Below are 288,358 nucleotides of genomic sequence, written 5' to 3'. Positions count from 1 at the left end.
GAATATGGGAAGCACAGTTAATAAAGCTATTGTAATAACCATGACCTGCATGTATTTTTCCATACCAACAGCTGCAAAAACCTACTTTTGCCCGCCCCTGTATATAACCCAACTGATGGGTTACCTTCAAAGAATACACACAGGGGAGGAGGAAGAAAGCAGTGGTAACATTCACGTTCTCCCCATATATTGTAAAACATCTCCTGTCTCCAAGGAGAGAAAAATAAAGGCTTTAGCTTGGATGGAAAGACAGACATTTACTGCACTCTAATTTAACCTCCACCATGGAAGCTGTCTCTACCTGACTCGCTTGTTAACTGTTCATTTAACAGGTCCAAGATTCTGTCATGCTAATCCCAAGGAGTCTGGGAAAAAACAAAACTTTACCCCCAAAACTTTAACATATACATATATATTTTAAAAAAGTAAAAATCACAATCATGTTCATCTCTTATTTGCCTTTAAAAGTCCCTATCTTAACAAGAAAGAAAGAAAGAAAGAAAGAAAGAGAAAAAGAAAGAAAGAAAAAGAAAAGAAAGAGAAAAGAAGAGAAGAGAAAAGAAAAGAAGAGAAAAGAAGAGAAGAGAAGAGAAGAGAAAAGCTAGCAAGCCACCCGAAAACCACCACCATTCTCTGATTCGGGTTTGTTTTGGCCAGCCCCACCTCCTCCTATCCAGGGAAATACATTTCTGGATGTATTTGATAACAAACACAAATCACTGCGCGCAGCCTCAGATGGGGGGGGGGGGGGGGTTCGGAGAAAGCTCTCCTCCGTTAGAAACAATCAATAAGGGAGCAGGCGACGCACGTTCCTCCACACACGCCCCACACGCACCTCGGCGCGCCTCCCGGGAGACACATAAGTCGGGCAAAGCCCGGAACCACCTCTCTGCTCGGTCCACAACCATCTCAAGACTTGGAAACTACGAGGGCAGATCTTCCCTTCCCTTCCCGCCCCCCTTCCCCGCAAACAGACCCAACACCAGGGGTAGGCGAGCTAGACCCACGCAGCGCGCCCGCTGCCGCCGCGGCGACAGGAGATGCCGGGCGGCGGGCCGGTGCCCGGGAGGCGGACCCGGGCGGCAGCGGCCGCGCTCGCGCCCGGAGCGTCCTCGGCCGCCGGGGTCTCCGCCCCTCACGCCCCCCAGCCCGCCGCGGGCGACGTCCAGCCGCCCGGTTCCCTGCCCCGACTCTCGACCTCCCCCCACCCCCCAGAGGAGACAAAAGGAGGGTTCAGCCGGGTCACCGCGCGGCCGCCGAGGGTGGAGGCGGAGGAGACCCCAGGCGGCCGCCCCCTACACAAAGGGACTCCCGGCCCGGGTCGCCGCGCCGGCGCGCTCGTCCCCGCCCCACGCGCGGGCTCTCACCCACCTGCAGGTGTCTGTGCGTCTGTCCATAGGAACGCGGGCGGCAGGGGGGCCTGCGGGAGCCGGGCTGCCCGGGCGGGACGGGACGGAGGAGAGGGAGGGAGAGCGGCCGGAGGGCCGGGGAGCGCAGGCAAGTGGCGCGGGGAAGGCGCCGGGCGGGCGGCAGGCGAGCGCGGGGCGGGGTGCGGGGGCGCCAGCCTGGCTCCACCGACCAGCGCGCGCCGCTCCGTGCGCCCCGGGCTCCGCGCGCCAGGCTCGGAGCGCGGCGGGCGGGCGGGGGGCGGGGCGCTGGCGGGGCGGGGCCGGCGAGCGGGGCGGGGGCTCGGACCCCGGGCTCCAGCCGGCACCGGAAACGCGCCGTGGTCCGCGAGACCCACAGGAAGTGTGTAACGACACCTCCTACGACGCGCACTGAGCTCGCAGCTATCGCTGCCCCCGGGGTTGTGGCCCGACCTTCCTACTCCACACGCGCCCACGGTCTCGGTCTCCGCACCCCGACTGCTGTGCAACCCACAATTCCTGGTGTGCTCTGAGGTGGGCAGCACCCCCTCTGGCTTCGCGCACGGGACCGCGGCCCCCCCTGCCTCTCCTTACAACTCCACCTAAACGCTAGGAGCAGACCTCATTACAAGACTATATCCGTGTGTGGCAGGTGTGTGGCACCTGTTTTAATGCACTAAATAGTAATCTTTACATCCAGACGTGTGTAAGAACACCTCTGACCAACAGACGTGCAACCCACAGTCACCTATGCTCCGTGGAATTTCCTAATCGAACTGCAATACACGCATCCTTCCCATGGAAGGCGTGGGGCCGCTTAAAAACACCTAAAACGCACTAAGACCGGGGTACAATAACACCACGGATAGTGCTCCGCTCCTGCTAACGTGTTACCGGGCACCCTCCACCCTTAGTTTACCCAGCACTTTCAGAGCATTTACGGTATGCCCAGGCTTTACATTAAGTGCTTACCGAATATTAATTTATTTAATCCTAAGAACTCTATGAAGTAGGTGTTAGCATTGCCCCATATTATATAAGCGGGGCACATAGAAATTAAGAAATCTGCCCGTAAATCAGCGAGCTAGATGAGACGCCTTAATGAGCCAATTAGTTAGGAGTCATCTTTATTACCCACTGGTTCAGAGCAGAATATCTCTGTCAAATTCTGAACAAAGGAAGGAGTATTCCCTTTTTTATATCCTTCTAGGTCTTTGTGTAAGTTATTTTTGCAGACAGCTTGTAACGAGTATATCATATCTAACACCTGTCATATCTATACAGACAACTTGAAACCTTGAGTACATATCATATCTATACAGACACCTGTAACCTTGGATGCATAATGAACAAACACTTGGCATAAGAATATGGGAATTATTATCAGTATTAGCATATCAGCCCCTTTAGATGGCTAGCTTGCAAGGTCAGACAGTTAAGTTTATCTTTTCTATGATTCAAGCTAAAAAACAAAGTTATTTTTACAGAATAAGAGACCGTCTAAAAATAAAAGAGTTGACTTATGGAACAAAGGACTAGCAAGAAATAGCAGAGAACTTCAAAACAGCGGTTTCAAACAGCAGTTTTCCCAAAGGAGGGATCATTACTATGCTTCAGTTGCTAGAGGAACATACCAGACAGTCTGACTGCAGAGTACATGTTCTTAACTCTCTGTCTACTTACAGCATTGAGCATCTAAAAAATAATAATAATGTTAACAACATTTAGAGCCTATCTGATTAGCCATAGGTGGGGCTCACATCTTGGCCTCATCCCAACTATGTATAGACCTGAGGCAGAGAAAGAGACTACTGAACAATGGAGAAAGAATTCTTAACACCTGACTCTATCAGCATTCCTCCTGGTCTAGGCTGAATTTAAAAAGAAATCTATGCAAACATTTTTGACAAAATGATGTCTGTTTAAAAAACATACCAGTTAATTACTACATATTTCAAATATGTAATCCTGTGGAGAAATTAGAACCAAAAGAATTTAAAGCAGGAACTTGAAGAGACATTTACACACCCATGCTCACTGCAGCTTTATTCTCAATAGCCAAGAAGTGGAAGCAGCGCAAATGTCCATGGATGGATGGATAAACAAAATGTGGTATGTACATACAATAGACAATGATTCAGCCGTAAGAAAAGAAATGAAGTCACCTGCTAAAATATAAATGAATCTTGAAGCTTTTCCACGAAGATCATGATCAAAGATGTACCCTCTCATTACTCCTTTTCAATATCATACTGGAAGTCCTAGCCAACGCAATAACACAAGAAAAGGAAATAAAAGTTATAAAGATTGGGAAGGAAAAAATAAAACTGTGTTCATAGATGACATAATTGTCTCTGTAGAAAATCTGAAACAATTGACAAAAAATCCTCCTGGAACTAATAAGTGATTATAGCAAAGTGGTAGGATACAAGGTTAACCTTTTGCACTCGGATGTCAAGTGTGACTCGACACGGTTAGCATCAGTAGCAGGAATCGAGAAAAAAGCAAGCGAGTGCAAAGGGTTAATATACAAAAGTCAATCACTTTCCTATATACCAGCAATGAACAAGTGAAATTTGAAATTTAGGACACATTACCATTTACAGTATCAGCCAAAAAATGAAATACTTAAATACAAGTCTAACAAAATATGTACATGTTCTATACAAAAGAAACCTACGAAGCTCAAATGAAAGATCAAAGAACAACTTAATAAATGAAGAGATATTTCACGTTAATGGATATGAAGACTCAATATTGTCAAGACATCTATTTGTCCCAAACTGTTATACAGATTCAGTACAATGCCAATAAAAATCTAAGCAAGTTATTTTGTGTGGATCAACAAAATGATTCTAAAGTTTATATGAAGAGGCAAAAGACCCAAAATAGCTAACTCAATATTGAAGGAAAAGAACAAAGTTGGAGGACTGACACTGCCTGACTTCAAGACTTACTATAAAGCTATACTAACCAATTAATGTGATATTGGTGAACGAATAAACAACAGATCAATGAGACAGACGAGAGAGCCCAGAAGTAGACTGATATAGTCAACTGATCTTTGAAAAAGGAACAAAGATATAGTCTTTTCAACAGATGATACTGGAAAACTAGGTAACTACATTTAAAAAAAAAAGAATCTAAGCAAAGACTTGACTCCTTTCACAAGAATTAATTTACTCAAAATGGGTCACAGATCTAAATGTAAAATGAAAAACTATAAAACGCCTACAAAATAAGATAAGATAAAAGCTAGATGACCTTGGGTATGGCAATGACTTTTTAGATACAAAACAAGGCATGATTCATGAAAGAAATGATTGATAAGCTGAACATAATTACAGTGAAAAACTTCTGCTCTGCAAAAGACAATGTCAAAAGAATGAGAAAACAAGTCATGGACTAGGAGATAAATATTTGCAAAAGATATATATGTATATCTGACAAACGACTGTTTTACAAAATATACAAAGAACTTTTAAAACACAACAAAATCAACCTGATTTTTAAAAATGGGCCAAATACCTGAACAGATACTTCACCAAAGAATATGGAAAGGCAAGTAATCATATGAAAAGATGTTCAACATCTTATGTCATTAGGAAATTACAAATTAAAACGAGATACCACTACACACCTGTTAAGGTGGCCAAAATCCACAACACTGACAATGCCAAATGCTGACAAGGATGTGGAATAACAGGAACACTCATTCATTGGTGGTGGGAATGCAAAATGGTACAGCCGCTTTGGAGGACAGTTTGGCAATTTCTTACAAAACTGAACATGCTATTACTATACAGTGTATATATTTTCCTTCACACAATTTGCCACATTAGAAACTCAAAGTCCTTTTTCTTTGTGTTACTTCTCTAAATATTTATTTTTAAAATTTTATTTTGTTAAGATGATATGTAAGCTCAAGTTCTAATCATCCCTTTGACTCATGTCTGGATGCACCCGTGTGTGTGTGTGTGTGTGTGTGTGTGTGTGTGTGTGTGTATGCAATTCATATGTTAATAAATTCTATGTGTTTTTCTCTTGTTTATCTTTTGTTAGTCTAAGAACCTAAGTAGGGTCCTAGCCAGTTTGGCTCAGTGGATAGAGCATCGGCCTGCGGACTGAAGGGTCCCGGGTTGGATTCTGGTCAAGGGCATGTACCTTGGTTGCGGACACATCCCCGGTGGGGGGCATGCAGGAGGCAGCTAATGGCTGTTTCTCTCTCATTGATGTTTCTAACTCTCTGTCCCTCTCCCTTCCTCTCTGTAAAAAATCAATAAAATATATATTTTTTTAAAAAACTTAAAGGGGAATACTTTTTTTCCCTTCTACTTAAGGGGATTACATGGTATTATATAAGAGGATTTGTTGAAATACAGGATTACTAGCAACAAACTACCCTGAAAATAATGTCTAAATAATAAAAAAATGGTATGGAGGGAAATCATGATTTCCCTCCATACCATTCTTTATTATTATTATATATTTAAAAAATATTTTTATTGATTTTAGAGAGGGAGAGGGAAAGAAACATTAATGTGAGAGAGAAACATTGATCAGCTGCCTCCTACACACCCCCTACTAGGGATGGGCCCCACAACCCGGGTATGTGCCCTGACCAGGAATTGAACCGATGACCTTTTGGTTCATGGGATGATGCTCAACCAACTGAGCTACACCAGCCAGCGATCCCTCCATACCATTGTTTCAGAAACAGGGCTCAATTAGCTATTGGACAACACACAAACTAGCCATTCAAAGCTTCTGGAAGGATCTACAACTTCAACATAGTTAATGGACAGATCCAAATAAGGGGAATGACTACATATGAACTCATTAAGTCAGTTGAGGGATGTAACAAGAGGGAAGGCTTCAGGAATGTAGGTGTCACTACCTTGACTTCTGATAGAATAGCGCAGATTGATTAGTACTTCCTAATAATGAGCACAAAGGGGCTACAGATGACCCTCATCCAACTCCCTCAATTACTAAGGTGAAAACTAGGGTCCTGTGGAAAGATTTTTTTCCCAAGTTCATGTGTTTTAGCGACCAGAACCCAGACGTTTTACCTCACAATATTTTACTTTTATAAAAAAAATATTTTCTACTTTTTATTTCCCAAAGCTTTGAGACCATTTGGAGAATGCAGAGAAAGGGGAGAAGTCTTTAGAAAACGGGTCAGTTGGCAACATCACATGATCAGGATCCTCATGTGGCTAGATATGACTGGGAGCTGTCAATGGTGTTGTAAGGCTACTACTCAAAGTCAATCCATCTGGGCTTCATGGAGGGGGAGGGGGAGCCTTCAAGTTCTATTCAAGGCCAATGCACTGGAAGTTTTTGTTGGATAGGGCTTGTTAATTTTGGCGTTGGGCCAGTCCTTTCCCATTTCTGATCCTGTTTCCTCATTTATAAAATACACATTAAATCCCTTACCATTATGATTCTATATGAGATGTCAGAATTAGTTGCTTAATAGCACAATGATGAATATGAGAAAGTAAAAGTATTACACTCAGCAAGTATTTTTAACTGATTAAAATGAAAGGTAAGGGCTTTTTTAAAGTTTAGCTTAAAAAAAAAAAAAAAAGACAAACCAACTATTGTATTAGTTTGCTAGGGCTGCCAGGATAAAATACCACAGACTGGGTGGCTAACCCAACAAAAATTTCTTACAGTTCTGGAGAAGTCTAAGATTAAGGTGTCAGTAGATTTGGTTTCTTCTGAGGCCTCTCTCCTTGACTTGCAGATGACCACCTTGTCGCTATGTTCTCACGTGGTCTTTCCTCTCTGTGTGCATCCCTGGTCTCTCTTTTGTGCCCAAATTTCCCCTCTTATAAGGACATCAGTCAGATTGGTTTAGGACCCACCCTAAAAGCCTAATTTCTATTTAATCACCTTTGAAAGGTGTTATCTCAAAAAACAGTCATATGCTGAGATACTAGAAGTTAGTACCTCAACATAAAGATTTTGGGGGCAGACATTTAAGCCTGTAACAACCATCTATTCTAATGTTCTCATTTCTTTTTCTTTTTTTTTAATATATTTTATTGATTTTTTACAGAGAGGAAGAGAGAGGGATAGAGAGTTAGAAACATCGATCAGCTGCCTCTTGCACACCTGCTACTGGGGATGTGCCCGCAACCAAGGTACATGCCCTTGACCGAAATCGAACCTGGGACCCTTGAGTCCGCAGGCCGACGCTCTATCCACTGAGCCAAACCGGTTTCGGCTAATGTTCTCATTTCAGAACATTGTTACCAAGTGCATACTGCTGGGGAGAAATTATTTTATTTTAGCTCACTTTTACATAATTTAAAATAGGATATATAGTAGTTGAATTACATTAGACATTAGTATTATTTTCCTATAGATGACTTATACCTGGAAAGTTAGGTAACAAAGTGAAAAACTCCATTTTTGTTTCATTAGTCTTCAAAATAATATTTATTAAGTAGTTTATTATGTGATTCCTGTGAAAATGTATTATAGACTATCTTCCTTAAAGTAAGCATATAAAAATCTAAAATATCATTATGATTTTCATTGGTATACAACCCCCAATTAAAAATTTTAGAATTGACTGACCATATTTTCCATGGGAAAAAGCTTTGAAAAGAGCTAATGTTACTTTACTGCTTGACCTTGATTGGTTGCTCATAATACTTTTCCTAAAAGAAGATGGTAAATGGTTTATAGCTTAGAGGGCAAACTTAGAAAATATAAAAAAAGAATGTCTTAGAATTTACTTAATGAAGCTTATGTTTTTGCTAACTGTTTTAATTATAATTTCAAGTCTTATAGATACAGAAATTATATTTCTTCCAGGACAGACACGCATATCCTTATAATACAATAGGGAAGAAAACAAACATTAGATTTTAACTATTGAGCCCGTTTACTTTTCTGAACTTAGACATCGACATATTTTTTTCTTCTCCTTCACAGCTTGGCTTGCATCTGACTCATTAGCTTCTCCAATTTGATTGCTAGTGCCATGTTTCCTTTAATCTTCAATTTTCCTGACATGAAGGCCATTGTTGGTTTCAGTTTCCCTAAAACAAGAAATTGAGAAAGGGAAAAGCATCCATTAGTACCCTTAGGAAATACTGCTTCAAGAACATGCATTATGAAAAGAATATTCTGGAGTTCTATAAGTCTGTGAAACAGAAATTTCTATTACAGCATTTTTAAAATCGGTATCCTGGGAATCCCAATCCATAGAGTTAGATGTTAACAATATCTTATAATATGAGATAATGAAAGACAACAATCAGTAAAAGATTATAGCAAAAAGCTGAAGATGCAACATTTATAAACTTGTTAACAGTACTCTCAAGGATATATGGCCCGCAAATGAATTGAGGCAAACAAATATTACCTATTTTATGTTCCAATCTATTATTTTGGGACTTTAAAAAAAAAAATCTAAATGCATATAATATTCTTAAGAAATGATCAATAAAAGTATAGGTATGGCCACAAGTGTATGTTAGCATGATTTTAACTACAGATGTGCCAGGATATAAAGTGTGAGCTTTAAAACATAATTATAGCCAATAACAACATATAATAAACAGAAGCTCACCAAGGGAGGAAACTTTGTTTTTATTTGCGACTCTCATTGCATGCTAGTATAGAGTCTGACACAGAGGAATTCATGAGGAAACTGAGGCTGAGAGAGGATTTGGACTTTCTGTACATCACACTGCTTATATATGACTAGAGGCCTGGTGTACGAAATTCGTGCACGGGGGTGCGGGGTGGGGGGTGGTCCCTCAGCCTGGTCTTGGCCTGCAAAGATGCCAGCATCCCTCACCTGGCCTCTAGCCAGAGGTTCCTCCCCTCCTTCAACACAGCCTCTGGGAAGATGCTTGTCCTGGGGCCTCCTCAGGACCCCAGCCCACAAAGCCCTGCAGCTCAAGTACTCGGGTGCTTGGGCTTTCAGGTCTGGCTTCCTCGCCTGGCATGGTGTGCATCAGCTGCCATGGGAGCCTTGCCTTAGGAGTCGCCCCCTTGGATCATACTACTTGCGTGTGTGTGTGTGTGGGGGGGGCAGCCTCGGCAGCAGTGATTTGATGTCTGTAGCGTGCCTGCCGGACACCCCCCTCCCCCCCGCCGTGGCGCAATTCTGGTCCCATCTGGACTGCTGGCAGGGGGCTTCCAGTCTGCGACTGGGGCTGCTGGGCTGCGACTTGGGGCTGCAGGTGGAGGACATCGGCACCCATAGGGCTCTGTCAGCATCAGGAACTGGAAAGATCCATTTTTCTGGTTCCTCCCCTGCCACGGGGACGCTGAGCTCGGGGCCCCACAGGCCTCTTCCTCCCACCGCAAGGCAGGCCGGGGCGTGGACTCTGGGCGTGCGGCCCCAGAGGCCTCTTCCCTCCAGCCGCACAGCCGTGGCACGGACTCTGGGCTCATGGCCCCAGAGGCTCCTTTCCTCCTGCCGCACAGCCGGCCGGGGCGCGAACACTGAGCTCACGGCCCCACAGGCCTCTTCCTTCCTGCAGCATGGCAGGCCAGGGCACAGACGCTGGGCTCACGGCCCCACAGGCCCCTTCCCTCCCGCCGCACAGCCATTGCTCAGATGCTGAGCTCGCACCGCCGCTGGCTACGCAAGCTCAGTGTCCTGCTCCCAGTCCTCTGGCCAGAGACCCCTCCCCTCCCTCCGCGGCCTAGGAGCAGATGCTGGGCTCCCGTTGCTGGGGCGATGCTGCCAGCGTCTGCTATGGGCGCTGCCATTTTGTCGCGGAGTGATGGCTAATTTACATATTACTCTTTTATTTTTATAGGATGATACTGCAATTCAAAGTCCTATGTGACTTATTCTCATTTATAGTTTCTGGGCTATATTATGCCAATTTATATGTAGGTCATATCTCTAGAGGGCACAATATGTATCTGGTGCATAAGTCAGCTATCACTGGGCCATGTACAGGCTACTTGTAGAAAAAATGTGTGGGTTAATATTGTATACATATTGAGTTACTAGATACCTTTAAATTATTCTATATAGGAGTTGTAGCAAAGCATTTATAGATTGGTTATGGATAGAAAGGATCAAGTCTAATTCTTTCATTTTAATGAATAAACTGAGCTGTGCACTAGTCCAAGGAAATGTGATGCTAAAAATACCTACATTCACAAATAATAGATTAAGGGGTAATTTTTAATATACATGGAAGATACTGGAAGATCTTTATTCTTTGAAGGAACAGAACAACCCCTCCAAGAATTTACAAACACTAATATTCGGATACCCTTCAGCCACAAACTGGCTCCCTGCTCTTGTCACTCTACAGTGAAAGCCACCAGTCCACAAGCCCACCAGTCTACTCATACATACAGAGGTTCCAATCAGCTCTATAGAGCTTTGCCCATAAAGATGAATGGACATCAAAAGGAGACAAAAAAAAAAAAATATCCCAAAACAAAAAACAAATAACAGCAATTTGGAGGAAACAGAGAATATAGCACAGAAGAAAACTGAAAAAAAGTAAATGAATAAGAAACAAGTAAATTCTATAATTCATGTCCTCATTGACAAGAGAAGATATAACACCAGTGTAGCAAGAACAGGAGCTGGAAGAGAAAGGGGGAAGAGGAGAAGCATAGGAAAGAGGGAGAAGAAAAGGACAGGATGAAAAGGGGTGGGGGAGGGAGAGGAAAGAGAGGAACGGAGAGAAGCTAAAGAAAAAGAGGAATGGAGTTGGATAGAGTGAAGAGGAAGAAGGGGGAAGTAAGAGAAGAAAGAAAAAACAAGAGTGAGCTCTTAGAAATTAAAAATTTGATAGGCAATATTAAAATACAGCCCTGCTGATGTGGCTCCATTGATTGGGCATTATCCTGTGCATTGAAAGCTGCCCATTCCATTCTAGGTCAGGGCACAGGCCCGGGTTGTGGGCTCAAACCCTGGTAGGGGGCATGCAGGAGGCAGCCAACTGATGTTGCTCTCTCTCTCTCTCTCTCTCTCTCTCAAAATCAATAAAATATATATTTTTAAAAATACAATAGAAAGGAGACACTTGCACATCTCTGGTCACAGAACTTACAAACACTAATGTTTGTCTTTCTATTATAACAGTCTCAAGACCCACTATTGGAAAAGCCTCTCTCTGGCCCTCGCCCCAATAATCTTTTCAAATAAAGTCTCTCCTTACTATTAAAAAGAAGTAATCGAAGAAAAAATAAAGAAAGAAAAAAATACAATTAAAAAAAAAAAGAATAAGACCCTGGCTGGTTTGGCTCAGTGGATAAGAGTGGACCAAAGGGACCTAGGTTCAATTCCGGTCAAAGGCACTTACCTTGGTTGCAGGATCCTCCCCGGCCTGGGCCCTGGTTAGGGCTCCTGTGGAGGCAACCAATTGATGTGTTTCTCTTACATCGATGTTTCTCCCTGTCTTTCCCTCTCTCTTCTACTCTCCCTAAAAACCAATGGAAAAATATCCCCAGGTGAAGATTAGCAAAACAAAACAAAACAAAAGAATAAGGTGAACCAATCTCTTAAAAATAAGGTGATTAAATCAGAGAGCTAATGTTTTCTCAAAAATGTGAGAACTGAGAAAGCCAAGAGAACTATCAAAGAAATAACGTTAAGATACATTCCCAAGAGGCACATAAAATACCCAGGAAAATGAAAGAAAAAAAGACCACACCATCTTATATAATTGTGACATTTCAGAACACTACAGAGAAAGAGATCATTTTGATTCTGAAGCTTTCAGAAAGGGAGGAGTAGAAATAAAAGATTAAAAAGAAGAATAGTATCAAATTCTCAATGGTAATCTAATCAGATGAAGCAATGCTTTCAAAATTCTGAGAGAAAGTTAATTTCAACCCAGAAATCTCTACCCAGCCAAATAATGAATTGGTAGAATACAAGTAGTTTTAGACATTTACTAAAATTACTCTTTTGTATCCTTTCTCATGAAGCTATTGGAGAATCTGTGCCACCAAAATGAGGATGCAAACCAAGAGAGAAGGCATGGGATACAGAAATAGGAGATTTAATGCAGGAGAGAGTTAAAGAAATTTATAGGATCACAGCTGTGTAGCAGGCTATTATAATGAGTTACCTGTTCAGAATTTAACAAGAAGACAAAGGGATCCAGGAAAAAAAGTAGACTGACAGGTAATTTGACATATTTGGCAGAGTAGAAATTCTATCAAGAGGTTATAAGAAAAGTATAGGAGAATTTTGCTTAGTTTCTTTATCAGTATTTTAATGGGGGAAAAATAGGACAATTATTTATGTCCAGGAAAAATATAAGTTCTTTCTTATGGGGAAACATAATAATAATATACTATTTGACTCAGCAGCAAACTATGCCAGAATTATCATTATTTAAACAGAGTATTAATTTAAGCAAAAATTATAAAATAATTAAATTGGGAGGATAAGAGGGAGGTGAAGCAGAATCAAGGTACTATAAAATAATTTAAATCTTACCTATCAGTCTTTAGATTAGAGAATACTATAAATATAACATTGAGAAATATGAAAACATTGAAAAATGTAGTTACATATAGAAAGGAATACCAAAAAGACCTGAAGACAAATTACCTCTCAGGAGTGGAAGGGGAAAAGGCCAAAACCACTTTTAAAATTGAGGTGATATTTGCATGACATAAAATTAACCATTTTACTTATTTTTTATAAAATTAACCATTTTAAAATGAACAATTCAGTATCATTTAAGTATAGCTACAATGTTGTGTCACCACCACCTCTATCTAGTCCCCAAGCACTTTATTACTCCAAAAGGAAACCCTGTACCCTTTATGCATTAACAGTTCCCCCTCCCTCTAGGCCCTGGCAACCACCAATCAGCTTTCTATGGATTTATATATTCTAATTTTTCATATAAATGGATTCATACAATATATGATCTTTTGTGTCTGGCTTCTTTCACTTAACATGTTTTTAAGGTTCACCTAAATTGTACCATGAAACAGTACTTCATTTATTTTTATGGCTGAATATTTCATCTATATATATAAAAGCCTAAGTGACCGAAAAACCGAATGACCGAACAACCGGTTGACTGGTCGCTATGATGAGCACTGACCACCAGGGGGCAGATGCTCAATGCAGGAGCTGCCCCTTGGTGGTCAGTGCGCTTCCACAGAGGGAGCGCTGCTCAGCTGACCAACGGTTGCCAGATGCCAGGCTCATGGCTGGCGAGTGCAGCTGTGGTGGCGCAAGCCTCTCCTACCTCTGCAGCAGCGCTACTGAGTGGCTGACAGCAGCAGCAGCAGGCGCAGTGGGGCCAGGATGAGCTGGAGTGGCACTGCATCCGGCCTGGGCTCCAGCTCCTCCTCGACCACTTTGCACACTACTACATCCCTCAGGGGATATCGGACTGCCAGTTTTGGCCAATCCCCTTAGGCCAGGCTGGGGATCGGGCCGAAACCAGCAGTCCAACATCCCCCAAGGGGTCCCAGATTGTGAGAGGGCGCAGGCAAGGCTGAGGGACCTCACCAGTGCACAAATCCGTGCACTAGGCCTCTAGTTTTATATAATAATTCATTTATATATAATAAGTCATTTATCCATTCATCTGTTGATGGGCACGTGAGTTCTTTTCACCTTTTGGCTACTGTGCAATGCTGCTATGAACATGTGTATACGTGTATTTGTTTGAGTATCTGTTTTCATTTCTTCTGAGTATATATCTAGGAGTGGAAATGCTGGATCCTATGGTAATTTTATGTTTAACTATACCTATATATATGGGTTTAATTAAACCCATACACCTATGGTCAAGTGCTCTTTAACACAGTTGCCAACACCATTCAATGCAAACAAATGAAGGTGGACTCCTTCCTACCTTACACCATATACAAAATTAACTCAAAATGGGTCAAAGGCTAATTATAAGAGCTAAAGTTAAATATTCGTAGGTGGAAACATAAGGGTAAATTATCAAAACTTGGATTTGATAAAGGATTCTTAGATCTGATAGCAGAAGCACAAGTATCAAAGGAAAAAAAACAGATAAAGTGGTCTTCATCATAATGAAAAACTTTTGTGTTTCAAAATATAGCATCAAAAAAGTGAAAAGAGCCCTAGACAGTTTGGCTCAGTGTATGGAGCATCCTGGATTAGAATTGGAAGGCAAGACCTACAGGATACAGAATACACTATGATCTTTAATTTATGAAGATTAAAACAGAAGGATGAATAATAATTTATTAAATGAAAGAATCTTTAGATTAGACTGTTATAATGTTAATGCTGCTTCTAATAAATACAGAAATAAATGAACTTACCATTTGGAGTAGTGTTCTAAGAGTAGAAAAAAATTAAAAAATTACCCTAAAAATGTTTCTGGCACATGGGCAGAACAGAAAATTACGCAAAAGGTTTTCCTGGTTAGGGATGCCACAGAAAGCAGGGTCCCTGGGTCACAGGAGATGGTGGCTATTTTCTACATTAATATCTGGCAAGATTGAGGCATGACTTTATTTTCAATAAATAAGCTGCAGCCCACCCGGTGTGGCTCAGTGGTTGAGTGTTGACCTATGAACTAGGAATTCCTGGTTCGATTCCCGGTCGGGGCACATGCTCAGGTTGTGGGCTTAATCCCCAGTGTGGGGCATGTAGGAGGCAGCCAATCAATGATTCTCTCTGATCATTGATGTTTCTATCTCTCTCTCCCTCTCCCTTCCTCTCTGAAATCAATAAAAATATATTTAATAAATAAATAAATAAACAAAACAAAACAAACAAACAAACAAACAAACTGCAGCTGAGTCCTGGGGCAGTAGAAGTAACAGTAATTATTTCCCAAGATGTGCTCTTTTTTGTTTTTATATTACAGCTGACCTTCAATATTATTTTATATTAGTTTCAAATATACAGCATAGTAGTTAGATACTTATATAATTTATTAGAGGCCTGGTGCACGAATTCGAGCACCAGTGGGGTCCCTCGGCCTGGCCTGTGGGATAGGGCCGAAACCAGCTCTCCAACATCCCCTGAGGGGTCCCGGATTGCGAGAGGGCGTAAGCCAGGCCGAGGGACCCCACCGGTGCACGATTGGGGCTGGGGAGGGATGCAGACCCCAGCAGTAAGCTAACCTACCAGTTGGAGTGTCTGCCCCCTGGTGGTCAGTGCATGTCATAGCGACTGGTCGACCAGTCAACTGTCTGCCCCCTGGTGGTCAGTGCACGTTATAGCGAGTGGTTGAGCAGCCTTAGCATATCATTAGCATATTATGCTTTGATTGGTTGAACGGCCTACCAGTTGACCAGACACTTAGCATATTAGGCTTTTATTATATAAGATGAAGTGGTCCCCTCAATAAGTCTAGTACCCACCTGGAACCATACATAGTTATTACAATATTATTATCTTCCCTATGCTGTGTTTTACACCCCCATGACTATTTTGTAACTATGCAATTTGTATTTCTTAATCCCTCCGCCTTTTTCACCCACCCCAGTCTGGCAACCAACAGTTTTTTTCTCTGTATCTATGAGTCGGTTTCTGTTTTGTTTGTTCATTTATTTTGTTCCTTAGATCCCACATATAAGTGAAATAATACAGTATTTGTCTTTCTCTGACTTATTTCACTTAGCACAGTAGTCGGCAAACTGCGGCTCACGAGCCACATGCAGCTCTTTGGCCCCTAGAGTGTGGCTCTTCCACAAAATACCACGGTCTGGGTGAGTTTATTTTGAAGAAGTGGCATTAGAAGAAGCTTAAGTTTAAAAAATTTGGCTCTCAAAAGAAATTTCAATAGTTGTACTGTTGATATTTGGCTCTGTTGACTAATGAGTTTGCCGACCACTGACTTAGCATAATACTCTAGTTCCATCCATGTTGTTGCAAATGTTAAAATTTCATTCCTTCTGGCCAAGTAATATTCCATCATATATATGTAACATATCTTCTTTATCTACTCGTGATGGACACTCAGGTTGCTTTTATATCTTGATTATTGTAAATAATGCCGCAATGATCATAGGGGTGCATATATCTTTTCAAATGTGTGTTTGGATTTCTTCTGATAAATACCCAGAAATAAAATTGCTAGGTCATAGGTAGTTCTATTTTTAATTTTTTTAGGAACCTCTGTACTGTTTTCCATAGTGGCTGCACCAATCTGCAATCCCACTAACAATGTACTTGTTGTTTGTTGATTTATTGATGAACTTATTGATAAATTGAGGAAATTGAAAACTCACCTGAAAACATTTTTACAAAATCATCAGTAGACATATTCATCACCACATCTGCCTGGTCAGATGGCTCTCCATATCCGGCATTCCCACCCTTGTTTTTAAGATCAAGAAACCATGTTCCACCATCTTCACCTACATTGAAGGTAAAGATATAGAAATAAATGCCAAAAAAGCCCTGTTCTTCTTCAACATAATAACCATTACAATTACAATAATCTTATATACTGCTGTTTCCCAGGCTAAAATCCCAAGGACTCTATCATTTTCAGCAAATATTTATTAAATACTTACTTTGTACCTGGCACTAGGCTAGGCTTTGAAGACTCTGCATAAGCTAGTTCTTACAAAAGAGGAATTGGATGGTGATGTGGAGCCAGGAAATCCCAACTAAAACTGAGATTTTAAAGTTAATAAGAACTAGCTAGATAAGAAACTAAAAAAAAATAATTAAAAAAAATAGTAAGATCAGAAGATAGAAAGAGAGTGGATATTGGAATTGGGAATGGTGAGTTGCTTTGGACATTTTCAAACTGAGGCATCTTTGTGCTAGCCAAGTGAATATGTCAAATGAAGTCTTACTAGATTGGAAATAGAGATATATAAGTAATCTGTTCATATGGTCATTGAAGTCTTGTGAGTGGTTGGAGTTTCCTAGTGAAAGTCTGTGGAGTGCTAAGACAGTGATCTGAAGAACATCCTTAAAGGACAAAGGAGAAGCATCTGACACAGGATACTGAGAGGGCATGATTACAGATAGAGAAGGAAAGCTCTTGTCAAAGAAGCCAAGAAAAGGGAGGATTTCCAGAAGGAAACCTTGGTCAACACCATCAAATACTCCAGAGTTGTAACAAGGTAAGAATGACAAATGCCCACTGGTGACACAAAAGCCACCAAGGACCTTGGCGAAAACAAATTCAGGGAATGAAGAAAAATGATACCACAGCAGAGTGAATCACAGATGAAAACAAGTTTTACTTATTGTGTTTGTTTAAAATTATTGAACAGACTGAGAACGTTAAAATACATTTGGGAAGGAATAGGTGGAAGAGAGGGCACAATTAATAGCACAAAGTCCCTGAGGAAGCCAGAGGAAACGGAATCTAGATCTTTGCTACTCAAAGTGGGATCCATGGACTGAATACTGTCATCAACTACCAGAAATGCAGAATTCAGATCCCACCTCAGACCTGCCTACTGAATCAAATTCTGCATTTTAGCCTGAAACCAAGGTAATTAGCATAAATTTTAAAGCTTGAGATGCACTGATCTGGAGTTGAGCTCTATTCTTTTGGGAGGAGAAGAGAGGATGATGCCTATAATGGTTAATTTAATATCAGATGAAAGGAAGCTAAAGCAATTTATCTGTAGGCTTATATTATCTCTGTAAAAGAGGAGATGGGGTTATCCACTGAAACTAGCAGTGAAGTGGTGAAGGGAGAGATGGAAGATTTGAGGAACACTGAGGTTAAAATAGTCACTGGAAAATGAGGTAGTAAGCTATCACAGAAACACAGAATTCTGAGGTGCTGCTTAGACCCCAGTAGAGGAGGGACGATGATGAATTTCTACTGATACAGATCCACTGGGTGGTGTGATTTTTTATTTTTATTTTTTGTTTCTCCAGCAGATTTAGCAGTCTAGATGCAACTGTGGGGCAGCCAGATAGTTTGATTTAGTCAAGACTAGGTTTTTGGCAGATTGTGACATAAGCACAGAAGATCCAGAAGTTTAGGATATAGGCAAGAGAGTGATTGAATCAATGTACGTGGATTCTAAGGACAGAAAAAGAAGGAAAGCTCGGCCATTGTGGCTCAGTGGTTGAATGTCGACCTATGAACCAGTAGGTCACGGTTCAATTCCCAGTCAGGGCACATGCCCCGGGTTGCGGGCTCAATCAGTCAATGATTCTCTCTCATCGTTGATGTTTCTATCTCTCTCTCCTTCTCCCTCCCTTTCTGAAATCAATAGAAATATATTTCAAAAAACAAAAACAAAGAAAAGCAAGTAAAAACAGGAAGGTACAGATGAATTAAGATAAAATAGAGGAGAAAAAAATAAAAGAACTGATAATGTCAAAGTTTCCATACAGTAGGAATGAAGTAGCTATTCTTAAAACTTTCATTAACATGTTAGTACTATATTGAGAAGAAAAATATTGAGAGGTTTTAAAAAGCTGACTACATTCAGACTGACTTGAATCATCTCAAAAATAAAAATGGCAAGTGCCCACGGTGGATGATAAATTATTATATTATATCACCCGTCTTGATGATAAATATTATATCGCATGTCCTTCTAAGTAGGATTCCTCTCAATTACTTAACAGTGAAAGTATTTGTAACAAAATTTTATTTTATATATGTCCATATACACTGATATTAACTTAAAAGTACATATCAGTAGCTATTGGTTATTCTGAAATGGCTACATTCTAGGGTAAGGGTTCTCCATACAGTCAACTAGATAGGTGATTCCTGGAGGCTGATTTCTGTCCAAGGGAAATAGCCTCCTTTGTTTCCTGAAACACTCAGATAACCAGCTGTAATCCTTACCCGAGAGTTCAAACTGATAAACTGCCTGAGTGGCTTTAACAAGGTCATCACTGAGAGAGGCCTTAACAATTCTGAATGTTTCTTTCACAGCTCCAGAAGGTGGTTTTGATGGTGGCTGCAGCTCTTCTTTCAACTTTGTACCAGCACCTGCAAAATATTGTTGATGAAAATGGCTTTAAAGGCTAGGCAATATAAGGCCACACACAAAATTAATTAACAGAATAAACTTGCTACCAATTATACCTGTTTGACCAAAGTGACCTTAAATATATTCAATGGCATCTGAAAGCATAAATCAAACTAATGAAATAACAGCCAAACACATCAATTTTTACTCTCCAAGTAAAAGGCTGATTCTCATGTTAGATTTAATAAAAGCAAACCACTACTAAAGTATACAGTGCTTATAATCAATGGACCTAAACAAACTATTGGAATTTTAGGGGATATTAATTAATCACTCCTTTATTACCCACTCTGAATTCTAAAACCAAATGAAAAAAGAACACACCAGAGTCAGAAAGATGGAGATATCAGCTGTGTACTTGGTGGAGCTGAATTGGAGATCATAGTCAGTAGAGTCAGTAGACGACAACTATGTAAACTTTAATGGCAAGATACATTTAGAGCATCTCAATTACTTAAAAAAACAAAAACACAGCTAGCAGCCCCAAGATAGCTTCTCCTAACTTCACACTAAATAAATATAAAAATGTACAAGCTAGGCTGCGGCAGCTCAGTGGTTGAGCATCAACCTATGAACCAGCGGGTCACAGTTAGGATTCTGGTTAGGGCATATGCCCAGGTTTTGCAGGCTCCATCCCAGATCGTGCAGGAGGCAGTCGATTGATGATTCTCTTTCATCACTGCTGTTTCTATCTCTCTCTCCCTCTCCCTTCCTCTCTGAAATTATATATATATATATATATAATTTTTTTAAATGTACCAAAAAAAAAGACAAATACTAAACATCCTAGACTGACACACCTTTTACTGTCAGGATCTAGGAAAAAAGATCAATAACTCTAAGGTAGATGAAGTCAGCCTCAGAAACACAGGACTGTCTGTGCTTCACACCGCATAAAAGATCTCAATGGAAGAATAGCTCTGCTTATCTGAACAAAGAAGAAAGGTTCTCACATCTTTAACCCTTTGCACTCGCTTCTTTTTTCTTGATTCCTGCTACCGATGCTAACCCTGTCGAGTCACACACGACATCCGAGTGCAAAAGGTTAAACCACTGGATCAGACTCTGATCTTAGACTAAAATCTATCCGTCTGTTTTATGATACTGATTTCAAGAAATCCCCACATTTCTTCTTTTTAAAGTAGCTATCTTTTTTTTCAATTTTTAAAATTTACTTATTGAGTTTGAGAGGGAAAGAAAGAGTGAGAGAGAGAGAGAGAAACATCTATTGGTCGCCTCCCACACACGCCTCAACTGGGGATGGAACCTGAAACCTGGAGATGTGCCCTGACCAGGAATCAAACACACCACCTTTTGGACTATGAGACTACGCTCCAACCAACTGAGCCACACCGGCCAGGGTGCCCCTATATTCAATCCAATTTCACAGCTCCCAAATACCAGAGAAGCAGACAGAAGGCGAGTCCTAGTGGTGGTTCATCCTGGGGAGAACACGCCACCCAAAACACGACTGATAAAGACGGGGAAGGGAAGAACCTTGGCATCTCAGCATGCTGAAGAGAGTAGTTTGTAAGCGGAGGAGGTAACAGAAGGTCCCATGTCAGCCCTGCACACAGCACTAGCAGAAGACAGAAATGTCCAATTCTCTATTTTGGGAAAAATATGTAAGTATCTTTATTTTCCTACATAAAATATGGTCTGTATCTTACCATGTGATTCCATTTTCTTGGTAATTGTATCCGGGTATTCATCTAAGAAGAAATCTGGTAACAAAGGATGGCCTGAAAAAATGACCCCAAAATAATCAGGTTACTGTAAGAACTTCAATATATTAAGATTTTAACACCTGTTTAATAAACATTATATCTGTTTTTATTTAAATGGTACAAAGCAAAGACCCCCATGAGAACTGTTAAACTACCTGACCACTAAGCTAAAATACTTTCCCCTAACCCAGTTATCCTCCTTTCCTATGGCAAATTTCATCCCTAAGATCTAACCGAAGAGTCACATATTAAGCCCTTAACTGATCTCCCAAGAGCCTTTGCCCCCTTCTCATCTATCCATGAAACCTTTCTGCCTACATCCCTCCAAGGTGCTTAGGAATCATTTCCTACACTGGCCCCCTAAGATAAGTGAGTTCCTCATTAAAAAAGGACTTGTCCCATCTTTGTCTCTGTATGTCTGCTCCCCCCTCTCAGATTAAAAACAAAACAAAACTGGACGTCAGGAATGCATTGGGTTTGTTATATCCTAACACTTACCACAGTACCTAATCATATTAAGTTCTCAACACTCTCAAATCTAAAATAGGGTTTTTAATTTAAATCAAATTTAAAATTTTGTGTATAAAGACACTTTATCTTTAATACCTGAAGTGATAATTACACTATACCAGGCCCCAGAAGACCTGGATCTGATTCAGGTTCTGCCACTTACTAGCTGTTACTCCTAGACAATGGCTTAATAATCTCTTTGGACCTGTTTTTCTACTGTAAATATTAACTACTGAATACAGTGATTGCAGCATATTCCAGGCACTGTGCCAAGAACATTATATATATTATTGCATTTTGTTCTTACCAAAACCCAGTGTGGAAGGTATCATTATAATATTTTACCAGTAAGGAAAGTGAAGCTCAGAGAAAGTGGGTGACTCACCTAAAGTGCAGCTGAACTGGGATCTGAACCTGAGTTGTCTTTTCCCAAACTCCATGTTCTTACTCACTAAACAATATTGCTTCCTTCACAGGATTACTATGAGATTAGCTAGACAATGTATATAAAAGTGCTTTATAAAACTGTGAAGAGCTATTTAATTCGATTCAGTTCAAACTGAAGAAACAGAGATGATACAAATATAAACATTCAACCTAATGAATAATATTTAAAATATACTTTAGCACAAATAAGCTAAATATAACACAAACTGAGTGGCCAGATTATTGATCTCTGAACGCATAATAATCTGGCCACTCAGTGTATATCCTATATAATAAAAGGCTAATATGCAAATTGTCCCCTCAACCAGGAGTTCAACCAGCAGGCAGGCTGGCCAACCGCCCATGTCCCCTCCCCCTGGCCAGGCTGGCCAGACCCCACCCATTCACCTATTCACAAATTCATGAACCGGGCCTCTAATACACACACACACACACACACACACACACACACTGAGTGGCCAGATTATTTTGCGTTCAGAGATCATAATAATCTGGCCACTCAGTGTACATTAAATATGTCTATTATTTAGTATATGTTATATTTTATACATAAAGTAAAATGAATTATCATTACGATCATCATCTGCAATTTCAGAGAGGAAGAATGATTTGTGAACAAGGGGAGTGCTGAGAACTTTTCACATCACACCCTTGTACATGGGACAGACTCTGCTCACTCACCTTCACCATTTACCATTAAGCTACTCTAAGAGATTGCACCTCAGAGATAAACTTTTAGAAAAAGCCCATAATCTTAAAAAGTTTTTGTGAAAAAAACCACTACTATATCTTCTGTTACCGTATCCTTGAATAAAATCTTTACTCTGTGATTTTAAGACCAACTTTAAAAATAATTTTCATATTTGGTTTCAAGATTTGGAAATGGTTAATAGTTGATGTGACCTTTTGCATGACCTTTCTATATCCCTTAACTCACTTCTATTTTTCCTTTCTTCTTTAAGATGTGTTGGTATGGGGTTTTCCCTTTATTGGGAAGACACCTTTTAAAAGAGCATATTAATTTTATAATCACAAAACCACACACACAAAAGAGATGTGTATTCCTTGCAGAAAATGTGGGTAAATGCATCACTATATTTAACAATAAGCATTACCTGGTTTAATTGCATAGACATCAAAATCTTTTATTCCTTCTTCTTTTAAGATATTTTCATCAATAATAAAGTTACCAGTAAAACTTTTAGGCTTTTTTAAAATGGAATACGCAGCATCTGCAATGATGTCAACTTTTCTACATTGGCTTTCAATACCGGATCCTCCCAGCATATCCATAGCAGCCGTGTGTATGGCTGTAGAGAAAACATACGCATCCATAACTCCAAATCAAACAGTATGACTATGGAAGCAACATCAAGACAGTTAATTTCTCAGGTGATGAAAATAAGGTCCAGAGAGCTTGAAGCATTTGCTAAATGTTTTATTGGCATTAACTGGATAGAAAACATATGTTCCTTGCTCTACACAACACTGCCTTATACACTGAGTGGCCAGATTATTATGATCTCTGGACGCATAATAATCTGGCCACTTAGTGTATATCCTATATAATAAAAGGCTAATATGCAAATTGTCCCCTCGACCAGGAGTTCGACCAGCAGGCAGGCCGGCCGGCCAACCGCCCATATCCATATCCCCTCCCACTGGCCAGGCTGGCTGGACCCCACCCATGCATGAATTCATGCACCGAGCCTCTAATACACACACACACACACACACACACACACACACACACACACTGAGTGGCCAGATTACTATGTGTTCAGAGATCATAATAATCTGGCCACTCAGTGTATAGAACTTCATCATGAGACTCACAGCAAAATTCAATTAGACTTTTCTGATCCAGAATACTTAAAAATTTGCATACCATTCTTGAGAGTTAAGAAGCCAGTAAGGTATAATAGCAAGAGCACTGAGCTGTAAGGTGAGATTTTTATGCCAACTATGCTATTTTTGGCAAGCCACTACCATCTTTGGGCCTCAGTTTGTTGTTTCTAAGTATGGAGCTCCTTTCTTAAGTCTATTGTCTCTCTTTCCTCTCTACTAGAATATGGAGACTTTGTTTTTATTTTTCATCACTGTATGCCCAATGCCTAAAACAATGACAAACACACCATAAGCACTTAATAAGTACAAGTTAACAATAAGATCCACCACATAAAATTCAGTGATGATTTTTGGAAAGGAAAATAAGCAATATCTGTAATGAAAGCTGATAAACCTTGGGTCACAAGATTCCTACAGGTGACCATACAATTTGAATCTAATTAAGGAATAAACTGGGAAAGCTTCAGATTGATTCTTCTGGTTACAGCTTGCTCAAAACAGACAGTAACAAGCGTCTTAAAATCAATGGAAGATTTCCTTTCACATAAATATATGCAGTACGTATCAGGTTTAAAACATCAGCATTGCCTTTGAGTCCTCCTTCTCTGGGGAAAGAGCTTATCTCACCTCTTTAACACCTGCTGGCCCCTACCAAGCACACACATATATTCTTTGGTGCATTCAATGAACCAAAGATATGACTTACAAAGTGTACCACTAAGGAAAAAAAACCTCCCAATTAAACTATGATATATCATCAATTGTAAGAGCATTCTAATATCAAAGATGTAAAGATGTAAAAGCCTGGGCACCTCAGAATCAATGAAATATGGTAAAAACTGCCATGAGAACAAGTTGGAAAGTAGGTCCTTTGGAAAAAAAAAACTAGTTTTTGTTTCTAGCACCAGAGAAGCCAGTTGCCACCTTGTCACATTGGCCTCCCTAGTTAGCTGAGTTCCCAAGTCCATCTGCAATGTGGTCCAGGTGATAGAGGACTGCAGCTGTTGTGATACTTTTATCTTCCTCTCTGTGGTCAGCACCAAGATCAGTAGCTGCATTCCCAGACTCCTCACCCCAACCCACATGAAATCTATCCCAAGTGGACCTTCTTCTTCTACCACCGTTGTTCTGACCAGTCAAGAGGTAAGAAGCAGTAGACATTTTGAATAGCAGCCCTCATACCTCCTCTCCTCCCGCCCTTCATTTCAGCAGAAATTATGAAGTGGATTTTATAAAAAGAAAAAAATTGTATTTTTAAAAGTGACCTTATTGTAGGCCTGAGATCCTCATGCTGTGAAACTAATAGAGGCCTGCTCACTGATCTCCTCTGGATGTGTTGAATTTGGTGTGGTCAAAGATCTAGACCCAGAAGGGCTCATGCAGCTGGTGTAGAGAAGGCACACCGAGCCAGAGAGGACAAACAGCGAGTGGACCAGGACACTGCTTTGGTTATTGATAATAAATGTTACGCTATATCCATTCCATTAAGTGCAGTAAATCTCCTTTTCCTTAAAGGGCAGTAATGTTGGGATATTATTCAGCTTCTAGCAGACATAGAAAGAGAGCCACTCTATACAGTCTAGGATGAGGAATCATATATTTTTTAATCCTCACCCGAGGATATTTTTTCCATTGATTTTTAGAGAGTGTGGAAGGGAGATGGAGAGACAGAGAGAAACACTGATGTGAGAGAGACACATTGATTGGTTGCCTCCTGCATGCCCCTGACCAGGGCCAGAAGCTTGCAACTGAGATACGTGCCCTTGACCATAATCAAACCTGGGACCCTTCAGTCCCCAGGCCGACACTATCCACTGAGCAAAACTGGCTAGGGCTATTTTTTTTTTTTAATAGAGACCTAAAAAGTAGCCAGCACCTTGGACACACTCTAAAATCCATTTTCATTGCCTCAATTATAAACAACTAGTGGCCCAGTGCACGAAATTGGTGCACGGGGGATGGGGGGGAGGGTGTCCCTCAGCCAGGCCTGCACCCTCTCCAATCTGGGACCCCTCAGGGGATAACTGGCAGTCAGACATCCCTCTCACAATCCAGAACTGCTGGCTCCTAACCACTTGCCTACCTGCCTGATTGACCCTAACTTCTTCTGCCTGCCAGCCTGATTGTCCCTAACTGCTCCCCTGCTGACTTGATTGCCCCTAACCACCTCTGCCTAGGCCCCCCATCCGGGACCCAGGATTCCCTCCTCCAGCCAACCACAGGCACCCGGGATCCGGGCTTCCCTCTCTCTGGTCAGCCATAGGTGCCCAGGCCGGCTGCAGCCACAGGGGATGGTGGGCAGGTGGCTTCGCCTGGACTGTAGCCGCAAGTGATGGCTCCTGGGACTGCGGGGTGGGCTGCTTCTCCATCTACCAGGCTATAGCCAGCCGCAGGTGCTGGTGCCTGGTTTCTCTGTCTCCCCCAGGACGTGGAGCAGGCGAACGAGAGGCTTCTCCATCTTCCCTGGGATGCAGTGTGGGTGACTTCTCCAGCTGGCTATGGCCTGGGATCATGGGGCAGGGAGCTTCTTCATCTCCCGGGATGCAGCCAGCCTCAGGCGCTGGGGCCTGGTTTCTGTCCCCCCCCCCCCCCCCCCACCGGACGTGGGGCAGGCGGACGTGAGGCTTCTGCTGCTGTCTGCGGCCTGGGATCAGGGGGCAGGGGACTTCTTCGTCTCCCGGCTGCAGCCAGCCTCAGGCGCTGGCACCCGACTTCTCCGACCCCCCCAGGCCCGGAGCGGTGGGGGGTGGGGGTAGCAGGGCTGCTGCCATGGTTTCAGGTTAATTTGCATACTCACTCTGATTGGCTGGTAGTGTAGTGGAGTGACAGTAATTTGCATGTTTCTCTTTTATTAGTGTAGATGCTGTATTCTAGATAGCTTTCCTGGCTCCTCTCTCCAGTCTTACAAGCCATCCTATATTCGGATGCCAAATTAAACTTCTTAAACCTCATCAACAACCATATCACTCCACTGCTCCTGTTTTCCCACTGCTTATTATATCTCTCCTGCTTCTAAGATTCTAAAGTGGTTCTCTACTGAATATAGATTAAAATTCAAGCTCCTAAACTTGGCAATCAAGACCTGGGACCTAGTTCATTCATCTTCCCCCACCACCTCATACCCACTCAACATTCCATCTGAGCATTACAGTTGCTCAAGGTCTGTGGGAAATAAAAAGCCTACACCCTATCACACAGACACCAGATCAAACTCCTTGTAGTTCCACCAACACAGTATTTTCCCATACTACAGCCTTTCTTGTTCCCTCCTGGAACGAGTTCCCTCTGCCAGGAACACCTTGCCTCGTTCTCCTTACTAACTCCAACAGATTCTTGTCTGTTTTGTCCTATAATGTATGTTAAGCAACTAGAATAGATGCTCAATCAATATATGCTGGATAAATAAAATATAAAATTTTTACAGTTAGACAAGGCCCTTTCTAACTTTGTTACCCCTGGATCCCCAAAAACTAAAGATTTGGAGGGTGGGAGCAGGGAAGGAAGAACAAAGTGCGATGGCAACCAAATCTTTCATCTTTCACAATAAATAGTAAAACTTTTTGAAGGTAAGGACTGCATCACATTCATCTTAGTACCTCCTAATACCTTGTACAGAGAAGACACTTAATAAATTATATGAATAATGAGTAAATAGTACAGAGCACTGTGCCTGGAAGATAAAAATGTTTGGAAGATAAATGAATAGAAAGTTACATACCAGGAGTACAAAGAGGGAAAATATTATGTTAGGACTTTTGTTATCTTGGAGACCTTCCTTTCTAACGAACTACGTGAATCTCACTATCTTTTAACTTTAGTAATAGCAATGTTTGATGTGGGAGGAGGAGAATGAGAAGAAAAGGAAGTAGGAAGAGTCACAGTAAAGTGTAAACTTTTAAAGTCTTTGACTGTGATCCACAATAAGTAACACTTTTTACTGACATGACTAAGAATATATAATACATACACATACACACTCACTAACATATTTTATTCATATGTAACATTTATATAGGAAACAAAAGTTTATGAAATAATACTGACCCTTACTATGTGCAGTACTGTCTAATATTTTCTATTTTATTCCATTAGAAATAAAACAAAACAAAAAATTCTGGCTGCTGCTTACTAAATCAATTTCACAATCCACTAAATTGATTTTATGCCTCACTAAGTAGATTTCATGATTCACCAATGAGTCTTGACAAGTAGTTTGAAAAATGTTGTAGAAGCACTTTTTTTCACGCTCACCTTATACCCCATTGCAAAGAATATTACTTTCTAGAAAATCTTAAAAGGACTGTGTCTGACACAGAAACATAAGAGATACAAAGAAACAATAAAACATGATTCTGATCCCACAATGAGCTAGTAAGTAAAGGAGTCTTGGTCAAATTACAAAAGAAAGAAATTTTTAACAATTGATTCTTGGAGTCCTTAGAATAAAGATGGCGACTAGAGAGCTGGCTGCGAAAGCTTTATTTTCCTAAGTTACATCAGCAACGTGCCCCTGTGTTCCATAAATTCTTCCCCACAGCACCTTGTTTCCTCAGCTTCAACCCATGGGCCATCAGACCCCTCCCAACTGGTTGGAGCTGAGGAAATCCCTTCACCCACTGCACAGCAGATGGGCAGCAAAGATGAAAAGAAATCCTTCATCTGTTCCTAAACTAGAATTCTGGGTATATTTTACACTGCCATATGTGGCAGTTCAGTTCAAGAGTACCTGTAAGGCTACAGTACTTCATAAAAATACTAGATTAAATGGGCTTTTAACAGTCAATTCCTACTGACCTAGTCATCTACCAGGTGAAAAGGCCAAAAAAGTATTCCAGTACCCTACAGTGTTCACCCCATGGTAACTGTCCAATAGGTATTTGTGGAGTGATGGAAATAAATAAAACAATGCCGTCCATAAATTCTAAAGCTGCATACAAAGTCCAGCCATATGTAGGTTCTTGTCACCTCAAGGGGGTCTAGGCACTCTGTGAGCTCAGAATTCATGTGAAAGTAACAGATAAATCAGTTTTTTATAGTGGAAAAAGACAAAGGTAGTAAGAATATAAGAAACTAAAGAAATATTTGTTGGGATGTATGAGGATAAAACAACAGCATGAGAATCTGCAGAATTTAGTAAGGTCTCAAACATGAGGATGGAGAAAAGGTTAGGGAAGCACAGCTGGCTTCCTGTTGGCTTTAAATGAAACTCTTCAAGTGTCCCAATGTTCAATGTTTCCAGTATAGCGATCTACTTAAGAGTCAGTCATATAGTCCAAGTGAAAGCTGGAAAATGTCTTATATGTACAATAAAGAGTTTAACTTGTTTCCCAACAGACAGACTGAGGTTACCTTTTACAATCTACTCATTCCTACCCCACCCTGCTCACCCAAGATGCATCTCAAGAGTGTCAAAAACAATAAATGAGTCCTAACTGGGTAGCTCAGTTGGTTAAAGCATTGTCCCAATATACCAAAGTTATGGGTTCAATCCCCAGTCAGGGCACAGACAAGAAGCAACTAATGAATGCATAACTAAGTGGAACAACAAATCAATGTTTCTTTTGCTCTCTCTTCCCCTTCCTCTCTTTCTCTGAAATCAATAAATAATTTTTTTAAAAGAACAATAAATCCAGAACTGAAATATCATTGCTGTTATGAACACATAAACAACTGTTGGACATAGAAACCAGGACTCAAAAGAACTGTTGGCCCAGAAAGAAACTCACTATAGACTGATTCATTTGCCTCTCAGCATAACTATTATTGCTTGTCTCATTTTCGGTTCCTCTAAGTGTATTCCTAGTATCACATGAGCTCACTCATCTAGGGGAAAAGATGAACAACATAGACTGAAGAACAAGAACAGCATTGATCAGACTGTCAGACCTCAGAGGGAAGGTAGGGGAGGGTGGGGACAAGGGAGATAGATCAACCAAAGGACTTGTGTGCTTGCATATGAGCCTAACCAGTGACCACGGACAACAGGGGGAAGGGGGCTTGCGTGTGGGGGGGTTTGGGAAGGGAATGGGGGGGGGGTTGATGACAAATATGTGATACCTTAATCAATAAAGTAATTTAAAAAAAAGAACAATAAATGAGAATTAAGAAAATATTTTTTCAGTACAATACCTGTTTTAGGCCATAATGCGTTGACTGCAATTTCACCTTTAAATTCTTCTGCCATTCCAAGCACACACATAGACATACCATACTTAGCAATGGTATAAGCTGAAAGGAACCACGAGAAGTAATAGTTAATTAAGAAATAAATTAATTCCTTTCTATTACTATATTTTCCTGATACATTTTTTAGAATTCTTTAATAATATAATAAATACAAAACATAGTTTTTAAAACATAACTCTTTAAAAAAAGTTTTTATGGAGGTATCTGAACAGGGAAGAGCTTCTTTATATATTTCCATCCTAATAATTTATTAAAAGAAAAGACACAGTAATAAACTTTAATTTCCCTTAATATTATTGGAGTAAGTAACACTACTGTTTCTTAATCTGTTTTTTTTTTTTTTTTTTTGTAAAGCATGAAAGTGTTCATTTAAAGGGAAACTACTGGTAGTAAAATAATAACAACTAAAGGCTACAAACTTGTTTATTAACCTTGTCAATGGAAATAGAACTTCTTTTAGTTTGCTTTGTGAAATAAGGACTAAGTCTCTGATACAACTATTTTAAAGGAGGTACTTACACATAAATCTTGTTATTTAACACACCTTGAATCATTAGTTTGCTGTGGAAGGTAAAGTATTTCATGGATATTTTTAACTAACTTTATTGAAGAACTAGAGGCCTGATGCACAAAATTCGTGCAAGGGGCTTGGCCCCCGCCTGCCACAGCGGCCGCCTCTGCGGCTTCGTCCAGAAGGTCATCCGGAAGGACATCCGGTCGAATTAGCATATTATGCTTTTATTACTATAGATAAGTTACATTCAATAAAACACAGTCATTGGGACTTGAGGGAGCTTTCTGGGATGATGGAAATGCATATCTTAATTTGGATGTTGGCTTTACAGGTGTATACATTTGTCAAAACTCATCAAACTGAACCATTAAGATCTGCGCATTTTAATGAATATATTTTATACCTAAATTCTATAATTACAGACAAAAGTTTAAGAATCTACTTTCCAAAATGCTACTGATTCTGCATAGAAAATGTAATGCTGAATGTATATGTAAATTGTGATTACATAATAGATGCACTGATTTAATGCAAAACAAATAAACAAACCATCCCCTCATCCTACCACCTACCACAGTGCTGTTTGAACCACAGTGGATTTAGGTTCAGTGGTGGGCTGAGATTGAGGATATGAGCAATTTTACTCTTTTTCAAATGAGGAATACATGCTTTAGACCTGAAAGCGAAAGAAAACACAAGCCAAATGAATAATTTTCTAACAACCATCCCACTTTTAAAAGTTTTATTTTAATCTACTTCTACAGAGAAACTGAATTTGTTCAGTAATCTATAGAGTACTTTTAAAAATATATATATATTTTATTGATTTTTTTACAGAGAGGAAAGAAGAGGGAAAGAGTTAGAAACATTGATGAGAGATAAACATCAATCAGCTGCCTCCTGCACACCCCCTACTGGGGATGTGCCCGCAACCAAGGTACATGCCCTTGACCAGACTCGAACCTGGGACCCTTGAGTCCGCAGGTCGACGCTCTATCCACTGAGCCAAACCGGTTAGGGCTATAGAGTACTTTTGTTGTTTATTTTTACTCTTCTAGAATGAACATGGGAAAAGCAACTAATTTTTCAACCTTGAAACTTTGCTTAATGGCCTGACAAAATAATCTACTTGATGATAATAATAAAATCCTTGGGCACATTAGCCTTAAATCCAACTGAGGTTATCCTCAACTACATCCTTCAAAATTCTCCCTCCCCAACACACACTTCTCCCTCCCCAACACACACACACACACACACACACACACACACACACACACACACACACTTTTCAGTAACAGTCAATGTAATTGTCAGCAAGCACAGCTTGTACTGTGCAAAGAACAAGGGTATTCCAGTCAGACACACCTCGGTTCAAATCCTCCTTCTGCCCCTTCCTTGTGTGATCCTGGGGAAAATATATAGCATTCTACTTCTCAGTTTTCTCATTGGTAAATGTTGGTAATGCCTGCTACCATCTAGGGTTGACCAAGGGATTAAAATGAGATGATATATATGAGATATTTAAAACAGTACATATGCTAAACCCATGAAATAAACTACTGCTATTATTACTATTATATAGGTTGACTTATTTCATCTTTAGTAGATGTGATATTCCTACTATGCTGGAATTATAATTTAATAACATAACTCCCAATACATTTCCAAAGTTAATTTGCACCAGTATGCAATGCAATATGCCTTTGGGAGCAATATTAAGTTTTTGGTTTTTTTAAATACCGTTTATAAAGGTAGGCAATTTATTTTACAGGAGACTCAAGTCCAATATTTAAAAAATTTTCATTATTAAGCTATAACATGTTAAATACTGTAGCTTAGTAATTTTATAGCTTTTCATTTTATTTCACATTCAATAACTTCTAGAACTTTGAACTTGTCCACTCTTCTTTCAAGTCAGTTTTCTTATTACAATACTAGAGGACCGATGCACAAAATTTGTGCAAGGGGCTCAGCCCTCGCAGCCTCGGGGGCTTGCCTCAGCCCTTGCAGCCCTGGCTTCGTCCAGAAGAGCTTGGCTTTTTGGCTGTCTGGTCTAATTAGCATATTACGCTTTTATTATTATAGATTCTTGGAACCATCATCAATGTCTTCTCAAGTTTATAAACCAATTACAATCAATATCACTAATGGATTTTTATATATATTATTCCTTTCCAAAGGTGCTTCACTTTTATGGGGGTGAGGTGGGGAGGGGCAACCAATATTAGAGCTGACAGTGATTAAAACAGTGAACTGCACCTCAAAACATCAATAGGAAACAAACTAAATCTAATCCAGGCATAAGACCATATTTCACATTCAAAGGAATGTAGTTTAGGCCATCATTTTCATTTTTAGAAAATGACCTCAGAATAGATAAGGGTCCAAATTGTTCTTGCCAAATGGGTTTCCAAAGACATAATTTCACAAGGAATGAACAATGAGAACCATGCATTTGTGTTTACATAAGTCATAATGTCAACTAAAAAAGCCAAGCCTTTGACCCATTCTTTGTTTGGGAACTGAACTGGGAATTCTCTCTTAAGTGGCAAAGAGAGTCAATTTCCTCAACAATACACTAGCCACACAATCTTGCCATACAGTAGATGATCATGTTTGTATTCAACATGAGTAAAGCACTGATCTGTCTGTGTTTCAAATCATAGAGGTGTATTTAGTACTTAGACTTCATGACATAGTCCATTTTTTACTTTTTAGCAAAATACTTTTGTGTCTTTGTATCTAGTGAACAATACAATGAACAAACTTAATTTCTGCACCTCTGTGGAACATTTCTACAGTAAGTAAGTTTTTTAAAAATATTTATTTTTATTGATTTCAGAGAGGAAGGGAGAGGGAGAGGAGAGAGAGATAGAAACATTAATGATGAGAGAGAATCATCAATTGGCCGCCTCCTGCATGCCCCACACTGGGGATCAAGCCCTGGGCATGTACCCTGACCGGGACTCGAAACATGACCTCCTCTGGTTCACAGGCCTACGCTCAATCACTGAACCATGCCAGCTGGGCATCATTGATGTTTTTCTCTCTCTCTTCCTCTCTGAAATCAATAAAAATATATTTGAAAATAAATAAATAAATAATGTGATTCATAATGAGCTTCCTGTTATTTATATAACTAAAACCCAAGTGTTTTTCAAAGGAAGGAGAGACTCTTGCTGGCTTGAGTAATTAGAAGACTTGGTATGCACATATAGGGTGTTCCCATAAAATATATACACACACTTTGAATAATTATAAAGGCAGTGTTTATTAAAATATATTTCATTTTCAAAATTAAGCTAACAGCTACTAAAGTGTGTATATATATTTGGGGGGTACCCTGTATGTCTTTCTTCATACAAATGTTTGAAAATACATGAGCTATACTTTAGTACTTATTAGATTTACAGAAAAAAAAAAAGGATCTCTGAATAAAACAATTTATTTAAAATACTATCTACTAACTTGGAGCACTTTTAGGCCTTTTGACTGGATTTTAAACTGTATTGCCAATCTGTTTCAAATCTGTTTACTACTATCTTTTGAGAAAACATTACAACATTTTCCCCAACAATTTTTTTTTTCTTTCTAAACAAAGTATTTTTGTAAATTGAGATGAGTTGTTTTTTTTTAAACTTATTTTTATTGATTTCAGAGAGGAAGGGAGAGGTAGAGAGAGAGAGAAACATCAATGATGAGAAAGAATCATTGATTGGCTGCCTTCTGCACACCCCCTATTGGGGATCAAGCCCACAACCCAAGCATGTGCCCTTGACCGGAATCGAACCGAGGACCCTTCAGTCCGCAGGCTGACGCTCTATCCACTGAGCCAAATAGGCTAGGGCTCTCCCTGACAATTCTTTAACTTACGTAAGGTAGGTGCCTCTGGTGTTGACATTCATCATCAAATCCACCCTCTTCGTAGGTGTTTCCAATGTGTTGGTCAAGCTAATAGCACTGGCATTATTCACCAAGACATCAATTCCTGTTTTCAAATAATCAACTCCCTATTAATGTAATTTAAACTTAATAACAAAAAGAAATAAAAACATTTACTCTGTGTAGTTGAACCTAAGTTGGTTCACAAATACTTCTTTTAGATAAACTGACTAATCAATACACCAATATAAAACTAAGTAGCTGTGTCAAAATACCCAAATGATTTTCACTAGCACAATGGAGACAGACCATCACCAGAGCTCCATGTGAAACTACAAGGAGGCTTAGTCCTTGGTGGTTTGTAGCTTCCATTCTTATCTGTTCTCTTATGTCCTGGTCATCCCTCCTTGTCTCCAAGAACTCAAGATTAACTTGTTTAAAATTTTCCCTCTTCTCTAGCATCTTTCCAAAGGCTGTCCTCCTTCCAAGCACACAGATCTCCCTCCCTTCTAAGGCCCTTTCTGGTCTTGGGGACTGGGACCAGAGTTTGGATTCCAGGCAAATCATCAAAGATCAAGTGTGTTTTGGTAACTCATTTATAAAATAAAATGAATCTAGAATAATGATTATTGCTGCACCTTGTATCCAGTCTTCCATGCCCAGCCACTGCATATGTAACATATGGTTATAGTAATTGAAGAGAGGCAAGAGAATGGAATGGGATCTAAGGAACTACGTTTGGTTAGATGTATGTTATTGTCAAGATCCTAACCTTATATTGGATGGTAAATGTGTTATATTATCAAAATAATTCTTGCCAAATAAAAAAAAAACCCCTCATTAGAAGGTTTTAAGCTACATTTCTATATGAACAATACTCATTTTTGGTTATACTCCAAAGACTCAAAAAAATTTTTAATTGAAGTTATAATTACACCTATATTTTATCAATATTCAGTAATTATATCAGAATTATGGCACTACCTCCAAATTTCTCAACTGCTTTCTCCACTGCATTACTGATTTGCTGTTCGTCTCTCACATCAACAATACATGGCAAGGCCTTTCCTCCAGCGGCTTCAACTATGAAGAATAAAGAAACAAAAAGAGCATTAAAGCATGTAAATATTAAACCTTTCATTCTGATATGAGTCAAAAGAAATAAGTACCCCATTTTCAGAAGATCAATATAAATAACTATGTCTTATAACCACTACAGTAGGACAGATTGTCTAACCCATATCCAGCCTCAAACTAGATAGACTAGTTCCATTAAAAAACAAAGAGGAATTTTAAAATTCTATCAAAAAGCTAAAAAAGGAAGGTAATCTTAAAAAACTATTATGAGCCCTGGCCAGTTTGGCTCAATGGTTGAGCATCAGCCTGAGGACTAAATGGTCGTGGGCTCAATTCCCAGTCAAGGCACCAAGGGCATGTACCTCAGCTGTGAGTCTGATCCCCATCTCTGGTCGGGGCTCATGCGGGAGGCAACCAGTCGATGTGTCTCTCACAATGTTTCTCTTTCTCTCCCTCCCTTCCACTCTCTCTCTAGGGATCAATGGAGAAAATATCCTTGAGTGAGGATTAAAAAAAAAAAAAATTATGAAAATTTTCAAAAAATATAAAGAACAGTATAATAAACTACCATGGATCTATCACCTATCTATATATATAAAAGCCTAAGTGACCATCCAACCATCCGACCAGTAGCTATGACACTCACTGACCACCAAGGGGCAGACACTCAATGCAGGAGCTGCTGAGCTGCGGGGACTTGGCAGCTGTGGTTCTCAGGTGATGCACCTGGAACCAGAGAGGAGGGAGCCCCATTCCAGAGTGTGTCACCCGAGAACTGTCATCTCGCAATCCGGGACCCCTTGGGGGATGCCGGAGAGCCAGTTTCAGCCTGATCCCTGCAGGCCAGGCTGAGGGACCCCACCGGTGCATGAACCCGTGCACTGGGCCTCTAGTCAATGATTGTTAATATTTAGCCAGTACAATTTGTCTACATCCAAACTCATTTTGTTTTTTGCTGGTGTATTTTTTTTTTTTTTTTTTTTGCTCCTCACTCAAAGATATTTTTCCATTGATTTTTAGGGAGGGTGGGAGAGAGAGGGAAAGACATAGAGAAACATCGATGTGAGAGAAACACATCAATTGGTTGCCTTCTGCACATGCCCTGACCAGGGCCTAGGCCGGGGAGGAGCCTGCAACTGAGGTACATGCCCTTGACCTTGGTTGAAACCGGGATCTTTCAGGTCCATAGGCCGACACTTTATGCACTGAGCCAAACCAGCTAGGGCTGCTGGTATATTTTAAAACAAATCCCAGACATCACTTCATTCATCAATATTTGATACGTATTCTCTTAACATAACCACAGTGCTATTAAAATAACTAACAAAACCAACAACCTCAGGTGAAGTTGAATTTTTAAGCTCTCCCTCCTGGCACTGTGCCTGGCACAATGCCTTGAATATAAGCACTCGGTAATTATTTGTGGACTGAAAGTGTTATAATAATGACCTGAAAATGGTGCAGAAAATAAATAACATGGAGAGCTTTTTCAAAGTGTTCACATCATCCACCTCTCAAATTCTCTGTTTCCACTCTCCCATTCTCCACTCAGATCCAAGAACAACTGCCCTCATGAGACACAATTTTTAGTGGGAGTCTCTCATATCACTCAAAGTGTTAGAGGAGAAAAATAGTTCCCAACCACTGCTCTAAGGTGACAAAATACTTTTAAGCAGATAAACTTATTTTTAGGGTAGCTTTCAAAGAGCTATAATTAAACGCTCCAGTAAATTATCTATGTATTGCAACCATGATGAGGATATTTCATGAAATGGCACTGTCACACTCACTTTCTTCAGCAGCAGTATAGATTGTGCCTGGAAGTTTGGGGTGTGCTTGAGTGGTCTTCGCAGCAATGACAATATTTGCTCCGTCCTTTGCTGCTTTCAATGCAATAGCTTTGCCAATACCACGGCTTGCACCTGTGATAAAAACTGTACATCCTGCCAGCTTCCTACAACAGAACAAATGTGACTTTATTAGAAACCTCAATGCTTTATTTACTTACCAGTATGAAGAACGTATAAATATATATATATTTGTAATGTTTCCTCCTCTGTGAAACTTTCTCTAAACCCTCCTCCCTCCCCATCTGATTAGCTAATAACTCTACTGTACTCGCATTGCACAACAATTTATAAATTATTTATTACAACTTTAGTTGGCCAGTCTTGCAGTGATTTGGCAAACAAAATCTGCTCAAATGAAAAGTAAGTCTTAACGAGAAACAAGGAGTTAAAAAAATACATAAATATGTATTTTTCTCCCACAGAGAAGTGTCAACAAAGCTTATAAATGAGTGGTGGGGTTATGAATAAATTTTATTATATTCTTTGGGATTTTTCATATTGTCTACATACCACTTAAAAGAAATGACCTAAAAGCAAATAATTGTTCAATGGATGCCCATCTTTGTTCATAATAGCCAGAATGGAAACATTGTAAATGTCCATCAACAAATGAATGGATAAATAAAATATGGTATATCCATACAGTGGAATATATTCAGCATACTCCTGCACAAGCCCCACTGGGGATCAAGCCCCAACCTGGGCGTGTGCCCTTACCAGAATTGAACGGGCAACCTCTCGGGTGTATGGGACAATACTCAACCAACGGAGCCACACTGGCCAGGGCCCAATTTTAAAAAATCTTGGCCCTGGCAGGTTTTGCTTAGTGGTAAGAGTGAGGACTGAAGGGTCTCGGGTTCAATTCCTGGACAAGGGCACACCTCAGTTGCAGTTTTGGGGTGTGTGTGGGAGGCAACCAGTTGATGTGTCTCTCTCACATAGATGTTTCTCTCTGTCTCTCTTTCTCTCTTACTCCACCTCCTCCCTCCCTTCCACTCTTGCTCTAAAGATCAATGGGAAAAATATCCTTGGGTGGGGATTAAAAAAATAAAAATACAAATCTTGGTTTAAGATGGCCTTATAGGTTTGCACAAAAACACAAACACCTTAAAAGAAAAGACTGATAACTATGACACAATAAAAACACATTCTACATGATAAATTACATAATCAAAGTCAAGATAAAGTTTAAAAACTGAGAAAAATATTTGTGATACATAACATAGAACATTTTTTTTTTAAATAGAGCTCTCAGAGATCAATCAAAAACTTTATTGTGTAAGCCAGGCAAAGAAAAAGATACAAAGATGGCTTTACCAGAATTTCTCAATTTCTGTACTATTTTGAACTAGATAATTCTTTGTTATAGGGGGTTACCTTGCCCATTATAGGGTATTTACCAGCTTCCTGGACTCCAACTATTAGATACCAGCCTCTTAATTGTGGCAATCAAAAATGTTCCCAGCCCTGGCCGGTGTGGCTCAGTTGGTTGGGCACTGTCCCTTGTACCTGGAGGTAACCGGATTGGTTCCTGATCAGGGTACATGCCCAGGTTATGGGCTCAATCCCCGGGGGAGAGGGGGGGGACATACAGGAGGCAGCCAATCAGTATTTCTTTCTCTCCCTTCTTCTCTCTCTAAAATAAACAAACAAACAAATAAATAAATGTTCCCAGATATTTTCAAACATCCTATGGGGTCAAAAGTGCTCTTTTGAGGACCACTGCTTTAAACATACCAAAGATCCTCATCCGCACTCATGATTCAAATTTTTACTATAATGAGGTTCCATTTTTTCCTCTAGATTTTTATGATCAAAACAAACATTTTTATTATCAAGCTGTTTGCCAATGTGTTGGATTAGGAAATCTCATTCATCCTTTTGGGCGTGCAACCTTTTTAGAGGGCTGTTAGTATTAGCTATCAAAATTTAAAGTGCATATATTTTTTGATCCAGCAACCTCACTTCCAGGAACTTCTCATGTGGATATACTCAAATACGTGCAAAGAAGTGAATATGTGGATAATCATTGTAGCAAAGATGGTGTAACAAAAAACTAGAAATGGTCCCATGATATCCAATGATGGATCTGGTTAAATCAATTATGGTACATCAATAGAATACTATGTAACCATGAAAAGGAGAAAAGAGTCTGGCTGGTGTGGCTCAGTGGTTGAGCGTTGGCCTATAAACCAGATCATGGTTCGATTCCCAATCAGGGCACATGCCCAGGTTGTGGGCTCAATCCCCAGTGGGGGGCGTGCAGGAGGCAACCAATTGATGATTCCCTCTCATCATTGATATTTCTATCTCTCTCTCCTCCATTCCTCTCTCTAAAATCAATAAAAATATACTAAAAAAAAAAAAAGGAAAGAAGAGTTATATGTATTGACAATGTGTGTCCTAAGACAAATAGGTACAGAAGAGAGTTTGCTACCATTAAAAGTGGTGTATGCAATGCAATCTACAGAGGATGTATTATAGAACAGTACACTTGAAACTTATATAATCTTATTAGCCAATGTCAACCCAATAAATTTAATAATTTTAAAAAATGTGGTGTGTGTGTGTTTAGGGTGATATACAAAATCCTATCCTACCCTATATAATAAAAGGGTAATATGAAAATTGACCAAACGGTGGAACAACCAGTCGCTATGACGTGCACTGACCACCAGGGTGTAGATGTTCAAAGCAGGAGCTGCCCAGCCAGAAGCTGGGCTGACGGCTGGTGAGCACAATGGTGGTGGTGGGAGCTTCTCCCACCTCCACGGCAGCACTAAGGATGTCCAACTGCCAGCTTAGGCACGGGGAGCGGGCCTGAGCTGTCAGTCAGACATCCCCCGAGGGTTCCCTGACCCGGAAAGGGTGCAGGCTGGGCTGAGGGACTGCCCCCTCCAGTGCACGAATGCTGTGCACCAGGACTCTAGTATATTTATAAATGCACAGAATATTTTTGGAAAAATACCAGAGAGTAACAGAATTGTTAGTTAGGGGTGACAAAAACTCACTTTTGAGCTGTTTAAATCTTTTGGCCATCTGTTTGCATGTTTCAAGCAAATTACATAATGCCCATGCTACTTAGCTCAATTTACCCATACTCTATAGAAACAAAGCAGAACGGTGGGTTGCCAGGAGCTGGGGAAGGAGGGAAGTTGTTTAAATGGGTATTGAGTTTTCTAAGTTGAGAAAGTTCTAAAGATTGGTTGCACAACCATGTGAATATACTTTCTGCATATGATGTTGTTAATCCTCACCCGAGATATTTTTCCATTGATTTTTAGAGAGTGGAAGGGAGTAGAGACAGAGAGAAAGCAGCAGATGGATTGCCTCCTCTAGGAGCCCCTACAAGGCCATGGGTTCCAACTTGCAACCCAAGTACAAGCCCTTAACTGAAATAGAAAATGGGATACTTGAGTCCACGGTGGGACGATCAATCCACTGAGCCAAACCGGCTAGGGCTGAATATACTTACTACTGAACTATACACTTAAAAATGGTTAAGATGGCAATTTTTATTGTGTATTTTACCACAATTAAAAGTATTTTAAAGCGAAAAAAAATCCCGTCAAAAATATCTATAAGATTAGTTTTATTAGTTACTCATTTGAAAATCACTTTTTAAAATATTCCATTATTTTATTTTTCCAGAATTGAGCGTTCTGCCCAAGAGAACAACGCATTAGGTGCACAAGTGTTCCAGTGACCTTTCACCTAGAACTTTCATGCCTTCAGCTATGGCTCAAGCCAAGATGGGGCCGGCCCTACGGGCGGCGGGGTAGCCCACTCAGGACCCTTTACCTGCGGAAGAAGTTTATATATGGCTGCCACCCTGAAGTATACAACTTTGGGTTACTTTTCATGCGTTATAGCAATTCTAGGAACACTGCGTCCAGCGCGATCCAGCATTCCGGAGCGCGACGGGCAGCTTCCTAAACCCTCCCACCGCCGCCGCCGCCGCCGGGCCCCTCGGGCCATCCACTCAGGCGCACTCCGCGCGGCCCGGTCTTTCCCCGCGGCTCCCCGGTCCCCTTACCCGGTATTGGGTAACATGACTTTCGCAGTTCGGAATCGGGGGCGACAGCAACGGCAGCGAGTGTACAGTGACAGGCTGTCCTTTCCTCCGCATTTAGTCCCGCCCCAGGCCCCGCCCCGAGGCCCCGCCCCGAGGTCCGCGAGGACGGGGCGCTGGAAGCCGGACGTTGCTGAGTGCGCTTGCGCACGCGGTGGGCCCTCCCCGGCGCTCGGCGCTAGTTACTACTTCCCCTTACCAGACCGTGGAAACCGGCTCTCTGCGCAGGCGCTGTAGGAGACAACTCTGCCCCGCCCCTCTCGCGGGCTCTACAGTGACAATCGGTCTCCAGCCCGCGCGTAGAATACTGGGCGCGTCACCTGCTGCGTACGCCTTTTCACGGCCCATTAAGAACTCCTGGTCACAGGGCGGCGTTCCGTTGTCAGCGGGGTCTCCGTTTGAGTCGTGCTTTAGGACCTCCACTCTGACCTGGGAATGCTTTGCCTCTCGGACTTCCCTCCTGCCACGCGCACACCTGGGCGTCTGTCCGGCTGCACGCCCTCCCTCGGAGGCTGCTCTCAGGAACGATTTTCCTCGCAGATACTTTAGGTCCGAAGCCCAGCGAGTGTCGCATTTCGACTCCCACGGAATCTGGACTAAAGCCGGTCTGACCTCGCGGGGCTGTAGATGGCACTGGTGAGGGGGAGCTTCTGGATCCGAGCTCTTTGCAATAGTCACACCAAAGAATTCAGTTAACTCTGATTTTTTTACTCTTAGCCGATATCTCAACGAGGCGATCTCCAAACTCAGTGACAGAATAAGGTCAATTCCGTGATCCAATATTGCTTTTGGTAGTACATCTTGGGCATGACTCAGCTACCCTAATGAACTAAAGACTGGCATATATTTAGGTAGACATGAAGAAATTGCTTTGTATTGTGAAGTGGTAGAACAGGATGATGAAGTTCTTTCTGGGACTAGAGAAACCAGCTTGGAGACTCCCTAAGGAGCTCTATTTACTCATGTATGTCACTTGCCAGGCCCCTATAGACATTTGAATTTACAATCCATGATATGATGTTTAGATACTCAGGAGGAATTTTCTTATTCAACTGATATTAGCTCCTGCTATGTGCTGGTCACTGGAGCTACAGGCAGGGCAAAAAAGACAAAGGTCTCTGTCTATGCAGGAGGAATGAGGAGTAGCAAATGTGTACTTTAGACTATCCTATAGCCTATATAATAAAAGCCTAATGTGCAAATTGACCAAACAGTGGAACAACTGGTGAACAACCGGTCGCTATGATGCTCATTGACCACCAGGAGGCAGATGCTCAATGCAGGAGCTGCCCCCAGCCCGCAGGCCCCAGGCCAGCCAAGGTGGGTGTGAGTGCCCCCCCATCACTCCATCCATCTCCCCACAGAGGGAGGCGACCGGAGGCCAAGGTGAGTGCCAGCGGGGGAGCCCACCCCATCACCCGCCGGTCTCCCCACAGATCGGCCCTGATTGCCGGCCAGGCCTAGGGAACCCTACCCGTGCATGAATTTCATGCACCGGGCCTGTAGTTGTAAAAATGAAGTGTTTTAGAAAGATTATTGATAGAGACTGTCATTAAAAAAAAACTATACTCAAGAAAGTGAAAGACAACGATAGAATGGAGAAAATATTTTCAAATCAAATATCTGATAAAGTCTAGTATCCAGAATATATAAAGAACTCTTAACTCAGCAACAAAAAGATGAACCCAATTGAAAAATGAACAAAGGATCTGAGTAGACCTTTCTCCAAAGAAGTCATACAAATGGCCAGCAAGTACATTAAAAGATGCTCAACATCATTAATTATTAGGGAAATTCAAATCAAATCCAAAATGAGATTTCACTTTACACCGACTAGGATGGTTATAATAGAAAAAAGAAAAAAAAGGAAGTAAATGTTGGCCAGGATGTAGAGAAATTGGAACCTTCTTACATGGCTGATAGGGATGTAAAATGGCATAGCCACTTTGGAAAACAGCTTTGCAATTCCTCAAAAGTTAAACATCTGTTACCAGCTACTGGATATTCACATGCAATTACATTTTTAAATGCACACCCGAGAAATGAAAACATTCAGAATAACCACCAGATGGCACTGTTAAATATTCAAAATAAAATACCACAAAATGTTAATTTATTAACAAAATTGTGATAAATTATAACCTGATTTGGATTAAGGCAAAAATAGCATGAGGTTCTCTGTAGGACTCCCATAAAGGGGAAATAAAAAGAGGTATACATTTGAAATTCCTTAAAACTGCATCATTAAAATAGTACATGATACTCTAATTCATTTTTATATTATTTAAATTATCATAAAGTAGTCAAGCTTGTCTTCACTTTATGACTTATAAAGTCTATTAAGTTTAATTCTCCAATATTAAAAAGTAATTCTCAGATACATAGGAAATTGAAAATGCCAACTTAAATTGAAATATCAAAAGATAAAACACTGAAAACTTTAATATTAAATTATCAAAAAAGGACTCTTGTAGAAGAAAAAGACTCTTCTATCCCTGGCCCCTTGTATAAAAATATACTTTTAAGTGTATAATGAAGTAACATTCACATTTGTTGACCATAACCCGCATAAGGAAATAAATTTTTATCCAGACCCAAAATCCAGTTTTCTATTCTATTTTAATCTATTATATTTTATCCTGTTCTTTTAAAATTGATCATAACCTAGTAAATTATTTTGATGACTCATTAATGGATCATAACCTACCCTTTGAAAAGTATTGCTTTAGCCCAGCTGGCTTAGCTCAGTAGTTGAGCATCCACCTATGAACCAGGAGGGGGCATGCAGGAGGCAGCCAATCAGTGATTCTCATCATTGATGTTTCTCTCCTTTCTAAAATCAATAAAATTATATTTCAAACAAACAAACATTGCTTTAGTGTGTTGTAATTTTTGAACTTGCCTTTTAAGATATCCTAGGCCTCTCCAGTCAAATACAAATTACTAATTAATGGTCAGAGGCCAACAGGATGTGACTAAGAGCAGGTGGAGGCTTTCAATGGCTTTGAATGTCAGGGATCTCAAAACTTTCCATTTCTTTCATCCACAAAACAGCACACCTAATTCAGAAGCTTAAATGGGGAAATCCTCAGGATTTTGAGGGTATGGCAGTTGTTTCTGATAATGAACCAAATCTTTCTCATAGGACTCCTAGCTTTGCCTTTTGTTGCTCAATGAATTATTGCCAGTAATTATTTAATAACTATTGGATATTAACCTCACTGCTGTATTTTATTTTATTTTATTTTATTTTTTTAAAAAATACATTTTATTGATTTTTTACAGAGAGGAAGAGGGATAGAGAGTTAGAAACATCGATCAGCTGCCTCTTGCACACCCCCCACTGGGGATGTGCCCGCAACCAAGGTACATGCCCTTGACCGGAATCGAACCTGGGACCCTTGAGTCCGCAGGCCGACGCTCTATCCACTGAGCCAAACCGGCTTCGGCTCACTGCTGTATTTTAATGTCTACATATATCTGGTAATACATGATTCCAACAATCTAGACAAAGTGGAAGTTTCTAATACTACCCTTCAGAGATAATCATTGTTAACAGTTTGGCATATATCCTTTAAGATTTTGACATTTTTATATAGATTTTGATCATTTTTAAAGCATAGGGGAGATATCTATAATAATAAAAGCATAATATGCTAATTAGACCAGACGTCCTTCTGGACAACCTTTCAGATGAAGCCAGGGCTGCAAGGGAAGCCCAGCTCCCGTGTGCCAGAGGGAAGAGGGTGCCGGCAACCTGGGGAAGGAAGGCCTACTCTTGCATGAATTTCGTGCATCAGGTCTCTAGTCTACATAATAAAAGCCTAAGCAACCTGTACAGCTGAACGACCAGAATGACTGGTTGCTATGATGTGTGCTGACCACCAGGGGGCAGACACTCAATGCAGGAGCTGCCCTCTGGTCATCGATGCACTCCCACAGGGGGAGTGCCGCTCAGCCAGAAGCTGGGCTTATGGCTGGCAAGCGCAGCAGCAGTGGCAGGAGCCTCTCCTGCTTCCGTGGCAGCACTAAGGAGCAGCGAGCCAAGTGGTAAGGAGCAAGGGGTCCCGGACTGCGAGAGGGCACAGGCCGGGCTGGAGGAACTAGTATACTATGTTGTTTTGGAACTGCTTTTGTTTTACTCAATGCTTCATAGACATCTTCCCAAGTTTACACCTATAAGTTTATCTTAATAATAGGTGCATAATTTTCTTTTATAGTAATGTACACCATATTAATTTTACCATTGTCATTTGTGATGGACATTTAAGATATTTCAAAATTATCTTTATGATAAACAACATTGCAATAAAATTCTTTGTGCATATATCACTCTTCACTAACCATATTACATTTCCTTAGAATTTCCTGGTTTGCTCAGTAGATACACACATTTAATACCCTTCAGCTAAAGATTGTGCTAATAATTTACACCAAGATTTCTCAACCTTGCCATTACTGACCTTTTGGGTTGGATAATCCTTTGTTGTAGGAGTCTACAGTGTACTGTAATGTGTTTAGCAGCATTCCTGGCCTGTATCCACTATATGCTATTATTTTATTTATTTATTAATTTATCTTGTTAATCCTCATCCGAGGATATTTTTTTGTTGATTTTTAGGGAGAGTGGAAGAGAGAGGGAACGACAGATAGAAACATCAATGTGAGAGAAACACATGGATTGGTTGCCTCCTGCACGTGCCCTGACCAGGGCCGGGGCCGGGGAGGAGCCTGCAACCAAGGTATGTGCCCTTGACTGGAACTGAACCCTTTGGTCTGCAGGTCGACACTCTATCCACCAACCCAAACCATCTAGGGCTCCACTATATGATATTATTCCCCTCTCCTAGTTTTCTTTGTTCAGTGTGGTAAAATATACATAACATAAAATTTACCATTTTAACTATTTGTAAGGGTATATTTCAGTAGCATTGAGTACATTCACATTGTTGTGTAACCAACGCTATCATCCATCTCCATGCCTTCCAGTTTTAACAACTAAAAATGTCTCCAAAAATATTAAATGTTCCCTGGAGGGCAAAATTGTCCTGGTTGTTTACACCATCACAGAGTTGAATGAGAAAGCCAAAATGTCAATATCATTAGGAGGAGGAGGAGGAGGAGGAGGAGGAGGAGGAGGAGGAGGAGGAGGAGGAAGAAAGAAAGAAAGAAAGAAAGAAAGAAAGAAAGAAGAAAGGAAGGAAGAAAGAAAGGAAGAAAGGAAGGAAGAAAGGAAGGAAGAAAGAAAAGAAAAGAAAGAAAGGCAAAGGATCTGTAATAGATTAAAGAAGACTAAAAAGACATTACAACTAAATGCAACACATGATCTTGTACTGGATCCTGTATAGAAAAAAATTGCTATGTTAACACAACCAATTGGAATATGTACTAAATTAAAATATTGTGTCAATGATAAATTTCCTGAATTTGATAACTGTAATGTGGTTATGTAAAAGAATGTCTGGGTTCTTAGTATGAATATTAAGGGGTAAAAGGAAGTGAATATGTACCAACCCTCAAAAGTGTGTGTGTATGTGTGTGTGTATAGAGGGAGAGAGGGTGCTAAAACAGGTGATTTGGGGTAAAGATACTCGAATTCTTTAATTATCACAATTCTTCTGTAAACTTGAATTCAAACTAAAAAGTTTTGTTGGAAGTGAATGAGAATGCTTATTGCTGAGACTTGATTGTCTGCTCATGCTTTTCAACTCTGGTTCCCTGCTAGTTTTGTTCATCAATGCTTCAGAAAAGGTAACCATAACTACTGCTCCGGATAACGTATTAATTAGTCTAGGTCAGTGGATCTCAAACTTAAGTGTGTACCAGAATCATCTGAAGAGCTTTGCAAAAAATGGATTAATGGGTCCGACCTCTGGAGTTTCTGATTCACTAGGTCCTGGACAATAGAGTTGAAGAATCTGTATTTCCAACAAGTTTCCAGGTATTGTGAATGCTGTTGGTTGGGGCACAAAAAGGTGTAGGCCAGAAGTGCCCAGCCTTGCTTACAAATTGGAATCACTTAGGGATCTTTAAAAAATTCTGATGCCTGGATCTTACTACCAGGCATTCTAATTAAATAGGAAGTAAACTCCCAGGTAGTTCTAATACTCAGCCATCTCTTATAATTCCGGGAAACATTTCCCTCAGTAGACAAACCAATCCCTTGATGAGGGCTCGCAGTGGAGTGGGTGTGTGGATCATGCCACGTTTCCCTTTTTTTGCTCTGTTGGTTTATTTACTACACCATTCCCACACAACTCTTTGCCAATGAGTTGAGTTGAGGCTTACAAAAGTGAATTAGTATACATCACTGATTTTTAATCATTGTGCTGCAAGAACTTTTAAAACATACAATACCTGACTATTTAATTAGGAGCACTGACCTCTTTTCCCTTAGATTGTCAAATAAAAAAATGACAATAGTCAACACAACTATAGCTGCCCAGTGTGAACTAATCAAAATTATACCTCTTTTTGTTGCTGGATGGACAAAAATATATTTTTGTTGTGCCGCAGAATTTTAATTATTAGTTTATGTGTGCCATGGGATGAAAAGGGTTGAAAATCGCTGCTATAGATATAAAAAATTAACTTTATATGACAACTGCTATGTGAGAGACTACTATTTGCCTACCCATTACACATTCTTCACTTCTTACCAACGTCTATTATTAGAGGTGGCACTATGCCCAGGAAAAACACTGCATCTCCCAGTCTTTCTTGCAACTAGGAGTGACCATGTGACCAAGTTATGGCTCTTGAGACATAAGTGGAAGATTTTGGACTTCTAGGGAAGCTTCTTTAAAAAAGCTTCTAACCATTTTGTGAGCTTAAGAATGAAAGCCATTAAACAACAATATTGTCATATGCTCACATAATGGAACAAAAAGAGATTGGCATCTTTGATGAACATGGAATGTCATAACAACCCTGAAACCACTACTTCTAGAATTTTGCATGAGAAATAAAATTTCACCTAATTTAAGGCACTATTATTTTTAGTTTTCTGTTATATGTATCACAATCTAACTCTTAATGATCCTCAAGGCAAAAGTATAAAAAAAATTATATAAACCATTGCAGGGGTCGCTCCTGAACATACCCTACTTTGCTCTGGCTTCATATCTGCTTTCATGCCTGAGAGCATAAATTTTGTTCAAATTTCCTTCTTTAAAATGCTTTTTAATATCTCAACCCCTTTCAGGAGATCCCATGCCCCACTCACACATCTATTGGTTGCCTCCTGCACGAGTTCCAACCGGGGCCCAAGCCGGGGAGGAGCCTGCAATGAAGGTAAGTGCCCTTGATTCAAATCGAACCTGGGACGCTTTGGTCCGCAGGCCCGATGCTCCATTCACTGAGCCAAATCGCTAAGGGTGAATTATTCATTCTATTTAGACTATGACTTTAGCAAGACAGTCCAAGGTGGGTGTGGTTTCTAAGCCCAGTTCCCTTGGAGATATTTCCACCTAATTCTTCCTGGGGTCCTCACTTAATAGTAACTATTATGTCAAATACACCCACATCGCCCAAAGTCGGGCATTAATTCTGAGACACAGTACTCCACTTAGAGTACATGAACTCTTTCCATGCTGAGAAAGAAACATTTGACTCTTCTATCATCAATATAGCTTCACCTCTGCTCACTATAAAAATAGCATTTTAGCCCTAGCTGGTTTGGCTCAGTAGATAGAGCATTGGCCTGTGGACTGAAGGATCCCGGGTTTGATTCCAGTCAAGGGCATATGCTGGGTGTGAGCTCGATCCTCAGTAGGGGGCATACAGAAGGCCAGCCAATCAATGATTCTCTCTCATTGATGTTTCTATCTCTCTCTATCCCTTTCCCTTCCCTTCTGAAATCAATAAAAATATATTTAAATAAATAAATAAATAGAATACAAAAATAAAAAATAAAAGTAGCATTTAATTTTGCAGGACAATGTCAGTCCTCTTTTATCTTCTAGCTTTCAAACTGTTCCTACTACCAGGCATTTAAAAAAAAAAGAATTTAAAAAAGGGCATTCAAAGTTAGCTTAAGAATCAGGTCCATGATTGAGCCATCTCTTAATGGCCACTACTTTGCTATACAAAGATCAAGCTTTGGAATTACCCCCATGTCTTCACTCTGTGCCAACTTATTCTTGAAGGTGTCATCCTCCTAATAACCTTTCCTAAATTAAATTTTATTGTTGAAAGTATTACAGATGTCGCCTTTTTCCCCCCACTAAATTAAATTTTTGATTAAGGTTTCAGACTCCCACTGCTCCCGCTGGAGAGGCTACATGAAGACTTAGGATCCTCTGACACAGTAATCCTCTACCTCCATGAGTGGGGGTAGGATTGGGGAGGAGATGTGCTTTTCTAGTTACATTAATAACATATTCTCATAGAGAAATGTTCCAGATTGTTCTTTAGTTTTGTTTTTCTGTGACTGACCTTTTGCTTATTTGCCTGTTCAAGGTTAGATATTTGCCTTCCCTGTGGGCTCCTCAGTTACGGTAAACATTTTTTAGAACCATATCGGGGAGGGATAACAGCTCTACCCAGTTGTCTGGCATCCCCGGAACCTTTCCACTGACTTTGTAGACCATGATCTGCTTTTTGCATAAGGCTATTATTGTTTCAATGAAGGACAAATAAGGAAAAAGAAAATAAATATATTCTAACCAATATATTCGGTTCCTTATTAAGTACTTATGTCAAAAAATTTAGAGGGAAGATTTGAATTAATGATCACAGTGAAGGCCTTGTTCTAATTGTAAAAAAAAAAATATAAAAATAAATAAATAAAAAAAAAAAATATTTTTTAAAAATCCCCACTTAGAGAAATGAGTTACAATCTCTTCCAATCTAGTTTTTAAATGCTGTAGAGGAGTAGTGCTATAGCTACAGAATTTTCTGGGGAAAGATTCTTAATTCATTGAAGTTTCATTGAGAAAAATAACAGAATATATAAAGACCCAGGAAACAGATAACCCATTATCTTTTCTAAAAAGAAAATATTGAGGATGTAATTTTGCCTACTGAAAGATGAATTTTAAAAACAATATTGTCAATGAGAACTCCCCTAAACCAGTGGTCAGTAAACCGCGGCTCTTTGAACCCTTGAGTGTTCTAACGCCACTTCTTCAAAATAGACTCGCCCAGGCCGAAAACCGACTTCTGCACATGGGCCACAAAGTTTCAATCGCACTGTTCGTGCGTACCTGCACGTGGTATTTTGTGGAAGAGCCACACTCAGGGGCCAAAGAGCCGCATGTGGCTCGCGAGTTGCGGTATGCCGATCACTGCCCTAAACCAATAATTTGAATATTTATAAAATTTAATGTGATAGTTACAATTTTTGATAGAAAATTTACATAATGTGAAACTAATATTCTGACAAAATTGACAATAAAGGTAAAGGAGAGAGTCATCAGAGTTGGTGTGAGGGCTAATTTTTATTTCTCAGAGTGGAGTCAATAAATACCTTGTACATTTTTGCTCCTGAAGTTGATGATTTATGTATGTTATTTAACACTTAAAGATAATTATTAGTGGAACCAACACTAGATCTTCTAATTTATCAGAGAAAGTTGTTATAATGCTGATACTAAACTTTAAAAAGTAGAAAGGAGCTCTGTTGAGCTATAAAAAAAGGAAAAGTTTTAAAGGAGGAAAAGGGGCAAAAGAAGGAAATTATTAGTAAAAGATGCATTGTCTCAGGCTGGGTCACTCTCCTAAGGGGAATGGAAAGATTTTATCTGGTAAATAGAGGCCCAGTGCACGAAATTCGTGCAGGGGTAGGGCCCCTAGGCCTGGCCAGTGATCAAAGCCGATTGGTGCCTTCCGGCTGCCGGCCGTGGCCTTCCTTCGTTCCGCGCCACCCCCTAGTGGTCAATGCATGTCACAGCGAGCGATCGAACTCCTGGTCTCCCGGTCAAACTCGCCAGGGGACACTTTGCATGTTAGCTTTTTATATATATAGATTACCTCACCAGTGCTGACTAGGTAATTCCAGGTTAACTGCTTAAAGGTTAAATTCCTAGGAGTAATTGAGACTGCAATTAGATTAGGATTAAGTCTTGGTTTGCTAATGTGGGGCTTAGCACAAGTGAGTCCATTTTAGGCCTGTTGTCTCTTTTTTAACACTGGAAATAGAAGAAAAGTTTCCCTTTGGTGTTAGTATGCCTTTTACACCCATACTTGGTAATCTCCCTTTTTATGAAAAGGAGAAATAGGTCTCTGGCCCAGAGTCTTCAAGAGATAATAGTATCTGGTTAGAATTTAATATAGCTTACATTGTATTTAGTGACAGCTCTTATGGCAAATGATACTGGTTTTCCATTTATGATAGTGGTATAAAATTTCCTTTTAAAATAATTGCTCTGGCCAGGCAGTTCGGTTAATTAGAGCATTGTCCTGATATGCCAAGGTTTCAGGTTTGACCTCTAGTCAGGGCAAATACAAGATTCAACCAATGAATACATAAATAAGTGGAACAACAAATTGATGTTTCTCTCTAAAATCAATTTTAAAAAGTGAAAGTGATGTTATAAAAAATATTTGAAGAAAAAAGTAAAGTGATTTAGAGAAAAATGTTGAGTAAACAAGATTAAAGATGAGGAGAAACCAAGATGGCGGCATAGGTAAGCACCTAAACTGCTGCCTCGCACAACAATTTCAAAACTACAACTAAAAGACAGAACGGACATCATCCAGAACCACAGGAAAGCTGGCTGAGTGGAAATTCTACAACTAGAAGGAAAGAGAAAAGCTCATGGAGAATCAGAGGAGCTGCAAAGGGCTGAGGTACGGAGACACGCGTGCAGAGAGGAAGGGCAGCTAAGTGCCTGGCTGGCTTTCTCTGGCAGGAGGGAGAAGGAAGCTCTCGACTGCACTGAACCTCAGTTCCGACTGCACTGAACCCCAGTTCTGGGCGAAATCCTGTGGACCCAGGCTCATACGGGGGGAGTCTGGACTGTCAGGTAGAGAAAAAGGCACATGGAGACTCGGGGGAGCCGCGAAGGGCAGGGGTCTGGAGGCGCGCGCACAAGTGCGCGCAGAGAGGACTGACTGCTGAGGTTGCCACTGGCTTTCCCTAGCGGGAGGGAGTCGGAAAGTCCCGACTGCACTGAACCCCAGTTCCGGGCGAGCCCCTGGGGACCCAGGCTTTTACAGGGGGAATCTGGATTGTCAGGTGGAAACTCAGGGGAGCCGCGAAAGGCACAGGTCTAGAGGTGCGTGCGCAAGTGTGCGCAGAGAGGACTGACTGCTGAGTGTGCCACTGGCTTTCTCTAGCTGGAGGGAACCGGAAGCTCCCGACTGCGCTGAACTCCTGTTCCGGGCGAGTTTCTGGGAATCCAGATTCATCAGGGGAGAAACTGGACTGTCTGGCAGCGGGCGAAACTCAAGGGCAGCTTTCTCTCAGAGGTGCTTGCAGCGATTACCACGGACACTGAGACCCAGGGGCCTCATAGGGCAGGGCTGACGGGAAGCCAAGACTGTTTGCTCAGCCCTGAGACTCCGCCCCATCCAAGCTGAGCACAGAGGCTTTTGCAATTTTGCAAGTCTTGTCTCATAAGGCTGTCTCCAGCACAAAAGTTCTCCTGGCATAGACACAGCTGATCCTAATAGCCAACTGGCCTGGAGGTGAATTCCTCCCCGTGATACCAACAACAATCAAGACTTAACTACAACAAGGCTGTACACACAGTCCACAAAGGGGTGCATCAAGAGTGTCCAACTCAGGTAACTGGGGAGGCCAACCCACTGGGCCATATAGGACACTTAGCACACAAAGCTACCCTACCAACTCAGGGAAACAGCAAAAATGCAGAGACAAAGAAACAGATCACAAACAAAAGAAATGGAGAAAAACAAATGACTGGATATAGAGTTCAAAACCACAGTTATAAGGTTTTTCAAGAATTTCCTAGAAAAGGTCGATAAATTTAGTGAGACCCTTGAGGATATGAAAAAGGACCAACTAGAAATTAAACATACACTACTGAAATAAAAAATATTATACAGAGACCCAACAGCAGAGTAGAGGAATGCAAGAATCAAGTCAAAGATCTGAAATACAAAGAAGCAAAAAACACTCAACCGGAAAAGCAAAAAGAAAAAATCCAAAAATTTGAAGATAGTGTAAGGAGCCTCTGGGACAACTTCAAGTGTACCAACATCAGAATTATGGGGGTGCCAGAGGAGAGAAAGAGCAAGATACTGAAAACTTATTTGAAGAAATAATGACTGAAAACTTCCCCCACCTGGTGAAAGAAATAGACTTACAAGTCCAGGAAGCGCACAGAACCCCAAACAAAAGGAATCCAAAGAGGACCACACCAAGACACATCGTAATTAAAATGCCAAGGGAGGCAAAAGACAAAGAGAGAATATTAAAAGCAGCCAGAGAAAAATAGTTAATTACCTACAAGGGAGCACCCATACGACTGTCAGCTGATTTCTCAACAGAAACTATGCAGGCCAGACAGGAGTGGCAAGAAATATTCAAAGTGATGAATAGCAAGTACCTACAACCAAGACTACTCTACCCAGCAAAGTTATCATTTAGAATTGAAGGTCAGGTAAAGAGCTTCACAGATAAGAAAAAGCTAAAGGAGTTCATCACCACCAAACCAGTATTATATGAAATGCTGAAAGGTATTCTTTAAGAAGAGTAAGAAGAAGGAAAGAGTAAAGATAAAAATTATGAACAACAAATACATATCTTATCAACAAGTGAATCTAAAAATCAAGTTAATTAAAAATCTGATGAACAGAATAAACTGGTGAATATAATAGAATCAGGGGCATAGAAAGGGAGTGGACTGATAATTCTCAGGGGGAAAGGGGTGTGGGGGGTGCAGAAAGAGACTGGACAAAAATTGTGAATGAGGGCAGTGGGGGGGGGCAAAGGGTGGGGTGGGAACCGAGTGGAGGGGAGCTATGGGGGAAAAAGGAGAAACAATTGTAATAATCTGAACAATAAAGATTTATTAAATTAAAAAAATATATATCAGCCATCTAACAAAAAGAGTACAGATGATACATGGATAGAACAAGAATCATGGAAATGGTACTGGGATGACCCAAGTTGAAGAAACTGCTCCAGGCAAGTGGGCCTGTGAATACATTCATGGCAATCTGAGGGTTTTCTGCAAGAATGTTTCAATTTTTCACATTTGTGTTTATAATGTTATATAATTATATTCTAGATCATGTGGATAACTATCTTACAATAAAGTGAGGCCATGTAAATTTAGTGCCTACCTTTGTATATACATTTGCTTCCTCACACATTAGTGTCACTTTGTCATGGGCTAATGAGAAAAAAAAGAGAGCTTGATAGGTAAATGATGCATTTGATTCACATAGAAGGCAAGTGATATAACATTCTAAGAAATGCAGGTATATAGAAACTTTTTAATAATGAAGTTATATCCATGCAGATATTCAGCTAATATACAAAGGTTGGCCCTACTAATTATAGACAACATCTATTTTGAATGGTTGGTCTTCATTTAGTACCAGTTATTAAAAATGTTGAGTATCACCTGTATCATTGGTCAAAGAACCTTTGCTGTAGGAGTCAGCACTATATTCATGTTGTGAGCAAGGATTTTTTGTTTTAGCCAGATAATTTTACCTTTTAAAATTAACTGTTAATTTAGATTTCTATTGATTTAAAAATTTTACCTTTATAACAAGGAGACAGAACTGAACCTCACATCACCCTGCTTTGCCCCAGAGGATGGCTGGTTAGCCAGAGATGGGTAAGATTCCTCAGGGAAGGAACAACCTAAGACAGGCACAGTCGTAGAGGGGCCATCAGGAGAGAACTTGGGGGTCAACAGAGGTGGGACACAGACCCTCACCCCCCTAACTTTTCAGGGGCCTGGACCCTCACCCCTTCTGAAGGAAGTCTCCTTCCCCCATGGCTGCTTAACTTCCCATGCCCAGCTCAAATCAGGACCCGGGTAACAGACAGAGACTTGGCCGACAGCAGCTGCCCTCTGACTGCAACAAGAATTGTTTGAGTTGTCTTGAACCCATGGTGTGGGGAAGTGGGTTTTTGATATCTAAATCCAGCCTACCACCAGGAATGCTCAGGACCTACTCAAGAAGGCAAATAATCCTTTCCACTAATATTTACAGGGTAAAATAAGATTGTTGTTAGAGTAATAAATTTGACAGTAAAATAGTAGTCAAGTTTTCAGGCTAATTTAAATTAGCTCATTGAAACAAGCGAATATTCTAGAAAAATTAATAGTACTGGAAAAAAAGCAGTTCCTAAAGTGTTAACTAAAATTTTTATTGGTAGTTCATCTCATGATAAAATTGCATAACATGTAATGAACCTAAAGCAGTTATATTATAGTGCAAAAAATTAAAAATTTAAAGTTATCAAGACTACATTATAAAATTTTCAAAAGCCTCCTAATATTTAAATAAAAAAAAGGGGGGATAGTAGAATATCATGTAAGAAAAAATATCCTGTAAGTAAATTACATCTAGAAAACTTGTACTTTAGAAAATTAATTGTAATGCTAATAGCAAGACACCCATGAAAAACACACATGGTGTCAAAACAAGCCAGAGGAAAATCATCTGGGCAAAAAATGAAAAAGGATCCCAAGTCACATTTGTAGAAAATATTCCTTTATTAACTTTTGGTCGAGAATATGTTTGTATATTTTCAGAAAACAACTCTGAGACCATGTGGATTCCGACAACAGAGAGGAATCGACAGGACTACTCCAGCCATGAAGACAGAAGAGAAGCAGTCCAGAGATGGAAGACGCTGACATCGCCTTGCCATACTAGCAGTCAGCAGCTGTGCGTCACTGCAGGTTGCCCAGGACCAAACCAGAGAGGGTCAGACCTGCATTACCACCATTTGTCCACCATCCAGAACTGAAATATCATTGCTGACATGTGCACATAAGGAACTGTTTGACATTGAAATTGGGTCTCAAAGGAACTGTTGGCCCAGAAAGAAACTCACTGCAGACTGATTCATTTGCCTTTCAGCATAACCATTATTGCTTGTCTCATTTTCGGTTCTTATAAGTGTATTTCTAGTAGCACATGATCTCACTCATCTAGGGGAAATGATGAACAACATAGACTGATGAACAAGAACAGACCCAGAAACAAGGAGGCATGGATCAGACTGTCGGGCCTCAGAGGGAGGGTAGAGGAGGGTGGGGATATAGGGGAGAGATCAACCAAAGGACTTGTGTGCATGCTTATGAGCCTAACCAGTGGTTAAGGACAACAGGGGGGAGGGAGCATGCGTGGGGAGGGGTGTGGGATGGGAATGGGGGGATGAGGACAAATATGTGATACCTTAATCAATAAATAAATTAAAAAAAATTTACCTTTAAGTTAAAAATCTATTTTAGTTTATTGTTTATAAAATCTAGTCTTGTTTCTAAATATTTAACTGCCATTATAAAAAAACTAAGTCAATACTGAAGAGTATCTTCTTTTTATTGAAAGTTGAAGTGTAGAGGTTACATGGGGTATATTCTTTTTTTTTTTTTTAATTCTCATCCTAGGGTATGTTTAGAGAGAGAGAGAGAGAGAGAGAGACAGAGACAGAGACAGAGAGAGAGAGACAGAGAGAGAGAGAGAGAGAGAGAGAAACATAGATGTGAAAGAGAAACATCGATGGGTTGCCTCCCTTAAGTGCCCCAACTGAGATGGAATCTGCAACCTAGGTATTTGCCCTGACCAGGAATCGAACCCACAACCTTTTAGTATATGGGATGACGCTCCAGCCAACCCAGCCACCTGGCCAGGGCTGGGTGTATTCTTTAAAAACACACACACAAAACTATAGTTAAAATCTGTAGGAGTAGGGCTACAGCTTAAGTTTGATTTGTGGGTTTTTAAAAAATATATTTTTATTGATTTCACAGAGGAAGGGAGAGCAAGACAGATAGAAACATCAATGATGAGAGAGAATCATGGATCAGCTGCCTCCTGCATGCCCCACACTGGGACGGAGCCACAACCCCCGCATGTGCTCTGACCAGGAATTGAACTGTGACCTCCTGGTTCATAGGTCGACGCTCAACCACTTGAATAGCTTGAGTTTTTATTCTATATAAGTTTCAACATGTGCATTTCAACATATATAAATTTACCTAAAAAAAAGTAGAAAACAAAAATGAGTAGAGTGGTAGAGAAGGGTAAAGTTATAGATGAAACAAGAATGTCAAAATATTGATGTAGACAGTCCTGAAGTTAAGACTATCAGAAAACAAGTGAGAAGAAAGAAATTGTTGTAGATACTAAGGTTGCCATGAGAAAAAAAACAAACAAACAAAACAACAACAATGTGTAGGGGCAAAGCAAAAATTCTGTTATCAGTTCTCAAGAAGGAGATGGCCTAAAGATAAATCTGGAAAAGTACGTTCTGTGGGCTCAGGTGGCAAAAAAAAAAAAAGAAAGAAAGAAAGAAAGAAAGAAAGAAAGAAAGAAAGAAAGAAAGAAAGAAAGAAAGAAAGAAAGAAAGAAAGAAAGAAAGAAAGAAAGAGAAGGAAGGAAGGAAGGAAGGAAGGAAGGAAGGAAGGAAGGAAAGAAAGAAAGAAAGAAAGAAAGAAAGAAAGAAAGAAAGAAAGAAAGAAAGAAAGAAAGAAAGAAAGAAAGAAAGAAGAGAAAGAAAGAAAGAGCTAATGGGAATATATTCTACCTTGGATTTAGCAATAAACATATACTAAGGGTCCAACTCTTAGTGCAGGGGCTGCAAAAAGTGACCGATACTGTTATTTTTACATTGCTTTTTTGTTTCAAGAAATCCTAACTGTAAATATAAATAGGGTAATGTTAGTTAAATATTAACTACCACTGCATACTGGAATACCTTAAGGTAAATGTTCAAAGGTTGTATTTTGTCCAAACATCATAAATGTGGGGGGTATCTTTTATCAGATAAAGGTGTTTCAGAGGAATTTCTTAGACAAATTAGAATAAAAACACAAGGAAGGCAAAATGTTAGACAATTTATAAACTAAATTATTATGACTGTCTTATATTTCTTTTTTAAAAAAATGTTTTTATTGATTTTAGAGAGGAAGGGAGTTGGGGAGAGATAGAAATATCAATGATGAGAGAGAATCATTGATCGGCTGTCTCCTGCACGCCCCATACTGGGAGTCGATGGAGCCTGAAACTTGGGCATGTGCCTTGACCGGGAATTGAACCAGGGGCCTCTTGGTTCCTGGATCGATGCTCAACTGCTGAGCTACACCCACTGGCCAGGCTGTCTTACATTTAAAAATTATAGAGCAATTAGCAATACAGAATGCTATCTTTTTCACCATTAAGAAACCAGTAGTATACAGAACATAAAGCTTTCATGCCACGTCAGGTCATGTGAGTGATATTTGATCAGTCAGAAACTCAGAAACTTTTACTGAGGACATGGTTTTTCCATGCCTTCTGAATTCTGGGAATAGCCAGGATTCTAAAAGTAGTCTTAGAAGACCTAAATTCCATTCTTTCCCCCGTTTTTGAATCAGACGGACTCACATGGAGCTCAGTCCATGAGAAGTCTTGAATTTATGACCAAGAATTAGGGGAGAGAAAGGTTTCACCTTTTTGTTTTCTTTGTGAACTGTTTTCTTGTACCTAGCCTTCTATTGTTAAAACTACGTGCTAAGTGGTTAGGAAATGTCGTACAGTTTTGTTCATTTTAGTCAGGTACATTGTCTTTACATTGGAGACTTTTCAGAGTTATTGTTAATAATAAGGACAATGAATTACAGACAGACTCACATTTATTTTTTTACTTTTATTTTTGTTAATCCTCATTCGAGGATATTTTTCCATAGATTCTTCAAGAGAGTGGAAGGGAGGGGGAGAGACAGAGAGAAAGAGAGAAACATCAATGTGAGGCACATCAATTGATTGCCTCCTGCTCGTGCCCCAAGCAGGCTGGGGATTGAGCCTGCAACCAAGGTATGTCCTTGACAGGAATTGAACATGGGACCCTTCAGTCAGTGGGTGGACACTTGATCCACTGAGCCAAACCAGCTAGGGCAACATTTATTTTTTAATATTGAAATTTGTTAGCTATCTTAAGGAGTAGAGCTAAGAGAAAGACAAATTTTGTTTTTTAAGTATAGTGTAAATTGACACAGCCTTTTGGGAATCATTTTGGCAATATTTATCATATTTGAAAATGCTTATACTCTGATCTGCAATTCTACTTCTAGGAATCTATTTTTCAAATATAATCATATGCATGCAAAGATGTTCATACATATGTGATATTCTTTGCAATATTGTTAGTTATTTTAAATAATTAGAAGCAATGAAAATTTTCACTGTTTTGTAAAATGTTAAATCATGGTACATGAAACTATGAAATACCATGCAAGATTAAAAAAGAATGAAGTGGATGAAAAATACTGATGTGAAAAAAAAATCTCCAAAATTATCAAGTGAAAAGAGCAAATGAAAAATGGTGAGGGTTTGAAAGGATGAATAGAGAATTGTTATATGGTTATCATGGGCAAGGGGTGGCCTGTGAAGAAAAATAGTTATAACTTTTTAATATTTAATACTTGGAATTTTTCAAAATGAGCATGGATAATTATATATATACACTAGAGGCCCGGTTCATGCACGGGGTAGGGGGGGTGGGGGGGGGGAGGAGGAGACGGGTCCCCTCAGCACAGCCTGCATCCCTCTCACAATCCTGGACCGCTGGCTCCTAATTGCTCACCTGCCTGCCTGCCTGGTCACCCGCAACTGCAACCGCCCCCCCCCGCTGGCCTGGTCACCCCTTACTGCCACCCCTGCCAGCCTGGTCGCCCCCAACTGACTCCCTCTGCTGGCCTGGTTGCCCCCAACTGCCCCCCTCTGCTGGCCTGGTTGCCCCCAACTGCTCCCCCCACTGGCCTAGTCACCCCTCACTGTACCCCCCCTCCAGCCTAATTGCCCCCAACTGCCCCCCCCTGCTGGCTTGGTCATCCTATGCAACCTGCATGTTCAGTCGTTTGGTCGTCCCTCACTAACCCCCCTGCTGTCCTGGTCGTAGGCAGCCATCTTGTGAGGGTGTGAGGATCAATTTGCACATTACCTCTTTATTATATAGGATTAAATATATTATTATGGCCTTTAGAGAGAGGAGAAGAGAGAAATATTGATGTGAGAGATAAACATCACTCAGTTGCCCCCTAGAGGGATGAAGTCGGAGACCTGGGCATATGCCCTGACCTGAATGTAATCTGGGATATTTTTGTGTACAGAAGGATGCTCAAACAACTGAGCCACACCAACCAGGGTTCTCATCATGTTTTTTGTGTAATCAACAGACAACAACAGCAAAACTGTATCAGCTACTTATCTTGCTGATATTTTTAATATCCATCTGGCAATTTACAAGCTGCAACTTAATATTTGGATTTAACATACAAAACAAAATATATTTGACCTTTTGGAATGAGGGACTGAGATCAGATACAGTACTTTAAAGGTACCTGAGATACTTGAAAATTGTTTTTGGCCAATGAGTAAATAAATAAACTGAACCACAGAATCCATTCAACCATGAAGGCTGGAACCTGATTTTCTGGGTACCCCTGCAGTGCTTGACACATAGTAAATAATAAATATTGGCTGAATGATGGGTAGACAGCTTAAATCTTTTTAGTAGCACCCACTTATTTAAAAGCATACCTGTGCGACATTTCTCTCTCATCTTTATAGCTCAATCTGTATTTCTATCTCCCTTCTTCTCTCTCTTAAAATCAATTTTAAAAATTTAAATAAATAAATAAAAGCATACCTGTAACTTGAGCTTCTTGTCACTTGCTTTTCAAATGAGGAAGCAGAGAGGGAGCAGCCCTTCTTTCTGCTTAGAAGGCTAGGAATTTGGTCCAGGACAGAGTTTAGGCAGTGATGGGCAACCTTTTGAGCTTGGTGTGTCAAACTTCGCCAAAAAACGGAGTATAACTCGGGTAGTGTGTCACTTTGAGGAAAAAACATTATTTCACGATATTTATAGTTTAAACAACATAAATGTATAATTGTTATATATAATTATATTTAATAAACCAAAAACTAAATATTTAGTGCTGACACGCGTGTCATAGATTCGCCATCACTGGTTTAGTGGCTCACGTTTTGGTGACCTGTGACTTGAAAACATCATTCCATTTCAGAACTAGATAAAATATAAGAGGGAAAGTTATATATATAATATAATACATAAATTTACATATAATCTACATAAAATTATAGATACACATAATTTTGCTCAAGCTAGAGGAAAAGGCTCTAGTGGCTCTGAATATGGGCAAATCACCGCATTCGTGCCTAAATCTTTATCTGAAAAACGGAAATCACTCTCGCATAGATTTTTGTTGCTTGTTTTTTTTTTTACATGGAGAAAAAAGGAAACTTTTATAAAATGCTGGCATTAGGGTGGTCATTCCATATTGTGCAATGAAAGTTTCCGATACATTAAATCTCAGACTGTGGGGTCGAAAAGCCCCCGGAGACTAAAACTACAAAAAAAATCAAATGTTCCCCAATTCGGTGGTCCCTTCAAACTCCTTCACCTTAAATCGCAACCACACCTAGCGGCCCGGTGCGGGTCCCACAGTCGACTCCCAGCGGGCCACCGGCGGGTCCCCGCACTGGCTTGAGCCCCCGCTGGGGTCCCCGAGCCCGGGCTTCCTCGAACTGCAGCGCCCGGGACTCGGAGGACCACAGCCCACGCCTGGCCTCCGAGCTCGGCCAGGGCCGACCCACCGACAGTCTCGCCCACCCGGGATAATGACACCGCGGTTCGGAGGTTCTCGCGGGACAGTCTCACCTACTCTCCGGAGTCGGGTTCCAAGGCTTCCCCAGCCGGTAGAGGGAGGTAGCCAAGCCAGACGGCCGAACGCGGAGAAGCCGGCGGGAGGGCGGGGCGGCAAGCGGGAGGCACAAGGCGCGCGCTCCCGTGGACACGGGAGGGAGACGGCGGGCGGGGCGCACGCGCGCGCCGGGACCAGGGGCGGGGGGCGGGGTCTTCGGAAGCCCGCAGGCAGAGGGCGCCCTGGAGCCGGGCTGGAGGCCGGCAGGGGGCGTGGCCAGGGGAGGGCGTCCACGCCAGGGGGCGGGGCGGGGCGAGGCGGGGACGCGCTTGCGGGGTGGGGAAGGCGGGGGCGCGGCGGTGGCGGGAGCGTCCCTGGTTTCCGCCCCTGTTTCCCACTCTCCTTCCACCTCCGACCGCCGGGGCTGTGGACAGGCTCCGCTGGCCCGTCCCCCGGAGCCGCCCTGCTGCCGCCGCTCCCTCCCTCCGCTCGCGGTGAGCCCGGCAGTCTCCGCACGGTGCGCTCCCCCCGTCTGGGCCATGGATGGGTAAGTGCTCGGCGGTGCGGCGGTCGTGCGGGGCTGCGCTTGTCCCGCTTCCTTTCGGCTCAGGTCCGGACGCGCCGAGGCCGGCGAGCTGGGTGCGGCACCGGCGGTCGGAGGAGCGGCCCCGGCCGAGCCCAGACGGCCGGGCTTCCGGGCGCCTCCTAGGGGAGCTCGAATTGCGGAGGGGCGGTCCGCCACAGCCTCGCCTTCCCCCCTGGGGGCGCCCCCGTAATATCCGCCCCTCACACCGGGAAGTGGAGGGAAGCCCGGGGGAGCCGCCGGGGCTTGGGGGCCGGCCTCCGCGCCGAGGGTCGGGGAGCCCTGCCCGGCCTCTCGACACTTCCTCTCGGAAAATGGTGCGCGGCGCTGGGGGAGGCGGAGGCGGCGCTCGGGGCGGGCGCCCTCCCGCTCGGGGAGTTGCTGTTTACCGGCGAGGTGGGGCGAGCGCTGGAGCTTCCCCTGGCGGGGAGGCGAGTGGCCGCGGAGAGGCGGACGGCGAGGGCACGCGTCGGTACACGTCTGGGCGGCGACCCGGTCCCGAAGCCAGGGCCCCACGCGGGGGTTCGGCGTGCGGGGGAGCCGGCCGAGGTCCCCGGACTCGTGCTGTGAGCTGTGTTGACGATTGCTGTACACCAGGCGTTTGGAGAACCGTGGACGCCTCCTCCCACCCCCCCCCACCCCCTCCCCGAGAAACTTCGTGAATTCCCTGCCATGTATGCAAAATATTGTATGAGTGCAATTTCCGGGGAGCCTTCAAACGCTAAGTGAATGAGGTCTGTGATCAAAGTAAAAAAGGTTTAGAATTACCGATATAAATGTTTCTCCTGGGGATTCAGGGATATGGGGTGGGACCTGACAGATATTTTAATATTTTTAAGGAAACAACTGGATTAGGATCTTGGTGAATTGAAGGTCGTAGTACGTGTACATCAAGAATTTTTTAAAATTTTCCAGCTCGATCAGCACCTGCCGATCACTCATTTAGGCATTCGAAGCTTTGTTTGGACTTTTACGTGCTTGTGATGATACGATTGCTGTAAAACCCCTCGGTTGTAGAATGTGTAGAACTTGTTTGAAACAGTAAAAGCCGTGTACATGTGGCCATATATAGTCGATGATGGTTGTCATGCTGTGTAAAGACGGTGGGATCTTACAATAATTTTTGCCTTCATTAGATTTCATTTATCCTAGTTTCGTAATATTAAGTCTAAATGATATATTGGGTTAACTCATTTGAATGCATATTGTACACTGTACAGACATTAGACTAAAGTTCAGTTTTACATTTCATTTATGGTTGGATGTCCTTTCAAGTATTTTGTATTTGATGGAAACTTTATTGTTTAATTGAAGCTTCTCTGGGAGATTTGTTGAAAATTCATTTCACATCACCTTATTCAATTACACTTTGTATGTGTGCAAAAATTTGCTATTTTGTGTAATTATGCCACTGGTTTTAGTTAGGAAGGCTGTGAAATTAGTATTTCATTATGTATAGTGAATTGTAAAAACGGTTTGACTTGAGATATGAAAGTAGGTTAGCTTTTTGTATTGGAAAATTTAAAATAGAGGATAATATAGAGGACTGTTGGGTTATGCATTTTGGCTGTTAAATTCTTGGACAACATGAAGTGCAAGCTTACTATTTTGGACAGTGTTTTAAGTTCTGCTCACTCTATATGTGGTTTTAGAGCTAAGAAGGAGTTTAATGATTTAATTAAGGGCAACAAGGTACTGAAAGGTAAGTTCATTTGGGAGATCAAGTAGGTGCATGATTTACTTTGTAACAGGACCAATACCACAGTATATTACATAGTCTTTTTTTCTTTATGCACAAACATCAGTTACTTACCACATTTAAAATTTAGACAAATGAATTTCAAGTTTCAAAAGTCTATAAGGAAAAATAAGTCTACATGGTTATTGTTTAAAACTATTGAATTTGGCCGAAACCGGTTTGGCTCAGTGGATAGAGCGTCGGCCTGCGGACTGAAGGGTCCCAGGTTCGATTCCGGTCAAGGGCATGTACCTTGGTTGCGGGCACATCCCCGGTGGGGGGTGTGCAGGAGGCAGCTGGTCGATGTTTCTCTCTCATCGATGTTTCTAGCTTTCTATCCCTCTCCCTTCCTCTCTGTGAAAAATCAATAAAATATATTTAAAAAAAAAAAAAAAAAAAAAAAAAAACTATTGAATTTGCATCATTGAACAGTCCAGAGTCATAAATTTGTTTACTTTTATTAAGTAATGATGATATTATGGGCTATTAACAACATATAGAACTTACAGTTTTCTTTTAAGGGATATGTAGACAAACTTACGTGAAGACAGTTTCTTTGGAGTTAGAAGAGATGGATTTTTGTTCAGCAGAACTTTATAGGGGTTTTTACACCTTGGTGTTAAGGAATGTGGTTTTGACACAGTGAATTTTGGCTTTCAGGAGGGTAATTACATTTCTACATTTTCCCATAGCCTGAAAAAGATCCTTTTTTCATTATTTTGAGTAGTTAGAAAACAACAAACCACCAGTCAACATCTTTCTAGTTCCTCCTCAAATCCCACTGTCTTGTGTGTGTGTGTGTGTCTACGTGTGTGTGTTCATTTCCTCTTGAGGTAATTTATATTTAAAGTTTTTTCCTAGTTAACTTTTATTTAAATATACAATTTATTTTAAGTTAAATTAACTTACTATTTTTAAAATTTTATATTTGTTTCATATGTATATCATAGTGGTTAGACAATTATATAATTTACAAAGTGATCCTCCAACACAGATTTGATGTGGTAGATTTTATTTAAAAGCTAGTCTTTGAAAAATTTGGTATCTGAAATTTGATGTGTTCTGAGAGATTATCTTAGCTGAATTTTGGTGAGCTCTTTGGGTGGTATATGCAAATTTGCAAAATAGCTACTATTTCTGTAAGTCCACTCTATGGTTTTGTTTCATTTAAAATTTTAGGCTGGTCATTTATACCAGTGATTTAAGAGAATGAACTTGGATGATTTTAATTTTTGGTTTGGATTTATTAAAAAGAGGTAAATGGATAAACATAATCATTTTATTAAAGCACAACTATACTCTCCTAAATACTAAAAGAGAATTTGATTTATTAGTTGTTTCTTACATTTCTATTGAAGCTTTGCTTTTACATCATGCTTTTGCTAGGCTGTCCCATCACTTTTCTTTGTATTAACATTTCACAACTCATCGCATTCTTATTTTTGTTATTTTTATTATAATGCCTTTTCTTTTTTTTTCTTTAATCTTATTATCTGTCTTTTAAAAACTTGTTCTCTAACTTTGTTTTCCATTTTCTCTTTTACTTTTTCCATACAGTGTTGTTACAGATCTTATAGCAGTCGGTTTAAAGGTAGGAATCTTTTACTATCCTTTAATAAGCATTTTTAAATTTTAGTTTTGGCATTTTTTTCCCCCAATGGTGAAATCAGCTCACCTATTCATAAAATGATATGTTTTACTGTGTGATAATAATCTCTTATTTTCACGTAGCTCCATACTAAGTGCTCTTACAGCTATTTTTGGATTTTACATATTTATTAAGAGAGGCCACAATATTATCTTGTGTATCTAAAATGTGAAAAAAAGTTTAGCCCAAAGTTTCACTTGAACCATCATAGTGGGTGTTTATTTTGTTTTGTTTTAGCAGTTAAATGTAACCTAGGTTCAGATTTATTTTGCTATCGTGTCCTTTTTTGTATCTTCTCTTGGGTATGCTTATAAGTAATACAATTATAACAGCAGCTGAAGTTTCTTCAATTTATACTATGTGCCAGCTGCTTTACATGTATTTTCACTAATTATTATAACCGTTCTTCAAGGTAGGTATTAATATTCCCATTTTAGAGATGAAAAAATAGGTTCAGAAAATTTGTATTCAAGGCATAGTGCACCAGAGTTTAAACCCATGTCCTCCTGGCTCCAGAGCCTGGCTCTCACCTTCACCCCCCTCCCCCCCCAGTTATATTAGCTGCCAATAATGAGGATTGAGGATTCTGTCTTAAAGGTGAAGAGCATGAGAGCTGGATAATTAATATTTCACAGTAACGCTTCTTCTAAGTTATAAGTCATTTTAGTTTTATCAAAGTCTTCTCATTTATTTGATTCTAAAGTATAAATCAAGTAAGCAGTGTTCAACAACATGAGGCTTTTACAATATAAATGGGCGTTTTAAGGTAACCTTTAGCAGTTTGGTGTTTGGTATAGCTGAGAACTTGGTTCTAGAATCACTTACAGTTCAGATCAGTGTAGAAAATAGAAAGAAAGAATTCATAGTTTTATTATATGTATTTTATATAACATTGTTACACTACTTTTTACGATCAACTCTCACTAGCAGTTTCCACACTCCCCCCATTTGCATTTATTGGGTCTGTTGGTGGCATTTATATCCTTAAAACCTTAAAAAATAAGCGTAAGTACAGCATACAGCATTTGAGATTAACAGTAGTATGTCCAAGATTACATAATTGGGAGCTATTGCTTATATTATCTTTCGAAGTTGGTGGAGTTACTTTCTTTGGCAAATTTTGAACATATTTTATAACTTGAAAATAAACGGAGGAGCCTCTTTTGGGGGGATGTTTCCCTCAGCCCCCCTTGTTTTTTTCTGATATACCTAAATCATTTTCTCCTTTGGGGATGATAGAGATTAGAAACTGCAGGAAGGAGTATTTAAAGTGAATGTTGTTTTGGTCTTATCAGAAATGTAACTTATGATTCTAGAGTTTGGTAAAAAATGAATACATGAGGCATTTTAAAAACTTAATCATTTTGGATTGAGGAATTATGCTTGAAGGATTGTTATGCCTATTTTCTTGTGGAAAAAAATATATTTTGATGATAACTAGAAGAAAAATTTGAATGTTAGGCACAGGAACTGGATTTGAATACATGATTTGGATTTCTGACTATCTTTTTTGCAGCAAGCACTTTAAAAACAAAGATCAGATCCTACTCTGAAGAAAAGATAAGTTGATTAGTTGATTCACTAGGCAGTCTTTGCTTTTGTAGCCTTAATACTATTAAATAGGTTCAGAAAATTTGTGTTTAAGGCATGGTACTTTGAATACAAGAGATTTCATATATAGAGAGATTTCTCGTAAGATGTCCTTCTTCCTTGGTTCCCGTCAAAGAAAGTTTAGTTACCAAGTAATAGGCCAATAAGACTCATATTTTATCTAGATTACTAGAGGCCCGGTACACAAAATTAGTGCACTGGGCGGGGGGCGGGGGGGGGGGTGTCCCCTCAGCCCAGCCTGTGCCCTCTTGCAGTCCAGAAGCCCTCAGGGAGTGCCCGACTGCCATGAGGTGGGAGAGGCTCCCGCCACTGCCTCTGCACTTGCCAGCTGTGAGCCCAGCTCAGGGCTTCTGGCTGAGTGGCACTCTCCCTGTGGGAGTGCACTGACCACCAGGGGGCAGCTCCTGCATTGAGCATCTTCCCCCTGGTGGTCGGTGCGCATCATAGCGACCAGTTGTTCTGTTCAATCTGCATACTAACCTTTTATTATATAGGCTATAAACCAAAATTAGTGAATTTAAATAAGTCTTTAAAATGTCGGTTATTTATCTTCCTCTATTTGCTGTCTGAATATAATGACTAAACAAATAGTTTTAGCTGGTGCCAAGAGAGGATTCCATATGTTGTTTCATAGGGGTCAAGAGTTTGGGATCCTTGCTCATACTTGATATTGCCAGTCTTTACATTAGCCATTCTAGTGGGTGTAACTAGAATTTGCGTTGACCTTTCATGCTTGTACCCTTTCATGTGATCATTAACCATTCACTTATCATTTTTCTGTGAATGTTAAGTCTTTTGCCTATTCTTTTCAAGTAGGTTTCTTGTAGATAACATATAGGGTAGGTCTTTTCTAAGTCACTCTGACAATCTCTTTTAGTTGGTATATGTAGACCACGCTTCAGGGTATGATTAATTTAGTTGGATTAATATTTACCTTTTACATAACTGTTTCTATTTATTGACTTGTTTTTTATTTTCTTCCTCTTATTAATTTTTTTGCCTTCTGGTTTTTATTGAGTATATGATTTTTTATCCTCTCTTAGCTTATTAATTATACTTCCTTTAAGCATTGTTTAGTGGTAGTGCTTTACATTTTAGTGGTTGCAATATACATTTATAACTCATTTAAGTCCACTTTCAAGAAATAAACACTATATTGCTTTGTGTGTAGTGTAGGTACAATACTTTAGAGCATTTCCAATGTCTTCTTCTTGTCCTTTATGATATTGTTATTCGTCATTTCACTTAATCATATGCAATAATCACCTAATACATTGTTAATATTATTGCATTAAATGAAGTTATCTTTTATTTTTTTTATTTATTTTTTTTTTTAAATATATTTTATTGATTTTTTACAGAGAGGAAGGGAGAGGGATAGAGAGTTAGAAACATCGATGAGAGAGAAACATTGATCAGCTGCCTCCTGCACGCCCCCTACTGGGGATGTGCCCGCAACCAAGATACATGCCCTTGACCGGAATCGAACCCGGGACCCTTCAGTCCGCAGGCCGACGCTCTATCCACTGAGCCACACCGGTCAGGGCATGAAGTTATCTTTTAGATCATTTAGGAATAAGTATAAAATAATTTATTTTACTTTCATTTATTTCTTCTCCAACAGTCTTTCTTTCCTCATGTAGATCCAAGTTTTTTATTTATATACTTTTGCTTCTCTCCAAAGCATTTTTTAAAACGTGTCTTGCAGAATCTACTAACAATAAATTCCCTTGGTTTTTTGTCTGAGAAAGGCTTTATTCCTCCTTTACTTTTTTTTCATTTTAATTTCTTTATTGATTGAGGTATTACATATTTGTCCTCATCCCCCATTACCTTCCCAACCCCCCCACCCACCCCCGCCGCCCCACTCATGCCCCCACCCCCCTGTTGTCTGTGTCCATTGGTTAGGCTTATATGCATGCATACAAGTCCTTTGGTTGATCTCTCCCCTATCTTCCCTCTGAGGTTTGACAGTCTGATAGATGCTTCCCTGTCTCTGGATCTGCTTTTGTTTGAAGGATACTTTTTATATAGATTCTAGGTTGGTGGGTGTTTTTGTTTTGTTCTCCCTTAAGATTAACTTGAAATATTTCACTCCACTTTCTTCCTGCTTGTATGGTTCCTGATGAGAGAGAAACATTTATAATTCTTATCTATATTCCTCTATAGATACAGTGGTTTTTCCCCCAAGACTTTTCTCTTTGTTTTTAGTTTCCTGAAATTTGAATATGCTTTAAATAAGTTTAAAATTTATTGGGGTGACATTGGTTAATAGGATCATATATGTTTCAAGTTTACATCTCAATACAAGATCTGTATATTGCACTCTGTGCCCACCACCGAAAGTTAACCTTTGGGTGGTGGGCACACAAAAATGTATCCCATTTTTCTTCACTAATGTAACTGGTATTTTATTGTCAATATGTAAAATACATTGCATATTGACTTTGTAACTTATGATATAGCTATGTCATTAGTTTTCTTAATTTCTTAGAATTTTTATGTACATGATCATGCATCTATGAATATTATTTTATTTCTTCCTATCAATCTGAATGAGTTATTTTATTTCTTGCCTTAATGTACTATTTAGGACCTCCAGTATAATGCTGATAGAGATGATAACATCCTTAATCTCATTCCTGCTTTGAAGGGAAAGTAGTCTTTGTTAGTTGTACATTTTTCTTAGATGCCTTTTTTCAGGTTCAGAAAATTCTTTTCTATATCTCATTTGTTATTTTTGGGTATCATGAATGGACGTTGAATTTGGATCTTTCATGATTTGTATATTTTAGCTAAGTTGTTATGGGCATAAAGTTGTTCACAATATTTCCTTATTTTTAATTTCCCTTTGATCTGGAATGATTCTATATTTTTAGTCCTGACATTGGTAATGTGTGTAGTTCCCTCCCCCCGCTCCCCCACCCATTGGTTCTAGCTAGAGGCTTTTCAGTATTACTGATCTCTTTAAAAGCCAATTTTTGGTTTTACTTCTGTATTGGTTGATTCTTCTATTTAATCAGTTTCACTCTTTATTATTTCCTTCCTATTTATGTTGGGTTTAATTTGTTTTTCTTTTTTTCTTTTTAAAAAATATATATTTTATTGATTTTTTTACAGAGAGGGAGGGAGAGGGATAGAGAGTTAGAAACATCGATGAGAGAGAAACATCTCTCAGCTGCCTCCTGCACATCCCCCATTGGGGATGTGCCCGCAACCAAGGTACATGCCCTTGACTGGAATCGAACCTGGGACCCCTCAGTCCGACGCTCTATCCACTGAGCCAAACGGGTCAGGGCATTAATTTGTTTTTCTTGACTTGAATTTTTGTTGTTGTTGTTTTGTTTTACAGCCTAAAACAACATTTATTATTGTTAAGATTTAGCTAACGTTTTCTGTGAGTCAGGAATATGGGCCTGCCATCGGTGGGTCCTCTGGCTCTGGGGCTAAGGCTGCTATCAAGGTATTAGTAGATGTTGCTGTCATCTTCTGGGGACGAAATCTACTTCCAAGCTCACTCAGATGGTTATGGCAGAATTATTTACTAAGTCAAATGATTAATTATGAAGGTAATTTATGAAGATAGAATTTTTAGACATGCATAGCCCTAGAACGTTTACTTTCTGTTTACCATCATTTAGGTAGTTGTTTTAAGGATGTACTCCTGTGAACTAAGAACAAGACAGACAGAACTATAATACCTAAATAAAAAAAAGTGGGGAAAAAAAAATTGAGCCAATCCAGAATAATAATGAAAAGATGACTCAACAGCTCTTCTGAAGGCCTAGAAAGCATTCTAGATTGACACAGGAGGAAAGAGGGTTTTAGGAAGGAGATCTTGGGAAGAAAAATAGGGACTAGATAGAATGAATGGTGTCATGAAGATTTGGGTAAAATTTGATGTCATAATAAAGGACAATAGTGTGAGGAAAGTAACGGCCGTTAGAAATCTCATGGAAAGCAAAACTGAAAAAAGAAAATCATGGTCTAACTAGGAACGAAATTAGAATGTGTCATGATGTTAAGGAATCATGGATATAGTACAGCCCTGGCCAGGGTGGCTCTGTTTGTTGAGCCTCATCTCATTCACCCAAAAGGTCACTCATTGGTTTGATTTTATATCCAGGCATAAGCCCAGGTGACAGGTTCAGTCCCCAATTGGGGTGTGTGCAAGAGGCAGCTGATTAGTGTTTCCCTCTCCCTCTCTAAAAATCAATATAAACATTAAATAAAAGAAATTGAAAGAATTCATTTGATCTTGATTCTAGGAACAATCTTTTTCAAGTGGGCCTAAGGCTGTGACAGACCATAGAGTAAAAAATGAAGTATGTCGGGGTTGCATTTCCTTACATAGTGATAACAATGTAAATGTTTATTAGTTTTCCACTTTGAGTCAACCTTTGGACAGGACACAAATGGACAAAGCCCAGAATACTGTTGTTGCAGGGCAGAATGTAATAACCATAAAAAAATAAAATCACAGAGGGAGGAGAGACAAAGGCAGAGAACAGATTACTAGCACTAATAGCTTTGTCGTTCAAAATGGAGAATCAAGAAATAATTTCATATTGACAAAATAAGCAATAAACTGTAAGTATAGTATTTAAAGTTCAAAGGTTTATAATAAATAAAAGCATAATATGCAAATTGACCGAACAGCAGAACGATTGTCCGACGACCTTCTGGATGACCATGCTGTGACATGCACTGGTGCCAGGCAAGCCAAGGCGGGTGCGATGCGATTGGTCAGGGGGCCCTGCCATCACCCCATGATTGCCTCTGCGAGGTGATCCATGCGGGGCTCTGTGATCGATTGCCCCAAAGAGGGAGGCCCAGGCCACCAGCCTGCAGGTTGATCGGTCAGGGGGGCTCCGCGATTGCCCCAAAGAGGGAGGCCCAGGCCACCCTCTGCGTGGTGATAGATCGTGGAACCCTGGCCAGGTGGTCAGGGCCTCCCTCTACTGGGTGATTGATCGCGGAGCCCCCCCAATTGATTGCCCCAAAGAGGGAGGCCCAGGCTACCTGGCCTGCAGCACTGCGGCGGGTGGCCAGGGACTCCCGGCTGGTGGCCACGGAGGGAGGCCCAGGCCACCTGGCTGGTGGTGCTGTGTCAGGTGGGTGGGGCCTCCCTCTGCTGGGTGATCAGTCTGGGGGCCCCACAATCAGTTGCCCCACAGAGGGAGGCCCAGGCCACCAGCCAGTGACACTGGCCTGTGTGAAGGGCCACCAATGATTGCCCCTCAGAGGGAGGCCCAGGCCAGCCAAGCGATTGCACTCCAAGCCTGTCATCCCTCTGTGGGTGACCGGTGATGGGGGGAGTGGGGCGAGGGGGTAGCACCACACAGATGGCAAGCAGTGACAGCGGCAGGGGTAGGGCCAGCTGCCAGCAGCCTGGGGAAGGAAAGCCCTGATAGGCCCTGATCCCCAGCCAGGCCTAGGGACCCTACCCGAGAGGTCTCGGATTGCGAGAGGGTGCAGGCTGGGCTGAGGACCACCCGCATCCCCCCACATGAATTTCATGCACCAGGACTCTAGTACTCACAGAAGAATTAAAATTACTAGCACATATTTCAAACAGAGAGGACAGAAAAAAGGAAGTGTAAGATAAGTTTTAAAGTTTTCACACTAGAGATTAGTTTATTTTTAAAGTTGATAACCCAGAAGTAGTGTTATACGCATATATTTGGGTTATGGAGATAACCATTGGATAATTAAGATTGTGTAAAGATTTGGATATGAGTGGAGAGACTTGCTTTTATCAAATAAACTCCTTTGTAACATTTGATGTGCTATAGTATGTGTATTTGATAAAAATAAAAATTAAATTAATAAGTAAGTTAAAAGAACAGAAGTAATTCAACAAAAAGTAAGTTTAACTGTGTATATAGAGAACTTTTGTTTCTAGTGTTATTCCCACAGGTAGCAATTTTAATCAGTTTTTTTGCTTACCTTTACTTTTTTGTTTACCTGTCTAGTACCTTTTTAAGGCAAATATACATATTTTTTCTTCCAATTCTAATACAAAAGGCAGCATATTTATACTGGTCTACATTTGGATATTTTTCACTAACACATAAGGAATCTTCCTCAAAATACCCCCATTCTAATTTTTAACAGCTGCAAAATATTTTGTGGTTAACGAAGTTATTTATTAGTTCCTCTATTGATGGGCTCTTAAATTATTATTTCCAGTATTCTAATAAAGTTTCTTATGAATAATCGTGTTCATCTGTCATTTTACATATATGTTGGTGTATTTGGGAAGTAGAGTCCCAGCATGGGATTGCTATATCAAAGATTAAAGGTGTTTCTAGGTAAACAATGACAGATATACCTCCACTAGGTTAGTACTATTTTGCGCAGCACAGTTTTTGTCAAGATTGTCCTGTTGAACTTTTGTTTTTCTTCCAGGCTTATTGGTGAGAAATGCTATCTCATTTTAGTTGCTTTTTTTTTTTTTTTATGGGTGATATAGAGCATATTTTTATATCTTTAAAGGATATTTTTAATTTCTTGTCTTTGGGATGTAGGTTCTTATTTTTTATTTTTCTGTTGGCTGTCTTTTTCTTTTCAGCTTTTAGAAGCTTTTTATAAATTAGGGAGGGAAAGTTTGCCTCTATAGTGAATTGCAGATATTTTCCCCAGTATGTCATTTGACTTGCTTATGAAATGTTCTGCCATGTAGGTGTTTGATTTTTGGATAATTGAGTTTAGTAGTAGTAGTATAGCTCTAGATTTAGAGTCACATGCTCTCCCATTCAAGGTTATGAAGGAACTCACTGATGTTTTCTTAATACTTGTATGATTATTTTTCACATATAGGTCTTTTGTTTTTAATCTTTATTGTTGAAAGTATTACATAGGTCCCTTTTTCTCCCACTGGCCCCTTATTGCCCGCTGCTATCTTCCACCCCCACCCCCCACCCCCCCACCCCCGCTTCCACCACCCTATTGTCTTGTGTCCATGGGTTATGCATATATGCATACAAGTTATTTGGTTTTTCTGTTCCCACCCACCCCCGCCTTCCCTCTAAGATTTCAGTCTCATTTAGATCTTGATTTATTTGGGTTTTATCCTAGTGTGTGGTGTGAGAAATGGAGTCAACTGTATATTTTTCCAAATGGCTACCCAGTTGTCCAAATAACAGTTAATTATAAAGTTTATTTTCTCCACTTGTTAATTGATGATATACTCTGGTACTTTAGCTGTTGCTAATGTAGCATCATGACCTTGGGTATAAAACTGCTTATTCTGTCAGTTCACCTGAGAGAGAACACTAGACAGAGAGGGGAAACTTCCTTTTAAATAATAATCTATGTTAAGTCCTTTATGTATATCGTTGCCTGGAATCCTCACAACAACACTATGAGAAGATGTTTGTATTTTTCCCATTTCAGATGTGGAAACTGCGAGACAAAGATAGCAAGTGACTTATCCATCACATAGTAAGAAGTAGAGCCAGGATTTGAATCCTGAAGGTGTGGTGTGACTCCTGAAGCTGTGCCATTTAACCTTGCAGCACTGTGTCCTATCTCTGATCTTCTGGAGCAGCAGGGAGCCTCCAGTGTTTCACTCTTTCGAATTCTTTGCTAATGCAGCAGCACCAGCAACAGCATGGCTGTGGAAATGGAATCTTAACTAAACAAGTGTGTCTAGGTTCCAATCTTACCAGAGAGCTGCAAAAAATAAATAAGTAAGTAAATAAAGACTAGCTTAGCCATTTGAGCTTGGCAAGTGCAGAAAATAGTTAATGTATCAGGCTGGAGACTCTCCTTAGAAAAACTGCTTTTAACTTTGCAATGTTGGCCCTTGGTTGGAATACAGTTTCTTACAATGATAAGTAAGAGTGGCTCATTGTGCCTAGACTGTGTAAATAGTGTGGTTTATACTTTCTTTCTAGGAGTCTGGAAATTTGGTACATGCTTGGCAGGGAGTGTCTTATGTGACCAGCCCCCAATAAAAACCCTGGGCAGTGAGTCTCCAATGACCTTTTCTAGTAGATACCATTTCCACATGTGTTATCACAAGTCATTGCTGGAGGAATTAAGTGTATCCCATGTTCACTGGGAGAGAACTCTTTGAAGCTTATACCTGGTTTCCTCTGACTTCCCCCATATGCCTTTCTCTTTTTACTGATTTAGCTTTGTATCCTTCCACTGTAATAAGTCTTAGAACACAACTATATGCTAGGTTCCGAGAGTGCTTTTTAGAATATTATTGAACCTGGTGGTGGTCTTTAGACTAATTCTAGTCACTGACACTAACATGTTTGTTATGATTTGGGCAGTCGGGGATGTGTCTGTGCATGTGAAGCGGTGGAGAGAGGGAGAGAATAAATGAATGTATACAGAATATGAGAGCTCTATAACTTTGGGAGGTTAGGAGCCAGAGTAGCTGGGACTAACAGGAGAGGAGAGTTTTCTTCTTTACATGCAGATGAAATACTGGCAGATTAACTGGTTTTCTACTCAGTCACTTTTGCAGATCGGAACTTCATTCAGCAGCTATACTGCTAGTGATGACATGTTGGAGCAATAGCATCAACAGCCAAGGAGCAGTAGTAGCTGAAGAGAATCAACCTTTTAGACTAAGTTAGCACTCCTGAGATTTCAGAATTTGTCATTCAAGAAAGGACTTTTGCTTAAGAAAATAAGACATTCTTTCTTGGGTGAAAGAAGAAATAGCCAAATAAATAATTAGTCATAGGTTTCAACACCTTTCTCAGTTATTCATAGAATAAGTAGACAGAACATCAACATTCTGTTCACCAGCTCCCCTCCAGATTAAAAAAAAGGGGGGGCGGATTTTATCCGTATCCTGCTAGGTATCAGTATACAAGAAGTTATTTTAAAAGGAAACTCTGCATATCTATAATAATAAAAGCGTAATATGCTAATTAGACTGGACATCCTTTCAGATGTCCTTCTGGACGAAGCTGGGGCTGCGAGGGAAGCCTGGGTCCCAGGTGCCTGCCAGCAGCTGGAGGAAAGCCCAGGTCCTGGGTGCCTGCTGGTGGCCGGAGGGAAGCCTGGATCCCTGGTGCCAGAGGGAATCTGGTGCTGGCAGCCAGGGGAAGGAAGGTCTACTCTTGCATGATTTTCGTGCATCGGGCCTCTGGTCTATTATAACATTAGACCAATTTTGCAGGATATCTAATCTAATTCCCTAGGGCAAGCAGGTAATAAGTGATGGGGCTAGATTGAAATAAATGTTTGTTTCTAAAGCCTATGCTCTATTTTTTTGCACCCTGGTTTATTCCCTTAGCTTTATAGTGTTTTTTTTTTTTTTAATTTTTATTGATTTCAGAGAGGAGGGGGAGGGAGAGAGAGATAGAAACATCAATGATGAGAGAATCATTGACTTGATGCCTCTTGCCCTGCAATCTGGGAATGTACCCTGATGGGGAATTGAACCGCAACCTCCTGGTTCATATGTCAATGCTTCACCAGTGAGCCATGCTGGCTGGGCTATAGTTATTTATTTTTTAAGCAAAAGAACCCTTTGAACATTGATTACATAGAAAACATTGTAGTAGGTTCTGTAGAGGAGGATATAAAGGTGAATAATTAGGAGACCATAATCAACAAGTGTATATAGTATGGTGAAACTGTGTAGTATCATTTTTATTTCTGTTTATGGAAAAACATAGTTAACAGCAGGATGAACATGTTTTCTGTTCTGGAAGTGTTCACAAAGGTTCACTAGACTATCTGCTAGAATTATAAAGGGGCAAACTATCTTGGTTTAAATTTCAGTATTTAAGATACTTTTCTTTTAAAAAATGATAGTTATAGGATCATGGAAAACTAGAGGCCCAGTGCATGAGATTCATGCACTCGGGAGGGTTCCTCAGCCTGACCTGCACCCTCTAGCAGTCCAGGAGCCCTAGGGGGATGTCCGACTGACGGCTTAGGCCTGTTCCCTGTAGGAGTGGGCCTAAGCTGTTAGTCGGACATCCTTAGTGCTATGGCGGAGGCAGGAGAGGCTCCCACCACTGCCACTGTGCTTGCCAGCTGTGAGTCCGGCTTCTGGCTAAGCAGTGCTTCCCCTGTAGGAGTGCACTGACCACCAGGGGGCAGCTCCTGTGTTGAGTGTCTGCCCCCTGGTGGTCAGTGCACATCATAGCGACTGGTCATTCCACCATTCGGTCTATTTGCATATTAGCCTTTTATTATATAGGATTGTGAAGTATTGCCCTAGCTGGTTTGGCTCAGTGGCTAGAGCGTCGGCCTGCGGACTGAAGGGTCCCTGGTTCGATTCCAGTCAAAGGTACATGCCCGGGTTGCAGGCTTGACCCCTGGTAGGGGGCGTGCAGGAGGTAGCTGATCAGTGATTCTCTCTCATCATTGATATTTCTCTCTCTGTCTCCCTCTACCTTCCTCTCTGAACTCAATAAAAATCTATTTGGAAAAAAAAAATTGTGAAGTATTTTTGATAATCTCTTTTTTATACTTACAGTATCTTGATAGACTAAGACAAATTATCGTATTCTTGAGTTTTATGTCCATTTTAGGTATGATCTGAAATTTAACCATGAGTTAATGGTTTATTTTCAGAATCTTTCTTACATGTTATTTTAGTGGCTATTTCTCAGTTGTGTGGCTTGCCTTTTATCATATTAATAATCTCACTTTAATGTTAAATAAAACCACTTCCCATCAAATTTGATAATGAAATGCTTTATTTGTGCTGCTTAATTACAGTATTCCTTTGCTTTGTTGGCCCTGTATATTTAATTATTCTTCAGCAGGAGAGAGCTTCAATAATTGATACTTGAGGCAGTGAAGCTGATTGGTGTGTTGATTTAGCCAGAGAGCTAACATGTCCACAGAACAACTGCTGTACTTGTGTAAATTTACGACATGTTTCTAAGGAGACTGTTGACCTAGCATTGTTCATGCACTTTCCCTCTCACCCCCACCCCCATGATGTCTTTATTATTTGGCTTGTTAAAGCCTTTTATATAATGGTAATTTGTTGACCTGTGGTACAGTTTTTTTTCTCTCTCTCTTTTTAGCAATTTCCTTCTCTTGGTCATCTACAGTCACTCATCCAACAAGATTTTTTCTTTCTTTTTTTTTTTTAATGCTTTCATTCTGCTTATTTTCCATCTCTTAAACCATGATCTCTTACAGCAGACTTAGGAGAGAGGTACTTAACTTTACCTAGGTCTGCATTGCTCTTCCTGTACTATAATGGAAAATTACCTTTCAGACACTTTTTGCTTATCTATGAAGGGATGCCTTCTGGACCACCATTGTATAGAAGGACAGTGAGAGGTGATAGTGTAAGATAGGGATGAGCTCTGAGAATGAACTTTGGTATTTGACAGCTTGATCAATCTTTTCTGCTCTTGAGGGTTGAACATAGGTGTTGGTAATGACTGTTCTAGGTTAGCAAGAAATCTCTCAAGGAATCCTCTGGCTCAGAATGATCTATCCCATCATAGTTTTGTGTGTGTGTGTGTGTGTGTGTGTGTGTGTGTGTGTGTGTGTGTGTTGTTGTTGTTGTTGTTTTTTAACTTTTATTTTGAAAAAATAAGAGTTTCACAGCATGTTGTAAAGATACTATATAGGGAAGTATTGTGTACTCTTCACCATTTCCCCCAATTAAAATGGTTACATCCTAATATATAAAAACCCAGGGTCCATAACGTGCAAAATGACCGAAGGCTTGACCGACTAGAAGTCAGTCCTGGAGTCAATGCTGGATTGCCGTGGTGACCCAGCACTGACTGTCGCCGGTGCGGGCACGGCGACCCAGCACTGACTGCCGAGGGGGCTGCGGATCAGGCCCGGAGAGGCCCGAAGAGAGAGGCAGGGTCTGATCCGAAGCCTCCATGGCAGCTGTTGATCAGCCGTTGCCTCTCTCTTTCTCTCCGTGCTTCGTCAGCAGCCACACCTCTGTTTCTCTCCAGGCCTCAGCGGAGGCTGCTAATCAGCCCCACCTCTCTGCTCAGGCCCGGAGATAGACCTGGAGATGCTGACTGGCATAGAAACTGACCAATCAGAACCAAATTGGCTGTCAGAGGAGGGCAGTTGGGGGTGAGATCAGGCCAGCAGTGGAGGGCAGTTAGGGGTGATCAGGCCAGCAAGGGAAGAGCAGTTAGGGGGATCAGGCAGGCAGAGGCAGTTGGGAGCAAGATCAGGCTGGCGGGGGAGAGCAGTTGGGGGCTAGATCAGGCTGGCAGGGGAGGGCAGTTAGGGGCAAGCAGGCAGGCAGGCAGGCAGAGAGGTTAGGGGAAATCAGGCAGGCAGGCAGAGAGGTTAGGGGCAATCAGGCAGATAGGCAGAGAGGTTAGGGCAATCAGGCAGGCAGGCAGAGGCAGCTAGGGGCGATCAGGCAGGCAGGCAGGTGAGTGGTTAGGAGCCAGTGGTCCCAGATTGTGAGAGGGATCCCCCCTGTGGGATCGGGCCTGAACTGGCAGTTGGACATCCCCCAAGGGGTCCCCGATTGGAGAGGGTACAGGCTGGGCTGAGGGAACCCCCTGCCATGCACGAATTTCATGCACCGGGCCACTAGTCTTAATTATAATACACTATCAAAACAATCATATTGACATTGATTCAGTGCCTTTGCATAGTTCTGTTTCATCTCATTGCTTGTGTAGATTCATGTAACTGTCATCACAATTAAGATATAGAACTAATTCATTACCACAAATATCTCCCTAATGGTACCCTTTTATAATCATATACCCATTCTTCCCACAACCATCTCTGCCCTTTGGCAACCATTGGTCTGTTTATTATCTATAATTTATCATTTTGAGAATGTTATATAAATGCAGTCATAGAACATGTTTTTGTTTTGAGCATATGATCTTTTGATATTGATATGTACGATTAGGTTTTGTTTTTGTTTTTTTAAATTTCAATTGCAGTTTACATTCAATATTATTTTGTATTAGTTTCAGGTGTACAGCATACTGTAGTTTAGTTTTTTTAAAAACCATGAAACTGTTTCCAGTGTTATTTTCCATTCCTATCAGTAATACATGAGAGATCCAGTTTCTTGCACATCCTTGCCTACATTTGATAGTCATTTTTAATTTTAATTGATTAAGTATGTGGTGATATGGTGCTATCATGATCTTAATTTTCATTTGAAGTGATCTTTTTGTGGTTTTAATTTGCATATCCTTTAATGACTAATGATGCTGAGCATCTTTTAATATGCTTATTGGTCATTTGTACATCTTGTTTTGGAGAAATATCTGTTCAAATCGTTGCCTTTTTAAAAATTGGGTTGTCTTAATTATTGAGTTTCAAGAATTTATATGTTCTGAATACTAGTCCCTTGTAAGTTACAAGATTTGCAAATATCTTCTCTAAATATCTGGCTTATCTTTTAATTTTCTTGATGGCATCCTTTGCAGTACAATAGATTTTATTTTTTATGAAGTATAATTTATCTGTTTATCTTTTTTTCCTTTGTCACTTGTGCTTTTGGTGTTAAAAAACCATTTCTGCAACCCAAATCCATGAACATTTACCTCTGTGTTTCCTTCTGAGAGTTTTATAGTTTTACATTTAGGTATAAACTTTTTTGAGTTAATTTTTGTATGTGGTGTGAGGAAGGTGTACAACTTCCATCTTTTGCATTTAGATATATAGTTTAGATGTATAATTTAGTTTTGGCTATATTTTTGAACTCTCTTTAAATGCAATAATAGCATGCATTCCTTTTTAAAAATATATATTTTTAATCATTTGAGGGAGGGAGGGAGAGGAGAGAGAGAGAGAGAGAAACATCAGTGATGAGAGCGTATCATTGATTGGCTGCCTCCTGCATGCCCCCCCACTGGGGATCGAGCCTGCAACTTGGGCATGTGCCCTGACCTCCTGGTTCATACATAGGTCGATGCTCAATCACTGAGCCATGCCGGCTGGGCATTCTTTTGTGACTTTTATGTTTGTTAGATGCATTTATGTTATTGTGTAGAGCAACAGTAGTTCATTCTAATTGCTATAAATTGTTGAATACTTTACAAAAATTTATTCACCTATTTTATACTTCATGCCATTAGGTTGTTTCCAGTTGGCTAGTAGAAATAATGCTGCTGAGAACATTGTCAGATGTTTATGTGCACATAAGCAGGCAATCTCTTATGTGTATCCATAGGAGTACAAAAAATGCATAGGGATCCTAGGATATTCATATAATAAAATTTAGTAGATTGGGTCATTTTTCCAAAGTTGTCCCAGTTTACACTCCCTCTAGCAATATGCAATAGTTCTGTCGCTTTACATTTTTATCAACACTTGATATTTCAGTCTTTTAATATCCTATTATTTCATTGTGGTTTAAACTTGCATTTCCCTGATGACCAAAGAGGTTAGGCATTTTTTTGGTATACGTTTTTGGATATGGTATTAGTCATTTCAATGTGGCTGAGAAAAATACACTTATTTACTTACTATGTTGGTGGTCCTTACGTAGCTATACATGTTTTTGTTCTAGGAATCATGCTGAAAGAGCAGCCCCTGTTTAGGATATATTCTTGTTTCAGAGGGAAAGGGGAAAAACTAGTAGAAAACTACTACTATCTTTCGAAGATTCTGTTTGGATTTAGTGTAGGTTCATGTACATTCATATTCCATAGGCCAAGGCATATCTTAAAACCATACTCAGTGTCAGTAGACCAGGGAGGTGTCCTCCTTTCGCAGGAGGCATTAAAAGTCACATGGCCATGGTTGGGGATGAATAGTTTTTTCACAGAAAAAGCAGAGGGCACAAATACTCTGGAATAGTAATAAAGTCTACCATCTTATTTCTGAGGTGCTTGTTCAATTTTCTTGTCATGTTCTGTTATTCTTGACTGTTTCTTATTAATTCCTTGTGGGGAGTTTTTCCTCCTTTTTTCTTTTTCTTAGTAAGTTGTGGATATAAATCTTTTGTTGGTTATATATAGTGAAGATATTTATTCTCTATGACTTGCCTTTTTAATCTGCTAATGATGTCTTTTGTTAAATAAAATGTTTTAAAGTTGAGATGTATTTGACATTTTAGTTTCAGATTAGGTATACAATATAATGATTCAATATTTGTATATTATTGTAAATGAAATTCTGAATTTCATTGTTGTCTAGTTTACTGATATTTTCCTTTATAATTGTGTTTTTGTTTCTTGTTTAATAAATCTTTCCCTACTCTAATATTATGAAGATAGCTATTTTCATTATTTTTTAGAGTCTTTATTATTTTGCTTTTTACACTTCAATTTGTAAACCACCTAGAATTACTGTTTAGTTGACATTTTAACATACTCCTTTAAGTCTAGAAAAGAGCTAAAATGATCTCTAAGTGGTTTCTAAGATCAAATTAACTCAATTTACATATAGAAACATTGATACTAAATTCACATATGTATAGAAGGTATATCTGTTTCCTAATATAAAAACATGTTAGGCATGTTTAAAATTTTTACTACATTTAAAACTGCAAAAATTCACCTTTCCATATCCGTAGGTAGTCAGTAAACAACTATCTTTGGCTACCAATATCACTATTTCTCCGATGTTATCAGGAATACCTATGCTTTAAGTGAGGCTATAATTTCCATCTTTCTGAAATTTAAGAGTTTCAGTTTTATTTCATCTTACAAGCTTACTTAATTTCTTTCTCTTGTCCCAAGCTGTCTCTATAAACTTCTGGTGAAAGAACCAAAGGGAATAATTTCTAGATGTGTAGTACAGAAATTGTTTAAATAATTGTATTTCTATTAAACAAAAACATTAGTAGTTTGCCTTTCTTCAGCAAAGACTGAAGTTGTTCCTTGCAGAAGAGGTACCTACATCTAAACATTAAATATCTGTTGTGGCACTATTGCTACTCTAATATTTGTAGGATAGTTTGGGGATTAAGTTTTATCATCTAATAGACCAAAATATTTGTTATTAAAAATTGACCAACTTAAGCAAATAGTAACATTTTAAATAGGTTAATTTTAACACTGTGCACACTATTTTTGTTGTTGTTGTTAATCCTGACCTAAGGATATTTTTCCATTGATTTTTAGAGAGAAGGGAAGGGAGGTGGAAAGAGAGAGAAACATCAATGTGAGAGAAACACATCGATTGGTTGCCACCTGCAGCTGAGGTACATGCCCTTGACCGAAATTGAACCCTGGACCTTTCAGTCTGCGGACCAACGTTCTGTCCACTGAGCGAAACTGGCTAGGGCTGTGCATAGTATTTATTATCGTTCTTAAATGGAAACTTAAATCTTGGTAATAGACCTTAGGGTTATAATGAAAAGTCTGTCTGACTTTTCCTTTGGCATTGACCATTTAGGTTTGGAATTGGTCAAAACTCTGACCTGAAAAATAGAGTATTTATTTAGATAGAAGTTTAAGAAATAGTACACATTAAAGATAATTTTAAAGATTAATGGATGGAAAAAATAAGCAGTGAATAAAAGGACTTGGCCAATATAGAAAGAAATTACATCTTCGTGTTCAACCTAAAAAAGAAGGTATCAAAAAACTAGAATTCATAGGGAGTACTGCACAAAATATTTGCATGCACATATATTACAAAAACTTAACATACTTAATACACTAAATATGCTTAATGTACTAAGTGTAATTAAAAATATACTACAGAAGCAGTGTCAGGATGCAAATCCTAAATATGGTTTCTGGTACTTCAAATGTAGCATGTCACAGAGGATTGGGTTTAATCAAAAAAGGTTCAGGATTATGCCTCCAGTTAAGTGATGGCCATTCTGTTTTTTAATAACTGTCATGTAGATATTCAGTAATTTTTCTTTTCTATAAAGTTCACTTCCAACCTTTAGTTTTTGTGATTCTTGAGTACTTCCCCTTAAATGCCTTGATATTCTGGTGAAGTAATATACTGACTTTTATGTTTTTAGTAGTAAATATGGATCGTTATTTGAGATTTGTTTTATTAACAGAACATTACTCTTGCTTTTCAGCGGGGATCTGATGAGCTTCTTTCTTCTGGCATCATTAACGGACCTTTTACCATGAACAATTCTAGTCCTTCTATAGGTGTGTATGGTGAGTTTTCTTTCTCTTTTTTTCGAAATCTGAAATGTTTTTTTCTCCATGGGTTTCCTCCCCAATTTTTTACAGTGTTCTTATTTTGCTCATTTTATAAACATGTTGAAGTAGTACTTTCTATATATATAAAGACTAATATGCAAAGTATCCCCTCGGGAGTTCGACCAGGAGACCAGGAGTTTGATCGCTCGCTATGATGTGCACTGAAAATCAGGGGGCAGCACAGAACAAAGGAAGGCCCCAATCGGCCCTGGTTGCTGGCCAGGCCTAGGGACCCTACCCGTGCACAAATTTCGTGCACTGAGCCTCTAGTTTATGTATAACAAAAACTAAAATTTATTGCAGTAAAGTTCATATACATGAAATTAAGAGTTATAGTTCTTGTAAATTTTAAGGATTAATTTGGGTTTAATTTGATAATTCCTTTTTAGTTTGATATTCTGTGTGCTACACAGTTGTGATAAAACTATCAATAAGTTGGTGGCCCTTCACAATTGAGTAAAAGAACTAGGTTCAAACTCTTGTAGTATTGAATGATGATGGATTTAGAATAGAAGTGTTAAAATTTTAAGATGACAACATGATTTTTAAATATTGAAACATACCTTTTGGGGAGGGGAGGAACTGGGAAGGGGGGTGAAGGGAAGAAAAAATGGGAGATATCTATAATATTATCAATAAAAAATATATATTTTTTTAAAAAATTGAAACATAATTCACATCCCTTAAGATACCACTTGATTTAAAAATATTTTTGAAATTTGGAGACTGGAGACTGTAAAACAAGTTGGGACAGTATAACACTGGAGGGAGAGTGAGCCATTAAGAGGCTGTTTATACAGTAGCAGTAACAGTTGTGACGGAGTGAATTAGAGAACTTACAGAAGGGGAAATTGATAGTTATTGGTGATTACTGTTGGTGATTACTGTTTGAATAAGAGATTCCATTGATGATTTCCAGGTTTTGGACTTGAAAAATTGAATAGATGGTGATGCCACTCTTTATATTAGAAAATGTAGGAAGAACAGAATTGGACAACATAGCAGGTTCTGATTTTTATATATTGAGTTTGAGTTTCTCTGGAACATCCAGATGGAAGTGTCAGGTAGATAGTGGGTTCTTCTGGTCTCAACATTGTGAGAGACATTTGGAAGTGAATATCATACACATTGGCAGCTGAAGCCATGAGAATGGAGTCTCAGAAAAGGTGAGATTTTTATCTAGATGTTTTTGGAGTTATAGGGAGTTAGGGAACGAGGACCTCAATTTCCAGACCCTGAGATACATGGGATTTGGGAAAGTGAACAGCCTTTATGTGAGGACACACTGAGAAAGGTGGACCAGGTTTACTTAAGGCAAAAGATGAAAAAATTGAATGAAGAAATTAAAAATGAATGGAAATTGGTCAGCCATGATACATTGCTCTAGAGGAAGCATGTCAAACTCGTAATGCTTGCTCTAGAGCAGTGGTCGGCAAACTACGGCTTGTGAGCCACATGCGGCTCTTTGGCCCCTTGAGTTTTTAGCAAAGGCCAGCTTAGAAGTACCTTAATTAAGTTAATAACAATGTACCTACCTATATAGTTTAAGTTTAAAAAATTTGGCTCTCAAAAGAAATTTCAATTGTTGTACTGTTGATATTTGGCTCTGTTGACGAATGAGTTTGCTGACCACTACTCTAGAGGACTAAATGGAAAGATTTTGTAGGAAGAGCAACAGCATAGGATTTGTTCATGTACAAGTATGGACCACGTAATACGGGCATGAGACTAAAGCAGCTTTCTCAAACTTGAGCTGGCATCCGAATCACCTCGAGGGCTAGTTCAATAAAGCCTGATTGCTGAGTTCATCCCTAGAATTTCTAATTCATTACATCAAGGATGGGTCCTGATAATTTGCATTTCTGCAAGTTCCCAGGTAAAGGTGATACTGCCATTTGAGGAACCATACTCTGAGAACTACTGGATAAAGGAAAAGCTAGAATATGAAGTTCTTAAACTGTTTTGATCTGGTGAGCTTTAAAAAATATTCTGCCCTTACTCCCCAGAGTTATAGTATATAGAAGGTAGGGCCCATATGTTTGTTCTTATTTTAAAAATTGAGGTCAGGTAGTTTATTTGGTCTTGGTTGGTTGATTACTTAGGAAAAGAAAGAAGGAGATCTGACTTTAGCAGGCGGCAGCAGTTTTTGTTTTTATATTTTGAATTTCTTTTTGTATCCCATTTCCTAAGTTCATTGTTTCTTTTCCTGAAGCGCATCCTCTTTAGTAGCTGTTTCAGCAAAGCTCTGTAAATGGTAACCTCTGACACTGACTAAAAATGTCCACTTCACTATTGCTATTGAATAATAGCTATTTAGAATTCTAAGTTGATAGTTATTTTCTCTCAGCACTTTGAATGTACTATTTTACTCTTTTGGCTTCTGTTGTTGAAAAGTCAATTGTCAGTCTATGTTATTACTTTGTAGATAGTATTCTCTGTAGTTATTCTTAATATTTTCTCTTTATTTTTGTTCTGTGGTTTCACTATGCCTAGTTATGCATCACAGGTTTTCAACCCTGGATGCTCAATAAAATAACTTAAGAAGCTTTGAAGAAAATACAGATGCCTTCACTTACCCCACACCAATTCTAAAATCTCTGTGGGGGCAGGGGATAGGGTGGGTCTAGATACTGTTTTTTATTTGTTTTTAAAGCTTCTTAGGTGATGTATATATAGTGTGTGAAGCTGGAGTTGAGGACCATTGCTGGAGACTAATTGCCTCCTGGATTTCTGTTTTATGAAATGGTAAAGGAAATCCTTCAGACTTGAGGAAAATGATACCAAGTGGAAACTTATGTCTAAAGCGGTAATTATGTGGACACATGACTTTCTCTCCCCCCCCCCCCCTTTTTTTTTAAGTTAATTTAAAAGATAATTGAGGGAGGATTTTGGGAAGATGGCATAATAAGAAGCATCAGGAATCTTAATTGCCTACCTAGACAACAATTGCACTGCCTGAATCTATAACTAATATGAAACTCCTGAGTCTGTTGAAGGCTTGCAAGTTTCGGGGGGAGACTTGGAAGGTAAATTATGGTTAATTTTCAGATCTTAGCACAGTAGCTGCTACCTGTCCCCCACCTGCAGTCACATGGAGGCAGCTGTACCCCTGTTTAAGGAGTAGCTTACAACAGCTTGTGGGAGCTACGATGGTCAAAAAAAGACCTTTAACTTTTGGGGATCTGTGCTCTGATAGGTAATTGCTTCATCTGATCACACACTTGCAAACAAAGAGGCAGGCAACCATTGTTCTTGCCTCTCCTGCTTTGTTGCAAGCCAGGCCCTGCTCCCCCCAAGTGACTACCATGAGATTTAAAGGACCAGTGCTCTTCTCCTTCCCTCACTTCATTTTCCTGTTTATTTCCTTTTTGGGACCAAACATGAAAAAAAAAAAACTGTATTTACAGGGAACATTAGAAAGTGGTCATACAGGAAAAGGCTCTGGTGAAACCTGAAAAGACCTTAGTTTACACAGCAGGCTCATTGTTGGCCAAGAGACAGCCTATAATAATAATAAAAAAAGAAAGACAATAAATAAAAATAATTCAGAACCCGGAAAGCCTCATGGAAGGGGAAGAATCTGATTTCCAGAGTTATCACATTCCCAAATTTGATGAAAAACGTGAATATAAATATCCAAGAAGTTTAATGAGCTCCAGGTAATATTAACTCAGTGAGACACACACTGAGACACATTATAATCAGACTTTCAAAAGACAAAGAATCTTGAAAGCAGCAAGAAAGAATCAACTCGTCACATACAAGGGATCCTCAGTAAGAATAAGAGCAGATTTCTCATGAGCTTTGGAGGCCATGAGGCAGTGAGCCAATGTATTCAAAGTGTTAAAATAATAAAACTGTCAACCTGTCAAAGAATCCTATATTTGGCATAACTGTCAGTCAAAAGTGTTCTTTGTTTTTTATTTTAAATAAATTTCTTTTTGCTACAGAAAGAAAAAATTATAGATTAATATCCCTCATGAATGTGGACACAAACATATTCAGCAAGATAGTAAGTCTAATAAAAGCCTAATATGCTAAGTGTCGGGTCATCCATTTGGCAGTTCAACCAATCAAAGCATAATATGCTAATGATATGCTAAGGCCACTCAACTGCTCGCTGTGATGTGCACTGACCTTTAAGGGGCAGACAGTTGACTGGTTGACCAGTCACTGTGATGTGCACTGACCACCAGGGGTCAGCCACTCAATTCAGGAGCTGCCAGAAGCCGGGCTTATGGCTGGCAAGCGCAGTGGTGGTGGCGGGAGCCTCTTCCGCCTCCGCGACAACACTAAGGATGTCCAGCTGATGGCTTTGGGGAGGAGCCTAAGCTGTCAGTTGGACATTTCCCCCAGGGCTCCTGGACTGAGAGAGTTCGCAGGCCGGGCTGAGGGAATTCCCCCCCGCCCCTCCCCGCCAAGTGCATTAATTCCATGCACCGGGCCTCTAGTATACATATGAAAAAAAGAGGGGAGATAATATATCATGATCAAGGAGGGTTTATATCTGGAGAAGGCATTTTAAAAAATTCAGTTTTCATTTATGATAACAAAAGCATTAGCTAACGAGGAATAGAAGGGAACTTTTTCATCCTGGTAAAGGTATGAAACTACAACAAACATTATACTTAGTGGTGTAAGACAGTGCTTTCCCTCTGAAATTAGGAATGATGCAAGGATGTCCAATACAAGGTCAACATACCAAAATTATATTTCTGCATACTATCAATGATTAATTGGTACATAATTTTAAACTGTTATTTATAAGTCCATTAAAAATTATGAAGTACGTAGGGCTAAATGCATCAAAATATGTGCATGACCATTCCACTAAATACCATAGAACGTTGCTGAGAGAAAGTAAAGAAGGCTTAAATAAATGCAGAGATATCATGATGTATGGTTTGGATGACTCAATTATTAAGATGAGAACTCTTTTTTTTTTTTTTTGGTGCCGTGACTCGGATACAAGAGAACTCTTCTTAATAAGTACCTGATTTCAAGAATTCCTGTAAAGCTATAGTAATCAAGACAGTGTAGTAATGGCACCCTATGGCTTAATTGAGGAGCTGGGGATTTTGGAAGGAGGACTGACTACAAGGGGCACTAGGGACCTTGTGGGGATGGTGAAATTGTCCTGTCTTGATGATTGTGTTCATATGGGTATATATGCGAGAAGTTGTCAAACTGTGTAAAATGTGGGTAGATTTTATTTTATCTAAAGCATACCCTAATAAAGTTGAATTTTTAAAAAAATCCATATTTACAGGGTAGTTTGCCTCATACCTAGTAGATTCCTACGATTTTGAGATGGCAATATATAATTTTTAAAAAGCTTCTTCCACTTATCTCTTTGGAACATGACTAGTAGGCATTCAGTAGTAGTCAGTATATTGTTCACTAAAATATAAGATTGATATAAGCTAAGTATTTTGAATATTTTCATAATATAAATTTTGGAAAGTGTGATATATCCTTTTATATAAAAAATGAGAGGCCAAGTGCAGCAATTCGTGCATGGGTGGGGTCCAGCCGCCCTGCCCCAATCAGGGCCTATCGGGCCAGGCCAGCCAGGGGGAGGGGCCGTGGGCGGTTGGTGGGCTGGGCCGCTCCTGATCAGGGTTAGGGGGCCAGCCGGCCCCATCCCCTGGTCGAACTCCCAGTAGAGGGGACAATTTGTATATTAGTCTTTTATTATATAGGATAATTCTTCAAAGTTATGTAATCAATGTAGTAGGATTTCCTCATTTCCTATTGACTTTTATTGAATTATGGCTGTATAGTTGCTAATATATGTTTTCCACTTTCAGATTATTATACTTATCAAATACTTAGATACAGCCATTTTGGGGTCATCTAGATGAGTAGTTCTTAGATTTTTTTGATTTCATAAAGTAACTTGCCCAGACTGGATATCTGGGCATAGCCTTTTCTCATAATATAGCTATAGTACTTTTATAATAATATAGGACAATTAACAATCTAAAGTGGTGATTTATAATTGCACATTTTTTTAAATAAAAATGTGTTACCACGGGTCTTCATTTGATAGTGCAGCACAAGCTCAAATAGTTGCAGTATTCATCTTTTTTCTCACACATAGTTTTACAGAGATTATGTATACCTCTTAATGTTCTTCCATTTATTTTGGAATAGTCTGGGTAAACTGATAAAAACCTCTTGCTTTTAGAATGTTTTTTTCTAGTATTTAAAAATATTTTCTGGTTAAGAAAACACAAGGTGGTGGTGTTTTAATCTAGCCTTTTAGATCTATAGGGAGGGTGCAAAAGGCACCCTGGCTTTTACTCCTACTCAGGATGTGATGTTTGATATTCTTACCTAGTGACAAAATTATAATCCACATAAATTTTCACACACCTTGAACATTTATAATGTAAATTTGCTTGCTTATTTCTAGGAATGATAAGACAAATGTATTGAGAGTTAGCCCTAGTTCGGTGGCTCAGTATACACCAAAAGGTGGCAGGTTCGATTTCCTGTAAGGGCACATACTAGGTTGTGAGTTTGACCCTGGTTGTAGTGCATACGGGAGGCAACTGATGGATGTTTCTCCCTTCTTCTCTAAGGAAAAAAACACACAACTTGATTAAAAAGCCACACATATATCCTTTGGTGAAGATTTTTAAAAGGTTACATTTAAATTTTAGTTTGAATAATGCATTTTTCACCTGTTAGCCATTTACAAAAATAAATCATCTCTGAACCTCCATCTCTTCATGTGTTAAAATTAATAAGATTTAACTGAGTATATTTCTCTGTGTCAACTCAAATAGGGCAGTGTAAATGAAAACAGTGTGAAAACTAGAAATGAATGGACAGAGTCTTTAGAGCAGGAAAATGACATGATACACTATTTTAGTTAGATTGATAATGTAGGGTCTGAGACTGGGCACGAGGGGAGTGAGACTAGAGAAGTAGAAGGGAACAAGATTGAAGGTGAGGTTGGTGACATTGAGAGTGGAGATGAAAAATGTAATTAGTCATTTTGGAGGGAAAATTTATTTCATGATGATTGATGAGAAAGAAGAGGGAAAAGAAAGAATCTCTTGCCTACCAGATTATCAATATCTGCCTGCCAATTATTTTTCACAATCTGGCCTAAGCATTTGCTATACACAGACACAGAATTGTAAGGACTTCTAAGAATTGCTAGTCTTTTGGCTCTGTGTAGGATGCTGCCTGCATTCATGAACATAGAGAATTTGGGAGAAAATGCTGGTTTGGTTAATAAGTCAACTTATTCACCTGTAAGCAAGTAGAGTTCCATGCCATAGATATGGGTATAAAATATTACCATAATTTTTATGTGATACTCATGAAATTTATTTATTTAGGAGCACAGACATCTGATTGTAAAGTTCCATTAGTATTTGGGAAAATGAGCATTTTAGGCCTTTTGAAAGATGATATTTTCTTCCTATTAGTGCTAAGTATGGTATTTAGTATTTAAGAAAAAACACACAAAACTGTAGTGAAACGTTTGGCTTTCAGATAATTTGCATTCAGTTTTATACAGTGCTATATTTGGGGGGGGGGGGGACATTTCTGGATCTTACGTACATAAATTTGAGTGTTTGTTACAGACTTGTCAGTCTAGTTATTGTCAATGTTAAAATAGTAGGATTTAAATGAAATTTGTCTGTGAACTGGGATAATTTCTTTATTTTACAGCAGTGGTTTTCAAACTTTAAGGTTGCATCAGAATCATCTGGAGAACTTGTTAAAGCACAGGTTGCTGGGTCCTGCCTGTAGTAGATCTAGGGTAGAGCTGAAAATTTGCATTTTTAGCAAGGTGATCATGCCTATGTTAAGAACTACTGTTATATAATAAGGACTAAGATTATCCTCAGAAACCACAATTTAGCCTAAAAAAAATAACTTTAAAAAATATATAACCTCTAAGAAATAGACTTAATTTTCATAAACATATAACTCAAATCCAAGCCCCCTTAGGGTATAATAAATATAAAATTTTTGTTATAGTGTTCCCTAAAAGCTATTGTTCTTACTTATTTAGCAACAGAACAAATTAGAAAAATATATTTTAAAATACTGTAAGGACATTATAAATGTTCTCTATTCACAACAAATAGTTGACTATTTAGAGGTGTTTCGTGCTTCTAAATATGTAATTAACTTACCCAGTAATTTCTTTGAGGTTAAATATGCTTACATTTTTAATGATTTTAATACCTGTGTGAAAAACCCAAAAACCTCTTCACTAAAAGATTAATGGTCCTTCTCTCCTCTTACCCCATCTATCCCATTACCCCCCAAATTTCAAAACCTGAAACTCTTGGAGGATTAGTATTGTCACAATACATGTGATTAATATAGTCTGTCAACCCAAATTAGTTTCAGTAATTTTTTTAAAATCTTATTTTTTTAGCTAATGGGAATGACAACAAGAAATTTAAAGGAGATAGACCTCCCTGTTCGCCTTCCCGTGTTCTCCATCTTCGCAAAATTCCAAGTGATGTCACCGAAGCAGAGGTCATATCATTAGGTCTACCATTTGGCAAAGTAACTAATCTTTTGATGTTGAAAGGAAAAAGCCAGGTATGTAATATTTAAAGATTGACCCATCGTTATATCTCTGGGTATATTAGTGTTAAAGATGATTTTTATATTTTTGAACTTTTCTAAATTGCATTTTCTAAATTTCATCCTATTTACATAAAGTAGTTTTTAAATTACAATTTTGTGTGTGTGACAAGAAACAACAAACAAAAATATTAACATTGACTGTTTTTTTCCCCTTAATAAAAAAAAATTATATTTTTAATTACAAAATGGCTTATGAAAATATCCTGATTACCAAAAGACCCCAGCAGAAAAAGAGAGAAGATATAAATTATACCTCATTTGGCAAATTACATATAAGTTTTCCAAAATCTGTATAGAAATATTTATACTATTTTAGTTATAGAATTAATAGGTAGCTTCTTTGATAATTTCAGAAGTTAATAGGTTTTTCTTAAGATGAATATGCTTTTTGTGGTGATCATGACAAAAATATAATACATGTCCTATTGATTGAATAATCGCATGCTTTCTTGTTCCATGTCAGATGGCACTGGGATGAATTTTTTAGTTCTCTCCTAGTTCTCTTTTTACATTGAACATTGTTGCAAAGAGGACAACAAATTGAGCTAGGCCCTAGACATTGTGTAGTACATTGGGATATGTCCCTATGTTTCTTACACTTCTCATGAATAAGTTTTAGAAGCACATTTTATTTATTTATTTATTTGTTTGTTTTTAAATATATTTTATTGATTTTTTTTACAGAGAGGAAGGGAGAGGGATAGAGAGTTAGAAACATCAATGAGAGAGATCAGCTGCCTTCTGCACGCCCCCTACTGGGGTTGTGCCTGCAACCAAGGTACATGCCCTTGACCAGAATTGAACCTGGGACCCTTGAGTCCGAAAGCCAACGCTCTATCCACTGAGCCAAACCAGTTAGGGCTAAGAAGCACATTTTAAATGTATTTATAAATAAGTAACTTGATTAGCAGTAGACTTGCTAGAGGGTGGATGATGATGTCTGAATTATGCCCATACCTTTAGTAAGCTATAAACTAACATGCCTGTTTAATTCGGATGAGATTATTAAGATCTGTAGAAGTTAAATAAGGTGGTAGTCCTTGTTGTGTCTACATACTTATCTTAGATCTCTTGGAGATAGTACATGTACTTAGATCTTTATTTTAACAGTTGCCTTTGTTGAGAATACTAGGTTTGCATGGTTTGAAAAGAGCCATCATGGCCATGTCTAATGGTTGTGAGATGTCTAACAGCCATGTATCATGTATATTATCACATTTCAGTAGTATATCCTATATATTATGTAAATGGCTGCGAGAGGCAGCAGGCAACATCATACTTTCCTGTCACTAATGTTGGTACTGGGATTAGTAGTGCTAATTGACTTATGTTGATTGCTTGTCTTTTGTTTATAAATACTATTTGAAAAATATCTTGTCGGTGGTATACTTTAGTAGGAGATTCAGATGTGAGTCACTAGAACTACTTTTAGGCGTAATCTTTCCCATGGTACTTGGAAGTAGAGTGTTGAGGGCATAATGGGGATTATTTTCACCACTCTTTCTGTGGGTAGTAACTTGATTTTCTTTCCACCCATATTATGAAAATTGATCCTTTTGACTGGATACTTTAGAAAAACAGAAATAAAACCTTTACTGGACAACCATGTGGAAAAATTATTTTTAAATATGAATTCTTAGGTTTTATATGCTTTCAGGAAAAACTTCTTATGACAAGAATCATGTTCTATTCCAAATACATTGTTTAGTTTTTCCTTTGTGTGACTGATGTTAAACATTGGGTTAATTCTTAATATGTAGTAAAGAGTTGGTAGAAAAAGACCTTCTCCCCATATAGTGAATATTATTAAAATACCACAGTTGTACAATTTTTTTGTGTGGGAAGATTATTACAAACAAGATAGGAGATACTGCCATAGCTATTTTAACCTTGATAATTTTTATCATTTTTTTAGAAATACTAGAAAAAGTATATTAGTGATACAACTGGATAGTGGATTTAAAATGTATTGTGGATTTTTATACCTTTTAGATGGTATAAATGACTCAAAGTCTATTTTATTTCTTGAAGATGGAGGAATTTTATTTGTTTATTATGGATCAGTTAATTAATGGTATTTGATCCACTGTTGTGTGGCTAGCATTACTATTTAATAGAATGTTTTTAGTTCATTTAATCAATTCAGTTGTGACATTTGATTAATTCAGTTAAGCATCATATTTAACATTTATTAAGTTAATAGCCTGGAATATTTGCCAAATGGAAACACTTGCCAAGTAAGTAACAAAGTTAAATCTATAGATACTTGCCATTTTCTGTGTTCAATAAATTTTGTTGTTAAATACGTATTTTATAAATAAATTATAACTGTTTTATACATAATTTGAATTTCTAATTAAATGCTTTATTGTAAAAAATGAATTGAGTTGTCTAACTAGAAATTTGCGTTGATTTAAAATTTAAGTTTAAGATGTTCGTAAGGTGGTTCTGAGGGTTCAGAGTGGTTAGTATATGTCTATATTTTATCTTCCTAATGAACCATTAAGATAGGTGGCAAAACCTGCCACCTTAAGCTTTGTAAGTATCCTATTTCTGTCATACAAGGTACAGGGGTCCTGATAGCCAGAAGAAGCCATATATAGAATAAGATATAAATACCAAGGTGTGTCTTCCATCTTAACTCATCCTATGTTACACTGCAAGTATTTATTAGTACAATGATTACAGATAAAAAAAAATTTTGCTTGAATGACTTGACTTATTATGGGAAGTCCTTTTTCTTTTTTCCCTAATTTGAACAGTTGAGCCTATGCACCTGAATTTGAACAGTTGAGCCTATGCACCTGAATGCTCTATTTAATTGTATTCATAAACTGTTTAATAAAAGGGTAAAGAAGAACAGATTGTCATGCCCTATCTCTGAGAATGTTTTAGGAAAGAACTGTTAAATCTCAACTCCTGAAAGCATCCATTCATAGTGGTGATGCACACATTAAAAATATATATTGATTTCAGAAAGGAAGAGAGAGGGAGAGAACGGTAGAAACTTCAACGATGAGAATGAATCATTGATCACCTGCCTCCTGCATGCCCCCTACTGAGGAATGAGCCAACCTGGGCATGTTCCCTGACCAGGAATCAAACCATGACCTGGTACAGAGGCCAATGCTCAACCACTGAGCCACACTCACCAGGCCACACATTTACTTTTACCTTTTTAATTACTTCTAGATTTAGGAGAAACAAAAATAAGAGAAAAACAAAAAAACTACATAAATCATCTAATCAACTGTCAATTTCTCAATCCCAAATCCTTTTCAGAACTTAGCTTTTCAAATATGTTCCCAATTAATATCAGCAATACACATTGAATCAAAAGTCTTTTCATTCTCTTCATCACATTAAAGCAAAAAAATCTTTCCATCCCCTTCTTTCATGAGAATAAATATACAATTACTATATATATGCACAGATATATATATATGAGTTATTTATTTACTTTTGTTTTTTGGCCTGGTCCTTGCCTTGCGGTGAGTGTCTTGGATTGATAGAAGGTGGGGCTGCGTATGTGTGAGGGGCAGAGATGGATTGGTAACCACAGGATACCTAGTCTGTGTGTAGGACACTTTAGTTACCCAGAGATAACTAACGAACATTTTGCTAAAACATTTTGGTGTGTGCCCCTTCTTTATTCAGATGTATTATTGTCTATGTATATAATTTTATTTTGGTTGACAATGCATGAGTTTAGAGCAAGCTAGAATGACAAAATAGTTCTTAGCTATCTTTCAAAAGCCATGAGCTTTCACTTTATCTTCTTGTGTTTATTGCAGGCTTTCTTAGAAATGGCTTCTGAGGAAGCTGCTATTACTATGGTGAATTATTACACTCCTGTTACTCCTCACCTTCGAAGCCAGCCTATCTTTATTCAGTATTCCAATCACAGAGAACTTAAGACTGACAATCTACCTAATCAAGCTGTAAGTATTAACGGCATTTTTAAAAATAGCTATAACCACATATGGTATAATAGCTTAAGATTAATTTTCTGTTTCAGAGGAAAAACAAAAACGTGGGTTTTTTTTTTATCCATCTTAGCATGATTTATTAGTAAAGATTATGTATGTAAATTTCTTACCCAAAAGCTTAAACATAAGAAAGTGAAGCCATGTTTGAAGTTTAAAGTTACGGTGTTAAAAATGACAGATATTTAGTTTTCTCATGAAACTGTTTTCATGAGAAAAAAAGGAAAAAATTAAATTGTTATGTATCTCTTAAAATCTCATATCTAATGGAATTTTAGAAGTCAATCCTTTCTTTTACAGAATATATAACAAAGGCATTGAGAAGTTGAGTGATGTTTCTATTGTGATGTTACGTAACTGAATTTAAGATGTTAATAAGAATTTGTATAGATACGTTTAGTAAATGATTTATGACTTCAAGATGAATGTGCATTGTAGAATATCAACATTTTCCAGTTTTTATTTTGTTGTAGTTCATGTTGAATCTTTTGTGTCTCTCCAGGTTGATTTTTAAGTAATTAAAATAGTAATTTCAAGATTTTTTATTATGTTAAGTGCATAATGTTTGGCCCCTATGCTCTTGCTCTAGGCAAAAAGAACTCCTCCAGCTCTTGATTCTGTGTTGAAAGTTATTTATAATGTAAGCTGTTGAGTTTAAATTATAGTTTTCCACATTATTAAAAACTGACATTTCCTGTATACAATCCTTAATTTGTTCTAAGAGATACTAATCTATATATATATAAAAGCCTAAGCGACCCTTATGACCAAATGACCAGAACGACTGGTTGCTATGATGTGCACTGACCACCAGGGGGCAGACGCTCCATGCAGGAGCTGCCCCCTGATGGTCAGTGCGCTCCCACAGCCAACCTCCCCTGGCTGGCCAACCTCCCGCGGTCCCTCCCCTGGGCAGGCCCTGGGCTGGGATGGGGAACCAGGGGTGCGTGGCTGCAGACACGGCCCCTTTCCCAGGGGGGCCGAGGGCCGGCTCCCTCCTTGGGGCCAGCAGCCAACCTCCCATGCCCCGTTCCTCCCCCAGGCCAGCAGGCCCCGATCGGCCCGCTACCCACCTGCTGCAGTGGCAGCGTGGCGGCAAGGGAAGGAGGAGCGGGGGAGGCAGGGAACCACGGGTGATGGGGTGCCGACATCTGTTCCTTCTGCACCCGGCCTGGCGACCATCGCCTCCTCTCCTGACCCAGCCGGAGCCTTTGGGCCCTGATCGCTGGCGAGGCCTAGGGACCCCACCCTGCATGAATTGTGTGCACTGGGCCTCTAGTGTCATATAATAAACTATATAAGCTTAATAGTAAATTAAATATTAGGTATTTTTAAATAGTGTAGACTTTTTAAAATGAAAAATTGCCTTATAAATTATAAATAAGATACATGGTCATAATAAGACATTAAAAGAACATAGAAAAGTTTTTTTTAAAAAAAAGCAATTTAGTTACTCAGAGATAACTAGCATTTTTCTAACATTTGTGTGTGTGCCCCATCTTTATTCAGGTATGTTATTGTCTCTGTATGTAATTTTACAAAAATGGGACTCTAATGTTTTGAAAGCTATTATTTTCTATAATATGTCAGACATTCTTTCATGGGAACAATTACAGAATTGCTTTATAATTTTTAAATGACTGCATAGTATTCCTTTCTATAGGACAACTATAATTTATCCTGCTTTTTTTCCCCCAAATGTGTTTTTATTGATTTTTAAAGAGAGGAAGGGAAGGGAAAGGGAGAGAGAGAAACATCGATTGATCTGCTGCTTTCTGCATGCCCCTACTGGGGATTGAGCCCTCAACCCGGAGAGTGTCCTGAACAGGATTTTGTTATATGTTGTATTATTGCTTTCTGTAAAGATTATGTCCCCACTTTGGATGTGACTGATAATGTATGAGCCATTTTCTTGTCTTTGTTAATATGATAGATGAGAAATTATATCTTATTGTTTACTGTTTTTTATTTGGTTACTCATAAAGTATTTATAGCAATTTCTGTTAATGTGGGTTTCCAAAACCCCCATTTTAAAAATTGTGATAAAATGTATATAATATAAAATTTACCATTTTTACCATTTTAAAGTATGCAGTTCAGTGGATATTAAGTACATTCACATCTTGCAACCTATCACCAACATCCATCTCCAGAAGATGTTCATCTTCCCAAACTGAAACTCTGCACATTAAACACTATCTCCCATTTCCCTCTCCCCTTACACCCTGGCAACTGCCGTTTTACTCTCTGTCTCTTAGAAGTTTTGTCTGCTTTAGTAATATAGTTTTTTAAATATTTTCATACAACAGTCCTATCTCTTAAGATTGTATTAAAGTTTCTGATTTTGATACCTTACTCATAAAGACCTAGCTAAGCAAAATTTTAAAAATTTTCCTACTTTTACATTTTAGTTGTTTGTATTTTAATAGGTAAATCTTTATTTTATTAAATATTTTTGGAGTGGGGAGTAAGGGTTAGGTTTTAATCTTTATTTTACTCCCAGTGACCAATTTCACCTTTGTTAACTTAATATATTTTCTTTCTCCAAATACATTAGAATTATTTTGGTAACTTATACCCCCAAAGACACAATTGGAATTGAATTTATTTTATAGATTAATTTAAAGATAATTAGCGTATTTCTATTGCTCACTGATCCTTTAAAGAGGAAATTATATTTTGTTTCCTGGCTTTGAGTAGATCTTTTAATTTTCCTTTATGTAAGTTTTCTCATCAGTGTGATTCCTAAATATATTAGTATGTCTTGAAGAATAAATAAACAATTTAATAAGACTCTTAAAGATGGATTATTCTAAAGGGAAACAGTGAGAAATCTCAGTTGCTTGGCAACCAAAGCCAGCCCAAATGACCTAGTTTATTCTTCGATAGCCTTGATTTCTTCCCAATATCCTTTCTATTTTGCTACTTTTGTGCAGTTTTTATGCATTGATATTTCATAAAGTACAATAATTTTTCTTTTATTCAAAGTTCTACACCAAAGCTAAATTCAAAATTCAAGGTACCTGTTTGCATATATAAAATGTATTAGATAACTTTTATTTTGACAGTTCTGGGAAGCTGATAAATTAACTGTTTCATTCTCTTTTGTTCTCTGAATCAAGATATCCCAAAACATGCACATAACTTCTTTTCCAGCTTATGAACATACTTGCCAAAGGGTCAGGTGAATATCAAGTATTTTTGTCCCTTGACTTAAATTAAAATTATAGCTAAAAAATTTATCATATTTTAAGGTACAGCATTTGAGAAATGGTTGTGTAATAGCAGTCAATTATTGTATAGACAGTTTTTCTTTACCTTGTGTGTGGAAGTTTATAAATCCACAAAGAGATGACCATGGGAAGATTTTTCTCTAAAAAGTCATCAAACTGAACACTTAAAACCTCTGTGTTTTTTTTTTAAATCTCTGTATTTTTATGTATACTCATTTCCATCTCAATTTTAGAAATGCCTTCACAGAATCTAGGCATGTTTAAATTTTACATGAACTACATTTCTCTCCCATGCCTCAATAAAAATTTGTTGGTTTCATACTTCTGCTATTTCCTTTATTTATAGTTAGTGTAACCATTCCAGAGGGTTTGTTGCGGAACATTTAAATAGGATCTCTTATAATAGGAATTCTGTGTCATAATTTTTTATCATCAGATTCACAGAATCGCTTCATATTAAGAAGACATTTCTCATTTTCCCCCTGACTTTTCAGTAGTTGTCAGTAAAGAGTATGCCTCAGTTTTATTTTTTTTACTTAAATGTTTGTGTGGTGGTATCTTTTTTCAGGTGTTATTTTCTTAGATATTTGTTGTCAAAAGCATTTCTTGCATGCCTACTACTCAGAGACCTTTGCACTCAGTGCTCAATAATACAGTGTATATTGAAAACTCCAGAATGATTAGGACAATTTATACCATGGTTTTTTATATTTCTCCACTATGATAATATCAAGTAAAGTCAGTGCGGTTAAGTTTACTCTTGTTTATGCAGGCTTAATTTTGATAAGATTTAATCATCTTTTTTTTTTTAATCATCTTAATCTAAGAAGAAAAGGAACCATTATTCCACTTAGAATTTCACTGTGATGATATCTTCCTAGACAAATTAAAAAAAAAAATGCAGTTCTTCAGTTACACTAGGCACATTTCAAGTGCTTATTAACCATATGTGGCTAGTGGCTATCATATTGGACAGTGTAGATCAAACTATGGCCCATGGGCCACATGCGGGTGTTTTTGCCGTTTTGTTTTTTTACTTCAAAATAAGATAAGTGCAGTGTGCATAGGAATTTGTTCATAGTTTTTTTAAAACTATAGTCCGGCCCTCCAATGGTCTGAGGGACAGTGAACTGGCCCCATGTTTAAAAAGTTTGAGGACCCCTGGTGTAGATAGTGAACATTTTCATCATCACAGGAAATTCTGTTGGATAGTACTGTATTTTATCTTTCATGTCTCTACTTTTGTATGTGTGTGTGTATGATACAATTATAGTAACTGCTTTAATCCCTTGTGTGCTAATTCTAGCCCTGTGTCAGTTCTGGGTCTTTTTTGATTGATTGACACCACCACCACCCCCTTTAATTACTAGAGGCCCGGTGCACGAAATTCGTGCACGGTGTGTGTGTGTGTGTCCCTCAGCCCAGCCTGAACCCTCTCCAATCTGGGATTCCTCTCACAATCCAGGACTGCTGGCTCCCAACCGCTCTCCTGCCTGATTGCCCCGACCGCTTCTGCCTGCCAGCCTGATCACCCCCTAATCACTCCCCTGTCAGTCTGGTCGACACCTAACTGCTCCCCTGTTGGCCTGATTGCCCCTAACTGCCCTCCCCTGCAGGCCTGGTTCCCCCCAACTGCCCTCCCCTGCAGGCCTGGTCACCCCCAACTGCCCTCCCCTGCAGGCCTGGTTCCCCCCAACTGCCCTCTCCTGCAGGGCTGGTCCCCCCGCAACTGCCCTCCCCTGCAGGCCTGGGTCCCCCCAACTGCCCTCCCCTGCAGGTCTGATTGCCCCAATTGCCCTCCCTTGCAGGCCTGGTCCCTCTCAACTGCCCTCCCTTGCTGGCCTGATTGCCCACAACTGCCCTCCCCTGCTGGCCATCTTGTGGCGGCCATCTTGTGTGTTGGAGTGACAGTCAATTTGCATATTACCTCTTTATTATATAGGATGGGCTCAAAATGGTGGAGGTCTGAATCAGTTTTCAAAGTTGAAAGTAGAACCCTGTTTTCCAATAAAATCTTACTGCAGAGCCCAGTGTAAATAGATGGCATAAACCGCCATGTTGAAATGGGATTGTGGTACTCAGTGTCCACATGTAATTGGTTTTCCAAGAGCATAGTTTTGAAAACCAATGTCATAAAATATTCGAATAATAATTTATATATTATTCTCAAAGATGATGATGCTTTGGAAATTGAATGTTTGACAGTTGTTTTAACTGATACATAAAAATTTGTATATGGCATAAAAATGCTATTAAAAGGTATAAATAAAAGGCTTATACAGTCATGTGCCACTTAATGGCAGGGATATGTTGTGAGAAATGCTCATTAGGTGATTTTGTCATTGTGCTAATATTATAGGGTACACTTACACAAACCTGGATGGTATAACCTATTACACACATAGACTATATGGTAAAGCCAGTCATTCCTAAGTTACAAGCCTGTTTAGCATATTAATGTACTGAATACTATAAATAATGGTAATACAGTGGTATTTGTGCATGTACTAGTAAACATAACTAAAAATAGAAAAGATACATTAAAAATACTATATAAAAGCTCTAGCTGGTTTTGCTTAGTGGTTAGAGTGTTGGCCAGTGGACCAAAGGGTCACAGGTTTGATTCCTGTTCAGGGGCATGTATCTGGGTTACAGGTTTGAGCCCTGGCCCCAGTTGGGGCACATGTGGAATGCAACCAGTTGATGTGTCTTTCTCACATCAATGTCTCTCTTTATCTCCCCTTCCACTCTCTCTAGGAATCAATGGGGAAAATATCCTCAGGCGAGGATTAACACACACAAAAAAAACTAAGTAAATAAATAAAATCCTATATAATAAAGAGGTAATATGCAAATTGACTGTCACACCCTCACAAGATGGCTTCCTGCAACCATGCCTGCAGGGGGGTTAGTGAGGGACGACCAAATGACTGAACAGCAGGCTGCATGGGGCAACCAGGTTGGCAGGGGGGGCAGTTAGGGGTGATCAGGCCGGTGGGGGGGGCAGTTAAGGGCAACCAGGCAGGCAGGCAGGTGAGCAATTAGGAGCCAGCAGTCCAGGATTGTGATAGGGGTCCCAGATTGGAGAGGGTGCAGAGGCTGGGCTGAGGGGACCTCCTCTCTAAACCCCTCCCCCACACACACACACGAATTTCGTGTACCGGGCTGCTAGTATACTATATAAAAGGTTAAAAAAATGCTACACCTGTTTAGGGCACTTATCATGAATGGAACTCACAGGACTGGAAGTTGTTCTGGATAAGTGAGGGAGTGGTGAGTGAATGGGAAGTCCTAGGCCATTATTGTATGCCACTGTAGGCTTTATAACACTATATGTCAGGTCCAGCCTGACGATTGAACCGGGCTGAGGTAGGGAGGTGGGAATTGAGAAATAAAAGAATAAGAGAAATAAAGGCAAGAGAAACAACAGCGGGGTCAGGAGGTCCAGAACTCTCGAGAAGCTCTGGCAACTTTTATTAGTAACACAGTGCTTTTTATACATAAGACACTAAGCAGGGAATCACAAGGAAAACATTCTTTGTTTCTCTAAAATCACTACTGGAGGGATAAGTTGAAGGACAGGTTTCTTGTTATAATAAATCTCACTAGTTGGATACATATTTCTTGGTAAGCCATGAAAGTAGCTCTTATCCTACTGATAGCGGTCATATAAACAAACCCTGGGAAAGCTCTGTAGGCAGGGGCTTCTCTCGTTATACTGATTAGTTGCCATCCAAACAGGCCTGGGAAATCTGTGTGGGTAGGGTGCCAGCCTTGCTAGCCCCTACAGGTGCAAGGACCGTGTCATCTTACAGCCCGTTCCCCACAACTATACACTTAGGCTACACTAAATTCATAAAGTTAAAGTACAAGAGAACATGATGCAGTAAACATGAGGTATGTGAGACTGTTGCCAGCATCATATGGCATACTGTTTTTATAGCAAGCTTCTTTTTAAATAAGTAGAGTACCCTCTAAAATAATAAAAATTGTAATACATAGATAAACCAGTAACATAGTCTTTTATTATCATTACCCAGTATTATATACTAGTACTTAATTGCATGTGCTATAGTTTTATACTACTGACAGCACAGTATATTTGTTTACACTAGCATCTCCACAGACACGAGAGTAACATGTTGTGCTACGACATTATGACATTCAAGATGTCACTAGGCAAAAGGAATTTTTCAGCTTCATTGACCTTTTGCACTTGGATGTCGAGTGTGACTCGACACGGTTAGCATTAGAATAAAGGAATCGAGAAAACAAGCGAGTGCAAAGGGTTAAAATCTTATGTGACCACCATCACATATGCAATATTTGTTTAATGTTGTTATGCAGAGCAAAATAGAAGTCCAACTATTAAGCATACAGAAAGTAAAAGATGGCCAATTTTCAAAAAGGTACTCATTTTAAATTTTAATGTTATTTATCACTAGAGGCCCGTTGCACGAAGAGATTCGTGCAATAGGCCTTCCTTCCCTTGGCTTTCAGCACTGGTTTTCCTCCGGCACCCAGGACTCAGGCCTTTGCTCTGGCTGGAGTCTGCTGCCTTTGCTGCAGACTCTGGCCAGAGTCTGCCTTCTTCGTCTTTGCTGCAGAATCTGGCCAGAGTCTGCCATCTTCGTCTTCGCTGCAGATTCAGGCCAGAGTCTGCCATCTTCGTCTTCGCTGCAGAGCCGGAGTGCCGCTCCTGTAGATCCCCTCACCCCTGCCTCCCTCTCATAGCAGGCATCCTACCCCGCCCAGCCACTCCGCGCCTGGAGCAGCTGGGCGGCCGCCATCTTTGTCCTTTAATTTGCATATTCCCTCCTGATTGGCTGGTGGGCGTAGTGGAGGTACAGTTAATTTACATGTTTGTCTATTATTAGGTAAGATAGCAAAATGTTGGAAAGCTACTTACCTCACAAAAGTAATAGTATAGTAAATAGTAAACATTAAAATCATGAAAACAAAACAGAAGTGCTAATATTATTTTTAATTCTTACCTGAGGATATTTTTTTATTGCTTTTTTTAGAGAGAGAGAGAGAGAGAGAGAGAGAGAGAGAGAGAGAGAGAAACCTTAATGTGGAAGAAACATCGATCGGTTACCTCCCATATGTGCCCAACCAGGGATTGAATCCACAACCTGTTGGTGTATAGGATGTTGCTCCAACCAACTTGTCCCAATTTCTCCTTCAGGGACGTAAGCACAGGTGACCAAGGGTGCCTCAGCCAGTCTCTAAACTGACACGTACTACCCAAGGTACTTACTTAATATTGACCGAGCATAAATTACACAGGAGACAAACATGCAATGCACGAATCACTCACGGTTTATTTATAGAGTCCTGGTGGTTTCCAGACCTCGGCAGGCCACCCGGGATCCGCACCGACAGACACACACACTGGACGTTGGACGTTGCAGCTGCGGCTCGGCGTCTTGTTTGAGGCCTCAGTTTCCGGCTCACTGTTTGGACTCACAGTCCACGGCAGAGCTTGGGCAGATGCAGGAAGGGGGGTGGAGAGTGACCGTCTGTGGAGGAGCAGAGCAGGCCTCTCTGATCTTCCTCTGGTGCTTCCTCTTTTTATGTGCCTAGATGGGCGTCTTCAGTGTGTCTTATCAGCGGGTCCCAGGAGCCTTGCATATCTGGTTTTACATATGGGGAACAGATCACTTTACTTTTTTTTCTGCATACAGGCCACTCAGGGGTGTTTAATCAACCTGTTTACATTACATTCAATACTTTTTAACATCATATTTTAATATCACACTATAATTCTACATTTTGATACTTATTCTATATTATTCTTATCATTATTACTATAACACAACTGAACCTGCTGGCCAGGGCAAGAAATGTTAATTTAAAACAACATACAACGTACTGTGAACTTTAAAATTTCAAGTAACACTATGTGAAAATGAAAGTAGCTGGGGGTTTTCATTTGGTTACACAAACATTTTATCTTAAGCAGTAATAAGTATGGAACAAAAGATTGATGAAAACTTGGATTTAATTTCAATAATCACTAACTGTGCCTTTTTTCTTTCAATTTTCCCTTCACCTACTTCATTTTTTAAAATAATGATTTTAAAATTTGAGACAATAACAAAATTAGAAAAGTGTTGAACTTTTGATTTCTTGAGGCATTTGGAAATAAATTGCTAATCTGGTCTGTCTTCATTGTCTAACACTTTTATCATGTTTTGCCTACAAACGGGTATCTACACAACCAGAATTCAATCGTTAAAATTAGGAAATTAGTCTCCTTTAATCTGAAACAGTTCCTCAGGTTTTCTTTGACTGTCATGATCTTGATACTTGAAAATTAATGGGCAATTTATCTTTTAGGATGTCCCTCAAGTTGAGTTTGTCTGATGTTTCCTTGTGATTAGATTTAGTGTATACTATATATCTTTGATAGGAATATCACAGAAGTTATGTTCTTTTTTCCTCATTGCTTCGTATCAGGTGGGACATAATTTAAATTTGCTGCATTACTGATGATGTGCTCTTTGATCACTTGATTAGACTGGTATTTATTTACCTGACTTCTCCATTGTAAAGTTAGTATTTACAGAGGCGGGGGGAGGAGAGTATTTGGAAAAAGGTATTTTAAGGCAGTGTACTAGTAAATATATTCTTCCTTATCACCTGTCAGTTTACATCAGTATGGACTAATGGTTTCCTGTTTTATGTGATGAGCTATTATTTGTTATAATCAATATTTCATTTTCTCTGTCCTTTTGGCATCTCTCTATAATTTGTATGTATAAATTTTTTTCTTTTTAATTAATTTATTTTTTTACTGATTTCAGAGAGGAAAGGTGAGAGAGATAGAAACATCAATGATGAGCGAAAATCATTGATTGGCTGCCTCCTGCACACCCCAACTGGGGATCAAGCCCACAACCCAGGCATGTGCCCTGACCGGGAATAAAAAAACAACAACACACCAAACAATAAAAACAAAAAGCCATGCATTCATTTTTTGCTTTCCTTGCTCCACATTGGGAACTTGACTTGGTTTCTTTTAGTGGAGCATGATATTTAGAAACTTATCTGCCTATATCTGCTAGGGCTCTAACATCCCATGCCAGGTTGTCTCTCCATTGTTACCTTCTTTTGCCATTAAGGCCTTCATAAACCTCTTGTTCACCATACTCAGACTGTCTTTACCATATTGGCTACTCACCCCCTGTGGACCCCTGCCTGGCTCTCCTTGGGCTCTGACATTCCTGGCCAGTTTACTCTCTTCTGGATGCCTTTCTTACCTTTTTCAGGTTCTGATATCCCCCAGTGAGCCACCCCCACATAGAGAAACCTTCCTTACCTTGTTTGGGCTCAGGTTCCCCTTGCTAGGCAACCCTACCACATGATGCTCTCCTAATATTGCTCAGGTTCTGATGCTACGCGCCAGGATGCCTTCCTATAGGGATGCCCTCCTTACCTCACTGGACCACAGCTCCTTTCCTCCTCCATATTTACATTTATTGTATGCCACCCTAAGGCTTTAGAATTTAATTGTTCAGGAAGAGATAAGGCTATTTGAATGGTTTTTAAGTGGTCTTTACTAGTAATATTATTTTCACATTGTCTTTTTTTTCCTGTTGTCATTTAAATATTTTGAATAAAAGTCATTCAAATATGTTACTTTAAATTAACTAATTTTTTAGGATTCTTGTATTGCTTCTATGTAATTAAAGTTCTCATTTTGGATTATTTTATAGCGAGCCCAAGCTGCACTGCAGGCTGTCAGTGCTGTCCAGTCAGGAAGTCTGGCCCTTCCTGGAGCTCCCACCAATGAAGGCACAATGCTACCTGGGCAGAGCCCTGTGCTCCGGATAATTATTGAAAACCTCTTTTACCCTGTTACTCTGGAAGTTCTTCATCAGGTAAGGAGGGACCTTCTTAAGAAAGCAGAGTCAAATGTGACCTCTGTAACTTTAGATGTTTTATATCTTTAGTTTTTTGGGTTGCTGATTTTGTTTGATGTATTTCTTTAAATTTTTAAAAAATTTACCCTGTTTCATGCAAGAAGTAATATCAATTAGAGATAATTTTGATACCCCCTGTTTCCTAACTTAAATACTTGATTTTAAAAGATGTGTAAGACATTTTTTTTTAATATCTAAACATGAAAATGAATAAAGTATAGAATCTATAAAAAGCACTGGTAGTAGTTATTCCTGAGAAAGTAAGATTTTTATAGAAAATAACTAATTTATTCCTGTTGACTCTTTACATTTGAGTATTTTTCTTTTAAAAACTCTGAAAGGAAGGTATACAACAACTCTTTACATTTAACATGGAAGTATCGTGTTAGTGCTGACTTATGCCCAATGTAGCTTTCATTGACTACCCAGTAATATGCCTAACCTGTCTTGATAAAAGACATTCTACCATATTTTGGCCTACTATGCATATATAGAATTTAAAGATTGGGAGGTCACCTTGTTGTGTAATTTTATAGTGAATAAAAACTGAAACTCAGGTAATTGATGCATTGTAGAGAGTAATTGAAGAGCCAATTAGAACTCAAGCCTTCTCATGTGAAGTCCAGAGTATTTTGCATGCTTATTATATTTTTAATACTCCATATGTACATACCTTCAGAATTTAACATGTAGTTAGTTGGTAATCTGTATACATAAATATAGGGCATCTAGTCCAACAACTTCAGTTAGTTTTGTCCCTTTTAGCTGCATATTGATTTCATTATACTTGTCAATCCATGTATTAAAATACTAAAACATATTATTTGCTTATTTTCATATTTATATCTCAATATATATTACCAGTATAGAACCAGGTCAGTCCAGGATTATTTAACTGCTTTTCTGATCTTTGTATTTGTACTAAAAGTGAAGAGTCATAGAGGTATGTATGTGCATGTGTATTTACGGATTGAAATGCTCTTATTCTATTCTCACATTTTACAAATAAGGAAACAGAGGCCTTCTTTAGAAGTTACGCTAGGTTTCCACAGTCACTGTGCTAACTGGTGATAGAGCTTGGATACATTCCTAATGCAGTTCCTGTGCCATGCATATAAATATCAAAGCATACCATTTATTAGGCCCACTGTGATCCCTGTGATAGTTTTCTGAGTACCATTTTCTTAAATATGCATTTGTAAAGCATGTCCTAGGGAGGGCTTTAACAGAGGTATCCATAGCCACTTTTGTTCCCTGAAAGGGTTCAGGAATTGCTCAGGTGATTGCTTTTTTTGTTCTGTTGGATTTTCTTCTCTTCTGTTTATCCACAAAATGGTACTGAGCACGCTGTGATCCATCAGCAGTGTGTGTTTGTTTTTGGTACTGTAACACTGTAGCTACTGCTAATGTACACTGTGTTACAAAGGATATTCTTGGTCCTGTGGCTCAACATTGCCATCTGTCACGGTGAGTTTAGCCAGGGTCATGTGGTTCGGTCCTGTCGTTCCATTTATCATCTTCATGACAGCAGTAACAAACCTTGTTTCTCTCCCAAAAGATCATGGGGTCCTTCCGGTGAAGAGTGGTAATTCTGAGAATCCTCAGTAGTAACTTTCGAGGTCGGACTCTCAGCCTTCAGATATAGCACTCCCTTGTTTCATGCTCCTTCCCATTGTTGTTGAAATCAAACCAAACTCTTTACCGAGCCCCTTAAGGCCCCCACATGCAGACCTCTCCCCATCTCTTTAACCCCATTTTGAACACTTCTCTGCTTATTTAGCACCCTGGCTTTTTTGGTCCATTGATCTTCTCCCCTCCCCTCCAGCTTATTCCTGTCTTAGTCCATTTCTATTTTCTATTATTTAAGCTTGGAACACTCTTCACTGAGAGTCACTGAACTGGATTTTACATAATTAGGTTTTCACCTTATTCACCTCCTCAGAGAGTCTTTCTCTAATTACATTAACTAAGCCCTCTCCGTCTGGTATCCTGTCTCATTAACCAACCAAAGTGTAGTGTAGCCTAAGGATTAAGGATACAGGGTTTGGAGCTGGTTTTAATCCTGGCTCTACCACTTACTACCTCTGTAATCCTGGGCAAGTAACTTACCTCATCTATGCCTTTTACTTATTTACTAGTATATAATGAGATGAATTAAGATGGTTTCTCATACCTTCATTGTGAGGTTTATATGAGTTAATGCACTTAAAGCACTTAGAACAGTGCCTGCTACATATTAAGTGCTCAAGAAATGTTATCTGTAATTATCATATGCTAGTAAATTTCACTGTAAGGAAATGATCCTTGCTTTTGCAGTCTTGTGGGTAAGATGTAATTTTATAAGTAATCGCATAAAATGCAATGAATATTGAGATGGGATCATACATGGAAGTGTGGAGTTGCTTGCACCTGTTATATTAGAGGATTGTTTTATATTCTTTGCTGAAGAGTTGGCATTAGCTAAACTCTCTAACATCTGTAGAAGCTTGTGGTTGTTCCTTTAGCTCATAGTAAAGGGATTAAGATGGGAATGGTGCTATTTCAGATGATGGACGTTAAGAGAGATGTTACCAATATGACATTTGAGCAGAGGCTTGAAGGATGTTAGGGTGTAAGTTGTGTGTACGTGGTAGAATGATGGTCCAGTCAGAAAAAGCAGCAAGTGCAAAGTCTTGAACATGACGGTGTGCTTAATGTGTTCAAATATCAGAAATAAGGCTATGTCAGTGGAGTATAATAAAGTAGGAATGTAGTAACTAAGAGGGTCAGAGAAGCAGTTAGGAGCTAGATTATGTAAATAAACCCTTTATTATCTTACATGTAAGTAAGATGGAAAACCATTGGAGGATTTGGGGGCACATTTATGTTTTAACAGAATCAGTCTCATTGCTGTTATAAGACTACAGACAATAATACAGTGAAGGCCTGGGGATGGGGTGGGAGCTGGGTGAAAGGGGTCAATGAAAAAAAAAAAGGGACATATGTAATACTTTGAACAGTAAAGATTAAAAAAAAGATTAAGCTGTAGGCGTAAGGGAAGGCTCTTGTCATAATCATGTAAGAGAGGGTGGAGACTGGGATAAGGACGTGGGCACTGGAAGTAGTGATTATGGATATATTTGGAAGGATTTGCTGATGGGTTGAGTAGGTGTAGGTTTTAAAGAGAGAGTATCAAGAATGTCTTTCAGATTTTATCTGTGAAATGGTAAAATAGAGCTATCTTATACTAAAATAATAAAGACTGAGGGGAATAAAGATTTGGGGCAGGGGTGGAAGGTAGGGCAGGAATCAAGAGTGTGTTTTGGACATGTTAAGTTTGATAGATCTATTAAACACTGAAGCAGGAGATGTTGAATAGACATTTGGCAAATAAACCTACATTGGCATAAGAACTCTGGGCTGGAGATTTGGTAATCATCAGCGTATGGGTGGTAATTTAAGGCCATTGGATTGTGTGGCATCACCTAGGACAATGGTCGGCAAACTGCGGCTCGTGAGCCACATGCGGTTCTTTGGCCCCTTGAGTTTTTAGCAAAGGCCAGCTTAGGAGTACCCTAATTAAGTTAATAACAATGTACCTACCTAGATAGTTTAAGTTTAAAAAATTTGGCTCTCAAAAGAAATTTCAATCGTTGTACTGTTGATATTTGGCTCTGTTGACTAATGAGTTTGCTGACCACTGACCTAGGATAAAAGACTGATCTTTTTGAATTGCAGAATAAAGATAAATAACTTGCAAAATCAATTATTATGGTATTAAATAAAAAATTAATACTAGTAATATAAAATTCTGGTTCTTACGTCTTACTATTTTGTTGGCTACAAAAACTATTACAAACAAGTTGTGTTTGGTGTGCCTGATATTTTTTAAAGTTCTAAGATGAATATACATTTTACAAGTGAATACTAGTGAACATTTTTAGTTTCTGGCAAGTTTTACCTATATAAATATCATCCTAAAGATTAATTTTACCAGAATTTTAGCTTCAGTATTTCTTTAGTCCCATTTTAAAGTCCAAAAGAATACAACGTACAGGAGACATCAAGAGTAGAGTCTATGTGTTTATATTTATGACATCAAAATAAATATATTACCTTATAATCAATACTAGAGGCCCAGTGCACAAAATTCGTGCACGGGGGGGTGTGTCCCTCAGCCCAGCCTGCAACCTTTCCAATCTGGGACATTCCTCTCCCAATCCAAGACTGCTGGCTCCCAACTGCTAGCCTGCCTGCCTGCCTTCCTGATTGCCCCTAACCGCTTCTGCCTGCCAGCCTGATCACCCCCTAGTCACTCCCCTGCCAGCTTGATCAATGCCTAACTGCTCCCTTGCCAGTCCGATTGCCCCTAACTGCCCTCCCCTGCCGGCCTGGTCACCCCTAACTGCCCTCCCTGCCGGCCTGGTCGCCCCAACTGCCCTCCCCTGCCGACCCAGTCACCCCTAACTGTTCTCCCCTGCCAGCCTCATCGCCCCTAACTGCCCTCCCCAGCAGGCCTGGTCCCCACCCCAACTGCCCTCCCCTGCAGGTCTGGTCGCCCTCAACTTCCCTCCTCTGCCAGCCTGGTCACCCCTAACTGCCCTCCCCTGCTGGCCTGATCACCCACAACTGCCCTCCCTTTCAGGCCTGGTCCCTCCCAACTGCCTTTCCCTGCTGGCCTTTTTGTGGCAGCCATCTTATGTCCACATGGGGGCAGCCATCTTGTGTGTTAGAGTGACAGTCAATTTGCATATTACCCCTTTATTAGATAGGCTATTAGGGAAATAAAGTCAGAGATCTTATAATCACTATATTAGGGAAATAAAGCCAGAAACCTTATAATCAATAAAAATAAATCTGAATATATTGAACTTTCCTGAATGTTAATTTTTGAAACCAAATCGTTTAAAATTTAGCATTTTGGTAATTATGAAATAATGTTAAAAATCACACTTTAGACATTCCTAGATTCTTAGATATTGGTGCTCATTTAATTTACTTTATTCAAAAGTATCAGATTGATTTTTGTAGCTATTCGCTCAGTACGTAAATACAATCCAAGGGACTCTAGAAAGCTATCTGTAGTTAGCCAGTTAAGTCAATTTATATCCTCTTACTATTTTCAGATAAAAATCACATACCTGTCAGTGAGGATATCTGTACATTAGGTTGTTATCCAAGTTAAATGAGAGAATGAATCTAATTAGCATATTATGCTTTTATTATTATAGATTTAAAATTCTATTGCTACTCATTTATTTGGTGAAAAAAACACATAGTTGACACACTTATACAGATTGATGTGTGTGGTGTGTGTGTGCACGCAACTTCACAGTATTACCAAGGATGAAAATTAAGAGAATATAAGTAAGACCTTTTACCAAGAATGCTTATACCTATATCTACCTATATCTTAAAGAAAGATACAAAATAAAATTCAAACTGAGAAGGTAAATTTGATGTTCTTTTATGAATTTCAAGAGTATTATCTAGGTGTGGTGGATGGGGGTCAGTGAGGTTTAAAAAGGGGAACATCTGTAATACTTTCAACAATAGAGATCAATTCAAAATATAATAAAGTAATGACATTTAGGGGGGGTCTGGGGAGCACAGAATATTAACTAAGACACAGGTTGTACTGAGAAGATACCTGTGACAAGACCAAAATTTTCATTAAAAGAAAAAAAGCAAAATAATTTCCTAATGTTTTACAAAACACAATTAAATGAGGAATTAAGGTACCAAAGTTCTAAACCCTGTAATATGACCATAATGAAATTAACTACAGTTTTTTAAAAGTTTCTAATTTCAATAAAGGGCTCTCAGACTATCTAATTTTAAGGAATGGCATTTTCTGGTGAGCCCCTTCTAAGACATTGGTTTCAAAAATCTTGAATGATGTTATTTCCTATAAGAAGTGTTTGACTCTAAGCTAATGATATGTTAAGAATGTCTTGTCACAAATGACCATTTGGACTTTAGAATACTTTATTTTAGGGGTGGTAAAATAAACATAAATAAATTTTACCATTTTAAGACATTTTTCATCTTTCCATACTACAATTCCTGTATCCATCCTATGTAATAAAAGGCTAATATGCAAATCGACAGAACAGTGGAACAACCGCTTGCTATGGCATGCACTGACCACCAGGGGGCAGACGCTCAATACTGGAGCTGCCCCCTGGTGGTCAGTGCATTCCCACAGGGGCTCGGAGCACTGCTCAGCCAGAAGCCGGGCTCATGGCTGGCAAGTGCAGCGGCAGTGGTGGGAGCCTCTCCTGACTCCACAGCACCACTAAGGATGTCTGACTGCTGGCTTAGGCCCGCTCTTTGAGTTCCTGCCTTTAAACTTTTTGGGTAACTTCCCAGAAGTGGAATTGTTGGTTCATATGGTAATTCTGTTTTTAAGTTTTAGGGTGTTTTTGAAGAACCATCATAAATGTTTTCCATAGTGCACAGGGTTCCATATCTCCACATCATCTCCAACACTCAGTATTTTCCGTTTCTTTGTTTGTTTTGCTAATAGCTATCATATTGGGTTTGAAGTGGTATCTCATAGTTTTATTTGCATTGCTCTAATGATTAGTGATGCTAAGAATTTTTTCATGTTTTTATTGGCTATACAGTCATTTTTTTTATTTTTTTAAAAATGCCCATCCACGGTTTTTGTTCATTTTTAAATTGGGTTTTTGTGTTGAATTGTAGTTCTTTATTTATATTCTGGATATTAACCCCTTATCAGATATATGCTTTGTAAATATTGTCTTTCATTTTGTGGGTTGCCTTTTCACTCTGTTCATAGTATTTTTAATATACTAACATTTTTAATTGTGATGTAGTCGAATTTATCTATTTTTTCTTTTGTTGCCTCTGCTTTAGAATATTCTTTCTGATAATTAGAAAGCAGAGCCATTTGCCCTATTAACAATACTCAAGACATAATATTTGATAATAGGACATTTTTACCAGGTTAGGGAATACTTACGTTTTTATTCTTAGAAGCAGAAGACAAGTTTCTGGGTCATTAAGATCCACATTTAAAATGGGATGTCAGAGGAAAACAAAATGCATTGTAGTAACCCTGGCCATGAACCTTTGTTTTGGTGAAGTAGAACAGTATTGTAAGACCATTGATAACCAGAGGTCTGTCAGGAAACCTTCCCCACACTCTTGTTTATTCCTCTTCTCCAATACCACTTAAGAGGGGCCTTCCTTGACCACTCTTGGATGTCTCCAACTTTAATTCTCGTTTTCTCTCATTTTTTTTTTTAAATTCATAACCTTTTTTACAACTGGACATTGTTATTTATTTGCTTAGTTATCATATGTCTTTTCTCATAAGGGCAGAGACTCTTGTCTCTGTTTTGTTCACTGCTGACTTTCCAGTGCTTAGAACAGTACTCTGTGAGTCTTTGAATTAATAGAGCAGTCTCTATTGAACATCTTGTAGTTTGTTTGTCTCTAAAATCTCAAAAAGTTAGAGGCTGATTCTCAGAGTGAAATAGTTGATCAGTGTGACTCTTTCACTTCCATACATATACTTTTCACCCCATTATCTTAAAATATTAATTAATTTCTGTTGTAGACTACCGTTTTAGTATTGTGCCATTTATGACATACTATAAAGTAGGTTAAATATTTGAGTGCCTATTGGGTTAGGCACTGTTATAAGCCATGAATGGGTGTTGAAACTTTAACATCTTAGGTTTGATTTAAGTTATTTTGGTACCAACAATTTTAACAGAGGAAATTATTTTCATTTAAAAATGGTATTCATGAATCAAGCTGTATTTATAAAGATGTTAGTTTAATTTTTTCCTTAGATTTAACCTAATGTGAACTTTTTTTCAGATATTTTCTAAATTTGGCACAGTCTTGAAAATTATCACCTTTACAAAGAATAATCAGTTTCAAGCCTTGCTTCAGTATGCTGACCCATTGAATGCACAGTATGCCAAAATGGTAATTATTAACTTTTTTTCATTTTTCAGTTGTTAATCAGTCACTTCAGTGATACCAAAGGAAGCCTTCATGTCTTCTCTCTTGCTCCCATTTACCATGTGTTTTTTAATTGTAGTAGGATAAACATAATATAAAAATTATCATTTTCAAATATACTGTTTCATATGCTCTTTTTTCATAACAAGCTAAAAATTACTTTGTTCATATGAAATGGTTTCAAAGCACCTATTATATCTCAAGACCTCTGGGACTCATTTCTGTTTGTCACATTTGAAGTCTAACATTGAGCACAGTGCTCTTGATATAATCTAACTAATAAAGTAAAATTATCTTTGCCCTTGTGCCTTCATTTATTCTATCAAATTCTCCAAAGATTGATTTCACTATTTTTACAACCATACTCCTTGTTGAATCTATGAGCTCTGAATTGGTGAATACATTAAATCTTAAGAAACCTGCTGTGTCAACTTAGAGTCTTTTTTTTTTTTTTTTTAAGTTCATGAGTGCTTGATTGTTGACAAGATATAAAATTTTACAGTTTGGTTATATTTGACCCATCTCCTATTGAGATCTATCTCTAACCAGAATTCTATCTTACATCAGTGTCTGAATTGTTTCTGAATTCTTTTCAAAGATAGGGATAAAGTTAGTTGTACTTTTGTGTACCACACAGTGTCTACCTCTTGATTAGGAATATAGCCTTTATATTTATTGTACCCTCTACCTCCACATATATGTAATTTTGTGCCTTTATGGTAGCATACTCATCAGTAAACTATTATTATGAAGGGGGAGGGATTACTGATTTATAGGCTTGTTCCAGAACTGACTTCAAATTTCCCTCAGCTTATTATTTATTTATTTTTATTTATTTACTTATTTTGTTAATCCTCACCCAGGGATATTTTTTCCCATTGATTTTTATTTTATTTATTTTTAATATATATTTTTATTGATTTCAGAGAGGAAGGGAGAGGGAGAGAGAGATAGAAACATCAGTGATGAGAGAGAATCATTGACTAGCTGCCTCCTGCACACCCCCTACTGGGGATCGAGCCCGTAACCCAGGCATGTGCCCTTGACCAGAATCAAACCTGGGACCCTTCAGTCTGCAGGCCGACGCTCTATCCACTGAGTAAAACCGGCTAGGGCCCATTGATTTTTAGTGGAGTGGAAGGGAGGTGGAGAGACAGAGAGAGAGAAGCATCTCTGTGAGAGAGAGACACACCCATTGGTTGCCTCGCTCCTTGCCTGGGGCCAGGGGTCTAGCCTACAACTGAGGTACATATCCTTAACCTGGAATGGAACCCGAGACCCTTCAGTCCTTGGGTGGATGCTCTAACCTCTGAGCCAAACCATCTAGGGCCCTCAGCTTATTACTCAAAGTTCTAAAAAATAAATTTATAAGAGAAGAAAAAATGGTAGATAATATTTCATGTATTGCTTTTCTAGTAAGTACCATTTAGAAAGGCTTTATTTCATCTTAACCTGTATAAACTATACTAAACTATACTCATTCTTTAAAAAGAATTAAAATGAAGTGTAAAAATATCTGTAAACATTTTTGTGGACAAAATAATCATAATAACAGCTAATACAATGTACAGTAATGCATAATAGTTTTCCAAGCCTTTACATTCTCCTTTCTAATTTGATCTTTACCAGAGACAAGATAGGGATTATTATCCTTATTTTACAGATGAAAAAAACTACAGTTAGACATTTTCTTTTTCCCTCTTAGGTGCACATAGTGACAGAGGTAAAAGTAAATAAAGGTCTTTGGCTTCTAATCCAGTGCTCTCTGCTTTATACCTGATAGCCATTCTGTGTCAAAGTAGAGACTACTTGATTTATCAGTGTTGTTGTCTTGCAAAACATCAGTCCCTTTCTTACATGCTTTAGGCACTGGATGGCCAGAATATCTATAATGCATGCTGCACTCTGCATATTGACTTCTCCAAGCTTACCAGCCTTAATGTGAAATATAATAATGACAAAAGCAGAGACTTCACTCGCTTAGACCTTCCTACTGGTGATGGCCATCCATCCCTTGAATCCCCTATGGCTGCTGCTTTTGGTGAGTAGTTCTGTTTTGGGTCACAAAGCAAGTTTTCTGAAATTACACATTTCATTTATTAATCCATGTTATGTCAGTTAGCCTTTTTCTTCTTAGGTGTTCTAAAGGATAGCAAGGATCATAGAACAAAATTCTCCCAGGTGTTCTAAAGGATAGCAAGGATCATAGAACAAAATTTGTCCTTAAATTAAATTTTAATATTTGTAGATTCTATTAGTTGGCAAAATAAGTGAATATCTGACATTGAGAATTACAGGTTTATTTTCTAACATTAATATTATTCATTATCAGCCATATAGTAATTTGCTTCAAATTAAGTCTTTTACATATTAACATTATTTTAAATATGTTGGTTTATAGCCAACAGAATATTGGCTTAAGTGCTCCTGAGAGAAATCCTTTTTTAAGTAGTGATATATTAAAACAAGGATCTAAATTAGTGGTATGTTTTTCCTTTATTCAAACAAGAGTATTTATTTATTTTGTTTTGTTTTTTAAACATCAGAACTTCCATCTTTACCTTAAGTTTGTGGGAAGTTGCATTTTTACATTAATAAAAGTAGTCTTCTGAATTGTCTCTGTAAATGTTGCTCTGAAGGGTTTCCTTCTTTTATTTAAAACTAGTTCTCAATACATTTATACATACTTTTTAAATAAAACTTTATGTTAAGGAAAAAGCAGCAGATGGCCCAGTTGGATATATCACTAGGTTAATGTGTGCTACTTTCTGGTTTTGCAACTCTTGAAAGTGTGATTTATATTTAGATAAAGTAATAATTGTATTACCTTTTGTGATTCATTATTTTCCCAAATGACACCATAAAATATTGTTTATTGAGACCTTAAGTGATATTTAGTCTATCTTCATTTCACAGACAAGAAAAAAAAACACAATCCTTAGCCAGATGGTTGTCTAAAATTCTCAAGAAAATACTTTGTAACTTTATTTTTCAAGTATAAAAGCTTTTTGTTCTTTATAACTGAAAAAGTCGAGTGAACTGTTAAGTTCACGTTCCTAAAGTTGTTGAAGGTTCTGTTTTGGTCTGACCAATTTTTGTGTTTTATTTGTTACCAGCCTTTACTTACATGTCTGATTCTGTAGAGCCTAAGATCTTTGTAATTACTGTTTCAAAAACACATGATAGAAATTGAGGCTGTCATTCAAGTTTGCCAAAATTGGCTGTCAAATGCAGAACTACACTTACTCCAATAACTGAATATATACTGTTGGTATAATTAATGTTCTGCATTGTGTAAAGAGGACATTTAAAAAATACAGCTAAGAATTTTGGTTTCTGAATATAAAGTGTCAGATGTTAACATCCTTTTTCATTGTGTTAATAAATTAATTCATAGTTGTTGCAAAGTGATGCCTATTCCTAAGATAAGTGATTCATCAGAGAACAATGCTTTTTTATGTATGTGTGAAAGTTTACTATTCTCTTTTTTCTCTTGGCTTCTGAAACACCACACTCTTGACCTTTTTCCTACCTCAGTGTGTTCTTTCTCTTTTTTAAAGGTTGACATTTAAAATTTCTAGGGTTACGTTTTAAGCAGTTTGTCCCAGTTTTTAGTGATACATACAGGATGGTGCAAAGGTGGGTTTACAGTTGCTCATATGGAAAATAATTCAATAATTAATAAATAGTAATACAAGAATAAACTCTGTTTTGTGTACTCTAAACCTACTTTTGCGCCACCCTGTATTATATCAATAGAAAAGCTTATGAAACATGTAAATATATTTTAATACCTATGTAATTGTTACCTAGGTTAAAAAAACAAATATTTATACATACCGAAGAAGTACTCTTTGTACCCTTCTCATTAATTGTGCTCCTACTCTAAAGATAATCAGTCTCAAATTTGATGATAATCATTCTTTTGCTTTTTAGCTTTTTATTTTTACTGGGTTGTTGTTTTTACCATTTATTATGCAGCCCTAAGTGCTAATTTAAAAAACGTTTTTTCCTATCTTTAAAACCTTACATAAATGGAATTATGCTATTTGTTTTTGTGTGTGACTTGTGAGACATTCATATTTATATATGTGACTGTTGCTTATTCATTCTCAATACTGTCAGTGTATAGATTCCCATTGTGTGAATATACCACAGTTGTGTTTATCCATTCTATTGTGGATAGACATTTGGGTTATTTTAGTTTGAGGCCATTATGACCAGTGCTGCTCCTGATTAAGAAGGTTGAACATATTTTTATTTGTTTATTGGTCATTCTCCCTTATGAATGTCTATCTCTTTTGCCTAATTTTGTGTTTGGTTTATTGCTTTTTCTTGTTTATTTGTAGGATTTTTTTTTTAATCTCTCAAAACACTTTTTTTGTTATATGTGTTAGTAATATGCATTTCTTTCATTTTTGGCTTTATAGTATTTTTATGTAGTCAAATTTATTTGCCATTTTCTTTATGTTTGTGTTTTTTGTATGTTAAGAAATCTTTTTGTTGCCCTGACATCCTAAAGCTATATATATACTTCTACTCTAAAATTTATAGTATTTTAGTAACTTTGTTTTGAAATAATTTAAGTTGCAAGAATAGTACAAAGAATTGCCTTATATCATTTATCCAGATTCCTCAATTATTAACATCATGCCACATGTACTTTATCATCTCTCTGAGTGTGTGAGTGTGTGTAAGTAGGTAGGTAAGTTTTTTATCCCCCTGAGTCACTGGAGCGTAAGTTGCAGGCATGATGCCCCTTTACTTCTAAATACTCATATTTTCTAAGAACAAGGTCATTCTTACCTAAATACAGTTATCAAAACCAGGAAATTAACATTCATACACTACTATTATCTAATCCATAAACCTTTTAAAATTTTGACAGTTGTGAAAACAATGTTCTTTTATAAGAGATTTTTTTCTGGTAAAGATCCAAACCAGTATCAGGCCTAATTTATTTGTCATATCTTTTTAGAGTCCTTTAATTTGGAACACTTCTTTATTCCTTGTCTTGCATGACCTTTTCATTTTTTAAGAGTTCAAGTCAGGTATTGTGTAGAATGTCTCTCAATATGAGTTTGTGGGGGTTTTTTTTGCTGAAATAATGTGTCTTTCTCAATTTATTATGTCAAGAGACATATGATGCCAGTTTTTTCTATTCTTGGTGATAGTAACTTTGGTCATATGGGGGAGGAAGAAACTTCCCTTTTCCCTCAAGATCCTTCCAGCTGGTCTAATAATCAAATCTACGTGAGGCAAATTAGCAAGAAAAAAATAGCCAGATGTAAGTACATACGTACACAGGGGAGCCCAACATTTGTGAGAGAGTGAGAGACCCCACATACATGAGAGGTTCAAAGACTGAAAGAGGAAATGAGGTATATATGAACAAATGAGGCAATATGACATTTTGCATTGGGGCTTCAGAAGGGAGGAAGGTCATCACAGGGCGATAAGAGCGGATATGAATTCAGTAACTAGTAGTTTGCCCCGCCATATAGATCATAAAATGTTATTTCTGATGATAATTCTTATTATATGCAAGGCCTCTAATTTAAATTTTTCTAGGGAGTTCAATGGTGGCAGAAGTTTCTCTTGAGTCTGCAGGGTCTCTGTTGCCTTGATCTCAAAATAATCTGCATACCATAGAGGTATGTCTTGAGGTGACTCATTCTAAACCCTTCAAGCACTTATTAAAGTGGTTTCTGACAGGTTATTTTGGGTTTTGTTATTATAAATAACAATGATAAACTGATTTCAATGCTGCCTGTTAATTTATCTGGCATTAATTGCTATTTTGGTTCTACATTTTCCAAATGCAAAATATCTATTCTTAATCATTCAAATCTTAGACCTTTTCCTTAAAGGTTTGTATAATCTTTTCATAAAGATACTAACCTATTGCTTAACAGGTTACTTTGCTAAAATGTTTTTTGTTTCTGCTTATTTGAGGAGCACAGATTTATGGAAACTTAATAAATAATTCTTTTTTCAAATTTTAACAGATAATCCTTATTAATCATTATATCCTACTGGGAAACAATTATTTAAAATTTGACCCTGGTGATTGGTTGCCAGTTCTTGTATTTATCACTATTTTATGTCTGTGATAGTTATCTCAAAATTTTCCTCATTTTTCTAAAACCTACTGCTGATCTGACTTATACCCCTCTCAGTAGACATCTGTACTGGTCACTTTGTTGTGTTTAAAGAGAATCTCTCTTGTCCCCCCAAATCTCTGGATTTACAGCAATTAACATTTATTTCTCTCATAGCATCAACACTTAGGCAGCTGTGAATCTGCTTTTGCAACCTTCATTCATATACCTTTGTGATCCAGGGCTTGGGCTGAAGATGTCACTCCATTGGAGACATGCATTCTTATGGCAGAAAGTAAAAATAAGAGAGCTGATTCACACTATCATGCCTCTTAAAACTTCTGTACAGAGGCAGCATGTCTGTCTGTGTGTTCCTATGACATGATCATATACTGTGGGAATTGCATAGAAATGCACGCTCCTCCCACAGGAGTCACTGCAAGTCACATGAAAGGGGCAAGTGAATATTTGGCAACAGTAATAAAATGCACCATATTTCTTCTTATGTTTAACTTTGTATTGTACATTTTTATAATTACTCATATCCATATTGAAGTTCATTTGTTGTCTTTCTTTATGCCTTGACTATAGTTATTCTGTTGTAAAAATGAGTCATTTTACCTATGATCTTCGGTTGACTGGAATGTAAGTTTAGCAAGGACAGAGATTCTTGTCTGCTTTGTTTAGTACTTCCTTAGCGCTATATAGGCTTGGCTCATAATATGCTTACAGTAAATATGCTTCCCTTCTAATTACATCAGTTATCCTGTCATTTATTTTGTGTTTCCAGTTCTCTCTGCTTAGCTCTACCTCTGAAGTCTCCATGACTATATTTTCTTGGATTATTTTAATAAATCACAGCTATATATTCAACTAATTCTGTTAAATCTCTTTCATGAAGAGAATAAACTTACATAAGCTTTTAACTCCTCTGGAAAATACAGCCTATATTCTTCTTCTATAAATATATTCATCACCCTATTATTAAAAAACAAAACCATCCCTTTGACTCTTACAATCTAACTTTTCTCTGCTGCTCTAAAACTGTTTTTTATCTTTCACATTTCTCATTCTTTTGAACCTCTGTTGAACCTCTTCTCCAAAATAACTTTGATTCTCTAGATCCTGAAGAACTAGAATTTACTTTTTTTTCCTATTTCTAAGGCTGTTTTTTTTTTTTTTTTCTCTTTTAGAATGCTCCTCTTCTTTCCTCTACTATTTTAAGTATACCAATTGATATTCCCAGGTTTTGTTTTTAGCTCTTTTAGTTTCTTGTCGCGTGCCCTTTCCAGTGGCGCTCTCTTTCATTCGGCTTCATTTATTTGTACATAGATGATTTATAAATCTCTGTCTTATCATTGTTATTCTGAGTTTGCCCCCTCGTTTCCACTCTTGGGCATTTCCATTTGAAGGTCTTTACCTCCACCTTGACATGTCCAAAACCAAATTGTTTTCCTATTAATACTGACTCCTCTATTGGAACTAAGTCCTGTTTTTGTTGATGATGCATAGTCACCAGGTTTCTGAAAGGAAAGGAAGAGTACCAGCATTAGTTTAGCATCTAGTGCACACTAACCACTGTGCTTTTCAATGCATAATGCCTAGCTGCTCAAGTTTTACCCCCTGAGAAACCTTCTCCAAAAAATCACAGTGAGTCCTCTGTGATCTCTTCTTCTTAGACCACTTGTAGTGCGTTTGTACTTAAACCACTAGATCCTCAGCATGTGAATCTCCTCTAATTATATGTTTAGTTTGTTTGTAAACCTCTCAGAGGCAAGGATTTTTATTTCATATTTCCTTTTTATCAATGCAGTGCCCCATAGGTATACAACCTAATAAGTATTTAATGACTTTTACATAGAAACAATGCTTTAAATAAGGGCAAGAATTTCAACCTAAATAACAAACTAATAACTCAAAACTAAATAACAGCTACGCTGTACTCTACACCTTGAACTCAGGTGGAAGGGGTTAGCCTCTGAAAGTGGCAGAGACTCTACATTAGAGATCACCTATTGAATAAATTTTTACTTCACAACAGAATTCTTTATCAGTAATATGCCCTTACAGCCATTTTATATTGCTTTGATAACCATATTTATAGAAGGTAATATATTTATTTTAGCTTCTCTTTTCCATTAGGTGCACCAGGTATAATTTCCTCACCATATGCAGGGGCTGCTGGATTTGCTCCAGCCATTGGATTTTCTCAAGCTACAGGTGATTTTTTTCAAAGTTCAGTTTGAAATGATTTTTTCTGATGTTCTATATTTTTGATAGAGTGGAAGGGAACAGGGGGAGGAGGGTGTCAAAGGGGAGGGAGAGGGAAAGAAACATTGATAGGTTGCCTTCTGCACACGCCCTGACACATTTTCTTCATTTTTGCTTTTGTCTTAATTAATTTATTTATCAAGTGTTATAATCTTCAGATAACTAAAATACGAAATGCTCTTGATGTTTTAAAAAGGTCTGTCAGTCCCAGGTATTCCTGGAGCTCTTGGTCCTCTCGCACTCACCTCCTCTGCTGTCACTGGAAGAATGGCCATTCCTGGGGCTGGTGGTATACCAGGAAATTCTGTTCTGCTTGTCACCAATCTCAATCCTGATGTGAGTCGGAAAGCATTGTAACATATTCTTTCAGAAGGAGGTCTGTAGTAGCTTCTGATCTAGAGTTGTATTCAAATAAAAAATTTTTAATTTATTTTAAGAATTTTTATTAAAATTCATCACTAGTATATATAGAAATATATAAAATAAATGCTTTAAACAAAGTCAACTGTTATTATTACAAGTAAACTTATTTTAAATTTTTACTTATATTAGTCAGACACCTGTATTTTGTATTATCCTTTTTCAGCTTATCACACCACATGGGCTGTTTATCCTATTTGGTAAGTTTCTTTTTTTTCTATTTTTAATATTATCTATGATATGAATTGAATACATTTCATCATTCAGTAGTATTTATTGACTGTCTCTATGTGCCAAGTAGTGTTTGACACTGAGGGTAGAGTATTAGTAACTAATTACAATACAATTTCATTTAAAAAGGGAATGTATAGCTGGGAGTCCTAACCTAGCTGAGGGAATCAGAGTTGGTATGCCAAGGGAAATTATAGTTAAAACTGACTTGTGAAAAATCAGTAAGCATTAACCAGGCAGAAAAAGGAGGGCAAATACCTTTCACAGGCATTAGCAGTGAGAGAGCTTCTGGAGCCGGGAAGTGAAGGAAGTCCAATGGAGAGTATAAGGGACAGACATGTTGAAGCTGTACATGTGGGTGGGTCAACATCATGAAGAGCTTGTAAGCTAAATTATGGAGCTTGGTTTTTTAACCTAAGAACCGTGGGAATTGAATAGTTTTAAGCAGGAGAGAGGCATTATGAGCTTCAGGTTTTACCAATTTCCAAACTTTCTAATAGTGTTTTTCTCAGTTAAAAAAATCTAGCACAGCCCTAGCCAGTTTGCCTCAGTGGATAGAGCCTTGGCCTGAGGACTGAAGGGTTTCAGGTTCGATTCCAGTCAAGGGAACATGCCTGGGTTGCAGGCTCAGTTCCCAGTGAGGGGGACATGAAGGAGGAGCTGATCAATGATTCTCTCTCATCACTGATGTTTCTATCTCTCTCTCTCTCTCTCTCTCTCTCTCTCTCTCTCTCTCTCTCTCCCTCTTCCTTCCTCTCTGAAATCAATAAAAATATATTTTTTAAAAAATTTAGCACATACTCCTTATTTATATATGACTAGAGGCCCGGTGCACGAAATTCGTGCCCGGTGCACGAAATTCGTCCACCGGGATCGGGCCTAAATGGGCAGTCGGACATCCCTCTAACAATCCAGGACTGCTGGCTCCCAACTGCTTGCCTGCCTGCCTTCCTGATTGCCCCTAACCGCTTCTGCCTGCTAGCCTGATCACCCCCTAACCACTCTCCTGCCAGCCTGTTTGCCCCCAACTTCCCTCCTCTGCCGGCCTGGTCACCCCTAACTGCCCTCTCCTGCAGGGTTGATCACCTCCAACTGCCCTCCCTTGCAGGCAGGGTGCCTCCCAACTGCCCTCTCCTGCTGGCCATCTTGTGGTGGCCATCTTGTGTCCACATGGGGGCTGGATCTTTGACCACATGGGGGCAGCTATATTGTGTGTTGCAGTGATGATCAATCTGCATAGTACTCTTTTATTAGATAGGATAGAGACCTGGTACAGGGGTGGGGGCCAGCTGGTTTGTCCTGAAGAATGTCCCGGATCAGGTGGGGGTTCCCTTGGGGTGTGGGGCGGCCTGAGCGAGGGGCCTGTGGTGGTTTGCAGGCCGGCCACGCCCCCTGGCAACCCAAGCGGAGGCCCTGGTATCTGGAATTTATTTTCCTTTTACAATTGAAACTTTGTAGCCTGGAGCGGAGCCAAGCCTGGGGCTCCCTCCGAGGCCGGCAGCCATTTGTGTTGGGGTTATAATTGAAACTTTGTTGCCTTAAGTGGGTGGGCCTGGCCAGCGTGTGCAGAAAGCTTTGCTTCCCCTGTTGCCGGCGGCAACCCTGGCCTGCTCTCTCAAGCTCCATCCTGCCACCATTTGTTTGAATTTGTTTACCTTCTATAACTGAAACTTTGTAGCTTGAGTGGAAGCTTAGGCCTGGCAAGGGCAGGCGGAAAGCTTGGCTTCCTCTGTTACCTAGGAAACCTTGCTCTCTGTGGCTGTAGCCATCTTGGTTTGGGTTAATTTGCATGCTTGCTCTGATTGGATGGTGGGTGTGGCTTGTGGGTGTGTCAGAGGTATGGTCAATTTGCATATTTGTCTATTATTAGATAGGATTAATTATTCATACACTTCATCCATATTCACTGTATTCATTATGTATAGTTTAATATGTACAAATATATGAGCAATTACATAAGCAGTATTTAACCCTTTGCACTTGCTTGCTTTTTTCGATTCCTTTATTCTACTGCTAACCGTGTCGAGTCACACTCGATATCCGAGTGCAAAGGGTTAATATCTTAAAGATTTTTATTAATGATGAAACTTTCATAAAAACCATTAACATTTAGTGAGCAATCTTAGCTGATGAAAGTAATATGCAAATTAACCATTACTCTGCTACGCCCACCAGCCAATCAGGAGAGAGTATGCAAATTAACCCAACCAAGATGGCTGAGGCCTTGGAGAGAGCAGGAGGCTTGGCTCCACTCAAGGCTACAAAGTTTCAATTATAGAAGATAAATAAATCCCAACAAAAAGGGCTGCAGCCATGGAGCAAGCAGGAGGCTTGGCTCTGCTCAAGGCTACAAAGTTTCAATTATAGAAGATAAATAAATCCCAGATCCCAGGGCCTCTGCTTGGGTCGCCGGGGGACGTGGCCTGCCTGCAAACCACCAGAGGCCCCTCGCCCAGGCCACCCCACACCCCAAGGGAGCCCCCACCCGTGCACCAGGCCTCTACCCTATCTAATAAAAGAATAATATGCAAATTGATCATCACTCCAACACACAAGATGGCTGCCCCCATGTGGTCAAAGATCCTGCCCCCATGTGGACACAAGATGGCCGCCACAAGATGGCCAGCAGGGGAGGGAAGTTGGGAGGGACCAGGTCTGCAAGGGAGGGCAGTTGTGGACGATCAAGCCTGCAGGGGAGGGCAGTTGGGAGGGACCAGGCCTGCAGGGGAGGGCAGTTAGGGGCAATCAGACTGTCAGGGGGTGGTTAGGGGGTGATCAGGCTGGCAGGCAGAAGTGGTTAGGGGCAATCAGGAAGGCAGGCAGGCAAGTAGATGGGAGCCAGCCGTCCTGGATTGTGAGAGGGATCCCATATTGGAGAGGGTGCAGGCTGGGCTGAGGGACACACCCCTGTGCATGAATTTTGTGCACCGGGCCTCTAGTATGATATAATATGCTTCATTATTTTCAGAAATCTTTTTTATTTTCATTCAGTATTCTAAGGTCTGATTCTAAATTCACTTTATTTTAGTACTTGATCTTAATGGTTGTCAAACTGAAAAAGAAACCTCATAAATATAAGCGGTATAAATGGTAGTGTTTCATTGTTGCTACACCTAATTAATTATGATACTAATTTTTTCAGTTTAATTCACTAATTTTTGTTGTACTTTGAAAAATTAAATTTTTCCTCTTGTTAAATTAGTTGATCTTGAAACTATTGCATGAGAATATTTTTAACAAATGGAGTTAAAACTCACTTCATTTAGAAGAATTTTTAATACGATAAAAAATTGTTTTAAATTTTTGAGTGGATAATAGGTGTTTTAAGCTGTGTTTTTGAGGTGTCATTTATAGGTACACAACAATATGGAATTGTGCAGCCATTATTATCAAAGCCAAGTTTTAGAACATTTTGATCATCCCACAGAGATCTTCCATGCTCGTTTGCAATAAAAGTTTTTATTGATGACACATTTCTGTTAGTTTTCAGTAATGAAATAATGTATTATTGGTAAATTTTTATATCTCTTTAATAGTCCAAGCACATTTCTTTCTAAAAGTAGTTAATTTCTCATTTAAAAAAATAACACCCTCAGCTTGAAGAACAAATTGTGTGTGGAGGTTTGTTTTTAAAAAAATAATATCTATTTCAGCCACTTGTCATTTCTGAAAAGAACAGAAAATTTGGAATACTTGTCTTTTTGTTTTAAACTTTAACAGTACCATTCATTGCTAAATTCAGTTGCTCTTAGGTGCTTGCCCACAAGATAATCAGCACTCCTTTGTGTGCCTTGAAAATTTTCATCACATTACAAAGTATGGTAATGATGCAACTACTTAAGGGTCTTATTTTTTTTAACATTGGTGATACCTATTAGCACATAAACTGCAGTATATTTTAATATGCGGAATGACAAAAAGGAGAGAATGCCCTTATGTTATAGAAACTTCTGCCTATAATTTTATATATATGTTAAAAATTAGTAAAATGTAGTGTTTCACATTAGTTTTATATATAAACAAACCAGTGTTTAAAAAAGTTTAATTACTTTCCTCCCACACCCCAATGAATCATTTTGCCTGTCCTTTGGGCTATGGGGAACACCAGTGTAGAAAACTTGGATGTAAAAGATCAATTAGGAGGCTGTTGTGATGATAGCTTTGATGGTAATGAGGATGGGAGGAAGTAGGCAAATGTGAGAGATATTTAGGCCATAAAATCAATCAGTGCTGAAGATGGATTGGATGTAAGAATCTAAGGAAAGGCCTGGCCGGCATGGGTCAGTGGTTGAGCATCAACCTATGAACCAGGAGACCACGGTTCAATTCCCGGTCAGGGCACACACCCCGGTTGTGGGCTTGGGGCACAGGCCCCGGTTGTGGGCTTAATCCCTAGTGTGGGGCATGCAAGAGGCAGCTGATCAATGATTCTCTCTCATCATTGATGTTTCTCTCTCTCTCTCTCTTCTCTCTCTCCCTCCCTCCCCCTCCTCCTTCCTTCCTCTCTGAAATCAATAAAAATATATTTATTAAAAAAAATTTAAGAAAAGGAAGTCAAAAACTGAATCCCAAGTGTCTGACTAGAGCAAGTATCTGGATGATGATAATAACTATGAACAGAGTTTGTGAACACTGAAGTAGGAAGAGGAAAGGGGAGATCCAGAACATAGAAGGGATACAAATTTGGGAGCATGTGTATGGAATAGCTCAGTGACTACGTACAGGGTCGGGCATAAGTAGGTTTATAGTTGTTCATATGAGAAATAATACAGTAATTAATAATAATACAAGAATAAACTGTGTTTCATGTACTCAAAACTGTGAACCTACTTTTGCCCCACCCTGTATAATATGGGAAAAGAAACCTTCTTTAAATGTATTAGTAAATACAACACAGACATTAAAAATTGTTTTGTTTTGTCTTTCTAATTAGGAGTATATGGTGATGTACATCGAGTGAAGATTATGTTTAATAAGAAAGAAAATGCTTTGGTTCAGATGGCAGATGCAAATCAAGCTCAGCTAGGTACTGATGATTAATAGTAATAACAGTGATGACCTCCCCCTTTTTATGTGACTTTTCCTATAAAATGAGCAAACTTATAGCTAGTAGGAATATACTTTACCAAAAAGTACTTCTTTGTGGTACTATCTTCATTATTTGGACCTGCTTATATTTTATAAAGATTAAAAATATTTATTACTCTTTGAAGTTTGTTTTCTACTTGTTGCTATTTAGAACTTTGATTCTAGGGTTTTTCTCTAAGTTTAAACTATTAAACATCACTTGCTTTGTTTAATTTTATTATATTTGATTATTTATTTGCTTTTGTTCCTAATTAAGTTTTCTAGAACTGTTGCATGGCATAAAAGTTTGGGCAAACTTCATAATGATGGTACATGACAGTGTCATTCTATGGCCTCTTTATTCATTGCTGTATAAAATGTTACTACTCGGGCCGAAACCGGTTTGGCTCAGTGGATGGAGCATCGGCCTGCGGACTCAGGGGTCCTGGGTTCGATTCCGGTCAAGGGCATGTGCCTTGGTTGTGGGCACATCCCCAGTGGGGGGTGTGCAGGGGGCAGCTGATCGATGTTTCTCTTTCATCGATGTTTCTGACTGTCTATCCCTCTCTCTTCCTCTCTGTAAAAAATCAATAAAAAATAAAAAAAATAAAATGTTACTACTCGGAACTTTTGTAAAAAAATACTTTGCTTGAGATTAAACTTAATTTATTCAATAACAGTTTCCTGAACACTTGTTATGTTCCAGGCACTCTGGAACTTCCTAGGAAGATAGTTGTTTTTTTGTTTGACTGCTTTTCTTTTGTTATTGTAAAATAAATCATCTAATACATTTCTATATGTAAGAGTTTTAAAATTTAAAACCATTCTAACCCACAAACTGACAATATAATTGTAAATGACTAAATAAAAAGATTTTGTGATAATTTAGACAAATTTTATAGAGGCTCTATCTTAATACCCAAACTTTCCTTATTTTCTTCCTATGCACCAGCAATGAACCATCTGAACGGTCAGAGACTTTATGGAAAAGTGCTCCGTGCTACACTGTCCAAACATCAGGCAGTTCAGCTTCCTCGAGAGGGACAAGAAGACCAAGGTCTGACTAAGGATTTTAGTAATAGTCCTTTGCATCGCTTTAAAAAGCCTGGCTCTAAAAACTTCCAGAATATTTTTCCACCGTCAGCCACTCTGCATCTTTCCAACATCCCGTATGTACCTAATTAGTTATTATCCTACTGTTGGTTAATAATTAATGTAATTATTATTATAAACAATATGTTTTAGGAGAGGTAAAACTCTGAAATTAGCCCTAGCTGGTTTAGCTCAGTAGATAGAACATCAGCCTGGGGACTGAAGGGTCCCAGGATTGATTCCGGTTAAGGGCACATGCCCAGGTTGTGGGCTCAGTCCCCAGTGGGGGGCTGCAGGAAGCAGCTGATCAATGATTCTCTGTCATCATTGATGTTTTTCTCTCTTTTTCTCTCTCTCTCTTTCTCTCTCTCTTTCCCTTCCTCTCTGAAATCAATAAAAATATATTTTTAAAAATTCTGAAATTATTCTAATGCGGTAGTTGTCCTACTAATTTCTTGTGAGAGGATTCATTTATTATTATGTCTTAAGAAGGTTATATCTTCAATCGTACACTGCAAAAGTAAAGGATAACAGTGCTTAAAATTTTTTTTTTGCAAGTAGAAAATTAGCAACTAGTTACTTTTCAGTTATAAAAGGGCATAAAAATAAGTTTATGCAGAAATATTTCATTAGCATATATTTGTTTCTTCCTTTGCATAGATATAAAGACTTAAGTAACCACCATAGCAAAGTTAAATAATTTATGTTTTTTTTTTTTTTTTTTTTTAATCCTCCCAAGGGTATGTTTAGAGACAGGAAAAGAGAGACAGACAGACAGAAAGTCAGAGAGACATTGGTCAGTTGCTCTGGTACCTGTACTTAGGGGTTAGAACTCAAAACTTAGGTATGTGCTTTGACTGGGAATTGAACCCCAACCAACTGAACCCCCCAACCAGGGCAAATAATTTATGTATTTAAGAATTTGAAGAAGAATTTTTAATTTTTTTTATCTATAAGCCACAAAGCCATATATAATTATTAATTGTTATTAATTATTGTTTTTGTGTGTGACCACTCTATATTAACTGGCATTGTAGCAGACTTGTTCTTTTTTAAAAAAAAAATACATTTTTATTGATTTCAGAGTGAAAGGGAGAGGGAGAGAGAGATAGAAACATCAATGATGAGAGAGAATTATTGGTCAGGGCACATGTCCAAGTTGCCGGCTCGATCTCCAGTGGGGGGGCGTACAGGAAGCAACCAATCAATGATTCTCTCTTTTCATTGATGTTTCTATCTCTCCCTCTTCCTTCTGCTCTGAAATCACATCCTGATTTAAAAAACAACAACCAACAACCCTGTTTTGTTTGTTTAAATGATAGCAACTCCTGTTCTAATTCTTGAATACAAAGATGGCAGTTTTGTGTAATTTAATCAAATACATGAAGGGGGATAAGCTTTGGAAAGAGAAGTAAAAGCTGTGGGAAATGGTTATGTGTGTGCGTGTGTGTGGAAATTTAAAGACTGAGGGAATGAAGAATGGTGATATTTTGGACTGTTATTAAGAATGAGAATAGGAGATGAATAAGTATAGAAAATAATTACTCAAAATAGTATTGAATACTCAGGCTCCAAAGCTAGTCTCCAGTTAGCCTACTTAGAGAAACCTTGAATCTGAATTGGGCAGGGCTCAAACCTCATGCCCACTAGGAAGCTAGAGGAGCCACTTAAGAAAAAAAAAATCTAGATTTGTGGATCTAGAAATTTAGCAGCTCATCACTATAAAGTCTGTAGAGTGGCAACATATTTAGATACTGCGGCAGGCTCCTGTTGTTGTTACCTTTGCCCTTACCTTCAAGCTGGTCTCAAGTTGCAATATCAGAGGACATGTGGGTGGAAAGAGGGAAAGGACATTAATATTTTTTGAACCATCTACCAAGTTCTGGGCACTATGATGGTGTTTTACGTGTATTCATTTAATCTCCACATTAAACTTTTAAAAAAATTGTGATAAAACATATATAACATAAAACTTACCACTTTAACCATTTTTGAGTGTGAAGGTCAGTGTACATTCACATTAAATACATTTATATTGCCCTGACCAGTTTGGATCAGTGGATAGAGCGTTGGCCTGCGGACTGAAGGGTCCCAGGTTCGATTCTGGTCAAGGGCATGTACTTGGTTGCGGGCACATCCCCAGTAGGGTGTGTGCAGGAGGCAGCTGATCGATGTTTCTCTCTCATTGATGTTTCTAACTCTCTATCCCTCTTCCTTCCTCTCTGTAAAAAATCAATAAAATATATATTAAAAATAAATAAATAAATACATTTATATTATGTAACCATCACCTTTATCCATCTGTGGATCTTTGTCATGGTCCCAAATTGAAACTCTATATCTATTAAACAATAGCCCCATTTTCCTCTACCACCCAGTGCCTAGTAAGCACTACAGTATTTCTTCCCCCCCCCCCCCCCTTATTTGCAGGGGTTATGTTTCAAGACCCCCAGTGAATGCCTGAAACTGTGGATAGTACCAAACCCTATGTATAGTATATTTTTTCTGTACATACATAATACCTATGATAAAGTTTAATTTATAAATTAGGCATAGTAGGAGATTAACAAAAATAACATAATTATAACAAAATACTGTAATAAAAGTTATGTGAATGTAGTCTCTTATTAAGTCAAGAACTTTCACCTTTTCCCTTAAAAGAAGCACTTTATGGCTTCTCTTTGGCATATCTGAATTGCCAGCATCACCACTTTTGCAATTTGGGGCCATTAATAAGTAAAACAAGGGTGACTTGAACACAAGCACTGGAATACTGTGATCTGAACACCAAGAGGGGGAACTAGTGACTAACAGGCCTGTACCGTATACTGTTTGGAAACACTGGACGAAGGGATGATTCATGTCTTAGGCACAGTGGAGCAGGATGGCAGATTTCATCACACCACTCAGAATGGCACCCAATTTAAAACTTATGAATTGTTTATTTCTGGGATTTTCCATTTAATGTTTTTAAACTGCTGGTAGCTGAAACTGTAGAAAGTGAAACTGTGAGTAAGGGGGGACTACTGTATTCTACATTTTGTCTATCAATTTATCCATAAATAACCTTTGAAATAAGGTCATGGGTTTCATTTTATCCATGAAACTGAGAGGCTCGGGTTAAGTAACTTACTCCAAGTGACATACCAAGTGACTAAGAAATAGAAGGTGAAGACAGACCTGTCTCCCTGCAGAGCCAGTTATTTTTCTGCTATACCAGCCTCGCTGGCAGTTGTGAAGTGAGTCTACTTTTTGTCAGTTGACTCTGGAGTGATAGGCCACTCACTGTATTGGTCATCTGCTTCATAACAGATCACCCCAAAACAGAACACAATCATAAACGTTCATTATCTTATACTGTAGCTGTGAGTCAAGAATCCAGAAGTTGCTTACCTGGATGGTTTTGGCTGAGAGTCTATCATAAGGTTGCATCTGAAGTTTTAACTGGGGCTAGAGGACCGACTTCCAAAGTGGCTCATTCGTGTGCCTAGTTATTGACAGGAGACCCTCAGTTGCTTTTCACAAGGACCTCTCCATGTGGCTGCTTTAGTGTCCTCATGAAATAGCCGCTGTTTTCCTCCAAAGCTAATGATTCAACAGAAGGTGAGGTGGGAACTGCAGTTACATGTGTAATTTCTACAGTACCTTTAAAGGTAACATAGGGCATCCCTATTCAGTGTGGCAAGGGTATATTTGAGGGCGTGAATTCTAAGAAGTGAGAGTAATTGGGGGCCACCCAAGAGCCTGGCTATTACACATATTCATAATTTCCCTGAAAGCAGTTTAAAATGTAGAATGCTGGCCAGCTGGAGTGGCTCGGTGGAGTGTTGTCTGGTGCACTGAAAGGTTGCCAGTTTGATTTCCAGTCAGGGCACCTCTGGGGTGCAGATTTGATCCCCATTTGGCAGCCCATCTCTCTCTCACCTCCCCCCCCACACAACACCCCCAAAGCATGTCCTCGGGTGTGAATTAAAAAAAAAATAAAGTGCAGAACTCTGGACTACAGTTGATAAGTCAGAACTAGCTTTGGAAGTACTAGAGTTAATTACTGAAGTCTGTGGTATGAGTACTAATTCCTTTGGAAGAATAAATACAGAGGTGGGCAAAAGTAGGTTTATAGTTGTAATACAAATAAATAATACAATAGTTAATAAATAATAAAACAAGAATAAACTTTCTAGCCCTTTGTACACCATAAGCATCTAAAGTCGCAAGGATGGATTCCATTTTGGACGTGTGGCAGTTAACTGGCTACTACTCACAACTGTAAACCTACTTTTGCCCACCCCTGTATAGAAAGATTTTCTTGGTCTTCATGTACTTGTCCACATTGTTGCAAAAGATTTGAGACAAAATTCTGTTGTTTGAGGACATGTATGTGGTATGTGTTAACCTCGAACATATTTGGGGCAGTTCCAAATCATGTTTTCATTGCATGGCTTTGAACTTTACTCACAACTGTAAACCTACTTTTGCCCACCCCTGTATAGAAAGATTTTCTTGGTCTTCATGTACTTGTCCACATTGTTGCAAAAGATTTGAGACAAAATTCTGTTGTTTGAGGACATGTATGTGGTATGTGTTAACCTCGAACATATTTGGGGCAGTTCCAAATCATGTTTTCATTGCATGGCTTTCGTCTCTACGAAATGTGAGCTACTCTGGAGATTTAACGATTGCAAGTTAATCTTTGCGTCATTTAAGAATTAGGGCGCTGAGATATTTGATTGACTCTGATGTTTTCACAGACCTTCCGTTACAATGGATGATCTGAAGAACCTTTTCACAGAAGCTGGATGTTCAGTGAAGGCTTTTAAATTCTTTCAGTAAGTCCTTGCTTTTAAGAAACACATCAACCTTATTTAATATGGTGTGCAAATGTTAGGGTCATTTCAAGAAGTCTTCTAGGGTTGGAGAGAAAGTTTATAGACAAAATTAATTCTATACCCTTTTTATATTTTTTATCCCATTTTTAGGAAAGATCGCAAAATGGCCCTTATCCAGTTGGGATCTGTGGAAGAAGCGATCCAGGCCCTCATTGAGCTTCATAACCATGACCTTGGAGAAAATCACCACCTCAGAGTTTCCTTCTCAAAATCTACAATCTGATTTTCTGTGAATTTTTCTTCTAAGACTGGACCATAATAGCAGTAAAATGTTCAGACATAGACTGAAGCAACTCAAGACCAATTCTGCCTCTTTTACAAAAATGATTTTTTTCTGAGTTTGCTGTTTAAGTATATTCAAAAAATTAAGGAATGTTTCCCCCCTGCCAATCTGAGATCAAAGGGGTGTTTTTCCTTTATATCATAGTTTCTATGAAAATAATCTTCAGGAAAAAAAATTTTTTTCCAGTAATTTAATTCCCCATGTTAAATTGGATTTCAAAAGGACAGACTCTTTTAGTTTGGGACCAGATCAGCCTTATACATTTCTAAACTCCTTTGTACTTTAAAAAATTAAATATAACAACTTTTAAAATTACTTGATATAAGTAATTTCAATTTCTTACAACCAAGTTTTTAACTTAATGATTCAGAATTTGTTCATGTATAAATTACATCAATTATTTAGCATATATTGATGGTTATACATAAACAAACTGGTTTGTGTTGGAAGCAGATTTATAAACTTCATGGTTTTCTTTCAGTTTTTTTTCCCCCCACTGGTAAGACACTCCTATAAATATTGCATATCTTTAATTTTTTAAGAGTATTTGGAGAAATGAAGCATCTCAACTGTCCCAAGAAAATTAAGTAGAATCCAACCAGGATCAATTAAAGTGTCAGAATAATCAGTAATTTTCTTAGGAAAAATCATGTTTTAAATTTCAAAATGATACATTTGCTGAGTAATATAATATGATCTTAGAAAACTAAATAAAAATTCTACTTATAAACTACTTTTTTATAATTGTTTTCAGAAAAAAAGTTTACAGTCTTAAGGAAAATATTCAGGTCTATCATATGGTTTGACAGATTTTTAAAAGTTATTTTTGGTAAGGTCTTCTTTTAGAAAAAAATTAATCTCAAGGGTTTTTTGTACCACTATAATCTGTAATACTTATTCAGAATTACTGTGTATTTACTTAATTTCTAATTATGTGCCTTATTATGTGCTTATGATACAATAGGTTAGAGTTTTATCTAAGTATCTTGAAAGCTATATTGTGGGCTTGGTGAGTGTTTGCCTTTTCTTTCCCTGTTTTGGTAAGGATTCTAAAGGTTTTTTTCATTGCTATTTTAAGTGATTTTCAATAAGTAATCATTTTTATTCAAATTTATGGTGCTTTGGTGCAGAGATGGAGTGGGGAAGGGTAAATGGTTTGGATGATAATTCAGTGTACACCTGTAGGCCTCTTCACATTGTGACCAATAGCAGTCATTGCCGTTACAGCATACTGATTTGGAGCTATGAAATGCAATCTCAGTTTCTAGATCTTGTCAAATCTTTATCATTCATTAGATTTTGTCTCAGGATTACTTGATTTCTCTCAGTACTCAAGCAGAACTTGCTTTTCTTTGTTAATGTAGCTTCATTACTGAGTGCCCACATATGTGGAGTATGGCAGAGTGGGTTCCTGCTCATTCTCAGTCCCATTCCCTTTTCTGGTTGAATGTAAGAGTGCATTTTAATGTGGCTTCAGTGATTGTATAATGTAAAATTGTTTCTTTTTAATGAGAAACTTTGCTTTTGTTAATTACTCCTTCAATGCTTGATCAGATTTTTTAAAAGCGGGATTTGTCAAAAGGGACATTTTTGACCACTTACACTTCTCAGATTCTCAGAGTGGCTCATCTCACCTTTAAGAGGAATATCTCAATCTCTTTGTTATATTCCAGCCATTTATTTGAACACAGGAAGGGTTCTACAAAAGAAATTTTACAAAAAATTGGAGACACAGGAAATGTTATAGGTTGTTAAAAAGCAGAATTCACTCAACACGGAGCAGCAGAAGGTAGGTAGAATTGGAAGGAGAACACTAAATTGAGACCGTTTGGGTGCATCAGTTTAGCATTGGCTGAATAGATAGGTATAATCACTTATCAGATTTTTTATTTTTTTCACTTATGAGATATATTTTTAGCTAAACACTGAGCAAAGGGGAAAATGTCTTTGAGACATCTCCCAAAATTTACTTCCTTTTCCCTCCATATAGGCACTATTAAAGTTTTCAGTGACATGTTAAATTGGATTCTTTCATTTGCTTTGAGTTAAGAATTTCTGTGTACTTTAAAGTCATGATTCTCATAATATTCAGCATGTAAGTGTAGCAAAAGTGTAGCAGAAGGGAGATCATAAGGGTGTTGAATGTAATTTTGAAATAGAGCATGGCCTTTAAATCTGAGAGAACGTTTGAATCCTTTTCAGGGATTTGTGTATGGGTGTGTATAGATAAGTGTGTATGTGTATATGTATGTATACATATATATATGTACATATATATACACACACACACACACACACACATATACTCTTCTGATGTACATACATATACACATTACATACCTTTTAATTTATTGACAGAAAATCAAATTAAGATTTGGAAAAGTGAGATATTCTTATTTAAAGTAGTGTGTTTGAAACCATCGATTTGTGTCTAAAATTAGCTGTAGCACATGGATGTTATCCATACTGGGCTATTTGCTGTTTAACTTCTAGAAGTCTACAGTGTTTGTGTTGGCATAGTTTATGTAAAAAGATTTTAAAATGTCAGGGTAGTGGAAAAATTAGATCTTTGTATTTTTGTTTTTGGCATGCATTTATTAGATATCTTCTAAGTCATGTTTTCACTGTTCAGCTGACATATTCTATTTTTAAGCTTATTTACTTTATTTTAAGGAGTATGTCTTGTCACTTTTGGAAGTATCTTCACTTTTACACACACACAAAATATATATATATATATATATATATATATATATATATATTTATATATATATATATTCAGGACTTTAAAAAAAATAGCAGTACATGTTTAACAGTAGCAATTTATGCCAAAAAGTTTTTCTTTGAGATTTAAGTAAGTTGCAGAGCAGTAAAATGTGTTTTGTGTGAAATACAAATAGAAAAATGACCCAGTAACTTAAATGATAACTTACCAATTAAGAATATCAGCATTTTACCCAATAGCTCCTACAGAATGCCATAAATCCTTTCAGACTAAATATTGTGATCTTTATTTGTAGTAGTAATATTTCTGATTTTTTTTTTTGGTCAAAAGATGTAGATATCACCATTTTTAGAGACGAATGTCTTTCTGCTTGCCTAATTCCTTACGGGAGCAGAGCAGTGCGTTCTTTGGCTCCACCTACAATAGTAACCTAGGTTCTGCCTCAGGTGGTTAGAAGTAACTCTCATGAATGTCTCTGTTCAGTTTCATGTAAACGTTTCAAAGCTTCCATGTCCTTAGGCAGGGAAGTTTATATATACATTGAGTAAATTATCATGTAATTTCTCTTCTGTTCCCACTAAATATTTTTGGATAAAAGATAACAAGCTCAAAAGTATGTGCCCCCCACCCCCAATGAGTCACTTAAAAAACCTGAAGTTTGCCAAACTATTAGCCTATCTCTTAGAAAGCTTAATGTGTACTGCTATTTTTAAAACCAAAAAGACAGCATGACTATGCGTAAAAGCATTTTTCTTAGCCTTTCCTTTGTCTTGATCTGTTGTTAACAAGAATACTGCCAGACTTAAAATATTCTACTATTGTCCTCAAAGAAATACAGTTTAGATCACACAAAACTTTTCCTTTAAAGACAATATAACTCAGCTGTCTTTTAAAAGAGCTGTGTTGTTATCTAACTATTTGCAGTCTTTTTTCAGAGCAAATTCTAACAGTTGTGAATTGTTTAAAAAAATAGAAAATTACTAAAATATTAGTTTTAGGGGTTTTATAGAGGGAGAAAAACTAAATGGGACCAAAGTTTATGTGCCTTCTTCAGTAGTCTTAATTGACCTTTTCTTCCTATTCAAGACTGAGGTAGTATCAGTATTCTGGTTTTCAGGAAGTATGTACTATATAGTTTTAAAAGAATGTTATCCCACAGACTATTCATACAAGCGAAGAATTGTAACTGTGTAAATGAAGCCTCAGTTACACTTTTGCCTTTGTTGCATAATATTTATTATATAGCATTGTGCAGGTTCAAGAACAGAACTGCTCGCTCTAGATCTTTGTGGTAGTCATCTTAGTTTCTGTAACCTGAGGCCTGTGTTCCAGAGAACAGGGATATTTGTCTGGTCCAGTGACCTTGGTGATACTAGTCACAATGGAAAGCTGCTTATGGCAAGCTCGATTCAGCACTGTAAACAGATTTTTGTTCTTGTGTTATTTTCAATTTTTGAATCTATATAGTAGTTGTAATAACAAATATTTAAATAGCTATTTTTGATGTCAGACTCTGGCCTTTTTCCCCCTTTCCATTGTTACCCGGGTATTTAAAAAATTCATCCCACATCCAGAAAGTACTAATTGTAAAGATCGCTGACCAAGCAAAGTTTTGCATCAAAATGTCACCTCATTGCTCTGACCAAAGACTGACTTCTGGTTGTAACTCCTTTCTATTAAGCATTTTTCCCCAAGCTCCTTCCTGAAAGAAGACCCAGCGCAGAGCGGCCTTTACTTTCTATTTCCTATTGGTGAATAGACTACTTGATATTACTTAGAGAAAATGGGAGTTTAAATGTGAACAGAGTGGGTTAGGATGACAAGGGTTTGATGGGCATTTTCAGTACTGTACTTAAGAAAAAAAATAGCACAGCTAGGAGCCTATGACATTGTCTCGTGTTTTGCGTGGTCTGTTCATAAGATGCCCTTTTTCAGTTTATAAGAATGTTCATCTAACAGAAGAAGATGCTGTAAATATTTGTAACAACATTTTTTTTAACCAGGCCAAAAAAAGAAAAAAAAGGGGGGTTTGGGGAACAAGTTAACATATAAAGTGGTTTTATATAAAACATCGATTATCTTGTATATTTTGATAAGCAGCAGTACCAGCTTCATTTGTAACAGTTTGTGGCATTGGGAAAAAAGGATTCTGTTATTGTTGACGTGAACTATGTTATAAATGCAAAGAGAAGATAAAATATTAAAAAAAAACATATTTTCTAAATGCGTCGTGCATGGTTAATTCAAGCTTCTGTACACTACAGTTTATTCCATTCTCGTTCAGTTTGTATGTTTGCCAGCTATTACTTGATATCTCTAATCTCTTTTCCTAACAAGTATAGCATTGTAGCATGCCTTTTAATAAATGTCATGACATCTGTGCGCTCTGAAAGTTTTTCTGTGTTCTTGTCTGTACTTTGGGTTTCCCCTTGTCTTACCTGTAATTCTAATGATGTTACATTCTTTAAAAATTTTCATAGCCATCCATCTAAACTTGTCATATGTAGAGAATAGCAAGCACATATCTGTATAACTTCAACAACTGAAAAACCTTAAGTCTGCTAACCACCTTTTAAAATTAAGGAACAATGCCCTAGCCAGTTTGGCTCAGTAGATAGAGCGCTGGCCTGCGGGACCAAAGGGTCCCAGGTTCGATTCCAGTCAAGGGCACGTACCTCTGTTGCAGGCTCCTTCCTGGCCCAGGCCCTGGTCGGGGCTCTCGTGCAGGAGGCAACCAATCAGTGTGTTTCTCACATTGATGTTTCTCTCTGTTTCCCTCTTCCACTCTCTCTCAAAAAAAGGCAGTGGAAAAATATCCTCGGGTGAGGATAAGAAATAAATAAAATTAAGGAACAATTCTCATTTGAGGAGCAAACTGCTTTTCTAATTGCCCTGTAGTGCAACATTCTCTATGGCTTCCCCCTTTAGTAAGGGGCACGTTGGCACACTTGCATGAGTTTCTCTCCATCTCTCCTTCTCTCTCTCTCTCACACACACACGTTTTTATGTGCAATGTCAAATAAAGAGTTGGAACACTTTTTCTAGTCTAGTTCAGTTTTTGGCTTCCCTATGGGATTAGTATCCATAAATTTTGAGACAGGAGTGTGATCTCAAACCACGTTTGTGTCCTTTTTAATTAAAGAATAACACGGTTAGTTATCAGCTGCCTACATATTGCTTGTCCTTAGATAAATGTTTTATGTCTGGGTTCTATAAAGAAATATTGGATTGTAGGAGTCTAGAATCTTTTGGAAGAAAATTTATTTTTAATGGATTGGAAAATTAGGTAAACCTTAGTGATCTTTGCTGGCTCACCTGTAAGCTCTATTATCTCCATAAATGTAACTAGATCAAAAATTTTTTTTAAGCATAAGACGTTTTTATCAGGAAAAGATAAAGTGACCCTATGGCCAAGTGAGGTTTTACAAACTTGATGAATGCTATTTACACAGCACATTGCTTATAACCATCACTTAAAAAGAATCGTGCATTTTTTAGGATAAATGGGTCTAAGCTCACCTAGTTCAGTTTCCACTTTTTACAGGTAAGTGGCACAGAGAAGGAGGTGACTTGCCCAAGGCCACGTGCCAGTTCATTGCCAAGTCTGGACTAGAAACCAGATCTCCTTGAGATTATCCACTACACTCCATCACACCCAGGTATTGTGCTGTAAGGGTTACGACTTAAAGGTCTGTACATGGGATTGGGAGGTTCATACTACCATAACCAATCGAAAGACTGCATAAGTGGTGGTGGTGGTGGTTCTAATGAAGGGTAAAAATGCCTACCTACTTCTGATCATTTTAAATGAAAATGTAATTTCAAGTTCTACATTTGAGAAAACTGACTAAAAAATGGAGTTACTATTTGTCTGATTTTGCTAGGGCTGATGTAACAAAATATTCCAGACTAGGCAGTTTAAATAACCGGAATTTATTTTCTTAACAGTTCTAGAGACTAGAAGTTTAAAATCAAGGTGCCAACAGGGTTGGTTTCTTCTGAGGCCTCTTTCCTTGGCTTATGAGATGGCCCTCCTCTCCTGGTGTCTGCACAAGGCCTTTTCTTCTCTTTGTGTCTGTGTCCTAATAAGATACACCACTCATATTGGATTAGGGCCCACCCATCTGACCTCACTTTATCATAATTACCTCTTTAAAGACACTATCCCCAAATATAGTCACATTCTGAGATACAGGAGTTTCGGACTTCAATAAGAATTTGGGGGGGGGGGGGCACGATTTAGCCCATAACACTAATAGAAATTATTCATTCAGCTCCCCTAGTACTGATTGTACCAGCAATTGAGCTAGGTGCTGGGAAAGATATAAAGAGTTAATATGTTGACTTACTTCTTAGAAATATGTTATATAGTGGAAATGTCCATCTAAATCCATAAATCAAATAGTCTTGAACTCTTGCCTTTGATAGGAAGCCCCCAAAATGTTATCATGAGGTCTCTAGGCAATTCGAGTCAGAATATACTAGTAATGGCTAGCGCTATCATACAGCTAATTAATGTAGGAATACACAGTGTTCAATAATTTTCTACTCCACTCTTAGAAATAAGCTATGTCAGCAATGATCACTTCTAAGACATATTCCATAACTTGGAATAGTGCAGGAATAATCAAGAAGACACCATCAAGCGAGCTATACCCAATTTTTAATGCTCAACATTTGTTGATAAGTGAACTGGGGTGCTGGGTCAGGAATATTTAAGTGTTAAATCCACTGTGCTTACAATTTGTATGATTGTTCCTACATCAATGATTTTTTTCCTGTTGTCCTGTTTCAACTTACAATGAAAATTTGTCACTGTGTGTTTCTATCAAAACAATTTATGCTGAACTGATACGATTCTAATAACAATTTTGTTGGAATCACTGCATTCATAAACTATTGCGTTTGGATGTAGACCTTCCAATTTTGCTAGTATAAAGAAAGTATAGTTAACCAGGAAAAGTTAATGATACTAATGTTTCATGAAGATTTGTATATTTTCTTTTATTCCTATATTCCAAAGATATAGTCAGGGTAATGGGGAAAATTCAATGGTTCTGTTGGAATAAATTGCCCTTGGATTAAGTAAACTATGCCCCAGGTTAATTATCTGCTAAATCCTTGATCCTAGAAAATACATATATCAGATTCTGACCTGTTAATTATCTTTAACCAAATGAAAACTGGTATTAATATTAGACAAAGTACACTTTTAGACAACAGGTACTGGTAGAGATAAAGAGATTTTATAATGATATTTATATAGTAAAATACTTTATAATTATGCAAGTGAACACAATAAAGCTACATGGAAGAATCTCACAGATGTGATATGATTCTAATAACAATTTTGTCGGAATCGCATTCATAACACAAAGGAAGCCAAACACAAAAGGATACATAATGTATAATTCTATTTGCATCAAATTCAAAAATAGGATAGTGGTTACCTTGGGGCAGGAAGTAGTAGTTTGAGGGTATGAGGATAGGTTTTTACTGTGTGGTTAATATTTTATTTCTTAACCTTTGTACCAGTTACCCAGGACTGTTTACTTTCTGGTAATTCATTGAGCTTGTACATTAAGAATTTGTGCATTTATCTGTGTGCTCTACTTCATTTATGTTTCATTTTGAAAACTGGTTGTAATTGAACAAGGTGCAATAATCCTCCTTTTTTCATTTTTATTAAATGCTTTGGGGTGACATTGGTTAACAAAATTATACAAGTTTCTGGTGCATAACTGTACAGCACATCATCTGTACACTGAATTGTGTGCTCACTATCCCAAGTCAAGTCTCCTTTTATCATCGTTTATCTCCCCTATACCCTCCCCCATCTACCCCACTACCCCTTCCCCCGGCAGTCACTACACTGTTGTCCACGCTTGGCAAATCAGCAGATTATTCTACTTAGTCCTTGTTACAAAGTACTGAAGATACCATGGACTGAGCTTCACCGTGAAACTCCAACACATGTATGTGGTATTGCATTTCTCTGACCACAGCATACCTACAGGGAACATGTTTCCCTAACACAACAAAACAAAAACTATTTTCCAGTAAATTCTATATTTTTAAACAGTTTTAAATCCAACTAAATTCAAAAAATAATTTATTAATATAGGTGACCCTTGAACAACATGGGTTTTAACTGTGCGGATCCACTTATGTGTGGATGCAGATTCAACCAGCTGCAAATTGGGAACAGTATTTTTGATCTGTGGTTGGTAATCCATGGGTATGGAGAGCCAACTACTCATTGTTGTATGCCATTTTGTTTACATAGGGGCTTGAGCATCCAAGATTGTGGTATCTGCAAGGGGTCCTGGAGCCAATCCCCCCCCCCCCCCCCCCCCCCCCAGACACCAAGGGATGACTGCAGATAAGCTTTGGGGAATAAAAGCTATACTCTGGTTTTTGTGCAGAAGGCTGGTGCCCCTAACCCTGCATTGTTCAAGGGTCAAATGTACATACTAGTTTTGTGTTTGCAGCTATCAGCCTCATCTGGTGGGCTATTTGATATCTGATCCCTTATATATTTTCATCAAGGAAAGCCAGAAAGCCTGGCTAGTGTGGCTTAGTGGTTGAGCGTCAAACCATGAATCAGGAAGTCACGGTTCGATTCCCGGCCAGGGCACATGGCTATGTCCCCAGTGAGGGGTGTGCAGGAGGCAGCTGATCAATGATTCTCTGTCATTGATGTTTCTATCTCCCTTCCCCTCTCTGAAATCAATAAAAACATATTTAAAAAGAAAAGCCAGAAAGACCTACTTAGATCTCTAGCATCTTAAGAGGAGACTTTTAAACAAAAGGCATAGTGAAACTTCTTGTCATTAAGATTCTTAAACATATACTAATTAGTATAGTGTAATGAATTTCCAGGTACCCAATACCCAACTGCAACTAGGGGCCAATCTTGTTTAATCTGTTCTTCCTCTGTTCCCTGGATTATTTAGAAACAAATCCTAGTCATAAGTTCATCTACAAACATTTCAGTATGTTTAAGTTCATAACTGCAATTGTTGATAAAGCCTTTTCATATATAGCTTCCCTTTGCATCTTCCCCCGCCACCCCTTGCAGAAACTGAGCTATTTGCTCTGTAAAAATTCCCAACAGCCTGGATGTCACTGATTATGCCTCCATGATGTTATTTATTTAATGTTTTCCCCACCTCAAATTTTAAGAATCCTTTATAGATGGCATTAGGCACTTACATTATGTATCTTTTCTTGTGATGGTAGTAGCCATTGATGATCATTGTTTAGATCAGTGGTTCTCAACCTTTTTAATGCTGCGACCCTTTAATACAGTTCCTCATGTTGTGGTGACCCCCAACCATAAAAATATTTTCGTTGCTACTTCATAACTGTAATTTTGCTACTGTTATGAATCATAATGTAAATATCTGTTTTCTGATGGTCTTAGGCGACCCTGCTAGCGGTTCTCAACCTGCTGTAGAGCCTAAGACCATCGGAAAACACAGATATTTACATTACGATTCATTAATAGTAGCAAAATTACAGTTATGAAGTAGCAACGAAAATAATTTTATGGTTGGGGGTCACCACAACATGAGGAACTGTATTAAAGGGCCGCAGCATTAGAAAGGTTGAGAACCACTGGTTTAGATCCATTCATTTTTAGGGATAGCAAAGTGATTAAGTTCTAGCATTCCGTTTGCATGTATTATTTGGATTACTTATATAATAAGAGAAACTTCTTTTTTATTGAACTTGTTGAGGTGACATTGGTTAGTAAAGTTATATAGGTTTCAAATATACAATTCTATAATTCATCTGTATGTTGTATTGTGTGTTTACCACCCCAACTCAAGTCTCCTTCCATCGCTATTGATTCCTTTACCCTCTTCCACCTCCTCCACCCCTTTTCCCTCTGGTAATCACCATACTGTTGTCTGTGTCTAGGAGGGTTTTTTCCTTTGCTTAATGTCTTTACCTTGTTCACCCACCCCTCTTCCCCCGACAGCTGTCAGGCTGTTCTCTGTACCCATGAGTCTTTCTGTTTTGTTTGTTAGCTTATTGTGTGCACTAGATTCCACGTATTAGTGAAATCATGTGGCACTTGTCTTTCTCTGACTGGCTCACTATTTGGTTACTCCGAGGTACAGGCATGTGCTCTGACTGGGAGAACCATGACCTGGTTCATCGGGCGACACTTAATCACCGAGCCACACTGGCTGGGCTGCGTAGTATCTTTTAAGATTCTGCTTCTAATTTATTTTTTCAAAAGATATTTACTGTATTTATTTAAAGATATAGTTTTCTTTAGAGCTACAGAATAACCTATTAGCTTTTGTGCTTGGTGAATGACAACTTTAGACTAATCTAAAGTCTCACAAATAAAGGCCTAAAGACTAGAGATCCTGGGGTACTAATGAATACGTTCTAATGTTCGCTGAGCAGCGGTCTTTCCTTAGGAAATAAAGCACTCATGCAGAGACCAGCATACAGTACATTATCTGTTAAAGAAATGAAGATTTGCCATTTCCTTGCAGCTGGTAGGAGCTTCTGGTGGAACCAGGCCCGGTTGTTTCACTCGGTCGTCCCCCTCCTCCACCCTGGGAGTAAAACTGCTGAGACATTAAAGATAGAACCCTGTTGCTTCCAGTGACTGTGGGCAGCAAACTGGTTATTACAGAGCAACTCCTGGTCTAAACCAAGCTGCAAGCTGATCCGAGAAATACACAGAAAGCTGAGTGAGTACTCACAGAAGTAAATAGAGGCTCTGTCTTAACCTACAAAAACAACCTACTTTCTGCTCTACTTTAGGGCTTTGGGAATTTGGTGACCAATTCCAATGGCACTGCTATCTTATATTTATTTTTTAAAATATATTTTCATTGATTTCAGAGGGGAAGGGAGAGGGAGAGAGAGGTAGAAACATCAATGATAAGAGAGAACCATTTGATCAGCTGCTTCCTGCAAGCCCCCTTACTGGGGATCAAGCCCGCAAACCGGGCAATGTGCCCCGAGCAGGAATCAAACTATGACCTCCTGGTTCATAGGTCAACACTCAACCACTGAGCCATGCCGGCCTGGCCGGGCCCATTGGCACAGCTATCTTTTAGAGTGTATTCGAGATCTCTAACCTTCCTGAAACTATTGCCTCTGACCTATACATTTTGAGAGTAACTTCTTCCATGATGTCCCCAAAAGCATAGATTTCCCAGATATGGTCAATCCCAAAGAAGCCAGAATATTCCTTTGTACAATGTATTGGTTTGCTAGAGCTGCATAGCAAAGGACCACCAACTGGGTGGCTTAAACAGCAGAAATTTATATCCTCCAAGTTCTGGAAGCTAAATGTCCAAAATCAAGGTGTTGGCAGGTTTGGTTTTTGTTTTCTTCTCCCCTTGACTTGTAGATAGATGCCTTCTGTCTCCTCACAGTCATGTGTGTGTGTGTGTCCTAATCTCTTCTTTTTTTTTTTTAATATATCTTTATTGATTTCAGAGAGAAAGGGAGAGGGAAAGAGAGATAGAAACATCAGTGATGAGAGAGAATAATTGATTGGCTGCCTCCTGCACGTCCCCTACTGGGGATCAAGCCCGCAACCCAGGCACGTGCCCTTGACCAGAATCAAACCTGAGACCCTTCAGTCCGCAGGCTGACGCTCTGTCCACTGAGCCAAACCAGTTAGGGCTCCTAATCTCTTATAAGGACACCAGACACCAGTCATGTGGATTGGGGCCCACCCATCTGGCCTCGTTTTACCTTGATTACCTTTTTTTAAAAAAATATTTTTTAAATTGATTTCAGAGAGGAAGGGAGAGGGAGAGAGAGATAGAAATATCATCAATGATGAAAGAGAATCATTGATCGGTTGCCTCCTGGACGCCCCCTACTGGGGATCGAGCCCGTAACCCCAGGCATGTGCCCTTGGCCGGAATCGAACCTGGGACCCTTCGGTCTGCAGGCCGACGCTCTATCCACTGAGCCAAACCGGCAAAGGCTTGATTACCTTTTTAAAGGTCCTCTTCCATATACAGAAAGTGAGTTACCCCTCCCTCTAAAGCAGGAATGTGAATTAAATAGGGTGTTGCCCGCATGATGGAGCCTCTGTGCCCAGACAGCTATTCTTCATCTCTTTACCAGCGTCTTCATTCTCAGCACTATTCTTTTTCCATCTAAAGCAGTTTTTCTTAACCCTTCTTGACTCTCCTTTTTTAAAAAAATATATTTTATTGATTTTTTACAGAGAGGAAGGGAGAAGGATAGAGAGCTAGAAACATCGATGAGAGAGAAACATCGACCAGCTGCCTCCTGCACACCCCCTACCGGGCATGTGCCCGCAACCAAGGTACATGCCCTTGACCGGAATCGAACCTGGGACCCTTCAGTCCGCAGACCGACGCTCTATCCACGGAGCCAAACCGGTTTCGGCTTGACTCTCCTTTAATAAACTTACAAACCTCATTGCCCCCCTTTGTGAGGGCCCGGAGAAGATTTCTAATAATGTAAACCATCGTGGCTGAAAACAAAGCAATGGCAATTTTTGTGAACAAGTGTATTTTCATCTTTTAAAAATCCATGGTTTTAGCCTTCTTCAGGCATTATCCGTGTGACACTGAGTATACTAGTTGCCACAGTGAGCCGGGCGCATGGCACAGCAGTTTCAAAGTCAGGGCTGCCACTGCTCAGCTTACGAGCCGGAGGTGCAGACAGATCAGCTTGACAGTGGACATCGATGAATGATAGGACTGCGTACAAAATCGAGTCTCTTCTTCGACACACGGGGAATTGCTCCCTCCCTAAATTCTCCAGTGTGCTTTTCTATAGAAAAATGTTTTCTTATGCAACTGACTCAAAATTGTGTCACTTAAACCCTTTTTGAGGCTTTTTTTTTTTTTCCTGGCAGACTGAATATCAGGAAGGAAGAAGTTTCCCCCCAGAGTTTCACAGCGGAAATTGGGGTCTCCCCCCGGCGACATAGGAAAAGTTAGCCTGAATTCATCCTGCAGCTGGACTGGACTGGAATTGGTTTTTCTTGGAAACCAATCTCAAGATCCGTCCTTTAGAGCATCATCAAGATGAGCAAATGAAATGACATTTTAATATCAGCGTGAAGGATCTAGAAATGGATTTTTGTTACAGATGCTTAAAGAAGCAAATAAGGTTGGTATTTGCGCCAAGTGAATGTCTCTTTGGCCACCCACAAACTTCAGGATGGAACTGAAGGAACTTGTACAAATTTGGTATCAGTGTTCAGATATTCACAAAAATGGGCAAATAAACCCGGTTTCCTAGCCAGGCCCTAATTGACTTGGCGGCCTGCAGTTCTCAACCTGCCAGGGACTCTAAACTTAGTGCAGCCACACAGACTATGTCTCCTTTCCCCCTCCCTCCCTCCCTCCGGGGTTCAGGTTCTCATCCCCTCCAGAGATCTCACTCTGTCCACCAGCCATTATCTCTCTTGTCCATCCTCTCCTGCTGCTTCCGCCTTGTCTGTTCTACTGGGTTTTCCTATCAGCCTTTTAAACATGCCCAAGTCTCTCCAATCTTAAAACAAGGAATACAATCCCCAAGGCTTCTATGCCTACCTTTCTATTTCTTACCTTCCCCGTTCACAGCCAAACTGCCAAACAGAATGGTCTCTGCTGCCTCATCTTCTCTACACTCTTCAAAGAACTCAAAATCAGCCCTAGCTGGTTTGGCTCAGTGGATAGAGCATCAGCCTACGGACTGAAAGGTCCTGGGTTTGATTCCCAGTCAGGGCCCATTTCCGGGTTGCTGGCTTGATCCCCAGTGTGGGGCATACAGGAGGCAGCCAAGCAATGATCCTCTCTCATCATTGATGTTTCTATCCCTCCTACCTTCCTTTCTGAAATCAATGAAAAGATCTAAGAATAAAATAAAAGAACTCAAAATCAGAACTTACTTTTCAACAAAAACCTGCACTCCCCTTAAGACAAAGAACACTTGCTTTGTGTTTGCAGTGGGAACGGTGGCACAGATGGTGCCAAGCATGCAACACAAATAACGCTCTGGCGAATGTGTGCTGAGCGCCACGTTGGCTCGGCAGCTTGTTCTGAATGCTTTCTTGTCCCATGTTCTCCACAAGCCTATCAGCCCGGCATGTCACGCTTGAATCTCTGTACCTTGTATTAGGAAAATGAGGTTTTAAAATAAAAAAAATACAGATTTTCTATGCTTCCCCCCATTCTGAGATTCGATACGTGCCTTTCCCACCTTCGGTTGGGAATCACTGGTCTAGAGGAAACACTTCGGGACAGGGTCATTCCTTCTTTCTCCTAAGTGGACTGTGGACCCAGACTCTCTGCATCAGGGCAAGACTTGGGGGAAGTATAGTCGGTTAGAAGGCAAACGCAGCCTTGCGATGAGGGCCTGTGCTGCCAGGCGACCTTTTCTCTCCTAGTGGAAATGCCATTGTCCTGCTTCCCTTTTGATTTGTGACTCAGAATGAATGTCAGCACCCACAATCTCTTGCTCTTCTGATTACCAGCCAGTACATAAATAACACAGCTGCATGGAATTGAATTTCCCGAGATTGCAGGCCTATGAAAGGGAGGCTATCCAGTATTTAAGGAATAGCAGACATCAAACCTGGAGGGTTGGCATCCTTGGGGAGACCAAGGTGAATTTGTCTTGCGGTGTTTTTTTTGTTTTTTTTTTTCTTCTTTTTTTTTTTTTTTGGAGGCCTTGCTTCTGTCTTGCGGTTTTTTGTTTTTGTTTTCATCACCATGTATCCCCTCTATGCCCTCTTCTACCCCCTCTCCCTTGCAATCACCACAGTGTTGTTCATGTCCATATGTTTTCTCTCCCCCACCCCTTTTTTTTTTTTATCTTCTTTGCTCAATCACAGCACCACCACCACCACCACCCCCCACCCCCCCCCACCCCCCCCCCGTCCAGAGCTATCTGCCTGCTCTCTGTGAGTCTCTATTTTGCTTGGTAGTTAAGGCAAATTTGAAGCTAATTCCTGGCTCTAAACTTGGTTAGAGAGAGAAAGAGAAATGAGTAAGCATTTATAAAGCATTGTAAGAGGGGGGTTTTTGAAAATACCAGAGGAGCACAGCGGAAGGAAGGAGCCAGAGTGAAGTCTAGGCAGGTCTTGGATGACGTAAGAGGAGAGTCTAGGTGATGCTGTGGCAACAGATAAACCCTAACTATCCACAGCTTCCACCAAGGAATAAAATTTCATTTCTATGAGTGGGGCAACTATCTCGCATCTTTTAGTTGTATCATCTGAAACACATGGCCTCCAAGTCTCCTCAGCAGGGAAAGAGCAATGATTCTTAAATGTCCCTGTTATTAAACGCCTCGTCTGAGATGTGACACATGGGGCATATTATGCAATGTAATTGCATGATTAGTTATAGTGAAACAGCAGTTGTTGTGCATCTGAAATTCAAATTTAATAGGGCATCTGTAATTTTATTCACCAAATCTGGCAACAGTTAAGGAAAGCTTATCTGACATTCTGTGAACGGTTGCCACCGCCAACAGCCGAGATGGATGGGACCTGAGGTTTTGAGCTGCACGGCCGCCATAGGCACTTGCTGGCGTGTGGGTTCCACCGGGGCGGGCCGAGCAGAGCCCAGGCCGTGGCCGGAAGACCACAGCTGCTGGAGGGAACGCAGGGCAGCTGGGGCGGCCAGGAGAGCCGTCTCTGCGCGGACAGTCCCTCGGGAGCTCTTCCCAAGGCCAGAGCCTCCCACACGCCTTGGCCTTCACATGGCCTTCTGGGGCCAAAGCCAGGCCCACTGGCCCGTTCCAGAAGAGGAGAGGAGTCCTTCCCGGCACTGCGTCTGCCCAGCTGTCCTCGTGGCCACCCAGCCTGAAGCAGGGCACGGGGACCATCTCTCCAGCCCTCACCCTGGCAGGACATTGGCCCATTTCAGGGCACACGCTGGCAGGCCTGCCCCCGTATTTGCAGAGCCTGGGACAAGAGGAAACATACCTCCTATAAAAAAAAAAATACACCTTCCTAAGTACAAAAATGAAAACTATGTGAAGAGCTCTGAGTTTTATATGGCTGAAAGTTGACAGGCTATTAAAGGTGAATGAATTTAATTATTATGCACGTGTCTGGTGGTGGGCCAGATTTGATTGTGCATGATTAAAAATAAAATGTAATTGTGTTCACAGGGCACAACACTTGAACATATTTTATCAAAAACAGTAAATCAAAAACCAAAAATTTAATTATGTAGGTATATTTTCAAGATGTCTTCTGAAATATTCAAAACCCTCCGCTAAAATTATGAGTAGAATGCACATTATACTTCGTTAACATTAACATTTTAAGTCAAAATCATTTCAACAAAGCTGACTTCTAATTGAATTTTGTCAAGAGTAAATCTTATTGAATATTTTAATAAAAATAAATCTGTTCACAATTTTAGCCGTGAGGACTCGTTTTTTTGCCAACATCAAGAACTGGTATTCTGCTTCCTCTGCATTCGATCTAGACCTATGTAGTCACAAATTCAAGAGTCACATGAATTGTTAACGTTGTCGATGTTCCTCAGCTGTCGTGAGTAAATTATTGCAAAAACCCTCCAAAGTCGTAAAAACCTAGAGCTACGAGTTAGATAGAACATGAAGAAAAACAGAAAGTGGACACACTGCACTGCTGGGAAATGTACTTCATCGCCCAAGAATCTGCTGCATTCGTACTATCACAGAGAAGGGATTTCATCAACCGATCCGTCTTCTCTCTGTTTATGGGCTTTCACTTCTCAGGCCTCCCTGCATTTTGAAGCATCCACCTCTGCTGGGAGCAGTGACACAATGAGACACTTGCCGGGCATTTGGAAGCAGCCACCTCTCACTTCAAGAATATGGGTCAGACACGCCTCCTGAGCCTGGATGGGGTTAACCCTGGCAGTAGCTGTAGAGTGACAGGTTGCTATGCCAATGCTGAGGATAGAATTCTGAGTGACAGGGCACTTGTGTGGTTTCAAATTATTGAATTTTTATGTTTATGCCGTCTTTTCTTCTTTACAGTGTTTCTGTATTCGAACATTCCACTTTCCCCGCCGATGCTGGAGAGGGGCGGTTCCCGGGGCTCAGTGGCCCAGCCATCTATCTCCCTGCCCCTGGCAGCCCATCACGGCCAAGCAGCTACTGCTGGGCCTGCAGATGGTGGTTGTGCTACTTTGTACATAAATAAAATTTATTTTTAAGAATATATTTGTAGCCCTGGCCTTGTGGCTCAATTGGTTGGGTGTCATCGTGTGCACTGAAAGGCTGTGGGTTCGATTCCAGTCCGGGCACGTGCCTAGGTTGCAGGCTGAATCCCTGATAGGGGCTGTGCAGGAGGCAGCCTATCGATGTCTCACTCTCACATTGATGTTTCTCTCTCTCTCCCTCCCTTCCTTTCTCCCTTAAAAACACACACACAAAACAATTAAAAATATTTTTTTATTATTAAAAAGAAAAAAGAATATTGTAATATGTAGGCCCCCCTGAAAATTGGGGTTTGAGGAAGGGCTCCTCTCGCTACAATTAAAGAGCATTCTGGCTTAGAAACATTTCCTGGGCACAAGCAGGATTTTCCTTTTAACTTCATTTCTGACTTTCTTCTCTGAGTGCCCTCCGCAAATTAAACACCTCCGTCCATTAGCAAATTAATGTATGCACCATTTTTTTTTTTTTTTTCAGAGAGAAGACCTTTTCTAGCTATCTTGTGTTCCCTGTTGGGTCCCCATTTTCACCTGTTGAAAACCTATCCATCTTTTAGGCTCTAGCTTAAAGGCCTCTTCCTTAATGATAACTGTCCTTATTGTGGCAGCTGGAAGGCCCTTTTCTGAGGCCTCCTTGGCCTCTGTTTAAGCCAGACAGAAATGCTTCTGAAAAACCAGGTTTATCTAGATGCATAGTCCTGCCTACATCTACCATGTACTGTGTGGTATACGGAAGCCATGGAGTCTCCTTGCCCGGTACTTACTTCCTCCTTTCAGACCACCCTAGAGGGGTCCTGGGAGCTAGCCCAAGGTGACTTCAAGCTCATTATTCCTGGGCGGGGGGGGAGGAGGGGTGGGGGGTGTAGAGGAGGAGAGTTGCTGTCCAGAAAGCCACTTATAGTGCATTCTGGAGTCATCATATTCTAAAAGACCAGCGGGCACATGCAGTAGACTGCATTAACAGTGTAAATGTAGTGGGTACGCATTAAGGTCCTACGCTTGAGTTAGACCAAAGTTGAGTATATTGCAAGGGTTTACTATCAAGACCTGCAGGAAAAGATCCACTTGATTCTACACTGGTCAGACTGTTTCCAGAGTATTGTGTTTCGTTTGGAGTATAAATAAGTTCTTCGGAAAAAAGAAGTCTGAAACAACAGCACAAAAAGGAGTCACCCAGAATGATGAGAGCCTTGTCCTAGAATGCCATGTGGAGAGCAGGTCCAGCCCAAATGAGGTGGGATTTGTGCAAAGGCATGCCAGTTACACTGAGGAGGGAGGGACTCTGCACAGCCAGCATGTGCACCAGCTATCGCCACAGCTGCTGGTCTGGCTGCCTCGCACCCTTTACCCTTCTGAGAAAACAGTGCCTGTCTTTTCTTCGGGAACCTCTCCTCCCAGCTCGGTCCCTGGGCTTTGGGTGAGGCTGACCCCACACTGAAGGTGGGCCCTTGAGGCTCTAGGCTAGCGATGTTCAACCTATTTCATCGCATGGCCCACATAAACTAAGTACGAAACTCTGCAGCACACCAAAAGATACACTTTTTGCTGATCTGACAAAAAAAATGTAATTTTGATTCATTCACACTGGACGGCTATTGTTATTTTGGCTGTTGTCATTTTTTTAATTTGACAATCTCAGGGAAAAGAGGTCAGTGCCCCTGACTAAAGAGTCAAGTATTGCTCTAGCTGGTTTGGCTCAGGCGATAGAGTGTCGGCCTGCGGACTGAAAGGTCCCAGGTTCCATTCCAGTCAAGGGCACATGCCCAGGTTGTGGGCTCAATCCCCAGTGGGGGGCATGCAGGAGGCAGCCTATCAATGATTCTCTCAGCATTGATGTTTCTATCTCTCTCTCTCTCTTCCTGTCCTTTCCTCTCTGAAATAAATAAAAACATATTTTTTAAAAAAAGAGTCAAGTATTGCATGTTTTAAAAATTCTTGCCCTAGTCCCTAGTCGGGTAGCTCAGAGGATCTACCCGACTAGGGATCGTCCTGGAATGCCAACGCTGTGGGTTCGATTCCCAGTCAGGGCATAAATAAGAAGCAACCAATGAATGCATGAATAAGTGGAACAACAAATCGATGTTTCTCTTTCTCTCTCTCTCTCAAATCAGGATTTTTAAAAAAAATCCTGCAGCAAACCAGTGTGCCTGCCACAGCACAGGCTATTATGGATTCGAGTGCAGTGGTTTAGCAGTGGGCATTTGTCCCCAGGGACAAATAGGCTCAAGGCTTTTGGGTCACTCTTGGGGAAGAGAAGCGTTCTCTGTCCTCTGAGTTTGAAGCTGAGAGGACACTGCAGCCTCTCTTCTCACCGTGAGGGGAAGTCTGAGACGGGAGCGAGCAGAGCTAAGAGAAGAAACTGGAACCCGCGCACTGTCTGTCTTAGGTCACGTCACACCGTAAGTCACATCTGTTGGGGAGCCTTTTCGGTTATAGGAGCCAATACATTCCAGTTTTTATTTTTTTATTTATTTATTTATTTATTTATTTATTTATTTATTTATGTTTTTAAAATATATTTTATTGATTTTTACAGAGAGGAAGGGAGAGGGATAGAGAGTTAGAAACATCGATGAGAGAGAAACATCGACCAGCTGCCTCCTGCACACCCCCCACTGGGGATGTGCCAGCAACCAAGGTACATGCCCTTGACTGGAATCGAACCTGGGACCCTTCAAGTCTGCAGGCCGGCGCTCTATCTACTGAGCCAAACCGGTTAGGGAAATACAGTCCAGTTTTGCTTTCAACATTTGGATCATTTTAAGTCACTTAGAACCCAAAGTCTCCTAAATAGTACACAGCAGGGTTATGAAGGAGAGGGATTTTCAGAGCAGCTGGTGAGGTGGTAAGATGGAGAGCTAGTCTGTCTGGCAGGGGCAAGTGGCTTGTTTTAGGTGACGTGTGACAATCTGTGTTTTATGAGCATCTAAGGTTTGTGGCCTGTCAGTCTGGTATTGTGGCTGACATTGGTAAATTGTATTTAAGAAGTAGCTACCGCCCAGTCAGTGTATCTCAATGGTTGAGCGTAGACCCATGAACCAAGAGGTCACAGGCTCAATTCCCGGTCAGGGCACATGTCCAGGTTTCAGGCTCCATCCTTAGTAGGGGACGTGTAGGAAGCAGCCATTGGATGATCTCTCTCTCACCGATGTTTCTGTCTCTCTATCTCTCTCCCTTCTTCTCTCTCTAAAATCAATAAAAACATTTTTTTAAAAAGTAGCTATGATGATGGGAAAGAATAATTTGATTTAAAAATTACCTGTGAGTGCTGAAGGTTTATTCTACAAACCTGCCAGAGAAAATCAAAGCATAAGAAAGCTTTTGAACTGGCTAATAATACGTGCGTGCTCCCTTTTCTATTACCCCTTTGGCTCAGAGTCAAAGTCTCTCATATTCATTTTAAAACAACTGCGTGAGCAAGTCAGGACACTGTGGCGCATCATCAGAGTCCCGGAGGCAGTGTGGGAGACAGTCATCTGGGGCCATAGCATCTGGTAGCCACCAAGCCCTGAAATGAACAGGAAATAAGACAAGTAGAGGGATGACTAATCTGAAGCTTTTCTACATCAGCTTGCTCCAAGGATGTGCAGCTGAACTGAATATTAACACCCACTGGTAACCTAGGATTGACAGTGACTGACTCCGTTCCTTTCTTCCTTCCCCAAATAGGCAGAACACTTACTAGGTACCTGGAGTTTTGCCAGGTCTTAGTGATGGGTTGGTTAATGTGGCACTGACCATGACCTTGAGCAACTAACAGTCTAATGGGAAAGACAGACCAGTAAGCGCTAAAAGGGATATGTGGGGGGACTTTAGAAGGAGAAATGTACACTTAATGTTTATGTACTTCACTGTATGTAAATTATACCTCGATTTTTAAAAATGGGAAGAAAAAAAGAATCACTTGAAGGCAATACTGGAAATTCAGGCAGGGTATTCTTTTCAGAGCACTGAAATAGAGATGATCTGTGGGAGATACAAAGCAAATGTAATCAGATTTAATGAAAGAGCTTAAGCACCTACAACCCCACAAAAGCAGAGAGTATCTCCAAAAAAAGTGAACTTTCTAACTAGAACTCCAGAATAACCTCAAGTTCAGAGACAGCAGAAACAGGGAGAAGCTACTGGTATGATAGTGAACTGGTAATTAGTTCATGAGGGGCAAACATGTTCTCTGGACTCATGTTCTGCTTTAGAAGTGGCTAGCTATGAATTTCCCCCCAACTGAAAATTTTAAGTAAGGCTTGCTACTTACCAATTAAGATGAGAATCATGATACAAGAAGCTCCCAGGGAAGGCATCGAAGTGGAGAAAGTAGCCACTGCCCAGTTCCCCCCTCCCAGCCCCAAAGTGATTGGAGCTAGGACCAGTGTCACCAAATTTACTCCTAAGAAAATAGGGATTTTCATCTGGGCTGAGGACATATATCCAAACTACAAATTCTAAACATACAGGACTTTCATGTAAAAAAATAAGAACAGGCAGTCAGCAATCATGAAACACCCAAGGAAAACCAGCAGAAGACTCATCAAATTCTATAAATAAATGATCAACCTCCTGATGAGAGGAAAGAACTTTGAAATGCAATAGTTGGCATACTCAGAGGAATTCAAGAATTTATCACATCTACAGAAATAAAAAGCATACTATAAAAGAAACAGAATTCTTGGAAATTAAAAGCATGATTGCCCAAAAGATGGAAGAGCAGAGTGGGTGCAGATCACGTTAGTGAACAGGAAGATCACATCAGTGAACAGGAAGATCAAGTTAGGGTAGTCTTCCCACATCCAGTGAATAAAGGCAAAGAAGGGAATAAGATAAATATTGAATCAGGAAGACTAGAGGCAAATTTTTAGGAATTGCCACTCATAAGTTCCAGAAGTAATAAATGGAAAGAATTGAGAGAATGAGATTATCAAAGAGCCAAAAGGGAAAAAAGTCTCTGCTGAAGAAAAGCTCAAATCTGCAAACTGAAAGGGACCAATGAGTGCTGGGCAAGAATAATGAAAAACTATATTCTCATGAAATTTCTGAATTCCAAGGAGAAAGAGAAAATCCCCAAAGCTTGGTGTGGGAAGCACGGGTCACACATCACCGGAAAGGAATTTATAACCAAATGAGCCTGTGATCCGCATCTGTAACACTAGTGCTGGACCACAACATCCAGAAAGAAAATTATTTTGGACCCAGAAATCTAGACTCCATTAACCTATCCTTTAATTATTTTAAATTCAGAATTCTATTCTTAATTAATCTATAACTAAATTATGAGAGCAAATTCAAGATATATTTGGACATGCAAAATTTGGAAGTTTATCATCCAGACATACTTTCTGAAAGAGATAGTCAAAGATGTACCAGAAAAAGATGAAGAAAGAGGAAGAGGGGAAAGAGAATACACACACACACACAAAACCAGCAGCAAGCAAAGAAACCAGCCAAAACCGGTTTGGCTCAGTGGATAGAGTGTCGGTCTGCGGACTGAAAGGTCCCAGGTTCGATTCCGGTCAAGGGCATGTACATTGGTTGCGGGCACGTCCCCAGTGGGGGATGTGCAGGAGGCAGCTGGTCGATGTTTCTCTCTCATCGATGTTTCTAACTTTCTATCCCTCTCCCTTCCTCTCTGTAAAATATCAATAAAATATTAAAAAAAAAAAGAAACCAATACAACCTTTAGCTCAGTTCCATTGTAAAATAACTGAATAAAGTATATTTTGAAGATGGCATGGTTTGCCAAGGTCAATAATATGGGTCTTCGCTGTCAGCTAGTATTTACCAAGGAAAGTCTAGGTCAATCAGCCTTCACAGCTGTTGTGGGATTCCTCAGCAATTGTGTTGGTCATTGCTGGGTGTGCCCCATTTCTCCTCGGGCCTGTGGGTAGCTGCAAGGGTCCTTGAGTTGTTTGTGGGTCCGGAAATGGGCTGTCAGCAAGGCTTCCTTTTACAGTTTGTGGAACAAACAGACCAACAGCTGAGGTTTCCTCAAGTGAGTCAAGTGACTGTGCGTGTGTGTGCGTGTGTGTGTGTGTGACAAATTGGGTGACAGAGCCTTAGTCTCACTTGGTGTTCCCACCTCCTGAGGTAAGGGGTAGGACTGGGGAGTGCTATGCCAGCTGCTCCCTGAACCTGAGTCTGTTGGAGTGTCTGAAATGTGCTCCCAAATCCGAATCTGTTCTTCCAGCTTCTGCTGGTAGGAGCAGAGGGTGTCTATGAGAAAGTGGGGAGGGCTAAGAGTCCTTCCTGCTCTACTGAGCTGCCACTTCCCATCCACGTCTGTTTCACTTTGCGGAGAACACTGGTGTTTTGGGTGGGCTAGATGTTAATGGCACTGTTCGTAGCACAGCCATGTGCAGGGGCCAAGAATGGATCTGCTACCCAAGTTCTGCAAGCGAACTCCAGGCAGGGCGTTTGGTTTGTGTCTTTGGGAGAGGCATGTTAGAAAAGGCCGAGTAATCCTCCTGTTTCTCACGTGTCAGGGAGTCACTGAGCATCTAAGAGTGAGAAGCATACCTTCACCTGACCGAGGGACGGTCTTCAGTGGGGCCTTCTCTGTGGAGGCGGGTCCTTAGGTCAGTGTGGAGAAATCGGCTCGAGAGGAAGACTCCACTGTGGGAGGGTCAACGTGGCCCTTTCATGTCATCCAGGGGACAGATGTGTGAGCATGGAGTGGGATATTACACAGAGAGACTCAAGTTTGTCTATCAAACCCACAGTGTTTCAACCAACATGACTCAGAGGCTTCAAACATTTTTCCCCCCGACTTTAAAACATTTTTTATTATTTTTTCAAGGGTTTCAAACATTGACATCATTTCTCTTAATGCAAACTTCAAGCCATGCGTTCACTACCAGAGCGTATCAAACTCATTACAATGAGATACGCAAGCCATTCCTGAAATACCCACATATAAGCAATTTCTTTACAATCGGTAAGCCTGCTCGTAGTATTCGCCAGCCGTCCTCTGGGAAAAGCTGTCCATCATTTCTGGTCAGGAGTGCAATGACCTGCCAGGGATTTTGCCAGGAAAGTTCCAGGGTATTTGGTATCCAGATCTCTTGTTCCCTTTTTCTTCCGGCCTTATATCCACGTGGGAACCCACCGGGCAATCCCCACACTTTACATTGTAAGCAGACACAGAAGGGCAGCCTGGGGGGGAAAGCCTGGAGATACCGGGCTAGTATTTACCTTCCTTTTGCCTGTCCTCTCCCTCCCCACCCCCGGTTGCCTCACAGCCCACCAAGGACTCTCTTAGAATCTCATCCACTTAGTCTCAGGGGTTGGGGGATGGGACTTTCCAAAGGAACTTTCCTTTAAATTCTGATTGGCCAGGATCCAAAATTGAGTTGGAAAGTCCTATATATTAGTACCAGTGTGGTAAAATAAAAATAAAAATTGGCACCTAACTTTTTTTTTTTGTCATTGATTTTTTTTTTTTTTTTATCATTTAACTACTTTTAAGTGTACAGTTTAGTGGCATTAAGTAAATTCACATTATTTTGTAGCCATCAACACTATCCATCCACAGAATTTTTTTTCATCTGGCAAAACTGAAACTCTCGCCCTAACTGGTTTGGCTCAGTGGATAAAGTGTCGGCCTGCAGACTGAAGGGTCCCAGGTTCGATTCTGGTCAAGGGCATGTACCTTGGTTGTGGGCACATCCCCAGTAGGGGGTGTGCAGGAGGCAGCTGATCGATGTTTCTCTCTCATCGATGTTTCTAACTCTCTATCCCTCTCCCTTCCTCCCTGTAAAAAAAAAAAAAAAAAATATATATATATATATATATATATATATATATTAAAAAAACTGAAACTCTCTACTCATTTCCCTCTCTCCCCAGCCCCTGGCAACCACCCCTCTACTTTCTGTCTATGAATTTGACTACTCTAAATACCTCAAATGAGTATAATTATATATATATATATACATATATATATATATATATATATTCAGTAAGGAATGATAAAGTAAATTAGCTAATAGATGCAAAATTGATTAACTGGTATATAGGAAAAAATCTAATTATTAGGTTCATCTTATTTTTACCTGGCAGAAATCATTTATATCTCTACTTGAAAAGATGAATTTGCATGGCTATGGACAAGAATCTTTTGCATTATCATCAACTTTCCGCACGTTAACTTCTGCCCCTACAGTTATAAAATAGCCTCATCCACAGAAAGTCCATCAAAGGCACACAGCCCTATGGAATCAGCTAATCTCCAGAAAGGCTACCAGACAACGCCCAGCACCCCACTGAAAAGACATGCAAATAATCTCATTTGTCCACGGCCATTTCTAAGTTTTGGACAATTTTTCCTAACATCACCAATTAATACACACACTCACAAATACATTCAAATTTATTTATTCTGCAGGAGGGCATGGCAGAAGAGATATAGGTTGGTTTACAAATTTATTAAATGAATGTAATTTTTTTGTTGTTGAAATAAATTACATGATTTCAAGTTCATGGAGAACTGAGTTTAACAAAAAATTTGTCTAAATAACAGGGGACAGGCTACCATACCCGCACTGTCCGTCTCTTACTCCTCCAAGCAGGCTCTTATCTTCGCTGAACAAAAAAAAATAATGAATAAGAAAGCCTGCTACAAAGGAGGCCAGGAAGTTTATTTTTAACTACCTCTTTTTAAAGCTGCACAACAAGTTTAGCCCTTATATGGGTGTGTTCACGGGTGGTTAGATTTAGATCAGGCTCATGGTAGAGAGAGAAAGCAAGTGAGGATATGGGTGAAGTAGTGGGGTGTACAATTCTATAATACACCATCTACATATTGTATTTTGTGTTCATCACTCCATCCATCACCATTGCTCTTGGAGAGACCCACAGACATCACAAGTTCAAAGCCTTCAAAATGGAACTTATTTCTTCTCCCCCTGTGACCTCTCCCCACCCCAAATGATAACAATGCCTTTTGGATCTGTCTCAGTGACTCCCAACCACCATCAACGCAGGTGCCCAAACCAGAAATCGAGGTGACATCTGCTATTCCTCTTTCCTTCTCCTCCACTCTACTGCTCATAAAATCCAGTGCACTCCACTCACTACCACTCTCAATTGCCACTTCTCTCCCTACGTGGCCAGTGCCTGCTCCTGGACATGCCCTCTCCTGCCTGGATTCCTGCGGCCCAGCCAGGCTGGACTCCCTGCCTCCCCATCCCCAATCCCGACCCTGCAGAGCAGACTCTGGGAGACTTTCCTGAAGAAGTCACTCCGCTTAAAATCGAGTTACAGCTTCTTGGCAACCCCCTTCACTTGGCTTACGAGGTCTTCTTTATTTGCATCTTGATGCCTCTCTCCAAGCATCTAGAAGAATATTCTGTCGCCATCTCGGCCTATGCCTTTCTCACCTGCTTCCTTTCCGCTCCCACGTTTCTCTCACCCTCAGGGGTTTAGCTGACTTCCAGGAGCAAAAGGATCCCCTGCCAGCCCCTCTCCCACCACAACTCTGTCGCCCTGTAAGGCCTTGTCACCTGGTCAGCGCTGCTGTCGCTGCTAAGTCGCCTGGACCAGCGGCTTCTCTTGCCCTTGAGCTCCAGCCACTCACCCGGGTCTCCCACCTCCCACAAGATTCCTGCTCCTTCCGCCCCTCAAACCCCCTTTGCCATCCCGGGGTTGCCTCCCTGAGCCCCCGACCGGCTTGGATGCCACGTCCGATTCCCACGCTCAGGGCGCGATGGCCGTTCCCTCCGGCACAGGCGGGACCCTCTGCTCAGCTGGGTCGCTCTCTGCCGGGTGGCTGCTCCCACTTTTGGAACCTACGCGCCCCGAGGGCCGGCCCCTGGCACTGCCCCTGTGTGTCCCCCGGGCCACCGCGCGCCGGGCAGGTGCACGAAGGAGAGAAGGAGCGAGTGAATGAATGAGCGTCTGCGGAGGGCGCGGGCCGGGCGCGCCGCCGCCGCCCCAGGACCCCGCGGCGCCCTCCGCTCCGCCGCGCCGCGCCGGAAGCGGCCGGGCCGGCCCCCTCCCCGCGGCGCCCGCCGCCTTATCTCGGCGCCTCGGGCCCCAGGAGGAGACGCGGGCGCCGGGAGGGACGTGGCGGCGGCGGCATGGGCCCGGGGCCCCGGGGCGCGGGCCACCCGCCTCGCCGCCTGCTGTCGCTGCTGCTGCTGCTGCTGCTCGGCCTGGCCCGCGGCGCGACCGGAGCGCGGGGCGCCGACGGTGAGTGCGGACGGGCGCGGGCGCCGCTCGGGGGCCCCCGGGGCGCCGGCTGGGCCTCCACGAGGCTGGGCGCGCCCGAGGCGCGCTTCCCCGCCCCTGGGCCGGACCCGCGCAGGCTCGGGCGTAGGGCGCAGGTGGGGCTGCCCTGGCCGTTGGGGATCGGGAAGGCGGGGCTCCAAGAAGCAGGAGGGGCTCCCCGCCCGGGCCTTCCCGCCCCGTCCCGGAGCCGCTGGAGAGACCTGTTCGGAGAGACGGCCTGGCCCGCGCCCCCGAGGGACTGAGGGGGGCTGGGGGCTGGGCGGTGGCGGCGCCCCAGGGTGAGCCGCCCGGCCTGGGAGGGCGTTCCGGCTTCACTGTCACGCTGCTGGCTCTGCAGTAGCTTTTGCACAACAAATCCTGGAAGCAATTTTCTTTCTACCTTTTAATTTTTTTTCACCTTGATGATGAGGTAAGATGCTCATGTGGTGAGAATAAAGTATAAAGTTTACAGGAAGAAAGTATTCACGAATTCATTCAACAGATGGCCTTTGTTTCCCTGTAGAGGGTGTGATGAGGGCTTTATGCTGGACCTCAACGAGTTCTTCTCCTGCAGGTGACAGACGAACAAATAGTCCATTTCCAGGCAATTGGAATAGTTCCCCCTCCACCAGCACCTTCAAACGCAGTGAGGAGTTCAGACCTGTAGGGGAGGGGGCGTTTACCCAAACAACTGTAGAAGGCAGATGCCATAGGTGCTTTGAGAAGGTGGGGGTGGTCAGAGGAGGGAGGGATTACTTCCAGCTGAGGAATCGTGGCGTCCTGGGTGAGGTGACCCGTTAACCAGGCCTTCAAGGATTGGTGATATTTGGATAAGGGAAGATGAGAGAAAGGCATCCCAGCTCATGGCAGAGGGCACAGTGAGCACTCCACAAATATGTGTAGAAAGATGAATTCCAGACGGAGGGGCAGGGACAGGAAGCAAAAGCAGGGGCCTGCAGTTCCCATTCGTTTGTAGGAGATGGCTGGGAAGTGGGGGCGGAAAGGCAGATTGGATTGAGCCAGAAGGCAGAGTGCCTTACCTGGCAGGCCACGGCATTTCGACCCGGTTACTTCTGGGCAGTGGAAAGCCATTGGAAGTCATTGCAGGTGTCTGGACAGAGTGATCTAAAAAGTGGCTCTAAGGAAACCCTCTAACTTCCTTAATAAAACCAAACACTGATCCTGACGTGGAAGGAACTTCTGTGTAAGGAAAAAGGGGGGTGCTTTGCAGCTCAGACTCTTGTCCCTTCCAAATTGTCTTTATTTGGGACTTTTACCATCACTGGTGGGTGTTTCTCTTGGTGGCTCAACCTTCTGAAGTGGCCATTTTTGTACATCAGGTGCTCTGGTAGGCTTGCTAACTTCCTTCCCTAACGTGGTCTCCCGTGGCAGTGTGCATAAAAGCTTGTAGACCCTTGGAGCCTATTTCAGAATAATCTCTCTTTTTTGGGGTATAATTTTTAATTGAATTTATTGGAGTGACATTAGTTAAAATTATATAGGTGTCAGGTGTACAGTTCTGTAATACATCATCTACATACTGTATTGTGTGTTCACCACTCCATCCATCACCACTTATCTCTCCTTTACCCTCTTCTACGTCCTCCCGTTTCCCCCCTCCTCCTGTTAGAATCTTTGTATTAAGACTCTCTAGACTAGCAAACTGTCCAATGTAGTCTCATCGAATTGTTGGGCTAAGATGGTTGAACAAAGTAACTTTCTCAGGTCATCCATCTATCTGCAAGTACTTAAAGGCTGTGGGATGAATTTTGGGAAATAGAAGTCAGGGTTGCCTGATTGAACCTTCTCTCCTTATGTAGGCATTCTCCCTTCATTTACAACCTTGGGGAATCTGATTTTATTAAGAGCAGGTTTCCTTATAATGGACAAAGTGGGGAATGACGGGAGCCATAGAGCCATTGAGGAAGTTGTTGCAATAGCTGGCCTAGAAGTTCTAAGGACTGGCTTCCCGGCGTGACAGCAGGAGAACAGGACTGAATGTGGATGGTAAGGGGGAAGTGGATCCAGAAGGACTTACTAACAGACATGAAGATACAAGGGAACAGAAGATGAAAGATGACAGTAAGCGTTGGGGACTGGGTGATTTGGATCTATGGTTCTCTAGGAAGAGCAAAAAGATTTGGGAAGAAAGATGACTAGTTGTTTTATTATATATGTATTTTTTAAAATATATTTGAAGAGAGAAGGATAGAGAGTTAGAAACATCGGTGAGAGAGAAACATCTATCAGCTGCCTCCTGCACACCCCCTACTGGGGATGTGCTGGAAACCAAGGTACATGCCCTTGACCAGAATCGAACCTGGGACTCTTCAGTCCACAGGCTGACACTCTGTCCACTGAGCCAAACTGGTTAGGGCTGTATTTTTTTAATATGACAGTTTATTATCTCACTTAAGTTTGGAAGCTGTGTAGCTCCTGGCTTGATTAAGTTAAACGATTAATGCCCTCATCAGGTTCCTCCAGTTTTCATGTCTGGCTGACTAGTTGTTTTAGATCACCTGGATTGGAGGTGATGTTAGGGCTCTCGGATTAAATCAGTAGGGAGTTAAGACTGACAGGAGATGTCTGCAAATGATGTAGACTTGATGGTCACTTGGAGCCTGTGGTTAATAAGACTTAGAGGACCAAGGACAGATTTTGGGGGGAGATCAGATTTAGGTGGTAGATGACCGTAGAGGAGAAAGAGCGGCAGCTACAAAGGTAGGAGGAAGACTGGGTTAGCAGAGCATCAAGGAAACCAGGGGAGGAAATTCCAAGGAGGTGGAGATGGAGAAGAAGAAGCCTTTGGATTTGGTGACTCAGGTCCGAGGTGAGCCAGCTCCAGCAGAGCAGTGAGGGTGCGAATCAGATACAAAGGGCTCTAGAGCAGTGCTTTTCAACCCGTGTGCCACAAGGCTTTTTAAAACATGCAATACCTGACTATTTAGTCAGGGCCACTGACCTCTTTTCCCTTAAATTGTCCAATAAAAAAAAATGACAACGGCCATCACAACAGTAGCCATCTGGTGGGAGTGAATCAAAATGACGCCTAATTTTTTGGTGTCAGATTGGCCAAAGATATATTTTTTGGTGTGCTGCAGAATTTGAGTAATTAGTTTATCTGTGCCATAAGATGAAAAAGGTTGAAAATCCTGCTGTGGAGGGTTACAGAGACTTTGCTGCAGAGTGAATGCTCTTTAAAGAAGGGAAGGAAACGGAAGGTAGCATTTAGTAGGGCTGGCCAGGTCAGTTCAACAATGTTTTTGGTGGGGGGTTGAAGGCGGTAAAGCGGACTCAGAACAGTTTAGACTCAGGGGCATTCTTTAGTAGAAAGGAAGAAAATAAAGATGCGAAAATAAATGAGATATTCTCTGGAGCAGGTCAGTAGGCAACGTGGGTCTACACGTGAGAAAGCTTAGTTTCAGGAAGGGGACAGAAGGAGGAGAATGGAGAACCCCTCGTCCCTCCCCCCACAGCTGTCTCCTCAGTGAGTCTATTCCTATTTCCAAACCAGCCCCGCTGTCCTGGCTCCCGGGAAGCCCCCTGGCGTTCCGTGGTCCCTTTTGCAGTACCAGCAACACCATGCCCATGCCTCCGTACCATCTTTGTACGGGGCACACGCTATTCACATACACATTTCTGTGGTCCTCCATACACTTACACCGGGGTCATTGTTAACTGGGCTGAGAGCTCCTTGTGAGTAGGGACTGTGGCTTGTGTTAGGAACCTGGAATGGAAATAACTGAAGACCACCCAAATAAGAAAAGGCACGGCGATTTAGTCAGAGCTTACTCTATATAGCAAGAGAATCAGCCGCCATCACCTTTGTCAGAGACTCAAAGGCAGGCCGGGGAGTGTAAAGCTTTCTAGTGGAACAAAGGGGAGGTCTTCAGGTGTGCCCTCGTTGGATGCTGACAGGGGGAAGCTGGAGGCAGCTCATTGCTGAGACAGGCTGGTCAGCCAGAATAGGGAAGCGGAGGCAGGTGGTTAAACAGCAGTTTGCATCCGTCTGGTAAATCCCACCTTCCCTAACTTAAGGACACTTAAGAGTAAATGGTTTGCACTTCTCCCCAACCACAGGGTAAATAGCTTAAGTCACCCTGCTCAGGGAGGGAGAGAGCAGAAATCCAGTTATTTATTGCCATTTGTCAGTCCCACCCAATGAAGTTAAGAGAATAAATCTCATTTTGGCACATCAGCATAAAACTGATGAATGTTCTATTGAGATCCTCCCCTAAAACTTCCCGTCAACGCCCAGCCTTTAAAACCCTCAAAACCAAGGTCCCAGCACATGCTCTCCCTCCCACATCTCCTAAACACTAAAGGGCCCCATGAGGCTTGCAACCAGGGCAGCAACGGATGGGGCAGTTTGTCACAAGCAAGCCCCCTGACCCTGTCCCAAGGCCCCCTTTTCTCTTGACTTCTTCGTCTGACTTCTCATTTCCCCGCCTAGTCCCTCCTGCGATCCTAGCCCTTCCTTGAGTCACTGTCCCCAGCTTTAATAAACACCCTCGAAAACCCACCTGGACTTGTGAAAATTTCCCTGCACAAAATCAAGAATCCACACGCTACCTGCTGGCCCCCAGGCAGACCAGCTGAGGGCCAGGTCCCCTTTCCAGTAACACTACCAACAGGAGTCCTTATATGATTGGTTAGGGGAGCATATTTGGCGTTCCCCGATTAGTCCTAAGTGGAAATGCTGGGGCCGGGGGAGCAAAAATTAGGGAAGTTGGCTGTCACTAAGTCCTGGCCATTTGGGACCGATTGCTAAAGAGGTCGTGGTTTAACTTCCTGGGCTGATTGCTATAGATTGTGGGTCAGAGTTCTATTTTTATAGATGGCTTGGCCATTGTCCATTGTCCATTGTCCATTTGTGTGTTCCGTCTCTCGCTGAATTACATTTAATAGTTATTAAAGATGTTTTGGCGAGAAGATCAGCGAAAAGAGACTGAGGGAGCCAGTCAGATGGCCTGTGTGAGCATAGCTGGTGAAGCAGGAGGGTGTTGGTTGGTGGGTGGGTGGGTGGGGTGTCAAGCCTGAGGGGAATAGAGAGGTTAGGCATGGTAAGGATGGGTGGAACCAGTCAGTCCTGTTTCTTAACCTTTTTCTGGCATTGCTCTGAGTGTGGGAGTGGCTGGGGGACTTGTTGGCTCAGGCCTGGCTGGGGTTTGGAAGGCCAGAGGAGGATGGGCAGAGGCCTTGAAAATCTTGGGGGAGCAATGGTAGAGAGGTAGGGGAAGATGTTCTGTAAAAAGTGCACCTGACTTTACTACTCATGTATTTCATCGGCTTGGCCTTCACTCTGTTATCATGAATCACAGCAGCATATTCACTCTTTAGAGTGGGGAAGTAGAAGAAAGAGTTGTTTTGGAGTGACTTACAGTTGCTCCAAGTAAGGGAGCAGGATTAGAGCCCAGGAAGATTGCCACCATGGCCTGTCATCCACCTCCAGAGACTTGGTTCTGGGCAGTCTTCTGGTCAGATTCTAAAATGGGCTCCTGAGGTCTCTGCAGCCTGAGGTAGCAAGTGGCCTGTTGGCCTCAGCTCTGCAGGGACAGTGACTGAATTGCCAGATTAAAAAAAAAAAAAGTATTTAGCCCAGCCGGTTTGGCTCAGTGGTTGAGCGTCGACCTACGAACCAGGAGATCACAGTTTGATTCCCCGTCAGGGCACATCCCTGGGCTGTGGACTCAATCCCCAGTGAGGGGTGTGCAGGAGGCAGCCAATCAATGATTCTCTCTCATCATTGATGTTTCTCTCATTCTCTCTCCCTTCCTCTCTGAAATCAATAAAAGTATATATTTTTTAAAAAGTATATAGCCTGCTCAAGGATGATGTAGCCTGGTGACATCAGGACAGGGACCTGAAATGTGGCCTAAATATAGGGCTCCTCAAAACTCAGAAGCATTGAAATGGGGCACTTAATAGGGGTTGGTTCCTGGTCTGGAGGTCAGGGGTGGGGCCCTGTTACTGCACTAAAGGGGTCTGTTTGCTTTCGTGCATCAAAGCCCAGTCAAACTCAAACAGTAGTTTGCAGCCAAGAGAGTAAGGGTCTATTAGTTGAGGAAATGGCACTAAGCCTGGAGTCACAGGTAAGCTAGTGCTCAAAGACCTGGCTCCCTGATGACTTCCAGGGGATGGGTTATGTAGGGGAGAAATCATTCATCATGGTGGGTAAAGGAGTTGGGGTCCTGGGCTCTCCTGATTGGTTGGGGCCAGTGTAGTTAGTAGTTAGTTTTCACTGTGTCAGGTCTTGATGTCAGCCATGGCATTGTTCTGTCTGGTCTCGTGAAGATGTGGTCTGCTTTCATGGGGCCGGGGGCTGAAGCACAACTGAAGTCAGGATGTTATCTTTAGCTTCAAGGAGACTGTTTCTGCGGTTAACAGACCTGAGGCTTCCTTATGGAGACATTGTGACACTGACCGGAATCTGATGTCCTAAGGGATTAATGGTTGAGGAGAGGAGCGGATGGACAAAGGAGAAAGGGTCATGTTAAACAAGTTTCTGCTCCCTCAGAGCCCCACTGCAAGTTGTTCTTGGTCAAAGGGGAAAGGGGACAGAAAGGAAGCTGAGGGCCCTCTAGCCATTTTATGGGAGGAAAGGTTATGGGTTCTTGTAGGCAACGTCAGTCATGGGTTGGGTTGAGAAGGGAAATGCCACCTGGTTCACATTGCCCTGCAAGTATTCCATTGCTTGGGAGAGTAGAGTGCTCTCTGTTTTGGAGGATTTTAAAGCAGAGGCTATGCTTTTACTTGTTTCTGTTAGGGATGCTGGAGAGGAGAGTATATGAGGTTCCTTGGGTTCCTTCGCTTTCTGGAATCTGATGCAGTCTCTGAAGAGCAATGCCGTTTTACGCCATGTTGTAGGAGATGGGAGGTGCTTGCTCTAACTGAGTTTGGTGCCTCCTTTGCTTATTTCCTCAGGTCATTTCATTGGTTTCCACGTGTCTCCACAAGTTGGAGATTCGGGATCTCAGGAGGTGGTGCTGTGCATTTGTTGGTCTGCCTGTGAATGGCTGGGGATTAGATGAAGATTCGAATGCAAACACTCTGTTTGTGCTTTTAAACTGCCTCCTTCCCTTTGTATTGTCAAAGTCCACCTGCTGTTATTTCAGAAGTGCCTTTAAATTCTTGCTTGGTATTGAAATCGGGAGCCGGGGAGCTTGCTCAGGCTGGCAGCCACCATTCTGGCCAGGTGTGGGTGTACTTGGTGTTCGGTGGAGAGGAGGGAGGGGTGAGCAGCGCAGAAAACCCGAGGAAGCTGAACTTCCAACTTCTGAGTCAGGTGTTACCCAGGAGATTGGGGGGATGTGGGGAAGGCAGGGCGTGATTTAAAATAAGATATTATGGTTCCTAGAACATCAGCCCCATGAACAGGTAGGCATCTGTTCACACAAAAAGGTTGCTTTTTTGGGTTTTTGCATCAATGCAGTTATTTATCACTCTCTTCATTAGTAAAATTGGCCAGCTGTCATTTATTCATTAACAAAGAGTTGTTGAGTGGTTGTTATAATAGTGCTAACGTCTTCTATTTGCTTTTCATGTATTAACTCATTTACTCTAATTCTCACAACAACCAGGTCTGTTATTATCCTTATCTTACAGATTTATAGGAAACTGAGGCACAGGGATTATTAAGGATTCCACGACTTGCAAGTGGCAGCATTAGGACTGTAGCCCAACTAATCTCTCTCTTAACCCTGCTCTTAATGACTATGACCAATACCAGGCACTGCATCTTGTGTGACTTGTTTCTGACAATAATAACAATATCTACCGAAAGAGACATAAATACTTAGTAAATGACCTCAGTCTAGTGCTTTAGAGCTCATATAGCATTTATGTTTCTCATTTAATCCTCACAACACGATCTCCATCTCAGACTAAACCGGAGGACTGACAGTGTGCGGTCACGAGGGAGCAGGAGAGAAGATGCCAAGCTAGGTGTCAGCCTCTCTTTGTTGATGTGGCTAAAACTGGCTTGGTCCCTGCAGCGTGGAGCAGTGAAGTGAATCGGGTTATAGCAAACTCGTCGTGCTCTTTCTGTTGGCCTGGAGAGTTCCTCTTCCTGGGGTTCTTCTCTCTGTCATGTTGCTCCAGTGCTATGCTTTGCATCCGTTGAGACTTGGTGAAAGACTTCTTCAGTATTCCTTTTACCTTCCCCCGGATTCTCACCCACATCCTGAGGTTGAGCTAGACTTGCAGCACAACTCCTAGTGTGGTCCACCTGGGAGCTTGCCGGAAATGCACATTCTCAGACCCCACCCCACCTTTACTGAATCCGAATCTCTGGGGATTGATTCTGTTTTAATGAGCTCTCCAGGTAGGGTGACCCACTGTCTTGATTTGTACCGAACTGAGGGGTTTCCCAGGACTTTTAGTATTAAAACCAAGACAGTTTCATCACCCTAATTCCAGGTGATTCTTTTAAAAAATGTATTTTTTATTGATTTTTTATTTAGAGAGAGAGGAATGCAGAGGGAGAGAGAGATAGAAACACTAATGATGATAGAGAATCATCGCTCGATCAGCTGCCTCCTGCACGCCCCACACCGGAGATCTAGCCCACAATCCAGGCATGTGCTCTGACCAGGAATCGAACCGTGACCTTCCGATTCATAGGTTGACACTCAACCACTGAGCCACGATGGCTGGGGTTGCCCTTTTCTTTAGGACAAGTCCCCCCCCCACCCCCCACCCAAAAAAAGGTACTTGGTCCTTCAAGCATTTGAACTCAGAGGGCCACCCTACAAGGCTGTGCAGACTATGCTTATTGTGGCCGAGAAGTCCCTGGTAACCTAGCATACAGTTTGTCTTTTATGCCAGTCTGGGGAACAAACATTTATTGAGCCAAACAAACCAGGTCCTGTCCTTGGAGTTACACTTATGCTAAATTATTCTGAGTGGGTCTTTAAAACAGGCATCCTGAGGATGAAGTGTCAGAACATTAGAGGGAAAGGACTTCAGGGGCCATTTAACCCAACTACTCAAATGGGAGCTTGGGAGAAATGCAATATATAGGGCCCCACCCCAGACCAACTGAATCAGAGCCTGCAGTTTAACAAGATCCGCAGGTAATTTGAATGCATTTTAAAATCTGAGAAGCCCAAAGCCCTTGTTTTACAGATGAAGAAACTGAGACTCGGGGAGATGAAGTGATTTGCTAAAGGTCACACATGAATTGGACTCAGGATCCAGTTCCAACTCAAGTCCAGCACTTTGCTCTATACCTGGCTGCCTTCCTACAGGGCCATATTTTGTTTGTCTGGTTCTATCTATTGAATGAACTTGAACTTAATTGAATTTATTTAAAAATACTTTAGATTCTGTCCTTCACTAATTCAGATGGGACTGCCTTTAATTTATCTGAATTGGTGGTACTTATTTGTTTCTTAATTTCTTGTGTGTGTTTATTCGGTTCCCTCAACAGTTATACGAAGCAATCGTTTTCCACATGATAAAAGTTTCTGGCCCTGCTGGTGCGACTCAGTGGTTAGAGCATCAACCTGTACAACGGAGGGTCATGGTTTCGATTTCTGATTAAGGGCACACACCTGGGTTGCAGGTTCGATCCCTGCTCTGGTGAGGGCGCATGTAGGAGGCAACCAGTCAATGTGTCTCTCACGTTGATGTTTCTCTCTCTCTCCCATTCTCTAAAACTCAATGGAAAAAATATTCTCAGGTGAGGATTAACAAATGGAACTGGATGTATATAAATGCTGCCATCTTTATAATGACAAGCATACTATATAAGAAAAAAATCAAACATTTTACCACAACTGGGACCGTGGACTTGACCCAGCATCCATTTTATTTATTTATTTATGTATGTATGTATGTATGTATGTATTTATTATTTTAAAATGTTTTTATTGATTTCAGAGAGGAAGGGAGAGGGAGAGAGAGATAGAAACATCAATGACGAGAGAGAATCATTGATTGGCTGCCTCCTGCATACCCCCACAGTGGAGACAAAGCCCGCAACCTGGGCATGTGCCCTTGACCGGAATCGAACCCGGGACCTTTCAGTCTGCAGGCCAGTGCTCCATCCACTGAGCCAAACCAGCCAGGTCAGGATCCACTATTTTAAAAGTACTTCCAGAATTTTGGTTGCATGTGATGATGAATTGACGGTGTCCCTATGGAACTGTTTTAAAATATTAGGTGTCAAAATGTCCAATGTTTACATATATTTAACCCATATTGACGTGCATTTAGGTAGGAGGCTCATTCTCACTTTGGCTTTGTCTGTTATCCCTGTTTTCAGGAGCTTTTCTGGTCCATTTTCTTCCCGTTGTAAAACTCCATCCGATGCCCAGGTTAGTGAGAGGAATCTGGGTATCTAGCTACTCCTTACTCATATTTTCACGCAGTTCCTTGAACTTTCAGGCCTCTCCCTTCTGAGGTACTCAGTGACCCTAATTCCTGAGTTTTTCGGGAGTGGCTTTTAGTTCTTCCTCTCTCAGGCAATTCCCATATGTCCACTTCTTCCATCTTCTGAAATATTGTTAACATCCTTCGTCTGCCATCATCTTTCCTCCCAGGGTCCACACCTTCCTAGTCCTTGTTGTCATTTCGTGGGGGTGGGGTTGAGAGTGTATTAAATCTGTGGTATTGAACTGGAAGTCTTTCATTTGTAATTTTAAAAAATGTTTTAGGGGCCAGGGGGTGTGGCTCAGTAGTTGAGTGTCAACCTAGGAACCAGGAGGTCATGGTTCGTTCGATTCCCAGTTGGAGCATGGGCCCAGGTTGTGGGCTTGGGGGCATGATTCCCAGTAGGAGCATGCCCGAGGCAGCTGATCAGTAATTCTCATCGTTGATGTTTCTTTCTCTCTCCCTCCCTCTCCCTTCCTCTCTCTGAAATCAGTAAAAACATATTTTAAAGAAATGTTTATGTATTTTTGTTATAAGCTCTTCCTGATTCCTGAGTTTGTGCACGCTCTTTTTTACTCCTTCCCCAGTCTTACTTGAGTTTTGACTACTTTATTGATGCACTGACTTTGGGGAAAGATTTTTTTTTTAATGAATTTGAATATATTTTCTAATTTTTAACATCTTTTTTATTTTCACTAAATCCTAACCATCCCCCCATAAACCTCTATTTTGTTTTTTCATCTTTTTTAAGCTTCCTGCATTAAAATTCTGGGGGTGTGTGCTTTCCCTGGCTATCTGCTTTGCTTTCTCTCTTTTAAAGCATAAAGACATGTAAAACTCAAATTTTCTAGAGTAGACAACTTTTTATATCTGGTAGTAAACATTTCAATTTTTATATCCTCTTTGTCCCAAGAATTATTTGGGAGAGTGTTCTGTAGTTGCCAGTACGTTTTCTTATGGGGACACTAGTCTTAAGTTTTATTTTGTAGTTTTATGACATTATTACCTGGTAGTCAGATAGTAGGACTTCTGCAATTTCTACTTTTTACAAATTTGTTGTATTTTTCTTTATGGTCTGGGTCTGATAAATTTTTTAAAAAATTCCATGGTTAACTTGGTATTAGTAATAAGTAGTGGTTTGTCTCGTTTCCGTGTTACCTTTTGTTTAAAAAGCAAGCAAGCATGGTTAAGAGTATTGAGAAATCTCCCTGTCTCAGTTGGTTTCCTGCCTGGAGCGGCCCGAGGGCTAAGTCTTTATTACCAGGGGAGTAATGGGGCCAAGACTGAGATGAAATTCCATGCGAAAGGTTCTCCTTACCAGGCCACTCCTGAAATTACAGACACTGATTGTGCAACACGATAGCTCAGCTCAGCAACTTCGGGTAGAAATTCTTGTTTTATCTTGGGCCATATATCACCATCTGATAGATTTGGATGTTTCAGGAGTTTTAGCCCCAAACCTTTTTGCTGCTTATCTAAGTAACTGGGATCTGGTCATCCTGCTGGGACCCTGCTGTTATCTCACTGGCACTGTAAGCACATTCACTTTTTCCCCAAAGGAAAATGGATAGGGTAATAGAGAAGTTTTTCTACCCTCCATTTGCTTTTTGAAGTATAGCAAGTGGGATTATAGGTTCCTCCCTTCAGTTGGTCAATGCAAAGAGAATGTTTACACTGTATAAATAAAGACATATGGGCAAATGACGTAGTCATTTCATAATTCCAAGCTGGGAAGACAGCTGGAACAGAGTATAATGACAAGTTAACGTGGTTGATGGGAGAATATACAGGTGTTAGGGAAACACAGAGGAAGATACATTTAATTTTCTTTAAGAATGAGGGAATGGGGAAGATGTCAGGGAGAATATGATGTTGAAGTTGGGTCTTGAAATAGGAATAGGTGCTAGGCTGGACAGAGATGGAGGAATAGGCATTTTTTTTTTTTTTTTTTTTGTATATATGTGTACAAGTGATGAGAAAGAATCATTGATCGGCTGCCTCTTGCATGTCCCACACTGGGGATCGAGCCCGCAACCCCGGATGTGCCCCGAACTCCTAGTTTATAGGTCGATGCTCAACCACTGAGCCAAGCCAGCTGGGTGGGATAGGTATTCTAATAGAAGTATGAGTGGATAGCATGTATGGGAAAGACGAGTTGGTCTTCTCCCCAGAGAATACTGTGCATGGTTTGGGTTTGGGAAGGGTGAAGCTGGAGGAGCGAGCCTAGAGTCAGGCCATTAAGAGCCTTGATAGCCAGGTAGGGGAATTTGCACTTTACTTTGTGGGCAATGAGTGGTCAATGTAGGTTTTTAAGGAAGGGGTCAGTTCCTTTTTAATTTTGATATTTAAATGTTGGTTCTCCATCATCAATGTTTACTACCCAAAATATGATTAGTCGAGAGTAGGTAATTGAATTTTTGTTTTTCTGAAGTATACAATTTATGATTCAGGTTTAGACATCTGTGCCACGTGCCACGAACATGCCACCTGCAAGGAAAGAGAAGGGAAGAAGATGTGTATTTGCAAATACGGATTTGTGGGCAATGGGAGGACTCAGTGTATTGGTAAGTTCTGAATCCTGTGGTAAGTTGAAAAGTTGAAGGAACCAAGAAACAAGGTTCTTTAGTGTTAAAGAGTTGATGTCCTTGGGAAGAAAACGTTGTTATTTTTTTTTCACTGTTTTTAGTACAAGAAGTTTTTGTCAATTATAATAACTCTTTGTTTTAGTGTTTGGATATATCCTGTCTCTAGGGTTTCCAAGGAAGTATCCCTCATGTTAGAGGTCAATGAACTTGAATTTCTGGAAACTCTCTGGCCTACTACAAACTTTAAATGTGTTTCAGGTCTTGAATTTAACTTAGTAACTTAAGTCAATATTGAGTTTCCTTAATTTCTCTGGTTGTTTTGATATAAAACTACTTATATTAGTATCATGAGAAAAAAACAAAACACAATTGCCTATTAGACTTTTTGGCTAATTGATGAAATACTGTTGCTTTGAGTCTTATGTCGAGCAGAATCCATCCTCCATATTGTGTGTGGTTATGACCTTTTGGAGTCTTGAGTGACTTAAAAGAAACGTAAAGACCTTTAAGCTAGAAGCATTTGAGATTATTTTTTTGCCTCACGGTATCTACCATGCCACGACAGTGAGACAACATCCAGGTTCAAGTCCAATTCAGAGAGAGGGAGCGTTTCACAGCAACTTACAATAGTGAGTGCTACTAGAGTCACAGTTTCCTCCCAGCAATCTTGTTACGTGCAGTAAAAACACATTAATCGTTTTGCCTTGAGGTTGTGGACTGGCAGTGTACACAACTTTGTTGTGGTATCTTTGTATTTTTTTCTCTCCCTAAAGTTCAAAAAGTCATGTTCGACTTCCCAGATACGAGCTTTCACAATCACATTGCTTTTTTTTTTTAACCTATTGTCTATGGGTGCTTTCAGGCTCCAAAGGCATGGCCGAGCGGTGTTAACCAGAGGCCGGTGACTGGCCCTTGACAGCAAGGTTGCTGATTCCCGGGCCTGAGGACAGACGGGCGGGAGGGTCACTTTCATTTTGCATTGATGTAAAATTATTGAATTCAGAGTACTCAGGGCAGCTGCTGTGGACTCATCAAGCATCCCACACTCCAGCTCCGCCTCACTGGGCAACGAATATCCTTCCCATGGGCCACTGACCATTCGCAGGAGCTGCTCCTGCCACACTAGTAGCCCGGCTCCAGGACGAGGCTGGCGTGGTCATACCTTTGTGTTTCCGGGTAACTCAGAAGTCACCGTTTTTCCACTCAATCGCTGCACATAAAATTGTCCCCCTTTGGCTTTCATGAAAAAAGCAAGAAGAATGGCTCAGCTGGGAACCTGGGATTCTGCTGGATATATTTCCCCAGGACTAAGACAAGATCTTTTAAAGTGTAAAAAAGTTTAAAAAGAACCCCCTCCTTCCAATCTTCAAATGAGACAGATTTCAGGATGGGGATGTTGGCTTTCTCGCGTGGTTTCCTACACACCTGGCGAGTGGCTCCGAGGGGCCCACGTCCTATAGTCTGAGAAGCACAGTGCCAGGGAAAGAGGCTGGGGAATACGTCCCAGAACAGTGGTCGGCAAACTCGTTAGTCAACAGAGCCAAATACCCACAGTACAACGATGGAAATTTCTTTTGAGAGCCAACTTTTTTAAACTTAAACTTCTCCTAACGCCACTGCTTCAAAATAGACTCGCCCAGGGCCGTGGTATTTTGTGGAAGAGCCACACTCAAGGGGCCAAAGAGCTGCATGTGGCTCGCGAGCCGCAGTTTGCCGACCACGGTCCCAGAATATTGATTCCCGAGTCCGCCGCACAGGACAGTGGGGGGTGTTGAACATGGCATGGACTGATGGCCTTTCCTGGCTGTTGTCTCAATGTATCAACAGATAAAAACGAGTGCCAGTTTGGGGCCACTGTGGTCTGTGGGAACCACACATCTTGCCACAACACGCTCGGAGGCTTTTATTGCATCTGCCTACAAGGATATCGAGCCACAAACAACAACAAGACATTCATTCCCAACGACGGCACCTTTTGCACAGGTATTCAGAAGGGGGCCGTGGCGATGGCCCCTGGGTGGTGGCAGGACAGTGTCCAGGACGCAGCAGAGGGAGAGGGCAGGGCCAGGACTGGTGTGATTTAAGGGAGGGACTTTCCTGTAAGAAAATTTGTTTTTGTTTTGTTAATCCTCACCCAAGGATATTTTGTTTTCCCATTGATTTTTTTAGAGAGAGTAGAAGGGAGGGAGGAATAAGGAGAAAGACATCGATGGGTTGCTTCCCGCATGTGGCCCAGCTGGGGCCAGGGATTGAACCTGCAGCCCAGGTACGTGACCTTGACTGGGAATCAAACCTGAGACCCTTCAATGTGCAGGCTGACCACGGAGCAATACCACCCAGGGCATATGAGTGAGATTTGGACATGGCCTGAGTATTAGTTAGTATTAGAGAATTATTGTTAATTTTATTAGATAGGATAACAGTGGCATTTAGGATAATGTTCTTATTTGGGGAGACGCATGCTGAAGTATCTCAGGTATTATTATAAAGTACCTAGTGTTATTAGATCTGTAAGGTACCTTAAATGTAAATAATTGTTTATTCTTGGGGGTGTGGGTCTATGGGTGTTCAGTGTAATGTTCCTTTTACTTTTTAAAATATATTTTTATTGATTTCATAGAGGAAGGGAGATGGAGAGAGCGATAGAAACATCAGTGATGAGAGAGAATCATTGATTGGCTGCCTCCTGCACACCCCAAACTGGGGATCAAGACTGCAACCCAGGTGTGTGCCTTGACTGGGAATCGAACCGTGACTTCTTGGTTCATAGGTTGATGCTCAACCACTGAGCCATGCCTCCGGGCAGTAATGTTCCTTTTCTTGTTCTGTGTGTTTGAACATTTTCATAATAAATAACAAGGAGGGGCCCTCAGAGATGGTGTGTCACCTGCAGGTTCCTGTAACCCCAGATGGGCTGTTTGTTCTTGGGGTGACTCTGGCATGCACCAGCTTGTGCACATTGTCCCCTAAGGTCCCAGGGGGTGGGCACCGTGATGCTGGCTTCCGGGAGGTCAGAGTGCTGCTCCTATTAGAGCTGCGGATGCACCTCCCACAGGAATAAGTGAGGAGTGTAACTTTTGGAACCTCAGGAGCTTAGAGGGTCAGATTTCAGGGCATATGTTGGTCGAATACAATGGGGTGGGCAAAACCCTCTTAATTTTCAGTGGCCCCTGTATTATCTGACCTCTACTTACATCCTGCCATGATAGTGTAGCTCTTTGGTTTTCTTAGAAAAATCTCTAAATAGTAATGAAGAGAAAAGGCAGGAAGAGACTGCTGATTCTAAGATGGATTTGTACAGACCTAATGACTGCTTAATAGCTTTATTATTTAAAGGTTTCCAGGGAAAAGAAAGGGAGAGGAGAACATGGCTTCTTACTCACCAAGAACCACAGGTTCTGATCTCTGATTCAGTCTCCCTCTTGACCTGTACCAAGGTAAAGATCCCTACAAGGGTCCATTTGATCTATTCTTGACACAAATGAGCACATTCCTTTAGAAAAGACATCTGATAATATCCTGTTGTTTTAGGTAGCAAATTCCCTGCCACACGATTGCAGAAGCCCAGTGTTGCAGGATTAAACTAGGTGGGTTTAGAAAAACAGGTACCAATTGCCTTAGCCGATTTGGCTCAGTGGATAGAGCATTGGCCTGCAGACTGAAAGGTCCCGGGTTCAATTCCAGTGAAGGGCACATGCCCGGGTTGTGGGCTCGATTCCCAGTGTGGGCGTGCAGGAGGCAGCCGATCGGTGGTTCTCTCTCATCATTGATGTTTTTATCTCTCTCCCCTCTCCCTTTCTCTCTGAAATCAGTGGAGGGGGAAAAAAGAGGCAGCAATTAAAAAAAATAAAGTACCAATTTAAAACAACCTTACAAGGTGATGAAGATCTGCCGTTCAGTTCATTCGATACACATTTCTCATGCTCTTCTGTGTGCTAAGGCTATGCTAGTGGGAGGAGATCCTGGCAGCTAATTTCAGGATAAAGTATCAATGATAGGTAAGCAAAGGGTGCTTACTGGAAGCCATAATCCACAGGGGCACTTATCTTGGAAGTGGGAAAGGGAATGGGGAACTTACTGGAGGACAATGATACCTCAAATTATGTTCACAAGGTTGTGGAATTTGCCAGGAAAAAAATTTTTAAAAAAAATATGTTCTATTGATTTTAGAGAGAAAGGAAGGGAGAGGGAGAGAGAGAGAGAAACATGAGTGAGATACATTAATGGAGCCCGCAGCCCTGCCTGACGGGAAATTGAACCGGTGACCTTTTGGTGCATGGTCAATGCTCAACCACTGAGCCACACAAACTGGGCACCAGGAAAAGCTTTTATAACTACATCACTATAGATCTCAAGGAAATATTCTACTTTTAAAAAGCAGAAAAAAGAAGAAACATTCATGCAAGGGTTAAATAGTTGTCAGCCTCATAAGAACCTATCCTCCTGGAATAATAAATCTGATCTGGGCCCTGCTTCTATTTATTCTACTTCTTGTAATTATTTAGTGACCTTTCCTTTAAAAAAATTGAGATATAATTCACATACCATAAAAGTCACTCTTTTGAAGTATACAGTTCAGTGGTTTTTAGTATATTCACAAAGTTGTGCAACAATCACCACTGTTCAATTTTATACCATCATCTCCCCTCAAAGAAGGCCATGTCCATTGACAATCATTCATTCACATGACCTTTCCTCTTGAGGTCTCCATTTATCGCTTGGCATAGGCTGATGGGTTACTTCTCTTGATGATACTGAGTGTCTTTCAGAATCACAGTTGCCACAGGCTGTGGATATTAGCTGGGGCAGAGGCTTAGCAAGTTTTGGGGTATCAGCAGTTAGCCAGCGTTTGCCTGGAACCACAGGATGTGAGTCATAGCTCTTGAATTAGGAGGAATCCTGTGACCAGATGTTTCTCATACTTTGCAGAGTTCAGGTCAAATTCAGGAGCTGGTTGCAGGTAGCCCCTGTGGATGTCACCAAGGATGGATGACTAATGAGTGCACGGGTTCTAGTGCAGGGGTCCTAGTTGTGGAGAACCTGCAGATGTTCTGACCCCCAGGGCTGCCCCCTGAATGACTCCTGGGGATCATGGAACCTTTGCCATGTGCCACACCCCGGAGGAAGAAGCTCTGAGGCACTTCCAGGGTGAGGGTGCTTTGACTTGGGTGGACCGAGGATAAGTAGAGAGAAGTGACACTGCTGTGGAAATAAGGCCTGGGGCTGGCATCTCCCAGCCAATGGGGCCTGGGAAAGAACCTGGGGTATCGTATACTGAGGCTTAAGCTAGAAGCAAGAATAAAGTGTGGGGCATGTTAACCTGCAAGCGAGAACTCAGGGATGCCCCCCCTCACTCCCAAAGAGGGGGCAATGGTGCTAACTTAGTCAAGGCCTCTGAGGTTTTGAGGTGCAGCTTTGGTGTAACTATCTTTTGATCTAAAATTCACGACCTGAACACTTAAGGCCAGTGCATTTATTGTATGTAAATTCTAAAGCTCTTAAGAAATAATAGAGATAGATATACAACACCTTTTAAATTAACTGCACAGAATTTATTATATGGCTGTACTATGCTACTTCACTGATTTCCCCCTCCTCTGCTGGGGTTGTTGTTTTTTTTCTATTGTGAGAAATGCTCTAATGTTCATCCGTGTTCTTACATCCTTACAAATAATCATCTCCTTATTATACATTCTGAAAGACGGTTTCTGTGTCAAAGGTACACATTTTACATTTCGATACATAGTGCCAGACCGCCTTCCAGAACGCCTAGCAGTATTCTCTCTGATTGCTACTCACTTCATGAAGATGTTTCAATTCTTCATATCCTCGCCAACACTGGACAATATTAGTAAAGGGTGTGCATTTAACGGTCCTGATTTTAAATGGGGGTGTGTTTTCCTCTAACGTGGCTTCCTAGCTGAATTTGGCATTTGAGCAGGGAAGGTGGCAGGAAAGAAAATAAATACATTCACTTTCCAAGTTGTGAGGGAATAATTTTTGTCTCTTCTTACTTCGTGGAGTTAGGAGGATCGAGTTCTTAGGTGTCGATATGGAGAAAAGTTGGCTTTGAGAGCATTTCCATGAACCTGAAAGTTCTGGAATGCATTTTTCTCGTTGGGTCCATTCTAAGTCCTCATATTTCAAAGGCTTCTCAAACCAAGGGCTTGTGTTGGAGGGGCAGTCACAGGCTCGCTTCTTCTTAAACTTTTGCCTCTTTGGCCCTCTTGTTCCGGCTAAGGGCCCTCCAGGTGGATTTTCTGCTCTGTCTTGGAGCAGTCAGGTTCAGTAGAACAAGCCATGTGGCCACTCCCCAGACCCCTCTAGCATTGCTCATGCATGGTCATGCTCAGGCTCAGGTATGAAGGAGTGGCATGTGCCCCAGGCAGATCTGAGTCAGTAGAGAGGCAAGGCTCATTCGTGTATTAACTAACATGTCTTGAGGACCTACGGGCTGCCAGGTACTGTGCTAAGTGCTTTTCACACGTTTTATTCAATCCCCACAAAAAACCTACTATAATTAGCTTCATTTTGCAGAAGTGGTTTAGAAAGGTTAAGGAACAGACATTAGTACATCTCGTAAGTAGCATGAGGAGTTCTCAAACCTGGGTCTTTCTGACTTTCAAACCCATGCTATTAGTTGAAAGGGCTAAGTATAGAACTCCAGGGCCCTGGGACCAGGTCAGAGTGTCCTGTTCAGTTTTGCTACTTTCTAGCAAGAAATTGTTCTGCTGCGGATAAAGTTAAATAATCCAATATGTAGAATAGGACCGAGGGAATTTCCCCCATTGATTAGTTAAGTATGTTAATAAGGTTGCTTAGAACTCTTTTCCTTCACAAGCAAACATGTATAGCCTTGGAGACCCCATGGAATTTACCAGTATGTGGAGAAGTTGTTCTGATAAGCTTAACTGGTTCATCCAGCCAAGATTCTAGAATGGGTTAGAAAAGGGATAGTTTGTGAGCATAAGAGGTAACGGGATTAAAAGTCAAAATCATGCATACTCATCTCAGTGATACATAGTGGATATATCTAGGCTTCATTAAAGCACTTGATGATATCTCTGACAGTGTCTCTGCACGGGGAATTATTGATTGGATGGTCATATACAATTAGATTGTAATGGGAGAGACAGTGTTGCATAGTGGTTAAGAATATGGTCTCTGGCCCTAGCTGGTTTGGCTCAGTGGATAATCGGCCTGTGGACTGAAGGGTCCTGGGTTCGATTCTGGTCACGGGCACATGCCTGGGTTGAGAGCTCGATCCCCAGTGGGGGTCATGCAGGAGGCAGCCAATCAATGATTCTCTCTCATCATTGATGTTTCTTTCTCTCTCTCCCTCTCCCTTCTTCTCTGAAATGAATAAAAAAATATATTTTTAAAAAATGGTCTCTGGAGCCAGATACCTGGCTTCCCGCTACTTACCTTCCGGACTTAAGTCCAATTATTCAACTTCAGGTGCTTCATCTGTAAAATGGTGGTAACAATGGCATCTGCCTCACCAGGTTATTTTGAAGAGTAAATAAGATGGAAATAATCAGTAATAAATAATGAGAGTTTAGAACAATGCCTGGTATGAGTAAGATGACATGCAGGAATAGTTATTAATCATAATGATTATTTTTAATATGTCTTTATTGACTTCAGAGAGAAGAAGGAAGAGAGAGAGAGAGAGAGAGAGAGAGAGAGAGAGAGAGAGAGAGAGAGAGAGACATCAGTGATGAGAGAGAACCATCGATCGACTGACTCCTGCATGCTCCCTTCTGGGGATCAAGCTCACAACCCGGGCATGTGCCCTGACTGGGAGTCAAACCATGACCTCCTGGTTCATGGGTCAATACTCAACCACTGAGCCACACCAGCTGGGCATAATGATTATTGTTATGAGGTTGTTGAATGACTGTACACAAAGCAAACTAATTAATGACTGTAGTGACTTGTATTCAGCACTGATCAGTACCTAGGAACTCCACGTCTTTTCCATACCACTGCTGTTTAGCCACATTTCTTCCCTGTAGTTATTTATACTGTTTATTTTTAGAACTCTACTTTTGAGGAGTCTGGAGCAGATGGGCAGGCTGGAAAATGATTTCTGTGACAAAGCCATACATACACACTACCAATTCCTCAATGGGATAAAAAAATCTTGATAAGCTAAAATGATGGATCAAATCTAGAAACATGTTGTATTCTGCAGTGTTGAAATCATCTCTAAAATTTGTCTTAGATAGAGATTGAACTTACGTTATTTATTTTAAAAAATATGTTCTTATTGATTTTAGAGAGAGAAAAGAAGGGAGTGGGAAAGAGAAAGAAACATTGATGTGAGAGAGACACATCGATCCATTGCCTCCCGTATGCACCTCATCTGGGGACCAAACCAAAACATGGCATATGCCCTAACTGGGCATCAAACCGGCAACCTTTTGGTGCACGGATGACACTCAACCAACTGAGGCCAGGGCTATTTTATGGTATTTTTATTTTAAGAATCCTTTCTTAACAATTGCCAAAAGTATCATGATTTTATTATCAACAGTTGTTGAACCCTAAGTTTTACTTGTTTCATTTCTCAGCACTCCTTGTTGTGTTTTATTATGTATTTCTCTTTCTTGACACTGTGTATTCTGATGTTTTTTGCTGGCTCCAATATTTTCTCAAAATCTTTTCCAGGAAAGAAATGTCAGTGCTACGATACCTGGTATCACTCATGGTCTGAAAGGTCATTCCTTTGTTTAAATATAGCATGATGTTCTGCTCCATTTTCCTTAGAACTCTGTAAACATCACTCCTTTGCTATCTAGCATTTAGTGTTTCAGACAGGAAGTACTAGGTCAGATGGGTTCTCTTTCCCTCATATATTACTGTTCCTTTCCCTCAGGGGGTTATACATTCTTCCCTTATTCTATGAAATTCAGAATTACTTTCATTTTTTTAACATTCAGACTTGCTCATTGTAAAAGCTGTTTGGATTTGAATACATAAACTGAGGATTTTTAAAAATATTAATTCTTATACATTTGCTCCATTCTCTTCTGCAATTCCTCTTAAATGAATACTGATGGTTGCCAAGTGGAATGGGGGGTGGGGTGGGGAGATGGTAAAAAGGAATACAGAATAGTATAAAAAGTATAATCTAAAAAAAATTAAATGGGTATTAAGTATTTTGGATTCATCTTCATATTTTTTTTGTTCTATACTCTGTCTCACATAATTTATTTTTCTATGTGTTTTTGGAGAATTCCTCAGGTTGGAATTTGCACATTTATTTTTCAGCATTGACTGAGCTATTAGTCAGTGCCTCCATTGATTGAGTGTTTATTTTTGGCATTCATATTTTGTTTTTAATTTTCAAAACCTCATTGTGTTTTTATTGACACAGTTTCTTCTTAATCTTGTTTGGACTTCTGCATCTCTTAATTATCTATTACTACATTAATTCCAGTCTCCTGACTCCCAAATTTAGTGGCTTAAAACAGCAATTTATTATTTCTCACAATTCCATGGCTAGGTAGTTTCATCACTTGTGTAGATACATTCAGCTGGTGGCTGGCCTGGGCTGGTAGGTAAGAGAGGGCCTCTCACAGGTCTAGGGCCTTCATGCTGATGGTCAGTTCTCTATGTGGCCCTCTCTTCATATGGTGTCTCATCCTAGGGCCTCTCTGAGTGGGCTCTCTCCCAAGTAGGATAGCCTGGATTTCCTAACAGCACGGCCACTGGATTCTAAGAGAGAGAAAGAGAAGCTGCCAGGTGTCTTCAGAGTTAGGTCCAGAGCAGGCACAGTGTTACGTCTGCCCTGTCCTATTGGCCGCAGCAAGTCCCAAGGCCAGCCCCAGGGAGCCACACACTCTTGATGGGAGGAGTGGCGTGCGAGAAAGGAAGAAGAAGGATTGTTGCCAGCCATCTTTGAAGACCGTCTCCCACAAAGAGTTCCTTAAGTCTGAAGCACTAAATGCGTAGGTTGATCAGAATTGGTAGTTTTTCCCTGAAATCTATATAATTTTATTAACCAATGTCACCCCAGTAAGTTCAATAATAATAATAAAAAACATTGGTAGCTTGTATGGGCTCCTTCAGCAATTGCGTGAAGGGTTCCCAAACAATGACCAATGAGTGATGAGACCCAAGAACAAACAAAGAAAAAAGGAGGATATAGTGAATTTCAGTAAAATCCCCCAAAAATTTAAAAGAATTTTGAGATTATTTTCTTCCTTCTTGGATGAAATTATGCTGTTCATAGTTTTTCTTGGAAAAAAATGTACTTCTGTCAAAATAGAATATTGGCTGCCCTGTACTCGTATCAGTCCTCCCGAAATGACTGGTCTCTGAAATCCCAGACTTCCCCCAGTCGTGCTGCGCCCTGTCCGCTGCCCCCCTGATGGTTCTTGCACAGGTCCTGGGAAACGTGCCGCCTCCTTTAAGGCGCTTTGTTTCTCCGAGTAAAATTGGTGTATGTGGCGCTGAGGGAATTCCTTAAGTCTGCAGTTTTGTTCTCTAAGCCAGATCAGGGTGGGGCTGGGGGCTGCTGACGGGCAGAGAGGAATCTTTTTCAGACTCTGGATTACTGTGTGCTTTTCTTAGCCCTGTACTTGCTACTTCCCATAATTCTTAGTCAGGGGGAGCCTGCCAAGAAGCCCGGCTTACCTTTCTCGAAGCCTGTTTTAAGGCCCCGTTATCTCGGTAAAATTAGTGAGATCCTTCTGAAGTATCTCCTTACTATCTTAGTATCCTATGTTCATTTTTGAAAGCATTTTTTTTCACTCTTGTCTAAATTGTTCTGTATTTGGAGTTCTTTAGATAGTTTTAGTATGAGGTTGAGGCCATTCTTATTTTATAGTAACTGAATTTTTAAATCCTCACCTGAGGATATGTTTTTATTGATTTGAGAGAGAGGAAGGAAGAGAGAGAAAGAGAGAAACACCTGTGTGAGAAACATTGATTGGTTGCCTCCCCTACTTGCCCTGACCGGGAATCAAACACACCACCTTTTGATGTACAGGAGGATGCTCCAACCAACTGAGCCACCCAGCCAGGGCTGAAATTTATTAACATACTCTTTTTTTGTTCATTTGATGTGGTGTCAGAAAGTTGGTGATGGCTGTTGGTTTTTCTAAATCCCCAGAACAAGGTCACAAGTACTTCTGAGCACTTCTTAGTGAAGGATATCTGAGAAGACCCCTTAAAAAAGTAAAATAAAATTCATGATACTGTTGCACACAAATGCACCCATTTGTAAGCGTAGACTGAGAATGTGAAAAATGGTTGTCAAAATGTCATCCCTCATTTTTTCTTTTTTCTGTTTTTCTCTCTCTCTTCTATTTGGGATGGGTCTCAAGACATAGATGAGTGTGAGGTGTCCGGCCTGTGTGGGCAGGGAGGACGGTGTGTGAACACTCATGGGAGCTTTGAATGCTACTGTATGGATGGATACTTGCCAGAGAGTGGCCCCGAGCCTTTCCACCCGACCAGAGATGCCACGTCATGCACAGGTGGGTTTCTGCTGAAGAACGCGAGATCGGAAAGGGAGTTCCCGTTGGTGGTGATTTTCTGCAGCCCTCACCTCTGTCTGTGGGTCTCTGTTGGGGAGGTAGGTGGAGATTATTAGTTCCTTTGCACATTTATACAACCTATGAGATAAGCAAATAACAACCTAATCAAGATAGAAGGGGCTATGTTAGAAAGCTAAAATCAGTAAACTTTGGGGATTTTTAGCAGTTAATCGATATTTTGATGGTAACCATTAGGTTAGCTTGTAAAATGTTAGGCTGATCTGGCAAGGACCAGCATCTCAAAAGTGACCCTGAAAATGATAAAGGCATATATATCTTAAGGTGTTTTGCAATCTAAAATTTTCACTTCACTCAACTAGGATTCTCTTTAGTTAGTATGAGTTAGTGAAGGTTGATTGCCGAATTCGTTCAGCTTTGTGCAAGTATAGATGCTATTACCTATGGCAGGTCAGAAGATTGAAGAGAGATAATCATTGGAAACATGCGCAAAAGTCATGTGGAAATGAACCAGCCTATTTAACACGTGGCTGGGGTCTGTGTGTGTAGGGAGGGGGAATGGGGTAGCGGTAGAGATGATGAATTTTGAAAATTCACATAGTAATGCATTTGACATTAATTTATTTGCAGAAATAGACTGTGGCACTCCTCCTGAGGTCCCAGAGGCCTTTATTATAGGAAATTATACCTCTGGGCCTGGCAGCCAGGTTCGTTATGCTTGCAAAGAAGGGTTTTTCAGTGGCCCGGAAGATATAGTTTCAAGCTGCACAGCCTTGGGCACATGGGAGTCCCCCAAATTAAATTGCCAAGGTGAGTTTTCAAAAGGTTCAGGTTCACGGCTTATACCATATTGAGATTTTCATAGTTCTCTCTTAAATTTCTCCTTGGGGTGGTGAATGAATTGAATAAACCCAATAATTCCTTTTTTCCCCTAATAGGTTTTCAGTTAATTCCCTTGGGTTTTCCAGGAATAGTATCCTCTATCATCTGCAAACAATGATAATGCCATCTTTTATTTTTCAACTTTTAAAAAAGTTATGTTTTTCTCTTGATTGGTCACTTGGCTAGTGTTTTCAGAACAAAAATTTAAATATCTGTGTTGACTTTGAATATTCTTGTCTTATTCCTGACTTTCATGAGTGGCTTTAGTGTTTCATCATTCACTGATGCTCTTGGCTTTTGATGTTATGTATATCTTTGTTGTTGTTGTTAATCTTTACCCAAGGATATTTTTTTCCATTGATTTTTAGAGGGAGTAGAAGGGAAGGGGAGAGACAGAGAAAGAGACACATGGATTGGTTGCCTCCCACGCATCCTCCCACGCTCCTGACCAGGGTCGGGAATTGAGCCTGCAACCTAGGTATGTGCCCTTGACCAGAATTGAACCCGAGATCCTTCAGTCCGTGGGCCAATGCTCTATCCACTGAGCCAGACTGGCTAGGACTATGTACACTGAGTGGCCAGATTATTATGATCTCTGAACGCATAATAATCTGGCCACTCAGTGTGTGAGTGTGTGTGTGTGTGTGTGTGTGTGTGTGTGTGTGTGTGTGTGTGTGTATTAGAGGCCTGGTGCATGAATTCGTGCATTGGTGGGGTCCGGCCAGCCTGGCCAGGGGGAGGGGACATGGGCGGTTGGCTGGCTTGCCTGCTGGTCAAACTCCTGGTTGAGGAGACAATTTGCATATTAGCCTTTTATTATATAGGATATACACTGAGTGGCCAGATTATTATGCGTTCAGAGATCATAATAATCTGGCCACTCAGTATATACCTACTTATGTTCTTATGTATAATAAAATAACACGGTGCCTGGTTACTGTTCTAAGCACTTTATCTACATACTGACTCATTCAGTCCTTCCAGTATCCCCATGAGTATGTACTATTATCACATTTTTACAGATGAGAAAACAGGCATGCAGAAGTTAGTTTGTTCAAGGTCATACAGAAACAGGTAAAATTTGAACCCAGGAATCGGAGTTTCAGAGGCTGTGTTTTTACTCACACTGGTAATACTACTCCAGTTTTTATGGTGATGTTAACTTTTGATTTGTTTTCTACTTTTGTTTTTTTCTCCATCTATTACCATATTTACTAGTTTTTGGCTATATATACATAAAATTAAGGAAGCATTCATTTGTTTCTATTTTACTAGGATTTTTAAAAATAAAAAGTGAGTTATTTTTTACGTCTTTTAGGCATGTATTAAGGTGATCATATATTTTTTTCTCTTTTAACCATTCATATTGTGGGTTATATTATTAGATTTATTGATGATGATCAATACTAACTGCTAGAATGTATTCTTCTGGGTTTTTGGTGTTTTATTTTTTATTTTTTCCTCCATTGGGTGTTTTATTTTTTTAATGTAGATTATAGTTGCTAAATTTTACTTAGAATTTGTGCAATAATATTCATAAATGAGATTGATCTGTTTTCTTTTCTTTGCCATCTTTATGGGTTTGTTATCAGTGTTACTTTGAATTTAAACAAAAAAGGTAAAGAATTTCTCTCTTTTTCTTTCCTCTGGAATACTATAAACAGAATTTTAAAAGATTTGGGAGATTCCACCTGGAAACTACCTGGATGTGGCACTTTTGGAGAGTAGCCAAAATGTATTTTAAAAATTAAAAAATTCTATACTTTAATGGTCTATTTAAGTCTTTTTATAATTTTTGGTATCCATTTTGGTAATTTACATATTCCTAGAAAATCACCTATTTCACCCACATTTTCAAATTTATTTGTAGAGAGAAGTATAAAGCATTCACACTTTTAATTTTTCTATATTATATTTGTTTATAGTAGTGAAATATTGGAAACACTCCCAAATATCTATCAATAGGAAACTGGTTAAATAAATTAAGGCTTATACATAAAATGGAATATTTTATAGCCAATAAAAATTATGTTGGAAAAAAACATTTATTGACATAGGTTAAGTATTAATAGTATATTGCTAAGTTGCAAATTATATGAATAATTTAATCTGATTTTTGAAATAGTTCATATATGCTTATGAAAAAGTTTAGAAGGCTAAGGCTATACATCAAAATATTAACAGTGGTGCCCTGGCCAGTTTTGCTCAGTGGAGCAGACTGAAGGGTTGTGGGTTTGATTACCGGTCAAGGGCACATACCTCGATCCCTGGCCTGGGTTGGGTGCAAATGGGAGGCAGCCAATTGATGTGTTTCTGTCATATCAATTTCTCTCTCTCCATCTCTCTTCCCTCCTCTCCATTCTCTCAATAAATAAATAAAATAAATAAATAAAAATCAATGGGTGAGGATTTAAAAAAATGCTAACAGTGGTAATTTGCACTGGGGATGTGTAGGTCCTGGATGATTTTTATATCTTATGTACTTTCTGTATTGAAGGAATTTTTAACATATAACAAAGCCCAGTTTTCATTGAATTTATTGCATAACTAAGTGACCTCAGTGATGTGCTTGGCTGAGTTAATCCTTTTGCTACTCTGATTTGTGATTTCAGGCTCTAAACACATTTTAATAGTTAATTATCATCCTGGGGGGTAAGAAATTCTAAAAGTATATTTTAGCTCTAACATCTTTCAATAAATCAATTAAAACGCAGAACTTAGATTAAAATGTGTCATAATGCATATCAAAGAACTCCCTAAGGATTTATACAGGAAACCCCAACTAAAACAATTTGTATTATACTTTGGAAATTAGATTTCCATCTGGATTATTGGACTGAGAATACAGAGGGTTGGAGCGTGCTTGTTACATTCCTCTGAGAACTGTTATTTAGAAGATCTCCACTTCTTTCCCTCCTCTAATAACTGCTCTCTGCCTGCTGCCACCCTCCTCCGCCTCCCCCATGTCACCACATGGCTGAGGCTTTTCAGAGCGGTGTCTGCCCCTCTCTATGCACACCCCTTCTCACTTACCCTCCAGTCTGCGTGGGGCCTCCAGAATCTGGGCCATGTGCCAGCCAGCACTGTATTTTTAGCTCGGAGTTATAAAGCCACGGGAATTGGGAATTCCACTAAGAGCGCAAGCAGACTGTGAACTTGGATGCTGCGGAGGAGCAGGTACTTGTGAAGGGAGCAGCTGTGATTACAGATGGCAGCGTTTGTGGCCCAGAACAGGCCTTCCCGACAGAGAAGGTACAGTTGGTGAACCTGTTGTTCATGTTCTTCCAGTTTCTGTGTCCTCGGTGGCTGTGCTGCCTTGGCAGGGGGGCCTGTGACATGGTTCCCCATCCCACCGGGCCTCAGAGCTGGAAGTGAGGATGACAGGTCCCTGTGGTCCCCTCTTCTTTAAAAATAAAAAAAAAATAAAAAAAATATATATATATATAATTTTTTTTATTTTTTTAAATTTTATTTTATTGTTTAAAGTATTACAAATGGTATATTTTTATTGATTTCAAAGAGGAAGGGAGAGGGAGAGAGAGATGGAAACATCAATGATGAGAGAGAATCATTGATTGGCTGCCTCCTGAGTGCCCCCTACTGGGGATTGAGCCTGCAACCCTGGCATGTGCCCTAACTGGGAATCGAACTGTGACCTCCTGGTTCATAGGTTGACACTCAACCACTGAGCCACTCCGGCTGGGCTGTGGTCTCATCTTCTGACGTAGGTAGGACTTGATGGAAATATGTGGCTGAGAGGATAGTATTTCTACCTTGCATTCCCTACATTTTGTTATTGTTACTACTTTTTTAATTTTCAGAAAAGATGCAAGTTATGAGTGGCAGCTTAAAGAATGTAGGTTTCTAAAAAAATCAACCAAGCCAGGAGCAAGGTGAGGGAATCACTTGGACCATGTTATCATCAACAGCAAAATGGAGTCTGGTTCTCCTGTTATATACGAGAGACCCTGTGACTAAGGAAGTCTGGAGTCGGGAGGAGAGAAGACAGCTTCGCCACTGTGCTATCCAGGTGCACGCCTAGATTTCTGTGAGGAGGACGAGCCAAGACGAAGAGAGTTCCAGTGGGGACTTGGGTGGCTCCATGGAGGTGGGGGTGTTGGTGCTCTTCCCTGTGAGTGTTTGCTTCCTGTGTAAGAGTCCATTGAGGAAGGGTGGTGTGCAGTGTGGGCACACCGTGGGAGGGTTCTGGGGACATCTGTCATCCAGATGTGCCCCCTATCTGATGGGCCACATCTTCCTTTCGTGCTGGGGATTCTTACTGAACAGTCCTTTTAAGAATGCACTTTGAGGCTTGCCCACTCCAGCCCATTCCCCAGGAATGCATCTCTTGAAACATAAATTGAATTATCCTCTCTCCTCGCTTAAAACTCTTCTAAAAACATAGGAATGGCCACTTTATTTAGAATAGAATCCAAGCTCTTATCCATGGCCTCGGAAGTCAACAGGGGTTTGGCCTCTTGTCTTTTCTGCAGGTTACATCTCCCATCACCCTTTCCCAGCCAACATGCCAGACTCTGACTAGCTTCAGGGCCTTTGCACATGCTTTTCCTCTACTTGACATACCAACCTCCTTACATTTCTTAATTATAGTAAAATATGTGTAATACAAAACTTGAACCATTTGTAAGTGTACAATTCAGTGGCATTAAATACATTCATCATGTCGTGCAGCCATTTTCAGAATGTTTTCATTATCCTAAACAGAAACTCTGTGCCTGTTAAATAATAACTTACGATTCCTGTCTCCCTCTAGCCCCTGGTAACTTCTGTCGTACCTTCTGGCTCTGTGAATTTGTATTCTAGGTACCTGATGTATGTGGACTTATACAATATTTATCTTTTTGGCTTATTTGACATAACATAATGTTTTCAAGGTGCATCCATTTTGTAGCATGTGTCAGAACTTCAATCCTTTTAAAGGCTGAATACGATTCTATGGTATGTATAGACTACCTTTTGTTTATTCATTCATCTGTTGACAAGGTCTCCCTGCTCTTGGCATTCTTCTCATCTTTCAATTTTTAGCTTTAGATGTCATCTCTGATATTATTTTCTTTCTTAGTACACAACGTGGTTTATATCAGTCTCCCCTACTGGACTGTAGATCTGAGAGTGCAGCGACCACGTAGTCTTCTTCAGCAGGCTCTGTCCTGCACCTGGCACAGTGCCTGGCATACCTGAGGCTTGTGGACGCATCCTGTATTTCTGTGATGTCAGTGGTTACTTCTCCACTTTCGTTTCTGATTTTATTTATTTGGGTCCTCTCTGTTTCTTGATGAGCCTGGCTAACAGTTCAGTTTTGTTTATCCTTTCGAAGAACCAGCTTTTGGTTTCATTGCTTTTTTTGTATTGTTTTTTTTAGTCTCTGTGTTATTTATTTCTGCTCTAATCTTTATTATTTCCTTCCTTCTACTTACTCTGGGCTTTTCTTGTTGTTCTCTTTCTAGTTCTCTAAGTTGTAGGGTTAAATAATTTATTGTTGATTTTTCTTGTTTTTTGAGGTATGCCCCTAGTGCTATGAACTTTCCTCTCAAGACTGCTTTTGCTGTGTTCCAGAGATTTTGGGTTGTTGTGTGTTCATTTTCATTTGTTTCCAGGAAGTTTTTTATTTCTTTCTTGATCTCATTAGTAACCTATTCATTGTCTAATAACATGCTATTTAGTCTCCAGGTGTTTTAATGTTTTTGGGTGTTTTTACTGTAGTTGATTTATAATTTCATTTCACTGTGATCTGAGAAGATGCTTGATATGATTTCAGTCTTCTTGAACTTGTAGAGTCTTGTTTTGTGTCCTAACATGTGGTCTATCTTTGTGAATGATCCATGTGCACTTGAGAAGAATGTATACTCTGCTGTTTTGGGGTGAAATGTTCTATAAATGTCAATTAAATCTTTCTGATCCAGTGTGTCCTTTAGAGTCACTGTTTCCTTGTTTGTGGATGCATCCTGAATCCCCCTCAAAAGGTGGCTCAGACAAAGGCAGACATTGTGGTATTGACTCTTGCACGGCTGCCCCAGTTTATCCTGTGACAGTTCAATTCCTGTCAAGGGCACGAACCTCAGTTGAAGGCTTGATCCCTGGCCCCAGTTGGGGCACGGATTAGGGCATGTGCGGGAGGCAACCAATTGATGTGTCTCTCTCATCAGTGTTTCTCTTTCTCTGTCTTCATCCCCCTCCTTTCCACTCTGTCTACAAATCAATGGAAAAATATTCTTGGGTGAGGATTAACAAATATAAAATAAATTTCAAGATCTTTCTGAAACTTCCTATCATAAAGTGGGAAGGTTAACAATTCTTCAGCTTTCACTGCCTAATAGATTGGTTTGTGACTCAAATAGTCTATTTACAACTGGAACGTTAAAATGAAGAATTTTAATGATTTTAAAAAAAGAAGATTCATATGCAGCTCACAGTATCAAACCCCATTGTTGCAGTTTCTGAAGGGTTTAGATTCTAGCTATTTCCATACTAGATACTATTTGTTGACAATAAATGTTATGTGTAATGGAAATTTTTCTTTTGTTTTTCTCCAAATGAGCTTTCTCTATCTGAAGGAAATGTCGAGGTTAAATTCGTGGAAGACTTTAGAATACACAGTACATCAAAAAATATTTTTTCTTTCACTGCCTAAGGCAAATGGACTCTTTTGGTGCTAATGAGCTCATTAGCTTAGTCTCAGCAGTTAATAAGCTACTCTTGAGAATCTGCTTTGTGGCATACTGAAACCCTCCCATTTTCCTTTGATGGTTATGATAACATTTGCTAAGTTCAAGTTGCTACAGATTGAGACATTAAATTTCAGCCCCCAACATCGATGATATATGTAATTTAGTGCCCAAGTGATCCCGGAATGAGGGTCAAACTATATTTGGCCAAATATGGAACATGCCATAAAATGCATGACACTGTTTCATAAAGTTACACTTTGACCCATTCTTTAGCATATTTTTTACATATAAATATCACTGAGATTCATGTTCACAATATTAACCTTTTGCACTCGGATGTCGAGTGTGACTTGACACGGTTAGCATCGGTAGCAGCTCGAGAAAAAAGCAAGCGAGTGCAAAGGGTTAATTATTCACATGAATACAGGGATATTGAAAAATATTGGATATAGACACAGCCCACAAAGAGCTGACCATTAAGAGGAGAAGAGAAAATTTTTACAAATGAAATAAGTGGAGAAAGTATAGGTAGAAGTGCTGAATTATCGGGGATGAATATAGATCCTCGTGGAACCGGCCAAGACTCTTACAACCTACCACATTATACTAATTTCCAGATGTTACATAAAGCTTCTGATTTGAGAAGGTTAGAGACTTCCTTCTATTATTGCTGAGCAAAGAAGACAACTGACTTTAATCGGATTTTCTTCAGTTTTCATCCTTGTTTCTGTTCCTTTGCCAAAGCTTTTCATCTAGCAGTTTATTTGTCAGGGATGGTTGTGTGTGTTTTTCAGTCAAAATCAGTACGTGGAATAGGTCTATCATTCATTTCCCCAGCAGTTGGAAAAATGCCTGCCTCAATTTATAGACCTTATTGGTCTCTTTTTCCTCTTCTTTCTCAGCTTAGTCTTTATTGGTCTCTAAAACAGTCTTGGATAAAGCCTTTTATTACTACGTGTGCTCTGTCACCAGCTACCTTATTGCGCTGACTGTATGATAAGCAGCAGGCTCTGTGGGTGATGTTGGTGATACAGTGAGTCATTGATTAGATGCCAGATTTCCTTCTGGAATATTTTCTCGGGTAGAGTAGTAAAGCTAGCCATGTGGGTAAACATTTTCACCTTCGAGATATGAAATAAAGTTACAATATAAATGTGATCCTTGAGACTGGCACAGCACATTCCCCCCTCCCCCACCCCAGGGAGTCCTGTTTTGAAGTCAGTCATTTGAATAAAATCACAGATAATAGGATAGTAAGGAAATATTCCCAGCCATGTTCATAATTAGTGGACTGTATTCCTGATGCAGTTCCAAACATTACTTAATGATATAATTAGCCAGACAAACATGGGCTTTAATGAACGCCTATGCAGCACAAGCTCTGTGGGGTTTTCATGTAGAACTATATTTTCATTACCTATTGCAGCCTCATTGGATTGATTTTTTATTATTTCTTAACTAGAGGCCCGGTGCATGAAATTCGTGCACTGGGGGATGGGGTGTCCCTCAGCCCAGCCTGCACCCTCTCCAATCTGGGACCCTAGGGGGACATCCCTCTCACAATCCAGGACTGCTGGCTCCTAACCCCTCACCTGCCTTCCTGCCTGATTGCCCCTAACCGCTCCCCTGCTGGTCTAATTGCCCCCAATTGCCCTCCCCTGCCAGCCTGATGGCCCCCAACTGCCATCCCCTGCCGCCTGATGGCTCCCAACTGCCCTCCCCTGCCGGGCTGGTCACCCCCAACTGCCCTCTCCTGCAGGCCTGATTGCCTCCAACTGCCCTCCCCTGCAGGCTTGTTTGCCCCCAACTGCCCTCCCCTGCTGGCCTGTTCGCCCCCAACTGCCCTCCCCTGCTGGCCTGTTTGCCCCCAACTGCCCTCCCCTGCCGGCCTGATTGCCCACAACTGCCCTCCCCTGCCGGCCATCTTGTGGTGGCCATCTTGTGACGATGTGGGGGTGGCCATCTTGTAATGACGTGAGGGCGCAAGGGCCACCTAGACTTTTATTAGTATAGATAGGACTCACCTACTTTCTCGGGTACCTTTTGGTCTGAGTAGAAGTGGCAGTGTCAAGATTGAGAAGCCAGGGATGCCCTGAAAGAATGCTTTTTAAAAAATATGTATTTTTATTGATTTCATAGAGGAAGGGATAGGGAGAGGGAGAGAGAGATACAAACATCAATGATGTGAGAGAATCATGGATCGGCTGCCTCCCGCAAGTCCCCCACTGGGGATTGAGCCCACAACCTGGGCATCTGCCCTTGACCGGAATAGAACCTGGGACCTTTCAGTTCACAGGCTGATGCTCTATCCACTGAGCCAAACCGGCTAGGGCTCACCTATTGAGGGTTCTCTCTTTTCTGCGTCCAGTGCAGCTAGAGAGCATCCGGTTCCTGAGTAGGGGCTGCTGGGGATTGAGAAAATGAAAGAAAGAGACAGACACAGAGATGGAAAGAAAAGCTGGGGCCGGGAGGGACCGCTGCCCTCTTCTGATGGAGAGACAGGGACCCAGAGCCAATACAGCATGTTTATTTTATACCCCAAATACCAGGAAGTTTTACTAAAGGACAAGGAAAGGGGAATATGTGCATTCTTGTAGCTTCTTTGTAAATTGTCACTTTTGGGTGGGGCCTAGTCATATTCATTCCTGGTGCTTGGTTGGATTTACATAATAAAACCCACTCTCTGGCATCTGGGCAGAGATGAAGGTTAAGCTGACAGCACTTCTGCCTTTTGGCAGAATGTGTTTCCAGCATGTGGCTTTGCCTACCGCCCTGGATTCAGCTGACAATTTAAAGAAATGCCCATGTGCTTTCCCAGGCGCTCTCTACACCAGTGATGGCGAACCTATGACACGCGTGTCAGCACTGACACGCGTAGCCATTTCTGATGACACGCGGCCGCTGAGGCGGCCGCATGCCGAGGATGAAACATTTGCTGCTCCTGAGGATGAAACATTTGCGAAATAATGTTTTTTCCTCAAAGTGACACACTACCCGAGTTATGCTCAGTGTTTTGGCGAAGTTTGACACACCAAGCTCAAAAGGTTGCCCATCACTGCTCTACACTTACCTTCTGCACTCTTACCCCTTTAACATCTGTGCTTCTCCCTTAATCCAACTGTCACTGAGTTCCCTCCCAAATATCTCCAATGTGCTGTTCAGAATTCCAGCTTTGAGGCCAATAAACCTGCTTAAACCTATACCCTCAATGTCTTCACTGATGCTCCATCTATTTCCTGCTGTAACTGAACCCTGGCTTAAACTAGAAGATGTTTTAGATGTCAACAATGACTGGGCAGTCTTATGAAACATTAACCACCTGTTCTGTTGGTTGCTCATTTACACACAAATATACTCATGTCTTGGAATGTTTTGGGCCAGTAAGTGTCAAAAGGCTTGATGCTGGGAAAACATGATAAGGGCCAAGAGGTCTTGTGTTTGGTAAACATCTATGAAAAGGAGCCACATCTCTGTGAGCAGACATGGGACTTGAGAGGTAGATAGGGTTGGAGGATTTATGAAATAACCACCTCATTCTGGTGCCATAACTGCTGCTGATTTTATTGGAATCTGCACTGACCAGAGTCTAACTCTTGTTAAAAAATCTCAGAGCCGGGTGACTGGCAGGTGGGTTGAGCTGTTGTATTAAGGGTTTTGAGATAACTCCAATGACAAAAGGTGAGAGAGGCCTCCCTCAAGGAAATAACTCGGGGGTTCTGCACCCATATGAGATGAAGAAGAGTGCAACTCCATTACATCCACCCATTCTGTGTCGGAAGCGCATTCGAGAGAAGCCACCTAATTCTAAGGCTGAGAATAGTTGATGAGGAGTTGGAAACAGATCAGATATTTTTCTCTATTTTGAATGCTTTATCTCAATGAATGGACTTGTGTTTTAAAAACCTAGATATTAGGAGTGCTTAATTTATTTGGCTTTCTACAGATAGGGAGAAAATGAAAAATCAGAATGAATGCCAAATGTCATTTTTTTTTCTTTCTGTATTTAGGTATAACTAGGACTATTGGTTACCTTTGTAATTATTATGACCATTTTATTTTGTATTTTATGTTTATTATGCTTTCTTGAATAAAAGTGTATCTATGCGCTCCCCACTACAACATGAGAAATGTAGCATGTTTTATTTCTTCCCTTCACCCGCCCTGCTCAGATTTTGTTAAAAGAATTTGGAATTTCATTTCTAAATTATTGTGTGGTGTGTTTTTTTTACATTGTTAGCTTTGAATATTTTTTTTTTCAGAAAAGATACAGATGGATTTTTTTTTCTAATTGTAGAATATCTAAAAATGACTTTCTTTTACTCTTATGTTAAGTAGCACTTGGCTCGGTCTAAACTGGTAATGTCCTTTTCCTGTAAATACTTCCCCCATTAATTTGCTTTAAAAAGTTCAGAGATTTTATATATATATATATATATATATATATATATAATCATGTAATATTCATTTGGCAACAAAACTCCTACAATTGCACTATTGTCTAACCAGGAGCTAATGATTTGAAGGTGCATGGTAAAAGGTACCAGAAAGTCTTGATATTTAAAAGAACCCTGAGATGGATTATTTCATTGACCAAGGAAGTCTTTATAATATAAATAATCTTATAATTGGAATTTTTTAAATGTATGTAGTTTGTAAATTTCTGTACTTCTGAACAATCTTACTTTGTATACCTGCAGTTGGACTAGTGTTTTCTCTTTTCCCAGGAGTGGCCTCTGTCGTTGCTAAGTGTTTGTTTCCACAATGTTAATTATGGGGGTAGAACTGGGGGTCACACGACCAGTGCTGTGCTACCTCCCCTTGCAGAGATCAGCTGCGGCCGCCCTCCGGAAGTGCAGCATGCGTCCCTGGTGGGGAATCACAGCTCCAGCCTGGGCGGGGTGGCTCACTACGCCTGTCAAGAGGGCTTCGAGAGCCGTGGAGGAGAGATCACTTCCGTTTGCACAGAGAAAGGCATCTGGAGAGAAAGCACTTTGACGTGCACAGGTATAGATTTTATTCCCCGGGGGTCCTGTTTGCTGGAAGCGAAGGGCCAGCGGGAGCAAGGGACCTAACGCTGTTCAGTTGTTCGATGGCTGCCTCGCTCTGTGTACTGCGTGCGCCTGGCTATGCCCTTTACCTGGGTGGGCACCTGGCTTTAAGTTTGTCAGCTAAATCCTGGAAATTTAGAGGGTGGATTGGGATAGAACATTGCACGCTGCCATCTTTTGAAGCTCCTGTTAAATCACGGTGACTCCTGTCTCCTCGGCTTGGCTGGCTGAGGAATTTTTCTCTCTGAACCATTTTCTCACTTAGCCCATGTTGACAGCTTTTCAGAGAAAAGGTGATGTAATGAAAAATAGGTGTTTCATGTTTATTGTTATTGGTGGTAAAATACATACAACATAAAATTTACCATCTTACCCATTTTTTAAGTATTTTCACATTGTTGTGCAACTTATCTCCAGAACTTTTTCATCTTCCAAAACTGAAACTCTGTACCCATTAAGCAATAACTCCCCACAGACCCTGGCACCACCATTCTACTTCCTGTTTCTATGAGTTTGACTAATTTAATTACCTCATATAAGCGAGACCATGTAACATTTGTCCTTCTGTGACTGGCTTATTTCACTTAGCATAATGTCCTCCAGGTTCATCCATGTTGTCAGAAGGGGCGAGATTGCCTTCTTTTTTGAAAGCGGAATAATATTCCACTTGTGTATCTATTATGTTGTATTTATCCATTCATTCACTGATGGACAACTTGTGTTGCTTCCACCTCTTGGCTATTATGAATAATGCTGCTATGCACATAGGTGTGCAAATACCTCTTTGAGATCCTTCTTTCGATTCTTTTGGATATATACCTCCAAATAGAATTCTTGGTGAATAGGAGTTTTGAGACTTCAGTTCAGATTCTAGCAGTGCCACATATTAAGCTGTGTGCCATCTGGTAAGGCATCATTTGCTCTAACCCTGAGTTTCCTCACCTCTAAAAGTGGGAAAATAAAGTCTGCTCTCCCTGCTTCAAAGCGTTATTGAGAGGGAAGCAAATGAGATTATCTGTGGGGAGCAGTTTGAAAAGTTTAAAGCACAGTGCAGGTGTCAGGTCTTTACTGAAATTATTCGCCTTGCTTAAAGAGGATCTCCTGAATGAGAAATGTGCACTTCCACATGCTTTATTTCACACCTGTGCCTCCAAGAAGCAAGGTGGGAAAAGGCAGTGATTCTTACCATTTGTGATGGTTGGTCTGGGGGTGTGACAAAAGACTGAATGACTCTGGGAATGTATTTCTAAATGTTGACTTACTTGGCTCCAAAGGCAAAGCTCTGAAGAGTGGAAATCTCAAGATAGTTTTCATCTGGTCTCTGGTTTGACTTGCAGCAGAATTATGATAGAACTAGAGGCCCAGTGCATGATTGAATCATGCACGTGTAGGGTCCCCTACACGCTTTCGCTTTCGATCACGGGGGAGCTGGGTGCCTGTCTGCTGGTGCACCAGGCCTTTCAGAAGCCTCCGGCGCGGCGGAGGCTTCTGATAGGCCTGGTGCCTGAGTGGACAGGCACCCAGCTCCCCCGCTTTTGATGGTCCGTGGTGGGACGTGAGCTTGCTGCCCCAGAGGCCCCTTCTGTGCCGCAGCACAGCCATGGCGCAGACGCTGAGCTCGAGCCACCACTGGCGACACGAGCTCAGCATCCCGCCGGCCCAATCGGCCACCCGGCCACCCCGAGTCCCGCCCCCCTGCGCCTCCTGGCCAATCGCAGGCATAGCGAAGGTACGGTCAATTTGCATATTTGTCTATTATTAGGTAGGATGTCCTGAGTCTTGCCCATCAAAGTTTTCCGTAGGAAAGTCTAGCCAGAGAAAGCAAAGCATGAACTGCTGGTGATTATTTGTCCACAGAGCAATAGTTCATAACCAGTTTGGGGACACAAATTTGATGAAATCTATCAATTCAATAGTTATCTATGTAGCATACACTATGTAGGAGGTACTTTGACAGACGCTGCCTCTTTGGAATTGACAGGGCAATTGGGTCAACAGACTTTTCTCCAAAGAGATGCACATACACACGTACATACAATGTTTTACAAATTCAAGGTGTCCGTGGACCTCTAGAAGCCCTGGTGTAGATGGAGAACTCAGCTCCACTGCTGACGCCCTGTCTGTGGCATGCAGTTCCCACACTCAGTCATCTCTACCACAAACACAGGAGGATGTAGGCTGGAGACGGCAACCATAGAAACAACAAAGGGCGGACATGGATAATAACCCAGAGATCTCTGGAGAGGGCTCCCTCACTTGCCCAACCTGCTCAGAAAAGCAGACAAGCCTGTAGCTAACAACAAGGACTCCAGGTTTCCAGTCTTAATGGTCATTCCAGCCTATGACAGCATTTTGAACAGCACCTCTAAGAGTTATTTGGAGAAAGTGAGGCAGCTGCCTCCTGAGAGGCAGAATTCAACATCCGGGGACGTGTTCCTAGCCCAGAGCTATCTACGGAGTCCCTTGGTAAGAGAGCGGGGCATGGCTTCTGGACCCAGCCATTTGCTTTATTGCTCAAGCTGCTCTGTCTCCACCACTCAGAATTCAAGGGGGGGAGAGGGGGTTTACGAAGATTAGTCACTGCATGAAAAACCAGTGGGTCTGCATGGGGCATAGTAAGCTATTAATTAGCGGATGCTTGTAGGCACTTTGAAGAACAAACATGTTATGTAACTGCTAATTTTAATTACATCCTCAGCCTGCCACCTTTCACAGAGTCTGTGGCTCCAGCTGCAGCTGTTTCCATGGGGTTATTCAAGCTTTGATTTAAGGAGAGAAAAGGCATTCTTCCTGAGAGCTGTTATCTTTCTGTGAGGAGGCCTCTAGCTCTCAATCAAGATGGGCAACTAAATTCATTTTCCGCAGATAAAGGGGGGCATTTGCATGCTGATCAGTTCATAGTGCCCTGCACTTGATCACGGGGTGGGTAGGTGGGAGAGGTAGTGAGAGGAGCTGGTTACCCTGGCTCTTGCTCAGCTGCCCTCTTTCTTTTTCCTTTTCCTTGTTTTTCACCCATTTCCTTATACCTTCCCTTCCGTCCCAGCTCCCTCTGTATATCTGGTGTTTGCCGTCCTCCGTCTTCACTTTTTAAAAAAATATTTTTTTAAATTAATTTCAGAGAGGAAGGGAGAGGGAGAGAGAGATAGAAACATCAGTGATGAAAGAGAATCATCTATTGGCTGCCTCCTGCATGCCCCCCACTGGGGATCGAGCCTGCAACCCCCGGCATGTGCCCTGACTAGGAATTGAACCATAACCTCCTGGGTCATAGGTTGATGCTCAAACACTGAGCCACTTTTGGGTTTTTTCCCCTATCTTTTCTGCCTAACCTCTGACTGCCCTCTTCCTCTGTTCTCTGTTTTCATTCCATTTCCCCCTCTTTTTACACTGACTGTTTTGTTCCAAATTGGGGGGAAGAATCTATCTTCATTTTGCCCCAGTTTGTTTTTAGTTTAAAATCTTTTTGGAGCTCTCTTTCTCTGGATCAGTAGCATGCATCTGTCTGTCCATGTTTCTGATGGAGTGTGAACCCGAGCAAGGTGGTGGACTTTTTTTTTTTTTTAAAGGCTGGTTTGGACTGGAAACTCCAGACAGCTGAGAATTAGGTAACTGCTCTAGTGTCTGGAAAAACCCCAGGTGGGAGCCTGATGCTCAGTGAGTTGGTTTCCCTCCAGATCAAAGAGGTTGATTCATTCTTGATAAGCCCGTCCTGCCTTTCATTCTGCACAGGTCATTTGGCTTTTTATGTCTAGAATGTGGGTTAATAATTATAAGGTTGATGCTCACTCCTTCCAGGCTCTCAGAGGGGTAATAATATCTCTATTGGAACACAGACTGTTTATCTGCTGAGATCCTTTCTGAGCCCCCCTGCCCGACTCTGGCAGCCACTCCCAACTGCCTCCGGACCTCTTGGCAGCCTCTACTCCTTGTTTTGCTTTGTTTTTTTGTCCACCTTCCTCTTCAACTCAATGATGCTCACTTGCAGTTCTACATGTTTCTGATGGAAAAGAACAGTCATCCAGGATAAATGGGCTCATTTATATAAATAGCCACAGGGCTGAGGTTTGTTTGAATATGTGCATAACGTTTGGACCATCAAGCATGCTAGCCATCATTGACTGCATACCCACTTACCCACCCTGACCTCTGCTAGAGGCCTCACTGCTTGAGTTCATTTTGTCCTCAGAAAAACCCTGTGAGATTAAGTATGTTATTTCCATTTCATAGATGAGGAATCTGAGACTCATGAAAGTTAAACAGCTCCCACAGGATCATTCAGCAAATGGCAGAGTTAGGATTTGAACTCGGGTCCATTAGCCTTGAAAGCCCATGATCTCCCTCCTATGCCAGAGTTTTCCAAGCTTGAATTTTTTGTATGCCACCCTGACAGTGTTTGCTATAACAAAAGTATTATTTGTTTCATAGTTTTCTTAAAACAATTTGTATTTAAAACTTAAATTTATCATTTAAATTTGCTGATCAAGGACATTTTGCAATATATTTGATATCATGAGTGTGTTATTTTTTCTAGTACACACAAAAATTAATACAGAGCAATAACTGATTTAAGTACAACCAAAAATCATCCTAAAGTATATAAATGCATTTTAGGAAATCACTACTCTAAGTCATGTTAGTTCTACTTATTTTCTGATTCTAAAGATTAAAAAAAGAAGAAGGAAAGAAACATAGCAGAACTCTCATCATTTAATTTATTCAAATATGAACTTATTCAAAGTAGTCACCTTGGGAAGCCATATCCTCATTTTGATGATGCTGCCATGAACAAAATCTGTTTTATAATCTATTTGGGAATTGCCTTTGGAGTAGTGTATGAGTAATATTAGGATATCAGTCATCTTACTTTTTAAAAAATATGTTTTTATTGATTTCAGAGAAAGAAAGGGAGAGGAAGAAAGGGATAGAAACATCAATGAGAGAGAGAATCATTGATCCGCTGCCTCCTGCACACCCTCCACTGGGGTTGGAGCCCACAACCCGGGCATGTGCCCTGACCAGGAATAAAATCATGACCTCCTGGTTCATGGGTTGATGCTCAACCACTGAGCCACACTGGCGGGCTAGTTTTTATTTTTTTAAATATAGACAAGACTATGTCACCTACTGGTAGATATAATTTTACTTATCTGCAGGGGGTTTGATTTTAAATAGGTAAAAAGCTATGCCCTCTTCCCATCTGAACAACTTCCTAGGTAGTAACTGGGGCCATTGGAAACTGTGTGACCTCAGGGAACCAAGACCCTGATACGGTTTCCCACGTTGCCAAATTCATTACATGAAATGCATGCAGAATATTGAAAAGAAGCAGAACAACTGGAAGGAATTGGTGGCTTCCTGGTAGGTCAGGATTAAATAGCGTCAGTTCAAGGAGTCCCAGAAGTATCCAGGGACCTTGTGAGAATTCATTGAGTTTACCCCAACCTGCTCTTTAGGGGCGGTCCTGAGTGGTGATGCGTGTCATTTCCCTCTGGGGAGCAGCAGTGGCCTGGAAATAAGCGTGCTCCATCAGCCGGTGGCATGAGGAGCCAGAACCAGATCTTACCTGTGCAGCTGCAGGGGAGAGGCCGGGCACAGCTCTGGGCCTCTTTCCACCCCACACGAGTAGAATGCCAGTGGCAGCCAGTGGCCTGTCGGATCGACCACAGGTTGAAATTCTTACCCATACTCACCCAAGCAGGAATCTTTCCTTTTCCTCCAAGTCAGGTCATGGGCCAGGATCATTCACGATGAAGATAAGTGGGGTGATAGGCCTAGGGTAGCTTGACTTGCCTGATTCGGTTTCTGAATCAGAGCATGAATGGTGAGCAGCAGATATTAGCGGGACAGATAAACGAAGTCATGCCCTCCAACATGGTCGCTGTTAGGATTTTTCCAAAATCCACTGATGCGTTTTGTGAGCGGACTATCTCTTTTTCTGTTTTAGAGATAATTACAGAAATTAACCATGTCTCAGTGTTTAATGACACCTGTGTGAGGTGGCAGATAAACCCGGGAAGAATGAACTCCAGGATCATATATGTGGTAAGCAAAGCGATCGCCTTTTTCCTTCCAGGGCAGGAATGGGAATCCTGGGGAACTCGAGGTGCCAGTATTTTTTTTTTTTTTAAGGTATCTGGATTATTTTACTTTACATTTTGTGTTTAATGTATTTGTCATTGGACAGGGTGTATGTGTGGGGATGCATTTATATTTGGTATCAAAGCTTGTTTCCAAGCACTCGTACGTCCCTCCCCCAGTGTCAGCCTGGAAGTGGCTGCTGACTCTGTGACAGGTTGCAGGGAGCGGGTCTCAGGTTGTGACTCTGTTGATTGCTGGTCATCTGTGTGTGGGGTAGCACTTAGACTCAGGACTCCTCATTTTATATCATCACTTCTTAGGGCCTATTGGTTACTGGGCTGATCAGACTTCATCATCAGATACCTGAGAGCAGAGGTTTACCTGATTTCACGCGCCCCCCCTCCCTCACCGCCCCCCCCCCCCCCGCCCCCCGCCCCGCCAGCCAGGGGAGCAGTGCAGTGTAAAGCAAACAGTAGGAGAAAAGGATCCAGCACCATCAAATCTCTCTTGGTCGTTTTAACTGGAGTCATGGTGGGTTCTCTTGTCTTTGCCCCTCGCAAAGGTACACGTGAAAGGACACCGGGCAGACCCGATAGAATCAGTTCATGAGGAGACAGTCAACCTGACCGCAGACAGCAGGACCCCACACGTGTGCCTAGACCTGTACCAAGGCACCAACTACACCGTGACCATCTCCACTGCCCCTCCCCGACGCTCCGTGCCAGCCATCATTGGGTTCCAGACAGCAGGTAGGTAGGAGTGAAGTCTCATTTCCTCCCAGAAAATGCGAAGCACAGGATGTAGGGGAAATATGCTTCAGAATCAACTGGGCAGGAGAGTTCAGAGTTGCTTTCTGAGATCCGTAGCCAGGAGAAGGTCCAGCAGGAAGGATTCCTATACTAGTGATGCCAGGTGCAATGTATTGTGTCTCAGCTGGGCATCTGGTTGAAGTGGGAGGTGATAAGGCATTTAAAAGAAGACAACATGAGGTGATGATGCAGTCAGGTCTCAATTACCCACGGCAATAGAGGTGGCCACATGGCTCTTTGGAAATGACAGAAATCATTTCCAACTCTTGTCTGTGAGAGGAGCCAAGGACACTGACCCAGTGGCTTTACATCTTAAATGGGCACTGACCCCAGGACTGATTGGGGCTGGGTAATCACGTTGACCGTAGGCAGGTGGATGGGGGTAGGCACTCCCAGGGTACAGGATGGTAAGTGTTGGATGAAAAGAGAAATTGGCAGGAAGAAGCTTCGAGAAGTAGCTTCTTTTTCCCCCATTGACCCCTGCCCCCACCGGTCGAACTCCCAGTCGAGGGAACAATTTGCATATTAGGCTTTTATTATATAGGATTGTAACAGTTATAAGTTTTTAAAAAAGAATTCTAGTGATAGGGTATTAGGACTAATCAAATACTTTGTAAGCAAACCTGGAGAAGTCATTGGGGTCATTTTTTATTTGGGGGGAGTTGAGTTAGTTTTCACTTAAGAAAATGTATGTCAGCCTTCAGTTATTGCTGCCACTAGGAACAGGAAGTGATCGAGATTTGGTGGAAATAATAAAAAAGACTGCCAATCTTAACAATATAAAGCCAACTACGAAATTATACAAATTAGATCCCTGGGTACTTGTACTAGTACAGTGGTCGGCAAACTGCAGCTCATGAGCCACATGCGGCTCTTTGGCCCCTTGAGTGTGGCTCTTCCACAAAATACCACGTGCGGGCGTGCACGTACAGTGCGATTGAAACTTCGTGGCCCATGCGCAGGAGTCGGTTTTCGGCTCTCAAAAGAAATTTCAATCGTTGTACTGTTGATATTTGGCTCTGTTGACTAATGAGTTTGCCGACCACTGTACTAGTATATGACTAAAACAAAATGATTTCTTTCTAAGTCAATAACATGTAAGGAAATATATTATAAAATTAGTATGGTAACTAGAGAAGCTTGTACAAAATTAATAATAAACTGCTATGGATTTATTAGGAATATTTTTTTTAAAAAAGAGCATCCCAGGACTTCAAACTCATTTTTCATTGTTCGGTCAGAGTGGCAGTTTGCTGTTCAGGGTCAGCTGTTTTAACTAATATCTTATTACGTCTTCAAGTTAATCTCCACTGGAAAAGCATGTTGTTTGGGATCAGACAGACCTGGTTTTGCATCTTAACCCTGCCTTGAAGAGTGGGGTGACCATGGCTGACCTGTTGAATGTCTCCAGCCCGCTTTCCTCCGTCTTAAATTTTAAGTGGAGTTGGATTAAATTTGCAAATTAATCTAGTGAGAATTGGATTAATTAGATTGAGTTGCCTCAGTGGGAAACAGGTACATTTCCACGTTTACTCAATATATACTTAGGTTTTGTCTTCCCTGTTAGTTATGCACTTTTGTAGAGATTTATCATTTTTTTCCCTTCTAGATCCTGTATATTTAACTATTGATTTCATTTTCAGGATTATGCTAGTTCTCTTCAAATGAATTGGGAAGTTGTCCATATTTTTTATGCTCTGGAAAAGTTTATATAATTCTTGAATTATTCCCTTTCTTTAAAGTTGGACACATTTGCTCATAAGATTATTTAAGTCTTACCCCTTTTGGGATATAATTCTTTGGTAACTTTGTCAGTTTCTTCTATGATTATTTGTGGTTTGTTGGTTTATTACATTTTCTTGAGTCAATTTTTATAATTTGTTTTCCTTAAAAAGGGTCCCTTTTGTTGAGCTTTAAAATATATTGGCCAGATGTCATTTGGAACATTTATTTACAACACCTCTAGGACTACAGGTCATATAACCCCAGGTTATTCTTATTCCTAATTTTGTTGTTTTCTCTTTTTATTTTAATTTTATTTTTTAAAATATATTTTATTGATTTTTTACAGAGAGGAAGGGAGAGGGACAGAGAGTTAGAAACATTGATGAGAGAGAAACATCGATCAGCTGCCTCCTGCAAACTCCCTACTGGGTATGTGCCCGCAACCAAGGTACATGCCCTTGACCAGAATCGAACCTGGGACCCTTGAGTCCACAGGCCGGCACTTTATCCACTGAGCCAAACTAGTTAGGGCTGTTTTCTCTTTTTAAAAAATTGATTAGTTTAGCTTGAATTGTCTGTTTTACTACTGTTTCCCCCCCCCCCCCCCGCCCCAAATAAACTTAGGTTTTTTTTCATTGTTTTTTCTTTTTTCTACCTCATTAATTTCTCCCTTATTTTAATTACTTTATTCTTTCTGCTTCTCTTAAGTTGGTTATATTGTTCTATCCCCAAATTCTTGAATTGAATGCATAATTCAACTTATTTCCATTCTTTCCTGTTTGATAATAAAAGTCTCTAATGCTTCTTTCTCCTTCCTAATTTGAGCTTGGGCAGAATTCCTAAGGTATGGATGAATACCTGTTCTCTTTATTCTTACTTTTATGGCATGATATAATCGCTATTGTGATTTTCCCTTTGATTTAAGAATTATTTATGAGTGTGCTAATGTATGTTCTCTTTATCCTTACTATCAAAGCCCTATATAATTGCCATTTTGATTTCCCCATTGATTGAAGGATTAATTATGTGTTATGCAAGTGGTATTTTTAAAGACATTTGCACTTCATTGTTATTTCTAGTTTAATTACATTTTGGTATTCTTTGGGTGGATTTATTGACATTTTGAGGGGGCTAACTCTTGGCTAATTTTTGTAATTTTGGCCAATTTTTGTAATTTTGTGGTTGGTGGTGGGTAGTAGAGTGTTTACTTGTGGGTAGAGTAGACCTAGGTTTCAATGAACTCTATTAATAAGATTTTCCAGGTCTTCTGTTTGTTTGTCTTTAATTTTTGTTGTTGTTGCTTGCTTGGATTGCCATTTTTCTCAATTTCTCTTAGAAATTCTAATTTTTTTGTTTCACACCTTTTGATATCATGATATTTATGTTCATGACTGATATCTTTATTGTAGAGTCTAACTTTTACTAGTAACAAATGGCTCACTTCATCCTGTTTAATATTGTTTGCCTTGAATTATACTTTGATTAGTAATATTGTTTTTCTTGATTTCTTCGTGCTTGGTTTGCATGATACGCCATCACCCACTTTTGTTCTCCTTAAAAGCTACGTGGATAACATTGTTAGAGATGTATGCTAGGAGGCTGCATATGTTGAGAAACCTTTTTGAGAAAAGTGTTATTTTTTGTAGTTAAGCAATTTACATTAGCGTTGTTTGTGATAAAATTTTCCTTTCTTCTGTCATCTTATTTATTTTACTCTTTTTAATGCTACTTTGTTATGTCCATTGTTTTCTTTTTGCTGCTCGGGGTTTCTTTTTGAATGATTCAGACAATATAGATTTTGCTTTAATTCTACAATACATATTAAAAAACAAAAATAAGCCTACTTGAATATGTATTCCTCTGATTACTAGCATTAAGATGGAAATAATGTTAACTTCTCCTTGAATAAGATGTGGAAATTTGTATTCTTTATTTCCTTTTATTTCTTCCCCTCTAGCTTCCCTTATGTTATTGTTTAAACACGGCATTTTATTGCCAGCTCATTTCTAATTACTTTTAACATGTATTACATCTTCAAAGAGTTCAATTTTATATTGATTTATAACAATTATTTAAACAGGTATATGTTTCAACAGTCTCAATGTTTACTGCATTCTAATGTTTTATACCAAAGTTTCTCCATTTTTCTCTATTTTATCTCTCTGCACAGTGATTTCTATCCCCCTGAGGAATGGGATACTTTCTGAGCCCATGATTTTCTTTTTTTTTTTTTTTTTTTTTTTTTTTTTTAATTTCTTTATTGATTAAGGTGTCACATATTTGTCCTCATCCCCCCATTCCCATCCCACCCCTCTCCCCACGCATGCCCCAATCCCCTGTTGAACTTAACTGTTGGATAGGCTTATATGCATGCATACAGGTCCTTTGGTTGAACTCTCCCCCTCCCCCCACCCTCCCCTACCCTCCCCTATCCTCCCTCTGAGGCCCGATAGTCCAATCGATGCCTCCTTGCTTCTGGTTCTGTTCTTGTTCCTCAGTCTATGTTGTTCATCATTTCCCCTAGATGAGCGAGATCATATGTCACTAGATATATACTAATAAGAACTGAATGTGAGACGAGCAATAATATTATAGATGTCCTCCTTTTTTTCCCCCCATTGACCCCTTATAGCCCGCACCTCGCCCCACCCCAGGCCTTCACCACACTATTGTCTTGTGTCCATGGTTTATGCATATATGCATACAAGCTCTTTGGATGATCTCTTCCCACCCACCCACCCTGGTCTTTCCTCTGAGATTTGACAATCTGTTCCATGCTTCTGTGTTCTCTTGATCTATTTTGTTCATCAGGTTTTTTTTGTGTGTTTTTTTCATTAGATTCCACATATGACATAGAGGCTTTCTTTATGTGTGAAATTCACGACGTTAATCACTTATTCATACACATGGGAAGTGTTTATTGACCACCTACTACATGTTTGATATTGTTTTAGGCATTGGGAGTTCAATAGTAAATGAGACAGTAATCCCTTCTCTCATGAAACGTCAGCTGTGGCTGATATAAATGTTATTCTCTTTTAAACTGAGTTTTCTTCATACCCTGTGAGTTCTTTGGATCTTCAGAATTTGGTTTATCTACACATTAGGAACATTTTCTTTCATTGGAACTCTGATTATGACATTTTTAGTTTGTTTTATTTGTCCTTTTGGCTCTTCAGGTACTCCTGTGTGGAATTGCTTGTCTGTCTGCATTGGTCTTTCGTCTTCTCTTGTGTTCTGTCCACGTCTTTTTCCTCTGTCTTCTGAGGATGTGGCACGTGTGTTCTCTGTATGCATTCATGCATATGTGCGTTGACGTTTCTGATCTCTATCATTTCTAATGCACTTTATATTCTGTTGTTGCACTTTCGTTTCCTTTTGTTTCTTTACCTCATCCAGTTTCCTTGTTATTTCTGCCTCTCTTAACCCATGTCCCCTCTGTTAGTGCATTTTCTTATTATCTCATCCTTTATCTGTTTGAACCCATCTTCAAAATTTTTTTACTGAAAGTATATAACACATGTTGCCTAACTTTGCTATTATTTTGCTCAGTATTTCCCCCCTGCCCCTAAAGTATGTTCAGTCTTTGCCTTCTAAACACAATCGCCCTCTTGTTCTTTGTAGGATCATTTTATGGGCTCCACCCCCTTCTGGATTACTGATTCTTGGAAGATAAAAGTTTTATTTAGGTGTGACATTTTTTTTGATAAAACAGATGCTATTGCCCTGACCGGTGTGGCTCAGTTGGTTAGGCATCGTCCCTTGCACTGAAGGGTTGCAGGTTTGATTCCTCAGTGGGGCACATGCCTGGGTTGTGAGATTGATGCTCGGTAGCGGGTGTTCAGGAGGCAGCGGACCGATTTTTCATGCTTGCCTCAATGTTTCTCTTGATCTCTTTCTCTCCCTTCCTTCTTCTTTATAAATATATATATATTTATATATATGTTTATATGTTATACCTTTGATCTTACTTTTTATTGGATAATATTAGTATGCTTATCTCATAATGAAGGATCTCATTTTGAAGGATTTACTGTAAGTTGGATGATCTAGTGTCCTTTGGGGAGCAGCTATGAGAAAACCCACTGCCCTGAGCTTTATTTCCGAGCACTTTGCTGTTCTGATAGGTATTGTTGTCACTCTTGAGCCAGCTCAGCATTGCCTGGCTTCATTATGATCTTACAGCCTATGAAGGCAGGAAAGAACCAAGTCTCTCCTTTTGCCAGCCCCGGCTGATGGAACCTCCAGGTTCTAGGCCTCCCCTTAGAAGGTCTCCAGTGTGCTAAAGAGGGACTATTATTATCAATAGTAGTGATAGTAGTACATATACTTTGTACCCTGCCTGCCTATCAGATTGCTTGATGAATTAAAAAAAAAAAAAAAAGATGTTCAACCTTTACTTTAGATCTGCTATGTCTGGGGGGTTCTGATGTGCAGTTAGGATTGGGAACACCTGGGATAAACGGCTGCAGATGGGGAATTTGTCACTTTCTTGTCCTGTGGCTGTTCTAGCTTCCAGCTCCCACCTCTGTGGACACCGGTCCTCCTCCAGTTCCATCCTTTGAGGCTTTGAGACCATATCCTTTGCTTGGAAGGCATGTTGCATGGTATCTCTCGGTGTCTTTCTTTCTCTCCCGCTCCCTTCCACACTGTGCTAAGCTGAACTGTCTTCATGTTTCTGCCTTTTGTATGGCAACCCATCCTTCTTCCCAACCCAGATGCAAATTCTGACCCATTTTTACAATTCTCAGTCACTTCTTTCTGGATTGTGGTGGGAAGTGGGAACCAGATGCCTTTATTCTCATTGCCATCCTCCCCTGAATTCAGGTGATAATGGCTGTAAGTGGGAAAGTCATATGGAGATGGGAACTATGCAAACGGCAGTTTTGCTTTATGTTCTGTTTGTGTACATAGACCACGTGTGACATTTCTTAACATACATTTGATACGCCTCAAAGTCATTTGCATACATGTGACAGTTTTTATTTCTGATGTCCTTAGGAAACCTTTAACATGAAAGTTGTGAAGATGAAGGAGAACATGTGATAGGCCTTCAGATTCTCTCTCATAACCATATTTCCACATTTCCAGTTAAAGCCAAGAATATTTTCTCCCAGCTAATTGCCTTGTGCTGCAAATGCCCGTGACGGTTACAGTTCTGTGGACAGTTCTGATTTTGAGTAGAATAATTTACTGTAATCATCATTACTTCTTAGGTAGCAGAGACTCCTGTGGGAGAAATATACATAAAAGGTGTTTATAAAAAGCTTCCCTCTGATAGACATTCAAATTTTTTCTCACTTGCAGAAAACACGCAGGCTTGTGTGGTAGGAAATTTGCTTTTCCTTGAAAATTAGCTGTAGTACTCCCAGACTCTTTATGAGTTCTTTATTCGTTACTAACCTCTTCTTTTGATTACATTAAGAAAATGGAGCATTGGTGGAATGAATTAGACTACAGGAGGCATGAAATTACTTTTTTGTGTATAGTGGGTGAAATTAGTCTGCTTCTGATTATTTTACTGCCCTAGTACTCATATGAGCAGGTCTCCTGAAATACTGTCTGCTGTGAGAACAAACATCTCACTAGTCACCTACTTTCTGGTCATCTTCTAGGTTGGAAACACTCACTCCGAGAGTTCTATTCCGTGACCTTTGCCTTTATTCAACTTTTTCCTATTCTCAGATTTTTCTGGCTATTTATATGCTTAAAACATGGCATTTTACTTATGGACTATCCAAGTGATAGGATTAACTTTCTAAAAATACCACAGCTTTATTAGTTTACAACAATTTTTTAAATGCTTTTTTTTTTTTTTTTTTTATTTGGTACTCTCAATAGCCTATGATGTAAGAGAAGCAAACTGGATGACTTGATTTCACAGATTAGGAAACAGGTTCAGAGGGGCTAAGTGGGTTAGCTAAGGTCATGCAGTTAAGAAGTTGGAGAGCCAGGACTTGAAGCCAAATGCAATGGTCTTGCTGTTAAACACCCTATTGGCTCTACTAAGATGTTGGAATTTCAATTGTAATTAGCCACGATACGTTCTGCTAAGATGATGCAACCTTTCCATATGTTCTCTTTTATTTTTTAGAAGATGATCTCTTAGAAGATGATGGAATTTTCAACGTCTCACTATTTAATGAAGCTTGTTTGAAATTGAACAGGCATTCTAGGAAAGTTGGATCAGAACAAATGTACCAAGTAAGATCTCTTATGTTATTTATTAAAGAATTGGGTCACTTAAAAGTTTGGGTGCTCTCCAAGTGAGGATTCAAAGTTTGAAACCACTCATGAAATGCACCTCTAGACAGTTGGATTTTTGTTTCTGGCGATGGATATGAGATGTGAGATGGATACAAGTGAGGGACTAAATTGAAGGAAGACCTTATTTGGTGACTTGCTATCATTTTCTTTGTCTGGTATTTTACATGTATTATAATTTAGTGCATTTAATAATTGCAGCTTATTTTGCTATTAAGTTCACACTTGGATGTGGGTTTTTAAGAAACTTATTGCATGGCTATTGGTCCTCATTTAACTTGACTTTTTATACGTGACAAATCTCAAGTAAAATTATGAATAAGCTCAGGCAGGAACTGAGATTTGTTATTTTTGTGCCATATTTTCGGTGCCTAGCAAATCGTCTGGCAACGAGTAGACGAAGTATTAAATTAAAATTAATTAATTAATCATTTACCAAAAGTATATCATGTATTGGGGCCTGGAAATTCAAACTAATTATACGATTAAACAGGCCATTACAATATGTTATAATGAGTGATTTTATAAGAAGTAAATAAATGAATAGGATATTGTGTATGTGTGTGTGGCCAGGTACAGTTTTTTTTGAAAACAAGAAGTAAAGACGGTGTTGAATCAAGGAGAGTGAGCAAGAATTAACCAGATAAAAGAGGTGGGTGAGGGTGAAGAAGGGCACACTGGGCAAGTAAAGTAGCAAATTGAGTAACAGAGAATGTGACTCTCTTGGGGAACAGAGAAAGTAAGGGGAAGTGGGAAGAGGTGAGGCAAAAATCCAAGCAGTGGCCAGATCATGAAAAGCCCTGGATCATGTACTTTTACGTTTTGATCTTGTTTTGATGTCCATGTGGAGGCACTGCAGGATTTTATGCAGGTGAGTGAAATATTCAATATTTAATATTATAGAGAACACTGGGCCTAGAAACATATTCAGGTGCCCAAATAATTTAATATATGATAAAAAAATGATCTTTCAAACGAATACAGCAATTAATGGTTCTGAGACAATTGGTTAGCTACGTGGTTAGGAAAATACCACATAGTTAAAAAGAAGTTATACACACCCTAAGACCCAGCAATTCTACTTTTTAGTATATACCTTAGAGACAATTTTGACTTGCACTTAAGGGATATGTAATTGGATTTTCATTACGTCATTGCTTACAATAATAAAATGTTGAAGATAACTTAAATGTTCATCAGTTGGAAAATAGATAATGGTGATGTTTGGTTGAATCATAAGAAATTACTGCTATTCAGCCATTTTATAATACAGTCATAAAACTGAATATTATATAGGTGCTAAAAATGAATGGAGTAGGTCAAAATAATTCATCATGGATAAGTCTCAAAAACAAAATATTGAGTGAAAAACCCATACTGTATACGTATGGCATGAACACAGACACACTCAGGCAAAAATCAGCTTCTTTTAAGATAGAGCATCTACGCATGACAATAACAAAAAAGGTTTTAAATTCAGAACTTTTTTGAAGATGACAGAAGTGTTTGTTGAGAATCATATGCTTTCAGGCTCACACTAAAGTGGTGGTTTCCCAAAAGGAAACCACAGTGCTATTAGAACAAGCAGATGGACCCTGGGCAGCCAAAAATTACAGATGTCCACTCTGCCATCCTAGTTCCTTACTTTTATATCTTTCGTTTCTTTTTTGTTGTTGTTAATCCTCACCTGAAGGTATTTTTCCATTGATTTTTAGAGAGAGTGGAAGGGAGAGGGGGAGACAGAGAGAGACAAACATCAATATGAGAGAGACACATCGATTGGTTGCCTCCTGCATGTGCCCCAACCAGGGCTGGGGATCGAGCCTACAACCGAAGTACCCTTGACTGGAATAGATCACGTGACCACTGAGCAAAACCTGCTAGTGCTTGGTAGAAAATTCTAAGTGAGGAAATTTTGGGGGATTTCTTGAGAGAGATCATCTCTAGTGGGAGTGAGCAGTGCAGATGATTAGGGTGTTGTGAGATGTTGGTGGAGCAACTCTGATGATGACACAGTCTAGGATGTGGCTGTGGATCTGAGTCACTAAAGTTCAGTGAAAGAACTTCATAGCATGGAGCTCAAGGTATTCTGAGGCCAGGTTTTGATGACTTATGGATAAAAACATTTGAATTACACAAGAGAATGCTGGGAATTGGGGAAAGAGGACTCTCCCATGAGTCCTGTGACAGAGTGTTGGATGACTAAGGAAGAATGACAGTGATGCGGAAGGATTGGGGGTGGGATAGCCAATGACATGAGCATCAAAGGAAACACTAACCACATGAACACCCAGCTAAAGAAACACTGACCGTTCAAGGGGCGATCACATTACATTACTTCCGGGGCCCTCACATGTATTTGCCCTTATAAGTCCCTATGTTATACCTGCAACTTGAGTTTGGTAATGGATGGGGTATGATTTCTTTCTTTTCTTTATTATTATTATTTTTTTTACCAGAGCTCAACTAGAAAAGAATAAGTGAAGTAACATTGCACAGTTGCTTTGAATGCATAATTTGGAGTAGTTCTCATAAGTTTAAAAACTGTTCCTTGAGGCTTATCTATGGATTCCTTAGGAATGAAAGGAATTTAAAATAATTTTGCCCAGCAGCTTCAGGGCAATCTCCTTCCTTGGGTAGGTATTAAGGGGTCATCTTAGAATAGCCTGACATCTTGCTCATCTGAGATGAAGTTGTGCATGCTAAGCTTAGTCTGTGGCTGTTTGAGGGGGAAGTTGCGTAGACTAGGTAAGGCAGCTTTGTAAAGTCCTTCCCCAGGTTAGCTTGCTATTACATTAAACATACTTCTAACTGGGCCAGCACAAATAGAAGAAAACTTCTTGCTTTATATTTATTTTGCTTCTAGTCTAGATATCTGCAAGCCAACGGAAAAGGTAATGCAACACTTTCTTTTAATCTCATGACAGTTTAAAATTCTGGGTCGAAGGTGGTATCTGAGTGATTTTTATCACACAACATCGTTTAACTTCACCACGGGGGAACGAGCTTCGGAAGTGTGTTTAGACCTGTACCCGGCAACTGATTACACGGTGAATATCACCCTGCTGGGATCGCCCGAGCAGCACTCAGTGCAAATAATGATAACAACTGCACCTGCAGGTAGGTTTGCATGCCTTTCTGTCCCGTACCTCAGGACCACGGGCGAAATATGTAAATTGTACGATGTGGGGAACCATAAAGAATGCTAGTCTGGGAGTCCAGAGATTTGCTTTCCAGTCCTAATAAACTACCAACTTTGTTTGGGGATCAGGGTGCCTGAAACTTACCACCTCTCCCCTTCCACACAGGGGTTCTGGCTCATAGAGGGTACGGACCAGGAATGGACTGTTGAACTCAGCGCTCCCCAGTAGTGATGGATTGAGCATTCTGTGAAGCCTCCTGTCTCTCACCCCAAACTTGAGGCAGCGGAGCCCGAAGGGTAGTCAGTATAGACAGCTGGAACTAACTTCCAGGGGATCAGAAATGTGAGCTGCACTACGTCAGCACTGGCAGGGCAGAGAGGCCTCCAGAGCAGACCATGTGTGAGCGCAGTAACCAGCCATAGAGAACAGTGGCCTAATGAGGGTCAGGTTCCTTAGAAAGGCCCCGGGGCCTTGTGAGGATGCCACGGAGAGGCCAGCTCTGTCAACTCCACAGCTCCCCCTAGTGGGAAGGGACACAGAAGTCTCTATAAGGTCTTTTGTTCTTACATCTACTGGGGTTTCCCAGACAGATTTATGGCCAACCAGGTGGAGAGGCTGCCCGCTTTGAAGGTAAACCGTAGAAGAGGGTCCTGCTCCTGCCTTCCTGAGGTCTCCCTCTCATACCCACTGCAGCTCGTAGCGGGAAGAAATTAACCAAAGAACTTATATGCATATATGCATAATCCATGGGCAGAGACAATAGTGCCATGAAGGCCTGGGGTGGGGTGGGAACCTGGTGGAGTGGGGCAATGGCGGAGGGGGCGGGCATTTGTAATACTCTCAACAAGAAAGATTTTTTTAAAGGAAACAAACAAACAAACCCCAGCCATCATGGCTCAGTAGTTGAGTATGGACCTATGAACCAGGAGGTCATGGGTTCAATTCCCGGCCCAAGTTGTGGGCTCAATCCCCAGTGTGGGGTGTGCAGGAGGCAGTCAATCAATGATTCTCGCTCATCATTGATGTTTCTATCTCTTGCTCCTTATCCTTCCTCTCTGACATAAAAAAGATTGCTTGGCCGGATATAAGTATATTTAACATATAAATTAATTAAAAAGGGGAAACAAAGAATGATGATGATATCCACATTCCACCCAAGAGGTCCTGACTTAATCTGTGTTGAGAAAGCCACTGTCACACACAGCATTCTACGAATGTGCCCAGTAATAAGAAAAGCAGCTTCCTTGACCACAGCTCAGGTATTCACTGTGAATTAAAATAAAAAGAACTGGGGATAGAGCACTCTTCTCTCTATTCCCTGGTAGAAAACCCCGAGGGTGGTGTATGATGCAGGTTTCGAATAACATGCATCATTTGAGCTCTATAGTGACCTTATAAAATATCCCCTATAGCTGATTCCTGTTTACAGAATTGAAGTCCAAACAAAAGATAGTCAAAGGCCACAATTAATTTAACGTTGTTTCTCATATTTCCCCACAAAATGATAAATATTAGAACTGTTCTGTGTTGGAGGAGTTATGTCTGAAGTCTGCCTACTTGTCTTACAAACCATTAGCCTGAGAAATTCATACTTGCAGATGGTCAAGCCAGAAATTGGCTTGGGATATCCAGTCATTTATAATGTGTCCAAAACAGGGAAAGTAATTAAAAAAAAAAAAGATAGTGATATTGTAGATCCAGCTAGGTAGGACCATACTCATGGGGTAAATAAAGAACTCACTTACATATTGTCTGTGACTGCTTTTGTGCTACGAAGGCAGAGTTGAGTGGTTGTGACAGAGCTGATGGCCCAGAAAGCCTGAAATATTTCCTAACTGACTGTAGAAGAAAAGTTGCTGACTCCTGCTCTGAGTCATTAATGTTTGCTTTCATATTTATTATATCCTTTCTTACGCTTTTCTTTCTTTTTTGGCTTTATAAAGATGGTCACATTTTATCTTCACTGTGAATAGTGGCTTTTTGTATTAAAAAGTGTCCTTCTTTGCCTTATTTAATGCTCTTTGTGTTGAATTCTACCTAAATCAGGATTACAACCCGTAGTTTCTTATGGTTTCCATTTCTTTGTTCCACTTTATCTTTAGCTTTTCTGAATCACTTTGTTTTAGGTGTCCCTCAGGCATACAGAATATAGTTGGATCTTACATTGTGAGACAAATTGAAAACCCTTTTTAATAAAATATTTTAAATAAGTTAAATCAATTTACAGTTATTGATATGTTCAGACTCAACTCTGTCCTATTATTTCATTTTACTATATGTATTATGTTGTATTTTCTGTATTTCTTTATGTGATGTTTTCTTTGCTAGTTTATCAATCTATTTATCTATTTATTTGTAAGAAGGTTTACATACATATTTTCTGATGGCTACCTTTGTACCTCTTAAAGTGCTCTGTCTCCTGTTTTCTTATATAACTTTTCACCATTTGTCACTTTTTAATGGTATGCTTAACCTTCCATTTATTGACCATATAACAGTCAAATTGGTCTATTCTATTTTCCTTTATTTTCTATCTCTCCTCCTCCCAATTTTTAGGTGCTTTATTTTTACTTTATCAGAACACATACCATTTATATCTTTCTTCTACCTTGTCCCACCTTTATTTTTGTATGAAGTCTACAATTTAATATATCAAATAGTCACTATCAGTCTTTCTCCTGCAGTTCCCCTAGTTACCTCTTGGATGAAACTCATCCTCTAGTAGGCTCCTCAACAGTTCAGTGTTCCCTGAGTTCTTACTTATTTAAAACTTCTCTGTAGCCTTGACACTTGAAAGATTGCTTGGCCGAATATAAAAATTTGCTTCACTGTTTCTTGATTTGAGTTTCCTTAAAATTCAGTGCTATTATTACTTTGCTTTTTATTTAGAATTTGAGAAGTCTGATGCAACCTAATTTTTTTGCCTTTGGACCTTTATTTATTTCTTTGAGTGGAGATGCTGAGGATTTTTCTTTGTCTTTAAAGTCTAATAGTTTTACGTGGCTTGATTGTTCTGGGTGAGATTTCTCAGGTATCTGGTGGGCCCTTTCAGTATTTATATTTCTAATTTTTGTAAAGTTATCCTGGATTATAGTTTTAAACGTTAACTGTTTCAATGTTTTTCTTCTTTAGGGACTTTAATTATACATATGTTGGATCTTTGTCTATATTCCATTTCAGCTGCCTATTAAATGTTTTTACTTCTTTTTAATCTCATTTTAATTCTTTCTGTAAGTTGTTTTTTTAGGGAGAGGAAAGGGGGGTGGGGAGAGAGGGATGGAACCCACAACCTGGGTATATGCCCTGATCGGGAATCGAATCTGCCACCCCTTGGTGCACAGGACCACGCTCCAACCAACCGAGCCACACCAGCCCGGTGCTATTTGAAATGTTTTGATTAAAGTGTCTTCTTAGTGTCGATTAATTCCTTAGACATAATTGGTAATTAAGAGGATTAATAAGATTTCTAGGTTAAGAGTGCCCTCTTCTGTCATTGAGTGAAGTGCAGTTTCTTTAGAGGATATTTTTCGGGTTTTTTGGTGAAGGTGGGGATGAATTGTGTATTCTATTCAAGGATTCTCTTTTGCCTTTTGGAATCTTGCATTTCCCTGTGAGTTCTTTTTCCCCATCACCACGTAGTCTCCCAAGGACACCAAATCCTTCCTTTTAATTCTCTCCTTTCCCAGAAGCATTACCTTTCTCATATCTGGAGTCTCATGGACTTGTGAGACTGAATGAGTTATGGAGAACCAGCACAATTCCTAACACACAATAAGCATCTACCAAATGTTAATTATTGCTTACATTTACCTTATGACATTTGTTATGCACCCTCTTGTATTTTTGTTATACTGACAGAGTTAACTCTTCTCCTAGATGAAATACATATTAAGGGCAGAAACTATGTCTTATTCAGAGCACCTCTGTTCCATTGGGTTAATATGATATGAGGTACTTAGTCTTTCCCTTATTGCTGATTGTTTACATTTAAACGACTAGAAATGCTGTGCTTGCCACTATCCTGGACGCTAGGAGCACAACGATGAATGAGGAGCTCTCAGTTCCATGGGGTGATAGACAAGGATCAACAGTAATACAATGCATAAAATGTAATTGAGGCCTGGTCAGTAGCTCAGTGGTTAGAGCATTGGCCCATGCACCTAAGGGTCTTGGGTTTGATTTCCTGTCAAAGGCATGTACTTGGGTTGCAGGTTTGATCCCTGGCCCCAGTCGAGGTGGGTGTGGGAGGCAACCAGTCGATGTGTCTCTCTCACATAGATGTTTCTCTCTCTCTTCCCCTCCTAATCTCTATCTCCCACTTTCTCTATAAATCAATGCAAAAAAAAAAAATCTTCAGGTGAGGATTAACAATCAAAGAAACAAAATGTAATTGAGGTATTTGCAAGGTACTAAGGGAGTACAGAGGCAGCAGCGATTCATTTTGCCCAGAGTTGCTCTCCTGCATTCCTGTGAGCAGGAGGAATTGCAGACCCACCACTACTGTACCATTACGTGAGCATACCCAGCACCATGTGGGAGTCTAATGTTAGCTTATTTCTATGGATAACTATTTCCCAACTCAATTTATATTCCACTGGTTTGAAATTTCACTGTTTATAAATTCCCATGCATAGATACATTGATTTCTGGATTCTATTCTGTTCTATCGATCGATTTATTTATTTATTTTTAAATATATTTTTTATTCATGTCAGAGAGGAAAGGAGAGGGAGAGAGATAGAAACATCAGTGATGAGAGAGAATCATTGATCGGCTTCCTCCTACACGCCCTCTCCTGGGAATTGAGCCTGGGCATGTGCCTTCACTGGGAATCAAACTGTGACCTCTTGGTTCATAGGTTGATGCTCAAACCACTGGGTCACACTGGCCAGGGTTGGTCTATTTATTTCACTTATACCTTTGGTAGTTACAAACTGTTTAATTACTGTAGCATTCTTTTTTAAAAAAATATATATATTTTATTGGTTTTTTACAGAGAGGAAGGGAGAGGGATAGAGAGTTAGAAACATTGATGAGAGAGAAACATCAATAAGCCACCTCCTGCACACTCCCTATTGGGGATGTGCCCGCAACCAAGGCCCATGCCCTTGACCGGAATCGAACCTGAGACCTTTCAGTCCACAGGCCGACGCTCTATCCACCAAGCCAAACCTGTTAGGGCTACTGTAGCATTCTTAATGGGGGTGATATCACCTTCAGGGGGCAAAATTCACCCAGGAGGGCAAAAATTGGTTATTGAGGGGCCAAAAAATATTATTCTTTTTATATATGAAGCATAGTATACACACAGTATCTAAGAAACACAATTTTCTGTGGTGTTAGCCCCTAACACCATAGAAATGCTGTTTAAAAAAGACTGTTTATGGCCCTAGCTGCTTTGGCTCAGTGGATAGAGCATCAGCCTGCAGAGTGAAGGGTCCCGGGTTTTGATTACGGCCAAGAGCACATACTTGCGGGCTCAATCCCCAGTAGGGGGCATGCAGGGGGCAGCCAGTCAGTGATTCTCATCATTGACGTTTCTCTCCCTCTCCCTTCCTCTCTGAAATCAATAAAAATATATTAAAAAATAATAAAAAAGTCTGCTTATGGGACTATAATGGAAAAAGGTTGAGAAGCACTGTTACACCTTTATAATAGGTACTGATACCTGTCCTCTTTCAATATCTTTTCCCTTTGCTAGTCTCATGAATTTTCCCAAAGGAATTTAGCAGTAACTGCTTTCTGTTGAATGTGTGTGCCCAACTGATTCCTGCATCTGGGACTTTGACCTTGGAGCCCTCGGAGTGACCCTTCTGTCTCCATTCTTGGTGGCTCATTCACTCACATCCTTCAGGTCTCTACTTATGTATCACATCCACAGAGGGCCTTCCCTGGGCATTCTAGCTATCCTACTATGATGCTTTTCTTCATAGTCTTTACTAGCCCACAAGATTGTATTTTTATTTATTTGTAACTGTTTATTTTCTGCCTTTCTAACTAGAATGAATTCCATGAGGTGCAGGGACTTTGTTCACCACTTTATCCTTAGCCCCTAAAGCATGCCTGGCACATGGTAAGAACTTTCTAGATAGTCATTGAATGAATGTGTAAACTTACCACATTTCCAGGAGGGCCATCGGAATCACCATTGGAAGTACATTCCATTTAGATTCATTGGTAGAGAATTGATTTCTTTTCACCTGCGAGTCTTCCTGTTCACAGATGTGTCATTTCTCTCTTTATTGTTTTCCTCTTTGTCCTTCAGAAAAAGAAGTTAAAAAAATCTTCCTGCAACTCTTTGATATTTCTAGTTAGATTTATTTTCAGGTATTGGAAGTTTGTTTATGGTGGTTTTTTGTTTTCGTTTTTTTTTTAATATTTAATACAAATATCTATCTATTAAATATATTTTTTATTGATTTCAGAGAGGAAGGGAGAAGAAGAGAGAGATAGAAACATCAATGATGGGAGAGAATCATTGATTGGCTGCCTCCTGCACGCACCCTACTGGGGATTGAGCCCACAAACCAGCCATGTGCCCTTGACTGGAATCGAACCAGGAGCCCTTCAGTCCACAGGCCGACGCTCTATCCACTGAGCCAAACCGGCTAGGGCTTTATTTATTTATTTGAGAGAGAGAGAGAGAGAGAGCTTGAATCTGACTGGGGGATCAAACCCATAACCTTAGTATATTGGGATGACGCTCTAACCAACTGAACTAGGGCTGTTCATGGTGTCTTCTCTTGTGAATAGGGATCTTTTAATTTTTCTATTGTCTTTTATTTGGTGTTTTACTTTCTGATTGCTGGTATAAGTTACTGCAAATTTTGGGGCTTAAAACAACACAAACTTATTGTCTTATGGAAAGGGGAAAATCCACTTCTTTGCCCTTTCCAGTTTCCGGAGCCTGTCTACATTCCTGGTAGAATCCTCCATCTTTGAAGCTCATCAGTTTAACCTCTGCTTTTGTCCACAAATCTTTTTCTAACCCAGATTTTCTTTTTAAAAATATATATTTTTATTGATTTCAGAGAAGAAGGGAGAGGGTGAAAGAGATAGAAACATTAATGATGAGAGAATCATTGATTGGCTGTCTCTTGCATGCCCCCTACTGGGGATTGAGCCTGAAACCTGGGCATGTGCCCTGACCTGGATTTGAACTGGAGACCTTCTGGTGCACAGGACTGTGCTTAACCAACTGAGCCACACCAACCAGTTACTCTGATTTTCTTGTCTTCCTCTTATCAGGACCCTTGTCACTACATTGGGCTCATGTGACTAACCCAGGAAAATCTCCCAATTTTAATCACATTTACAAAGGCCTTTTGCCAGGTGATATAGCATGCTCACAGATTCCAGGGACCAGGATGTGGACATCTTTGGGGGGCCGCTATTCAGCCTACCATACTTGTTCTTGCAGCTATATAGAAAACTATTACTTTTTCTATGTTCTTGTGGTTGTGTGCACTTTGCCAAACTCCTATTATTTGTTTTTCTGTTTTCAAGCCATTTTATATTTGTTTTTCAGTTGATTCTCTTAGATTTACTGGCAGTTGCGTCATTTGTTCTCTTTCTTACTGGTATTTATAGCTATTTTTTTTTCTTGCCTCTTTCTGATTGTCTAGAATCTTCTGACTAAGCTAACTAATAGCTATGAGACCATGCATCCTTGTATTGTTCTTAACTTTACTAGAAATTGCTTCATTGTTTTACTGAGTATGTTTTATAAGCATGTTGGCTTCTAATAAACACTTTTAAATTAAGGAGTTTCTATCAAATTAAATCTTAGTTTACTAAGATTTTTAGTTAGGAATGTATTAATCCCAATTATTAAATGTATTAATCATTGTAATTATAAAAATAACCATATGTTATTTTCTCTTTTAATCTATTAATAGCTTTCCCAATAATGATCATCTCTGTATTCCCATAATAAATCTCTCTTGTTATTCATAGTGTGTTGTACTTTGAATTTACTGCCTATTTGCTAACGTTTTATTTTGGATTTTTGTATTTATAGTAATAAGTGAGTTTGGCATAGTGTGTTCAGTGATTGGTTGTGCCATCCTTGTACCGTTTGGGTGTGTGATTATCTAATAGTGAGTGAACTGGGAAACTTTCCACCTTTTTGTCTAGTCTGGAACTGATTAAATAGTAGTGGAGTTATTTCATTTTTGTATGTTTCATCAGTGTGAGGTTCCTTGGGCCACTACTACTTATCTCTAAAACCACCTTCTATATCCAGAAGTGAGGTATATTACCCTGAATCATCTATACCTTCTTACTTACTCTGTCTTACAACATTTAGAGGATAGCATGTGACCTGTAGGACAGGTTTTCTGTGGGCAAAGCCACCCGATCCATAAAGAACTCTCACGTTGACCAACTTGGCTTCATTCTAGGAACCTGTCGGGCCAGGGGCTTACACATAAAGGCTTGGCTCCCATGAGACTTCTTTTTCAGATGCTTTGGGAGTTGTCTTTATCACTTCTTAATTATCACAGTGTTCCTATGAAACTTCTTAGCAAGTCTGCTCTCTCTCTCTCTCTTTTTCCAGTTTAGGGCCAGGGATAATTACTGAAGGCGGTAGACATCTGATATTGGAGTTTTGAAAAGTAGTCTTTATTTTATTTTATTTTTTAATATATTTTATTGATTTTTTACAGAGAGGAAGAGAGAGGGATAGAGAGTTAGAAACATCGATGAGAGAGAAACATTGATCAGCTGCCTCTTGCACACCCCCTACTGGGGATGTGCCTGCAACCAAGGTACATGCCTTGACCAGAATCGAACCCGGGACCCTTGAGTCCGCAGGCCAACGCTCTATCCACTGAGCCAAACCGGTTTCGGCGAAAAGTAGTCTTTATTTTAAAAAGCTGGGGGTGGACGTTGCTTCTTTGTTACACTGTACTAGATCTGAACTAACTTTGGACTGATTACCATGAAGCAGAGCAGAGGCCAACAAGTACTTTGATCATAAGAGATGAGGAAGCCCAACCAATAGAAGCCCAGCCCCTTCCCCCTTCCCATCATGAAAAGTCTGACTGCTTAAGATAGGGATGTTCAGTCCCTCACTGAGCGATTCTCAGTTCTGGGCTGAAATGTTGCCCTCAGCTCAGAATTGCAACTGATGCTTATTTGTGTAAGTGATGTTGTCCAAGGCTGGTACAATGAGTTGCTGTTTTAACTTAAGTAAACCAAGGGAGTTTGCAGAATAATTAGATATTTAAATAGTTTTTTAAAAAGTATTATATTTTTTAAAAAAAATATGTTTTGATTTGATTTGATTGATTTCAGAGAGAGGAAGGGAGAGGGAGAGAGAGAGAATCATTGATCGGCTGCATCCTGCACGCCCCCTACTCGGGATCGAGCCCACAACCCTGGGTATGTGCCCTGACTGGGAATGAACCATGACCTCCTGATTCATAGGTTGATGCTCAACCACTGAGTCATAGCAGACAGGCAGATTTAAATAATTTTTAAGAGGGATCCTTCTCATTGTGCATCTTGTAATCCTACATCTTTCATTAGGACTGATTTTACATAAATATAAAAGTGTGTTACTACTACTCATTTGTAAATTAAAATACTGCTGAAATCATTCTATGTAAATGCTTATCCTTGGAAAATGAAAAGGTAGTATTTTTGTACAGGATGTCCATTGATTTCTCATTCTTTTCTCCCTGCAGTTAAACAGGCCATCAGCAACACTTCAATATTTAATGAAACCTGCTTGAGATGGAGAAACATGAAGATAGCTGGTAGAAAGGAAATGTATTTAGTGAGTTACTGAAAGTTACTCTATTGATGGGTGTTTGTGTTGTGTGGGAGGTTTAAAAACTATCAATGCACCTAAAATTCTGCGTACGTAGCTGCCATTGTGAATAGGAGAATTATAGTGACAATTACAACCAGAAGCAATAAAATGGGCACTTCTGCTGCATTTTTGACAAGAGTGACCTTGGGGACTGGTGAGAAAGCCCGGAGAGGTGTTTTGGGTGTGAGCACATAGCCTGGAGCAGAGTTGATGTGCAGGCAGGATCCGAGGAGGAATCCAAAGGCTTTTGCATGTGTGTGTCTCTCCACACCAGTGTCCCTGACAAGGGTCTGAATGTGTTGCCTAGAGAGTCCAGGGGAACTTTTGAGCTAGATGTGGTTGTCGGTAAGAAAGTGAAAGATCAGGGGTGAGCTGTTATTAAAAGGAATTAAGTAGAGAGAAGCATGAGTGAGTATTGGTGCAGAAAAGTATAGGGAATGTCAGAAAGGGGTGGCAGAGGAGAAAAATCCTTCCCAGGTTTCACCAGACCATCTAAGAGTATCTCAATTCACGTCCTGCTTTGGAGAAGCCCTACTTCAGATTTTTGTTGTTGTTAATCCTCACCCAAGGATATTTTTTCCATTGATTTTTTAGAGAGTGGAAGGGAGGGAGAGAGGGAGAGAGAGAGAGAGAGAGAGAGAGAGAGAGATGAGAGAGAGAGAGAGATCAATTGGTTGCCTCCCTCATGCGCCCTGACCTGGGCCTGGAATTGAACCTGCATCCCAGGGTGCCCTTGACTAGGACTCAATCCCGAGACCCTCAGGTCCATGGGCCGATGGTTCTAATTGCTGAGCCACGTCAGCCAGGGCCTTACTTCAGATTCTTAATTGTCTTTCTAAGGAAATGTTCTTTGGCTTTGCTTCTAAAATCTTGCCAATAGACTTCCACGTTGAACTATGTACCGTGGATGTGAGAACAAGAAAGAGAAAGTTGCCAGTGTTTGGCCTTCGACCTTTTGTGCATTTTGATATAAAAAATATATTTATCACACTGATAATATTGCAACTACAATATTTGTGGTATGACGACTCTGATCTTTACTTATTATTGCATCTCACGTTTTAAAGGAACTTTAGAGTCAAGAGCAAGAGAGTTCATGAGAAAGGTAAAGATCTAGCCCTTCAAGCTCGTGATTCACCTGTGAACTTCTCTGTGTTCTAGCTCCGCATTCAGGGCCAGAGATGGTATCAGAAGGAGTTTGCCCAGGAAATCACCTTTAATATCACTACCAGCAGCCAGGCTCCTGAGCTGTGCTTGGACCTGCATCCGGGTACCAACTACAGTGTCAGCATTTGCGCTTGGTCTTCTGTCCTTCCCGTGGTCATCTCCCTAACAACCCAGATAACAGGTACATCTCAAATAAAGGTATTTGGATGCTCAAAGTCACCACGGAGCTGTGGCTAGGCCTGGATAAAGAGGAACAGTATTCCTTTTTATCATTATGTGATGAACTTTAAGAAAGAGAGGAAGAAGGACATGGAATTGGAGAGGGGTGCTAAGGGGCCTGTAACGGTGACCGTTTTATTTCTTACAAAGATATCTGAAACAAAATGTTACCATTGGTTAAATTTTGGGTAGTGTGTACCTGAGTGTTGGTTAAATTCCTTCTGTATTTGTGCTTCTGTATTTGGCCACCAGGGAGCACTGGTGAGCTGCTTAAGTTGATTGAGACCACAACAGCATATTTTCCAACTCTACCCTACTTTAAAGAATTTGCAATTAAAAAAAAAAAAGTGTAAAAATTCAAGTTGTTAAGATCTCATGAAAGGGGGGGAGACCCCAATCCCTTTTTAAAAGAGGAAAAAAGGGAACCTTATATGTTGATGTGAAGAGGTACACCTGCCTAAGATGTGGCTTTATTTTAGTAAAATTGTGAACTTTTGAATTTTACCAGAAATGTTAGGCAAGGAATTTGGGTCTGGAAAATGCAAAGCAGCTGATTTCCCAGAAGAAAAGTGAATGAATTTTCCTTCTGAGTGTCTTACATTAAACAAAATCTTGCTGATGGGAATAGAATGAAAACTAGCGCTCTAGATACTCTGCAGGGCTGCTGACTTCAGCAGAGGTCTGAAGTTCTAGGAATGAGGAAGGACAGGGGCAAGTGTTGCAGTGAAAGAGGGTGAGAGGGGCAGGTGAGGTGGAAATCCGTTTGGTGGCTTTTAGAAAACGTGACTGGGGAAGTGTCTTTATATCAGAAGAATATATATTTTTTTCTTGTTTAGAGGCACATGTGGTTGTTGAAGCTGTGGCTTTGTTTCAGAAACATCATGGACTTTTGAATTTGACCAGAAATGTCAGGCAAGGAAGGGGATTGGCCCTGGAAAATGCAGCAGCTGATTTCCCCAGAAGAAAAGTGAATAGAGTTTCCCTTCTGAGTGTCATACATTAAACTATATCTTACTGATGGGAACTCCTCGGAACCCAGAACCAGGGTTTCTTTGGGGCAGAGGAGTGGGGGAGGGGCATGCTGCAACTTAACAATTTAATTCAGCCGACATTTATTGATTGGTTATGAACAAAGACCCAGGCTAAGTGCTGACGGAGATATAGAGATGGGAAAAAAAAATTGTTCCTTCTTGCTGGGAGCCAAGTCTCATAAACGTTATCGATGGAGAGATGCAGCTAGCCTTGTGATATCTGATGACATATGGTGTAAGCTACCAGTTCTTCTATTGCCATCAATTTCAATTGATCCTACCTTGAGTGGGCAGCATGATCTCTTAAGGATGAGGAAAGAATGACTGTGGTGTCTTTATTTATGCATATTTATTTATGTGTATTAATTCCTTGCATTTACTTGAAGTTTACATAGTATAATGCTGGGACTTTGGTTTGGTTTGGGTACAAATAAATTTTTCTCCTTTTTTTTTTTTTTGGTTCTTTTCGTTCATTTTGGTGGGTTTTAGAGAAGAATTTTAACACATTTGCCCTTACATTACCTCTTTTCTCTATGGATTTTAATAGTTTGCCTACATGAATGAAATTAATCTTTTGTTCCACCTATCACAACCCCCAGGTTATTTACACTTCAATTTTCTTTTCAATATTCTTTTTGACATTTAGACATTTTAAAATGTTCATGTGATCAAATTCCATCGAGTCCTTTGTGGTTTCTGCCTCTGGTCATGCCAAGAAAAGCCTTCCCTACCCTGAAATCAGATTAATTCTTGTTTTCTAGTGCTTCTTAATATCTTTGCTTTTCACGGTTAAACTTAGATCCGTTTGGAGTTGGTTAGGATGTATGGTGTAAGGCTAAATTTACATGGTAGTATCCCCCCAAATGATAAGCCAGTTTCCTGTCACCTCTGGGAAGACTATTCATGTCACACATTTATTTATTTTCATTCATTTATTTGGGTCTCTTTACTTATTATCTTTTTTATTTAAAAAACATTTTTTTTTCAATTATTTGGGTTTCTTTCAAGACTGTCTAGCTCCTTCCATTCCTTGCCTGCCCTGTGCTTAAACCTTACTATTTCAATTACTGTAATTTTAGAATATATTTAATAATTTCCAGGTCAAGTTCTCCTTCGTTGCTGTCCTCCACACGCTTTAAAGCTTTCTCACAGGGCAGCCCCAGATTTTCCTTTGCTTCTAGGAGGGGCTGGATGTTGTCAACACCTGGGAATGGCTGTGAGGGTCGCCTTCTGGGTCCGCCCACGTTACACACCCAGAGGAAAGAACTGCGCTCTGCAGACACCACCCATTTCTTGCCTGGAACCTGATCGGGTTTAAATCAGCTGTGAGGCTCACGGAGAGGAGAACAGATCTGCCAGGCACAGCAGTTGGAGGGATGGGAAGCAGGACCTTGGGAAATACGGCTAGAAGTTAACGTTATTTCACCTCGAAAGGTGGCTGAGTGAGAGCGCGAGTGAAGTTCAGGATCATACCTTAGGGAGGAGAAGCAGACTGTTGAAATCTCAGGTGGGAAGGCCTAGCACAGGCTGAGCAGAAAGCACCTGGTGATTGAACCAACCTGCTGGTGGTGGCACATTTAGAACCGAAGACCACGCACCGGCGGGTGGCGTGGGCCGAGCCTCAGAGGGCTTCCTGCTCGGCTGTGGGTGCGCCTTCGCAGAGCCGAGTGAGCGCTTTGTTCCGCTGTTACCGAGGGCGGTGAGAAAGGGAGGAACGGAGTGGTTTTAAAAGGTTAGGAGGACTAGAGTTTTTCATCTCGGAGAAGATCAAACAGAGGAATCACTTAAAAGAGCCCCTGGAGGGTTCTCACATAGAAGAGTTCATCTCCCTCTGGGCTGAAAACAGGAAATGTGTGATAAAAACCACTTCACTTTACCCAGACACCGAAACAACGCAAACAGAAGGGCATCTCAGTGGTGGTGGGAGGGCTGGGGGCAGACAGCCTCCACCTGGAAGGGGCACGTTCCCGCGGGGCCTGGGCCGGGGCTTTGCAAACTGCCGGCCCCTCTTCGGGTCCTTACCCGGAACCTAGCAGGTCCCTCTCGGGAGTGTCAGTCTGGACTCTCTGTCTGGACGCCTCTTAGAAGCATCCTAGACCTTCAGCCCCTTTGTGTGAGGCCCTGATTGGAAGCAAGGGCTGTTCCAGGTCGCCTCCTGGGGTCCCTGGCAATTCCACAGGTTTCACGCATAATCCTTGTGACCACACCTGGTGACACTGGAAGAAATTCCAGATTTAGCGCCGTGTAAAAAAGCTACAGGGGACTCTCACTCTTCCACGTGGTCCTAGAGGCCTGGGTTGCCTCTAGGGGTTCCCTCAGAGCCCATCTTTTCTCAGATGCACGTGTACTGTCCCCCGAATAAGCGTAGCCTCTCCTACTGATGACTGACTCCATGCCACCGCCACAGTGTGCTCCTGAGCGCTGGGCCTGTATTTCTACACTTGATCTTAGCCAAGAGGCCGGGAAGCAGTCAGACGTGTGTTTCCAACTGGCCGCGGGACAGTTCCAACTTCTCAGGGCCAGTGAGCTGCTTCTGAACTTTCCCCTGGGACCTTAATGAAGGTCGTCACCACTGACTCAGTGGCCAAAACCCAAGGCCAGATTCCTTCCCCTTCCTTCTCTTCCACCACTTCCTGCTCCATCTCTCCCCATCTGGCCCTCCTCTTCAGTCTCCGTGCCACCACTGGCCTCACACCTCAAGCACTGCTCACCTAGATTTTAGATGGCCTGTACACATGCTCTTGTCCAAGTCATTTCCCAATGAGCCTTCTACATTGTACTTCTAAAATATGCATCTGCTAAGAATCTTTTCTTTTTTTAAAAAAATATATCTTATTGATTTTTTACAGAGAGGAAGAGAGAGGGATAGAGAGTTAGAAACATCGATGAGAGAGAAACATCGATCAGCTGCCTCTTGCACACCCCCTACTGGGGATGTGCCCGCAACCAAGGTACATGCCCTTGACCGGAATCGAACCTGGGACCCTTGAGTCCGCAGGCTGACGCTCTATCCACTGAGCCAAACCGGTTTTGGCTCTTTTTTTTTTTTTTTTTTAATTTCAGAGTGGAAGGGAGAAGAAGAGAGAGATAGAGACATCAATGATGAGAGAGAATCACTGATTGGCTGCCTCCTGCACACCCCACACTGGGGATGGAGTCCACAACCCAGGCATGTGCCTTGACTGGGAATCGAACCGTGACCTCCAGGTTCATAGGTTCAACTACTGAGCCACGCCGGCGTCTGCTAAGAATCTTTAAATGATTTCTTATTTCTAGGACCTTAGCTCTGACCTCCACCCACACCTCTTACTTTATGGCCTGCCTCTACCCAATTGGACTCATCCTCCGCCATACTGAAGTGCTGTCCGCACCCTCCGACCTCCTGCTCCTGCAGATAGCTGTTTCTGTGTGCCATAGCTCCCTCCTCCCCTCGCCCAGGCGTATGACTTTCTCATAGCTCTAGGCCTCTTGTGATTACAAAACTGTCTCTACTATTTTCCATAGAGCTCTTAAAACTGTCTAGGAAGGTCTACGTTTTTATTTATTAAAATTTGGAGTGAGAATTTCTACCTCAAAGCTATATTCTAATTGGGTAAATAGAGTCTATTTTGGCCTCCTCGTCCTTGGTTTCATTGTGGCAGAGTTTAGGGCTAGAAGGGGGGAGGGGGCACTCATATTTTATTCCTTCTGTTTCTCTCTTCCTCCCTCTGTCTGTAAATCTCATTTACTCGATAGCATTGTTGAGAAGATTAAACGAGATGAGGCATGTACAGGACACATCTAGTGCATTTGGTTCGTGACCACAAGGCAGAATGGCAGCTGGTACATGAATGCAGCTTCCGGTTAAATGCTGGAACACCCGTGTCAGACAATTGGTATATTCTCCTCCCAGTGGGAAATCCGTTTGGGGAGTTTGATTGCCGGGGAGAGCAAAATAAAGACAGAGAGCTGTGTGATTGTAAAGGATCTAGAAGTCTACCGTGCTGGTCTTCTCCACCAGATAGGGACCTGCCCCCCCAGTGAACTATAACGCCCAGAGCATCCACCCTCTGCCAGTGCTGGGGTGTCGCTTCTCACTTTATTCTGGTAAAATGCGTGTAACATACAATGTACCACTGTAACCATTTTCCAGTACACAATGTATTGGCATTAAGTACATTTACAATGTTATCACCATTACCTGTTTCTAAAATGTTTTTATCACCCCGAACGGAAACCCTGTTGACCGATAAGCAGTAACTTCACATCCCCTGACCTAGCCTCCCCGGTCCTTGGCAACTTCTAACCTACTTCCCTGTGTCTGTGGATTCGCGCTGTTATCGCTACTTCACAGAAGCGGAATCATACAATGTTTGTCCTTTTGTGTCCGGCTTATTTCACCTAGGGTAATGTTTTCAAGACCCATCCATGTTGTAGCATGTATCCGAATAGGCTCATCACTTCTTACGTGTAGCCTTTCCTTTCGATGGCCCCGTGAGGACCACTTTCTTCCTGCTTCTACTTAATTCTGATCGTACTCTCTTCTTCTTTTCAACATGCTTTCAGAGCCTCCCCTCCCGGAAGTAGATTTTTTCTCAGTGCACGGAGGGCCTCTTCCGCGCCTGAAGCTGAGGAAGGCCAAGGAAAACAACGGGCCTATCAGGTCAGTAGCAGCCCCCTTTTCCAGGGCCGCCCGGGAATCCTCACGGAGTGCTTTGGAATCTCTGGGTGGCGGCACTTGAACAGTTGGGTACAGACTGGACTCTTAATTTCAACCGGTCCCCTTCCCAACAAATACAGAGACTTCCCAAGGACCAGAGACCAGCATGTAGGCAGCGTAGGCCAAGAAATTAAGTCCATTTCTTTGATCATTGGACAAGCAATGGTTGGGAGTCTGGGACACGTCAGGCATGAACCTTTGCCCTCACATCTCCATGTGTATCTGTCAGTGGCGGTGGATCAGGAGCATTATTACATTTATCAAAACCAGAACATATTTTCCTTCATTTAAGGATGGGTGGCTTCTGAAAAGGTCATTTGGATAATTCTTTTAATTCACCCATGTATTGAGTTATGGGCGAAATACCACATAGTTAATGACTGCTTCTGGAATCCCAGATAGTAGTAGGATGGAATTAATTTGCCTCGGTTGGACGACTACATTGTGTTCAATTAAGCATTTTATTTACAAAGGTCATGATCGGGTCACGAAAGCAAAATTATCCCCTTTTTAAGAGAGGAGGATAGAGGTTTGCCTGGAGGGACGAGCAACTACCTCACAGGCATAAATCAAGGAGATAACAATACCTTGCCATGCTTGACCTAACAGACATTGCTTTATCTCTCTTGACCCGTCAGTCCCATCTAAGCATGAGATACTATAAAAAAGAACATCTGGGGACACTTGTGTGTCCATTTATAATGAAACTTGGGCTTCTTCTGTCTTTCTATTAGTTTACGTAAGTTCAGTAAATGCTCCAAGGTCTTTCCAGGGATGGATACTGCCTAAATTATTCTGTTTCTTGATCCCTGACAAGTGACTGGGATGCACTGTAATTCTGTTGTTATAAAGGCAACAGAAGTTGTGACATCACTACCTGAGAGCGTTTGCCAGAGAAAATGTGATATTTGGAACAAATAACGATGCCAGGCAAAAAGAAAAGCCAAATGACAGTCTACCCTTCTGGCTTGTGGCCTTCAAAACAGGAAGTGGAGATCTGTGAGTCATTCAAAGGAGGGTGGTGATGAGAGAGAGGGGAAAAGTTCTTCCAGAACAGTCCTGTTCCAAACAGCCACAACGGCTCCCCTGACATCACCAGGGCTAATTACCAGCAGGCCAGTGGGGTGGTGTCCTCCGCCTGACTGCTGTGTCTGATCTGAGCGGGGAGTAGCAGCTTTGCCAGTGTGGGAGGCAGGCCCGGGTCTGCTTTGTGCATTATTGGTAAAGGGCAGTGGCTTGGGGCACATGGCGGAGCAGGGGCTCTGGGACCGAGGCTTTCTTCCTTAGCTTGGTGACCTGGGGCAGATGATGCGGCCTGTTCCTGGGCTCTCTCAGTGGTGGTGTCTCCCACACTTGCCAGATTACAGGAGTCACCTGGATGGCGTTAGCAGCAAGACAAATTCTCAGAGTCAACCCCTGGAGATTTTTTTAATCCTCACCCAAGGATATTTTTTTTCCATTGATCTTTAGAGAGAGAGTGGGAGGGAGGACGGAGGTGGGGGAGGGGGACAGAGAGAGAGAAGTGGGGGGGAACATCGATGTGAGAGAGACACATCGACTGGTTGCCTCCTATATGCACCCCAATCAGGACTGGGGACCAAACCTGCAACTGAGGTATGTGCCCTTGACTAGGAATTGAACCCGAGACCCTTTGGCCCGCTGGCCAACGCTCTGCCCACTGAGCAAAAAGGCCAGGGAAACTCCTGGAGACTTTGATCCAGTAGTTCTGGCACGGGGGCTAGAAATTTGTTAATTATCAAGCAGCTCGGGTGATTATGATCATGCTAACTGAGAAGACTGCTTTCTGCCACATGAATACTGTAGCGCCTTCAATGGACAATGCACAGTCAAATAGTTCAGGTGAACCTTGGCTTTGCCCTTGAACAGCACCACCTATGTGGAGAGAAGAGAGGGATTTGAAGATAGGCTTATGGGCAGGATGGAGCCGCTGCAACTTTTACTTTCTTCCCTGCAGCCATGATTCACTGGGAAACCTTCAAGTCCCCAGGAAAGTGTGTGTGACAGGTGCTTCCTTGTAGGCAGTGAGTGCTGAGTAAATGTTTACTGGTGATGACAGTGACAACTCATTGCCCTGCAGGCTTTAGCTTGTCCCTTTCGTAGAAAACACTTTGCCCGAAAGTAAACCAACACTTTGTGGAAATCAGGGCCCTGCGGACACCTCTGATGTTTGGAATGGAGACTTTCCAAACCAGCACCTGCTGTGGGGGAGGGCTCCCTCTCCTCAGCCTGGTGACTCATGGGCCTTTAGCAAGCAGGAGATGGGGCATTATGAATGTGGAACAGGAAGTGTGCATTTCTGGGTAAAACAGAATTATGTGGCCTAATGACTTTTGGAAATTACCCTAATCATATCTGGTGCATGTTTTTTCTCTCTTTACTGAAATTTTAACTCAGGAAACATTAGTGGGGCGTCCATCACAGCCAAAGACCCGGGTAAGGAGTTGCAAAGATATAAGAGTAAATCATCCAAATCCCTGCCCTCTAGCCTGACCGAGAAAGCAGATGTTCAAACAATTACCGTACCAGAGTCAGGTGATAGGTACTGAGGAGAGGGCAATGAAAAGGAAGGCGTGATTCATTCTCAGTGAAATTTTATTCTTAGACTTCCTTTCACCGACAGGTTTTCTATTTGGGGGGATAAATAAGAATACACATGACAAAATGACACATGATTGCTAACGTGTTTCTGTGTCCACAGTCAGGGAGCGGTTTCACAATGCACACGTGACATGTTGCCAGTCTGGCTGTTTCAGGATGTTGTCAGATGAGATGAACCCAAGGTGACTGTGCACTCCCTTCTTCTCATTGATTTCACGTGAACTTTGCCATCAGCCTGTGAGCTGCAGGGAATGTAAATCACATGAGTCCCATGTTCGGTTACCATGTGATTTCCTGGAGCCTTTTTGCAGACTTAGTACATTAACTCTTGTGGGCAGCCAGCCTCCACGTGACGACTAAACCCTTCCCACAGCTGGGCTTTATTTGCCCACGTGAAAAATCACTGATCAGATCAACTTTATGGCTTGTATGCCCAGGGCAGCGATGTGTACAACAACGTCTGTCAGCTAAAGATGCCCTTGGTGTCCATCGGTAGCCAGAACATGAAGACATCCCTCGCCCGGCGTCATCTGGCAATAACGCTGTAGGTTAACCCTGGAGTTCCTTTGACTGTTGGAGCAGTCAGACTAAATCTCACGTGGGCAAGGACTTTTTTTTTCTGTCCAGAGTTGCAGCTCCAGTGCTCAGAAAAGTGCTTATCTCATTGCAAGTGCTTAACAACTATGAATGAATGAGTGAATGAATGAATGAATGAATGACTCCCTAAGCAAGAGTCTGATAGACATTTTCTTTTTCTTCCAGTTCCTACCAGGTGTTAGTGGTTCCCCTGGCCCTCCAAAGCACATTTTCTTGCGATTCTGAAGGGGCGACCTCATTCTTCAGCAATGCTTCTGATACCGATGGCTATGTGGCTGCAGAACTACTGGCTAGTCATGTTCCAGATGATGCCATGGAGATATCCGTTGGAGACAGGCTGTATTACGGGAAATATTATAATGCACCCTTGAAAATAGGGAATGATTATTGCATTATATTACGAATCACAAGCGAATGGAATAAGGTATATGTCTTTAAAAGCCCTTATCTTCTTCACGTGAAATTTGAATGGTTGAATATTTGTTTTTCCAGTGTTTGAGATGGACACTGCACACAATAACCATAAGAATGTGTTGGACACTTGGCCTTGGTAAAAGACGGGCAGGTGCAACCTCTATGGAGGGTGATAGTCTGAACTTCCTGGAGGACCTGCGTTTGGACTGATCTGGTTTTGGTTCTTCCTCTGACGCTTCACAGGTGCCCTCATTCCAGTGCGTTGCGGAAGCCCGAGTTGGAGAGGAATTTCTAGATCTCTTGTCACTTCCCCGTTCTCCTGCCAGGCTGCAGCCTCCCCTCAGTCTCCCGGAAGTACGGGGAGGGCAGATTAAGCTCAGTCCTGCCCCACTTCCATCACGTCTGTGGCTATTGCATAGGCCCCACTCTGTTCTCCCCTGTCCTTAAAAGGCTGTGCTCTCCCAGCTGTGGTTCTTTCATGAGACGTAGAACTGAATATTCATCACTTAACAAATAAATATAATGACTGGATCAGTCAGCCGGGGATGGAAGATCTTCTGGAATAAACTCTGTGATGGTTGAACTCTGTAAGTTTTAAAGGCCCTACCTCCAATTATCGTCACATTGGGGCTAGGGCTCAGCAGCTGAATTTGGGGGACAAACTTTCAGTCTATGACAGAGGGAATAAAGTGGGAGGTTATGATAAAAATTTTAGTTTATAGGAAGCTTTCCTGTGATGTCATTGTTACCTCCTTTTCATACAGCTGAGTGGAACGTGTGCCCGTTTTGGGGGATGCTAAAGGAGATGAGGGGCTTTGAAAAAAATGTATATGTGGACTTGCATATTTGAATCGCAACTACTTACCCCAGGGGTTTCAAATATATTAGTGTTATAGTCATATTAAAATCAGTAGTGACTTACTCATTTTTAAACAGCTTTGTTGATATAAAATTCATATACCATATAATTTACCCATTTAAAGTATGCAATTCTGTGGTTTTTAGGGTTAGGGTATTCACAAGCTTGTGCAACCATCACCATCGTCTTAATTCCAGAACATTATAGTAGTGATTTTTAAAAAAAATACTTAATTTTAGTTGTGGTAAAATAAAATTTACCAACTTAATAATTTTTTAAAATATATTTTTATTGCTTTTAGAGAGGAAAAGAGAGAGAGAGAAACATCAGTGATGAAAGAGAATCATTGATCGACTGCCTCCTACACGCCCTTTACTTGGGATCGAGCCTGCAACCTGTGCATGTGCCCTGACCGAGAATCAAACTGTGATCTGGTTCATAGGTCGACGCTCAACCAGTGAGCCACCTAGGTCGAGCCATACATGTTCTTTTCCCTTTCTTCCTGGTTCTTGGCTACAGTTTGGGCAAATGTGTTTGCCAGATAAGTATCATCATTATAGGCGAAGTATTATTATGTGCCAGGAGTTCTAGTAGCCTTGTCTATCACATGCATCAAAACTTCCTGCTGAGCCTGGATCTGACCTCGGAATCTTCTCAACATCATTCTCCTGTGGGTCAGTGCCAGTTGTTCAGAGCTGACAAGGGGAATGAAATTTATTGCCATTCCTGTTGTTTACCCACAGGGTGTGCTTTCTGAAATCTATGGAAAGCTATAGAAGTGATCCCTGGGGTCACTTGCCAGTCCCCTGAACACCTGGTGATCATATGGCTGAGATGTAATATGTTGGCACTAGATGAGACTTCAAAGGGGAACCACTAGTCCAAATTCAGAGCTGAAACTCGGAGAGCTGAGGTGTGCTGACCTGACAGCTTGTGCCATCTCCTTAAACATGTTGCTGTGTTTGCCGTTATAGGTGAGAAGATGCTCCTGTGCAGTTTGGGCTCAGGTGAAAGGTAAAACCCTTTTCTGCCTACGAATGCTGTCCTCATCTCTATGTCCAGTCTGCAGCATCAAGTGTATGTTAATGAGGTTTCTTTTGAAATCGTCACAGGTGACAGAAACCCATCCCATAGTAGCTTAAGCAGAAAGCTGAAAAGAATGGGGGTCTAAGGGTGGGAGTTTATGGAATTCCCACAAGAGCAGCATCCCCAGGACTCCAGGAACTGGGACTTGGGACTCAACACCATGCGTGGGGTTCTCTCTTTCCGTCTCTTGTCTCTGCTCTGTTTCTAAGTGCGAGGTGGCATCATTTTCTTGGACTATAAGCCACGTGGTGGGGAGGGATGGGCCCCAGCTACCACAACTTAGCAACTTCAGTAGGAACAGAAAGTTCCTCAGTTCAGGGAACATCTTTTCTCCTAGGGTATGTGACACTCTGTTGGATGAGTCACTGTTGTTGTTTTTTTTTTTTGTTCTTGTTGTTTTTCCTTTTTTTTTTTAAAATTTCTTTATTCATTAAGGTGTCACATATGTGTCCTCATCCCCCCATTCCCATCCCACACCCCTCCCCACGGATGCCCCAACCCCCTGTTGAACTTAACCATTGGGTAGGCTCATATGCATGCACACAAGTCCTTTGGTTGATCTCTCCCCCCTCCTCCCAACCTCCCCTATCCTCCCTCTGAGGCCCGATAGTCCAATCGATGCCTCCTTGCTTCTGGTTCTGTTCTTGTTCATCAGTCTATGTTGTTCATCATTTCCCCTAGATGAGCGAGATCATGTGTCCCTAGAGATATACTTATAAGAACTGAATGTGAGACGAGCAATAATAGTTATGCTGACAGGCAGATGAATCAGTCTGTAGTGAGTTTCTTTCTGGACCAACAGTTCTTTAGAGACCCAATTTCAATGTCCACCAGTTCCTTATGTGTACATGTCAGCACTGACCCCTCAGCTCTGGATGGTAGACAAATGGTGGTAACGGAGGTCCGACTCCCTCTGGTTTGGTCTCGGCCGGACACAGGGGCACGGCTTCACCCGGACTCAGGGGCACATGGCCTCACTCAGACCCAGGGGCGCGTGGCCTCACCCGGATCCAGTGGATGAGTCACTGTTAACAGGAGATGGGGGTACGATGATTGGTCTATCTTGGGTTTGGGGCTTACTCATATGATTGGTTGGGGGCAGATCAATGTGATAGACAACCCCATCAGCATTGCAGTAGGAGGGGGACCTGATCCCCATCAGGAAAAGAGGCACAGAAAACATGTTGGCAGACCACAGCAAAGAGCTGCTGCAGGCCATTACTTTCAACCATTTGGCTGCTTTGCACGTACACATCCATACACACGTACTATTAAGAAAGACATCTTCCATTAAGGAAATGGGATGATCCTCCAGACAACCGACAGTGGCACCCTAGTGGGAGATAACTCAGACGGGGGTCTGTTACTGTCTCCAGCTCCCAGACCACGATTCCCGGGCATGGTTCCGTTCCTCTTGATCAAATCCAGATGTGCTTCTCACGATCTGTTTAGCAATCCATGACTAAACGGCTGCCATTCTCAAACCACAGTATATAATATGAAAGGACAAACAGTAAGTACTTTCACTTAGAAAGGAGGAAAAACTAAAGTACTGTGCACTGGGCAGGGGGCCCATAACAATGACCACCTCATGTAGGGGAGGAAAAGCAAGCACCCCTCGCCCTGGCAGCAGAATGGGTCACTTGATCCGTCGGTTGGGCTGCCTCGGTCTTTGCCTGGGTCTGCCTGGTGGGAGAGTGGCCTTGTCTATTTCTCCCAAAGCCACATCTAAGAGATGATCTGGGAGGAGCTCCACTGAGTGCTGTACAGTTTAAACCAGTGGTCGGCAAGCTCATTGGTCAGCAGAGCCAAATATCAACAGTACAACGATTGAATTTTCTTTTGAGAGCCAAATTTTTAAAACTTAAACTATATAGGTAGGCACATTGTTATTAACTTAATTAGGGTACTCCTAAGCTGGCCTTTGCTAAACACATGGTATTTTGTGGGAGAGCCACACTCAAGGGGCCAAAGAGCCGCATGTGGCTCGCGAGCCGTGGTTTGCGGACCACTGGTTTAAACCTTCTGCTTCCTACACGCACTTATCCAGGCGGGGACTTGCCTTAGGGATTAAGCCATGACAGGTCCTTGTTTGCCAGGCTGGGATTTCCCCAGCAGCCAGCCAGGGGATTTGATTCCCAGAATTCCATTATTTTATAGCTAATACCAGAAATCTTGTCAAGTTTACGACCTTTGAATCTGGACCCTTTCCTTGTGGTTTATGAGTCCTAGCAACTTCCTGAGGAATTCTGCCCGTAGCCCACAGTATCAGTTTAACCCCTTACATCCTGTCCCTTACTTCAAAGCAGCATAAAACAAGAGGCTGGGGTGGTGAGGAAGAGCGGATGTAACCTTGCTTTCAGGGGGATTCCTTACCCTGTCATTAGAGGGACTTAGCAGGAAATGCTTGAGAGGGACCTGGGGGAATTAGGCTTTCTTCATTTGTCTGCTCATCCCCTCAGCTTATTTCTCCTCTTTTGACTCTACTCACACCAACTTCAACAAGGGTAGAGGACTTGGCTTTTCAGTTGGGAAGGGGTAGTACCTGACCATGAACCATCTTGGCTTATGGATGGCCAGACAGTGAAGGTTTCTCTCTTGCTCTTCTATCTCCAGCTTTATTGAGATAGGGTCCTATATAATAAAGAGATAATATGCAAATTGACCATCACTACAACACACAAGATGGCTGCCCCCAGGTGGTCAAAGGTGGCCGCCACTGTGTGGACACAAGATGGCCACCACAAGATGGCCAGCAGGGGAGGGCAGTTGTGGGCGATCAGGCCAGCAGGGGAGGGCAGTTGTGGGCGATCAGGCCAGCAAGGGAGGGCAGTTGGGGGGGACCAGGCCTGCAAGGGAGGGCAGTTGGGGGGTACCAGGCCTGCAAGGGAGGGCAGTTGGAGGCTACCAGGTGGTCAGGGGAGGGCAGTTGGGGTGGGGGGGACCAGGCCTGCAGGGGATGGCAGTTGGGGGTGACCAGGCCAGCAGGGGAGGGTAGTTAGGGGCGACCAGGCTGGCAAAGGAGGGCAATTAGGGGTGACCAGGCCAGCAGGGGAGGGCAGTTGGGGGCGACCAGACCTGCAGGGGAGAACAGTTAGGGGCAACCAAGCCGACAGGGGAAGGCAGTTAGGGGTGGCCAGGCTGGCAGGGGAGGGCAGTTAGGGGCAATCGGGCTGGCAGGGAGCAGTTAGGTATCAATAAGGCTGGCAGGGGAGTGGTTAGGGGGGTGATCAGGCTGGCAGACAGAAGCGGTTAGGGGCAATCAGGCAGGCAGGCAGGCAAATGGTTGGGAGCCAGTAGTCCTGGATTGTGAGAGTGGGATCGGGCCCAAACGGGCAGTTGGACATCCCTTGAAGGGTTCCAGATTGGACAGGGTGCAGGCTGGGCTGAGGGACACATTTCCCCCCCATGCACAAATTTCATGCACCGGGCCTCTAGTGGATATATAATTGGCATGACATTGTGTAAGTTTGAGGTGTATAATGTGTATAATTTGGTCACCATGCTATGCAGTAGATCCCCAGAACATCTCATAACTGGAAGTTTGTACCCTTAGATCAACATCTCCCCATTTCCCCCACCCCCTGGCAACTACCATTCTATTCTCTGTTTTGATGAGTTCAGCTTCATAAGATTCTACGTGTAAGGGAGCTCATATAGAATTTGTCCTTCTTTGTGTGACTTACTTCACTCAGCATAATAAGGGAGGACCTTGCTTAACAAAGATGTATGCTATGCCTTTCTGGGTGTAGACAGGCTAAGCTCCCTTCCTTGGCGTTGAATGAAACAGCCATACATTCAACACCGAGACATTTCTCTGCCAGTCCATTCCCTGAAGCGCTAAGGGTGGGAATGGAGTGGCCACAAGGAAAAGAGGTGCTTTTTTTTCCCCAGAAGAATAGAGATGTGCAAGTATCCCAGACAGACACAGAATTGATAGCTCCCAGATGCCACTGCTTTCAGCAACTGTGATTGGCAAACACTCCAAATAGGTAGAAGAAATGGCCAGTGAGCTGGCTGCATTCTACTATGATTAAGTTAAACAGGAAGGACTTTGCTTTGGAAATATCTAAGTGGCATTTGGCAGTCCCTCCCCCCCCCCCGCCCCACCCCTCAAATTAAGGACCAACACTGAAAGCGAGTTTTAACCTTTGAATTCAAACTACTGGAAAGATCTGGAGGTAATAGAACACCCATGGTTATGTTGAAATTCTGAGGGGAATTCTAGCACATATTTTTCTATGTAGTTAACCTGTGTTGTACACTAACCTCTGGCAGTCTCTTCTGTGAAAAGGAGAAATTGTTCCATTTCACTCATGCCAAGCAAAAGGCCCATTCTTTCCTTTGCCCAGTCATGAATTATGATGTTTACCTTTCGCAAATTGCCTGTAAAAGGGCTTTGTGATGGTTACCAAGGAACCAGCCGTTGGTTTGATGGGAAATGCAAAGGCCTGGGCTGCCTTGCCCGAGATCTGCTACTAATCAGCCGAATGCCTTGAAATGATATTTAACTTGGCTGATTCTTGGCGGCCTCTTCCCGAGATCTCTGCGACCCCTTCCAGCCACAAAGGACTGGGAGTCTGATTTCTTGAGTCGCAAAGCGAGGTCATTTAATATGAAATGATAAACTGCAATCAGGGAACATTCTTCAGTTGCAGGCAGAAACCTCTGAGTCAGTCACTTCTCCTCTTTCTCTTCCTGCCCACATTTTGCAGGACGGGGCATGCCTCTCTGATTTCCATCTCTGTGCTCACTTCCTAGCATGGACGACTGGTAAAATCTCGTTTCCCATCACAAGTGTTCAGGGTTTCCCGCTTCTCCCTAGCCTGCTCGCCACCACCTGACATATTTCTAGACTTCAGCTCTGATTTTATTATTTCCCCTGACAGTTTTCCATAGTTCTCCATGACTTTTAGTCTTATTTCCAAGCCTCAGTGTGACACCAACGTACCTTTCTAATTGCATCTCTTATTCTTCACGCAAATTTATATACCAGCTCTCGCTGGATAAGGCCCCTGTCTTCTCTCCTTAATGATTGGCTCATACGATTACATGCTTACTTCCATCTGGACCGCCTTATACCCTTCCAGTAATCTCTCCTTATTACAGTCCCACCTGTTCTTCAAGATTTAAATCAAGTGCCGCCTTCTTCCTGAAGCTTTTATTTGCTCAATGGGACAGGATCTCTATCTCTTCCTCTCTTTAGCCATTCTGCCATACTTTAGAGCAGGGGTGGGGAACCTTTTCTCTGCCAAGGGCCATTTGGGTATTTATAACATCATTCGAGGGCCATGCAAAATTATCAACTTAAAAATGAGCCTGCTACATGTGGTCAAACATTTAATTAACTCACCCCTAATGTCTTGGCAGGGCCAGACTAAATGATTTTATGGGCCTTGTATGGCCCGCAGGTCAAATGTTCCCCACCCCTGCTTTAGAACCATGAGTACATTTTTGTCTTTTCTTACCAGATTTCCTACCCTAGAGGGAGAGCATTTGAAGAACTGGAGCAGTGCCCAGCACACATTAGATGCTTAATCAGAATTTATGGAATTGGGTTGAATGATTAATAGGGAAGCAGAAGTACAGTTTGATGAAAAACAAAGCATAGTAGGGGTGTACTTGTCAAATTAAATAATCCAGATAAGATTTATATCAAGATGCCCTAGCCAGTTTGGCTCAGTGGATAGAGCATCGGGCCTGCAGACTGAAGGGTCCCAGGTTTGAGTCCGGTCAAGGGCATGTACCTTGGTTGCGGGCACATCCCCGGTAGAAGGTGTGCAGGAGGCAGCTGATCGATGTTTCTCATCGATGTTTCTAACTCTCTATCCCTCTCCCTCTCTGTAAAAAAATCAATAAAATAAAATAAAAAGATTTATATCAAGATATAAGCCTAGCCCAGCTGGTGTGGCTCAGTGGTTGAGCATCGACTTATGAACCAGGAGGTCACAGTTTGATTCCCAGTCAGGGCATATGCTTGAGTTGCGGGCTCCATCCCCAGTGTGGGGCGAGCATGAGGCAGCCGATCAATGAGTCTCTCTCATCATTGATGTTTCTATCTCTCTCTTCACCTCCCTTCCCCTCTGAAATCAATAAAAATATATTTAAAAAATAAAATAGCCCTAACCGGTTTGGCTCAGTGGATAGAGCGTCGGCCTGCGGACTGAAGGGTCCCAGGTTCGATTCCTGGTCAAGGGCATGTACCTTGGTTGCGGACATATCCCTAATGCGGGGTATGCAGGAGGCAGCTGATCAATGTTTCTCTCTCATCCATGTTTCTAACTCTCTATCCCTCTCCCTTCCTCTCTGTAAAAAAATCAATAAAATATATTTTAAAAAATAAATAAATAAAATAAAACCTTCGTAATTGTGGTAGGCAGAGGTCTAGATGGCCTCACAAATTCTTGGCCCCTGGTGTACACCCATTTTCTCCCATTTATTTATAGGCTAGTCTAGGTGCTGCTGTGAAAAAATAGTACCCACTGGGTGGTTAGGGGAGGTAATTAGAACAGGGTCTGGCACGTAGTAAGTGCTAAATAAGTGTTTGCAAATTAAAACACGACCCCTAGTTTAGAACATGACAGTAACTGAAGATGACAGTTACTGGGCCCAAATGTGTACCTCACATGTGGGTCTTTTCCGGTTTATAACCAGGGATCCCCCGGAAGTTGGCATGTGATGCACCCCAAATAGAAATATTTATGTCTTTCAAAGAGCTTTTACATCAATGTTCTTATTTTGTCCCCAGGGCAACCTGCTGAGCAGAACAGGGAGGTACCACTCTTGCTGATGCGTAGGGAAAATGAGAGATAACTCTACCAACAGACAGGGTTTACTTGCTCTGTTCAACTATTGGAGCTATCATTTTTGGAGCAAAAAAATCCAAGTGATGTGGGAACGACTTCTTCCTCATGCGAAGAGAAACTGCCCCTAAGTCTAGCCAGTGTCGTTGACTCGAGAGAGGACCAACCTTGTATGCTCCCCAAGGCCCGTCTTTCCATCCCTCGTGACTTGAGTGTGGCCTGGTTTTCTGCCTCCTTTCCAGAAATCCCCTGGATCTGTTTTCCTGAGGTCCTGCATCCTCAGGGCCAACCCGGGGGGCAGGAGGCACTCCAGGCATTTCAGGGATGGTTTGTTAAATGGAGCCAAGTTTGGGGTTACAACGGAGTGAGCACAGGTGGGGGTGCGCCTCCGGGGAGGGCGTGATTCGGGTGCTGTGGGCTCAGGGTGTGGTTTTGTCCCACAGCTTCATCACTCACGCTGCAGCAGATGGTAGGCGTCGGGCTGGGCTCCGTGGCCGTCGTGATGGTTCTCGCGTTCCTCTCCTTCTTAGCCGTGTGGTACGTGAGCCTGTTTTTGAGAAATGAGTGCAGCGGAGGGAGGATGGGGTTGGGGTCACGGAGAACAGCTGGCATTGAGGAGGGTCAAAGGGATACGGGTGGAGGTTGTCCTGGGCACAGCGGACACTCAGCAGGCAAAAGGCCTGAGTCACTCTGCACCTCAGGGTGGTGGGGATGGCCTCCTGTCCCAGGGGAAGAGCCGGGTCGGTGATGGCTGCCCTGGCCACTCAGAGTGGTGGCTCCTCTCCCATGCAGCTTCTCATGAATGTGCCTGGGCTGCTCATAGGGATGCACCATGGGAAAACCAAAGTGCGCCAATGGGCTGACTCTCTTTCCTCCTCCATGTCTAGATTGCAGGTGGGTGCTACGTGGGGCGGATGCACTGCTGCTGAGGCAGATGTTATGACAGCTTCTCAGGTGTCTGCACAGAGCACCTTCCATCCAGGTGTGCGTGGCTTCCATCCAGCTGTGTGGGGGCCTGTGGACTTTCTCCGTTCCCAGCTTGGCCCCATTCCTGGATTCAAGATGGTAACTGTGGAACTCCCCAAAAGGAGGAAACTCAGGAATTGCTGACGTCTCCCCTGCTACATACACGACCACTATGAACTTGTGTCTACGAACTTGAGACCCTTGATATATGATGGAATATTGACCACAGGCTACAGGTCACGTGGGCTGGGCCTGCATCTTCCTCTGAGTGAGGCCCGAGAGACAGCTCCTCCAGACACTGAGTGCAAGAGGGTCTCTGTGTCTTCTTTTATAGCATCTTTGTTAATTAATTCGGAATCCATTCTTTTACAATAAGCAACGAGATGGACTTAAGTTTTTTTGTTCGCGTGTGGGTTTTAAATATATTTTCTTTGATTTCAGAGAAAGGATGGGAGGGGGGAGAGGAATAAAACATCACTGATGAGAGAAAATCATTGACTGCCTGTCTACTGCACGCCCCACAATGGGGATCGAGCGCGAAACCCAGGCATGTGCCCTGACTGGGAATTGAACCGTGACTTCCTGGTTCCTAGGTCAATGCTCAACCACTGAGCCACACTGACTGGGTGAGATGGACTTAAGTTTGGATTAAAATTTGACATTGTGAAAAAGGTCATGAAAAGGATAGAGATCATTGACCCAGGCCAACTTGTCCAACACTGTAGAGCAGCCCTTTTCCTAGAATTAACTGACATCTAATTAGAAAGTATACGTTCCCTGAAATGTCTGTTTGATATAGTCCCATTAGTCTTAGGTATTCAAAAGCCATAAGTGTTCATTTCAGGAAAAATATTCTGTGAATTTAGACCATTCATTCTCTTGAATATGAATATTTATAGCAGCCTTGGTTAATTATTTTTATTAATGAGGGTCTCATAAAAATGCTCTGTGCCCCCGTTTAGATTCACATGTTAACACTGGATTGGAACAGTATCAAGCCCATGGCCGGCCGGAATCCACGTGTTTCCAGGGGAGGGGGAACAATGTGGGTGACGCGATCATCCCTTGTGCCTACAGCAACTATGGCTGCCTCTCTGTCATGAACCATGACGCGTTCGGTGGAAGCAGCCCTGGGCCCCCTGTGACTCTGCTGCATTGACAGGTGGGGTGCAGGTTTGACTTTCAAAGTGAATGTGTATTTAACTTTCCCTCCTGACTGACATGTAACTCCAAGGCTCAGGAAGGAGCCAACAGAGAAGAAAAGCAGAGGCTCGTGATTTCCCTAAGTAACTGGTTTCTCCTCCTCCTCCCTTCTGGGCCTGGAGAATAAGAAGCCTGGGGGATACAAAAGGAGGACAGTTATATTGTACAACCCCGGGTGCGGCGTGTAAGAACATGATCCTAGAATTGGGCAGCATTGCAGCCCTGAGGGAAAGGGACAGTCTTGCCCTCAGGGTGGGCTGGCGGGTTCTCTGGCTTCCTGGGCTTATCGGTGAGGGACAGAGTTGATTAGCCTGGGCTTGTAGGCAGATGAGGATACAATAGGAACAGGTGCAAACTGTCCATGAGGTTGTTCCGCCCTGAGGGCTCCAGCCCCAGGTGAATCCATGCCCTTGGGAAGGGTCGGAGAGATGGAAGTAATATCCCGACACTTGGGTGTTCAATGCCAGCTGTCAGTCCTGGCCCCTGCCAGTACGGGGCAGTGTTAGAAATAATTGTCCTTCATCCTCTGAAGTACTACCTCAGACTACAACTTAGGGTCCACATTTATTTTTATTTTATTTTTTTTAAATTTCTTTATTGATTAAGGTGTCACATATTTGTCCTCATCCCCCCATTCCCATCCCACCCCTCTCCCCACGCATGCCCCAATCCCCTGTTGAACTTAACCGTTGGATAGGCTTATATGCATGCATACAGGTCCTTTGGTTGAACTCTCCCCCTCCCCCCCCACCCTCCCCCTACCCTCCCCTATCCTCCCTCTGAGGCCCGATAGTCCGATCGATGCCTCCTTGCTTCTGGTTCTGTTCTTGTTCCTCAGTCTATGTTGTTCATCATTTCCCCTAGATGAGCGAGATCATATGTCACTAGATATATACTAATAAGCACTGAATGTGAGACGAGCAATAATAGTTATGCAGATAGCGTTCTACTTTTCATTTTATGTGCAACAATTCAAACTCATACTGTTTTCACAGCTTGAATGAAAATTGGAATCATTACACATTATTGTGATTATATAGGGTAGGAGCGCTGGTGAATAAGGATTTTCCTCTGCCCCAAGAGAGAATCTAAGCCTTCCCTCCTCCTCCTCCTCTTCGTTTTTTGTGTTTGTTTTTTTAAATTATTTCAGAGATGAAGGGGGCGCTGCCCAGATATAAGGAGAGAGAGAGAAAGAGAGAGAGAGAGAGAGAGAGAGAGAGAAATTATGAGAGAGAGAAAGAAAGAAATTATGAGAGAGAATGCCTCCTGCATGCCCCACACTGGGGATCGAGCCTGCAACCTGGGCATGTGCCCTGACTGGGAATCGAACCGCGACCTCCAGGTTCATAGGTCGACACTCAACCACTGAGCCATGCCAGCCAGGCTCTTCCTTTTTTTTTTTAATACCGGTTATGTAAACAACATATGTTTTCATACCTCCCCCCACACACACACACAATTTCCAGCTCTAGAATTAACTTCCGAACAAGCTACAGTTGTCCACATGGAAACTTAGCATAATTGTCATTGGAAAGAAAGAAATCCCACTTGCTTAGCATAGAAAATTCTAGTTAAAATAACTATTAAGTAAAATATTAAGTAAAATGCACTTAGGGGTACAGTGCAGAAATATAAGAACTGTTCAGGCAAGAGTACTAAGATAGCAAAAACATGGACTTTGCTACTTCCTCTAGACGTTCCAAATTGTAACAGAGTCGCTCCGTGTTAATCCTTAACAGAAGCAGGTGCTGAGCATTTGCGAAAAGGATGTGCCGTCTTTCTGCAGTTCGCGCCTAACAGTTTTCTCATAAACGTGAAAGCAGCTTTCAGCGTTCTAAAGTCGCCTGGTAGCTTTACTGCTATATTGTTAGTCTGCGTTATATTGTATTTTGGAAATGTTCCAAACTCAATATCTGTATCACAAACTCTAAGTCCAAAGTGTGTAGATTATTATTTAAAAAAAAAAAATTCTCAGGAAAGAATCACCACAGGTTGGTTGGCTTGTTTTTTTAAACTGCTAGTTTTCTGAATGTCTGAATGCCTGGTAGCTGCTCTGGGCCCAACCTTGATCCCATCTGTAGGGGCCTGCCTGTCATTTGAAGGAGTGCCTATACTCCCTGCTAAGTATAAAGCCTTGGTGACAATTTCGAATTAGTGGGGATGATGGATTATTAGGGAAGTGTGGGAATAACTAACCATTTGGGGGGGGGGGGAACTTGTTTGTGATAAATATGGTTAACAAAGAGTTAATAGGTTTACTACGTACAAGCCTCACACATCAAAAGGAAAAGCTGTAAGGTCCTCCTTCAAGGGGGGAAAGGACCAGACAATTCACAAGTCTGCTGATGCTCTTCTCTGGCGGTCATCCCTGTGTTGGAATTTTCTCACACCAGCAAAAATGGAACAACTCCTGTTCTCTGTGGGCACATCGAGTAGGAAGCCAAGTGGACACCAGACAGCTAACCACAGTTTCCACTATCTAAAGGTTAGGGGTGATTTCCATTCTAGCTCAGCGCAGCGTGTATCTTCCTCCTCTCTACACCCAGGAAACACTTTTTTAGTTTCTTGCCTAACACCACTCTGTCTCACGGATGGCTCCCCCATTGATCATTTCTCTCCGAGCCACAGTGTTGAACCCGAAGGAGTTCTTGCTGTGTGCCCTCTCCTTTGAGTGTCCCCAGGAAGCTCCCCAATACATTTCCAGAGGAAGGAGACTGGGAGTGTCGAGTTCTGGCCCATCCAGTGTTCATGTAGCATTCCTTATGAGCAAGTGGAACTCCTGCCAAACCGAAATGAACTGATGTCATTTGCTCTTGTTTTGACCCTGAACTTACCCTGTGATTGAGAAATCAGTCCAGGCTTCATTTCACAACACACAGCAAGTAGCTTACTGAGCGCCTTCGGTGATGGAGTTTCTACGCTACACTGTGGTTCAGTGGTGAGCAGGACGAAGAGCAGGAGGCCCGCCAAGGCTCCTCGGGGGGAGTTGGGGCTGGACTGTGAAGGATTCTTAGGGTTTCGTCAGGTGGAGAAGACTAGGAGGAAAATTCTAGTAATGGGAGAGGGGAACATAAGAATGTGAACCAAGGCAAGACATTTCAAAAAGAGAGAAATTAAAGATTGCAATCCAGGGACTGGAGAGGAAGGTCCAATGTCAAGGAGACATTACCACAGTAAAAATGAAGGAGTTGGTGCATTGGACTGGGTGAGTATTGAAGGGGTACAGGATTAGGTAGGGGTACAGGAGTTACAGCTGCTACACAAGTTGTATCTCTAATGAGACTACCCCCCCCCCCAAAAAAAAAAAACACACCATACTAGATAGTCATCGAAATTATATTTCTCCTTCTAAGTAGTTACTCTGGAAGGCTGACCATTTATTTCAGTGCTGTTACTAGTGTTTAAAGAAATCTTTAAAAGTCCCTTGTGGATTGCCTTTGGAATGTGTTTATGAGCTACGAAGGAATGTCAATATTACCTCACAGTTTTCTGTCTTTGTCGGTGTATGGTGAAAACATTATACGTGTATATAAAATACATATCAGTAAAACTTAGCCAGTTGGACTTTTATAAACCGGAGCCACGTGGCAAATGGCTTTTACCTATTTCCAAAAATGGAACGCAATCTGAAAAGGATTCTAATTGTGGACTCAGAATACCCCCCAAAATGTGCTGCAGGCTCTGATGCAATCGGAAGGATTCCGACAGTATTGTGAGCAGCCCCAGCGCTGGAGTCAGCGTTGGCCTCTGCAGGTGACGGTTGACACGGGGACCACGTTCCATGATTATACATGCTCGGGGGAATTTCTGTCATCGTGGTTGGACACATTGTTATATGACCGTCTCTGGTCCACAGTGGCCTCCAGTGCAATCACTCAGGACTAGAGCCCCTGCCTAAATCACCCATGAAGACCCGGACAAAATTGGGGAGTGAAGGGCATTTCCTGATGCCATGAAAGACTAAGACAGGCGACCTAGTGGCAGATTTTGAGGAGGACTGGACTTTAGCTCATCGAATACTGGCTTTATTTTGCAAAAACAGAGTCATTTTGTGAAGGGAGGCAAGGCCTTTCCCTTGACCCGAATCAGGAAATAGGCAGCTGTGACTCTCTATGCAAGAGCGACGTTGCCTCTAGACATGGCCCCGAAGTGATAGGAAACAATGACAGAGAAGATATGGTGTGCTTGGCAAGGCAGTATCTATTGCAACACATTATTCCTTAGCAATCAATGACGGGCTCCCTGGGGGGGGGGGGGGGGGAGTGTGGGGGGGGCGCTTCTTATCCTTCCAGCTGTTTGCCCTTGACCCCAAAACTCACACTGGTGGGACCCTTTGGAATTTCCTCCACGTATGACCTGCAAGCCTGCACTGTGCTCATGAGATAGAGATTAGTGTTAGGTCACGGGACTCTCTCAGTTTGTTCCAAACGGCATTATATCTGGCTGCATTCTTCAGAGTGTTAAGTATAATGCAGTTTTCAGAGCTACCCCATCCTTCAAGTACTTTTCCTTATTTTCAGTTCTTTTTCATTCCCATTTTTGTTGGTAAAGGGTTTGGGGGGTTAATATTCACTCCCCTCATCATTTTCCTTATAAGTCCTCTCAGATGGTTTCATTTCAGAAAAGTCTGTGAGCAAATAATTTAAAAGATCACTTGGGAAACTAAGTAATTGTGGAAATCTTAGACAATTTTGAAAAAGAAAAAAAAAAAGTTTTCCTTACCAGAAAATAAGTAAATTGATCCGGGCACTGAAAGAGACAGATTAATTAAATGAAAGTCCAGACACATATCCAGGGCAAACCCTGGTCTCAGTGTTTCTCCACAGGCCTAGATTTTGGCCTACTGATCCCACTCATTATTTGAGAGTTCGCTGGGCAATAAACTCAACTTTCTGTTCTTTAGGTAAAAGATCACAAAACGACTGACTCAAGGGAATAAGAAGCAAACACTCATAAATTATATTTCTATTTGCTCCTCAAAAGTCAGGGTGACACCCTAGTGTTCTAGTTTTCAAATTTCAATGTTTGCCCTGGCCGGTGTGGCTCAGTTGGTTGGGCATCATCCTGTGCTCTGCCAGGTTGCTGGTTCGATTCCGGTCAGGGCACAAGACCGAGTTGCAGGCTCAATCCCTGGTAAGGGGCGTGCAGGAGGCAGCCCCTCTCACATTGATGTTTCTCACTCCCTCTCCCTTCTTCTCTCTCTAAAAAATCAATAAAAATATTGTTTAAAGTTTTAACATGTCTTATTTTGTTTCCTGGTAAATATGTCTTCAGTTTTGCAAACTTTGATTGGAGGTGGGTGTGAATATGTGTTTGTGCGAGGTGCTTGTATGTCAAAACAGTTTGTACTACAGTTCATTTTAACATGCCGCTTGGCAGTTGGTTTAAAGAGCATTCAATGAGTTCACCTCCTAGGGAACTACTAAGTGAATGACTCCTTTCTTGCTTTTAGCAATTAAATTCTCACATTCAACTCCATATCAGAAGTAACTTCTCTTCCATTTCCTGTGATAAACGTATTTTTCCCCCTGTGCCGTGACCAAAGCACCCCATTATGGGAACCCTCTCATGCCTCTCTGATTCTTGCCCATGTTAGAAACATCTTGGAAAATAGCCCAAATCCAGGTACCAGTAGAATTTTCTTGGAAGGTTATCCTAAGGAAATCAGCTTACAGAGAATATACACCAGCACATGGAGTCTTGGTTAACTGTCTCCGCACGCTAGACCGGGCCAAGGCTCTCGTGTGCCAGTCCAGGCAACAGCATTATGTTGTCAGCTGGTTCAGAAGTGCCGGATCAGTGGTTTGCAAACTCTGCTGCTCATTGGAATCAGAGGGGAAGCTTTAAAAAATAGTGATGCTCAGGTCTCATGTGACACGGATTTAATTGGTCTGGAGGACCATCTGGGCGTTGAGATTAAAAAACAAAACAAAAACTCCTTAGGAAATTCCAATGTGCAGCCAAGTTTGGAAAACACTTCCCCAGAGCTCCAGGGCGCAGCTTGAGCCCCTCTCCTCTCTGGAGCAGAAGAAAAGGGGCCAGGCAAAGGCTAGGGACACCACTGCTGCCTCCTTGCTACCCAAGAAGCAGGGTCCCTGTGAGGCCTTGGAGTCCAGGGCTTTCCATCACTTTCCTCCCTCGGTATCTGTTCTCAGGATCAGACTCAACAGAGAAAAAATTAACTTCATCATTGTTTTCCCCAGATGAGGAGAATGGAGTTGATTTTATTTATTTTTTCAATATACTGTTGAATGTTGAATTGAGACTACAGCAAACTTAATAGCAACATACCTTTCTACTGAAACTAACACCATTTTATGATAATCACATTAGTTTACCTGGTAAGTGCTTTGGGGAAGATGTTTATGGCAAAGATGTTAATAAACAGTGTTTGGTCTCTTTTCACTGACTCCTTCATTTTGGGCCACAAATGTGCAAGTCTTCCCTGGGCCCTAAAACATTTTCCTTTTTCCTGCTTCCCACTCAATCCTTCATACCCGCTCCTTCCATCTTCTCACTGTCACATTCTTCAAGAGCACAACCTGTCCTTTTTTTTTTTAAATTTTTTTTATTAAGGTATTATATGTGTACATATCTTACCATTGCCCCACTCCCACCCCACTCCCATATATGCCCTCACCCCCCCCCCCCAGAGTTTTGCGTCCATTGGTTATGCTTATATGCATGCATACAAGTCCTTCGGTTGATCTGTTATCTCCCCCACCTCTCCCTAACCTTCCCCCTGTAATTTGACAGTCTGTGTGATGCTTTACTGCCTCTGTATCTATCTTTTTGTTCAACAGTTTATAATGTTCTTTATTATTCATAAATGAGTGAGATCATGTGGTATTTTTCTTTCATTGACTGGCTTATTTCACTTAACATAATGTTCTCCAATTCCATCCAGGTTGCTGCAAATGATGAGAATTCCTTCTTTTTTTGTGGCAGCATAGTATTCCATTGTGTAGATGTACCACAGTTTTCTGATCCGGTCATCTGCTGACGGGCACCTAGGCTGTTTCCAGACCTTAGCTATGGTAAATTGTGCTGCTATGAACATAGCACAACCTGTCCTTCCCTCTCATTCCCGAACATCGCTACATCTAGCGGCCATCTCCATTTGCCCATGCAAACTGTACTCACAGGGGACCCAAGTCCAAATCCAATAGTTTCTCACCCTTCATCCTGTTTGACATGTAGTTATTTAACACCCTTTTAAATTCTTTGAAGCAACGGCAATAAAAATAATGTGAACTTAACACGGGAATGTAGTCCTGACCGGTGTGCTCGGTGGTTAGAGCGTCGGCCCCGGCACCAAAGGGTCACAGCAAGTTTGATGCCTGGTCAGAGCACACAGCCAGGTGTGTGTTCAACCCCCAGTCGGGGTGTGTTAAATATACTAAGATCTGTTTCTAGGCTAATTCTCTTTTTTTTCTGAATCTTGTGGTTTTATAATATATTTTAGTAGCAAACAGATCTAGCTTCCCTTTCAGTGCTTTTGTTTTTAAAAATTGGGTAGCTATTTGCAGCAGACTTTCAGTTTAACTCCTTCTATACCCATCCAAACCCCTCCCCCCGCCCCTTCTTCAACAGAGGCCGGAGAAGATGAACACTCGCGTTTCCAACCTCCTTTGCTGCCCTGAGGACAGAGTAGCTGTCTAGTCCAGTGGTCGGCAAACTGCGGCTCGCGAGCCACATGCGGCTCTTTGGCCCCTTGAGTGTGGCTCTTCCACAAAATACCACGGCCTGGGCGAGTCTATTTTGAAGAAGTGGCGTTTGAAGAAGTTTAAGTTTAAAAAAATTTGGCTCTCAAAAGAAATTTCAATCGTTGTAACTGTTGATATTTGGCTCTGTTGACTAATGAGTTTGCCGACCACTGCTCTAGGCCATTCCACTGCAGTGAGGTCTACCAGGGGAGTTTCCAGGGAAACTTTTCCTTTGCTGATAAAGGGTGTAAATGGGGCTATTGCCTCTCCCCCCAGCACCACACACACTTCTGTCTTGAAAGCAGATGTGTGGCAGCCATCTAGAATTTAAGAATCATTTTGTGGCCCTGGCCAGTGTTGCTCAGTGGCCTGAGCACCGAAGGATCTCAGGTTTCATTCCCGGTCAAGAGCACGTACCTGAGTTGCAGGTTGGATCCCCAGCCCCAGTCAGGGTGGGAGCTAACCAATCAATGTGTCTCTCTCACATCGCTGCTTCTCTCTCTCTCTCCTTCCCTCCCTCCCACTCTTTCTAAAAATCAGTGGGAAAAATATCCTTGGGTGAGAATTAACAACAACAAAAGAATCATTTTGTCAAGTTAAAAAAAGTGATGTCAACTAACTCAGGGGCTTAATACAGCCCTGTGAAATGACAAGGCTATTTTACAAAATATCTTCTCTCTAAAGCTGTGGGGAAAATTCGGCCAATACTGCTGCATTCCTGAGAGTGCATTTCATTTACCCACACAACAAAGCTTCGTCGAGTCTTTCCTGTATGCTATGTGTGGGCATGAAAAATGATCTTGTCATCAAAGGTGGATGGGTACCCAGAGAAGGAGCAAGAAATCACCCCGGACGGTGGTTTCTCTTTTGCGCTGGAGAGAATAGCATTCAAGTCCGGGCAGCAGACGCCTGCCTCCTGTGGACGCTGCAAGAGCAATTTCCCAGCACAACTGCCTTTCCTAGGCTCGAGTGTCTGCCCAACCCCTACCCTCTGAGGATGACTTTCCCTAGCTCATATTTCTTTGCGTAGAGAACATTCTCTTCCAGTAAGCCTGGCCATCCTGCTGGGAGCAGGTGGCTGCGGGAACCATGCTTGAAGCCAATGCTATGACCACAGACATCCGACGTAGGCCAAGGGTACAATGACGTGGAAAACAGGCGCCGTTGAGCGTGTGCTCTGAAGATGGAAAAGGCCTCTTTGGGCTGAGGGACAGGAAACAATGGCATGACTGAAGTGGCATTTGACCTCCCTTTCTTTTTTGCTTTTTTGTAAATATATTTGTATTGATTTCAGAGAGGAAGGGAGAGGGATAGAGAGATAGAAACATCAATGATGAGAGAGAATCATTGATTGGCTGCCTCCTGCACGTCCCCTACTGGGGGGATCGAGCCCGCAACCCCAGCATGTGCCCTTGGCCGGAATCGAACGTGGGACCCTTTAGTCCACAGGCCGACGCTCTATCCACTGAGCCAAACCAGCTAGGGCTGACCTCCCTTTCTTGTTGTGGGGCCTCAAGTTTCACAGAGCTTAAGCAATTCACCCAAAGCAGAGGCAGAACAAGCTTTGGTGGGGAAAGTGGAAATTGGCTGGTAGACGTTCTTTGCACCACAGATATGCTGGGAGTCCTCCTGGCGTGGCAGCTGGTAGGGACCAGTGGTTGGACAAAATAACCAGCAAATTTGCTTATAAGCCAAGCCAGTGAGTCACCTTTAGTGTACTTCCCCTCGTTGTCACCAGAACCCTGCCTTCCCCTCGGCGTTTTCTGAGAACACCCAACACAACACCCTCTGAGGTGTGGAGGGACAGCCTGACCTTGTAAGCTTGGCCTGTCGGGGATGACATAAGGCTCTGGCTTGGGAAACAAGCACGTTGCCCCACATTTTCTCATTCTCCCGAGGGCTGCGACTAGTCCTGAGAACGAGTAGCACTCCCTTGACCCACACCTCGATCCTCATGATCACATCAGAGTCACATGACCAGGGCTGGGGTGGAGATACCCAAGAGCAGAGGAGGGGAGAGTTGGCATCGAATCAGGCTGGACTGTAAATGCCGGGGGAGTGGAGGCCTGGAGAGGCCGAGGCGGAGGAGGACGGGCAGAGCCCACGGATGCTTCAGTTGATGCTGCAGGCTGAGGAGCAGCCCGTCCCTGCGCCCTGCCGAGCGCTCCGGCCTTGGGTGCCTGGTCACCAGGGTCATGTGACTCTGCAAGAGGACATGTGACAGTTCCCTCTCCGCTGGGGCTTGGCCTTGGCTTCTGAGCAATCTCATTGGAAATGGAGCCAAGGATCCTGGAGACGCCAAACAAATCTCAGCAAGTATATCCTGCAGAGACAGGCTAATTAATGACCCCAAAGCCTGCAGATTTATTTTAAATGACCAGATATTGTTTGTTCTTCCTGTGAAACATGCTCTGCGTACTTACTTCCGTTACTGCCTTTGTCTGCTGAGGTGGTCGGCCTCTCAGCGCCTGCTCCACCTGAGGGATGTCGCCCTGTTAGGAGGGGCAGGAATCAGAGTTTGGGAGTCAGGAATCCTGTTTCCTGGCTCTTGCTCCAGTCTATCTTTTCCACTCAGGACTGTCCCTTTACACAACTCTCACTTAGAGGCTTTGTCTGCCTCTAGGACAGCTGTGAGGGCGTCCCGGAGGGACCTGTTGACAGGAGCCAGACAGGCTCTGCACCCATTTCTTGTCTAAGACACTTCTGGAAGTCACTGTGATATGAGGCCAGGCCAGTAGGGGAGAAGCCTCCACCTGCCATGTTCTCCTCCCCACTGTCATTGCCAGGACTCTCCCTCCTTCCAGACGTCTTTGACAGACGGTGGGCCTGGTGGTTCCTCCCCAGACCCTCCTGCTGGGGCAGATCCACTCTGAGAGAATCCCTGTCCCACTCCATCCTCCACCTTCTGAGACACCACCGATTGTGGTTATTCTCTCTCCTGCGGCTTAAATCTCTCCTCCACGGGAGATTCCCTATCCACCTTACACATGCTCTTGTCCGGCTGGTGTGGCTCAGTGGTTGAGCATTGACCTATGACCCAGGGGTCATGGTTCGATTCCCGGTCAGGGCATATGAGGCAGCCAATCAATGATTCTCTCACATCATTGATGTTTCTATCTCTTTCCCTCTCCCTTCCTCTCTGAAATCAATAAAAATATATATTTTTTAAAAAGGGAACATCGGTGTGAGAGAGACACATCGATTGGTTGCCTCCCACACACACCCTGACCAGGGCCAGGAATTGAGTCTGCAACTGAGGTACGGGCCCTTGACAGGAATCGAACCCAGGACACAAACCAGCTAGGGCAGCCTGGGGAGTCTTGATTGGTCCGGGGCCTTAGCTTTTAAAAATACATTATCTGAATGATTCCATTTATATAAAATACCCAGAATAGGCAATCCATAGGTACAGAAAGCAGATTAGTGGCTGCCCGGGTCTAGGGGGAGGAGGAGAACAGGGAGTGACTGCTTCATGGGTATGAGGTGATAAAAATATTCTGCAAGTGGACGGTGGTGATGGTTAGACAACATTGTAAATGAACTAAGTGTCACCAATGGTCGAAAAAAATATGTATCTGGGGTTTACCCTAGAAGCGGACCCACTTTTACTAGTACCGAACCAAGCCACCCAGACCAAGGCTGCATTCAGGTCAGCTGTGACAAGAAGATGGGGAACTCTAAGCTAGAAATGACGCTTCACACTCAAGTGAGTGAAAACCACGCCTTCCCCTACGGTATAGCAGAAAGTGCTATTCCCCAAGAAAACTAGGTAACGAGAGAACTAGAGGCTCTCTAAACCATTTTAAGTAACAGTGCACCATCGGGGTGTGGTGTGACTGGAGAATACAGGTTTAAAGTCCAATGATACACTTATTTTTTTTCTTTCAAATCTGTATTTCTGTGATTATGGGAAAGTCAGATGGGATGTTTTGGTGGAACATGCTGGGAGCCGGAACGGAGGCTGGGGAAGGAGGCTGTAAGCATCTGAAGTCTAGTGTTACCCTGACAAGTAAAGCGAGGAGACACCACCCAGTCCTTCATATACACTTTTCTCACAACGACTCTCTAAGGGGACACAGTGGAACCAGGATTTAAATCAAGCGTGTCCACCTCGGAAGTCTGCTAAACACTAATGAACGCGTGGGCCTGGGTGAGCCCTTGGATCAGAAGGGGAGGGGTGTGGCGGGGGGGGGGGGCAGGGGGAGGGAGGCCGCTGCTGGTGCCTCAGGCTCTGTTTGCGTTGCTCAGCCAGCACCCCTGACTGTTCTGCTCTTACTGCGCTGCAGCCCGTGTGGCCCCGGGAGACGTGGTCTACACACTTGGCCACAACCTTGACATTGTCTCTATCCTGCTGACAATAAAATGTGAGCGAGCCTCACTGCTGAGTGAAACCCCTAGATTTGCTTGCTTTGCTTGCTTGTCAATTTTCCCCTCGTCCCCTCCCCTCCTCCTCCCCCACTTCATTTCCTGAGCTGTAAACAGGCAAGAGGAGAGCAGCTGCCTGGCCGGAGGGGGACAGAGAACCCTGCCGCACCAGCACATCCTGTTATTGTGAATCGCGAGCCCTGCTCAGGCATCTGCTGGCCTTACGGTCCTTCCCTTTCACGTCTGAGGGCCACACAAGATCATGGAAAAGGGCCCAGCTCTTCTCCTGACTTTTAGTAGGCACTCAAGAAAGTCTAGTTCCTCCTCTTCCCTGCCTCCACTCTCTCCCCAAGGGTTTCATTTTTAGCACTAAATTAAGACTAAGCATTTGAGCATGAAATAGTCCCTCTATTGCGGTGCTCACAGTGGAGTGGGTGGGATAAGCGTGGCATGTCTTACGAATGTGGGATTCAGCCCGGCTGGCGTGGCTCAGTGGTTGAGTGTCAACCTATGAACCAGGAGGTCACAGCTGGATTCCCAGTCAGGCCACATGCCCGGATGGCAGGCTCAATCCCCAGGGTGGGGTGTGCGGGTGGCAGCCAGTCAATGATTCTCTCTCATCATTAATGTTTCTTCTCTCTCTCTCTCTCTCTCTCTCTCTCCCTCTCCTTCCCTCCTTCCCTCTCCCTTCCTCTTTGAAATAAATAAAAATATATTTTAAAAAAAGAATGTGGGATTCAGTCGGAAACTGGGAGGAGTGGAGTAGGAAGGTGGCAGGACCTGAAGGACATTCTGCCTTTTGCCTCCTCTCTTCCACAGCTCCCATCTGGCCCACCATCCTCAGCCCGAGTGCCCATTGGCACCAGTTACTTTCCAGCACTACCCCAGTGTGGCTCTCCTCCTGAGTCAAGACTGAAGGTAGATGGAGCCCAAACCTGGTAGAAACGGTAAAATACCTGGTTTTTCCCTGGGGCAACTTAAACCCTGAAGTTGGCCCTTTCCTTAGAGTCAGCTGTCTTTGTAATGCGCCAATCTCTCCTCTCCATGTTCCCCTCCACACATACATATCTACTCCCAAACCTCAGCCTCCAGGAAGTATGGGGACCAGGCCAGGTCCCTCCAGGGGCAGCCTCAGTCCTGCCACAGAATATTAGGACACTGTTGACCAAGAAATGCGCAGAGCAGACAGCAGGATAGTGAATCCGCCGGAGATTCCTTGCCTTCACTTATTAACCTGAATCGAGAAAGTCGAGTTGGGACTTGGATTATAATATTTCTCAATTTCTTCTTTCCTTCCTTCCATATCAGCCACTTGAACAAGAGCATCTAGAAAAATAATATCGGCTAGCACATATTAGGTGTATAATGTTCTTAGAACTACTGTAAGTTTATGTGTATTAATTCATTAGCAGCAACTCTATGAATTAGGAACAAGTATTGTCCCCATTTTACAAATAAAGAGACAGAGGACTAGGAAGGCTAAAGTCACTAATCCAAGGTCCTACAATTAGTGGTAAACCAAGAGTCAAAGCCAGGAAACTTAACTCTCCGTCCTGGGCTTTTAACATCAGGCGAATGCAGGATAGGGCGTAGTGTGACTTTAAGTGTTATGGTCTGAATTTGGGGTCATAACTTAGAGGTCAATAGCTATTGGGATGTAGTCAGTACCTTTGGACTGAAACTTGTTACCTGCACATTTCTATGACCCGAGCATGTGGGTTGGGATAGGTACTGGGGCAGCCATCTTTGGAAAATGGATTCTGCCCCAACATATTTGAAGCTGTTATAAAAATTAGAAACTTTATATAAAATATTAAAGTTTATTCTACTAATAAAAAGAAAGTAAAATTTACACACAAAATATTTTTCTCATTTTGGGTTCGTGTAACACCTTCAAAGCCACACCCATCTGGAGGGTGGTGTAGCCTCAAAGCCATAGTTCTTATAGACAGAAATCAGAAAGACCTCATAAAAAGCTGTTGCTTTCGCACTCACTCACCTATTCCCAGGTACAGGATGTGTTTCCGTCCCTTAGTTGCAACCTTAATATTTAGAGGGAGAAGCCAAGTTCTGTGGGGTATCCCCAGGAGTGGATGAAGCCGCAGCAGTGAGTGAGTGTGACTGGTTGTTGTCCCACACCATCGCAGATTTGTAGGACTGGGCCTGTAGGACCTGAATGTAGCTGTCACCGTCTTCCGGCGAATGCTGCCTGGAAGCCCGCCAGGAGCATTCCCGGTGACATTCCTGGGCACCCCACAAACTCCTGTGAGAGCACAGGCTGTTACCACACGGATCTGAACTAAGATGGGGGTCCATAGTTACTTCTCCCCAGTGTGATAAGTGTGATCGAGCATATATCCTTGCCCTGTTTACTGGAGAAACAGATGGATTAACTGGCAGGAATATTGAAATACGAAACTTACTGTATCATTAGAAAAAAATCAGTTCTAAACACAAAGATAGTGAAAGTGAATTTGAAAGCATAATGCCTTGTGCACTGGACAAAACCCAACCAACTGGGCCACACTGGCCAGGGCTATCCAACCATATCTTGACGGTAGGACTCTTCCATCAATTTCATGAGATATTCTAGGGTTTTCCCAATAAATGTATTCTCTCTTTTTTCTTAAGTTGGCTTACACCAGCCTTAGTTTCTTACAAACAAAAGAACTTTGTCATAAATTCTTCCAGATTTTATGTGTGCGCAAATATAGTATAATATAATAATATAACATAAAAATAGGATCATAATCTATAAACTATTTTGTAATATATCATAATTTTTAATATAAGCATTTTTCAAAAACAATAAGTATTACATATTTTAACAGTATGACATTGTGTATATACTGTTAAAATATACTATTGTTTATTTAACCTACTTTTTATTTTTGGTATTTTAGGGAGTTCAACATTTTTCTTTATTATTAAAAATTCTAGTCCGGCCAGTGTGCTCAGTGGTTGAATGTCGACCTATGAACCAGGAGGTCACGGTTTGATTCCCAGTTAGGGTACATGGCGGGGGTTGCAGGCTCGATCCCCAGTGTGGGGTGTGCAGGAGGCAGCAATCAATGATTCTCTCCCATCCTTAATGTTTCTATCTCTCTCTCCTTTCCTCTCTCTGAAATCAATAAAAACATTTTTTAAAAATCTGGGTACCTGAAGGTAACACAGGGTCTCGTTGTTGCCTTTATTTACGTCCTTGTGGGATTACTGGGCACTGGAAGTATGCTCCCCCAACTTGGCTGGGACAACCCGGACCTTCTGACTTATGACGGGTCTTCACCCCACAGCAGCCCACTGGCAGCTTCCGGTGTGTCTGAATAGACACAGGAGGACGGTGACAGGTGAGGGGTGACTGCTGCATTCGAAAGCTGAGTGTCGTGTATTGTCCATTCTCACCCCCAAGTAAGCAGTGAGACCCTCTATGCACTACCCTGCTATCAAGGTTTGCTCTTTGCAAAAACATTTCCAGATATGTTACCTTACTTCCTCCTAATAGTCCTGTGAGGTAAGTGGTGATTATCTCTAATTCACAGAAAATATAAAACCGTAAGTTATACAACTAAAACTTAGAAAAGATGGGACTAGATTGAAAACATATTAGCAGATTCGCCTGTGCAAAGTTGTTTAACCTTTTCCCATGGAACATTTAGGATCTTCTCCCCACCATCCCACCCTCCCCACTCCTCGCCCCTTCACTTTCTCCTACAACAAAGTCCACTATTTTCCGGGTTAAACACTGGGCTCTATGCCCTCTAGTCCCCACATTCCCCAAGCGTTTCCTTTCACTTGGGCTTTCTACTGGGGCTGGAAGCCGGGCTGCGGTTTAGCTAGAATAGAGACAAGGTCAACAATACTTGAAAGGAACCGGCACTGTGCCCTCAGGTGTGCAGGGTAACCTGAACTTTTTGCACTTTTAGATGGAGAAAGGGGTCAAAGAGCTCTGCCAAGCCGGAAGTGTAGGCCAATGGCCTTGCTCTAAGAGACCTTTCCTGCTTCGGGGCTGCTGAAGTGTGGAGCGAAGCTTTGGGGGTGTGACGGCGGGGGGGGGGGGGGTCTCACAGGGAGGGGGGGGCGTGGGTAGGGAACTTGGCAGAGGCAAGAATTGTGCGTTTCATTGAGACCTTCATATTCATGAGCACACAGCAGTTAATGGTCTTTGTTAATGATTCCTAAATCTTCATGTCAGTAACTGAGTCCTTTAAACTCAGGATAAATGTAATTATTTGTGTTGCCTTATTTTTTTAATAACTAGATTTGCCAGAAATTTTGTTTCTTTGTTTTTTGTTTTCCCAAAGAAACAGCTCTTGGGTTTCTTATCTGTTTCATCCTGTTTTGTTTCCCAATTCATTAGTGTTCACCTTTATCTTCATGATGATGATGATCATCATCATCGTGATCGCTTTAGGGTAGATTTTGTTTAAATCTCTGTCATTCAATGTTAACACATTATCGTTATTCTTTGGTGATAAAAAACATTATTAAATGGCAGCATCTTGCTAGTTTTTATTAGTTCTATTTTCTAAATAGTTTGCAATGCTATTTTAATGTTCGAAGGGGCAAAAGTCTTTTCTAGTTCCCAATAGATAGATATTAAGAATCACTCAGACTTAACAGAACTCACCTGTGACTGAAACCGGGGGCAGTGGTTTGGGTGAGTAACGGGGGCTTTTCTTCCCTTCTCACAGTCCTTGGTACTGGCAGCTGTGGGGCAGCTGGTGTCCATGAGGAAGCAGGCTGGGCCAGATGGCCTTTCCTTCAGGGCCTTATGCCATCACCTCCCCCCACCCCCCAACAGGAGCACATGGTCCATCTAAGGCTGGGGTGGTACACTTCTTGCTGAGCATGAGGTCCTCGGGGCTCCCTAAAAAGCCTTAGGAAGAGTGAGGTGGGGCCTGAGAGGAGGTAGGGACCAGGGAGTACAGAGTAGGAAAAAAGGGATGGGAGGTGGGTGATGGCGGGAGGGGAGAGGGGGGAGGATTTGCCTCTCCCAGGGCTGAGGCCTGAGAGGCCTGATTAGACATGACATCTCTCAAGCACTGACACGAGTCATTTTGGGGCCAGAGCGGCCTGAATCCTCTGAGCGTGTCTGGCCTGCAAATTAGGCTTGCGAAGGGGCAGGGAGAGATTGTTCTGGGCAGGGCCTTTCTCAGTGCTGTGTGGGTGAGCGCTTCTGCTGTGCCTGCCATTGTGAGGGGCCTTGTGTTTCTAAGGATGATAAGGGATTCGTCCCTGCTGGAGAGAGACTCCTCCCTGTCTGGCTCGTAGAGGCTCTAGGAAGTCAAGGACAGGAGAGTGTCTAGGCCAGTGGTCGGCAAACTGTGGCTCACATGCGGCTCTTTGGCCCCTTGAGTGTGGCTCTTCCACAAAATACCACGGCCTGGGCGAGTCTATTTTGAAGAAGTGGCGTTAGAAGAAGTTAAAGTTAAAAAAATTTGGCTCTCAAAAGAAATTTCAATCGTTGTACTATTGATATTTGGCTCTGTTGACTAATGAGTTTGCCGACCACTGGTCTAGGCGGTCTCACCACTCCACCCCCGAGGATTGCTGTGGAGAAGTGTCATCACACTGCAGTCAAGTTCTCAGCTTTTCCAAACTGGGAACCTGGGAAAGGACTTGGCTTTACCGGAGGGAACCTAATCATGGACACAGGACATGGCACTGAGGGAAGCAGTCCAACTCCTCTGTACTCCAGGGTTCTATATGCTGGGCCCCAGGACTGGCTTACAGATGTCACTGAATTGTGAAAGGGTTATAAGACAGACAGGTGAGGCCCTGGCTGGTGTGGCTCAGTTGATTGGGCATCGTCCCCAGGCACCGAAAGGTCCCGGTTTGATACCTGGTCAGGGCATATGCCTGGGTTGTGGCCTCGATGTGCAGGAGGCAGCCCATTGATGTATCTCTCACATTGATGTTTCTCTTTCTCTGTCCCTTCCCCTTCCTCTCCCTCTCTAAAAATCAATTTTTTAAAAGTCTTAAAAAAAAAAGGATGAGAAAGGTGAGAGACTGCACACTGAGGAAGGCTAGAGAAGCATTTTATCTCTGTGTCCTCACAGTCCTAGGCCCTGATTGAAACAGACCAAATGGGTACAGACGATCCCAGGCACATGAGAAGATCCTCCACGTCATCACCTTCAGGGAAATGCAGATCAAAAGCGCACCGAGAGACCAGCTTCTTCCCACGCGATGGCTGTAATAAAAAATAAGGACAACAGCAAGTGGTGGTGAGGATGCATCGAAACGGGAACCCTCGTGTATGGCCGGTAGGGATGTAAAATGGTGCCGCCACTTGGGAACAGGGTTTGGCAATTTCACAAAATGTTTACTGTAGAATTCCCATGCAGCCCAGCATGGTAGACAGGACCAGGGTCTCATTCTCAGAATGTGTGAGCACACTGCCTTACCCGGCCGAAGGGACTTCCACAGATGTCGTTAATTGAAGGATTTTGAGGTAAAGGGATTACCCTGGATTAACTGCGTGGGCCCAATGTAATCACAAGGGCCGTGAGCCAAGGAATGCGGGCAGCTGCAAAGGCGAGGAATGCGTTACCCCCTCCGGTTCCCAGAAGGAGCAGAGCTCAGCTGACACCTTGATGTTAGCTCAGCTCATAAGACCCATTCGTTTTAAGCCACTGGTTTGTGATAACTTGTGACAGTAGAAATAGGAAGCTAATATCCCTCATTATGTCACTCTTCGGTATCTACCTAGGAGAAATCAAACATATACCTACACAAAAGCGTGTGTACAAGTGTTCACGGCAGCATTATTCATAACAGCCAAGAGGCGAAGAGAGTGGGGAGTCACTGCCAAGGAGCACAAGGTTTCTTTTTGGGGTGATGGACGTATTCCCAAGTTAGACTGTGGTGATGGTTGCAACAATTCTGTAAATGTGTCAAAGCCATTGATCTTAAATGCGTGAATTTTATGGTATATAAATTACACCCCAACAAAGTCATTCATTACAAAATTGTGGAAAAAAAAGATCCTACACGCGGCATTCCTTTGATCCTTCGGGGTAATGCGTACTTTCCCTCTTCAGTGTTGCTTTTCGAGGGGTCTGAAGGACCATGTCCTGACCTTTGACTCGTGGAAGTCTCACCTATCTTTCTTCCGGCAAGAATTCCAATCAGCCTGGCACTGATCTCCTCCTCAGAGACCTTTCTCTGGGGAGGGGTTTGTTAATGCATGTTGAATACCTGGTATTTGAAGGAAGACAGTGCTGAGAGGGTTAACTTGACACTCGGCAGATAGGGCAGGGGTCCGGTGGGGAGACAAAGGCGGGTAGGACATAGGCAGAGGCAGACGTGGCAGTTTGAGCAGCCCAATCACAGACACCAACCAAGCAGGCCTCAAAGCAGGAGGCATGGAAACAGGGAGGGCCTGGAGCAGCCAGGGGTACGCACACAGAAACAGAGACAGGTCAGGCCCTTTGCTGGGTAAGAACCATGGGGGAATCCATCAGGTGATGATGCAGATGGGCACAGAGCGGGCTTGTAGCAAATATATACCCCTGGACTGCCAGGCTTGAGGGGGCAGCCCATTATTGAGCTCCCCCTCCCCATGCTAAGAGTCTGAATCTGCTTGTAATACATTTTCCACACTTTTGCTTAAATCTTCTGACCCACGGAGCTCATTCTTCGGCATCGCAAGACAGGACCCCGGGGGGCAAAAAACTCGGCTCGCCGTTCCGGTTCTCAGTGCTAAGGAAAGAAAAATGAGAAAGCTAAAGCAAGAAGAGAATTTGGGGGAGAGTGCCCTGTCGGCTGTTGCTTGGGCAAGATGTGACGGTGACACCCAGTGTTTTACTTAGAATCAAGAATTCAGTGGAAATTCCTGGGAAACAGTCTTCTCGTTTAAATAAAAGTTTAGTAAATCACAGTAGTAGATTTCTGTCTCTGGTTAAAGCTTCCTCAGAGACGTCAACGCAATCAAAATAATATCTATGTGTGCAGGCACACACCTGCCCACTTGTCCGGGTTAAAAAGGAAATGAACCACGGTGCGGGGCCTTGGCTGAAGCACCGTGTTGCTGATCAAAGTCTCTCGTTGCTGTGCGCTGCACAGCCTCCAGAGAGTGTGCAGAAATTCTAGGGTCAGCTGGAAACCTTAAGAGATGGGCAGTTATTGTTGTATAGCCTTTGGACTTCAAAGGTGACCTGAGGCTTGAAAATCATAAATCTGAAATCCAAGGTGTGAGAAAAGTATTTGTGCAGTAGAGAACCTAAACTCTCTGACATTTCCCAAGATTGGTTTGAATCAGGATATTCTGTCTTAAAATGATTTGCTCTGAGTATTTTATTTACTCGTATTAGTCTAAAACAGAGTTAACCAAAGTCAGCTATGAGCACCAAAGGCTCTACGTAAAACTCTTGATTCACAGGTGATCCTTCTTTCATAGTTTTTCTTTTTTAAATATATGTTTTATTGATTTCAGAGAGGAAGGGAGACGGAAAGAGAGATAGAAACATCAATGATGAGAGAGAATCATGGATTGGCTGCCTCCTGCACGCCCCACACCAGGATCAAGTTGCAACCCGGGCATGTGCCCTGACCAGGAATCAAACCGTGACCTTCTGGTTCATGGGTCGATGGTCAACCACTGAGTCCTGCCGGCCAGGCAACTCCTTTCATAGTTTTCTACGCCTTTCTGTTTTGGGGGAGAGAACTGTCCATGCCACATGTAGGCTGTTCGCTAGGAGATGGCGGGGAAATCTGTGTGAGCCCTGATTGGGGACAGGAGGCACAGGCTGTCTCCTTTCTGAGCCTCACCCAATGGGAAACCTCACAGCCAAAGGCTGAGCGGAAACAGAAGCCACAGCCCTTCTCGCAAACAGCCCTGGCTCTTACCATGATGCTCCCTGCTCAACAGGGAGCTACCCAGAAGCTGCCTCTGGCCCCTGTCCCGGCATGCCTCCCCGGAACAGGCCTGCCACCATATGCAGGCCTGGGCTTAGTTCACAAGGGATGGATGCCACTTGTTGGGCCAGAGAGGAGCTCAAGGACCAGGGAGGAAGCTGCTTTCTTCAACAAGTCTCCTCAGCGTGGGTACTGTTGGCAGCTGCGGTGGCTCTTCCTCGAATGTGGGTTTCTGAGAAATAGAAAGCGGAATGGTCAACACCGTGGTCGGCAAACTGCGGCTCTTTGGCCCCTTGAGTGTGGCTCTTCCACAAAATACCACGGCCTGGGCAAGTCTATTTTGAAGAAGTGGCGTTAGAAGAAGTTTAAGTTTAAAAAATTTGGCTCTCAGAAGAAATGTCAATCGTTGTACTGTTGATATTTGGCTCTGTTGACTAGTGAGTTTGCTGACCACTGGTGTAGCATGTTGTCACCTGCTCGTGTCCTCTGCTCTGACTGATGGCATGCCTTCTTCATGAGAGCCTTGGGGTTCCGACTCCTTGCTCTGAACAGTAAGTCCTAGACGACAGTGTATGTGAGACCAAAGGGGAGGTAGGAGAAGGGTACAAAGGCTTCTGGGTACAGAAGTGTCAGGAGGCAGCCTTCCCTGGCGGCGCCATCACTCCATCAATGCCCAGCGCCCTCAGGACCGTAACCACGCTCTCTCAGATGGTGAGGGACCCTTTCCCACCAGGTATGCTCTTCATTCTCGGCCTCCTTTTAGAGATCATAATACAGGTTTCCTAACCCTTCTTTCCCAGGCTGTTCCTGCTGTGACTTTGCTTCTAGAAGGCAGGGCTGCTTCATTTCCTGTGTGTCTCCACACTGTGACCAGACAGACCTGCAGGGGCTCCTCAGACACTGGCCGAGTGTGGCCACCTCAGCCCATGCCGCCTGTCTTTGTGACCGTTCCGCTCACCAGCTCAACCTGTGCTTTTCCATTCTGCCCCGAGACAATGCTCCGCCCGAACGGGGCTTCCAACCTGTACTGGAATTAAATCCTAAATAGATGAATAGCCAAGTCATTTCAATAATGAACGTTCATAGCTAACATTACTGAGCTCTTACTGTGTGTCCAACACTGCTCTAGGCACTCTATGGGAGTGACCTGTTTCACCCAATCAATACTGATGAAACCCTATTTCATTGATTCTAAGATATGAATTATTTTTCACATTTTAACATCTCTAAGATCCAATGCACCTTATAATAAATAGGACGTTTAGTTTAATTGACGGCATTTTTTCCTTCTCTGTGATACGTAAAATGATGCTGTGTTTTGCCATAATGATGTCTTAGGTTTGATTAAAATAACTCAATGCGCTACAGTGAATTGAGTTTGAGAGCTACTAAATTAAAGAAGTTTTGATGTCTCGTTGTGGGGTTCTTTGATATTTTAAGGCCTCAGCAGGAACAAACATTTACTCTAATATCGCATCCCTACTTTATTCTTACGAAGAACACGGGGTTTTTTCCTTTGGTGAGGGGCAGCGCTCATTGGCAAACCTCATTTTGTTACTGGGCAGGAACAGTTAACTTGACAGATGGTGTGTGTGTTTTTAAAGAATAGTTTATTGATTTCTTAGAGAGAGGGGAAGGGAAAAGAGAGAAACATCGATGTGAGAGCACAACATCAACCTGCTGCCTCCCACAAGCACTGCCCTCCCCCACCCCCCGCCTCCCCAACTTTCAGGGATCTAGTCCACAACCTGTGCACGTGCCCTGACCGGGAATTGAACTAGCAACCTCTCTGGGCACAGAACGATGTCCAACCAACTGAGCCACAGCAGCCAAGGCTGCCTTTTGTTTTGAAAGGCAAGGTAGTACAGAGGTTAAATCACCAACGTTGGAACCAGACTTCCTGGGCTTAGAGTCTGGCTTTGTTCCTAACTAGCTGTGTGACCTTGGGCTAGTTACTTAGTCTCTCTGTGCCTTTTTCCTTATCTGTAAAATGGTGATACTAATAATGCCTCTCTCAATGGACTGGCGTGAATATTAAATTACTGATATATGTAGAGTACATTAAACAGTGCCCACAAACACAAAAATGTTTGCTCTTAGGGCCACCAAGCCCTTGGGGCTCTCCTCTGCACCCCCCTCCCCTGATGTGCGACTCTTAGTGAATGCCTGCGGCTGAGTGGGCCCACATCAATGCTCTCTGGGGGGGAGGGTAAAGGGAGGTGCTGGCTCAGTGCACTCAGTGGTAGTTGCATCACTGCCACTAGAAGGAGCTGTTAGCCTTAGGGGCGTGATGGTTCCCCTTAATAATAGGTGTATGATTTCTGAGCTGGAGGACTCAGCCCCAGAAAAAAAAACCAAAAAAAACAAAAACAACAACAACCCTGTTCTCTCCCTCATTCGAATAAGAAGAACCTGTGATTGTTGGAGAATTGACCAGCCACGGTGCAGGGAAGGGGCAGGGTGAGGCCAGGCCACGAGAGACCCAGCCAGCCAGCGCTGTCATGTCAAGCATGAGCGGGAGGTTGGGATAAACTGGGACCACAGGGCCAACAAGGACAACTGTTGACACTTGGCTTTTGAGGGAGTATATGCCTTCATCCCAGGCCGTGCTCCCCGGAGGCCGCCAGAGAAGAACCTGTGGTTGTGGTGTGAGGAAAGAGAGAACCAACGCTTCAATCCTGCGCGAGGGAGCCTGCAGAGCCAAGAGCCTAAAACAGCAAGTCCATGGGGTCAAAAGGAGAACTGAGATGAGACACAAGGCCAAGGTCTGGACGTGAGACCAGAGCCCTCAGGTCGGGGAGGAGCGTCTGAGGAGAACACAGCAGGAAGGAGCACCGTATGAGGCCTGCATGCGGAGCCCTGGGTAGGGGTGAGCTCTTAGGGCCACCGAGCCCTTGGGGCTCTCCTCTGCATCCCCCCTCCCCTGATGTGTGACTCACAGGGAATGCCTACAGCCGAGTGAGCCCACATCAATGCTCTCTCTGGGGGGTGGGGTGGGGGTGGGGAGCTGTCTACAGCCTAAGGAACCCAGACCAGCCCTGCCCCTCTTCTCACCAGTTAACTTGCTGCTTTCTTTGCTGAAATCAATCTGTTTCACACCTGGTGGCTCCGAGGGGGTTAGTGGTTTCCACAGCCAGGGGCTCCCATCTCAATGGATTTCATTAATGTATGTCCCTGGGCTGCCTGCCCCTCCCTGCACTGTCACACCCTGAATCCTGGGGTTGCCGCAGCCTCCTCTGTGTGCACGAGTGAGTGTGAGGCAGGGAGCTGTGGGGATGAGAGAGAGCATCTGAACTGTGACTTGGATGGAATATTCTGCTCACCAAATGGGTGAGGGCCCCGAGCAAATATGTCTTATATATAAAAAGGAAGAAGTGACATTTCTTAATGCCAGCATCAGGCAGAAAAGCTCACATCAGCTATATTGGTTCCCCAAAACGGCCTGTGCTCAGGAGAGGCTGCTTTGTGGTCGAATTTGCAAGGCCCCGCTGGAAGGTTCCTACTGCCCAGAAACGCTTCCTCCCTCTCCCCCTACTCATCCCTGCCTGGCATTTTCGTCATTTAGCGCTATTCCTGTTTTTCAGGTATTTCCTTGGGAAGAGGAAACCATTACCACTCATCACTTGACTGGTGCGGCAGGGAGCTGGCCCGAGGGCTGCCCTAACTGGGTGCCTTCGCCCTTCATGGTTTCTTCTCTGTATTTGGTGGAACAGCTGCACCAGGAGCCCCTTGTCTCATATATTTTCTCTCTGGCTCGAGCGCCACTGGGGGCCAGGGCGCAGGAGTGTGCAGCCGCCTCCCGGGGCACTGCCTCCCTGCTGCCCGGAGTCCCCTGTCATCGGAGTCCCCTGTCATCAGAGTCCCCTGTCATCGGAGTCCCCTGTCATCGGAGTCCCCTGTCATCGGGGAAGCTGCCCCCGGCCACTGACCCCTGACCACTGTGCATCCGCAGCGACAGAGATGATGCAAACGCAGTGGGTCCATGAGCCCCACAGCCCGCCCTTGCCTCCTGGCCTCTCTCCTCCATATGAGGGGGTGGGGCACCCTTCCCAAGCCTCCTCTTTATTTTTAAAGACATATACATTTTTATTGATTTCAGAGAGGAATGGAGAGGGAGAGAGAGAGAGAAACATCAATGATGAGAGAGAATCATTGATCGGCTGCCTCCTGCACGCCCCCTACTGGGGATGGAGCCTGCAACCCCGGGCATGTGCCCTTGACCAGAATCGAACCCCGGGCCCTTCAGTCCGCAGGCTGACGCTCTCTCCACTGAGCCAAACCGGCTAGGACTCCTCTTCGTTTTTTCATGGACAGCGTAGCCCCCTTTTCGGGAGGTGGAATTGTGAGTTGCCTACTAGAAACCTCCTCCCATTAGTCTTCGTCTCATCCATCTGCTCAGGCCAGAAATCTCAGCCTTGTTCCCGACCCCTCCCTTCCTCTTACCTCCACAGCCAGCCCATTAGCAGGGCCTGTCAGCTCCATCCTCATTAGGCGACTCAAACCACAATGGACACATTTTACTCTTGTGACCAGAAGAAATAAGCTCTGGAGTGCCAGCAGGCGCGTGCGCACAAGGCGGTTTGCTTGTTGGCAGTTTCAGACGGCTTAGAGACCGTGGGAAGTGGAGGTAAGGGTTTGACGGGGTAGGAGCAGGAGTTTGGGTCTCAGCGTTTGAAAGGGGGATGAAAAACGCTGGATTTTAAAATACGCCGTATTTCCCACTCCTGCTCTGCCCCAAGAAAAAGGCTGCCGAGAAGGGGCATGTGTAGTCTGCGTGCCTGCATGTACCTCACTTTTAGATCAGAAGCGCCGTTAACCCGGACTTCCTATAGGCCCATAGGTGGAGGGTAGCGGTCTGCCAGGTGGTGCTGATAACCTGGCGGCTCCCCTGGAGGCAGGGAGGCGGCCAGGGGGCAGGAGACCCATGGTGGTGAGATCATGCTCCCTGGGGCTGTAGTTCCAGGGTTGGTCTCCTTCAGGGTAGGGTCTCTCACACCAGGCCCAGGTGGGGCCTTTCCAGAGGCAGAGGAGACGCAGGGTGGAGAGTTGTTGCCTCCACAAGACCATGAGCCCCTGGGAGCTGGGTGGAGGCTGGCTCATTTGAGGCTCCAATGAGAAGGGTTTTCTTTCTCATCCGAAGGCTGGGGTAATTCTGAGGGCACAGATAGGGGCCCTGATATGGTCAGTGCCAGCTGCCAGATTCCAGCTGGGAGGAACGTGTGCCCCCTCAGCTGGGGGTGGGGGAGACCAGAGAGCTGCCTCGGTTCCATGCAGAGGACTCGCTAGTGCTTAGACCCCAAAGGAAGCCCTCCTGCAGAGCTCCCCTCCGTCCCAACCCCTCTGCTTAGGAGAGGATATGGAAATGGAGGTGAGGACAGAGGGCTTTTTTGAACTCCTATTACCAGGGGCTTGGGGCTGGGGGAATTGGGGCTATGTTGTTTAACGGTAAAAACTTGCAATTCAGATAAACAAGTCCTGGAAAGCTAATGTACACTATAGTGATTATAGTCAAAACTTCGAAGTTGTTAAGAAAAAAAAAAAAGAAAGAATTGAAATCCATTTACATTGTAAGGCTTTGGAGTCTCATTTCCTGGGTTCGAATTCCAGCTCTACCACTCATGAGCTGGTGACTTGGGGCAACTTGCATAACCTTTCTAAGCCTGTTTTTTTGTTTTTTGTTTTTTTCATTTTAAAGACGAGGGAAATAATATTACATGCCTTATAGAATTGCTATGAGCATCAGGCGAAATGATAAAGTGGCTTGTATAATGCCTGGTCAAACTAAATAAATGCTCAATAAATGTTAGCCAGGATGATCACCCCACAAGGAGGAGATCTGGATTGTTGCTCTGGATCCTGAGTAACAGGTGAGAGGGGAGAGTCCCTAGCTGGTACATGTGACAGCAAAGGATTTTCCCTGGTGCCCCCTCTCCCCACTATGACATCTGCGCGATGGGGGCAACCGTGCCCCAGGATGAGGCTGAAGGGGCAGCATCCCAGGGACCTAAAGTTGCTCCCACTCTGCTTCCATCCCAGCCTCCAGGGCCCCCAGGTTTGCTGTGCACCAGAAATGGGGAAGCACAAACTTCCAGAAAAATCATAGTGAAAGAAAATCAACCTCAGGAAGCTGGTTAGAGGTTGGCTAAAGTGAGCTTTTACCCAAAGAGAGAGACACGGGGCCAGAAGAAAGAGAAGTAGCAGTTTGCTGTCGGTACTTGGGGCCTGGTTCTTTCATCTGGGCTCCCACTTCCCAAAACGGTTGATGGCTCATCTCCATGGGACGGACAGGCTGGCGGGGGGTGGGTGGGAGGGTGAAGGATCCCCTCTGGGCTCACGATGTGGGGTTTGGTAGACCTGAGCCACCTGCGCTGACCACCTGCGTTCCCACCGAACAGAGGAAGCAGGCAAGAAGAGAAACCGAACCGAGACGTGGAGGAGGAAGGTCAGGCACCGTGGCTGGTGATGCTGCTGGTTTGGCACCATCAAGGCGAATAACCAGCTGCATTTATGAGACATCTTACCTTCTGATAACCTCCGAGCAGGCCACATCCCCTGACTTACCCGTAAATGGGGGAAGTGAGGTGGGAACTGAGTCATGGTTAGGACCTGTGGAGCCGGTCTTTCAAACCAGTGGTGCCCACAGGACGGAACCCGCCCCCCAACCACCACCACCACCAGGCCTCTCTCCTGCTTGGCCCTTGGGCCTCAGCCCTCGGTGGCTTCTCATTGCCCGGCTGCCTCCCCAAGGCTGTGCTCTTTCTAGAACTGCATATTCTGTAGAACTGACCGGAGAGACGTCTGTGCCCGAGGCCCAAGGGGAGCTGACGCAGCGGAGCTGTGGGTCGGGCCTCCGCCGACGCGCTCAGTGCTGCACGGCTCAGTGCACAGGACACCTGGCTGCTGGGCCGAAGGATGGAAGGAGCAGAGGGCTTTCCCACAGTCCCTGCCGCATCCTTGCTTCACTCACAAGCATCCCTCACCCGTATCTCCCACACACTTGCTTTCTGCCCAGCACTGTGCTTGGAAAACAGATGATATAGAAGCAACTAAGGACCCGTTTTCTCCCTACAAAGAGCTTTCCGTCTTCTATGGGAGACCCAGGACCTCCAGGGGCCGTGGGGTTGAGGACATACCTAAAGCAATATGTTTCCACGTGTAAGATGAGGTGGCTTGGATTTGCCCTCCCACAAAGAGTTGGAGCAGGTTACTCAGAGCCGGGGGAGGCCCTGTGAGGAGGGCTGTTGGACTTCTCCAGAAGGGAGACCTAGAGGAGGGAGCCATTGGCCAGAGCCGCTCATTTTGTCCCGTTCAAATCCACACATCTGGAATACCATTCAGTGATTAGGAAAAAAAAAAGGGGGGGGGGCAAAATATATACATGTGACATGGATGGACCTCAAAGACACGCTCAGTGAAAGACGCCACACACAAAAGATCACAGACTGAATCATTCCATCGATATAGAATGTCCTGAAAAGGCCAATTCATAGAGACAGAAAGCAGATTAGTGGTTGCCTGGGGTTGGGGCTAGAATTGGGGAGAAACTATAACTGGGTATGAGAGATCTTATTGGGGTGATGGAAATGTTTAAAACTGGATTGTGGTGTTGGTGATACAAAATTACTAGTGAATTATTTTAGGGTCTCTAAATTTGTTTAAACACACACACACACACACACACACACACACACACACACACGCCCTTGGGGAAGCCAGAAGCATAGCACCTTGTATACAAGGCCAAAGAGGAAATGAGCTCTCGCACAGATAGGATCCGTTTCCCAGAGTGGCTACTTCCTCATCAAACTCGAGTGGCCAGGTGGCCAGCTCATGGTCTCAGAATCACAAAAGTGGTTTGGAGTAAAGAACTTGGGGTAAGACAGTGAGCTTGGTTCCAGTCTACCTTAGAGGCAGGACCTGCAGGAAGAAGGCAGACCCCACCGCAGACTGACTGGGGAGAGCAGTCCCGCCCACAGAGGTATCACACTAGGGCCCTCCCTGGGAAGGCAGCCCCTCTGTTGGCGGTGTTCTTAACAGAGGGGAGATCTTTTTTTTCTTCTTCTTCTTTAAAAAAAATATATTTTATTGATTTTTTACAGAGAGGAAGAGAGAGAGGGATAGAGAGTTAGAAACATCGATGAGAGAGAAACGTCCATCAGCTGCCTCTTGCACACCCCCTACTTGGGATGTGCCCGCAACCAAGGTATATGCCCTTGACCGGAATCGAACCTGGGACCCTTCAGTCCGCAGGCCGACGCTCTATCCACTGAGCCAAACCGGTTTCGGCGACCCTTTTTTTTTTTTTTTTTAATATATTTTATTGATTTTTTACAGAGAGGAAGAGAGAGGGATAGAGAGTTAGAAACATCGATGAGAGAGAAACATCCATCAGCTGCCTCTTGCACACCCCCTACTGGGGATGTACCCGCAACCAAGGTACATGCCCTTGACCGGAATCGAACCTGGGACCCTTCAGTCCGCAGGCCAACGCTCTATCCACTGAGCCAAACCGGTTTCGGCCAGAGGGGAGATCTTATTGGATGTTACTGTTTCCACATGTGTACAGTGAAGAAGGCAGAGGTGATTTGGGGAATAAACGAGTTAAATCTCCTTGGAAGGGAAATGAGAAACACAAAGGATGGGTGGGAGCAGCAGAGGTGGTGAAAAGAACTAGAATTCCAGATGATTCTAGCGTTCACTCGTTTCCTAGCTATGCGACCTTATGTCTCCTAAGATGAAAACGCCTCTTAACCTCTCTAAGCCTCAGGCCACTCATCTGTGAAATGGTGGTGACCTAACCCTATCCCAGAGGATTCGTGAGAGGATTACATGGATCATGTGAAGCACTTAGCATGATATCTGACAGGCAGGTGCTTCGTTCAGCACTTCATTCAACTAATATTTTTTTAGCATATATTATGTGTTAGGCATTAACGCGACATTGGAACATGCATCAACAAATAACATAATTTCATAGGGATAAGTGCTCTGAAAAAAAAGTAAAAAACTAATGGAATAGCGTGTAACTGGGCAGGGCAGGAGATGAGTGATTTTAAATAGCCAAGTCAGAAAAGAGAAGGCCTTTCTGAGAAATAACATCAGAGCAGAAACCCAAATAAGGAGAAGGAGCCACCCATGCAGAGATCGGGCAGGAAGAGTCCACAGAGAGAGAACAGCAAGTACAAGGGCCCTGAAGTGAGAAGGCGTTCGGTCGGAGCCAGAACTAGGGGGAGGCGAGGGAGGTGCTCACATTCAGGGCGGAGCACGTGCAGGAGTAGAGCCTGTCTTTATTTAAAATGTTGGTGGTTTATTCATCGTGGACATTTTTTTTGGCATCTATTTTGAATTTTTAATTGAAATACAATTGACATATGGCGTCATATTTGTTTTAGGAGCAGGCCTTTCACCGGGGGGTGCTCAATAGGAAGAGAACCCCTGCAGGCCTCTCTCCTGTTTTCACATGTGAAGAAGGCAGAGGTGGTTTGGGGAATAAACGAGTTAAATCTCGGATGAAATGTTAGTCACCGTTGATGTTGATGTTACTGTGAGGGATACCTTCTATAAGAATTGGGATGAGCCCATGGGCAAGGCCTCTTCTGAGTAAGTGATTCCATGTTTTAAGTGTGAGGTCAGGGTTATTGCAAAAATAATCTAATCGTAAATCTCTCTCAGTTTTCCTCTTTTTGGAAAAAGATTATACTCAGAGGTGTCTGCCAGATATGCTCAAACACCCTGAGATTCCAAGTTCATCAGCTTCCCCTTGTAACCACGCAGAAACTTCATTTCTTTCATGTGAACTTTTCTCCTTTCTTCCCTTTTAATTCAAACTGGCCTCACCCAGCACCCTGACTCTCCTGCTTCCTTCTCCGCTTAATCATCAGTCCTCAAGCCAGTGAGGTTCTGGTCAGCATCAACTCATCTTAGGAACAAAGCCTCAGATCTATTGACCACAGAGACAGAGTTTCATGACGCTAACTCCCATTAATGATTCCCCGCGCCCCCCCCCCCCTATATCACCCATCCCCTGAAAGCCACTGGGGAGCCCAGTCTTCCCCTTCATATCCACGCCCTTAATCATCAAGCCCTCAGGACAATGAGGTTCTGGTCAGAACCAATTTATCTTAGGAACAAAACCTGGGTTCTATTGACCACAGACACAGTGTTTCAATCAAAGTAGAGATAGCATCTAGGCCTCCGTTGTGTTTCAGCTCCAGACCCAGAAAAGTGGTGAAACCAGATGAAGCAACATCGTGGCTGGCATCAGGACCAGAGGCAACGATCAACTACCCGCTACCCCAGTGTCAACCCAGCAGTAGAGACCAGGTCCCTGACCATGACCCTGACTGCCTTAGTCGCCATGATTCATGTTTCCCCCCTCTACTACCCATCCCCTGAAGGCCATCGGGGAGCCCAGTCTTAGAGCATTAGCTCATCTGTGACTCTGTGTGTGGGCCACTTTCTCAACTAATAAACCTTCCCGTTCTGGGCTGCAAACTCCTGTTTGTGCCTTATTGGGCATTGATGCACGCAGGCAAATGGACCCCTTTAGTCTAAAAATACCCTTTCCCTTCTCCTCTGAGGCCACACGTGCGAAGGGTGACAATATAATACTGTCCAAACCTGTAGAGAATTTTTATAAAAATTTATTTGAGCCCAAGCAGGTTTAGCTCAGTGGATATAGCATCAGCCTGTGGACTGAAGGGTCTCGAGTTCGATGTCAGACAAGGGCATGTACCTCGGTTGCAGACCCAATCTCAGACCATGGTTGGGGCACGTGCGGGAGGCAACCAATCAATGTGTCTCTCTCACGTCAATGTTTCTCTATCTCTGTCTCTCCCCCTCCCTTTCATGCTCTCTAAAAATCAATGGAAAAATATCCTTGGATGAGGATTAACAACAAAAACAAAATTCTTTGAGCCAAACAGAGAATACACCTGGAAACACTATCTCAACATACTGAGATACATGCTTCCTAGAATAGCAGCTTGCAGCTTCTTTATGGATTTGGAGTTAAGAAGAGTATGTACAGAAGAGTACATGAAGGTGGGAGAAAGCAAGGCAGGGATTGGATTACAGGATAGTTAAAAGATTCTATGGCTGGCCAGTATAGCTCAGTGGTTGAGTGTCAACCCATGAACCAGGAGGTCACGATTTGATTCCTGGGCAATTCTTGGATATGGATGGACCGCATTCCAAGGTTAACTCCCAGGTCCAAGATTGACTCCCAGGAGCAAGGTTGACTGCCAGGTCCAAGGTTGACTCTCAGGTCCCGGGGGGTGTACAACTCCCAGCCAGGTTAGAATGTGCTTTCTTTAATCAGAACAAAACAATCATGATTAACAGAGCATGATTAATATTTCTTATAACTAATAGCTACTCCCCAATATTCTATTTCTGCCCTTAGCATTTTCTCTTGAGGGGGCAGAAAAGAGCATTTCAAAGGTGTGTTCACCTAGATGCCCAGAAACAATGGACAGGGCTTACTTAAGGCAAAGATAAACCTTTTACTAAAGTTATATGCCTGGGGCATAACTACTCCCCATGACCTACCTAGTTAGAAATTTATGACCAGATCACTCTGTGAGGTCATTTTTCATAGAATCCCTTTCTTTGTCCACAAGAGGATGTACCAGAATCTCCTCCAAAACACTGCAGTAGGGGGAGAATTCTGGGGCCCCTCCTGCGAGTCACTCCCTGGCCCAGCCCTGTGCTAATGTCAGCCTTGTTCTCCAACCCCCAAGAGACCTCCCAATTCTAGAGTTCCTTTGAGATTAAGAAAATGTGTGTAAATGGCAACGCTCTAACCAAGTCTCCTGTGCTGGGTGCAGCCTCTCTGATACCATTGGAAGAAAACCCTTCCACCCCCTGCTCTGCCAACCCCTTCCTAGGACCAGCCTGGGTATTCACAACATTGTGGTCCCAACAGCTCCTTCAGGTTGACAGAGGCTTCTGCTGGAGATCGAGGCCTCATCTCCTTTTGCCACTTGCCTCATTTATTTTTCCTTCACAGGGATCGCAGAGAAGTAGCTTTCTTCCTTCCTAATTTGCAGCAACTTTCAGGGCTCCTCCTGCAGATAGGCCCCCAGTGGCTTGCTGTAATATCTTACCCTTCTTCTTTAAAAAAAAAAAAAAAAAAAAAAAAAATTATTGATTTTTTTACAGAGAGGAAGGGAGAGGGATAGAGAGTTAGAAACATCGATGAGAGAGAAACACCATCAGCTGCCTCCTGCACACCCTCCACTGGGGATTGAGCCCACAACCAAGGCACATGCCCTTGACGGGAATCGAACCCCAGACCCTTCAGTCCACAGGTTCATGCTCTATCCACTGAGCCAAACTGGTTAGGGCTATCTTACCCTTCTTCACATCTGTCTCATACTAAGCTCTCAATGTAGTCAAGGAGACAGATGAAGTAATTATACTCATGTGGACGAAAGGAGCCACATGCTAACCTGACAAGCTCAGGGGAAGCCTACGCGGCACTCTTGCAAACTCAGAGACCTAAAATAACCACAAAAGATGGTTTGGAAATTAAATATTTAACTACAAACAGGTTATAGTGGGTAGTCATGTCCTAGACCGATATTTTCCCTGACAAAGATCAACTTAGATCTTTACTGAGCCCATTTGCCTTTTTGCCTCTAAGATAACATATCTGTGAGATGTCTGGTTAACTTGTAACTTCCTTTTTACCCCGGACCCCTCAGGGCACAACAAATGGCACCGGGACATTCCCTCATTGTTGTTGTTATCAAGTTAATTGTCAACTGTTAATTACGTTAAAGTATCCTGTATCCATCTCTGTAAAAGAAGCCCATGTCCATCATTTCACTTTTCACCCTATCCCAGAGGTTTCCCCCGCTTTGTTTTGTCCCACTTCCCTAATCTATCACCAATGGATTTCATGTAACTCACCTACGTCCCTTTCCTTGGATTGCAATGTATAAATATAGATGTAACCCTGCATTCTCCAGAGCATTATCTCAATTCATTGAGGTTCTGCTTCCCGGCATATGTCGACAGTTTGGCTCAAATACACTCACAAAAATTCTTTACAGGTTTCAATGGTTTTTTCCCGTTAACACTTAGTTGCTATGCTGAAGGAGGTATGGGGCACTGCAAATGTCACAGATGGAAGCAGAGGGTGGGGAGAGGGTATTGAGAGCCTCCAGTTTTAAAACATGGCCATGAGGTTCAGAGAGGAAAAAGGTGCGTATCTTCAGTCACACAACCCCAGAGCTCTGGTCTTCTCATTTCCAGACTCATAATCTTTCTCACTTTGAGGCCCAGAAAAAAATCTCTAAAGGGAAGGGAAGTCAAAGCGTATGACATAAAAGCAGAGGGTTTATTGGGAAGTATTCAGCAGACAGTAGTCTGAGCAAGTGCGGTAAAGGCAAGGGCCGTTCCTGGCTTTCCCACACATCTGGCGGGGGCCAGCTGGGCTGACTCTTACTCCACCACCCCTGGGATGGCCAGTCTGCAGGAAAGAGAATCTGAGACGTGGCTGGGACCTTAATGAGCCTTCTGACTTTTTCTCTGCATGCTTCCTGTGCCAACACTACTTTTATGTGCAATGCTAGTCTGCACAGTATTGGTTTTCTACCAGTGGCTCCAATTCCACATGGAGACCAGAAGTCTGTGATGGGCACCAAAAGCAAGGAGTGTGTTCATATTAAGCGGGCAAACACTTTCTTAAACTCCTCCGTCAACCCATTCCCATGTGCTCCTTGCCCTCACCTCCCAAGGATAGCTTTCACAGGTGCTTAGAAAGACCAGATGTGTTTTGTCATTTCTGCCCCGATCAATTTTATTTCTGTGGGCTTATTGCAAACGGCACCACAGGCTCTGTGGACACATCAATAAGTGACTTCTAGCAACTGAGCCTCCTGCTCCGTCTTACCTTGCTCCAATCGTAAGCAGCTCCCCTCCCCCCACCCCCAACGCAGTTGTTCACAGGCTTCCAGCATGACTCAGGCCGAAAGGTCTAGGAAAAGATAAAGGGCTTTCTTCTCCCGCACCCTGAAGCGGGACCTGCCTGCCAAGGGAAAGAGGCCAAGCGTGTACTCTCTGGAGGCAAGGTTATTTAAAGTTTCCCAGAACCTTTCTGACCTAGAAAAATCTTTTTCTTCCCTTCAATTGCTGAGTCTTAGGTGAAAGCCGAGCCTAGGTGGAAATGAAGGTCTGAAAATACAGGCAGCCCTCTGGCGTCAGAGAGACTTGGCTTCCTCGTGGCCTCCGGCTCTGTGGGGTGGCCTGGGCATTTCTTGGCGTCACTCCTAACTGACTTAATCCTGCATTTCTAGCGGGGCCCAAGTCTGGCAAGTAAACAGGAACCACTTGCTCTGCTGGGTTTGAAGGACCAACCTAACAGACATAGAGGTTAACCTTGAGCCACGCTTGTGCAGTCTTCTCTCGCTTAGACGCGTGCCTTTGTATTTGTATTATTTTTATTACGATTAGGCTTCCAAAACCCATCTCCCTCCCTCAGCAGGACCCAACCACTTTCTGTCTCTTCAAGGGCTACGTCAGGTTCTAGAGTTCACAGACGGCTCTTTCACAATTCTGTTGCACCTCCAGGGCAGAGAACACGCAGCTCTTGCTGAGTGAACTCATTATCGTGATCAGAATCTGAATCTCTAACCACCCATGCATGATTTTTTTAGGAAGAGGAGGTGATTGTACATGTATCCCACCACCCTGCATACCCCCCCTTGGGTCGGCCGGTCCAGATTCCTGTTTAGCATCATAAAGATATTACTTTTATACTATGTCATTTTTTTCCCAATAAAATCAATTTATTCTTTTTTTGCATTAAGTCAACTTTATTGAAGTATATTTGCATACAATGAAAGGCCTCCGTTTGAAGTGTATGGTTTAATGGCTTTTGCTAAATGTGTACCCCCATGTCACCACCACCACAAGCAAGAAATGGACCATTTCCCTCATCCCAAATAGTTCATTTCTGCTTCCCTGTCAATCCCCACCCACCCACCACCTGCCCAAGCACCTCTGGTCTGCTTCCTGTCATTGCTATTAGGTTTGTCTTTGCTGGATGGTCATGAATAGAATCAGACTGTATGTAGACTTTTGTGTCTGGCTTCTTTAACTCAGCGTACGTTATTGAGACTCATTTATTTTGTTGCCTAAATCAATAGCTTGTTCCCTTTTAATGCTGGGTAATATGGATATGTCACAATTTGTATGGCTATATCACAATTTATTTATTCATTGACCTTTGATGGACATTTGGGCTATTTCCAATTGGCTAGTATGAATAAAGCGCTTATGAACGTTCATATACAAATCATTGTGTGGACATATTTCTCTTGGGTGAATAACTAGTAGTGAAATTGCTGTGTCATATTGCAAGCATATATTTAACTTTATAAGGAACCAGCAAACTATTTTCCAAACTGTCTGTAGCTTTTTACGTTCCTATTAGCAGTGTCTGAGAGTCCCCAGTCTCCAGCAGTTGGTGTTGTCCATCATTTTTATTTTAGCCATTCTAGTAGGTATGTGATATTATGTTATTGTGATTTTAATTTTTATTTCCCTGGTGACTATTGATATTGAACATCTTTTCATGTGCTTAATGGCCATACATATTTATTCTTTGTAATGTGTTTGCGAAAACCTTTGCATATTTTAAAAACTGAGTTGCTTGTATCAATATTATTGAGTTAGAAGAGTTCTTTCGATATTTTGGATGTAAGTACTTTTTCAGGGGTGGTTTCCTAGCTTGTAATTTCCTAGTCACAAACGGGGGGGGGGGGAAC

General features: G+C 41.6%; 3 protein-coding genes across 10 annotated transcripts; 2 read left to right on the top strand and 1 right to left on the bottom strand.

The window, feature by feature from the left end:
• Positions 1-8,244: 8,244 nt before the first annotated feature.
• Positions 8,245-41,506, bottom strand: HSDL2 (hydroxysteroid dehydrogenase like 2). 2 transcript variants are annotated; one of them, XM_054726926.1, is made up of 11 exons: positions 41,379-41,506; positions 37,283-37,446; positions 35,400-35,498; positions 34,407-34,521; positions 31,103-31,206; positions 29,960-30,058; positions 23,098-23,292; positions 20,969-21,040; positions 19,112-19,258; positions 16,563-16,691; positions 8,245-8,425 (listed from the first exon to the last, which is right to left on the bottom strand). In XM_054726926.1, the coding sequence occupies exons 1-11, from the start codon at positions 41,393-41,395 to the stop codon at positions 8,313-8,315; spliced, it is 1,254 nt and encodes a 417-aa protein (XP_054582901.1). In that variant the 5' UTR covers positions 41,396-41,506; the 3' UTR covers positions 8,245-8,312. The 2 variants fall into 2 exon arrangements, with proteins under 2 accessions (XP_054582901.1, XP_054582900.1); XM_054726925.1 differs by lacking the exon at positions 41,379-41,506 and adding an exon at positions 41,144-41,296.
• Positions 41,507-62,542: 21,036 nt separating this feature from the next.
• Positions 62,543-154,873, top strand: PTBP3 (polypyrimidine tract binding protein 3). 7 transcript variants are annotated; one of them, XM_054726921.1, is made up of 15 exons: positions 62,704-62,762; positions 66,094-66,127; positions 84,738-84,813; positions 93,278-93,447; positions 97,290-97,436; positions 108,436-108,600; positions 116,476-116,586; positions 118,489-118,663; positions 124,866-124,943; positions 125,191-125,330; positions 125,581-125,614; positions 130,579-130,671; positions 131,665-131,881; positions 136,553-136,630; positions 136,781-142,090. In XM_054726921.1, exons 1-15 carry the CDS (start codon positions 62,755-62,757, stop codon positions 136,911-136,913), a joined length of 1,659 nt encoding a protein of 552 aa, XP_054582896.1. In that variant the 5' UTR covers positions 62,704-62,754; the 3' UTR covers positions 136,914-142,090. The 7 variants fall into 7 exon arrangements, with proteins under 7 accessions (XP_008140016.1, XP_054582896.1, XP_054582894.1 ...); XM_054726919.1 differs by having other exon boundaries at positions 84,738-84,822; XM_054726920.1 differs by lacking the exon at positions 62,704-62,762 and adding an exon at positions 63,511-63,532 and having other exon boundaries at positions 84,738-84,822.
• Positions 154,874-164,938: 10,065 nt separating this feature from the next.
• SUSD1 (sushi domain containing 1) lies at positions 164,939-250,940 on the top strand. The gene is made up of 17 exons (XM_054726853.1): positions 164,939-165,050; positions 177,893-178,006; positions 179,855-180,010; positions 189,364-189,516; positions 190,165-190,344; positions 201,930-202,109; positions 208,098-208,195; positions 208,794-208,980; positions 216,860-216,969; positions 219,957-220,149; positions 229,862-229,953; positions 231,151-231,337; positions 236,952-237,048; positions 240,487-240,745; positions 242,569-242,608; positions 249,927-250,020; positions 250,371-250,940. Coding segments are annotated over exons 1-17 (2,253 nt in total). The 3' UTR covers positions 250,372-250,940.
• Positions 250,941-288,358: the final 37,418 nt, after the last annotated feature.

The sequence above is a fragment of the Eptesicus fuscus genome, chromosome 15, assembly GCF_027574615.1.
Source record: "Eptesicus fuscus isolate TK198812 chromosome 15, DD_ASM_mEF_20220401, whole genome shotgun sequence".
Classification (NCBI taxonomy): Eukaryota; Metazoa; Chordata; class Mammalia; order Chiroptera; family Vespertilionidae; genus Eptesicus; species Eptesicus fuscus.
The sequence above is the reverse complement of the archived record's forward strand: the minus strand, read 5'-3'. Positions and strand labels throughout refer to the sequence as shown.

Excerpts from the sequence above, each read along its gene's own strand:
- SUSD1 (XM_054726853.1), top strand. The coding sequence starts at position 164,939 with ATGGGCCCGGGGCCCCGGGGCGCGGGCCACCCGCCTCGCCGCCTGCTG. Across the intron at positions 190,345-201,929 it reads CCCCAAATTAAATTGCCAAG|AGATCAGCTGCGGCCGCCCT; the intron begins GTGAGTTTTCAA and ends CTCCCCTTGCAG. Across the intron at positions 229,954-231,150 it reads GTAGAAAGGAAATGTATTTA|CTCCGCATTCAGGGCCAGAG; the intron begins GTGAGTTACTGA and ends TCTGTGTTCTAG.
- HSDL2 (XM_054726925.1), bottom strand. The coding sequence starts at position 41,205 with ATGAAAAGTAACCCAAAGTTGTATACTTCAGGGTGGCAGCCATATATA. Across the intron at positions 30,059-31,102 it reads GTGGTTCAAACAGCACTGTG|CTTATACCATTGCTAAGTAT; the intron begins GTAGGTGGTAGG and ends GGTTCCTTTCAG. Across the intron at positions 21,041-23,097 it reads TGTCTATGCAATTAAACCAG|GCCATCCTTTGTTACCAGAT; the intron begins GTAATGCTTATT and ends TCATTTTTTCAG.
- PTBP3 (XM_054726919.1), top strand. Across the intron at positions 93,448-97,289 it reads TGTTGAAAGGAAAAAGCCAG|GCTTTCTTAGAAATGGCTTC; the intron begins GTATGTAATATT and ends TGTTTATTGCAG. Across the intron at positions 124,944-125,190 it reads TGGATTTTCTCAAGCTACAG|GTCTGTCAGTCCCAGGTATT; the intron begins GTGATTTTTTTC and ends TGTTTTAAAAAG.